This window comes from Chenopodium quinoa, unplaced genomic scaffold (genome assembly GCF_001683475.1).
Source record: "Chenopodium quinoa cultivar QQ74 unplaced genomic scaffold, ASM168347v1, whole genome shotgun sequence".
NCBI classification, from domain to species: Eukaryota; Viridiplantae; Streptophyta; class Magnoliopsida; order Caryophyllales; family Amaranthaceae; genus Chenopodium; species Chenopodium quinoa.
The window spans coordinates 1,296,236-1,553,208 of record NW_018742903.1 but is presented as its reverse complement, the minus strand read 5'-3'; the positions used below and the strand labels follow the sequence as shown (position 1 = coordinate 1,553,208).

Below are 256,973 nucleotides of genomic sequence, written 5' to 3'. Positions count from 1 at the left end.
TAGTATATTTTACTTATCAAAGCAATTTAATGATGATGAAGTAGAAATCAACCCCACCTAAAATTTTCATCCCCATCCCCACCCCTATCCCCGCGACAACTCCAAATTCTTCCCCATTCCCGCCCCGATGGACATAATTCCAAAACCATCCCCGCCTCACCCTCACTTGGATATCCACTCCTACCTAATTCTCAGCCAAGGTCCGCCTAATCCCCGCCTCCCAAATAAACAATCCTACATAATTAAAAAGGATTATTAAAAAAAATAATAATAATAATAAAAATCATTGTTAATATTACACACTTTTTGTTTATAATATAAGTGTATTACAAAGTATTATATTAACTATTTTATTGTACATAATTTTTTACGAGTATAAAATAGTACAACAATCTATAATTTTGTTTTTAAAAATATATAGATGTAGGTACGAAGTGGGGTGGGGTGGGTACAACCTAAAATTCACCCCCAACCCATCACCCATGGGCGGGTATGGTTTTTATCCCCGTCTATCCCCCGACCCATCCTCGCCAAACCTGCCCCACTGACATAGTGACATCCCTAACTACGAAGTACTCCATGAGTATTGAGCAGAACAAAAAAAAATGATGGTAGTATTATACATTTAATATATTTAATTTGTGTGTGTGTGTGAGTAATGTGCATGTATTTTTAGGTAATTGATATTGCCTCCATTCCATAATATTGACACATTTAAGCTAATATTTGACCCTAAATATAAATAGTTAAACATTAATATAAATAAATATAAAAATGTTAATATTATAAAATTTATATGCATGACTTTCATAATAATACTCACAGATAGTAATAATTCTAGAATTTTGAATATTATAATCATAGTTAATGTTAAAATATATAAGGAGAATACATTAGTCCAATTATATGTGTATCATTTATTCTAAATATGTGGTTAGAGGTCGGTTAGTATGTATAAGTTGTTTAGGGTAAAAATTACCCATGACAAATGGACCAATCCGGACCTGCCACGTGTCCACCACGTGGGCCAATCAACGTCCGCCATTTGTCACCCTAAGAGGTCCAACATGGACTAATCAGGCCACGCCACGTGGCCTCCCATATGCCAAATAGGCAAAATGGCCACCAAGGCCCAAAGTCCGAGAGAAGCCCAATTTGCCCTGGTTAACCTAAACCTAAAATTGGCACGCTTCTCAAGACTATAAATACTTAATTAATCCTCATTAAAGGGGATTCAGCAATTGATGACTCTCACCTAGAGAAGTCTAAACACATTGATCACTCCTCCCCTAGAGGAACCAGATCTCCCACCTTTACTTTCCGCATTTATTACTCCTCAAACAAGTACTAACTTGACCGTTGGAGGCGGAGCTCCCACCACAAGGAGTCTCCGTTGTTTTGCAGGTACAGGCGCAAGGATACCAGTCCCGGAATTGTAACTCTCCCGCAGGACATCAGAAAACCCCGAAACATTTTGGCGCCGTCTGTGGGGAGAGTACTTTTGGGATGGAACCACAGTCTGTACCGACTCAAAGTGAGAAGCGTCCCATGGACAACCCTCGGGTCTACACTGACCAAGATACTAACAATGAGGTCGAGGTCGAGACTCACACGGCCTCTGACGGGACCCTAAGGGCCCGACGCACCCGTTCTACCGAAAGGAGGGAACGAGAGGTTGGTCCCGGTCGGCCAGCCGACCCACCGCCTGAGACTCAGCAGGCGGCCGAAGGATCTGCTCCTATTACTAGGACAGAACTCATGACTCTCATGAGTACTTTCAAGGGAAAGATCCAAGAGCTTGTCAATAAAAAGGCGACTGCTCCACCAAAGGAACAGTCGGCCAGATCAAACCACTCCCAGTTGAAGTTACATGCGCCTCGCATGAAACTACTGGGTAAAACCGGCAATATACCAGCCTCCGAGCATCCGGCCAGACGGCCAACTACTGCAGGCGTCATACGGCCGAATGCAAAGAGTCAGACGGTCAAGCTTGTAAGCTATTTATTATTATCATATCATTATTATGATGGTGTAAAAAAAAAAAAAAAAAGGTTGTTAATCACCATCTTTATAATTATTATATGATGCATGCTTTTGTTAGCCGTATAACCACAAAGCATTATTAATATTTCCTTTGCATGCAAGCTACACTAATCTCTTAAGGAGATTAGGCCACGCATGTCTACTCCTATTTTTCCGAGTCTTAGCCAGCTAACTCACTAAAGCTAATTCACTAAAGCATGCAGCTTTACTCAAGTATACATTATACAATATATTTAGTAAATATAATATATTGTTTTGGGAAGAACCGCCATCCCTCATTTGAAATCACAAGTGAGCTCAATCTGAGAGTATGAAGCTCCATGAAAACAAGCGGCATCATGACTCAATGAGCAGCCAGCACTATACAAGCCCCAAGCAGTCGGCCTTGTGTACTAAGCGCAGGAAAAAGGGGGCTAGTGATGTGTGGGAGTCGTATGTGTTTAATCATCATATGCTAATAAACAAATCTCACCTTAAAACAGGCGGCTTATCATTATGTTACCCAATGCCGATCAAGTAAAGTTTGTTCTTGTTTGAAAAATAGCATGAGTCTATTGCAATATCAAGGCACAAATGGCATTATCATGCGAGACAAAGGCAGTGTAAGCAAAACGTGTGTGTGTTGATATGCATGGCTGAACGCAAGGTGTAATAGGCGGCCACAAGTGCTCTTCAAGACGGCAGCCGGCCCCATCCCAGTCACAAAAACAGCCAGCCATGTGCGGCACTTAACGCAGCAAGCCACCATCAAAACAGCAGGCACTCGGTTGAAAGAACATAAGCTAATGTGGGTCTTCATGCTTTTGTAATGGGGGCCGAGTATTCTGATCATTTTGGTCTAAATAATGCCCAGCACGATCAAAAAAACATTAATACAAGCGGCAATTATGTGCCAAGCTAACTCTAAAATACACGGCCAAATGCCGAGTTCGAGGCGAAAAGGTTTCAACTCCATGAAAACTGAGCAATCTTCGAATTTTGTTAGACAATGCATAATAAGCAAGTCAACTGGTACTATGTTGATAGCTCAGACGGCCATCTCTATGCATTTGGAGATACATTCGGCTACAAGCCATCACCATGCATTTGACTAAAAGGCTAAAATCGACTGGTATTGTTGATGGCTGCCCCTTGTATGTATTCGAAGCAACACACTTCTCGCTGTTTGCGTTTCGCATTTGGATGGCCGAATGCTTTGATGAAGGAGCAAGCGGCATCCAGATGCAGAGAGCTCAATTTGAGAGTATGAAGCTCCCAGTATACAAGCGGCCATCTATATAGGCGCTAAGCATTCGGCTCTTCGCTGTTAACCCTTGCAAACAAGAGCTTAATGGCTCCTACTTCAGAACGCATACAAGCATCCAAAATCAACACTCGGTTGGTTCAATACAATCGGCTCTATAATCATTCAACGACAGCCGAGAGAATTATTGCTTATCTCATACTATCAGCTAGCCTACAAGAAGGATACTGGCCATTAAAACCATTCGCAAAGAACGAAGCGGCATTCGCAACCATTGATTATTAAAAGCATAGCTAAGCTCAAGTTCTTGTAACCATGAAAGCAGCCGGCATGCTCCTCATGTAAGTTCAGGCTATGAGATTCTTGAATTTCGAAGGGTCCTGGTCGAGTAAATTCAGGCTATGTAAGTTCAGGCTACGAGTTTTGTGCTTGGACTGAGCAGGGGCTTGAGTAGGCGGCCCCAGCCCAGTCCCAGCTTGACGCACCAGCTTGCTTAAAACAGCCGGCTACCTGATCATTCGGCCATTTAACGTCGAACTTGGAATTGCTTGTTAAGTCCAAAAGGGATACATCCAACATCCTCATGTATTACAAGCCGATTATGGGAGTGTGTATCAACAAGATGCCCAGCTAGCAACATCACAGCCAGCATGCTCCACATGTAAGCTAAAGATAAGTGCTTCTTGAAATTTCGAAGTATCATGGGCAAACAACAGTGAATCAAGCGACACCATGCTGGCTCCAAGCATCTAGGCTTGATTGTTTGTAAAAGAAACAGCCGCATGGTTACAGCCAACGGTGTCAACTCGCTTAAAACAGCCGGCCACCTAGCAAATCAGCCTGACCATATTGTGTGAAGCTTTGCGCTTTAACCATATGCTGCTGCCCATAATCCAGTTAAACGCATGTGTCACGCTTACCAAACCTCTTAAAACAGTCGGCCAACATAACAGGCGGACTTAAGTGGTCGGATGCTCCACATGTTAAGCATTGTTAAAGTCGAGTAATATATGGCTTTGCAAATTGTATATATGTCGACAAAATTCAGGATAAATTGCAAGCCATGGAGGGTCGGATCATAGCTACTCGGCTTGGTTATTGTTGAACTCCTTATAAGGGCAATATGAACTCACCTCCCTCCTAGCATGTAACAATGTATGACCGTACAAAATAAATGGACGGTTGACTAAAGCTAGTTGTCCGAGTTTCCCTCACTTGAAGCTCCATGTTTCAAATTAAATACGGACAAGATAAGCTGGCCGAATAAAAATGAAAAGCAAACGTCCTCCATGTGCAAAGCTCAAACACCAACAGCAAGCAACTCTAAATGCCGAGTTCGTGTGTATAAAACAGGCGGCATGCCGAATGTCTGGTTCTATGGTTTGCGTGGTTTCATAGCCTTGTTAAAGCTACCTCAATCATTATTATGATTATCCCAGAAGGGTGATCACTTGTCATTCTCATTTAAATAATATTGCCTAAGTCTATCAAGCAAGAGAGGCGGCATGAATAGTAGTCGGCTCCCTATACGACGAAGTCTCGTAGCTATGAAAGCAGTCGACCCTCATTAATTTCACTAAGGGGCTAAAGACCGGCGGCAAATGTGTGGGCCGAACAGCAAGGTCGCAAACCACATTAAAACAAGTTTAGCACCACCACCTGTCCCCATTTGAAGAAAGTAGAGTCATCAATCCTCCATGGAAGGGAGCTAAGTGATCTATCTACTCTAACACTTGAAATTATTTCAATACTTGATACTAATTCAGAGGGGCATGCCGCCTGTACCTTTACAGTCGGCTACTCTCCATTGAGTATTTCACTCTATGATCAGAGGGGCATGCCGCAATACCTCTATAGTCGGCTACTCTCTGCTTTGATTATTTTACTCCACCAGAGGGGCATGCCGTCTAGACATACAGTCGGCCACTCTCCATAGAAGAGGGACGGTTGTTTCCAAAACAGACAACCACCCCCTTATACTTAGCTAAAAAAGATTAGGGCCAGGCCGACCATGTGCCTAAACAAGCGGCTGCCCTCTTCTTACTTAGCACCTACGTTCGCCAAGAACTAACCAAGGCCACAGGCCCGATGATCAGCCCAGGCGCCAGGCCGACTGATCCTCCCTTAAAATTAAACTAATACGACCTGTCCCAACATAATAGCAGGCGTCCGGCGGCATCCCTCCGGATGAAATTCGTCGCAGAGAGCAGCTCCCTTTTGGGTGGAACATTGCTCTATAAACTAAGTACACGGCACCTAGACGACTGTCCCCAAGGACAACCACGTAGCCGTTTTTGAGACAAGGATAACTCTATCACTAACCAAACCAGTGGTAGCAGTTGACATCTGAGTCGGATGACCCCCTGTATTACTTGGGATAAATTCAGGGGGTACCTCTTGAGTTAATAGCCAACAAACATTGGCGAATCAAAAGGTTCAGCCGGCCTCCGCCGCCTGGTACCTTTACTACTCAAGCAGGAGTGACGGAGACTGAGTAACTCCCACGTTAACTCATAGTCACTCTCTCAAACTTAGTATGGAGCCTAAAAGGTATGAGTCGCCCGCCTGTTTTTAGCAAACAGGGGCTCTCAACCACTACTCCTGCTAGGTTAACAACCTTTGAGTTAATAGCCAAGCAAAACTTGGAAAATTAAGGGGACCATGTATCCGGCTTCCGCCGCCTGGTTTCCCTACTACTCAAACAAAATAGGCAGTGATTGACTAACCGCAAGGTTAACCAGTCGCCCTCCTTAGTACGGAACCTAAAAGGTATGAGGAGTCCGCCTGTTTTTTGGTAAACAGAGGTACTCGACCACTATTCTTACTAGGTTGGATATACTTAAAGCTGTCGTCTGTAACCCAACAGGCGTAGCTACTTTGGTTGGACATCCTGTCTGACGCCTGCTTCTATGCAGCCACCAAAGCAGACGACCAGCCATCCCCCAACGAAATAAACTAAGTACTAAACTTAGTATATTGAATCAAAAGAGGCCAATGGCCGAATAATGCTAAACGCTTACCCCTTATGCAATAGTTGACAGTCCACCTGATCAGGGGCTATCTGCATAGTGGGGCAAAGAATCGGCATCTGTCTAGTTCGGCGGCAATCATTATTATGATTGATTAACTTTGAAAATGTCATACCGCCCAAGGTATCAAAATTTTCTAAGTTAATCAAGTCCATCTCCCATTAGAACTAGACAAGATGCCGACCTAGCAAAGCTTCGAGGGCCTAACTTTCGAAAGGAGCAATCCCTCCTGGAAAGAGAAATTACTCCTTCCGAGGGGCAAATGTTTAGGGTAAAAATTACCCATGACAAATGGACCAATCCGGACCTGCCACGTGTCCACCACGTGGGCCAATCAACGTCCGCCATTTGTCACCCTAAGAGGTCCAACATGGACTAATCAGGCCACGCCACGTGGCCTCCCATATGCCAAATAGGCAAAATGGCCACCAAGGCCCAAAGTCCGAGAGAAGCCCAATTTGCCCTGGTTAACCTAAACCTAAAATTGGCACGCTTCTCAAGACTATAAATACTTAATTAATCCTCATTAAAGGGGATTCAGCAATTGATGACTCTCACCTAGAGAAGTCTAAACACATTGATCACTCCTCCCCTAGAGGAACCAGATCTCCCACCTTTACTTTCCGCATTTATTACTCCTCAAACAAGTACTAACTTGACCGTTGGAGGCGGAGCTCCCACCACAAGGAGTCTCCGTTGTTTTGCAGGTACAGGCGCAAGGATACCAGTCCCGGAATTGTAACTCTCCCGCAGGACATCAGAAAACCCCGAAACATAAGTGTATGAATAATTATGAATATTTGATTAAATTCTACAAAATATTACATCAAAGCTTTATTTGGCTACATTCCATTATATCTAAATGAGGTATTATATTATAAAAAAATATAAGTTTGAGAATTGTACAACTTGCTTAAACTACAATATTTCCCTTTTTAGTTTCTAATACATAACCCTTAGGGCTATGTTTATCATTTTTCTTTTTTAAATGCATTACTATGACTTTTGTATTATTCATATACCATGTTTGACTTAAATTTTTAACTATTTTTAAAATAAATAAATGTTACTCGTGCAATGAAATTATAGAAACCAGTTATTTAATTCTCTCGCCTCTCCTGTTCTCTCCTCCTCTCTTCTAGGATTTCTCCAAAATCTTGGTCGTTTAGGCCGAAAATAGTCTAATTTCTTCATAAACCAAACTATTTCTGACCCTTTTCCCTTAATTTTCTTTAGTTTTACAATTTAGGTTTCAATAAATCTACACGAGTAGTGTAGATATTTGTCCGTCTCCCTATGGTGGAGTCGTTAGTTTTTGTTAGTTTAGTTGTTTGTTTATGTTTAGGGTTTGTTTGTGTGTTAGGGTTAATAAAAAAGGTAATCATTTTGCCCTATTGTCAGTTCGTTGGTAAAGATTTGTTCGGTACCGCAACGGTTGTCAAGTTTTCAAATGCGTTCAAGCGAATCAGATGAAAATCTTACTTACGGCTACAACAAATCGTTAGACCGTCTCTCAGGAAAGGCTGTATATTCCAGCTATGTGTGCGAGAGATGTACCACAATGCAAGATCTTTTCAACGATCGTAGCTTTGATCAAGGAAACCCTAATTTGATTCATTGTTATGTATTTGTTAATTTAGATTTCATTTGTACATGCTGGATGGCTTTTTATTAATAAATTAATTTGTTTCAAAAATAAAAAAAAATGTTACTTGTATTATATAATAAATATAATATATCATTAGATTAATCACAATGTCTATTTTTATAATTTAATTTTGTTATAGTTTTTACTAATAATAATTAAAGATATGAATGGTCAAACTTATATCTCGACAAATATGCCTGTTAAATTGGTGCATTAAAAAAAAAGTATTAATGAGAAAATTCAAATTATTTGTGAGATAAACTTTTAAACATATATTTTCTCATAATATAATGCTCTTAGTTTTTTTCAATTTTATACTCCTACTAGTAAGGCACTAAGCCCTACTTCTTCCTTTATAAAATCTTAAACACGGTTTGTCTTAAGTATGTTTGAAAGTTGGTGTTCACTTTCCCTTCTTTATTTCAACTCTCTTAGCTTGTTCTCTCTTATTCTCTCTTATTCTCTCTCATCCGTATTAAACTTTTTTCTAATCTAATCAAATCAATTCCAACAAAGTGCTACGATTGTTGCAAAGGTATCCATTTATATTTGACAAAAATTGTCACATGTACATACATGATACATATAGTCACCGTGAATTATTGGCAAATTTCTTTGTTTTTCATTTGTTTTTTTTTTTCTTGTTTTTGTGTATATTTCAAGAAATGAAGTCGGTGTTCTATCACCATGCAAGATATTTTTCCTCCACTTCTTCTCCTAGAAGGTATGCCATCATATTTAGCTTTTCGCGTTTATGTTTTCGTTAATGTGTAGACAGACACACAAAGGGCAATCACATAAACGGAATTTGATCTACTGTTTATTATGTACATGCCCCACGCATTCAAACCCTGCAAATAAAGGTCTTTTTCTTGAAAATGACTACAGTATTATCTTCAAGCAAATCAAGTTGAAGGTACTCCGTACGTAATAAAATAGAAAATGATGCGAGTAAGGTTAACTTTGATACCTGATGATTAATAAAGTGTTTGTTCCTTAAACTTTAGAATAGTAGGAGCAATTGAAATTGATGTTAGAGTTCAAACTTTAATTGAGGATGAATAGTCTTATTAGGCTTTTTGGAAATGGTGTGAGTCTTACTTTATTTAATTTGTTGTTGGCTTTTATTTATTTTATTTTACAAAAATGATTAGTTGTTAGTTGGTAACTAATTTTCTTGTCATTATTGTAATTTGAGAGTTTTTAATCAGTCGTTAGCCTGGCCATTCAGAAATATGTATTAATGATACTCGTAAGTAGTACTGTCAAAACGGTTTGAGAGTTCGGTTTTAGTTCGGTTTGAAATCGGGTCGGTTTGAAATCGGTTTAAATGTCTAACGGGTCGGTTTCAGTTCTGTTTAAATAATTATTGATTCGATTCGGTTTCGGTTTATTTTTGAACGGTTTAAATTCGGTTCGGGTTGTAAACAGTACAGGTAGTAAACGGTGCGGTGCAGACGGGTTGCGGTTTGTGAACGGTTCGGTGTAAACGGTTTTTATCCCGGTTTAAATTCGGTTCGGGTTGTAAACGGTCCGGGTTGTAAATGGGTCGGGGTAGTAAACGGTTCGGTGCAGACGGGTTGCGGTTTGTTAACGGTTCGGTGTAAATAGTTTTTATCCCGGTTCAAACAGTTTCGGGTTAGAAACGGTTTGGTTCTTTTTTGGTTCAGTTTTATTTTAATTCGGTTTATAACTAGTTCGGTTCGTTAACGGGTTCGGTTCTTCTGCGATTTAACATTATTTGGATCGGTTTTATTTCAGGTTTACTAAATTACGGTTCGGGTCTATTTTTGATTTTAAAAAATCGGTTTTTTTATCGAGTCATTTTGATTCGGGCAATTAAACAGTTTTGGTTTGAAATTTTATACTACTTTCTAACTTTTTGCTGGTTAACAAGTTTTATATCAAGCCGAGACTTCATCACTTCATATTGAGGCATCATATTATATGCAAATTCTCATTAATTTTATAAATACATATCATGTTATGTTTCAAATTTAGCCATACTAATCTTACTAGTTTATTACGAAGTAGATTATAAAAGTTTAGTGCATTAATATATTATTGTTTTACTATCAGATTATTATCTACTTTTTATTTGATCATTTGGTTACTACTATCATAATCATGATTTGGTGAGTTGTTGTAAATTGTTTGTAAACGGTTCGATTTATAAGCGATTCGGTTCATAAACAGTTCGGTTTATAAGCGGTTCGGTTTATAAACGGTTCGGTTTATAAATGGTTCGATGCAAACTGTTTGCAGTTTGTTAACGGTTCGGTGTAAACGGTTTTTATGCCAGTTCAAACGGTTTCGGGTTAGAAACGGTTCGGTTTATTTTCGGTTCGGTTTCCTTTCAGTTCAGTTTAGATTTGGTTCGGTTCTTAAACGGTTTAACATTACTCGGATCGGTTCGGTTTCGAGTTTACTAAAATGCGGTTCGGGTCGGTTTTCGGTTTAAAAAAATCGGTTTTTAATCGGTTTGGTTCTCATTCGGATCGGTTTGAATCGATTCGGTTCGGTTTTTTACAGTACTACTCGTAGGGTTGGATGATAATGGTAAGGGAAAAAACGTTGAAAAGTCTTTGTCAATAATTGATCTTGCCCATCGGTGTTTAAGCCTCCTAAGCTACTTCTACAATATTGTACCAATATGGCCATAAAGATATCAATGACGACTTGTTATTGTTCTAAAGAATATTTAGAAGCTCTCAATGAAACGTGGAAAGGACTCTAAAAGAGGGTGACCTTGCATCATTTCCTTTTCAAATACTTCGTATTTATCTATAACTTCTATTTCCTCAATTTCTTTTTAATTGACATATTTTGAGTTCAGCATTAATCACAAAATCCCCTTTGATCGTATTTTGTGATCTATACATATTGAAATTACAATCGTCTGGGGTATTCCTGGTTTACCACTTAACCACAACACTTCTATTTGCTGTTAATCATAATACTAATTTCTATATAAGGTATTCCCGTTTTTAAGCTCCAAGCAATTTTGGGCCCTGTGCGGTTTAAGAGTCGAGCTTATACATATGTCAACATTCTTTCAATTTGCACTTATGGGGGTGTGTATTTGGCTACCCTGGACCATATTCATCAATAATCCTGTTGAGTAAAAAGAATGTCATTTTTCTATATATTTTTTTTCTTGCCCTGTTTCAAAAAGTAGGCTTGAGGGTAAGATTGCTCTAATTACTGGTGGTGCAAGTGGAATTGGCAAGGCAACTGCTCAAGAGTTCATCAAACAAGGAGCACATGTCTTCATTGCTGATATAAATGATAAACTAGGCCCGAAAGCTGCCGTTGATTTAGGCTCAAAAGCACAATTTGTCCAATGCGATGTTAGTGTTGAGGCCCAAGTAGCCCAAGCAGTAGACACCGTGATCACCCACCACAGAAAACTCGACATCATGTACAACAATGCAGGCATAATAGGCCAATACTATCCACCTAGCATTACCAACCTCGACTTAGATCAATTTGACCAAGTCATGCGGGTCAATGTCCGAGCAGTGGCGGACCCAGGAATTTCCGACTGGTGAGTCACAATTGATAACCAAATATGTAAAAAGAAAAAATTTACCAAAATTCCCAAGAAAAATTATTTACAAAGATCATCCAAATAGAAAATTGACAAGATTACAGTACTAACTAATAATTAACAAGCTTAAAATTGACAAGACTAAAATTAACAAACTAATAATTAACAAGCTAATAATTGACAACATGACAAGCTTAGCTCTCTAATAATTAACAAACTAATAATTGACAAGATTAAAATTTGTACAAGCATTAGGTTCACATTTCATCAAAAACCCAACAACATTAACAAAAGGTTCAAAGTTAGTATTTTTTTTTTAAAAAAAAAACTTAGAAAATAATTTATTTATTTTTTTTTTTTAAAACATAAAAAATATTTTGGGCCCTGGTGAGTCATTTGACCCACCAGGCATAAGGCCAAGTCCGCCAATGTGTCCGAGGCACGCTAGCAGGGGTCAAGCATGCAGCTAGGGTCATGAAGCCAGTGGGTTCAGGTTCAATCCTTTGCACCGCGAGCATAACTGGGATTTTAGGCGGATTTGGACCACACCCGTATTCCATATCAAAGTTTACAATACCCGGGTTAGTAAGGTCATTGGCTAGTGAACTATGCAAATATGGGGTTAGGATTAATTGCATATCCCCAAGTACAGTTGCAACTCCATTGGTAATGGAAAATTTTAAGAAAATATATCCAAAGGCAACAAATGAACAAATAAAAGAAATAATTGGTGGATTAGAGGAATTTAGTGGGACTCAATGTGAAGAAATTGATATTGCAAAAGCAGCTTTGTATTTGGGCTCTGATGATGCTAAGTATGTGACTGGCCATAATCTTGCTGTGGATGGTGGCACCACTTGTTTTAAGTCTCTTACTTTACCATCTCCTGATCAATTTGTGTAATAACTTAATAAAAGCATCATTGTTATTTTAGTAATTGAATCTCTATTTTTGTATAATGTTTCTATTTTGACATACTTTTGTGTATCACAATAATTAAATAGGCAAGTGTTAATAAGAAGTTTATATCAACAAGAGGTTTAAATATAATCTATTCTTGACTTCTCTACTATTCACCTAAACAGATTAGAAATACTTTAAATATAATGATTTTGACCTTTTCTATTATTCACATTCTGTGCATTATCTATTTTTAGTAATTTTACTTGTGAAAAAAAGGTAATCATGTAGAGTTTGTTGTATACATATGTGGCAATGCATATTTTAGATATTGCGAGTAAATTTTTAGTTATAATTTAAATTACTAATGATGAAATATATTAATTGTGGGATTTATTCGTTGGCAATCGTAAAACTCAAAAGACTTCATCTAAAAATATACTAAGAAGTTTAAACTAGAGTTGATCACGATCAACCAGGCCAACCTAGAAAATGCTCGGGGTAGGGTATAATTTTTGGGCACCGCTATTACTGGTCCAAAATAGCAGTTTTATAACAGATTTGTGCACAAGTTTTTTTGTCTGAACTTGGGCTCGACTTAAGATGTGGGCTATTATGGACCAACTTTTTTCGTTAAAGTCTGGGCTGGACTAACCTGAAGTCAAGTCTAGTTTAACATCTCTTTTAGTCTTTTATATGCATTTTGGGGCTAAATAGTTAAGAAATTGTATCATCATGCACAATGTATAAACATTCAAAAGGACTATTAGGATTACAACTATCCAACCGATGATGAACGGTTCGAACGATCCTGTTTCACTAGGCGAAAATACGAATTCCCCACCGGTTCAAACCCCCCTTTTCGCACCGGTTTTGAACTGGGCCGGATTTGGGGGTGCTAAAATCCCATAGATTTCGCACCAGTTCAAAACCGGTGGGAAAAATGACTTTTCGCACCGGTTCTGGGTGAGAACCGGTGCAAAAAACCACACTTTTAGCACCGGTTCTTACTATGATCTGGTGCGAAAAGTGGCAAAAAAAAAATTTAAATAACTTTTAGCACCGGTTCTATTCCAAAACCGGTGCCAAAAATGCCCAAAAAACTAATTTTTTTTTTTTTTTTTTGCATTTTTTTCACTTAAATTGATATATAAACACTAACATATATATAAAGTTACATATTTTCATTAAAATAGGCTGTAATATTACAATTTTCGTCCAAAAAAATAAAATATAAATCAAAAGAAAATACAAGGTTATAGCTTCCTAAACACATACGGCAACTCAGCAACACAGCAGCATTGCAGCAGGTGGCAGCAGCCCCCAACAAAATAGGCCAACAGGTGGCAACAGCCCAACCTGCAGAAAACATTACGCACCAGCAGCAGCTACACCAAAAGAAAAACAGCAACACCCCAGCAATAGGCAACTCAACAACAGCAGCAGCAGCAGCTTCAAAAGCCCAAGAAGAACAGCACTAAACCCCACACAGGCCACAAGCACAGCAGCACCCTGAAGCCAAAAACAGGCAGCAGCCAACCCAACACCAAACAACAACAACAAAACAGGGGAACCAGCAACAAAAAGCAGCTGATCAGCCATTACCAGTTCAACACTGAAACCAAAACCAGTAGCAGCAGGGAACCAGCAGCAGCCATGAGCCGGCCATTATACTATCAATTTTTTCAATAGCCCCACTAAAAAATATAAAGTATCAATCCTATAAATCTTAAAAATGCAAAACAAATGAAGAGATTCAGACATTAGCACCATTCATAAAAATGGAGACAGCCTCAACATCCCATTAAAGAATATAGAACACTTGAGGGAGATTAGGGGAAAATATTACAATTTTTGCATATCTAGACGATCTTTTGATGAGATCAAGTAGTACAAGTGTACAACATACACAACACGAACCAACTATTTAGCTCAAATATACATCTTAGGAAACATGTATTCCCAATTCAAGGATAAACTTTAAGGACTTGCATCAAAATCAACATATGTAAAATAGTACCTGTCCTCGACTAAGCATTTCGGATTTCTTCAATTTTTTCATGGCATATATATTTCCAGATTTCTTTTCCATGACATATAATCCCATATATTAGAAAGTATGGGAAAAACAAGCCAAATGCAAAAGAATTTTTACACAAAAATGATACCTTCATCATCAATTTTCAAGCCTTTTTTGACATGGTCAAATTCAGCTAGAGCTTTTTTGGTATCAAGTTCATTAGGATTCTGCATAAGGATACCAGAAATGTCAGTGTAGGGTTTAATGGTGACTATGGACGATATGAGTAACTTAAAAACAAGCAAGTAGAACATAATCAATACTCTAGTTAATTACCTGGATCGTTATGAGATCATCTCTGGTAAATGGTTCATCTGTTAGCAGCTCCTTCCAATTCTTTGTTTTAATATTCAACTCTTTGATTGTCTATACAAGAAAATGCACAAAAATTAAGGTCAGTAGGTAGCTACTGTGAACATGGGTATCATTAGAAGCAACAATATCTCTGTGCTACAGTGATTTCTCTATGGACTATACCCATCTAAACCCTGAAAATTTTGGTAAAATAGACGTCTTATGCCTTGTCTAAGAATATGTAACAATTATTTCTAATGATTGTGTTTATATGCAGGGAGAGAAAAGAACCAACCTCATAACAGAACACACTTCCTCTCCTCACTCCTTTCCATCCCATACAAACTACACAAGTAGTAAACAATTCGTATAAATAAGAAACCCTTCAAAATCATAAGTCAGTCAACATTCTCTATTCCTAAACCAACAATAAACCCTACTTACCATGATGGAAATAGCTGATCAATGCTTCAAGGAAAACAAACTTTAAGTGCCGATGGCTTTCCCCCAACACCCGGCAATGAGCAGTGATCAGAATATGAAATGCATGATAATCCCAGTTTGAAATTACCATGGAACGGTAATGGAATACACACTAATCTAATCTATGCCTAGATAATTTAGTCTCATTCATGTTGAAACAATAAAAACAAGCAAAAAAAAAAAAAAAAAAAAAAAAAAAAAAAAAAAGGAAAAGGCATAGTAATTTAAAAAAAAAAAATTTTATACCTTCGGAATTCTTGTGGAACGCAAGAGGAATAAGATCCGCAAGCTTAAGTGGAGCTCCAGTAACTAGGTTTTTCCCATACTTTCTAATATATGGGATTATATGCCTATCACCCAATAAACTCAAACCAATTAAACCATTTATAAGTCATGGATAATCTGGAAAAGAAATTTGGAAATATAATCTGCAGTCGAGAAGGCAAACCATTTATAAGTCAATAACTGGATCTAACACCCAAAAATGCTCCAGACCAGGGGAGAGAGAGAGATGGACACAGAACACTGCAAAAGCACCACATCAAAATGGCAACGGAAAATCTACTTAATCACATGCAGAACTACTGTCTTATGGTAAAGACTGTTGGTTCATTAGAATCTACTTATTCTCGTGAAGGGGCTGGTCTCAGTTAATGTACCAAAAATTTCAGAAAATGTAAATAATCACAATACTAATCCAAAACAGAAAGTACAGAAGCATTCATGAAGTAAAACAACTCATAAACAACTCCTCATTCTTCAATCAAGTGAGACGCATAACTGTCAATATTATTGCCTAATTATATATTTGTCCTTAACCAATGACAAGGAACTTACATTGAGCGAAGTCGAGTCAAGTTTCCAATACTAGAAGATAGGGTCCCTGTCTCTGTCCGGATAAGTTTCCCTGTAATTGTCAGTAACAAAATTCATAAATAATACTACCATGCAGAGAGAGAGGGCTCATCTCCTCAAAGACGGTAAGATACTGATTGAAATTCACACAAACATAATATTAAGAAATTGAACAAAGAAACCTCTCAGTATGAATCCACTGAGCTGCTGAGGTATCAAGAGGTTCATATGTACAAATATTTACCCTTAACTAACCAGTGCCCATTGAATATTTAAGTCAAGCACTATCAAGCTTATGCCTTACTGGCCTAAAACTCTAAAAGAGTATTTCAAGCACAAATGTCCAAGAAAAAACTTGACCACAAGGCATAAGCCACTACAAATTCTTCTGTTTCCCTAAAGCAATACTAAACATGTTCTCATGGTCTCTAATCAGCACTCAACACATTCCGGCAATAATCAACAGGGCTGTTTATGTTGAAGCATGTCAAAAAGAATCATTTAAAAAACATTGAGCTAAAAAAGGAAAAAAAAAAAAAAGAAATTAAAAACAGTAAAGCAAATTTGCGCTTCAACTTTTAAAAGTACTTCTGGCTTTCATCTAGCAATATATATGGCTAAAAAGTAAAATTTTGAGAACCTCATTTCTCCATTGACACTGTTGAATATGTTCAAACACCCCAGATATGTAATAATATGAAGATTTACAATAAATGAGAAGCCACTAAGAGATACACGCACACACACACACAAAACACAAAAAAAAAAAAAAAAAAAAAAAAAAAAAAAAAAGAATCGAGTTGTGAGTTCTAGAAAATGGAAGGGAAATAAACTAGCAGCACAAACAACAACAGCAGGTAACGACAACAACATTAACTAGCAGCACAAACAACAGCAGCACGCGCAGAAGTAGCAGGAACTAAATAGTTATATATCATGTCCATAAAACAACGACTCCTTAAGAAACACATTTCAAGTCAAGAACACCTGATTTGGCTATATTCCACCCTACTATCGTTCTCCCTTTTCAAGGGGTAAGGCAGGGGAAAAAAGCAAGATATCAAATGCAGGCAAAGTAAGAGAATCACAGCCAAGACCACATTATTAGATACTTTTGAGATTATTTGGCAGAGCAAGCAACACCATTCTGAAGTTAATATCCAAAGTAAAGATTAGGAAGATACATCACACTTGCCTAAACAACATGCTTATTCACCAAGTCGACTTCATATGGCAAAATCATATGGAAGATACCTTAATTTGCCAAAGATGGTTAACAGCAACCTAACAATGAAGAAAGGAAAAAAAAGTCATTCAAATCAAAAACTAGTAAACGCTCAAGAAATCCTAAGCATAAATCAAGACTACCTCACTTTGCCTTCACGAACCTGCAATATGAGAGCCAGGGCTTAAAGGAGATAAATTAATTACAACAATTGCATAGTTCAAGCACATTACATTTTTTATTTTATTTGCTTGATTTGACCCCCGACGCTCAATCTCTCGTACAAGTCTCTCGTACATTTTTTAATTGTATATTTTACTTGGTTAACCCTTATTAACCCTTACCTAAACAGATCCTATCTTAGCTTATCAATACTATTTAATCCTTATATGAACTTAACACAACTATTGTGGATTTAAAGTTAGCAGAACAAGGCCTAGGTCTATAAACGGTAGGGCAAAAATAAACATAGCATAGGTCCACCAAAATGAAGGAAAACCAAATTACTCTAAATTCAATCATTTGAAAAGCTTTTGATAACCAAACTACCTACAACCTATCACAAAGTAAACCCTTTAACTATTTTACAAGATCTATTTCAAAATTCATATCCTACATGATATCAACTATTTGATAAATTTTGGTCGATCCATGGCTAAAAATTTATGGGTAAAACAATCTGTGGAAGAAATTTATCTTTATTAAAAGCAAACATTTACTAAAAAGCATACAAGCAGATATGAAACTACATCTGCCAGGAAGGATGATAGAGCATGCAAGTTTACAGCAGTTCAACAAAGATCATGCACACACACACACACACATACAAGGGGGGGGGGGGGAGGTAAAAAGAGAGATTTCTGATCAAATATATCAGAAACCTGATCAAAATGCAATATCAGAAACCTGAAAAACAACACCATTTTTACCTAATTAAGAACTATCACAAAGTCATATAGTAACAATTCTATGCTCAATCGTGACACACAAAGCTAACAGAAAATTAGCTAAAATTTCTCGAATTATCCCAAATTTTCCTCACAATTAAAAACCCTTAATCTCGAATCACAGAAAAAATAACTTAATTAGTAGAAATCAAACTGAATTGAAGAAAAAATCATACTTAAATAAGCAAGCAGCAATTAAAGATTAATAAATTCAACCAATTAAGGAGAGAGAAATTCGAGTATGAGAATGAAGTAGAGCTAAATTTGCAGTGTTATATTGAAAAATCCAGAAAAAAGAATCAGTATGACAAAAACAATAGAGATTTACCAATTGGATGAGTGAGAAAATAATCACCACCAGCACCCACCTTGTAACCACCCTCTCACCGCCATGAATATCTGAAACCCCACCACAACCACCCAAAAGCCACCCAACCAACTCGCACCACCACCAATTAAAGCCCCACGTCACAAGCGACCACCAACAAACCCACCCAACCAACTCGCACGTCCACCAGCGACCAGCCGACCACCTAACCACCTCCAACAAACTGAAACCCCAACTAACTCGCATGACCACCACCGACCAGACGACCACCAAGGAACCCACCCAACCAACTCGCACGACCACCAGCGAACCGAAACAACCACCTTGTTACCACCTCCAACAAATCGAAACCCCAACAAACCACCGCTAATTTAGATCTGAAACCCCAACTTACACACCACCAAGGAAACAAATCGAAATCCCACCTCACAACCACAAAAATCTGAGGACGGGGGGAGGAGAGAAAAGGAGATTATAGAGGGGATTGAGATGAAAGAGAAAAGCGGAGTAGGGTTTGAGATTATACAGGGGTTTGAGATGAAAGAGGGAGTGAGGGACTACGGAAAAAGGAAAAGTAAGATATTGGAGACTGTTTTTTTTTTTTTTTTTTTAACAATTGCTTTCGAACCGGTGCGAAAAGTCTTTTCCCCAATTCCGCCCCTTTCTTTTACCACCGATTTTCAAAAACCGGTGCAAAAAGTGCGGTGCTTTATTCATTTTTTCTACTAGTGTTTGACCAATCCAGTTATCCAGACATACATTTTGGATCGCGATTTTGATAACCTTGCCTATACCCCAATTCAAGCTATTTGGCCAATCTAGACATACAATTTGGATCTGAATTTGATACCCTTGTCTATACCACATCATTGACGAGGAAGTATAAACGAAGTGTTGATATGCATAAGGAAATGCATAACAACCAAACGAGCGTCGTTGAGATAGAATAGAAAACGGAGGGGGTCCTACACTACAATAAAAAAGAAGCACTTTAGCAAAATAAAAGGTAAATGCTTGTATTGGAGGGAAGTATAATACAATTGTATTATGCGAGTATCTTTTCCCCTTTTTAACTTTTTTTCCCCTTTTTACTTTTGTTTTTTCCCCTTTTATCTTTCTGTTACTGTCTTTTCCTCCTTTTACCTTTCTCTTACTTTTTCGTTTTGTTCTTTCTTAGTTGCTCTTGAATCTCCATCACCAACATCTTTACTTACCCAGAAATTGTTATTTGAAGACGAATTAATCTGTGAAAATGGCGAGGAAGATGTTGGTGATGGAAGATTCGTTGTTAACAACCGATGACGAAGATGGTGGTGATCGTTGTAACGGTTTTTTGGGCGGACTGCAACACAACTGCCATTGAAGACCCCGAAGACCCAGCTTCCATTGAAGACCTCAAAGACCCACTGATTGAAACTCGCGAGCAAGAAGATGACGACGAGCAGTGTTCTTTAGCCCTTGAAGCCTTGTTGAAGGAGGTAGTATGTGAACTAATTGTAATTTCGCGCGTTTAATTTTTAGGTTTTGATTTAATTGTTCTGAAAATTCAATAACTTGATTTAGTTTGAATATGTAGAGAGAAGGAGAGTAGGGGGGGAGAGAGAGAGAGAGAGAGAGAGAGAGAGAGAGAGAGAGAGAGTTGGGAATGGAGCATTGCCCTTGCTTATGTAGTAGTAAGGTTGGGGACAATTGTATGGAATAATGGTCCTGGTGGGGCTTGTGTTTGGGTGTGATGCTTTTCAGTATATTAAAATGAATATTACATCTGATTTTGTTGTTGTATGACATTGGGGGACAATTGTATAGTTTCACGGTGGTGGGTCTTATGTATTCTTGCTTTTCAGTGCTATGATTTATGCTTTTGTTGTTTTTGCCTATTGTTTTGTTGGTGTTGTTGGACAGTGATAATAGTGGACCTGATTTGCTTAATGCCAACACTGTTTAATTTGGTAGGTTTTGTAGTGTGTATTAGTGGTTTAGTATGTTAATTTATTTTTGAATTAGTTAGGTGGTGGAATATATTTGTGATATGCATTGATTTTATGAGGAAAAAGGTGAATGTTGGAGAAGAGTCCTACAAAACTCCTATTAAAGGAAAGAGTAGTGTGGCTATAAGTATTGAGATTGAAGAGTGTGCAAACGTTGAGGTATCTCTTCCTTCCCCCGTTGTTGGAATGGTATTTGAGAGTTGGCAAAAAAATTAGACACGTACTTTAGGAATTACGGAAAACAAGAAGGGTTTGGGGTTGTCCGTTCTAGTGGGGCGACACAAGGAAAAGGTGCAAATGCAAAGGAAAAGCGTAATATAACTTGGACTGTGAATGTTTTGGCTTGCCCGGTAGGAAGAGTAAGAAGTCCGGTTCCACTTTTATTTCAGATTCACAAATAAGTGACGAAGTTTGTGTGAAACGCAGGAGCAAAAAAGTTAGCTGCCCCGTGAAGTTTTATGCGAAGGTGAACGAGGTAGGTGAATGGGTAATTGATAAGGCAGTGGTAGAACATCAAGGTCACAAGCCCACACCGAGGAAGTCCAAAAACATCACCAAGTTCAGGCAGAAGTTCCTAATGGACAATCCTCACATTGTTCAACAACTTTTAAATGATCGGAAGGCGGGTGTACCTGTGGCTACCATATACAATTGTATGGCCCGACAAATAAATGGGAGGGAAGAGAGGCAATTTACCTAAAACGATTTGCATGCAATAGTTGCTAAGCAAAGAAAAGCTGTATTTGAGGGAGGTGATACGAAGGCAATGTTTGCTTACTTCAAGAGGATGACGGATGATAACTCAACTATTTATCATACTCGTCGTGTAAATGAGTTGGGTAGGCTCCAAGATGTATTATGGGTTGATGCGAGGAGTCGGGTCGCATATGAGGAGTTTGGAGACGTCGTTTGTTTTGATTCGACGTACTTGACCAATGAATATAAACTCCCCTTTTGTAATTTTGTGGGTGTAAATCATCACGGTCAAACGATATTGTTTGGATGTGCATTAGTTTCCCGCGAGATCGTGGAAACATTTGAGTGGGTCTTTTCTAATTGGTTGAGGTGTATGGGTGAAAAGCAACCAATTTGTATCCTAACGGATCAAGATCCGACGATGAGGAAAGCTTTAAAGGCAACTATGAAAGGAACCACTCATCAATGGTGTGTTTGGCACATCACACAAAAATTTTCCAAGAAGCTTGGCAAGCTTCCTAATTATGCCCAAATTCACGATGACCTTGAGAATGTCATTTATGACAGACATGATTGCGAAGAGTTTGAGTCAAATTGGCTCGAGGTTATCAAGAAGCATGAACTTGAAGACGATGAATGGCTGCAAGGTCTGCCTCCTAATCTCTCTATATAGCTTTAATTGGTTCATTAAATCATATATATATAGCATTAATTGTTGCATAGGATAGTTATACTGTCTGCTTCTGTTGCTGTTGCTTAGGAAAGCTTCTGGTTTTGTGCATACTTGTACAAGCTACTGATTGAAATTGGTGATTAGTCTTGTTAGTAGCTGCTGAAATATGTTAATTAGACAGCTGGAAAACATCTGCTACCTGACTAAACTCTTGAATTAACTTGGGTGCACTTGTTAAGCTTAACTGTATGCCCTAGAGTTATGAATTTATGTGTCTAATTGAGTGAATGCCTTAGATTTGAGCCTGAAATGAAGATCTATTTTCAGGTATGCTTGAAATGATTCAGTATATTTTTCTTGGTCTTTAGATGTAACTTGTTGAGATGTCCTTATGGTTATGCATGGACTGTGGTCAGCAACACCTGATTATTGCATGAACCAGCAAGATAATAGAAAACGGATGGTATAATTGTTCTTGGGATTTACAGTTGATTTGACTGGCAGTGTAATGAAATTTGACTGTTCAGTGGTCTGAATATTCTTGTTTTTTTAGCTTAGTTGTATTGAATGAGCCTTCAACAAATTTGATCTTTTGGTTTCATCTTTTGGTTTGTGTTGTGAATTTATGTGTGTTTCCTTCCTTCAATGTGATAGGTTTGTATGACGAACGTCATATGTGAATATTCTTGTTTTTTTTAGCTTAGTTGTATTGAATGAGCCTTCAACAAATTTGATCTTTTGGTTTCATCTTTTGGTTTGTGTTGTGAATTTATGTGTGTTTCCTTCCTTCAATGTGATAGGTTTGTATGATGAACGTCATATGTGGGTTCCCGCCTTTATGAAACATCTATTTTGGGCTGGAATGAAGACAACTCAGCGTGTGGAGAGTATTCATAGGTTTTTTGATGGGTATTTGAGCAAGCACACTTTGTTATTTGAGTTTGTGGAGAGGTATTATGATGCCTTGGAGGTTAGATTTACAAGTGAGAAAAAAGATGATGACAATAATGAGCGGTATGTGCATCAAGCTTACACGGACTTTCCAACTAAGTTGGTATTTCAGAAGATATATACGGATGCCAAATTTAAAGAGGTGCAAAGAGAGTGCAACCGTATAATATACGTTAGTGGGATTCATAGAAAACAGATTTCAGATTCATTAACCGAACATGTGTTGGAGGACCGAGTTTGGTACAAGCCAAAAGACTTTAACAAAGAAATTCCTTAAAAAAGAAAGAGGGAGTACAAGCTTGTAATTGATACTTCTACTTATGGAGTTAAGTGTAGTTGTTGGTACTTTGAATGTCATGGCATTATTTGTCACCACATCATAAAGGTGTTTGAGATGAGCAACTACTACGAGATACCTGACAAGTACATTCTTCAGAGGTGGAGAAAAGATGTGATTCAGAAGCACACAAGGGTGAAAGTTATTTACCGTGACCCAAGCAAAACCGAGGAGGTTTGTTGGTATGACAAGATGATGGTGAGATTTAGTAGTTTGTGTTCAAAAGCTTCGGGTCACATTGAGACTACTATAGTGGTGATGCAAGCACTGCAGTTAGTTGAGTTGCAAGTGGAGGAGAAGTTAGCAATGCTTGCAAAAAAAAAGTGGTCAAGGTGTAATTGGAACACCTTCATCTGTTTGTCTTGAGAAGGAAAAGGACTCAACTCCCTCAACTCAGAGACAGGGTAGCTGTGATGGTGTGCAAGAAGATGTTCCTGTGAAAGACCCACCCTTACCAAAGAGGCTTGCTCATCGCACCATGGATTCCAGGTACAAGTCATGTGTTAAGAAACCGAAGAAAAAGGCAAAGACGATGAAGAACACGTAAGGGAAGAATATGAGTAGTTCTAAAACCCAAACAACACCACCTGTAACAATTGGGTTAATCTTTAAAATTGCATTCATATTCCAAATTTTTTTGGTTATTAATACTTATTACTCTGTATCTGAGGCATACAACTCTAGTTTTGGTTATTGTTTTTGTAAAATATGATGCTTAGAGTTAGGTGCAATATTTAGAGCAGATTTAGATGTGTGCATCAGATTTAGTTGCTTCAGACTTGTTGTGGTTACATCAGATTTAGTTGCTTCAGTTGTAGGTGTGTGGTTGCAGGTGCATCAGATTAAGGTGCATCAGTTTGCTGCTGTGATTTTGTGCATGAGATTGCTATTTGACTTGTAGAATATTGGTGTGTCTAACTTGCTAAATATTGAGGTGATAGCAGGTGCACCAAATCTAGGCTAGTTTTTTATATTTTTGGGAATTAAGTTGCTGAATATTGAGATGATAGCAGATGTTAGATGATAGCTGTAACACCCCCAAATCTCTCCCTCTACGTAGATTGTAGAAAAATACGTATAAATACCGTAGAGATAGACTTGGGCGTATTACCGCCACGTATTACGCAAGGCTTATACTTTAAAAATACTTTTGCAGCGGAAAATTCTTTATTCTTATTAATAAAACTTTAAATAAAACTTGTTCATAATTTGTGACACAAAAACGACTCCAACTTTTCCTAAGCTAGATGAAATTCCTGTGGACTCCCGTATGCATCAATCAACTTCCACCTGAAACATTCACCTGCTTACCATAAATGGTAAATAGGGCAAGGCCAAAACAAAAGCACGTATTAGCAAATTATGCTAAGTAGATTATGTGTAAGATAAGTAAAACATAATTTAAATCATTTAAGTTTAATTCAAAGAATTCCAATGCCATACTCATGTAAGAGCTTTTCCAATTCAATGCTTTCAAGACAAGTTTAAAACTCAATCGATTACGTTCCAAAACCATTTCCTCACTAAGTGTGCACACCCCCCAAGTGGTTTACTTTATGAACAAAGGTCAATCTTGAGGAAAGGCGAGGTCATGCAAAGTCATAGCCTTCTCTAATTCATTCCCTAAGTGGGATTCATAACCATATCAATTGATTGCTTAAAAGCACCTTTTAAAAAAAATCCGTTATACTTGGACATCAATAAACTTGTAAATCATTTTTAATCCAATCCTTTTAATAATTTTAATCGCAATTCAAAGCCCCTTTGATTAACCAAAATCATTAATTTCAAGCCATCATAAAACACACTTTCATATAGTAAAACATAATTTCATACGGCACATAATTTCATAAGAACTATATTAAAACATAATTTCATAGTCAACTTTCGAAGGTATCAAACCACATAACGTACCTTAATTCTGAATATCAATCAACACTTCGCACTTTCAAAGTTCAATCACGAATACACCTTGCAATTAACATAACCATACGGTTATCACAACATCTTTAGACATAAACCCAAATCTAATGTGCATGGACTATAAAACTCTTTTAAAAATAATACTTTAATATAACATTATAACTGTGAAATAGGTAATTATATTTTAGAAAACTAACCATGAAGAAAATAAAGGAATAAGATTAAAGGAAATTGAATTTGCGTTGGAAAGGATAGGCAGAACTTGAAGAGGTCATAACTCCTTTGATATAACTCCAAATTGGGTGATTCTTGAGCCTCACCTCAAGGATTTGTCGAGAGAAATAATTTTTTGTGAAATAGAAAAATCCAAAAACTGACCAGAAGTTCTCGGAAATTGGCTCCAAAGATATACAGGCAAATTTTCTTTTAGAAAAGAGGAAAAGAAAAATAGGAAAAGTTTGAGGGGAAAGAAGAGTAAAAGAAAAGAAGGGAATCGAGTTTTTAGTGTGAAGAATATGAGAGGTATGAGGGGGGTATTTATAGGTGTTTAGGTGATGGGTTTATGACAATTTAGGGTTTATGATTTATGGAAGTTTTGAAGAATAGAAACTAGGGTTTTAAATGTATGGAAGGATATTTGTTTTATTTGATCATGAAATTTAATTTGGTAGGTTTTGAGCTTGGAGTGCAAGTATAGAATAGGATCAAATAATTTTTAGATTGAAGAATAGAAATAAGGAAATTTAAAGGATTTTATTTTTAATAAAATAAATTAAAAATCCTTTAGAAAATTCATGAGTGGCCGAAAATATTGAGCTAAATATTGTTCAATATTTTCAGTCCTCTTATGTTAGTTTAGAGATTTTGTAAAATAAGTTATTTGTCTAAAATTAATGATTCAATAAAGTTTATAATATTTGGAAGAATAAAAATCAATTTTCTTACTAAATTATTGGGGTGGTCGAAAATATGGCCTATAATTATTAATTAAATCATATTTTTATTATGTAAAATCAAAATACCATTTGATTAGTTTGGAAAATTATTTTATTTCATAAAAATAATTAGTTTAGCAAGATATTAAATAAAAATCAGATTTTTATTATGAAAAATCCGAAAATAACATTTAATTAGTTTAGAAAATTAATTTATTTCATGAAAATAATTTACTTAGAAGGATATCAAATAAAATCAGATTTTTATTTTGTAAAAATCCGAAAATAACATTTATTTAGTTTATTTTATGAAAATAAATAAAATTAGATTTTCATTATGAAAAATCCGAAAATATCATTAGTTTAGGAAATTAATGTTATTAATTAATTTATAGGTATATTTCCTAAAAATAATTAATTTGGAAAGGTATTAAAACAATTAAGAATTTTTTTTATATGAAATCCGAAAATACAATTTAATTAGTTTAAGGAAATTAATTTAATTAATTTATTTTAACCGAATTAATATAATTTCGGTTTATCTATTTAATTTTTGAGAAATCAAAAATACTATTTATAACATAGGTATAAAATAGTTTCATTTATTGGATTATCCATTTTAATTAGTTTTGTAAAATAATAAGACAAATGATTTAGGCGCCAAAATTTAAATATCATTTTGGCTCCAAAACTAAAATACTCTTTAGAAAAATAATTAATTTAGAAAAATACGTCAAAATACGAGACTAAAATACTCTTTAATTTAGAAAATACCTTTGAAAAAATACAGGGTATTACAATAGCAATATTGTGCATCTAGCTTTTCTCACCTAGGAATGATATAAACCCTTCATTTTTGAACTTCTTCACTTTTTCCTTGAAATGCTTTATCAGTGAAAAATAAGCTATTATCACTTAGGATTAACAATACATGACAGGTCCGCAGTAGGTAGGCTCAGTGACTTTGGATTTTTTGACTGCATAGAACAATTATATGGAGCTAATGTTGTTGGGTGTTTAGACCAGGTAGAGAACATTTATCTGGAACAATACACCATTATCACTTGTTAGGTGTTTAGTAAACTGTAATAGACATCTAGGAAGGAGAACATTGCTTCCTTTTACAATTGTTGTTTCGATTTGTTTTGTAGAATCTATATTTTTTGGTAAAATTGTTGGACACATGTAGGTACCTCATACTCAGAGTATTCAGAACATAGTACCTTACAGACCGCAGTGTGTGGGTGGCATTCAAATGCTGGATAAGGAAGGCTCAATTGGGTATTTCACTTCCGTCGGTGGTGGAGCTCAATAGTTCTACGGATCCTAAATTTCTCCTCAACATGGTTTCTATGCTCCGTATCCTCAATTTCCTAGGGGTCAGGTTCCTATTGGGATGTATGGATGGAAAATACCTTTTTTTTGAACTATTACATGGGTAGGTGATTTATAAAGCCCTTTTTGAACTATTACATGGGAAGGTGATTTTTAAATCCCTTTTTGTTGGTTTGTATGTCAAAGGTTCCAATATTGGTTGGTGTCTCTGTAAAAAAAAACAACTATTTAAAACAACTTCCATGAAGTTGAGTATGTAAACAGTACAACTAGCATAATATTTGTTCCATTGATTTAATCTAAGCTATTTACAATAACTTACATGACATTGAATATGTAAAGGGTACCACTAGCACAATATTTATTCCATTGATTTAATCTAAGCTATTTACAACAACTTACATGGCATTGAATAAGTAAAGGGTACCACTAGAACGAAATTTGTTCCACTGATTTAATCTAAGCTATTTACAACAACTTGCATGGCATTGAGTATGTAAACGGTACCACTAGAACAAAATTTGCTCCATTGATTTAATCTAAGTTATTTACAACAACTTACATGGCATTGAATATGTAAAGGGTACCACTAGAACAAAATTTGTTCAATAGATTTAATCTAAGCTATTTACAACAACTTACATGACATTGAGTATGTAAAGGGTACCACTGACAAATGACCTCCACTTGTAGAGGGTATCTCTATAGTTTACTAGGGTACCATTAACAATAAGTTGGTTTCCACTTAACCCTTGTAATGTACCACTGAGATGTTGTTATCCGAACATAATTGTTACTCACATTAAGACATTAATACTCACATAATTAACATAATATATGAGTAAATTTAGAAACCCACAACTTTTAATATATATGTAGCGGAATATTGTTGATAAACTGTTCTTCGTGTGCCTTTTTTTTTTTTTTAGATATATTTTGTAAATGTAGCTAAAGAATTGAAGTTTGTATTATGCATAAAAGTGAAAATTAAGTTTGGAATACTAACCACATGTCTCGGTTTGATCATTAAAGAAAAGAAAATTAGTACTTATTGTTGTTTAACTGTTGTGTAACTTTTTGTAACTCCTTAGAAGTGAAAATTAGTACAAGGTACAAGTCACATTAATCTATAATTGTACGCTTTAGGGTTTGGGGTTCAAGTATAGTATCACTTACATATAGTAGGGTACCACTGAAACAATGAAGGGTACCATTATTTATAATATACAACAGTGTTCCACTTGATCGCTTTAGGGTATCATTGAAACTATGTAGGGTACCACTATTAACAAGAATTCATTAGGGTACCACTCAAGTATTATAGGGTTCGATCCAATCAAGTTAGGGTACCATCTATACCTTCTAGGGTACCACTGTTAAGTTTTAAATTACCACTTGCATCTTTTAGGGTAGCAGTACTATAAAGTGGTACCACCAGGAAATTGTTTGCTACCACTCTTCTTTCAAAACGGTTTTGTGATTTAGTATTTATGATTACGTTTAACGTTATAATTTAGTAGGCGTAACATATGTATAATTAAGTATTTAGGGGTTAAGTTTTATTAATGTTACAATTCCTTACAATATACAACATTATTGGATAGTATGTCATAACCTCCTTATGTAGCCATTTCAAACAACATACGACACTCTTCCATGTGTATAGTGTAGCTAGGAAATTAAAGGTTGTACAAAGGAATTGTTAATGTTTGTCCAATTAATATATTGTGTTTGTGGATTTTGCATGCTAAAAGTCTTCCTTATGTCTTTATAAGTACAAGTATCATTAGATAGTCCTTATTTTGCATAGCTTCTGGTGTTCGTTTGACATTCCAAAAGGTACCGCTGAAAGGATTATTCTGTAACTAGATGTGGAGATTTGATGTCGGATCAAGTCAATTGTGAAAATTTCACTTTCAAATTGGTACCACTGCAGGATAGATTTACATAACTGAGTTTACCCAAGACAATTAAAGTTACGGTGGTAGGCCTATCTTATTCCATGGGCCATGGGCTTCGTCAGTACTCCACTATTTGCGGGAAAGTGAATTTTTTGACCAATTTTTTGCCACCTAAAATTCATTATAAATATATGTGTGGGTTGATCTCTTGCTCCACACACCATAATAGTAGGAGATTTGTAATTTTAACAAAATGTCTACTAATTCAAACGCAAGGTCGTTCAATGCAAAGGGTAGCCATTTCACTAACTCCGACAGCGGAATAATATGGGTGGCTGGTAAGAGGTGCAATTGTGGCGGCAACACCGTAGGCGGAGTTTCTGATTTCTCTGTCGGAAGCAAAACCGAGAAGGCCATACTACCGGTGCAGATCTTGCAACTTCTGGTAGTGGGCTAGAGATGAAGACCTTATCCGAACACCCAACGGGGCTGATGTTAGTTTTATTTGGCAAAGGTTGGTGGAGATAGAGACACTAGTTGCAAGATCTTTCAAAATTATTTTTACTATTAGTGTTATTATGTGTTTCTTGTATTTTAAGGGTTGAAAATGTTTGGAATAATTTTCAATCCTCTAGTTGTTGTTACTCTCTAGGAAAAACTCGTAATGCTTTGATCAACAGTATCAATTTATGAAATATGGTAGTATGATGCTATTAAACATTAATCCCTCTATTACTTATTCTTGTTTGCAAAACCAACCAGGAGAATAAATTTCTTTATGGTTAGCATAAAAACACAAATGTTTAGGGAATAAAGGAGAGCAACAAACAACCACCATAGTCCAGACAATAATAAATAATACGTCGTGCGGAATAAAACTCTAGTTAGAAAAAGGAGTTGACCATTTCCACGCTAGGAGTTAGGCCCCGTCGCAGTTGTCCTCATCATTCCCCCAGTTACGGTATTTAGCTCCAACCTGCGGGATCAAACAAAATTTATAGTGTGGATATTCAGGCTAATTTAGCACCAAAACAAAAGTTATAATTTATAGTGTGGAAATTTAGGGTAATCTAGGCTAAGATATAGTCTAGAAATTTAGGCTACTTTAGGCTTATTTATCAACAAAAATTTATAGTATGGCTAATTAAGGTGTAATTTGTATTTTATAATAAAGGATAGTTGTTACACAAATTATTTGTCCCCCTATTAGCTCTTTTAGCTACACAGTCACTAAGAAGTAAAGAAATTCATCATGTAGCACATATAATGATACAAAGTAGTATAATAATTAAATTAGCTAAACATTCGAATAATAGCTTGAAGATTACCAATTACCATTATTAATTATAACCTTTTGTATATTTGCACATGTAATTTGCTCAATTTATAGCTTTCTTAAGGCAGGGTTCGTGCATTACAGTAAAATAAGAAGCAAAGAGCTTTAATTGAGCTACAATCACCAAGACAATAGAAGAGAATAAGTAATTATACCTCAATAGCAACACCCAGTTGGTGACCGTAACCACGCATTCCCCTTTGATTAACCCACGGGTAGAAGTCAGTTTTGGCCCAAATAAGAAGAACACCGCTGTAGTCGTTGTAGGTTCCAAAAGCATCGACATGGTAAACTCTGTGGAGGCTTTGAATGAATCTACTCAACATCGTATTGTCAGCCCGAGTCTTGGTAATTATGACAACATCAGGGGAGAAAGCATTGAATAACTTATGAAATGTCTCTGAAAAAGATGGTCGATGAACACTCCGGGCATTCCAAACTATGAAAGTGCTTCAAATGGGGAAAGTTGCAGTTTGGGGGACGACATTGTCTTCATCCGCAGAGATGGACACACGATGGTAACGTATACTCTTTTGAGTAATACAAGCAAATACGTTGATGTCCACCATCTTGAAAGTATCATGGACCTCCATAACATGAATATCTGCACTTTTGTGAGAAAAGAAGAGGTGACTTTCTTGCAGGGGGAGGGTAAACACCTGCATAAATTCAATTTTGACAAATGGCTTCTGGTCGAACATTGGTACAAGATCTCATGGGATAAAGGTTTCATCATCTCCCCTATCATTTTCACATAGCCACTTAGCAAAGATACCCGTCCCTTTGCTTTAGTACCCTTCCAAATCAAAGAGCAGCGGGTAGTAAGCCGGGCTACTTTCATTGTCACCCACACCTCCATGACACTATTGCGCATGAAAGTGGTGGTGCGGTAATCAAGGGACTCAATTAGCTGGTCACGAAGCTCTTTCATCGGTATAGGGTCACACATGTGGCAATAGTCCACAGGATTGGCATAGTAAGGGGTGTTATTGAAATCAATCTCAGGATCTAAAGTGGCGATGAAAGGGAGGAAGTAAAACACTAGTTCGCTTGGGTGGGGTTGCATGCATAATCCCTCGACACTAACAAGGGGCCTGGGAGGTGGTGGTGATGGAGTTAATTCACAGTAGGCTGACATTTATTCACTAGTAGAAAAAATGTTATTTGTAACGCCTTGTTTGTAACCAACAATTTTTTATTAGTTACAAGTATTATATTTGTAACCAATATTAGCTAATGTTGGTTACAAATACATCCTATTTGTAATGGCCAACATAATGTTGGTTACAAATATATCCTATTTGTAACGGACAACATAATGTTAATTACAAATACATCCTATTTGTAACGGACAACATATAATTGGTTACAAATAGGAAGACTATTTTTCTATAACCGTCCAAAGCCCATTATTTTTCTTTCCCGAACCCTAAATACGACTACAGCCGCCCCCTTTCTTTATTTCTCATCTCTATTCTCTCTCCTCCTCCCTTCTTATCTTTCTCTTTCCTCTCAATTCTCTTTATCCTCCTCCCCTCTTTCACTCTTCCTTCGTTCCTCTTTCCTCTCGAATTTCTCTGTCCTCCTTCTTTCTCCATCATCTTTCCCTCAATTTCTTAGAAATTCATTCCTCCACGATAATCCTCAAGTCCACACCGCGTGCCACCCATGTACTGTTATCGTCAACAATCGAGCTTCATCATCAACCCACGAACATATATCCACCGTCAACAACCGTGCACACACCGCTTAACAACCGTGCATCCATTGTCAACCCAAGGTTTTTGATTTTTAGATCTTATTTTCATTTAGATTAGACATTAGATCTAGTTTTGTTTATTTCAAAATTCTAATTGTAATTATTTTTTTATGTAATTGCGATTTTAATTTATAATTTTTAGATAATTGTATAATTATTTAGTCCTTTCGAATTTTTAGAATATTTTGTATATAATTTATGTTAATTTTTAAATTTTTTTTGTTATTTACACAAATTTATCGTCTATAAATTTCATAATATTTGTGTATAATTTTAAGGTTTTGTTATTTGTATGATGATTAGTTGTTTATGAGTGTTTTGTGGTGGCATTTGGTGTGTATTGGTGGTTTTGTGGCGGTCGTGGGTTAGGGAGAAGGGGTACGAGTTAGGGTGGTGGGATTCCTATTGGGGACATTGGTAAAACATGACTTTCTTGTAGTGGGTGGTGGTGTGGGTCACGGGGTTGGGGCCTGGTGGGTCATGGTGGTAGTGAGGATGGTTTGGGATGTGGGATTGTGTCGTGGTTGGGGTAATGGGGGTGGCCTGGGTTTGGGTCATGGGCAGGGTATTGTCAGGTTCGAGTTCAGGTTCAACGGGACATAATGCTAGGTATATTTTTTAATATCGAAAATAAGCATTTGTAACTAACAATTAATATGTCCGTTACAAATAGGTGCCTATTTGTAACGGACATATCAATTTGTCAGTTACAAATAGACACCTATTTGTAGCGGACAATTGAAATGTTCGTTACAAATAGGTACCTGTTTGTAACCAACAATGTCCATTACAAATGACTGGACTATATGTAACCCCAACAATTGTAACCCCCAATGTTAGTTACAAATAGTCCATTTTTATTAGTTACAAATAGCATTTTTTCTACTAGTGTTTTAGTTTAAGGAGTTTTTCTTTTAAGAAGATAAAGATATGAAGAGGAAGAGGAAGAGGTAGAAAGTAAGGGAAGATGAACTTATATTAAGGCCTGAACCTTCCAACTCCCTTTTCCTCCTAGAGTTAATAAAAGTACATTGAAATTGAACAAAAGTACAACAAGATCTGAAAAATATCTTTTGCCTTGTAGAATCTACAGACCTAATGTTTAGTTCAACTGAACAAGTAAAACCTATTACTGACACACAACTTCTAGGATGTGACAAGACAAAAAAAGTTATAAAGAAATAAAAAGTATTAAACTGACAAAATAAGGAGAATTTGGACTCATTTCCTAAGAACTAGTTTACAGAGAGAGCTATAATAATTCCTCAGCTTATTTTTATAAAAATTTGAATTAATAATAGGGAAAAATGACATTCAAAAATCAAATCCCTTAAAAGCTAGATTGCCAATTCGTAGCAAGAGACTAGAATAACAAATGAGACAGCTGGAAATATTTAACATCTAACTGATTTCCAGTTTCATCAAAGGACAACTTAACTAGGAAAAAGGTGAACTCACACAAGAGCGTTTGGTTCAATGCAATCAGACCTAGTTACACTAGCTTTTAGGGGAAGGAAACATTAAAATGGTTACTCCATGCACCAGCCTTAACCTTTTTGACAAACTTGTTTTAAATACAAAGTACATGGGTTGGTTAGAGTGCATTTATAAAATAAGTATCTGAGGTAGCTTGCTTATTTATACGGTAAGTGGTTGTAAAACAAACCTCAGTAGCAGTACTTGTAGTTGCAGCTGGAGTAGCAATGGGGAACAAAGGTGAGAAGGTCTTCTTAAAAGGTTAATGTTGTTAATGTTCTAATGCTTGTACTGAAGTGGTTTTTGATTTCCCTATTTTTGTGTAGCCAACAGCCGAGAAAAGAAGAAGAGAAAGAGGCTTTTGCATTTCGTAGGGAGGATGAATCGGAATGGTCTCCACGATCTCAATGATGTCATTTGAAATCACCACATGCCAATACGTAGCAAACGTAACATGATGAGCCATCAACTAGCCACTATTGCAAGAGGTGGTTTAGTAAATCCCGTCAAAGATATTGACTTTCACCCGGACTACCCTTTCTTGACAATTTTTAGTATCAGTAAGCCAACACACTTTCGCAAAGAGGCTTATTGTTTCATGTGGTATCTATTGTATGTTGCTAAAATTTGTGTTAGTTTCAACTTGAGGAGTTTGAGGAAAACAATCAATGAATGTTACAACTTCCCATATTATTGTGAGTATTTGAAAAGTTTCTTTGAATTGTTTCACCACCTTGAGGAGTGGTAGTGAGATGGCGGAAAATGCATTGAAATACCACTGCCCAAATGGTGAGAAATGGGGGCTCGTTATGCTAGGTCGAAAGTGCATTTTTACAGAAAAAAGAAGTACAAGATAACTTTCGAATGGCTTAATTTTAGTCATGAAGACCCAATTGAGATGATAGCCAGCGATCCCGAGCAAAGGATGTATTTTAGAAGCAAAATGCTTGCTGAAAATGTGTGGGACGACATGGCTAATCTGAATCTAGTCATTGCTGAGCCATTCGAGTATAGTGACTACCCACCCGACTATGTCCAAAAAATTAGAGTATGCAAAGCAATTGTATGAGAACAAACAAGGTGACACGTCGGCGGACAGGTGGACCACTATTAGCAGTGATGATGATGATGATAGTGATGACGAATGGTAGGTTCGTCGAAAGGCAATCAACAATTCATAACCATGGTCCCTTGAATGTTTAAGCGTTAGGTTTTCTTTAAACATAATTAGTAATTAAATTTGTATTATTGTTATCGTTATTTTTAAGCTAGTAATGTGAACTTCAACTATGATTGTAATTTTGTTAAGCTTATTTTTATTTCTATGTGAAAATTTGTATTTTTATGCAAACTAGTTGAATTGTAGCTTATTTCGCACAAAGACACTGGCATCATTGTATTGGAATTTGCCCATGAAGGATCATGATCGTCTACTTCTATGTCATCAAGTTTTGCTAATCTACTAAGTTGAATGCATTTCAAACGACGCAAGTTTCCCGGGCAAGGCAAGTACTCTAATTCCTCACAACCATAAAGATTAAGATTTACTATATTTTGAAGAAGGGTTAACCAACTAGGCATTTTTACACCATTGTAATTCTCTATAGTTAAACGCTTCAGATTAGAATGTGGCTACAAACCTTCCAACAAGCTTACCTCTTCTTCCTTTCCTCCATCATTGCCCTCCTCGTGTGTGAAATATACCCTTAACTCAATGAGATGTTCTTTATTCCTCAAATTTAATCCTTCTCTCATATCATCATCTTCCTTAACTATATTCCTAACCATTTTCGGCCACCAGATGTGAATGTTAAGACTACCTTCAAGTTTATTAAGAGCCCTTGGGTCTTCTAGGCTATCAAACCAATGTTTCCAACTTAAAGTACTCCCTCCTCCACCCACCATAAAATCACTTAGCTAATAAAGGCAAGACAACTTACCTATGCCCTTAGGCATATACTTCATATTCTTACATTCCTCTACATTCAAGAACCTAAGCTTAACTAGTCTACCCAGTTCTTTTGGCAACTCTCTCAAATTGGAGCAATACTTTAAAATCAAGGTTTGTAAATTACATAGTTTTGTAATTGACTTAGGAAGCACTTGTAGATGTACATTCCATGAGAAATCTAAATACCTTAAATGCAACAATTCACCTACGCAGTGCGCCAAACTTGAAATTTCTAAACTCAAAGACACTACTACACTCATACCCATTTCTCCAAACCACTTCAAAGACCATATAAAAAACTTAAAAGGAAACATTGAGAATTTAAGACATCCAAACAAGGCCCAACAAGGACCAAAATTTTCATCAAGTGGACTGCATATGTAATCCAACAAGATCCAAAATAACACTAGAAAGTTCAAGTTCATGCAAGCCAAAAATAAGCACCCAACAGACATATACAGTCCAAAGTTCACCTACAGATTTACCCAAAAAAACTAGTGCCAATGCTACTTCAGATTACAGGATTACCATTACATACTGAGTTGCGAGTTCGTCCTTTAACTGCCCCTCCGCTCTTTCGGCATGATGTCCTCCGGTTTGTCCTTTAAATCATTGAAATCATTGTACGCATCTTGCAAGAACAGGTTTACCCTGAGGTTCTTATCCTAGCATTCCAAAATCCACAATAGCGTTAGTATTTACTCAAAAACCACTTCAAATGCAACCACTGATTAAATAAATAATTGTCCTACCAAGGAGAATGCAAAGCCAAAGCTACGCACACAGTGTTTGATGCATCCCAACATTAGAACTCCACACGAGAAATTATGTAAATGCAACCAATGGTTTAAAAAAATGATGAATCAGATATCACATTTGCCCCACTAAAAAAAAGGATTAACCACTAGCATACAAAATTCAATTGATACTTACGTATCAGTTTGTTGAACCTCGAACACTCTCCTATTCCAGTTGCACAACTCGCTCAACTCCCATTTTTAAAAACATAACTTAAAGAGGACATCCAGTCCTTTAATCTGTATAACCAACTTTCATTCTATTACTATAGTCCCAACATAAATGAAAGAGAGAATCATCATTACCAATTGACCAACTATGAAAAAAAAAACACATCTTTACCAATTCAACTATGACTTCAGAGTGTTTATCGAAGAGTTCTTTGTTCAGCGAATCAATCATCCATAAATTCTTAGCCTTGAGATCTACTGCAAGACACCACCAATGCTCATCCTTTTCAGTCACTTCCAACACAGGCATGAATACCTTCGAAAACCATGCACATAAAGTAAATGTTAGAAATGTAGATTGAAAGCCTGATTTATTACCGAAGAAAAAAAGGGTTCTTTACACTAACCGTGCGAACACAGTCGAAATTGAATAAAAGCACCGCCTTTCCAAACTTCTTGGCTAGTGCTAAGTAGTCCTTGTTTTTTTAGCATCAGTCGCTTCTGCAGTAATATACATTACCAACATGTTAAATTTAAGTAAATATAAAGATCATCACATAAAATCAAAAAATACAACTAGTGCAATTGATAACCCTTGACCGCATATGTTGGGTCCAAAAGAATCCGTTTGCTACGGTTCGCAAATTCTACTTCACACCAAGTTTTGGTGTACAAACCAAAAGCTATGCGAACATATTGATCCCCGAGCTTGGATCTCCCTCCAACCAGCCTGTAACAGTCCCTTTGTGTTGCATCCATGCCATCACACTGAATTAGAGACAGTTTGGGGCTACATACAAATAAACAAGTAAAACACTCAATTCATCACCTGAACTAATATTAGAAACTACTGTTAACTTTTCTCACTTACTTATTTTCATCCTTTTGATCCTTCCATCCACAGACGTAATTGACTAAACGCTTATCAAAGGGTGTTAACCGTCCAAAATGGTTAGGTTGTTCTTTCCCCAACCCATCACCACCAGATACATTTTCATCATTCAAGCCATCACCACCAGATACATTGTGGACTTCAGGTTCTCCTAAACTCACATTTTGATGCGAATTCTCTTCACATACTTTATCCGCTCTGGTCTCTGGTGTGTCCTGATCCACCTCCTTCGAACCTTCCATAACCTTCGCACCTTTACCAATGCTGTGACCGTCGTTCCGCGGTGTTCTTCATCCCACCTCAGTCATCTGTGACCCAGTACCCAGGGCTTTCCCCACTATTCTCTCAACAAGGGATTCCAACTTGGGGGTCAAGTTAGTTAAAACCTATAATACCAAATGAAAAATATATTATCAATTTTATATTTTGAAAAACCGAGCATATAAAATCATATGCAGAGTATATTATCAAATATTTATTTTCAACAACCCAACATTACAAGATCTAACACCCCAATACACACCAACATAAGATCAATAAAAATAAGATCTTTGGACAAATAAGATCAATCACACCCAATACCCACCAACAAGGGGTCATTCACAAATTCAAACAACTTCTTTTACAAAACTCAAAACACAACAATCAAATTCATTGCTACATTTTAACTTATTTCCTACAAGTCAGTACAAGTCAACAATCCAAACTCATTGCTGGAATCAGACATATTCCAATAAACCTCAAAGGAACATACCTTCTTCACAACAGCATCAACTGTTGTGTTAACTTCACCTCTCACCCTTTCAACAAGAGGATGAGGCTCACAATATGCAACATCAACGGGCTACATAAAACAAAAACAAATCCTTTAATTTATGAAAGTAGAATAATATAACCATTACGTTTTCTCAATAATTTTTTACTTCTTACCAAAAGTCGGTCGTATTCTTTTTTTTTTTTGAAAAGGTAAGAAAATTATTAATACCAAAAGACGAGGGACAAGCCCTCAAGTACAACCCCAGACCTAGGAGAGACCACCTTCTAGGAAGGGTGCCTCAAAGCTAGGATGGGCTAGGCACAAAGTTGGAAGGCACAACAGCCCATAAGTTCTAGCACAAAGCAAACAAACCAAGACAAACTAAAAAAAACAAAGCTAAAAGGCCCAAAACAAAAGGGCCTATCGAGGAATACAACTTCTAAGCATAAACAGCCATTTACAATGCTGTTTTTTCCACTTACTACCAATATTTTGCTGAATTCTGTCAACAATCTCTGTGCACATTTTAGTGCATAATCTTCTCGGATGAGGAACAGCAGCATTCCAGAAGGTGTGATTCCGTGCATACCAGAGGTAGTACACCAAACCAGTAAGGACAGCAAAGCCCACCTTTCTCTTAATAGGGTCTTTAAACATTTTTTTCCAATATTTCCAGGTGCTGTTGATATCAACATGATTATCTGAAATCTGCAACCAATGACAGATAATATTCATACATCTTCTGCTGTAAGGACAGTTGAAAAATAGGTGACTATGATCTTCCCTCTGATCTCCACAAAGATAGAAAGTAGCAGAGTCACTAACACCTATTCTCAGTAATTTATCTCTTGTTCTCAGTCTGCCCAAATTAGCCATCCAAGTCGGCCGTATTCATTAACATCTTTGGACAGCCTATCGTCCGTAATAGCAGCCTTCACCTCCTCTGTATCCCACACCTAGAGCCTAGGAACCACACCCCACTTCACAGGTATACATTCCAAATGATTTAGGTAAATCTGCAAACATCATAAATTAAAGTATTAAATTAGGTATATGAGTGAATAAACTGACAAACTAAGAACATAGTGATAGATAAGGTAGAAAAATTACTAGAACAAACACAATATTGCCACCACATCCTAATCTAAACCCAAATCAGTCAAATCGCCTTTTAAATTGTGTTGCGGTATCCTTCAGCCAGGCCATTGTAAACGTACATCAATCATACTCAGCTGCTTCACACACAACAATCAAGGCAGGCACCAAAGACACGGCCAGGTGAGATGAATTAGTGGTGGTATAAATCACTTTCTCAAGTGCCACTAACAAAAATGGGGTCATAAATTCCTCTCGTCCTCCTCCGACTCAAGCTTTATTGGTTCCTCATTACTATCAAGTGGAAAAAGGACCTTTGCAGCTTCAGCCAAAGAAATTTTGTCCTTGTTCGACCCAACACCATACCTTTCTAGAACCCAACGACAATACTCCACCATCCCCAAACACTATTGTGCCATCTCCTTGCACTTAACAGAACTGGCGAGTAATGTTCTTCATATTCAGACTAAACAAACTACCACACCTCATCCTTTTGACCAACTTCTTTTTGTCCTCATCAAAATTTTGAACATCATCACAAAATGATTCGACTCTACAAACAATGTTCGGGGGCTAAAAAAATCAACAAACACATGTCAATACTAAGCAACTCCTAAACAAACCTGTCATTACTAGCTCAAAAACTGTGTCAAACCTCTAGAAAAAAATATTAACAGGTCCATACCACAAGGAAGAGATGGTCTGACAAGTAAAGCTAAATCTTGTAAGTTGCAAACAAAGATATATTAGATATATTTCAAATGAAAACAACATTCATGAAATCACAGCAAGACATTCCAGGTTTCTGATGACAATTTCTTTGTTAAGGAACTAATAATACTGGACATAACAAGAATTTAGCCAATCTCTCAGCCTATATCACGGTATTTATCATTATATTAGGGCATTTATCATTATATCAGGGCAAAACTTCTCAAATTTCAAACATAGGATAACTATATAGCCATAAAAGTAATTAGATAAGAATCATTCTCAACAAGTCCATGAAAGGAATGGTGTCCTTCCAACAAGAGTATTATTCCGATAGAGGGTTCGGAATTATTAGAAAGCTAATTCTTCAGTGAGGTCAAGTGATCGGAATGCCTAGGTGAAGTCCGCTTTCGATCGGTAATATTAATGCATAATTAATATTACGGCTTAATCTTGATTGAACCCATCGGGTCGCACCCCTATCGAATAACCAATCCGAGATGACAAATCAATCCGAAGGATTAGATGAGTCATTAGAGTATTATGAACAAAGACGTCGGATGTCGAGCTTAGAGCGTCGAAACCGAGCGTCGCAAGTAGAGTCGAGTTTACAATTCGACGAAAGAAGAAATCAAACAAGCGACAAGTTCGAGTTAGGTTGTAGCCTCGCATTGGCCTAGCAATGCGAGTGCTAGGCTAGCTTGAGCTACCATGCGCATCGCAAGCCATACCGCAAGCCTAGCATGCATTGCGTGCACGAGACCGCAAGCATGCTAGTGTGCTGGGCCACACACCCAGCCGCAAGCATGCAACGCATAGCACTCGCACAGCAGCTCGCTATGCGTGCTTGTGTTATGGGTTGTACATGCTAGGCATCGCATAGCAGCAGCGCTATCGCTAGCACGAGCATCGCAGCAGCTAGCTAGGCATTATGGGCTGTGCGTGCGTGCGTGTGCGCTCGCATAGTTGCACGCACCAAGCAGCAGCAGCAACATCGCATGCGTGTGCGCTGGCTAGCTGCGTGCTTGATGGCTGCGCGTATGCTGCGTGTTGGCTAGCTGGGCTGCCCAGCCTTAGTGCTAGGCACCAGATGGCAGTCAAGGCAGGCTGCCAGCCAGCCAAGTGGCGAGGTGGTGTACGGTTTTGTGTGGGGACCGATTTCAAGGGCTTGCTTGGTGAGCAAGGGGATTTGGTCCCCCCCCCCCCCTTGAATGGTTCTCACCTACTCTCTCCCTCCATGTGACACTTGGAGCTTGTTGATTGCTTGCATTTTTTTTGTTTTTGATTAAAATAAAATAGAGTAAAATGCAAATCTCCCACATTGATAGGAGAAGGGAGATCAAGTCTCCATTCCCTATAAATACCTAAGTTTTGGGTTTGGGAAAAATCACTTGAGTTGAATCAATAAGGCATCTCATCTTTAGTGAGAAAACCCTTAAGTTCGTAATACTCTAGTTTTAGGGTCAAGTCCCAACTAACCTTCGAGATTAAGACCGTTCGGGTCGAGTCGAGGGTGCAAGTCGTTAGAGGCCTACGCACTTGCGTGGCTCGAGCTTTGAAGTAAGAGCTCGTGAATCGAGCGAAGCAAGCGTCAAAGGTAAGAATGTCTTTTCTCTTTGTTTCTCTTATGTTGTTAATTATGTGATTACATGTTTAGTTGCTTTAATTAATTGGCGGGTCTTGGGCGGGTTTCTCTTCCGCGTAGCGTTGGACGCTATGAAACCCAACAGTCCATACCACACAAAGGAATTTTGCACCAACAAGTCCATATATAAGTATATTTGTACTAACATTAAAGAGTATAATCTCATCACAAGTATTATTCAAAAATTTTACTATGAATTTAATCAATCTAATAGCCACATATATGAATTTGAACATGTCCACACCATGTACACACAAATTCTGATCAGGGTAGAACATGTACTCTGATCTACAAGAAAACCTATTGTAAAAAAACTATTACCATAATTACCATTGACATAATCTGATTAAGTAAATAGACATAAATTAAAAGTCCACGCCATATAGGAGTAAAGTCGGAATACCTTCCTAACATTGTCATAATGATGCTTCAACACTTCCCCTCTAGCAAGGACCTTCTGCCCTTCAATTTTAGGGATCTTCTTTCTCGATTAGCCTTTAAGGGCTACAACCAGCTTCCTTTTCTTACTATTTTGCTTCAAGTAATCCTTTATCAGAGTGTCAATGGACTCTGAGCTAGATGACTGAACATCATCTTCCTCGTACTCCGATTGCGTCGAACCAGAACTAGAAGTTTCATTAACAGACTCCAATGTAGTTTGTTTCTGTTTACCTCTTTTGAGATTGGACTTCGCCTTAACAGCCTCTTAACAACAACTCCTTTTGAATAACTAGCGTCCTCTTTTGAAACTTCAGACTTTGAACATGATTACCAAGTACCATAACATAACAAATAACCACTGTCAGCTTACATACTAAAGAAAATATCCACAATTTTAATAGTTGAACTCCATAGGAACACTCACCCCTATCCGTTTCCAAGAAAAATTTCGAACTACAAACTTATTCCTCATCATCTTCTTCGCTTTATAGCAAACCCTATTTCAAAGACAAAGTAAAGACATTTTCAATTGAAGATAAATTAACACAACTTCAACCCATGCATCATTCTATATAATAACATTATAGGTACATAATAACATTATCTTAATCATCTCCACCCAGCAACTTGGTATGTGCAAAAGCATTTATCAGCACCAGCATTTCAATATAAATAAAAGGCATGTGGAAAAGCATTTCAATCCTTTCTACAATTAAAATTAACTACTATTCAACTGGACAATAAAGAGAATTAAACGACCATTTCCAAATAGCTCAATGTTAAGGCATGTGCAAAAGCATTATAAATCTAATCAACTAGTATGCAATGAAAGTTCTGTCAGACTCATACTTCCAACCCCTGTGAACATTACAGACTTTATAGCTTACAATCCCCAAATGATCCCCACCTGTGTTTTGCTCTCTATCTCTCCTCTTCACCTCTTTTTTATTTACTAGTATTTATTCATTTATTTGTTGTTTGTGTCCAAGACGGACTGAAGATGCTATTGCTTAGCACTAACCTGGATTTGAAATGTCAGCTGACTCTTAAGGATTAACAACTAGCATACAAAATAAATGAATCATAGAAATAGGAGCATAGAAATAAATGAATCAAGCATCTGCATATTTAAACAAATAAGATGAACTTCTAGATATGCAAATGTGAAAAAACGTCTTAGCTAACACATCAAAATTAATTAAGTTCCCTCATTTCTTATGTTCACTTATGAATAGCACAACATTTTTTAAAGTTGAACAACTTTTAAATCCAACAAATTCACTCGGTCAAATCCAAGTTTGTTGCCTAACATTTTTTAAAGTTGAACACTTTTTAAATTTTCACTCTCATCCCCCTTCTTCCAACTAGATTAAAACCACAACAATTAAAATAGCCACATACATAATCACATTCTAAAACCACAAATTCAATCTAGAATGACAAATTTTACAAGCTACCCAAAAACGCAATTTTAGAACCCCTAACTCATCGACATTATAAAATTATAAAACCCTAACAAACTCAGTATTCAAAAGTCGAAATCAAAAAATCAAAAATCCAATAAACAAACTTGCATTTTCAAATAAATCAAAAGTCGAAATCAAGGGGAACCAACAAAATTAACCCTCAATTCAATCCTTCTTAATTACCCTAACCCTAAAATTTCAAGTTTAAGTCGAAATCAATTGTCAAGGGGAACAATCAAATCAATTCCATACAAGCACTACCCTAAAGTTTCGACTTACCCACAAAAATGATTTACCGCCCTTTTACTTCAAATTTTCACGACAGGACGACCAAACCTTGAACGAACGACTCCACCAGCTTCGCACAACCGAGAATGGTAATTAGATAATTGCCAACCAGGGCCATTTCAGAAATTTCGGTGGCCCGGGGCGAAGACATAAAATGGGGGCCTAATTCACATAAATATTTTGAAATAAAATAAAAATTGAGTAGGCAAAAAACTACATATTTTATTACGCATAATAATCTTTAAAAACAACAAATTTCATATAGATAAAACATTGAAATCAAAGCCAGCGTTCATATGAAAATATTTCTACGAGCCTTTCTAGATGCAAAGTCACTAATAATAGTTTCTACATTAATATGTTCTAACATATTTTTCTCAATACATAAAGTAGCTAGACCATTCAACCTTTCTTGTGACATTGAAGATCTCAAGTAGGTCTTTAGTAATTTTAACTTCGAAAAACTTCTTTCAGCAGATGCAACTGTCACCGACATAGTTAATAGGATTCGATAGGCAATATAAACATTTAGATAACAATCTGCAGCTTTGACAAACTCAAGGATTTCAAATGCTGACATCAAATAATTTGGCAAAGTCATTTGTAACACTTTCAATTCAGAAAAAGATCATCTGCATCAACATCCGAAAAATTATTATGAGTAAAGGTAGTCATAAAACTTGTGCAAGATTTTCTTAAATCGTCATTATCCAATGATTTCAACCTTTTTGCATCGAATAAAAAACCAAAAATGTTATCAAATACCTCCAATTGCTCAAATCTATCTTTCAAAGAAGCTATTGCAATATCAACAACCACCAAAAAATAATTTACGCTAAAAGATTCCTCGGGTGATTGTATTCCCTCATCATTATCGTCATTCTCATTCTCATCAAATTGTCTTTTTCTAGTGATGCGACGCTTTATTGGAAATGTTGGCTCTATATCCATATCAAGTGCAAGGATTTTGGCAGTATTTAAACTAGATTCAAACCCTTCAATTCTATATTTCTCAAAATATGTGATCATACCTTGCACTTTGTTCATGACAACTCCAATACTCATGGATTTAGATTGCAACTTTTTACTCACAATGTTAATAGCAAATAAAATGTCATACCAAATTACCATGCCAAGTAAAAATTCAAAACTTGCAAGAGAATTAGCCAAACTTTCGGCTTCACTTTTTGTTTTAGCAATATCGGCGTCATCACCACTAGAATTATAAAATTCCAACAAAGCTAATCTAATTTGAGGAGATTGAAACCTTATAGCTTTAACACTCTTAATTCGACTCTCCCATCTAGTATTGCACAAAGATTTAACAGTTAAACTCGGGACATTGTCAACTAAAATCTTCCACCTTTTAGTGGAATGTGCAAATAATGTGTATATACGTTGTACAATTCCAAAAAAAGAAATAGCTTTAACACAAGAATGTGCCATATCAGAAAGAGTGAGATTAAGACTATGACAAGCACATGGCATATATAAAGCCCTTGGATTAATTTCAAGCAATCTCTTTTGAACCCCTTGATGTTTCCCTTTCATATTAGAGCCATTGTCATAACCTTGCCCCCTTACATCATCAATATCCAAATCAAGGGACTTACATACATCTAACAATACATTAAAAAGTCCCAAACCAGAAGTATCATCTACTTTTAAGAATTCTAAAAAAAACTCTTCTATCTTGATTTTATCACTTGATACATTCACACATCTTACTATCAAAGTCATTTGTTCTTGATGGCTCACATTAGGGGTACAATCAAGGATTACAGAAAAATATTTTGACTCTTTTATTATATATTTTTATCATTGAAGTCCGAACACCATGAGATAAAAGATAAATAAGCTCATTTTGAATTTGAGGACCAAGGTAATGTTTGTGAATTTCTTGGCTTTGAATACGTCTAACATGATCTTGTATTACCAAATCAAATTCAGCTATCATTTCAATTAAGCCCAAAAAATTACCATTACAATCATCATAAAGTTTTCCACTAGATCCACGAAAAGCTAAATTATTTTTAGCTAGACATTTCACAACAGAAACAATTTGAATTAAGACTTGCCTCCAACGCTATTTTTCCTTTGAAATTGACTCTTGCAAGTCTTTATCGATGCCTTTATTCAATTCTAGTCTCACTCTTGTTTCATACCAAGTGTTCATATTAGTCATATGCTCAACACTATTCTCATATAATTTGAGTTTCTCACCAAGATGTTTCCAATCATTCACACCATCACTTGCTAAAAAAGTTTTGTTATTTTGAGATGTGAACAATTTACAGCAAAAACAATATACTTTATCAGCTAATTTTGAGTAAACCAACCATTTTCTATCAAAAGTCTCACCATTACTCAACTTCTTAGTGTAATAGGCATATGAAAAATGTCTTAATTTGTTATCAATTGGAAACACAAGGTTCAAATCTCTAATAGGTCCTTTTTGTATCAAAATATCCCTTCCTTTGATGTCAAGATTATCCCAATTTTTAGGATCATAAATATCTAAAGGAGGGACTACTTGATCAATGCCAACATCACTAACATCGGATGTATTTGGTACATTCGTTGGTTCATTCATATTAGTCGCATCCTCATTAGGCTCATTATCACAATTTTCATTATTTATATTCTCATTAAATTGTTCTTGATTTTCATTTTCACCCAATTCATTAGAAGACTCTTCTACTTGTACTACTTTAGTAAAAAAATTGTCAATGACACCCTTTTGAGATTCTATTAACTCTTATGCCCGTTTTCTTTTTTTCCTCTTATCATTACCGGATAAATATTTTCTAGGCAACATTCTATCAAACAAAGCCAATAATAAATTAATAAGTATAGAAAAGAACAAAAACACCTGATTATTTGACTTAGTACGCTCAATTTGCACTCCAAATCAATGTCATCTCAAGTAATCAAATCTGAAAAATAGGAAACAATTGAAACAAAAATATTTACCTCTCGTCGACGGTCAAAGGACTAAAACAATTAATATTAATAATATATATGACACTATCCTATAAACAAACTCATATACTACAGTACTACTAAAAACGAAAATGTCCTCAAAGAATATTACGACTCTATCCACAAATCCACAATCAAGATCATTCAAGTACTCTGTACTCATCACCTCAAAAACAACATCCTCATCATTTAACAGTTTAGCACTCTAGATTAAAAAAAAATTATAAATTTATGATTATTTAAGAATGAAAAAGTATAAAATTAAAAGGTTAAATAAGAAATTAAGAATTAACCTTAGCAATCTAGCATTTTGATGAAATGATGATCCCGTATGTCGTAGCTCTTGTCGACGGTCGAAAGACTCCAAGCAAATCAAGCAATCAGGGCCATAGAAAACTAGCAAATCAAGCAAATAAACAATTACTCCAATTAGAACAATCAAAGTTAATCAAAATTTTATCAAACGAACAACCGAAATATTATCAAACGAACCAATTCAACCGAAATTTATCAATTAGAACAACCGAAATTTTATCAAACGAACCAATCCTACTTTCAACCAATTAAAGAATTAGATAATTTTTCCCCCAATTTTATAATTGAAAGAAATTGTAAAGATTATGAAAAGTTAATAGAAATGATAAATAAAGTAGAATATACAATATACATAGAGAATTATATATAATTAGATAAGTTTCCGTTGATAATTGATAAATTGAAGGATAAAATTACCGTTCAGCATAATCACGACGGAGAGGGAAATTAATTTGAGATACGTTTTGAAGAACAAAATCGCCGACAAAAGGGGATGAAATTGAATTAATGACATTTTTTTTGGGTTAATCAAACTTCACTTAGGAAAGTGAATATTTTGGGAGAAAAATAAGGGAAGAAGGAGGATGAACAGCGAAGGCTTTTGGAATTCTTCTAATGTTATGAAAGTCTGAACTATGAAACTCACGTTTCTTTTTTTTTTTCTTTTAATTTTGGTTTTTTTTAAAAAGATAATTTTGGGGCCTTTATTAGATTTGAAGATGGGCTTTTGGTTTGGGGGCCCAGGGCGGTTGCCCCACCTGCCCTGGCCTTGCTACGGCCCTGTTACCAACTTTCCAACTACGAACTTCACAAACGAAGATGAAGAGAATAGATAAACGCAGAGATTAGAAATGAAGGAGAGAGGACAGATAAAGGAGCGAGAGGAGAGAGACAAAGGAGAAAGGAAAGAGAGTGAGAAGTATTTGGGGTTAAAGAGTAGAAATTACTATACAAATACAAAAATACCAAAAAAAAAAGTACGAACGGACTTGCAAAAAGAATAACGGGATATGATGTTTCAGCGAAATTCCTAAAATGGCCCTTGTTATGCAATTACTATTACATAACGATATTCCCAATAAACTCCCTCCATCATTGACTCCACTGTTTTCTAATGCATAGATATCGCGTGATTACAATATTACATACTAGTCCAAGGTAAAAATTACAATAACAAGTCATAAAGTAAAAGGATTATCATCTAAAACTTTCATTTTCGCAAAACATAGATTCGTTGAGAGATGCGTAAGATGCTCCAAAAATCCAACACCTACACCACGAATAATTATAAAACCATTCTACTAGATTCGTAAAAATTCTCAGAAATTAAAAGTTTTTCGAACAGAGTTTCTTCAAACTCAAAATAAAATTCCCCCAAATTCTCTCTCCATAATTTCATGTCCATCTTGCCCTCACACACCCATCAAGGTTCAGCATCATCGTCTTCGTCTTCGTCTTCCTCTGCTCAAAACCCTAATTTGAATCATGGCTTTTCAATCTCCATTGATGAACCTCAATCTCAACACCAACAAAGTTCTCTCTCTTCCCCGCAAACTCCACCTCTTGATTCGATTCGGATCTCCGAACCTCAATCTGAAGCTTCCTTGCCCAATTCAATTTCAGGTGATTTTAGGGTTCTTGCTGTCGAGTTTGGATCAATTGAGCTAACTAGGTTGTTTGTATCACTTTTGAATTTGCTTCTTATTGCAATTGTTTTTGGTTGTTGTGATTTTAGGTTCAATGGCTGAAACTGCAGGAACTTCTAGTGGATCTTCAAAAAAGGTACATTTTAAAGATGCTTTTTTTTTCCCCCTAGTTTTGTGTCATTTGAATTGTTTTCTGAGGTCTATTTTGAATTCTTCGTGTTTTACTGTATTATGATTGAGGTGAGGAAGTGGTAGTGTTGTTTTATGAATGACTAAATTTACACATCCTGAATTAAATCACTTTGAAGTCGGAAAGTCGTTGGACCGTGTTGGGGATACGGATAAATATGAAGGCTCAGTTGCAATTTGGCGATGGCTTAACACTTCTCCGGTCCACCTCTGGTTTCGAATACTCTCTGATGCTTAATGTAGTTAGAAAATAAGATATACCACGAGCCTCCATGAATACTAACTATTTCCATTGATTAATTAATGAAAGCCGGAAGTTCATTGAATAAATATTGCTCGCAGTGGCAGTGTGTTACCATAGTGGATTATAGAAAGCGTTTGTTCAATTTCATTCATCAACTATGTAGAACAAGCAAATAGGTTATGCTAGAATTGATGAGGAATAATCATTATGGAGTGAAGGGAGAATTCATAGATTAAGGATGTTAAGAACTGGTTTCTTGTCATGTAATGTTCTATCTGTGTCTTTTCTTCAAATCATTTTTGCACGTCGTGGTGGGGGTGGAGGGTGGTGTTTATTGTAAGTAACTATACTAATTCTTACTCTAAATGTTTTTGTAAATTGTATGATCTAAAAGAGTAAGCATGTTCTTTTAAGTAGGTTGGATGTGGTAGAAATGTAGAACAAAATACTCTCTCAAATGTAGAGCAAGTTCTTTGCCAGTATGAGTTCATGTGCTTGTATAAATATGGATGTCATTTTATATCTTTCACACATTTTGATGGTATATCCTTTATTTTTTTAGGTGATTGGACATGGGAGTTCAAATGGTAAGAAGACATCTAATCACAGCATCAGCAGTAGAGTTCAATCTCACTCTGTTGCTCAGGGAGGAGTTGGGTCTCCTCCATCTATTGGGGAAGTATCTGGTTCTCCGCCAAATGGTAGAGCAAGTGGTTCTGCACGGAGAAGGTATCAAATAGTAAGTGGTAATCACTTACTAAATTTTCAATATAATCCAATCTCTCGTTCTCAACCTAGGGGTCCTCCACTGAAAAAGCCTCAGAAGATTAAGCCTTACAATAAGGACCTTTTCCTCCAGGCTAACTACAAATTTGTTGTCTTGGATTCTGGAAGCTATACTATTGAATCTATGGATCCTGACAAAACATTACAGTGGGAGGATATAATATGTTTGATATACTCAACTCCGCACCCTATTCAATGTCCAATTTGTTTGGATACTCCTCTCTGCCCACAGATCACGTCTTGTGGACATATATTCTGTTTTCCATGTATCTTGCAATACTTACTTATGGGTGAGGAAAATCATAAAGCAGAATGCTGGAGAAAATGCCCACTCTGTTTTATGATGATATCCTCAAGGGATTTGTATACTATCTTTGCGGAAAATGTTACTGGCCACAATGTTGGTGATGTGCTAGAATTTATGCTTTTAACTCGGAAAAAAGACTCATTTTCTCTACATGAGAAGGTCAAGGAAGGAACGAGTAGCAAGTCTTGTGACTCCTTTTCAAAGTTCATACTTACTTTGGATGTGGATCTCTCTGTTAGAGAAGCAATATCATCATTGGATAATTGGCTAGCACGAGCTGAATCAGGGCTTGTTGATGACCTGGAGAAGCTTCCATATGTTTGTGCTGCTATGGAACACTTGAAACAAAGAAAAAAATATTGGACTGCTCGTCGAAATTTTGGAGACAGCAAATCCTGTGAAACTATTGATTGTGAACCTGTTAGCAGTATTTATCCTAACTGCAAAGATGATGAGCTTGGACATGGAACTTTGTCTCCATCTATTCTTGATGCAAACAAGGGGCCAAACAATGTAATGGAAGATGTTCATGGAAGTGCTTGTTTAGTTCAGTCCTCTGACAATGATGAATCACTTGAAGGACTTGATGTGTCCGTGTCCTCCTCATATGAAGAAAACAAGACCTTGCTAACTCCAGTAGGTTCCCCTGGAGACACCAAGGAGAAGGAATCATACAATTTCTACCAGGTATGTGAGGGTAGTCCCTCAGATCATTGTCTTATGTTCTTGCTAGTGTCGATATATGATATTCATACTACTATTAGCCCATGGCTGTGTCAAGCGTCAATTGTAATTGACTTTGCTTGGTCAAAGGCATTGTTCATGTTAATGAATGTTAATGTAAATCAATTAATTTTTAGAGCTGAATTATCATGGTGAATTGTAATATAAAATTATAAATTAAATACTTCTGTATGAGGGTTGCAATTGGTGTCACATTTGGACAGTTGCTTCAATAGATCTGAAGCTTAAAACTGATTCTAATTCTTCCCAGATACCTATTCAATCTTAATGAGGTAAATGTACTTTTTATATGTTTCAGGCCGTTGATGGTCAGCCTATTATCCTTCATCCACTAAACATGAAGTGTCTTTTGCACCATTATGGTAGCTATGACCTGCTTCCTGCAAGGTATGACATTTCAATGAAGTGAATTCATTCTATTTTTTTGTTGGCTACAAAAAGAAAGACTTACTGTTCCCTCCAATCCTTTTTGTTCTTCCCAATATGGCCACTATTTATAATTAAAGAGAACTTTTAAAATTATTCAAATATAAATGAAAAATCATAGTCATATGGGGTCTTGTTTGATTTGTCTCAATGAGTCAGTGTTTATATATTTGTTTCTATCTTGTAATTGAAGATATTAACGATAAAAAAATGTGCTTTGTGAACATGCCAAAAAAGGGGGAAAGAACATTTAGGATTGAAAGGATTATTTTTAGGGCTTCCTGGTCAAGGACAGTTTGATAGAGGTTTGTGATCCCTATGAGATTGCTTTAAATTGTGTGAATTAGTTATATTTTAGCAATCCTCTTCATATGACGGCAATTTATGCACTATAACTAGTGCCTTCTGGTGGCCCAGAAGGCATGAGATGATTTGGTCAACATGTTTGCCTCTATGGACCGACATTGCCAAAATAAATGACCCTTCAGGTTTGGTTCTAAAATGTAAGTGGTTTGGTTATGAAGCACAATACTAGCAGAGATATATAATGAGTTTAGTAAAGCTGGTATATGAAAGCCATTTTTATTTTTATTTATTTATTTATTGAGTAAATTATGGTACAATCTAGAATAGAAATAGAACTTTGATGATCTGATAATTGACAAGGTTCTCATAGGGGGGAAATGGGAGGATCACTCTAGTTTAGTACTTCCTCCGTTTCATATTAGTCGACACACTTTCTTTAGGTGCAATTGCCAATGCATAACTTCAAATGATTATATCTTCTATTATGTACAACAAAAAATTATAAAAATTTAATATTTGGAAAATAAACTTTGAGACAAATCAAACAAGACCCCACTCAACTCTCTGTTATTTATTACAAATAAATCATAAAATGAAGTCAAAGTAAATTATGTGAATGCTGGCGGAAGTTAAAACTTATCAATTAAAATGAAACGGAAGAAGTATGTGTTTGTGTTTTGTCAGCTTTAGATATATGATCTGAAGAGAATTGAAGTGTACATCGGCTTCTTGGGATGAAATGTGTTGCCCTACAGTTCTCTCTATAGTGGGCTAAAGTTTAAGCCCTTATACCCTGATGTTTTGAGGTTGTTAACGTGGTGTACCATGGATGCTCATCTAAATTAAATAGAGAAAGGGAGGAGAAAGAGAGGACGACCAATGACTGCATTCATATATTCATGTCAACATTTGGGATGACAAACATTAACCAAATATACTTGTCTAGCTGTCTTACCTCTTCGTCTATGTCACACTGTTGGTTAATGGTTCCACATTGGATTCGATGTGGCTGGGATTGATAAAATATAAGTGATTTGCTGGTTTAGTTAGATAGTTCTCATATTTTTTTTTTCAATTTGTCATTGCTTTAGTACCCTCTTGGAAATTGTTTAACGTTTTCTGTTGGATGTTGGGTGGCCTTGGGGGATGCTTTCACATTGTGCTTAAATGTCTAGAGACTTGAAACTAATGACCTATGTTTAAGCTCTCTTTAAGTTCTCTTGATACTAATATCTATAGACTTGATACTAATGTAACAATGTTTACCTTTCTATTAGGTTTACTCCTACAAATGACATGGACCCTCTAATAACTATACACTATAACAACCACCAACAATGACTTGTGTCACCTTCCCTATTGCCTACTATTCTCCCTTCATCTTCTTCCTTATATTTGTAACTTAATTAAATCCTTTTTTTTATATATATTTTTTTTATCTTTCATATCCTTTCTATTATAGTTTCTTATTTGATTCTCCGACTATGACTATAATATCTGGTGTTTTCTCGCCATCTAACATTTTTTTCAATTTATTTTTTCCCTGTCTTGCAATAGATATAAAAAGTACCCTAGGATCAACAATCTCGCAATTTTTTAGAAGTCGATTAAATTGCCTAAAATTAAATGCTGGTCAAAGTGTTGACCACAGTGTTTGTAATGCCTCCTTCTAGACCACATACTGTGCTGACTGCTAATGTATACAAGACTTGAAGGCATGGTTTAGAAAGAATCGTGATTTGCAGGAAGTTTTTAGAGGTGACAGGTGAGTGGAATAATAGGGGTGAAGAGGGAAGAGGGGACTCGTGTGTGAGTGTGTGGCGTATCTGTTCTCTTTACCTTGGGAGAGACAGAGGTTTTTTAAGCTACCATCTCAAAAAAAAAAAAAATTTACTTTCTTCTACTCCTATTTTATCCTGCAACTTTTCCTTTTCCTTTGAATTCTCTGTTTTCAGCATTTAAATCTCAGCTCATACAGTGTTGCAACTAAAATGGGATGAAGGGAGTATTTAATATTGACATCATTGTCAGATACCAATTTTTTAGTGACAAAATTCTTGGAATGGAACTTTGGAAGGATTATAATTTGTTTTATTTATATGTAAAAATAAAATTAGCAGCTGAGTTGATCAGCATTTAAGTTCTCTTTCATATTGATTCATGGCAAGCATTTTCACTATAAATTGGTCTTTTTGTCTATGCAATCATTGTTGTACTTTTTACCAGTTTTGCATTACCCCATATTCTGATTAAGCTGCATGAATTCTAGAGTGAGTGGAAAAATCTTACAATTGGAGTCTGTGACTCAGTCTGAGGCCATGAGGAGGCGCTACCGCTACCTGAGCCATTTTCCTTTGACGACCACATTTCAGGTAATACTATAATACTGTACTTGGGTTTATTTTTTAATGGGTTTGGATCTTGTCCTAATTCTAAAAATGTAAACAGCTATGTGAAATTGACTTAAAAGACATCTTGCCTGCTGAAGCCTTGGCTCCTTTCAGGGATGAATTAAAGAAACGAGAAAGGCAGAGAAAGCAGCTTGCCAGAAAGGTATTGATAGCTGTATCATTTATCTTAATTTTTCTTGCTTTCTGCTGTCTTAGAATGATATATCAACTGGTGAGTAAAGTTGTGCCTGAACTTATGATGAAGTGTGGTGCTTGGAATATGTATTTTGATATGGAGTACTTTCCATTCTTATCTACTGACATTAGTTAGTTCTGGCTATACCTGCTGGAGGAAAAAGAGATTTCAAACCTTCCTTCTCCTGTAAATTTAACAATCATAAAATTTAAAAAAAAATAAATTCGACAAGAATAAATTTCGTTATTCTCATATTTGATCTTTCTAATGATGATTGGCTTTTTTAACACAATGGCAGCTGCTAATTATCTAGCTCTTTGATGTGGTTATCTTCCTTTCCTCATTCTCTATAGCTGTAAGCTATGTATGGTGTGTGACATGAATGATATCTTGTGTGCTATGGTTTATTAAATCCTCTGTGAATTCTACGTGTTTTCTGTGATCAGACTGAATAGTGATGGATTGGACATTTTTAATTTTCTCCTGTCGGCAATTTTGAACATGCAGGAACACGAGGATAAAATCAAAGCTGAAGCTGATGCTTCATATTCCCTACCTGTTCATTACAATAATATGCAAGCTTATGATAGCTCATCTACTTTCTCCATGGATGACTTTGAAGGTAATATTCTGAATTCTGTCATCCTCACACAAAATCTACTTAGAATTTCCTTTATTGTGTACTTTGAAATCTATAGGTATTTTTTGCTCTACACTGTAATTTCCAAAAAGTTGGAAAAAGAAGCTTGTAAGGTTAGCTGGTTGTGAAATTTTAGCCTAGTGAGTAATGACAACTTTGAAATAATGTCTAAACTTTACATATTTACCTGTCGGTCCTGTCCAATTTGTTACCCTATTCTATTACTTGTTTAGCATTTCACTTGTTCGTAACAAAACAGCTACAAGTTATTAGCTAATTCTATGAAATACTTTTGTACAAATAGCTAATACAAACATCTAGTCAAAACATCTTATGCAACCAACTAGTCAAATTAGCTAATGCAACCAGCTCTTAACAACCAAACAGAACTTATTGGGCAGCAACTTCATTTTTTGGATTTGCTTCCTTTTTTGTAGTTCTCCAATATTCTGCTCTATGCAACAGTTTGGTGTTCTGAATATTTTGGTGGCTTGTTATAAGATCCCGTTGTATAGTTTCTATCTTGGTTAAAATCATCACATCAAATTAATAATTTCGAAGTTATTATGTATTGATGATCGCGTTCACTGATAGATTTGTAATATAATTCAGCTCTTGGAAGTCCTGCCTCAACATTGGCAGCATCAAGCCCTTCAGTCCAAGGACGACAATTATTCTCAAATGTTGCGAGGCTGGGTTTTGCAGCAGGGTGTGATTCTCCTTCCTTGCATATTCAAGAAACTGCACCTGAAGCTGATGTCGGAAGAACAAGTTCTTCCACCGGGATTAATGGTATTCTATTCTTAGTAACTTGAGCCATTTAAATGTGCAATGTTGGGAACCATTATGTTTGATCTGGATTCTGATTTAACTGCCACCATGCCCCATTACCTTAGTCTTGCAACTTAATATTGGAGAAAGCAGTATTAGCCGCTTTCTTTCGTATAGATCATTGGATAAATAAGCTTGTTATCTGGTAGATGATGGGGTGAAGTCATTTTTAGCTTCAACCTCGGTGTATTGAGCTGTCTTTCTACCACTGCAATAATTGATATAAATATAAAAGTGCTTTGTGATCTGATTTTAGGATTTGGTGCTTGTGTAGGGTCAACAAATCAAGGTGTCCGGACTGTACACTCGTTTGCCAATGTAATATCCCGGGAGAGACCAGAGACACGCAAGACCAATGAAACAGGGAAGAAGGGTAAGAAATCAAGTCGTGTACTCCTGTCTACTGCTGGTGGTCGCCGCTACTAAAAATCTGCCTTAAACCGTTCTTTACCCCCTCTTCTGCCGTCATATTCTGTATTATATGGATGACTAAGTTCTAGTTTGTGGTGAGTTTAAGTTCAAGCAATAAAAAATATGGTTAGGATTTGTATACATATTTGTCCGAGTTCTTAATTCAACAAAAGCTTGTCAATGGCTTATGAGATGTTGTTACTAAGCCTAAGTGACTATTAATGCTTGCTGATTTTCCTACCGTATTTGTTAGCATCCTGCCTTCCTGAGACGTGGAAATCTGTTTGTCGTTCATAGAGATGATTATTTAAAGGACGATTGAGTACTAAAGTTTCCAGACGTGAGGAATTGAAGAATTATTTATTGATTTTTTAATTTTTGATGAGTGGACTTATTATAACTTTATAAGTATGAAATCAAGGCTTTATCTGGATTTTAAGAGCAACTCTAATGGTTGTAGTTAGGGACTAACTTGCAATATTACATAATCCCTAACTACTAGATTAACCATTGGAGCTAAAAATGCAATTAGCTTGGCCAACCAAATTAGTTTTGTCAAGTTAATTTGCTTGGAAAAAAACTTGCTAAAAATAATATAAATTAGAATAAATAAAATGAAATTTATCAATGTAAATTAAGGTGTGCTCCATTTAAATAGTAAGTTATTAGCTAGTCATTAGAGCTAAAATGACAATTAGCTTAAAAGCTTATGTGGCATGACAATTAGCTTGCCATTGGAGTTGCTCTAATGAGCTACCATGGCGCCAAGCCACTAGAAATTGTCGTTCAAGTGAGCTTAGTTAGGGTTTTACTAGAAATTTTCGTTCAACTTGGGATAATCTTTAAATATGACCAAAAACTGTGGGATCTATATATGACAAAAAATTGTTGATTTATTATGTTTTCTTTTTATAAATTTAATCAACATTTTACCATCACAATTAATTCTTATTGTATTGGGTTTTACTAGTTGAAAATTATTTTCACTTGTCACTTGGATTTTTTGAATTTTCATATTACTCACAATAAAGAGGAGTTTTGCAGACGCCTAGACAAAAGATCTTAAGCATAGTTATTAAAAAAATAAGGGCATATACTTAAGTATTAATTCAACCCAAAGAAAAATGAAAAAACAAATTCAACTAAAACTAAACTTCCCAAGAAAAAAATAAAAAATAAAAAAAATTAAAATTAAAATTAAACTAAATAAACCAGCATTATCCACGCACAAGCACCGAAACCACCCAACACCACAAAACACCGAACCACCCAGCCGCAGCACCGAACTGAACCCAAAAACCTAGCGAGCCCACTAACCTACGAACCCAGCGAACCCACCAACCTACGAACCCACGGACACACCCTGCCGCAACACCGATCCGAACCCACCGATCTGAACCCATGGATCTGAACTCACCAACCAAGAACCCACCGATCTGAACCTATCACCCACGAACCCCCCGATCTGAACCCACGAACCCACCGATCTGAACCCACCAACCACGAACCCGCTGATCTGAACCTACCACGCACGAACACACCGATCTGAACCCACCAACCTACCACCCACGAAACCACTGATCTGAACCTACCACCCACGAACCCCCCGATCTGAACCCACGAACCCCCCAACCTACCACCCACGAACCCTGCGAAGCCACCAACCTACGAACCCACAATCAAACCAATGAACCCCAAAACCAAACCCACGAACCCAGATCTGAACCCACAAACTCATAACCCAAAACCCTCGAACCCAAAACCCAAACCCACGAAAACCATCAGATCTGGAAAACCATGAGAATGGGGTTGGAGGAGGAGAGAGAAAAATAATGGGGATGAGGAAAAAGATGAAGAAATTTGATGATGTAGGAAGGGAGAGAAAGATTATGAATGAAGATGTTGAATTTAGATGAAGGGGAATGAATTTGGTGGGGAGGGTGAAATTAATTAATCTTGGGGTTTAATGTAATGAGATCAGATTTGTAGTTTAATTAGGATGTTTTAAAAAAAGTAAGGGTAATTTTATCATTTCGCAGTAAAAAACTTACTAAAAAATGAAAGAAAACAATTTGTTGCGAGTAATGTGAAGCATCCATTTTAGGTACATGTTGCGAGTAATATGAAACGGAGGTAGTACTTTCTTTGTCTTTTTTATTGCTTTATATGTTTTTTAAGTGTCACAATTTACTTATGCTACTCCGTTTTCTTGCAAATAATTTTTCTTCTCTTCACCCTGACCCTTCCATATTTCCTCTCTGCTTTCACTTGTATAACACCCATGTGCGTATGGCTCTAAGGCAAGTAAATAGGGTTATATTAAGAGCTTCTACAATGGTTGTGCATAAGAACTTGTAATTTCTAAATACTTGGAGCTATAAGCTAGCCATTGTGGAGCTACAAAGCTGGTACTACATATCTCTACAAAGTTATGTAGTTTTACTCCACCTAAGGCAAATAATGTATTAGTTAAATAAAATGTGACCATGTAGGATAATGGGACATACTGAAGTTACAAAAGGAAGTAGCTTGTCATTATGGAGGTTATAGCTTAAATGATGTAGTTTTGGGAAACTATGATGTGACAACTCAAAGCTACAAAGACATGTAGCTAGCCATTGTGAATGCACTTAGTTCCTTGCTTATATTAGTTACTCCGTACTTGTTTTCTTTTAAGAAATTCCCAATTTCATTGCTTATATTAGTTATTATACTTCTATTAGTTACCCAAGGTTTTGAATTTTCCCAAGTTCATTGCTTATATTAGTTACTCGAGATTTTCCCAAGTTTATAGATCAACCGTGGGTGCTGAGCCTCCACCCATGGCTCGCCCCCTTTTGTGAGCCTTTCTTGTATTAGTTCTTCTTATGAAGATACGTCCTCACACCCTTGTAACTTTCCATCTATGAAGGCAACTTTGGTTCATTTATCGCCAAAGAATATGATTCGAATCAAACTACTTTTCTTGTAATAATAAGCTGAACTCAACTAAACTAACCTTAACAAGTATGAATGATTCTTATCTATTAATAATCAAAGCATTGCATATTTTACTTTGGGGGAAAGAGAAGATAAATAAAATTAAATTGGGACTTTGGGAGCACTACAATGATAATTCCAGTATCTACTGCCAATCAATCCGAGAAATTTCAGTTGGAGGGATATCTAAATTGCAAAGTTAAAAGCAATATACATTACAACTTACAAGGTCAGGCAGCTCCAAATGAGCAAAGCAAAACACAGAGCTGAAATAACGATAGAACCAGGGTTTGCTCTGTGCAGCACACTGTTACGCAGATAGCTGCAACAAGCTACATGGATATCCATTTATTCACAAAACTAAAAAAGTAGTAGTAGTAGCAAAGATGGCCCTGTGCTCTGTATTCTAGTAGTAGTTTAGTTTTAGGAAAACAAAGCTATTGTAGCTGCAACACTGGTTAAATTCTGCTAATCATGCAGCTAACTGCGAAAATAATTTGACATTGTACTTGTACTCTACCACAGATTCATATGGGCTATGGCAGAAACTGGACAACAAAAAACCAAGATAACACATCCCCAGTTAGAAAACCTACCGGTAATTCAAAACCATGACTTCCATCCAAGTGGCATCAGGATTAAACCAATGACTGACTTATAATTCATTCTATTTTCAAGTATAGTGTAATCATTACTCAAAAGTTCTGACAGGAAAGGAGTTAATGAACTGACTTATACTTGATTCTAATTTCAAGTATACTTTGACCATTCTATGACATTAATTGGCGTCATAGACACTTAATTTCAAAATCCAATTAACAATAACTAATGAGGAGTTTAACATGCAAATTTCTGGAACCATAGTAAAGCAATTAGCTCCTTTTGAGTAAAGGGCAGCCACCCGATGTACAGTTAACATTTAAACTATTTACAGCACGTTAGAAAGTCACGAGTATAACTCACCATAATCATTAGCAAATTTGAAGAGCTACTGCAAGTCATACCTACATTTTAGGCATTAGAAATAATTGGAGGCAAAGAATCAGGTTCTAGGTGCCAAGAACATTCAGGTATACCATGGGCTTCAATTCCTGGGACAACAAATGCCTCAATTCGGTGTGAAAAGCTAAGCATCTCTGATCTTGGAACTATCCGGCTTAATGCAAACCCATCACAAAGTTGCTTCTGGAAAAAAGTTTTGTATCCTGGAACTTCTTCTAAGCTAGCAGTGCTCAGGCCAGAAGGCTCTGTGAAATCTGAAGTTATTTCAACTATTCGACAATGATAGTCACCGAAGTCCTGTTGCTTCCATTTTCTATTCCAGTTTTTGTACATAGCCCATATCTCACCTTTCTTGGGATAAATTCTGTAAAACATATTCTTGGTAGTTCGGTCACAATCTACCAAATGAGAGAAACTACTCAAGGGCATAACAGCAATCCTGGAACCTAGTTTAAATATTCCACAACCAACAGGTAAGTTCTCTTCGATCCAAGAAATCTCTTCATTATCCATAGGGTTGGGATGAGGCTCCAAAAAAGTCACTTCAATTGCTCCAGCCGGAAAAACTTTATTCACTAGTGCATACTGCCTAGGCATTTGGTCAGAGCCATCATAGACAGCCCATACTTGACTTGGAGTAAAATCTTTGGTTGTCCACTCCACTTTTAGTGAATTACCTACCAAATCCACTGATGAAGGGCATGATATAGGCCTCTGACTGGTTGAGGAGTTGATGGACGAAGGATCTTGCTTTGGCATATCACCAAATACTCCAATCAATTTCCCACCTTCTAAATCACATGCTGGAAGTTGATGAGAAAAACGATACAAGAACTCTGCAGGGATTTTGAAAGTACGCTCTTGGGCAACTTCAGTCTCTCTTTTATAAATATTGTTTGACCCATCAACCTTGACTAAGGGCACAGCAAGCATGCCCTCCTCGGAGTAACCTTCAATTATCCTTATTACCTGTAAACTACATGCTTTCTTAGATTCAGGGTTTTCCAACCAATCAAATGGTCGCCAGTCTTTATAAACTGCCCAAACTTCATCTTCTTGTGGGAAAATTTCAAATTCATCATACGTTGGGCTGACTGTACAAGAAACCACATGGGAGAAAATAGCAGGATCAACAATAGATTCTTCATTTTCATGTAAATTATATAATCCACATACCACAGGCAGCCTGACCTCACACCATTTTCTTTCATCTTCATTTCGTGGTATAGGTCGCAACCAAGTAACATCGAGCCTGAAAGGTGATTCTGAAGCGATATTGATGCGAGCATACCTACGAGGAAAATTTTCACTATCATAAGCAGCCCAAATTTGACCGACTTTAAAAGCTTCTGCCTTCTTTGCTTCATCAAAGTTAATAAAATTTTCATGATTCATATGATCTGTAGTGGCTCTTAAATTCCGAAGTGACTTCTCATTCGAAAGATCAAAATCCATAGCTGTAGCAACATTGGTATCAGTAGTCTGAGTAAACTCTGACTTCAAAGTGGAAGATTGAAAATTCAATTCTGTAGAGTTAATTCCCTTGTTCTGTTGATTATCATCGGCATCGTCTGAATCATCAACTTCAATAGGTATTAAGCTTCTTTCACCAATACCTACAAGACCTTTTGCAGCATCTGCAATCTTAGAAACATCAGAACTTTCACAGACAAGTGAGGAATCATGTTCTTGACTCAAACTCCCACCATTGTGATGCCCCATATCACCATGAGAGCTCACAGATGGAACAAATGATTCACTAACATCCATGCTTGTCAGCCTTCTAGAGTTAAAGATCCAAGATTTAGACGCGTTTGAAAGAACAGCATAAGCTTCATGAACTAACTTCAAAGCAGTGACAGACCCAGGAAAGTCATCCTTTATTCCTTCTAATAGGCTCACGAGTTTACTGTACTTTGACTTTATTTGAGAATTATTAGCTGCTGGACTAAGTTCAAGAACCCAATACCAATCAGTTTCACCATTCAAAGTCAATTCCGATGCACATAAGATGTCACAAGCAGTTATCATCTGAGTAGCTATTTTGAAATCTGGAAACTGATTATGGGCTTCAAGCAGCTTAGATCTTGCACCTGCATAGTCCCTGTTAGCAGCCATCCTTTTCGCAACTTCAATTTTTTCCAAAACACTAGACTTTTCTCCATCCATTTGTAAGAGTCTAATGCCTACAAAGTCGAATAAAAATCTTAGCAAACAAATAGATAGTTCAAGGCCTATGCTAGAATCTTAAAAGTAAAAACCCTCGCCGCAAATTCTCACACAATAATCACAAAACTACAACTGAACGTACTACAAATGCATAAAAGCTTTGTTACTAAGTTGCAGATGATTAAGACATATAGAAAAATGAGAATGAAACTCATTTTTCAGAGAACCTTATTCCATGTTCTTATAAAAACATGTAAAATCCAAAAACTGCATCTTCCGAGCACATGTACCAAGTTGATGAACCCTCCTTTGCTACAACTAGTATAAACAAAAGGAGATTATAAACGAAGCAAGCGTCTTTAATATGATCATCGAAACAAAGCTGATTAACTTAATAGCAACATTCAGCAATACTCTGAAGAAACTACAGAATATACATTTCAATTCCATCCTTAAACAGCGACAACTTGCATTTTAGGAGATAGTTAAATATATTAAACAGATCAATAGAACTCCTCCGATCGCATTAAATTAGCATTTGTAATCGCGCTGAATTAACATCTTATTAGGAGAACAATTACAGTATAGTACTTGCGTAGTTGCAAATTAGGAGATAAATTGTTATTAAATCGCGCTGTATCAACATAGTATTTACTTTAGTAAAAAAAAAAACATTTGTGTTCATAGTGCCGTTCAGGACATTTCAAGGCCGAGGAAGAAATCGAACCATATGGTCCTCTATGCATAAAGGAATGATTTCCTCAAACAATGATATTGGTATGTTTTATTGCATTGCACGAAGCATATTAGTATGTAAACTGTAAACATAAATCAACAAAAAAATTGAACTTACATTGCTGCAACAACCAATGAAGAATATAACTCTAGAAATTGAGGAAAAATATACAAAAAAGAGAATTTAATTCCAAATTACCAAGAAAATGGTATTAAATAAGAAAATAAGCATATTAATTTCAAGAAAAAAATTGCAGCAATGTAAGTTTCACTTTTTCGAATACAAATGGCATCAATATATAATGCTCCAAATAATTTCCAATCTTATTTCATTTTTCTTACAAAAAGGAGGAGAAATTAATCTTATTGCAGCAATATAAGTTAAGGGCCACTAATAAAAAATAATAATAATAATAATTAAAAAAAATAATAAAAAAAAGGCTAAAAATAGGAACATGAAGCAATTCACTAGACATTAATAACACCAATCAAAGCGTGATTTTAAGAACTACACATTGAATTGGAAAGAGAAATAAGAAAAGATACTTACTGAGTTATTCAATAAAATTGAAGCAGAGAGTGAGGACTGGTAGCTGGTTTGGATGGAAAAGAATGATGCCTTTTTACTCTCTCTACTTCTCTAGAACTAAATCAACTAATCCATTTTCATTATGTGTGAACGGTAACCAAAAAAATCAGGTTGAAAACCCCACAATCAAAAAGACTTGGGCTTTGAGAATTGTGAGTCCTTAAATATCAGAAAAAAGGAGGTCTGCAATGTTGGGTATCCATGCTATGGCTGGTCGACACTTGGCGTCCTGAGACTCCCAATTGTTTATTGTCTGACTGTGCGACTGTCCAGTCTCTGGTCTCTAATCTCTATAGACTCAGGCGAAAGTACAGTGTATGTTTGTGTGTTTACTGATTAGACTTGCTCGTTCCAGTCTCAAAAGGCATGATAGACCTTGGGCACGGGCCGCCCCTACGCCCCTACCATGGGTTCATCCTCGTCTTGATTTTCAATAGACACTTTAAAGGTAAAAAAATCTTTTATCTTGTGATGTGTGAGGTTCTGATCCGATAAGACAATTCATCTTATCTATAAGAAAAAATAATAATTCCGTCTCATCTCAATCATGGACCAACTTTCATAAGTGAACTTGATAACCCTATGTTAATTAAGGGGGTATTTGGTTCAACAAGAGTAGGGATGGTAACGGGTCGGACTCGGAGCAGATTATGCTAAATCCGGCTTCGACCCTACAAGAAGTCGGAGGCTAAATCTGACTCCGACATCCGACTTCGATTCCGATTCGACTTCAATATCCGGCCTTCAACTCCGACTCCGACTCCAAGTTTTTTTCGGTTATTCAATATAATTTAAGAAATTGGGCTATTTGGGCCTTTGCAACTCACACCCACTGCCACCGCTACCCACACCCAAATCCACGATCCATCGGAGTCATATTCAGATAATCTGTTGGAGTTGGACATTTGTCGGAGTCGGCTTTTTTCTCGGATTTTTTGTAGGATCCGACTCCGACCCTCCTCCGATTCGAAGTAGGACTCAGATTACTTTGTTCTCGGACTCGGAGCGAATTATTTTCCTCGGATCGGGGCGGAGTAGAGTCGGATCCATACTAGAAATGTGAAAGTAAAGTAATCGACGAGTGTGAAAACATGATTCCTCATTCTTTAAGTGTAATAGTTAGATCTTTTGCACTACTTAAACACAAGTATTAGGCTTTGTTTAGTTCAACTTATTTCAGAAAAAATAAATTCAGATCATATCATATTAGAAAAAATAAATTCAGATCAAATCATCGATTTATGTGCGGTTTTATTGCTAAAAATCTTTAAATACGTAAAGAAAAAAATTCTAAAAATTACATATTAATAAAATACACAATAATACGAATCTAACAAGACCCCAATTGATATATTTCTTCTTTGTAGATTATCGTACACATAAGGTCAAAATTTGGTCAAATCAGGCAATCATATTAGATCAGATCAGATCAGATCAGACCAAATCAGATAAGCAAAAATAAGGTGAATTAAACAAGCCCTTAGTATCGACTTAATTTTTCAGCCAATATATATAAAATTTTGTTACTCATATAAAAGGGTCATGTTACTATGTTAGGTTATCAATGTTTAAATTATTTATAATTCAATCATTTGTTTACCTCTTAAATCTCCTTCTCAAAACGCGTGTTAAGAGTCAATGTTGCAATTAAAAAAGGAAAAATTGGTCAGAATAATCCTAACTTTGCCTCATTCGTCGAAAATAATCCCAACTTTTTATTATTTTTTAATAATCCCAACTTTAACGTGAATTTTCTTGTAGTGGTCCCAAGTGACCGATAATCTAATAAAAAAGGCAAAAAAATATTTTTGGTTTAGTGTACACGTGTCACCACATGACTGGTCAAAAATAAAAATCATTATAAAAAAAAAATTAAACCCAGCCCCCTTTCGGCGACCACTGTAACACCCCCAAATCTCCCTCTACGATAATACTAGTATGATACGTATAATTATACCGTAGAGATAGACTTAGGTATATTACCGCCGCGTGATTACGCAAGGCTACTCAAAACTCCTAAACAAAACCAAAACTTTGCAGCAAAAACTCAAACTTTTTCTTTAATTTATTAATACTTATAAAAATAGTAGCCATTGTTATGAGTACTCAAAATAGAAATAAAACCAACATTCCTAAACTAAGTGAAGCAAATTCCGGGACTCCTAAATGCTCATTTATTGACTACACCTGAAAATAGTCAACACTGCTTACCATTAAGGTAAATAGGGCGAACCAAAACAAATAGGAAAATACGAATTAACAAAATATGCTAAGTACGATAAGTGCAAGATAAGTAAACTCAATTTATTAGCAAATATGCTTTTAAAACCAATTCAAATAATTCTAAACTTATAATTCAAAAGCAATACTCAAGATTTTCAAAACAATTCCAATAACTCAATAATTTAATATTAACGATTTATAAAATCAATTCCTCTTTTTAAAAACCAATTCCTCTCCAAAGTGTGCACACCCCCCAAGTTAGTATCTTTATGTACAAAGCCTATCCTTGATGAAAGACTAGGTCATACAAAATACATAGTCTTATCAATCAAATCTGCATAGTGGGATTAATATAATCATGCTTGTAAAGCTTTAATAAATAATTTTCATGAGATTCCGCTTTGAATAAAATCAAACTTTATAATAGAATAATTCAAAACTCCTTTTTGTTTAATTCAACATGCTTTCAAAATCAAACCTTTTTAAATATTAAATTCTAGCTCAAAACTCTCTAAATTAATCCAACATACTTTAAAATCAAATTCCCTTAAACATAATAAATAATTTCAAACCATTCAAAACAAGATATTAAAATGCATTCTCAAACATATTTAATTTAAAACATTAATTCTCAAGATTATTTCATAAATCATAATTCAAAGCAATTTAATTCAATCATCATTAAAATCACACAAACATGCTTATTCATTCAATCAATTTCAAAGGTATCTAGCCACCTAAACATACCTTGATCCTCGCTTAGCAAACACACAAAGAACCTTAAGCACTCTTGTCAAAAACACCCTACAATTAAATATAACCTTAATTAATATAAGGTCATCAAATCATCACAACAGTTAAAAAAAAAAACCCCAACTATATGTACATGAACCTTCTAAAAATCATTTTCATAAACTTGAATAATAAACTGATTTTATTTAATTTTATAATAATTATTATAAAACCCTCATAATAATAATAATAGAATTAATTAAGAGAAGAGAAGAAGAGGTAGAAAACCGAGAAAAAGAAGGAAGAAGAGGACTCAATAGTGGCAGCAGCTCGTCGGAATGTGGCTGCTGCTGGCAAGGGGGGCGGCAGAAATTGGTAGCTGGCCGGGGAAGGGTGGCAACCGGCGGTTTTGGGCGGTGGTTGTTGTGAGAAAATCCAGAGAAAAGGAAGGGGGAAACCGTGAGGTTAAGAGAGAAAGAAGAAAGAAAAATGTGAGTTTTAACTTTGATTCAAGAGGTATTTATAGACTAGATCATGCAAGAATTAAGGTAAGAAAATGTAGGAAGATGTAATACCCCTAATTTTTGGATATACTTTCTTAATAACTTAATAATTTCTTCAATTTGGAGCCAAAATAAATTTTAAATTTTGGCGCCAAAAATCTTTTAACAAATTAAATATTTTCATATTTCTAAATTAAATGATAATCTTGGTCGGTCCACATTTTTTACTAATTAATAATGTACGTCGTTTTGAACTAAATTATATTATTTTCCGATTTTTATCTTAATAATAATTAATAATCTTAAGCCTAATTATCTTATGATTTACAACTAATTTAGATTTTTAATTTTATCTAAAATATTTTAAGGATAAACTTGATTTAATTATCATTTTCCTAATTAATAATTAATTTCCGTTGGTTTAAAAAAAATAAATAAATAATGTTTGCCGTATGTTTTGGGATGGAATTCCCAACTTTCAAGATTTCTTTGATTTCATCCTTACTCCTCCAACCAAACCAATGATAATCTTATTTTCTTCTCATCTTTTTCACTTGATCCTTTTCACATAAATTAACTTAGGCCAAATTACATCCAAATTCATCTAAAGAACCCAAATTTATCTTGTTTGCATACCAATCCTACACTCTCTTGAACTTTATCTTTTTCACCCTTATTCACCTATAAATAGACCCTTAATCCCCTTCATTCATTCACACCAAAATCAGAAAAAAAAAGATACTCTTCTCAACCTTCAATCCCACGCCATCCTCTTCCTCTATTTTCTTCTTGTTTGCTCAAACAAACACCGTACCGCAACTACACTACCGATTGTTGGCACCCAAACAACCACCACTACTACCATCTACTTGCCAACATACATCACCTGCTGTCACTGCCGGCCACCTGCTGCCACCATCCCTGCAGCCAGCCGCCCCCGTAAGCTGCTGCCAGAAGGTCCTTCCTTCCTTCACCTTGCCGTACTTAGTTGAACAACAAAACAAAGAAAAACTCCACTTAGTAGTACTACTATTTTAACCTTAAACTTTTCTTTTACTCCTTCACTCTTATCAATGATGCTATAATTAATTATACTAATTTTAGTACTAACACCACTATTATGATACTAAAAATTTATTTTTGATACTTAAATATACAATTTGCTACAAACAAAACTTGGTTTTATAAAGGTTAATGTATTAGTAGAGTATTAATTATAGTTTGGGTTTATTTTATTAACCTTATATTAATTAAGGTTATTTTAATTGTGTAGGAGGATTCCATTGATCGTGGTCAAGTGTAGTAGCCGTACCACAATTTGTTCTCGTGATCAAGGTACGTATAGGTGGCTAGGTCCTTGATACAAGTTTTGAATGCGTGTTTTGGTGAATGTTTATAGTTGTTTAAATACTGCGTATGAAAGATTTGTTTAATGATTTTCGTAATGTGTTAAAAATAAAATTTTATGACTTAAAAGTTTGATCTTTAAGAGTGTTGTTTAATCTAATAAAAGTTGTTTATCAACCACTTGATTACATGTCATTGAACTAAGAGAATTTATTTAAATTTGCAGCTCATTATGGGCTTGAGTATTTAGTATTTTATTGTCCCTCTACCCGGGACTGGTTAAGTAAGACCATGAGCTTTGTATGATCTGGTCTTTCCTTGAGTACAGTTTAACTTGCTTGGGGGGTGTGTGCACACTTAGGTGAGGAAAATTGATTTTGGAACTTTGTCTGAAATTGGAATTCTATTGATTTGGGAAAGTTTCTATTAATGGACGTTACTACTTTTGGAAGACTTAAATTTGGAAAGTCTAATTTTGGAAAAGTAACTTTTGGCAAGTTTGAGTTGGAATAATTATTTCGAAAGCATGTTTGTCTAATAAAAGCATTTACATGCCTTACACTTATACGTACTTAGCGTTTTTGCTAACCCGTTTTCCTTTTTGTTTTGGTTCGCCCTGTTTACCATTATTGGTAAGCAGTTTTGATTTCAGGTGTGAAGTTGATCGTGCGCATACTTGAGCCAGGATTGGGATCACTTAGTTAGGAGTTTATTCATTCATGAGTTAGACATGTATTATTTGGAGTATTAATTATTTTTTTTAAACTATATTATGAAGTTATTATATTATTAATAAAATCAGTTATTTTTCCGCTGTCATTATTAGTAATTAAAAAGCCTTACGTTTTCACGTGGCGGTAATACGCCCAAGTCTACCTCTACGGTATTTTATACGTACAAATATTGTATTTACGTAGAGGGAGATTTGGGGGTGTTACAGAAGACATATGGCAATTTTAGTTTAAGGAATTACTTGAAAAAGCGAGTTAAAGAATTAAGGAAAGTTTTGTTTTACGGTGATTAAGTAATTAAGAAATAAGGTAAGTGTGTAGTCATGAAATGTTAAATGGTAAGTGGCTTTTCTTGGGGAATAATCAAGAAAGGTTTAAGGAAAATAAGTAAGATGATCAAATCTTTGTAAGATGGAAATAGGAATTAAGGAAATAATGGAATTTAAGGTAGATAATTAAAATACAAAAATTACCAAAATAATTTGCTCAAAAATACTATATGGTAAGGCTCAATATTTTCGGACTCCCTTATTAATATTTAGGCATTATTTTGCTAGATTTTAAGTAGTAAAAATGATTGTGTAAATAATATATTTTGCACAAAATAATTAATTAGAAAAATACCAATTAACCACTAATTAATTTAACTAAGAAAATCATATTTTCTACACTTAGAAAATTCGAAAGTCCTAGCTAATTAATTGGGGAAATTCGGCCCTTTATAAAATAAATAGGAAAATATAATTTTTGCCTTACTAAAATATCCAATATATATATATATATATATATATATATATATATATATATATATATATATATATAATCTGGTTTTTAAAATAAATAAATGGATAATAAATCTTATATAAAATCCAAAAATAATAATTAAGTTTTAAAATGTTTTTGGTGCCAAATTCAAATATCATTTTGGCTCCAAAATTTAAATAGTAAAATAAATTACTAAAATACCCTTTTTAGAAAATACTAATTAATTAATTAATTTGAAAATATGTTTCAAAAATATGGGGTATTACAGCCACCCCCCTCCCCCTTCCACTTCACCGAAAATGACCCTCGAGGGGGGCAGAAATCGTTGAGGGGGAAGGGAGGTGGCCGAAATCGGGATTGGGGAAGTGGAGGGAGGTGCCGGAGGTGGAAGGGGCTACCGCGTACAGTCTGGGTTTGGTTTTAATCCCTTCGTTTTTTTTAAAAGCTACACTTGCTATCTTCGTTCTTTTTTTTTTAAAAGTTACACTTCCTCTTTTGGAAACTTTTACAATTTAATAATATATCTTTACCCACTAATGGTCCCCACTCACTCTTATTTTATCATTTCACTCCTCCAATAGTCCTCACACACTCTCTCTCTCTCACCACTTTACTTTTCAATAAAATAAGGAAAAATTGCCCGCAATAATCCAAGCTTTGCCTTATCCACCCAAAATAATCCCACTTTTCGATTATTTTTTAATAATCCGACCATTAATGTCAATCCGCTGAAAATGATCCCTAGTGACCGGTAACCTGTTAAATAGTTTTTTTTCTTTTGGTTTAAAGTATACGTGTCACCACATGATTTGTTTAAATTTTTAAATTAAAAAAAAAAATTGAATTAAAAAAAAAAATCGGCAGCCCCCAGCCACCCTCCTCCCCTAGCCCTTGTTGATTTGAAGCCCCAGCCACCGCCGTCGAATTGTAGCCCCATCCACCGCCAATTCGAAGCCCCACACACTGCTGATTTGAAGCCCCAGCAAGCGCCGACGAAAGCCCCAGCCATCGCAATGTTGTCGCTATTGTGGGTGGTTGCTCTGAAAAAGGAGGCCGAAATCGGGTCACGGGAAGGTGAGGGATGCCGACTCGAGGTGGGGGAAGGGGAGAGGGGCTGGAATCGAGTCGGAGAAGGGGTTTTCGAGGGTAGGAGGATGGTTTTAGTGTTTTACGTGGGGAAGGGGGTTGTCAGTTAGGGGGAGGGGGTCGGTCGCGACACTGGCGCTGGGGGAGTGGGGTCTTGGTGGCCGGAGTTGCGGGTGGTAGGGAGGGTGGTTTGGGCTGGTGGATTTTAAATAATTTTTTTTTTTATTTTTTCTTAAATAAATTTAACTTTTTTTTAAAAAAAAATTATTTTTATTTTATTTTTATTTTTTTGATCAATCACAGGCCAATATGTATCACATAACTTGTTATAACAAGTGACATGATCGATTGGGACCATTTTCAGCGGATTGACATCAAAGGTCAGATTATTAAAAAATAATCAAAAGGTGTGATTATTTTTGCGATAAGGCAAAGGTGGGATTATTTCGGGCAATTTTTCCATAAAATAATAGAACGCTATCTTTTCTTACAATTTTTTTATTACTTTATTTACCCCACTAAGATCTTAGCCTTCTTTGGCAAATGACTGTTGGCGGTTGGCGATTGGCTAGTTCACTTGGCTTGTTTGACCAGTTGGAATGTTTGGCTGTTTATAATGGCTTTTGAAATTGGTTGTTTATAAAAGTGTTTAGTAAATTTAGTTGTTGGTTATAGGTTGTTTATTAGATAATTTGTGGGTCAACAAGCCAAAAGCCAACAAAAAAAGCTACTCATAGCAGCTTTTTTCATTTTGGCTTCAAAGCTAGTTTTTTCGTTGAATTAAAAGCCAATTACCAAAACTTTTTTTGGCTGTTTGACCACATAAAAAAGCCAAGCCAAAAGTTAACCAAAAAGCCACCAAAAAGTCATTTACCAAACACGACCCTTATTTTATTAAACATTCTAAAACTCCGCGCAATCTCAACTCTAACTTTTTTAAAAAAAAGAACGAAGGAAATATTATTTTTTTAATTTAATTTTTTTACTAATCACGTGCTGACGTGTCCGCTAACTTGTTTTAACAAGTTGGATAACCAATTAGGACTACTAGAAGCAATTTCATGTTTAAGTTCGAATTATTAAAACATTATCAAAAGTTGGGATTTTTTTCGGTGAATGAGGCAAAGTTGAGATTATTCAAGACTAGTTTTCCATTAAAAAATTAACCAAAGAAAGTATTACTCAAACCTATGAAAATTGTGGTAAAAGCTAGTATCTTAGAGTCAAAATGGTACAAGTATTTTGATCCTGAAAAAAAATAAAATAAAATAAAATATTGTATATGTTTTGATTAAATTGACATGCAATTATGTACATAAACTCAATAACCAATATTTATAATGAAGAGCAGTGACCATAGAACAATAAGTAGAAGCGAGAGACAATGAGCTTTTAGTTATTCTACTAGTATAGTGCCCGTGTGATGCACAGTTTATAAATCAAACTATTAATTCCGTAGGAAAAAAACAAAGATAATTCAATTAGTAATAAGTTGTGAAAAAATATACTTGTACAAATATTTTTGAAATTAAATAAACAATAACAACACATTCATTAAATATATAAACTATGAAAAATATTTATCATATTGAAAATATAATTAATTATGTGGAATCAATCAAAGTCAATGAAATATATTTTAAAATCAATGTAATTTATATAATATATTGATTACACATGGAATAATATAGATATAAATAATAATTTATACAATAAAATATATGAAAAATATGTGAATCACAAATAAATATTATTTTAGGAAAGTGAATCACAAATATATGATTTAATGAATATATATATAAAGAATAGTTTAAAATAAGTAGTTGAAAGAAAAAAAAAAATGATTTTGGAGGGAAAAAATAACACCATGACGTGACACGTGTCATTCCTGGTGTATGTTTTAGTATTATGTTATTGATACATTCAGATATATATTATTTTTTTAACAAGAAAAAAAGAATTTCATTAATAAAGCGTTGTCAAACGGCACTTAGAAACCATTCTTAAGAAATCTTGACTTAGCATTAATTTTTTTACACCATAAAATATATAGACTATATATAGAATTTACATATTTAAAGTTTTAAACACGATTTTAATAATTAAGGTCCTCATTGGGACGATCTAAACCCATGCATCCTGCAGAAGATATGGATAATATATCGAGTTTAGTGAACAAAATATGTACACTTATACAGTATGCATCTAATCATGAAAGAGTTGGCAATTTCAAACAATTTGATTAAGTATGCACGTTCTCAGCAAGTTGACATGAAGAATAGTAGAATACAATATGCTGTAAGAATAGGTAAATGTTTAACCGGATATTCGAAATAGTTTCAAGACAAAATCTGTCAAAACAGATTGGTTTGATCCATAATTTTGTCATAAAAGATCCTATTCACACCACGGATCCCAAGTACTTACGCCACATGGTCAAATGCAAATTCCAAAAATTCTAGCTTACATGAATGACACATTTGGTAAGCGGTCATAAATTACAGGAATAGTAATTAATTTGTTTGTATTTTCGCTAAAAACTTAGGTTCATTACCATGGAAATGTACCTCTAAACATTTATTTGTTTATTAATTTTCCATTACCTAATGGTGTTAAAAAATTTGCGAAAAAAGGTATTTGAGAGTGACTAGCATTACTATGGGCATTAGCATGAAACTTTTTCACAAATTTATTTTTAAAATCAATACCATTACCACTATTTATTACTAGCTACCAAACAAGCCGTCAAACCTTTCACTAGGACCATAGATCTGATGCTTGAGGTAACTTGTGAATTCGATGCAGCACACTCCAAGTTGTAGGTCTAAAGACACAGTTACCTTTTTAAACCTAGGTCCAACTACACCTTTCACAGAGATGTTACTGCTTTGTTACACTTGACAACTTCAATGAACACCCAGTTCATAAACAAAGAACTACCTCTCTCTCAAATGAATTGCATAGGAAACCACTCATCAGGATCACAAAAGACAGAAAATTTCCTCCGCATCCTTATCATCATCTTCAACTTTACTCAGATGAAAACACAAAAGAAGAATGAGATATATCACAACTGATTAGTAACTGTTCCCATTAGCAGAACATGAAGATAACACACTAGGGACTAACGACAAATACTAACAGAAAAACACATTTATATTTAGAAAAGTATACTAAGTGCACAAGGCATAAAATCAGAATCGAAATTGAACAAGAAAGCTGAAATTATTGCTTGAAGATATCAGCAAGATAGAGTACCAACGACCGCTTCCTGATGATGAGTTGCAGCAGGCTATGATTCCACCACCCTCCAATAGAAGTAGAATTACCTGAAATTGAGAGACAAAAGACCAACTTCAGGTCAGCGAGGGAAAAATACTCGCTGGTGACAGGAAGAGCCAATTCAGTCATCAAGGAGCTAGCATTGCTAACAACTGCGTGCCTCAATGAGATAGGGAGAGGTGGCAAAGGTTAAATGATTTTTGGAGTATATATAATTTTTGTCTGCTGCCTTTAATATGACAATTAAATCCTTCATTCCTTTATTTCTTTCAACTTTCAAAGGTTGTTAGTTGCAATCAGGAGGTGATTTGACAAAATTAGTATGGACATCATCAGAAAAGTGAAAATCCATAGGCCAAAACAGAAATGTTGGCTTCCTAACATTACATGGATTAATCATATTATTTCTATATGACATTATTGATTTTTGATGTATTATTGACTCCTAAATATATCATTCATTCTTTATGGTGCAACCCCAATCATAAAATTACAGATCCTTCTCTAAATCTATTTAAAACCAACGGATGAAGCGATGAACTCCTCCGCCTTTTGGGTTCAAATCCATTTCCTCAGAATAGCTAATGAGCCTCTAAACACTCAATTAGGAATATCTATTCTATCAAACAATGTGTTTCAAATGAATCTTACATAGTTACATGACATTCTATAAAAGTATAAATATAAATCATACACATATGACATATACATATATAGCCATTATGAGACCAGGTGAAGGGTAACTTGATATAATCTCAATGAATTGTTTTCTTTTTACTTTGTATGACACTATGAACTAATGTCAGCTCACAATTGGCATCAAGGTCCTGAAGCATCCAGATATAACGCCCCATATCAAGAATTAGTCTGACTAGTCACATATACCATTTTACTTACCTTATCTCTCTACCAGCTGGGGCTTGAGTCTCCTGCTCTAGAACTGCTGAAAGATTCATGATCTTCATCGGCATCTCATGGTTATGCCTTCCCTCATATGTTGTGATGAACGCTCTAGAATCGTCCAATGCTCTTTCTACATACTTCCGTACATTGCATTTGACACTGGTGCAGCGGTAGTAGCTTCTGTATAAAAAGAAAATATATAATAAAATTTAAGCTACTTTAAGATAGAACTATTTAAACCATTCTCCATTAATGGATGTTTCTCTACAAAATATGGTCACTTGTTCTTCTAATCATGATGCAGTTATTAATACCTCCATCTGAATTAGTTGTTAAATTATTGATTCAATAACTTTTTATTACTTTTTTATAGTGATAATAATTTTGAAGAAAGTAAGTCATCCCTCTATCTGAAAATATTAGTCACGTATACCTAGAAATATATAGTTTTCACATTTCATCAAAAGTAAGGGTTTGTAATTGGTCTTAAGCATAATACCATAACTAAGATTGAGTGATGAGGAGAGTATGGAATAATTTACTATAAAGGGTTTTGTAAGACTCTGTCATGTGCAAATTAATACTTAATAACAAGGGTTGGACTGAGGATAATGCAACTAGTCTTTTTGGATGGAGGAAGTGTCTTGCTAACTCTTGTTTGCAGTCATTGGCTCATTACGACAATACAGCCCAGTAGCAATCTAATGTACTTTGCAGGAGACAATTTTAAAACCTAACTACTAGAGTAAACGATTTAATTAAATGCAAATCTGAACAGTAAACCCCCCCCCCCTCTTCCCCTTCCCGCTTATAACCATTGAGTCCAAGCACAACATTTCTAAGTACATCATAACTACTAACCTGGGGTATGGACTCCCTTTCACTACCTTCTGCCCATATTTTCTCCAGCGAAAGCCATCGCCCATGATTTCAGGCTCGTTGATGTTATGCACCCAGATACAAGGCTCTTGTACACCTTCACCTGATTTTCCAGCTTCACTGTTTTGAACATCCTGTTTCCTAATACCAAAAAATAAGACATGTTCATGCTAACACTTAAAGAGAATTATGGAAACAAAGGAAACATGCATGAATCACCTATTACTGCCATTTAAATCACACCTTACCTTCTCTTGTTTTTTATTCTACCACCATTGGCCTTTAATCCCTTGGTCGATTCTTCACAACCCCCACCAAGTCCAGCTGAATCCACAACAGTCTTGTCACTAGGAATGTTCTTTTCTGCATCAACAGGATGGCATACTGGGGCAACAATTCCAGGAAACGTAGACTGCTTGGACAATTGCATTCCATTTTCATTACTCATCTGTCTCTCAAAACCTTCATTTTTCTCACAAACATTATCATGCAACTTGGGGTCACTAATATTGGGATCTTGATTAGTCCCAGCAAACAATTCCTGTCCATGTACTCCAGATGAGCTGCGCTTGGCATGATCTGGCTTCGGATGGTTATGCTCTCCTTTATAGACAATTTCTGTTATCTGCCCATCTAATGACCTCTCAATCTTTTTTTTCACTGGGCATTTCAGATGTGTACATTTATAATAACTTCTTGGATACTCACTACCCTTGACTTGTTTTTGGCCATATTTTCTCCAATTATACCCATCACAAGAGGGTCGATCAGCACCAGCTATCGAAGATGTCATCATTTGGGGCTCTCCCTCTACCATTTGTTGTGCCATTGAAGGAGACTTAGCTGATTCAGATAATCCAACTCGTGGCAGATTACTTGAATGCTGACTTGAGAATAAATGTAGCTTTTTCTGCCGTGCAGACACATCTACCTGAAATAATGTTTGTCGATGAGTAACACTGGAATTTTCCTGCTCCATAAGTAAGCCGAGAAACAAGAATAACAACTAACATTACAACTTAAGGAGTCTACAATATGTGAAACCTAAAACAATTAACATTTAACATTGATATCGATTGGATGAACTAACGTCAATACTAAGTATATCATGCCAAATTAACTGTTACTCTATCAGAGAAGTACCTCTGGTTTCAAAAAAAAAAAAAAAAAAAAAAAAAAAAAAAAAAAAAAAAAAAAAAAAAACAGAGAGAGAGAGAGAAGTACCTATTCCCCTAGTATGAATCTCACTAGTTACAATTACCTCTAAGGCTCTAATCCATAGAAGACTACTCGGGAGGCTGTGCTGATAGATCCATCAAATAAATATATTAAAAATGGTAGCAAGTACGAGATGTTATTACATATAATGTTTGCCAAAATACTCATAAATTGGGATGAGATCAGAATCCAACAAGATGAGAAAGCTTGATTTAGAGCCAACAAGGGGAACTGAGAGACAACATAATCAGCAGAATATCCCAAGGAAATGACTTCATGACCATTAGGACAATTAAATTGATCAATTTGAAATCCCCTTACAACTGTTTTCTCTATCCCTCCAGGATAAGAAATATATCCCCCACCCACCTGCCCTTCCTCCCCCCTCCCAGCTTCATCCTATCTTATCCTCCCCCTTTCTTCTTTCTTCCATAAATCCCATTAAACAACGTTGAAGGCTCGTGATTACTCATTAGTATGCATTAAGGCCAGAAAAGGTATAAATGAAGGTTAAAAGGTATGAAGGATTTATACTAACCATACTGAGCAAAATGGAAACAGTTGCCTTGGAGACAACCTTTGCTAGTGGTTTGAAGACGGTGGACCGATCAGGGACTCTGGATATGTTATCAGATGAAGAATAAGGAGCTCCTCTGGAAGTGTCCACCTGTGATAGAATGTGCACAAAGGTCAGAGTTTGCTGAAAAAGAAATTTTGTCCATGGGGTTGAGAATGAGACTTGCCTGAATTTCTTTGGCATGTGGAGACTGATTGATTGTGGACTTTACCCTCACTGTTTTGGGTTTAATAGCAGCAACTGCCATTTCAGAGATAGCATTCGTACGTGGTGGTGATGCATTGACAACACCAGAATGAAGTTTAGAGAAAGATCTAAAGCCAGTACAAGATGGCCTTGAAGCTACTGGCTTTGTTATGACTACTCGGTCTATCTCTTTTACCTCCATTCCCAACTATATACAGTAAAGTGACTACAGAAGTACAGACAGGCTACAAATTTGGACCTCCAGCTGAAGAATAGTTTGTGTATGCATCAGCAGCTTCATTTCAGTCAAGAGCTCAAGACAAGTCCATCAATGGTAAAGTTCATTCAAAATTTGCTGGTTCTGAATTCAGGGCTCCAAATAAACTCAGCATGTCTGTAGAATAGCATAGATGAGATATAGAGAAAATAGACACAATAATACTATCATCATTACATCAACATCATAAGTAGAAGAATAGTAAATCTATTATATGATAGGAATTGGAGTATTAGACAGGTATTGCAAAGACATGTTCCAGTAAAATTCTATATCATAAAAATCACAGCTGTTCATACATGTTGAATCTGATTTCTAAATCATAAAGAACCATGAGCTTGCCTACTCTTGTCATCTCAATATCTCATGACTCAATGAATATTGTGAGCTGAAACCCAAGTTAGCTGCAAGCTGAGATGGAGGTTTCGAACAAATAGAGGTTATTACTTATTAAGCTACTAATGAAGTAATAAGCACCTCATACCGGACGTACCAGTACATCAATTAACAATTTATTCTCTGCCTCAGGACTGGCTGAACTGAAATAACCTGAACTAAACTGGACATTTCATGTACTATTTTACTGAGCATGACTCAAACTGTGAATGAATCTAAACCAAATTAACCCGATTAGAACAATTTTCTTACCAGGTCTACAAATGGTAAAATTACACTCCATTCGCCTCTGAACCTACTGACAGTAAATCTAACTAATGGTCATTCAGAAGAAACTGGTTGTGGGGCATATTAGGACAATCGAAATCACCTCAATTTTAACAATTCCTTCTGCCAAAACTCAGCTGAGGTTGACTAAAACTAGCACAACACAACATTCTAACATAACCCTGATCAAAACTGGTACTCTCTCCGTTCCTTATTATTTGTTATAGATTCCGTAATTTCAAAATATTGAATTTTTATGATTTTTAATAATGCATACGGCGGATCTAGGTGGGTGCCTGGGTGGCACAGGCCCCACCAAAAATATTTAAGTTTTCCTTTTTTGGTTTAAAATTCAATTATGTTATGATATAAAAGACGTCTGTATAATTATTCACTAAGTGCCCTCCAGGCTTAGTATCCTAGATCCGCATATTGATGTTCAAATGTTAAACTGTGCAAATAGGCAAATGAAAGTATGAAACAAACAAAGAGAAACCGTAGTAGTATTACACTAGAAGAAATTCAAAAGATAATTAATTATAAACCAATAAATTCAAATCCCAAATGTCCTCCTACATTGATTACATTGTTGCACAAAACCCAATTTGTAAGTTCTGCTAATTCATCAAATAAGTCTAAATATGATAGAGGGGTAAACAAAATAACGATACCTTTTTGTTGGGAGTATGAATCAAAAGATTGTATTGCCCGTTTTCAGGGGCTGAATTGTATTCTGGGGATGTTTGAGCTTGAAAGCTTGAAGAGTTATAAGTAGAAGTACGAAATTGGAAAGAAGGCGCAGAAAAATGAAGATAAAAGAGGGAGAAGGTGAAGAAGATGGGGAGTTGATGATGATCTTCATGCTGGGTTTGGTGGTGCACTGTACTCCTCCAACTAACAGTCAACCTTCTACACGAGTTTTGACCTTTATAAAGTAAACCACAACTGTACCAAAATTAGTACTTCTTAGGGTGGAATTTCCTTACCTTTTTCCCGCTCTTCCAAATTGTCTAGTCCGTTAACATGGGCAAGATTGACCTGTGAGGGGTTTCGATCAGGTAGGACCCTTCATCTTACCTACCAACCAGGGCCGTCTTAATCATTTTGGGGGCCCTATTCTAAACTTTGAAATTGGGCCCTAATAAAAAAAATGCCGAAATTATCTCTATGACTCTATATATTATAATATTATAACAACATTTTTAAACGAAACACATACTCAAACTTTATTTAAATGATAAATAATATGCTTAATATCCTAATACAATCTCAATTATCAAAAATTTAAACTATTTAAATAGAGCTAATCTTCTAGCATTTTTTTGAAGCAAATTCATCAACCATGTCTTTATATTCCACCTTCTCCAAAAGATCATTTTCAATTGCGATTAATGCCAATCCATTAAGTCGTTCTTGTAACATGGTAGACCGCAAATAAGATTTCAACAACTTCAACTTTGAGAAACTTCTTTCTGCAGAAGCAACTGTTACAGGAATAGTCAATAAGATCCTGTATGCAATCATTGTATTAGGAAAACAATCTACGCCTTTCAAAAATTTTAATATATCAATAGCTCCCATTTTTTTTGCAGGCAAGATATCTCTTAATAACTTTAACTCCACATATAGTTCATGTCCATCAACATCAGATTGCTCATTATGTGTTAATGCTTGCTCAAAATGACTACAACTTGACTTCAAAGATATATCATCTAATGATTCTAACTTTTCAGAAGTAAACATGAAACCAAATATACTTTCATATTCTTAATATTGCTCAAATCTTTTATTAAGAGAAACAATAGCTTGGTCAACAAGGATAAGAAAAAAATTTACTCTAAAAGATTCTTCCCCTAATAACTCAACTGAAGGGGTATTTAAATTCTCATCGAATTGTTTTTTTCTTCGAATAACACGCCTTTGAGGAAATACTGGATCAATATTCATTTCATTAGCAATTTCTTTAGCATTATTCAAGGCAATATAAAATCCAGTATCTCTATATCCTTCAAAGTATGAAATCAACTCCTTTATTTTTTCCATAGCAACATCAATAACCATATTATTTGATTGCAAAAGCTTGCTAACCATATTAATCGCAGACAATACCTCAAACCATATAATTATTGACACTAAAAACTCAAAATCACCTAGCTCATTTGTTGCCAAGGATTTAGCTTCATTACATATTTTAGAGTCAGAATCCTTGTCTGACACTTCAAGCAAAGCTTCTCTAAAATCTGACATTTGACATTTTATAGCTTTGACACTATCTATATGACTCTCCCAACGAGTGGATGACAAAGATTTCAGAGTTAACAATTTTACATTATCTTTCAGAATTTGCCATCTCTTAGTAGATTTAGCAAAAATTGTATAAATACGTTGTACAACTCCAAAAAAATCTTTAGCTTTATTGCAAGAGTAAGCCATATCACACAATGTCAAATTAAGACTATGACAACCACAAGGAGTATAAAAGGCTCTCGAATTTATATCTAAAAGTTTCTTTTGTACACCTTGATGCCTTCCTTTCATATTTGACCCATTATCATAACCTTGTCCTCGTACATCAAATATGTCAAGATCAAGATTTTTCAATTCATTTTGTAAAACATCAAAAAGTCCTTGACCAGTTGTATCATTCACATTCAAGAATCCTAGAAAAGATTCTTCAATACTAACAGAATTTGTAGAGACATCCACATATCTTATTATTAAAGACATTTGTTCTTGGTGACTAATATCAGGAGTACAATCAAGTATCACAGAGAAATACTTTGCTTGTTTAATATTTTTTAAAATTTCAGATTTAATTGCAAAAGCAAGCAAAAGTATTAGCTCATTTTGGATGCTATGCCCAAGATAATGAAAGTGAATCTCATCATTTGTGATACGTTTAACATGCTCTTGCATAATTGGATCAAACTCGGCCAACATTTCAATCAAACCTAAAAAATTACCATTGCTATTTTGATACAATTTCTCATTAGAACCACGAAAAGCAAGGCTATGTTTAGCAAGGAATTTCACTATTGAAATAAGTCTGTTTAAAACATTTTTCCAGTGATCCTTTTCTTTCTCAATTAGTCTTTGAGCCGTTTTATCAATGGTTTCATTCTTTTGGAGCCTTAAACGCAACTCATACCAAGTAGACATATTCTTAACATGTTCAATACCCGTTTCATGCTCTTTAAGTCTCTCACCAATATGTGCCTAATCACTAAAACCATCATTAGCTAACTGTCCTCTACCAATTCCTTTTTTAAAAATTTTACAACAAAAACAAAATACTCTATCAAGTTCTTTTGAATAAACAAGCCAATCTCTATCACATTTCTCTCCATTAGATAAAACTCTAGTATATAAATTAGCCGTAAAGCGTCTAGAGAATTTATCTTTAGGACCCTTTACAATGGAATAATCTCTTTTAGGGCCTTTTGTCACTACTAAATCAATCATTTTCGATTCAAGAGCATCCTAATTTCTTGGATCAAATATATCAAAAGAATATTCATATTGGTCTGGTTGCTGTTCATTATAATTATCATTTTCCTCTCTATGAAACAAATTATCCAAATCCTCACCATCATCATCATTAACATCAACATATTGATCATCCACATTTTTATTTTCAGAGGCAGGCACATTAACATCAACACTTTGATTATCCGAATTAATATTTTCATTAACAACCATTTTTTCAAAAATTTCAGCATTAACATCAACAACATTTGGATTTTCATCTACAATTTGCGGTTTTTTTAATAAAAAATTGTCAAGAGCCCCGCTTTGAGATTGAGTTAACTCTTCCAATTTTTTCTTTTTCATACGTTTATCATAACCGGACAGATACTTTCTTTTAGGAGGCATAATTAAAATCTAAAAATAAAATAAAAATTGCAATAATATGTAGTAATTAAACAAATAGTCAAAAAATTAACAAAATTACAAAAAACAACAAATTATGCAATTTAATCTAATAAATAAAAATGCAAAAAATAGAAAAGGATTGAAACAACCTGGCTTGCGACAACTCTGTTAAATGGGCCGTCTTTGAATGACCTCTATAATTGATTAATTGCGCCTTGCCGGAACTCCATGAGGGACCATGACAATTGACAATTTGCCTCTTTCCTTTGCTCTTCTTGAGTTCTTGTTAACTACTTAACCACTTAACCCTTATACCCAATTTATTATTATCACTATAAAATTTAATTTTTTTTTTAATTCTCAAATCTGAAAAAGATAGGAGATTGAAACAAAATTTATAGAGGGCAACAAAATTAGCTGTTTGATAAACTAAAATTAAGGGGTTTAATTGTGGAAAAAACGAACTTAATTTCCCCATTGAAATCAATTTCTTCATACTTGTTGTAGTTGATAGAAGGTATAACATTTAATTTGGAAAATTTAAAATTTGGGGGAAAAACAAAAAATTGAATGAGAAAGTAGGAAAATTTTAGAGGAAGATTGAAGATTAGAAAGTAATAAAGTATTTAAGGAATTTAAGGAAAATTTTAGAGGAAGATTGAAGATTAGAAACTATTGCACTTCTTGGAATTGCAAGATTAATGGGATGAGGGAAAGTAATTAATTAGGAGGTATCTTGGAAGGTGAGAGTTTTAAGGAAATACTGGAAAAACAAGAAAGTAATACGGTGTGACAGGTAAATGAAATATGAAATTTTTTACAAATTTGTATTATTAGAGATGCAGAATTAATGGAGTAATTAGAGGAATTACAAACTTGGGAACATAAATGAAGGGAGCATGAATCTAGACTGTTTTGTTGTGAAAACCAGAGCATTAATGGAGTTGTTTGACGGCAAAGAGATAGGCGGAGAAAGAGATAGAGTTTTTTTTTTTTTTTTTTTTTTAATATGGGCTCCGATATTTTGGGCCTTTAAAATTTCAGAGGCCCTGTGCTAAGGGTCCGTTTACACAGGCCCTTAGCCGGCCCTGCTACCAACAAAAAAAAACAAAAAAAATGGACAATTCATTTTTTTTTTTAAAACAAAAAATGGACACGTTCGTTGTGCATATATAACTTTGATTTTGGTTTTTTTATTAACGATAAAAAAAAAAAAGATATTTTGGATTTTAATATCAGACAAAAGGCTGAAAATAGTTTTTAACACCCAAAAAAAAAAAATTTAACACGACATAAAAAATTAAAAATTTGAAGTTATCACCAAAATCTTGTTACTAGGACCCACTCCAACGGATAATTTGTTTAAATCACTCTATATATGCACGATTCTCCCCAATTATCCTCTTTTGTAACCAAATCTTTGTTTGAATTTAGTAGAATCAGATCGAATTGCATCCAAAAAACCAAAATTGCTGAAGCATTGTTTGATTTTTGAGAAGAGGAAGAGATTGAAGCTGCTGAAACAGGTATGTGTGTTCATACGATGACAACGAATTATGTATAATCAAATTGGGGAAATATAGTTCGTGTGTTTGGTAATTATGGTTTAAATTCATTACGTTTATTATTTTCAATTGTTTTGTACTCGAATTGATGGTTGGATTATGTTATGTATGCATGTAACTGGCTAGTTACAAAATTAGGATTCATCACAAATTGATATTGGGGATTTTCGTACTAGGTAATTAAAAATGAAAATTGTTGCTGACAATGTTAATTCGTTAGTGTACAAATCTATAAATGTGATTGTTGTTCTAAAATTGATGCAGATTATGTCGTTTATTAGCTCTTCCCCTTCTGAGGAAAAAAAAATGCAGTGTGGTGTGCCAATGGCCAAGCTCACTAGCTGGACAAGGGAGAATCCACGCAGGAAGTTCATATCTTCTAAGTTTTATGACCCAATCACAGAAACTAGGGGCTGCAAAGCTTTCGAATGGGTTGATCAACCTAATGGAACAAATTGGCAAACAGGGGTTATCAACAACCTGTTGTTGGATAAGAAGCTGCTAAAGGGTGAAGTTAATGAATTGAAAAGGGAAGTTGATGAAATCAGTGGCCAAAGGAGGTGCCTACTTAATGAAGTTGATAATTTGAAGAAGAGATGCAAGGGCTTGAACGCTGACAGGAAGAGAATGAACAGGGAGTGCAATGAAGGGAAGATGTCTTCAATCAACTGTTTTGGTTAGGTGGACATGGCCATTTGTATTGGTTTGTCAATGGGTGTAGTTATCCTAATGGTTAGGGGTGTTTAATAGTAAGTTTTATTAAGTAGTTATAATTTCTTTTAATGACTTGAAGTGTTATGAGTTTGGTTTTAGTGATATATATATGTATTTCAATCAACCTATTTATGACTTGTCTAAGTTGTTAAATTGAGAATGTTTAAACATTGGAAAGGATTTAAACATGTGAAACACTAAAATATGGGAAATATGTGAAACACTTGCATGTATTAAAGTTATAGGAATACATTGAAAATGGAACTAAGCACTCAACTATAGGTTGAACAAAGAAGCTTACTTGAAACTGTTTTAATGGCAATCAAAGCCATGCAAAAGCTACAATAATGTATCCAAATGTTCAAATGGCAATCAAAGCCATAGAAAAACTACCAAAATAGATTAAACAGACACAATGTTTTCTAAGCAGTCATGAGTACATCACTGAGTGAGGTTTAACTTGCTGAAGGTTTGCAGCTTGGCCCTTGTTACAACACCTGTTTGGAGTGGTTGTTGAACTGTGGGTGTTGCAGGCTGACTTGAGAAGCCTTTGTCTTTGTTTTTGATTGACTTGAGCTAGGCTGACTTGAGCTTGGGTGCCTTGACTGTAACTGTGCTTGCTTGCTTAATGGCAGACAACCTTCTTGTTCTTGAGGAAACTTTTTGTTTGCTATTCTGTTTTTTTCCTACCCTAATTACACTCTATGACAGAAATAAAAAGTTAGTGGAATAACATACATAAAGGTAAAACAAAGGGGGAGTTGGTAAAATGCTTGTGTTACCTTTTTTGCAGCTCTAATCTCTTTCTTCTTCCTCTCCTCCACCATCCAAGGAGTGTTCAGGGGGGGTCTGCCTGCTGACCTTGTCACATCTGTATCTGGTGCAGCAGGTTGCTTGCAAGTCTTGGCATAATGCCCAAATCCCCCACAGTGACTACATTGCTTCTTCCTCTATGTTGTGCTTGGTTGACCACCTGCAGTAGAACATTCTCTTGGCTCAAGCTTCCTTTTTTTGCTCTTTGGTCTCCCAGGTTGCACCTTAAAAAAGGAGGTTGTGGTTCCCTCATTTTGACTCTCTCCCAGTGCTTGGGACCAAGCATTGGTTGGACAACTGGTTCATAAGCAGCCCTGTATGTGTCCATGGTATAGTATGGGTCAACATATGCCTCAATGTCACCCCTCGTATTCAATATGCATGCATAAGCATGAACACAAGGAATGCTAGTGAGTTCCCAATGGTAACATGTGCAGGTTTCCTTCTCCAAATCAACTAACACTTGGTCATCCTTCAGCTGCACCTCAAATGTATTCCCTCTTGATGGTTGCACCACACAGGACCTAGCCACAAAGTCTATCCTTCCCAGAACATTTCCTCACATATGGCACTAAGTTGCTTGCAATTGTTTTTTAATCCTCCCACTTTTCATTATTCCTATTCATTATATACCTCCCCATCCATTCCATTTAGGTGAGGATAAGTTTATCTCTGGCAGGCCTAATTACTTCATTGAAAGTCTCACAAATGTTGTTCAACAACATGTTGGACTTACAGTTTGGTGTAAATGCATGTCTACACCAATGAATGGTTGGAATGTTGACTAAGTACTCATATTCCTCTTCACCAAGGAATTTGATAGACTCCATGGCCATTTCATACTTAAATTGATAATATGCAATGACATACCAGTTCAGGACAACATGTATAAAAGCTAGACATATATAACAGATCAAGATAATTAAGCATATAAAAGTATACCAATATTCAGGACAATTAAGCATATAAAAGCATAAATTAGCTCCTTGAAGCAAACCAATTAACTTACATAAGTGGTAGCCTTGGCTGCTCTTCAAAATAGCTCCTTGAAGGTTGATTCAACAAATTTGAGCTTGGAGTTAGCCCAAATATGTCTAACACAAAACCTTTGTTCTGCTTTGGGAACAACAACAGCCATTTATGTAATTAAACACTACCAAATGCAGACAAAAGTAAACTCATAAGCCAATCACATACATACACATGAAAACTTAAAAATTGAACCTAAATACTTAAGAGGGAAACAAAAGCATACCTTCTGCCTGTCAGACATGATGGTTAGCCCAGCTCCTTGATCATGTTTAAACATTGCCATAAGTGATTCCAGGAACCAACCCCAAGTTTCTTGGTTTCCTATCTCCACTGTAGCCCAAGCTAGAGAAAATAAGTTGTTATTCCCATCCTTAGCCACTGCCACCAGAATTTGCCCAGGATAGGCACCTTTGAGGTGACAACCATCCAACCTATTAGTGGCCTACAACCTTTTGAAAAACCATCTTTGAATGGCCTTAAACAAATGAACATTCTCATGAACAAGGGTGGCTCTGGCCTGTCAATACCATCAACAACAACATTGCATCTAGAACCAAGGTTATACTTCATCACAGCTTTCCCATAATCCCACACCCTTGCATACTGCTCCCTAGTTGAAACAAATATGATCAGTTTTTCCCTACACCTAGCTACCCATGCCTTAAAATAAGTCACTTCAATTCCTAAATCATTCAAAATCCTAGCCCTAATCTGCTTAATTCTCCAACCAGGGTTACTCCTAAACTCTTCTAGATACCTCTCTTCTATATATTCAACAGTAATCATCTTGTTCTTCTTCACTTTGAAGCAGGTATGTTTTAATTTCAAGCTTTTAATTTGCCAAGTTTGCTGCTTAACAAGTTTTGATGCAAACACCTTGAAATGACACTTTACTCCCCCCACACATGTACAAGCAGGCATTCTACAGGTGTACTATTGAACTCATAGTCACATCTATGCCTACATTGAATTGTAATCCTTGTACTGTCATTATGCAAGTAGTAGAACTCATACCTTTTTTGAATGGCATGAAGTCTTAAGGCCCTCCTTAAGACTGAAGCATTACTGAATTTCTGACTTAACTTCAACTGGATTGGGTTGTCAAAGTCCACAGCAGCATTAAACCATGGAGCAAAGTCCTCTTCCTCATCAGATCCACACAAACTCCTTGAATCATCTGAATCACCATCAGTCTCTAGCTCCACCTTCAATTTTCCAATATCCAAGTCATCCTTCAACTCTGACCTCTTATCTTTAACAACCCCCTCATCTATTTCACTCCCCAAACATTTCTTAAGGCTTTTGTTCACCTTGTCCAAGGTCTCCTTTGACCCTTTAATATACCATTCCTCATCCCCTTCATCATATTCTTCTTCACCAGGTTCCCAACCTGGTCCTCATCACTCAAATCTGAACTTGAATATCCAGATCCTTCACCTCCATCATCCTCCTCATCATCAAACCTCAATACTTTAGCCTTTGCTGAGGCTTTCCCTTTCAACTTAGCCTTTTCATTTGCAAAACTAGAAGCTCCTACTTTTGCAACCTTCTCTTTCTCTTTCTTTGTGACAAATATTTCCCTAGGTGGATTGTCCTCCCTTTGTTTAGTTTATGTCTTCTTAAACCTAGGGCTCTTCCTAACACTCACAATAGTTGAACTTTCTACCTTCTTGCCCTTTTTATTTGTCTTTGGTGGATTGGGTTGGGCCTCCTTTATGGGCTTACTAGGAGCTTGTGCTGTTACAAAAACTTCAACATACCCCTCTGCATCTACTTTCTCTAAAAGGCCCTTAACTTCTTCACTGCTAACTAGTTCCCTTTTCCCAGTGTTAAAGGTTTCCCCCTTTTGCCTATACCAACAGTTGTAATGCATAGGCACAGCCATATCATCATTAACAAATCCATGAATTGCAACTGTTCTAATTAAATGCACATCCAACTTAGAAACCTGAACTTTCCTGTACCAATAACACCAACCACCACACCAACACAGTGTAGGGTTTCGTAGTGACCCTCACTACGCGGAATGAAACCCGCCAAGACCCGCCCCCATAATACATGCAATTAACAAGAAAAACATAATTTAAAGCATAAGAAATGATAAAAGATTATACCTTTGACGCGTGCTTCGCTCAACTATGAGCTCTTACTTGAACCCCGATAGTGCGAGGTCTCTGACGGGATCGTACCCTCGAACCCGACCCGATCGTCCTAAGCCTCGAAGGTTAGTCAAGGCCCGGACAAAATAAACTAGAGTTTTATGAATTTCAAGGTATGCTCAACAATGGAGTTTTCTTTACTTTTCAACTCAAGTGTGTTCTTTCCCAAATACCCATGCCTTGGTATTTATAGGGAAATGAACCCTTGATTTTCATTCCCCAACCAATGTGGGAGAATGAGTTATTTTGATAATTAATTTAATACCAAATTAAATTAATAATCAAATCAATCACAATGCAACAAGTGTCAAGGGGAGAGAGAGAGAGTTAAGTGAGGACCAAGAGAAGGTGGGGGGACCATTGCCTTGCTCCCTAAGGCGTTGCCCAAGCCTTGGTCCCCACCCCTCACAAAACCGGCACAAGGCATTTGGGTGAGCTGGCTGCTTGCTTTGCTGGCCAGCTAGCACAGCCACCCTAGCATGCCCAGCTGGCACGCACAACACCATCACCCATCCCTCCCAGCACGCAAGCCACGCCTTGTGCTGGGCACTGCTTCCTGGCCATCGCACACACACACGCATACGCACAGGCATGCTAGCTTGTGCGTGGTGCTGCTGCCTACCCCTTCTCGCACATACTCGCATAGCCAGCATGCGTGCTGCTAGCGAGCCACGCATGTTGGCCCTTGCCTTGCCAGCCACACGCATAAGCATGCGAAGCTTGGTGTTGTAATGATGTGATGGCTTGCACGCATGCGCATACACGTATGGCCTAGCCATGGGGCAGTGCCATGCTTGTGGTGCGGTTGGTGCGGCAGCCCTAGGCACATGCACACGCACCAGTGCCTGGCACTGCGATGGTGCTGTGCTTGTGCGGTGGGATGTGCGAAGGTGCTGCCATGCCTTGCGAAGGCTGCGATGGGATGCCTCGTGCGCCTAACACTCATGCCTCGCCTAGCACACCATGGTGCGCCTAGCACACACATAGTGTGCCTAGGCTTGCGATGAGCTAGCCTAGCCTAGCACTTCACATGGCTAGGCCAATGTGATGCTACAGCTATGTTCGTACTTGTTGCTTATGATTTTGCGACGCTTGGCCTCGCCGCCCTAGGCTCGATATCCGACGTCTGTGTTCGTAAAACTCCGACGACTCATTAAATCGTTCGGATTAATTCGTCGTCTCGGATCGGTTGTTCGATTGGGTTTGACCCGAAGGGTTCAGTTAAGATTAAGCTGTAATATTAATCATACCTTTATATTACTGATCGGAAGCGGCCTCCACCTAGGCATTCTGATCACTTGACCTTACTGAAGAATTAGCTCTGTAATAATTCTGAACCCTCTATCAAAATAATACACTTGTTGGAAGGACACCATTCCTTTTAATCTCCCACTTGTCCTTCCGGACAAGTGTGCATACAGTGTATAGCCCATTTCCTATGTCGCTTAATGTCTCTTCGTGAACTATAAGGTAAGATTCATCGTCATCCTTATTACGTTCAGAAGTGTTTCTTGATCACCGAGTTCGACTGTCAATAAGCAGATGATTTCTAAAATCCATCTGAGCACGACCATGCATTTTCACAGTCTCGCTCTTCAAGCGGCCTTGTAAACAACAAAGACATATTCCCTATTGTTAATAGGGGGACATTCCCAGTCTTGCATTGTAAGTTTCTCTTACTAAGAGGACCTAATCTCCTGAGTGTTCCCGTTATGATCCCCAGTTACGGCAGAAGTTAGGCAACATCAAAGAGACTAGTACTCAAACAAGAAAACTTCACAATACTCATGGTCGAGGAAATAAGTTCCGATAGCTATAATGAGAAATGTACTTATGAAAATTTTGAATCTCTTAAAGTACTCTCATAGGTCGATCTAGTGCAGTTCCGAACTGGAACCCGTGTAAATGATTTATGACCATCATGTCCTTGCAGCACAAGAAATGGTGCTGTAAATCATACCACACACTAATCTCTGGTGGTCATCATTCGTCCATCATTTAGATGACCTCGAATAGGGATAATTTTCGATTTAAATATTCAATGTTCACTTTACAGGTGTTTCTTTATCCAAGACATGGTCTTGATACCCTGTTTTGAATATTTCCATAAATCGAATGGACTCATTATTTAATTCTAAACCACAATTAAATAGCAATGGAGTGAAAAATAATTTTGCATTAAAATTTTAATTACTCCATTAATGAATGGTTTCAATACAGTGTCTTACATTAAAATAACCAGTTTAATTAAAACACATGTACTAGGAATTTTAAAGCCAGTCTCCAACGTGCTTGATTCCCATTGCCTCAATGTGCTTATTGTGTTTCACTTGAGGCAGAGGTTTAGTCAAAGGATCAGCCACATTATCATCCGTGCCGATCTTGCAAATTCTGATTTCACCTTCGGATTTCCATTCCCTTATCATGTGAAATCGCCTTTGGACATGTTTGACCTTCTAGTGTTCTCTTGGCTCCCTGGCCTGAGCGATAGCTCCATTGTTGTCACAGTAGAGATCTATCGGACCCTTGATGGAGGGTACAACACCAAGTTCACTGATGAACTTGCGAATCCAAACAGCCTCCTTAGCGGCTTCTGAAGTAGCCAAGTATTCGGCTTCAGTTGTAGAATCTGCAGTGGTGCTCTGCTTGGCACTCTTCCAGCTAAATGCTCCTCCATTCAGACAAAATATGTACCCTGACTGTGACTTGAAGTCGTCTCTGTCAGTTTGAAAGCTAGTGTCGGTGTAACCTTCAACAACCAGGTCTTTATGACCACCATAAACCAGGAATTTATCCTTGTTCCTTTTCAGGTACTTCAGGATATTCTTGGCCGCAGTCCAATGCGCCTCTCTTGGGTTTGATTGGTATCGGCTCGTAGCGCTCAAGGCATACGATAGATCTGGCCTGGTACATATCATGGCATGCATGATCGACCCAATTAGCGAAGCATATGGAATCTGATCCATTCTCTCTCGCTCAACAGGTGTCTGTGGACATTGTTTCTTGCTAAGAGTTACGCCATGGGACATGGGTAGATGCCCTCTCTTGGCATTCTCCATGTGGAATCGTGCCAGTATCTTATCAATGTAAGTACTCTGGCTCAATCCAATCATCCTCTTAGATCTATCCCTGTAGATCTTGATGCCCAATATGTACTGTGCCTCTCCTAAGTCCTTCATTGAAAAGCACTTTCCCAACCAACCCTTTACGGACTCCAGTAATTTTGTGCTGTTTCCAATTAGCAGTATGTCATCGACATATAGGATTAGGAATGCGATGTCACTCCCACTGACCTTCTTGTATACACAAGATTCATCTAGATTCTTGATGAAACCAAACTTGCTTATAGCTTCATCAAATCGCAGATTCCAACTCCTGTTGGCTTGCTTTAGTCCATAAATGGACTTCTTAAGCTTGCAAACCTTTCTAGTGTTGCTCGGATCAACAAAACCTTCTGGCTGTGTCATGTACACAGTTTCTTCCAAAATTCCATTTAGGAAGGCGGATTTGACATCCATATGCCATATTTCATAATCGTAATATGTAGCAATCGCTAGAATAATCCGGACAGACTTTAGCATTGCAACCGGTGAAAAGGTTTCATCATAGTCAATCCCGTGGATTTGTCTATAACCTTTTGCCACCAGCCTAGCCTTGTATATCGATACATTTCCATCCTTGTCTGTCTTCAATTTGAAGATCCATTTGCAACCAATGGGTGTGTAACCCTCGGGCAAATTCACCGAGTCCCAAACTTGATTTTCAGACATGGAGTCCATCTCGGATTTCATGGCCTTTTGCCATTTAGCAGAGTCGGGGCTCATCATAGCTTGTTTGTAAGTCGGTGGCTCATCGCCATCCATAACTAGGATGTCCTGATCATCAGTTAAGACAGTACCGAGGTATCTATCTGGTTGAGATCTTTGCCGTTGTGACCTACGAAGGGTAATGGGTTGAGCATTTACATTGTCTGTTTGATTCTGACCAATCTTCTCAGCTGCTTCCAAAGCACGTAGATTGTCAGTTTTATCAGGTTGACATTGTTGCTCGTCCTCTCGAACTTTGTCGAGTTCAATTTTCCTCCCACTTTTCATTTTGGAAAGGTGTTCCTTCTCCAAAAAGACACCATCACGAGCAATAAACACTTTGTTCTCGGATTTATTGTAGAAGTAATACCTTTTGATTTCTTTTGGATACCCCACAAAGAAACGCTTGTCTGATTTGGGGTGAAGTTTGTCCGAAATTAGTCGTTTGACATATGCTTCGCATCCCCAAATCTTAAGAAAAGACAACCTAGGAGGTTTCTTAGTCCATAATTCATATGGAGTCTTTTCAACAGCTTTTGACGGAGCTCGGTTCAGTGTTAGTGCCGCAGTTTGTAGCGCATGTCCCCAGAAATAGATAGGAAGTTCACTAAGACCCATCATTGATCGAACCATGTCTAACAAGGTTCGATAACTCCGTTCGGATACTTCGTTCCATTGAGGAGTTCCAGGGGGTGTCAACTATAAAAGAATACCATTTTCTTTCAAGTGATCGTCGAATTCATGGCTCAAATATTCGTCACCTCGATCCGATCGAAGTGCTTTAATTTTCTTGCCAAGTTGATTTTCAACTTCTTTCTGAATTCTTTGAATTTCTTAAAAGATTCAGATTTATTCGACATTAAGTAGATATAGCCATATCTACTAATGTTTGTTAACGAAGTTGAATTCTTAGTGGTCTTAGTTAGCGGTATCAACTCTTGTCTAATCATATGTAAAACATGCAATTTCCATTGAACATATATTTGCAAGACAATTTTGAAACAACTATTGTCAAAGTCTTACATTCAAAATAACTAGGTGTCCAACACCATAGATCATAGTATGTTCAAAAGCATGATTAAACTAACATTAGTTTGATTACATGTCATGGACAAAACAATGCATGCAAGCACGACCGAAAAACCATCTTCGTCGTCTACTTGTCCTTGCACCAACACTTGATAAGATTCTCACTTGGTCCCTGAAAAGGCAACATAAAGTGAGTCATACTTGGTATCCAATACCTATGATAAGCTTAATTCACAAGTGTTTAGGAAGATACCTGAGGAAGTCAGAATATTCCCCTCTTCCTGGAAGAGCTTGCATTCTCTCTTGTAGTGGCCTTGCATGCCACAATAGAAGAAACGCATCTTTGCCTTGACCTTGAAATCCCTCCTCCTTGATAGTATTTTGGTTGCCCCAAATGAATTGGCTCGGTGAAGTAGCTCCACCACACTCTTCAAAGAATACGTCTCCTTTCTTTCAGAAATATATGCTCTTAGTGCATCATATCATGAGTGGAGTGAAGAGAGCATAATATGACCAGCCATTCCATCCTCTAATGGGATTCCGAGGAGTTCCATGTGCTTGAAGAGCCTAGTCATTCTTGCCACATGGGGTCGGAGGGGCATACCCGGTCTCAACTTGGTGTTGCATACCATAGACCAAAGATGGTACCTCTCTTTAGCAAGACAACCTTGATCTAATGGCTTCACATTCATGTCTGTAAGTGACCTAGTCACCTCAAACAAGAGTCCATCATTGTTGTCGTTGAAACTCTTAGAGAATCTCACACCGACAACATCCCTTAGTCCTCCAAGGAATAAGTCCGGAAAAGAGAATGGAAGTTTTTCTTTCCATTCTTCCGGGATGGAGTTAGCCATGAGTTGTGACACTAATTTGCAATCATTGGACCATGCACAATAAGTTTCGTCACTCAAGTCTTTCTTGGTACAGAGGGTTGGGAGGGAAGTATCCAGAACATACTCCTAGGAACAGCTCCGGAGAGTTTTCCTGAGTTCTTCTTCCCATTCTTCAAGGTTTGTCAAGTTAAGCTTGATAGCCAACTTATCGGGGAGATCCGGGCACATTTGGTTGTTTTTTGAGTTACTTGCAGACATTGTTCTACAATTGAAAGAATTTGAAATGAAAAACCATCCATAAACCAATAAGTTAAAAGCGTTCATGCATGTTTTCAATCTTATTGAGCATTTTATCCACGCATTGATAAATTTGTCCCTTTTGGGTGAGAATAAAATGATTCCGAGATCCCAAAGATCAAGAAATGGTTAAGCATGCTTTGGCTTGTCTTAATCATTAAATATCTTAAGGTAAGCAATCCAATAGCTAATAGCTCTAAGCTATTCTCGGTTTGATAAAATGTCGCATCTAATGCATTCTTGACGTTTTATTTCTTTTGCCACGACATCTAAGGACTCCTTACTGATATCGTTGAGCTTAACCAAGACAACTTGTATACCTAGTATACCTTACGTTCCTAGGGAAGTAGTGATGCCTCGCTTTGGCGTAGCCCATCACATACGCGCATTAGTTCGGTAAGTGTTGTTCTTGGAACGGCAAATTTTAGCTCAATATTATTAAGGGACCTAGGGTTTCTATGTTGGTTGATTTAAGTGAACTTAACTAATCGTCGCAACATATGAAATCCTAGACATGCATCTAACATTCATATATAACAATAATATATATAAAGCATAAATTGATGCATTTGGCAACTAGCATGACCCCTTGAAATCTTCAAATCTTCAAGGGTCTTTATTTTTGGCTCGTCTTCATCGAAACGCCGTCTTGAGACATCTTTGCCAAAATAAAATAACTAGCTACTACGACTAAGATTAATCTAAAGTACAAATATACTTAACGGTTCGCAGACCGTATTTAGATTTACAAAAATACATAACGGAACGCAGTCCGTATTTTCTATCCTAGTCGGGTCCTACTAGTCGCCTTTTTCAATAACCTGTTTTGAAAACAATCTTTCATTCACCCATTCACTATTTATGAATGGCCCATGCATATTACGAAATACATAATTAAACACGCAAAACTAGTAACTAACTTAGGTGGTTAATCCGATTAACGCGCCTAATTAAAACTAGTCAAAGTTGTTTAATCCATTATTTCTAAAATGCAAAAAGCTCACGTAATTAACTAAACTCCCACTAAATTCCGCATCCATACTTAATCAATCTGATTAATTAAGTTGGCATAACCCATAAATTGTCAAAATTTTGCAAAAACCGATAAATCGAGGTTTCAACCTCGTTAAAGTAATTACATAAATATTTTAAAACGGCAAAAATTGCAAAATACATAGCCCAAAAATTAAGCAACGTAGCCACAACCAAGCATGGTGCATTGTGCACCATGGCTGCTAGACAGTAGTGGGCTGGCTAGCTGGGGCTTGCTGCCTCGCTGCCCAGCAGCAGCACAAGCACGCCAGCAGCCTACGCTATACACGCACCAGCAGCATCAAGGCCTGTGCTGGCGCTTGGTGCTAGCATGCTGCGCCCAGCACAACACACTACGCTGGCCAGTACCAGCTGCTTGCTGCGCATGCTAGCTCGCATGCTAGCGCCTGCCAGCAAGTGGGGGGTTGGCTGGTGCTTGCTACCACGCTGCCTAGCAGCATCCCAAGCAACCAGCAGCCAATGCCACTACCCAAGCCCAGCGCCTTAGCACCCCTCACCACACAGCCACGCACCATTGATGCTCAGCCCATGCGCGCACCATAGGCAGCCTACATGTGGGCTGCTAGGCAGCCCGACTAGCCTTGGTGACGCTTGCGGTTTTGCATCGATTTGCGTGCATTTTACTCGATTTTGATCCCGAGTTATGTGTGGCATAAATTAATTCTAAATTTTATTTTAGAATCAATTTGAGGAAAAATTAAAATAAAATAAGTGTAAATTAAATTCAATTTTAGTGGTGCATAAGAGCACTCCCAGCAGTGAGTGAAAAAGCCCTCACGAGTAAAAGTTAAGGTGTAAAAAAAAACCGAACACCACATCAATGAGAGGAATTGCTCTCATGGTTGAGGGGATTGAAAAAACGCTCAAGAGATGAGGAGAAATAAGGATGAACTTGTGGGACCCCCGTAAAACTGACGCCAACATTAGTGGATTGTTGAGATTGCAGCCAAAACGCGTTATTTTGTGCTTGCTGAGGCCAAAATGACGACATTTTGGTTGGAATCTCAGAAAAAAAAAAAATTAATTTGCTGGCAACTGACGCGCGTCAGGTCAGCCTATGGGGAAGCGACACGCGTCGCAGAAAATTCCCCTTTTTGCAACGGTAATAATATTTAGAACTGTAATATTGCCATTATAAAAATTTTAAAAAAAAAATTCACCAACGGCTATAAAATTTTTTCCTCTATAAATAGAGATGCATTTTGATATATTTTGATATAATTTCAAAAACCTAAAAAATCTCTTATATTCACTAATTTCCCAATCCTCAATTCTTCTTCTTCTTCTTATTATTAATTACGGTTTTCTTTTAAAAAAAATTACTGTTATAATAATAATAATAATAATAATAATAATAATAATAATAATAATAATAATAATAATTACTGTTATTATTATTATTATTATTGTTGTTATTATTACTTTTATTATTATTATTATTGTTGTTGTTGTTGTTTTCATTTTTTGAAAATATAATATTTTATTGTTTTTTTAGTAATTGTTGAATTTCTTACAAATTATTGTTTAAAGCTTTATTACTTTACTACTTTATCATCTTATGGATCCTAACAACCCTGATTTTTCTAATCATTTCTCTTATTTGGGTGATGATTTTGTCACTAATCCTCGATTTCAGCTGTTCCTACAAAGGCTTGGAAACACTTCTTTGCAAAATTCACCACAACAAACACCTCATCAAACTCCTTTAGAAAACACTGCCTATGCACCACATTCACCTCTTGTTTATCAAGGGAGCAATTCTGAATTTGATGATGAAATTGAAGAAACTGTTCCAGACACTCCTCAATACTCTCCACCTCCTCCAAGAGTGTCTGTGAATCAAAACCAACCACTTACAAAAGGAAGTCGAATGTGGTCTGTTGCGGAGGATGAAGCTCTAATTGGTTTGTATCTTTAATTCAGTGAAGATGCAATTGTTGGTACAAACCAAAAAGCAGCTGCGCTATGGCGAAAAATATCTACAGCATATGATCAAGCGCAGGCTGAGAAACCCCACATCCTACCGCCAAGACCTTTGAGGAGTTTGGAAAGCCGTTGGAGAAGGATGGAAACTGATTTAATACAATGGAGTAGTTGCTATGACGAAGCTGGAAGGGCAACTGGAAGTGGTTACAACGAAGTAGACTGAATTAATAATGCGAGTAAGTTATTCTATATTTCCTCCAAGCCTACTCCACATAATTTTAATTGTCACCATGGTTGGGAAATGGTTAAAAATGACCCGAAGTGGAGGACAAAACTGAGGTGGGCGTTGTCAAGAGAGGAAAGATTAGCTTGCGGTGATGCTGTCGAAGATGACAGTAGTGGAAGTGAAAAGCGGTGTAGAACCGAAGATGAAGATGTTGTTCCCGTTACCGGTTTCAGTTCTGAGTTAAAAAGGCAAAGTCCAGGCGTAATAAGGGAAAAGGAGTGGCTTTTGAAGTCTCAAACATTAGTGAGCAAATGCAGTAGAATAATGCAAGTAGGGAAATTGAGGCACAAATGCGGTTGAAGAAGTTGGATTTCGACATGGAAAGGGAAAAAAGGAAGCAAAAACAAGTAGAGCTTCACCAAAAACAAGTCGAAATTCAAGAGAGAAGGCTCAACTATGAAATGCTGCAAGATCTAATGGCAAAGGGACCGGACCTAACTCCTGATGAAGAGGCTTACAAGGAAGAATTACGTGCACTACTCTATGGTAGAAGGAACATGTAATAATGATCAGCTTAATGTGTTTGCTACTGTTTTATTTAATTAATGTTCAATGTAGTCCTTTTTATTTTAATTAATGTTAAGATGTACTCCTTTTTATTTACATTAATGTGAAATGAATTATGTTTTTTATAACATTAATTATGTAGTAAATTATTTACTTTATGAATTTTTTTTTAAATAATAATCACATGTACTGGTTAATGACAAATATACAACTGAACACAAGTAATGATAATGATATAGATTATTGAAGAGTCAAATTTACTGTTCAAGTGTCATAGATCACATGCATCAATAATTCAATTGCAATTCAGCGTGCAATGACACATCAATTTCATTGCAAAGATTGCATTGAAGTGTCATATGGACTATATATACATGCATGACACATCAATTATATTGCAGAGATTGCAATGATACATAAATTTCAATTCAGAGTTACTCACATGCAAAATCAGAGTAACTCACATGCAATGATAGTCACTTGGACTATATATACATGCATGTGTTATTCAGAATGGAAAGAATCCTAAACAAACCAACTATCAAACCATAACGAAAACATGTCTTTCATTTCCTCCACCTCAAGCTCTAGTTCTTCTGATTTCTCAAATACCGTTGAATTTGATCGGTTAGTTGATGATTATGCTGCTAACCACCTACCTCATATTTTAATTCCCCAACACTCATCACAAGAATCCCAGCTTAATAATGATATAGAAAATGCCCCGAAGCCTAAAAGGGATAGGGAAAGAGAAAAAGGGCATGTGCAACTATATAACGATTATTTTGCGAGTAATGCAGTGTATAACGACAACCAATTCCGCCGTAGATTTTGTATGCGAAGATCTTTGTTCTGTCGCATTATGAAGAAGGTGGTTGAAGGGGATCAATTCTTCCAACAACGTCGGAATGCAGCTGGAAAGCTTGGTTTATCACCGTTGCAAAAATGCACCGCAACAATAAGAATGTTAGCGTATGGCGTATCCCCCGATGTCGTGGATGAATATCTACGTATCGGCCAAACAACCTCAAGAAATGCATTGCAACATTTTTGTCAGGGGGTTATTTCACAATTTGAAAGTGAATATCTACGTAAACCTACAGATGAAGATCTAAGGAGAATCCTTCACCAAAATGAATTGCGTGGGTTTCCAGGCATGATTGGTAGTATAGACTGCATGCATTGGGAGTGGAAGAATTGTCCTACGGCTTGGAAAGCACAATATGCTGGTCGTAGCAAAACTGCAACCCTCATTCTTGAAGCCGTTGCTGATCAGGATTTATGGATTTGGCATGCGTTCTTTGGAATGCCTGGCTCATGTAATGATCTTAATGTCCTTTACCGTTCAACGGTGTTTGATGATGTTTTACAAGGTCGTGCACCACCAATAAATTTTTGGGTAAACGAACATCAATATGAGTTGGCCTACTACTTGGCAGATGGGATTTACCCGAGATGGCCAACTTTTATACAAGGTATAACACATCCTCAAGTTCAAAAGACAAGTTGTTTGCTGATCAACAAGCAGTAGTTCGGAAAGACGTTGAACGGGCTTTCGGAGTTTTACTAGCCAGGTTTGCTATACTACAACAACCAGCACTTGCATACGACGAAGATATTCTTTGTGACATTATGAAAGCCTGTATAATAATGCACAACATGATCGTCGAGGATGAACGACACAACTACACACGTGCAGATGTTTTGAGACGATACTACGAAGAAGATCGACCACAACGTACAGCAGCGCGGCCAGGACCGAGCACAAGTGCCACAGTGAATAACAACGAGCCATTTGAATTCAACGTCGGGCGGCAACCAAACATTGATTTCAACGCGTACTTTCAAAGGAGGATTGCCCTTCGTGATAGAGAAATTCATTCGTCTCTCAAACAAGATTTAGTAGAACACATATGGCAGAACTTTCGTCATAACACAGCCGAATAAGCAAATTTGTAGTTTGTAATCGTATCGTTTTTAGGTTTTAATACTCGTGTTCGTGTATTAGTTTAGGTCAAACCGCTTTTTTTAAGTTCGTAACCGTACTGTTTATTATTATCCGATGTATTTGTATTGTCGTTTATGTGTTCATTTCAAAAATGCGCTTCTAATTAATCGTTTAAGCTAAAAAAAACATCTTTTGTAGAATCTATAATTGCTATTATGTGCTTTAGTTATTATATTCTATTTAAAACGTTAAATAAAAAATTACATTGTAAATGGTATATTCAGAAATTTTAACCGTAAATAATTGAATAAATAAAAAATTAAAAAAAAATTTACAAAAAAAAATAAATAATTATTAATAATTATTACAGTATAATTAAAACGTAATTATAAAAATAAAATATTACATATTTTTAAATGTATTGGAAAGTTACATATGTAGTATAAACATTATTAAAAAAAAAAAAAAAAGACCAAAAAAGGTGATGTGTATTATGGTGGGGTATAGTAAATAGGGGAGGATATAGTGATGAGGAGTTTTTTTTTTTAGCATTGGTGTAGTAAAAAAAACCTCTCATGAGAGGAATTGGATGGGAAGAGTGGGAAAGTGGGTAGAGAGAGATTGAGGGGTTTGTTTTCTCCTCACTGCTGATAGTGGTCTAAACCTTAATCATTCAAAAAATTATTTTGAAACAATTTTTAGGTCTTTCTTTATGCTTAAAATTGAATGAGCTATGTCCATAATTAATTTAGCCAATATGCAAATTAATAATGGATTTGACAAATGGGAGTTAAAAAAAAAAAAAAAAAAAAAAAAAAAAAAAAAAAAAAAAAACTAACCATCTAATGATAAAAAATTTTCCAACTTTCATACTTGTGTAAAATACCAAGATTACATCTTTCAATATGAAGATTAATCAAAATTTTACTCACAAGTATTTGAACTTCATGGATTTCAATCAACCAAAATGAAAAAATCCAAACTTTGTTCAATATGGAATTTAGGGTTAGAGTTCCAATCATTTAAACTTTTAAAGATTATATCTTTCACATACTTAGGATCTTAAAATTACACATACACATCAAACATTCACACATTAATGCAATTTATTTGCATAATTGTGAAAAATCAAGTTTGTGTGACAAATAACATATTAACTCAAGCACTAATTCAAACTCCATAATTATGCTTAAGGATATTAAAATAGCAGTAGATTAGGGATGCAATAATGCATTTAATCTAACCTTGTAATGCTTGCATTAATCAAGGCTTAAAAGATTTAGAATTTTCGTTGAAAAACGAAAAAACCCCAAAAACTTGGGTTTCTGGTTCGAATTTGGCTTCTGGACAGCTTTCGAAGAGGGTTAAATCTGTTTCAGAATGTCGATTCCACCCAAAAACACTATTTTTGAGCAAAAATTTGGGTTCGACAGCCAAATCGAGAAAAAAATACGAGTTTTAAAATTAATTAAAACGAGCTTCTAATCTAATTAGAAAAGCAAAACCAGAATTTAAATCTTACTTTAAAACACCTTAATTAATAAATAATTGCAAAAATTAAAAGGAGCATGGCTCTGATACCACTGTAGGGTTTCGTACTGACCCTCACTACGCGGAATGAAACCCGCCAAGACCCGCCCCCATAATAAATGCAATTAACAAGCAAAACATAATTTAAATCATAAGAAAGGATAAAAGATTTTACCTTTGACGCGTGCTTCGCTCAACTATGAGCTCTTACTTGAACCCCGATAGTGCGAGGTCTCCGACGGGATCGTACCCTCGAACCCGACCCGATCGTCCTAAGCCTCGAAGGTTAGTCAAGGCCCGGACAAAATAAACTAGAGCTTTACGAATTTCAAGGTATGCTCAACAATGGAGTTTTCTTTACTTTTCAACTCAAGTGTGTTATTTCCCAAATACCCAAGCCTTGGTATTTATAGGAAATGAACCCTTGATTTTCATTCCCCAACCAATGTGGGAGAATGAGTTATTTTGATAATTAATTTAATTCCAAATTAAATTAATAATCAAATCAATCACAATGCAACAAGTGTCAAGGGGAGAGAGAGAGTTAAGTGAGGACCAAGAGAAGGTGGGGGGACCATTGCCTTGCTCCCCAAGGCTTTGCCTAAGCCTTGGTCCCCACCCCTCACAAAACCGGCACAAGGCATTTAGGTGAGCTGGCTGCTTGCTTTGCTGGCCAGCTAGCACAGCCACCCTAGCATGCCCAGCTGGCATGCACAGCACCATCACCCAGCCCTCCTAGCACTTGCGTGTTGCTAGCGAGCCACACCTTGTGCTGGGCGCTGCTGCCTGGCCATTGCACACACACACGCACACGCACATGCATGCTAGCTAGTGCGTGGTGCTGCTGCCTACCCCTTCTCGCACATACTCGCATAGCCAGCATGCGTGCTGCTAGCGAGCCACACATGCTGGCCCTTGCCTTGCAAGCCACACGCACAAGCATGCGAAGCTTGGTGCTGTGATGCTGCGACATCTTACACGCATGCGCATACACGCATGGCCTAGCCATGCGACAGTGCCATGCTTGTGTTGCGGTTGGTGCGACAGCCCAAGGCACATGCACACGCACGCACACGCACCAGTGCCTAGCACTGCGATGGTGTTGTGCTTGTGCGGTGGGTTGTGCGAAGGTGTTGCCATGCCTTGCGAAGGCTGCGATGGGCTGCCTCGTGCGCCTAGCACTCATGCCTCGCCTAGCATACCATGATGCGCCTAGCACACACATAGTGCGCCTAGGCTTGCGATGAGCTAGCCTAGCCTAGCACTTCACATGGCTAGGCCAATGTGATGCTACGGCTATGTTCGTACTTGTTGCTTGTGATTTTGCGACGCTCGACCTCGACGCCCTAGGCTCGATATCCGACGTCTGTGTTCGTAAAACTCTGACGACTCATTAAATCGTTCGGATTAATTCGTCGTCTCGGATCGGTTGTTCGATTGGGTTCGACCCGAAGGGTTCAGTTAAAATTAAGCTGTAATATTAATTATACCTTAATATTACTGATCGGAAGCGGCCTCCACATAGGCATTCCGATCACTTGACCTTACTGAAGAATTAGCTCTGTAATAATTCTGAACCCTCTATTAGAATAATACACTTGTTGGAAGGACACCATTCCTTTCACACAGCAGTTGCCTGTCTTTGCTAACTCTTTTAGGGACAAAAGCACCTCCCACTCTAAGGCAAATGTCAACCATACCATCATTGTCACCCATTATCTACCCACTAGTGAAAGAGATATCCTACATATTAAAAGCCATTTAATATTTCAACAATGTATCAATACATGCACATTATGAATAAACAAATCCATCCCAATTTTCAAACTTACACTACAAAGCACCAATTCCAACATTTATGCATGAACAATTGAAACCTAATTCAGGTACTCAGTAACATAAATTAATAAACAAATCACACATGTACAGTTAATAGTAGCTTAATTAACAAAAAACCACTTTAATTAATCTCTAATTTCAATTAAGGACTCCAATTAACCTAAGTCGCATAGTCAATTGCAGAAAATTGATTATTTTAGGGTTTCCTATTGCCAAAATTGACTCTAATTTAGCCAAAAAGTGCTATTTTAACACCAGTAATAGACGAAATTGCTATCAAAAGATAAAAAAAAATACCTTCTTTGGTGTCAGATTTCCAGCAACTTTCGCCCTTTTCTAGTTGATGAAGATGGGTGGAAATGTGAAAATTTAATGTGAAAATCTTCAAGATTCAGAAAGAATTCAATGAAGATGGTTGGTGAGAATTCAATGAAGGAAGAAGGTACGTGTTTTGCTGGCTGAAAATTGGAGGTAAAACCAAATCCTAGGACCCATGTCAATTTTCCGTCACAAAAAACATTAACTGGTGGTAAATTCAAATTTTTAATTTTTTATGCGGTGTTAAAATAATTTTTTTTTTTGGGGGTGTTAAAAGCTATTACAGCCTTTTGTCTGGTGTTAAAATCCAAAATATCCTTAAAAAAAACCTTATCAATTATCATGTTAATTTGACAAGTGTGTCTAATTTGATTGTGTCAATTATTATATAATAGTTTTTCATCCGTTTTTTAATATTTGTAACACTTCCTTTAAATGAAATAGCCACAATACTTGCAACACATTATAATTGGAAAGGTTTTTTATTGTTGAAGTTGTACATTACCCTTATTTTAAGATTATGACCCACATAATTATTCTCCTAAAAATCTCTCGCCCCTATTTTAAGTGAATTAAAAATATATGAGACCCACTTTTCTTAAATACCGTAAAAAATGTGTGTTGCAAGTCTTAAAAACGTAGGGAGTATAAAGTGAAAGGTGCACTCAAGGTTATTATTTTGCTCATTTCATATTATCAAAATGAGAGAAAATACCATTTGTATATAGGAAAAATACACTTTAATAATCCCAACTATGGGCGATTTACTTTTAATAATCCCAACTAAGGTTTTTATCTAATAATCTCAACTATGCTATGTGTTTGCCTCCAATGGTCCCAATGACAGGTAACCTGCTGAAAAAGTGTGTTTTTTTGGGGTTTTAATAGACACGTGTCAACACGTGATTACTCCAAAATTTAAAAAAAAACTAAATAAATAAAAACATAATTTTACAAAAAAAAAACCCAAAAGATCTCAGCCACCTTCCCCCACCGCGAAACCCTAGCCTCACCCCTAAACTAGCCAGAACCGGTCGGCCACCACCCTAACCACCGAAACTGGCCGACCGGCCCTCTACAATCCCAACTAAGCTAAACCCCGACCCCAGAAACCACCTACCCAGCCACCCCGATCCCAAAAACCACCAAGTCCAACGAAACCACCTCCACCGCAAAACCCTAAAACTCAGTGAAAATTGCTGCAATTGGAGATCGAAATTGATGAGATTAATAACGAATTGATATTTGCAGGTGGATAATTAGCGGAGCAAGGGTTGCGGTTGGTTGTAGATTTTAAGAGTGCAAGATGGTGTCTCGGTGCCTGATTAGTGCGCGAGGTGCAGGGGGCAACAGGGATGTTGTGTGTGCGGTATTTGTAGGGGTTGTGGAGGTGGTTGTTATTGCGGTTGGGCTGGTGGTGACGGTTGTAATAATATCCCGTATTTTTATAAATTATTTATTTATAAAATATATATTTTGGGTCAAATCATTTTAAGTATAAATTTAAATAAAAAGAGTTTTAATTTTAGGGTCAAATGATTCATAATAGTTTGACTCTAAAAGGCTCGTATGTAAAATAATTTACATACGCTTTTTAAAATAGTCCATGTCTATTTAATTAATCCAATAATTTTACTCATATATTTGGTCCTTTTACCTTATTATTCAAGTCCATTATTCTTATAAGCCCAAAATTTACCCTAACCTACTTTATACTATAAATACTCTTCCAATCTCCAAAATTTTCCCCACACAAGTCTAATGGTAAAGGTAATTTATTTATGGGTTTTTCTAAGATATGCCCCTAAACTTCTTCGGTTTCTAAGTTGTGTCCATCCCTCAACCTCACTTTTTTTAATTAGCAATAACCTTTGACGTTAACATTAATTAACGTACGGTTTGTTAATTTTCGTTGCTAATTACTTATTAAAAACATTTAAAAAAAAAACAAAATTCCCCCCACCGCCAAACCCTAACCCCTCCCCTAAACTTGCCGGAAAACCGGCCGGCACTCCACCTTAACAACCTAAACTGGGTGGCCAGTACTGTACCTCCCCATCTCATCCACCCCCGAGCCCCTCCCTTTCCCCTAACTCCCTCTACAACCACCTTCTTTCTCGAAACCCCAACCAACTGATCACCCTTATTCCGCCGTTAAACCACCACGAAATAACCCTCAACTCCCTTTCCCACACCCCAAAACGACGAGGGAGAGTCGTTTCGAGGTGGGGGAAGGGATTGTTGGTTGTTTCGCGATGGTTGGTGGTCGATTTTTCTAGACTGGTCGGTTTTCTAGGCTAGGTTTTCTAGGCTGGGTTGCGTCACGTGGTTGTGTTTGTGGAGTCTTAAGGAAGGAAAGAAAGAGGGCGAGGGGGAAAGGGCGGGGCTCGCCGGCGGGAGGAATTTTCTGGCGAGGGTGGACTGCCGGATGCTTGTGGCGACGACGTGGACTGATGGGCTGGGTTGTGGTGGTGGGAGGGTGGTTGGTTTTTTTTCAAATCAATTCTTAATTAAGTTTTAATTATATTATTTTCTGTTTTTTTAATTTTTTTTAAAGTGTTAGACCAATTAGAATAGGACACGTGTTAAATTATTAATGTCTCTTAACTTTCGTTAACGGATATGGCAGTCAAAGGATATTGTTGATAAAATACCGTGAGGTGGAGGGCACAATTTATAACTTTGAAAAAGCATGGGTACAACTTAGAAATTCAATAACTTAGGGGGCATAGCTTAGAAAAACCCTTTATTTTTTTTCCCTATACTCTTTTCACCCGTGAAAGTACAACAGCCCTTTTCCCCCTTACGTGAGGACTACCGCTGCCACCACACCTACACACCACCGGCGCCGCTACCTAGCCAAAACCCCAGCCGGTCTTCACAAACTTTCCTCCTCCTCCTTGTGCATGGTAAAGGCTTGAACAAGTAGCCCAAGTCACCATTATTGTTGCCGCCACTGCTGCTGTCCGCCAGCCTTATTTCGTCGGCCAGCCACCTGCTGCCGGCGGCCACGCCGCCTAGCTTCCTCCTTATACGGTCCATTCTCCTTTCTCCTTTCTTATTTTCATTAATATATAGCCACATGCATATGGTATCGATGATTTTGATTTTCATGGTTTAAAATGATTAATTTAGTATCAAATCATGTTTTAATTGATTTAAAGTTATAATTTCTTATTTAATACTTGGTTTCAATTTTCAGATTTAATAAATTATAAAGTTAGGGTTTTAAGTTATTTAAAAAAATAATTTTTATGGTTCTCATAAAATTTGATTTGGGGTTTTTGTATACCTAATGGTTTTATTGATTAATTGGGCATAATAGTGTGTTTTGATAATGTTTTAAGGGATTTCTAATCAAGGAATATTGCTGGAATTTTAATTAAAGTAGAAGTGTTGTGATTTTAATAAAAGGGTTTAATTACCCATTAAAAGAGAGGTTATTAGAGGTTTTAAAATAATTTTCTGGTTATTTAGAGTGATTTAAAGTGAGTTTAAGTTGCTGAAAATTGTGTATACAAGGGTAATTAATATAGTGTTATTGTCCCTTTATGTAGGAGACTTTGATTTGAATTAGTTGGGCAAAGTTGCTGATTTTGGTAGCGTTTCGAGGTACGTACGCGTACTCGAAAATTTATTAAGGATGTAGAAACATGCTAGGATTTATTTAATTGATTCCAAGTTAGTATCATGCTAGGAATTGGTTGGAATTGTTGAATCGAAATGAGATTGGTGATTTGAATTGGATTGATTGAATTGGAATGGTTTTGGTGATATATTTGTGAAGCATGATTGGTTGAAATAAATTATTTATTGGAATTGGTGATATTGGGATATTGTTATTGAACCATACTTTTATTATTGGCATGTTTAAAGGTTTGTTTAATTAAACTAAATGTTTAATTTGGTTTGGAATATTAAAAGGGAATTTTACTGTGGTAGTATGGTTCATATAATTTTTATTGATGCTTTTAAGCATGGGAATTGAGCTAGTAAGTGTCTAAGTACACAAGAATAAATTATTTTGCGGTGCCTACGTGCACTTAATTTTTACGCCGAGGTAGTTTTAAAAAGGGTTCAACATTAAATTTAATGTGATCACTAATTATTTAAGAGTTGAATTGGAATGTTTGATTACTTGAATGATTCATGTTGATTGATTGTGTTGTGGATTGAGAGTCATCACCAAGTTTAAAATATGTAAACAACGTAAAGTGAAAGAGATTATGCACCAAAACTCTTGGAACATATATACCTCGAGTATGGACATATGGGGGTAGTTATGGGGTTTTACATTTAACAATAACTTTTATTGGGAGTACATGACACTGTATTTCCTTTTTATTATTATTATGCACAGGACGTCCGTCACTTCATGTGACATCTATGCCTACCCGGTTAGCTCCCGGAGTAGTTCACCCCAATTCTTTGGGGCAGGGATTTGGTGGGAAACCCGTTCGATGCGTAATCAAAATAAGAAATATAATGAGTCCATGTTGTATCTATTGTTTGTAGGTTGAGCTTTGAGGAAAGGTAAACTTTTGTTGTTATTGCTAGGATGCTATCGTGTAAGTGTGTTTCCCTTTACGCTTATGTACTCAGCATTGCTGATTGTTGTGTTTTGTGTGTGTTGGGTCTTGTCTTTATCTTGGCCCTACGACGACCCATTTCTTATTGTGAGTAGTAGGGACAGTTAAAGAGAAGCTTTTCAGGTGATGCGGCATATTCATGTTGGGGTTTTAGTGAAGAGAAAATCTTAAATTCTAATTTTATCTTGAATGTGTTTATTATTGATTATTGGTTTATTATTGTTGTTTAATGAGACTAACACATTAGCTTTAAACATTCATTTGGTTTTGAAAGGGCCTACAATGGTTCCAAGTTGTAGGTCTGACTTCGTATGACTTTGGTTTGACTTTACTTTTGTTTGGTGAACTGTTGGACTTTGACTTTGTTTTGAAAGGTTTTGAAAATGTCTTCCACTGTGTATCTTTGATAAATGCCTTAGCCGTTATCAAGGTGGAGGTAACGCCTAAGTTATTTCCTATTTTGTATTTTAAAAGGGTAAAACAGGTATTTAAAAAGGGGGAAATTTTCCGGGTGTTATAACGGTGGTTGCATTTGTTGTTGTTCGTTGTTGTTGTTGTTGTTGTAGGTTGTTGTTGGTGAATTGGGGAAGCAGGGGATTACGGGTGTTGCTTAATTGGTGGCGAGTGGTGGTGCGTGGCTATTGAGGTTATGTGGGACAGCTGTTGTGCATTGTTGTTGGGTTGTTGTAGTGTGGTGTAGGCTACCCAACCACCCCAATCCCGTACCTAGCCATCCTAATCCTAAAAACCACCAACAAGTCCAATGAAACCAAGGATCGGGGTGGCTGGGTAGGTGGTTTTGGGGGTTCGGGGCTAGATCAATTAGGGTCGTAGAAGGTCGGCCGGTTTCCGGCGAGGTTAGGGGAACGATTAGGGTTTCGCGGTGGGAGAAGGTGACTCGGAATTTTTTGGGTTTTTTTTTTAAATTTTGGACCAATCTCGTGTTGACACGTGTCATGGTAACCTGTTATAACAAGTCGTTGACTTGGTGTTAACCGGTTAGGACTATTGGAGGCAAACACATAGCATAGTTGGGATTACTAGATAATAAACCTAAGTTGGAATTATTAGAAGTAAATCTCTCATAGTTGAGATTATTAAAGTGTATTTTTCCTTGTGTACATAGCAATCTCTGTCAAATTTTTGTTAGTGATTAGAGATTTGGTGTACCTTTGTTTTTTCACTTTTATGACTTTTATTTATGAGTGTGTGCAAGTAGAGTAAATCAATAAATGGTAACAACATATTACTATACGAGAAAATACAATTTATTTCTGTGATGAACTTACAAATATATGAATATATGACGATGTATTTTTGTCATTTCTCAAGTTAAAACAACGGTATTTTTGCCACTTTCAAGAAGAGAAGTTCTAGAACGGCTTCAATGGAGATTGGAGAATTCATGCAGACAAAGAAGCTCACGGCATCGTGCAGTGACCATCGTCAATGGTGAAATCAATAAAGGAGGAAAATCACACCAGCAAACGACAAATACCTTACTTCTAAGTTTAACCATTCCCTTAATTTCTATATTATAGTATTTCGTCAAATTTGCGGCGAAGCCTGCAAAAATGGCGCTGTTGCAATTTGGTGCTGTCCATTGAATTAGCTTGAAGAAGGAAATGAAGAAGATGAAGGTGGGTGGGGATCGAAGGAAGGAGGAAGAAGAAGATGAAACCATGGAGCGTGGTGGGTCACGATCGGGAGTAGGAAGATGAATTAAAAGTTTTTTATTTTTCAGAATGTAAAGATGGTTTAAACTTATTTGTTTATCTTGGACTGAAACTGTAGGGAATTTTTCATCTCCGCCCTACATGTGGACCATGTTTTTAGGCATGCCGAAGCTTCAAGGAAAAGAAGTTAGAGAAAGAGAGTCCCCAACAAGTTATAAGAACTTGTAAACCGTTCACGATTGTGAATGATACACCCCATTCACAATCATTGAGATTGCTAACTCCATAGTGGCCTGGAACCATGACTGGACGTTCGGGGATGATGGTATGAACTTAACCTTAAAGAGGTTAAACCCGCCCTAAAATAGGCCTCTACTTGATTCTTATTGATATTCATGTGCGCTTTTCGATCAATATACATACATAAAATTAATCCTAAACATGTTTAATCTACATTGGTTGATTATTAATGCACAATTAAATGTAATATAGGTGATCACTTGAATTAAAATCATACTAAACCTAAACCCAATTATTAATTATCTTATTAGGCGTGATTTCAATTACAAATTCCCTTTAAACCGGCAAAAAGGGGCGTGATCAAGCAATAAAAATAATTGATAATCAAGCAATATATAATTAACTTCATAATCAACATCATAAAAACATCGCAATCATCATCATAAAAACATCGTTAGTTGTAAGATCCTAAGCATGATACTAAACAGATTAATAATAATCCTAGCATGTTACTAATAATAAAATTAAAGCGTTATCCTAAACATAATTTCTATTCAAGAAAGTAATTAAATTACTTACTTTGACGCTTCAACCTTCTTGCTATAAAACAATACACGCGTTAGTAAACTTCAAGAAAGTAAAATCAATAAACTAAATTAATTAAGAATATAAATATAGATTTTGGTCCAAACCCTAACAAATTCAACCTTTCACGTCGAGGTCGAAGACAAAGTCGAGTATGGTTTGGAGTATTTGAATCATGCAAAGGAAGTATGGTGAATGATTGAGATGTGTCTAGGATGTGTTTAGGCTAAGAACATGGGAATTTAGGAATTTTGAGTTGTGATAATGATTGTTATGATGGTTGTTGATGATCTTGATTCGGGGAAAACGACCTCTATTTATAAGGAAAAAAGAGAGTCGAACGATTGGAAAAAGATCAGAAGTTTGAAATGCGATTGAAATGTTTGACGCGTCGCGACAGGCTTGTAGCGTCGCGTTGGACCTTGTCGCGTCGCGATAGGATTGATGCAGGGCGATGATCTTGTCGCTACGCGATGGTTTTAAAGATAGAAAAGCTCGAAAGGAATTTGGTTTATGTTGGTTTATCTATGCAAAATATATTTGCACGTCTTCTAAAAAGCTAAGGATTATCATAAAAATTCTATTTAATCTCAAACTCTTGATCTTTATCTTTTAGGAAAGGATAGATTAGAACCTTATAGAAGATTCTAGCTAGCTTGTGTTAGGAATGATCATATGAGGCCTAAATTTTTGGGCTCCATATAATCGTTGGGTCGTACTAAAGGTGGGTCTAGGCTCGGTTTGGGCTCGATTTAGTTTTTTTGACATATCTCACCCCTTTTAAGTCGGATTTGGGCTTATAATATATTGTTGGAAAGCACTTTTCAAGCCCCATCCATCTAAACAATTATAGGAATGGGAAAATGGACCAAAATAATCAGGTTGGACATGTTTTATAATTTGGGCACAAAATGAATGTTTTAAGGGACACGAAATGAATGTTTTTGGATTAAAAACACTTTGGTAAGGTTTAAGGAAACTTTACATGACTCTTTGACTCCTTGCCAAACTTGTCAATCAAAACGTGAAAGACACTCATCACCGGGTTTGGATTTTAGGGAGACACGATCAGGTGTCTACAAAAACACAAACTCCTTGATAAAGTATACTAGATTAGTGCCCGTGCGATGCACGGTAGTAATAATCTTTTTTTTTTCCCATAATCAATTTGTAATATAATATAAAAATAAGTCAACTCATGTGGAATAAACAAATGCAATGCATATAAGAAATAAAGATGAAATAATAAGGCAAAAATTATTAAAACTACAATTGAAAAAAAAATTATTGTTGATTAGTTGTGTTGAAAATATTTAAAAATAATACTCCCTCCGTCCCTATTGCCCCATTTGATTTTTCACGGTCTCCAAGACGCATCTTAAAACGATTTTATTTTCATTTCCATACGTGTAAAAATTAGAAAAACTAGTTATTAATAAAATATACAATGAGACGAATCCAACAAAATCCCACTTGAATATATTATCTTTTATACATTAAGAGTTTTTAATGGTCAAAGATTTTAAAGTTTGACACATATTTTTGCAATGGGGCAAAAATTTAGGGACAGAGGGAGTATACGTTATATTACAATAATGATGCATGTTATTCCTAGTAAAATTACACAATGTAGATGTCATATTTACTTTTTATTAATGAATTAATTTAGGGCGTGTTCGGCAGTAGCTTTTGAGTAGCTTTTAGTGGTTTGACTTATTCAAACCATTACTTAATAAAAAAATAAAATGAGTGTTTGGCAATGTAGTGATGAGAATAGAGTTTAGTGGTTAGAGTAGCTTTTGTGAAAAGCTAGGTAGCTGTTGGAATTTTTCTTCTGTATTTTTAGAATTTTATGGCTAATAGCTAGTCAACAGCTACTTTACCAAACACTCATACTTAATTATTTATTTTCACAGCTAACAACTAGTTGACAGCTAACAGCTACCTCTACTGCTACATTTTGTCGAACACTCCCTTAGTTCAAAAAAAAAAAAAAAACCATACAATGTGCTTCCAAAAAATAAGCTAAGTAGAATAATTAAAAAAAAAAAAAAAAAAAAAAAAAAACCTTAAAGCTGACATCATATAATGTATTGGCGGAAATTTTTTTAATGATAGCTTGACATATTGTAACACCCCCAACTTTTCCTCTACGGAAATACTAGTATTATATGTATAATTATATCGTAGAGATAGACTTAGGCGTATTACCGCCGCGTGATTACGCAAGGCTACTCAAACTTCTAATTAAAACTACAATTTCGCAGCAAAAATTCAAACTCTTTCTTTATTAATATTTAATAAAAATAGTAATCAATGTTATGAGTACTCAAAATAGAAATAAGGCCAACATTCCTAGATCTAGATGAAGCATATCGCGAGACTCCCAAAATGCTCATTTATTGACTCACCTAAATATAGTCAACACTGCTTACCATTAAGGTAAACAGGGCGAACCAAAACAAATAGGAAATACGAATTAGCAAAATATGCTAAGTACGATAAGTGCAAGATAAGTAAATTCAATTTATTAGCAAACATGCTTTTAAAACTAATTCCAATAATTAATTCAATTATTCCAAACTCATGATTTAAAAATCAATTCTCAATATACTCAAATATAATTCCAATACTCAATAATTCAATAATAGTGATTATTAAAAATCAATTCTTTTCAAAAACTCTATTCCTCTCTAAGTGTGCATGCCCCCCAAGCTAGTATCTTTATGTTGAAAGGCTATCCTTGAGGAAAGACTAGGTCATACAAAGTCCATAGTCTTCAATAAATCCGCAGAGTGGGATTAATATAATATTCATGCTTGTAAAGCTTTTATAAATAACTCAATAACTCAATAATTTCAATCTTTATATTAAAACAATTCAAAACCTCCTTTTTATTTAATTCAACATGCTTTCAAACTCAAACCTTGTAAAACATGATAAATAATTTAATCATTCAAAACTTGATTTAAAAATCATTCCTTCAAACTTATTTATTAAAACTAATTATTTAAACATACTTTATTTCATAAATCATAATTCAATTCAATTTAATTCAATCATCATAAAAATTATATAAAACATGCTTATTCAATCCAATCAATTTCGAAGGTATCTAGCCACCTAAACGTACCTTGATCCTTGGTTAGAAAACACATAAAAAGGGACCTCAAGAACTCTTGTCAAACACACTCTACAAATAAATATACCCTTAATCAATATAAGGTTAACAAATAATCACAACAATTAAAAATAAAACTCCCAACTATATGTACATGAACCTAATAAATAATTTTTCATAAACTTGAATAAAAAAATTGATTTTATTTAATTAAAACACTCATAATAAGTTTTAAAAAACCCCCATAATAATAATAATTAATTAATTAAGAGAAGAGAAGAAGAAGAGGTTGAAAATTAAACCAAGGAAAAGAGGAAGAAAGGTGGCGGCAGCCGTCCGACAGGTCGCTGCTGAGGTGGCGGCGGTGGCTAGCATCGGCGGCAAGTGGCAGCCGGCGGTGGAGGTGGTATTTGGTGGTGGTGCCGTGTAAAAGCAAGAGAAAGAGAGGAGAGAATTAGAGAGATTAAGAGAGAAATTAGAGAATTTGGTGTGAGTGTTTAGCTATGATTCAAGGGGTATTTATGGGCTAGATTATGCAAGAATTATGGTAGGAGAATGTAGGAAAAATTATAAGGAAATTATTTGGAGAAGATAGCTAAAGAATTATGGAAAGTTTAATATTAAGGTGACTAAGGAATAATTAATTTATGGAAAGTGTGTTGTCATGAAAAATAATATGGCAAATGGCTTTGCTTGGAGAATAATCAAGGATGATATAAGGTAGGAAAATAAGATGATCAAATATTTAGGAGATGGAAATTAAGAATTAAGGAAAAGCAATAGAATTAAGGAAGATAATTAAAAATACAAACTACCAAAATAAATCACCCCAATATCAATCAAGATGGCAGAAAATTTTGAGCTTCCATGGATCAAAATTTCGGACCTCTTTAGTGGAATCTAGGAAGTTATTTTGCTAGATTTTAAGGATAAAAAATGATTGTGTAAATAATATACTACCTCCGTTTCTGAAAGTTCGACTCACTTACTATTCATGTGGTCAAAATAAAATAACTTTGACTACATTTTATGAGCTATGCAATATAAATAAATTAGCATGTGAGATCATATTAGATTCCCCTTATTATAAATAATACAAATATTAACTATTTACAAATTTCACTTATACACAACCAGAGTTATTCATGGTCAAAAATGTTCACTGGAGACCGCGCAATTGCAAAGTGAGTCGAACTTTTAGGAACTGAGGGATTATATTGTATAAAATAACTAATTAAGAGAATACCAATTATTTACTAAATAAATTAACTAAGAAAATCAGATTTTCCTCACTAGGAAAATATGAAATTAATAGCTAATTATTAGGAATTTTTGCACCTCCTAATTAAATAATAAAATATAATATTTTTTTACTTATTAAAATATCCGAAATATATATAAATAATGGATAATAAATCTTATCCAAAATAAAAAAATAATAATTAAGTTTTAATATACTTTTGGCGCCAAAATTCAAATATCATTTTGGCTCTAAAATTCAAATTGTAAATTAAATTACTAAAATACCCTTTTAAAAAAAATTAATTAATTAACAAATACATTTCAAAAATACAGGGTATTACTTATATGTCCAAAATTATTGATGTAAGAATGACCTATTTTAATAATAGTTAATAAATTTTTTGAAGAAAAAAAATTATAAATCGGTAAAATCACAAAAATATTTAACAGAAAATTAAATAAATTATTTTTGTTTAATAAGATTTCAAATCAACACCATGAATAGAATTTTTTTTTTATTATTTTTTTATTTGATTGAACCCCAGTATTGTACCACTGTAATGATAATTTAAGTGTTAGTATTGTATATTTGGCTCCGTTATTTTATACTCTCCACCATATACCAATATTCTAAATTATACGCTTATTTCCCCCTTAATTAAAAGGTCTCAATATATATCTTGTGTAACGAATTTAAGTAAATAGAACACGAAATAAAAAGGAATACAATTATTATAAAGATAATATATAAGATTAGGAATAACATTTTTTTTATTGAAAAAAGGAATAACATTATTATAATTGTATTATACAATTATTCCAAATATAAAAGATTTTTGCTAAAAAGGGAGGGAAGTTTTTGAGGGAAAAAACAGCACCAAGATGTGACACATGTCACTACTGGTATCTGTTTTAGTATGAAGTTAGCTTAGATCCCGTGCCATGCACGGTTTTTTTTTAAAAATTATGTAATGAAAAATGTTAAATAAATTATAATCAATTCTAACTTGCAAAAAACAAAATAAATAAATAAATAAATAAAAGAAAAAAAAACATTAATTTGTACTCATACCAAAGACGTTAATTTATTAATGCATTAGACTTTATAACAAAAAAATAAGAAAAGAAATTTAGGGGTAATGAGGTTAATACCTGTATGATATACTCACATACCTTTTGTCCCTTTTTTATTAACATACTTTGATTGATAAAACGTTTTATGCAAATTAATTACTTTTTTATTTTACGATGTGATAATTATAATCAATTTTTTTTAATAATAGTTACTGAATACTATATATAAAATTTGTTGATATAATAACAATTTTATTTTGAATAGGTTATTGCAAAAATTTATATTATATTAAAGTAGGGAAAGAAAATCAAGTATAAAAAAGTAGGAAAGAATTATCGACAGATTAATTATTTTATTAATTGGTTAAAATTATGTATTGTATTATTATTATTTTTAGTTAGAAACTTACATGATATTATCAATAAGAATTTTAAGAGTGGAAAAATAATATACTTCGTATATACATTTACATATACTACTAAAATTATTTTCTTTTTAATGAAATAAACTCTATAGCCAAAATAATAAAGCTTCTAAAAAGAATGATAATATTATACTCATCCTAAGCTAGACAAATATTATTATAATATAGTGTGTTATAAATACTCCGTATTTTTTTTATTTTTTTGTAACAAATTACCTATTGTAAGTAATACCCCATATTTTTATACGTATATTAATTTAAAGTATTATTTTATGACATATTGAAATAATTTGAAATGAATTATTTATATTTTAATATTTAAAAAGGTGTATTTTTAATTGAAAATCCAATAATTATTTATTTATATGGTTTTGGAAATATTTTATTTTTATTATTTAGAAACTTTTGGGCATATTTAAGTTATAAAAGAATTTTATAGTCAAAAGAACTTAAAATAAAGTCAAATGACTACTTTGAATAGAAGTGAGAATCATTAAGGGTAAAAAAGGGAAGTTAAGTTAGAAGGGTTTTGAGAGAGAGTATAAATACTCATTTATGAGCAAATTTAGACTTTGCCTAAGGTGGAGAATACTCAAAGATAAACTCTCTATCTCTCTCTCTCTCCTCTCTTTTTCTCTCTCCCTTAATTTTTCCCTTCTCCCCTTGCTCACATGCACTTCACGACACACACACACACCACCACCACCACCTCACGGTGGCCGGCTGCCACCACCACCACTAGCCGTCCGCCACCAGAACTCATCGGCAGCAGCAGCCGTAGGGAGGCAACGACAGTCGTCTTCCCTTCCCCCTTTTGTGCGTGTGGTTCGGAAAAAAAAATATTCTTGTTTCAAAATTTAATTAGCTTTGATTAATTATTGTTTTGGGTGTGTGTGATGATTTTATGATGTTTCAATAATGATTAATATATATATAATTTTCATATCTGGTTTTGTATGAAAAAGCCCCAAATTGATTAAACCCTAGGTTTCTAAATTGATATTTATTGAAGGATTTTAATTGTGGTTGATTAAAACTATTGAAATTTATGTTTTTAAATTAAATTACAACAAGTTTAAGGGTTTTATATTGCTGGAATTTTTATTTAGAGGCTAGAATAAAGTGTTCTTGAAAGGAGTTTAATTACCCATTAATTGAGAATAAAAGTAGGTGATTTTAATTAATTTTCAGCATGTTTTGGAAGGTTTAAAAGTGTTTTAAAGAGTGAATATATTGCAGGAAATTTAATATGAATAGGTATTAATGTCTCTTGGTATTTGTGGGTTGTAGGTTCCAAGTGAGTGAGGTACGTTTGTTGGTATTTGTAGGTATTAATGTCTCTTGGTATTGTTGGTATTTCGTGTAGTGGCAATCTTGAGATCTTGAGGTACGTTTGCGTACTCGGTAATTATTTGTGTACAAGCATGCTAGGAATTGTTTAATTAATTCCAAGTTAGTATCATGATAGGTATTGATTGGAATTGTTATTTGGATTGATTTTGATGATTGGTTTGTGAAGCATGAATTATTTGAGATGAATTATTGATGGAAAATTATGATGTTGGATTATGGTGTATGGACCACACTTTTATTGTTGGTTTGATTGAAGACAAGTTTAATTAAACTGAATGTTTAAATTGGTTTGGAATATAAAAAGAGAATTTTATTATGGTTCATATAATTTTTTTTGATGCTATAAGCATGGGAATTGAGCTAGTAAGTGTCTTGGTACACATGAATAAAATGAAATGCGGTGCTTATGTGCACTTAAGGTGTTCTAAACACCAAGGGATAGGATTTGCGATGCATCATGCGCTTAAGATGTTTATTTAACGTCGAGATAATTTAAAAAGGGTTTAACATAAAATTATTGGTGATCACTAACTATTCAAGAGTTAAATTGGAATATTTGATTACTTGAATGAATTGTATGGATTGATTGTGCCGTGGATAGAGAGTCATCACCAAGTCCAAAATGTAAACAACATAAAGTGAAAGAGATTGCGCATCAAAACTCTTGGAACGTATATACCTCGAGTATGAATCTATGGGGGGAGTTGTGTGACTTTATTTGATCATAACTTCTACTCGGAGTACAAGACACTGTATTTTCCTTTTTTATTTTATGCGCAAGACGTCTGTCACTCGTAAGTGACATTTATGCCTACCCAGTTAGCGCTCCCGGAGTAGTTTACCTCAATTTATTTGGGGCAGAGATTTGGTGGGAAACTCGTTCGATGCGTAATCAAATTAAATAAGCAATTCAACTATCTATTGAATGAGTTTTATGCTTGTAAACAGGTGCAACAAGGTAAGTTGTGTGATGTTAGGATGTAAGCATGTTAGCGTGTTTCGTTACACTTATGTACTCAGCATTGCTGATTGTGTGTTTGTATGTTTGTTTGGAATTATCTTTATCTTGGCCATACGACGACCCATTTCTAATGGCGAGTAGTGGGGACAAAGTAAAGAGAAGCTTTTTTAGGTGATGAAGTATATTCATGATGGATATGAGTGAAGAGCGAATAGCGAATCATGTTTAATGTCTATAAGAATATGATATGTTTTTATTGCTTTGATTATTATATTGCTTGTGGGACTAATGCAATGTTTTTAAATATTGGTTTTGGGTTTTGAAAGGGCCTACAATGGTTCCAAGTTGTAGGTTGACTTTGTTTGACTTTGGTTTGATTCTTACTTTCGTTTGGTTGACTTTTAAAGTTAGTTTGTTTTGAATGGTTTTGAAATAAATCTTCCGCTGTGTATCTTTGATATTTTCCTTAGCCGTTATCACGGTGGTGGCCTGGTAATGTCTTAGAATTTCCTATTTCGTGTTTTAAAAAGGATAAAACATGTATTTTAAAAGGAAGGAATTCCTAGGGTGTTACATTATAGTATATAAAAAAAAGTAAAATATTCTAATAGGGTCTATATGGATTAGATATAATTGTCAAAATAGAAAAAAAAAACATTATAGAATATAATTGCATGAAAATTTGACAAAAAAAGAAAGAAATAAAGAAAAAAAAAAGTCATAACACGTGTCATTTCTGATTTGCTTTTAATATAGATATTAAAGATTCGAAAGATTAAAAGATGATGCATTTTCATATTTAAAGATATGACATAATATATTATATACGAAATATGAAGTAATAGGTATGAAAAATATTTAATATAAGAATATGGAAATTTAAGATATTTGCTATCATATAAATAGCATGAATCTTTTTTGTTGTATGAAAAAATATGGTGGTCAAATATGAAGTTTATATTATAATATTATGCTAAATATAACTCTAAGAAGATTTGACGAAAACAAATAAAGAAAAAATTAGAAAAGAAGAGTTTTGGAGGGAAAAAAAATAGCACCAGGACGTGACACGTGTCATTCCGAGTGTTTGTTTTAGTATTATGTTATTGATTGATAAATCGATTCTGGACTTCGACTATCAAGTTAATCTTTTGGTTAAGATAGCCCATTAGCACTTTTTTTTTTAATTTTATTTAATTTTATTTTATTTCCATTATGTGTAAAATACTAAAATAGCTGTTGGTGTTAGCGGTTTTACCCATTTATGCCCTAAATTAGGCCAATTTTACTTCTAATCTAGCTAAACAACATTTGTTTATCAATTAATCAGGCATCCTCAAAACCAAGCTCCTTGATCCCTATGTTATTCCAAAAGTTAGGGTCATGTTAATTCATATTCAAAAAATCAAGGATATTCATCAATTAATCATCAAAACCTTAATCCCAAAATAAATGTCTATTTTGAATTTATTCCATTTTACAATCTAATATATATAAAGGGGAGTTTTTTTCCAAGATTTTAGAAAGCCACCTAGGATTTCTATTTTAAAAAAATTATTAGAGTGCCATGTAGGATTAGTATTTTTAGAGCATTGCTTATGGGATTATGCCACATAGGATTGTTATTTTAAAGCGCCACATAAGATTAAAATTAAAAATTTAAACTTATTATAAAAATAAAATACTATCTTTTTAAATTGGAAATTTTATCTAAGAGAAAAGAAACAATTTAGTTTATTTCATATATAAAAAAAAATTATTAAACTTAAAAAATGAAATTCACATTCAATTGATATTTAAAAAAAATATATTAGATAAAAAAAAAATAATGAAAATATGATAAGTAATTATAATAAAATATTTTAAAAAAATATACTAATAAAAAAATGAAATCAGTATATAAAGGGAAGTTTTTTCCCAAGATTTTAGAGAGCCACCTATAATTTTGATTTTTGAAAAATTATTAGAGCGCCATGTAGGATTAGTATTTTTAGAGCGTTATGTATAGGATTATGCCACGTAGGATTGTTATTATAAAGCACCACATAATATTAAAATTAAAAATTTAAATTTTATTATAAATAAAATACTATCTTTTTAATTGGAAATATATAAAAAAATACTATTAAACTTTTAAAAAAAATAAAATTCACGTTCAATTGACATTTAAAAAAATAATGAAAATATGACAAGTGATTATAATAAAATATTTTATAAAAATATACTAATTAAAAAAAGGAAAAATTCATGTCAATAATCCGACCTTTAGCACATTCTTTTTAAATAATCCGACCTTTCGATTATTATTTAATAATCCGACCTTTGGGGGTCTTTAATTTTTATTGGTCCCAACCGGTCATGTAACCTGTTATAACAGGTTACATGACACGTGTCGGCCTATGATTGGTCAAAAAAATTAAAAAAAATTAAAAAAAAATTAAATAGCAAGCCACCAGGGAGCCAGCCCAGCCACCAGCCAGGCCAGCCCCCTGTCGCCGGTACTTGCTCCGGCAGACGCGCCTGTCTACCTCCCCTTCCCTCTCCCCCTCCCTCCCCTTCGCTCTCCCCTTGCTCTTGCCCTACCAGCATCGAACAACCCCGCCCCCGCATCTCCCTCACGCACAGCCTGCTCCCTCAATGCCACCACAGCAGCCCATTTGGTGGTGTTAGGTGGGGGAATAGGGTTTATGAGGGCCGGAAAACATGGTAAGGGTGGTTTCGGGGCTGCGGTGGTCAGGAAGGGGTTGCGGTGAGGGAAGGTGGAGGTTGGTTGCGGTTTTCGCGGGTTAGGGTTCGTTTGGATGGGTGGGGCGACGGTTAAGGGGAGGTCGGAGTAATTGGGGGTGGCTCGGTCGGCGGTGGGTGAGATGGATGCCAGCCGATTTCTGGGCTGAGGGGGGGGGTGTGCTGCGTGAAGGGGAGGAGGAGAGGGCTGGGGGGGTGCTGCGTGAATGGTGGCAGGGGTGGTGGGGAAGGTGGTGGCAGGGCTGTGGGGTGCTGCGTGAAAGGGAGGAGGAGAGGGCTGGGGGGGTGTTGTGTGAATGGTGGCAGGAGTGGTGGGGAAGGTGGTGGTAGGGCTGTGGGTTTTTTTTTTTTTAAAAAAAATTTTAGACAAATCAAATTCACGTGTCAATTAAACTTAAAAAAAAATTACCTTTTCTACCGGTTTCTAGTCAAATGGGACCAATAAAAATTAAAGACCCCCAAAGGTTGGATTATTAAATAATAATCGAAAGGTCGGATTATTAAAAAAGAATGAGCTAAAGGTCGGATTATTGCCATGAATTTTTCCTTAAAAAAAATGAAATCACGTTTGATTAAAAAAAATATCAGTTTTCTCTATTAAAAAAAACAGTTTTAAATTAAATACAAAAAATAAGAAAAAAATCATTGAAATTAATACTCCCTCCGCCCGTAGTTATGTGCAAGAAAGGACAATAATGCGGACTCCTAGGTAAAGCTTTTAGGGAGTTTTAATTGTAGTTGGGTGGGTTTAATTAAGGAGGAAAATGGAGGGAAAGAAGGGGTCCCACGTAATTTTTAATTTGGGTGGGTTTTATATAGTGGGATAAAGGTGACTTAAGGGACCACTAAGATCCCCCCCACCTTCTGAATTTCGCTGGATAAAGAAGGGAATTCAAGTTCCCTCCTTTTTATTTCCCAAGATTTTTGATTCCCACATTGTTTACAACTTTGCCTGCCAATATTTAAATTTTGGGGAGGAAACAAATTTCATCCCTAAAATTTAGTTTTCCCACCAAAATCCAACATTTGACTCATTTTAAAAATTTGGCCAAAAAATAAATAACACCACTTTTCAAATTTAAATTGCCTACTATAAAAAGGCATTCAAATTGTTCAACCAATCCAACAGAAACAACATCTAGGTTCCAACAACAACAACAACAAGTTCCAAAAGCTTCCACCATTAGTTCACAAAAGACCCTATAAATTACATTTAAGTCAGGTTAATATCTAAACTGCCTAAATTACAATTAGCCTTAGACGTTGGGCAGCAACGGGGTTCCGTTTCAACAGGACTTCAAAAAACATTATCAGCCAAAAATTCATCACCAACCTTCAAATCTGTGCAAGGAAACAGAAAGGGACACACAACACATGGAAGAGTCCTTTGATCAGGAATTTTTTGATATAGACCAACTACTACATGAGGGACCATCTCAGTACAATACTGATGAAAGCAACATGGATGAAGAAACTGAGGGGGACAGCAATGCAGAAGAGGAAACAGTAGAGGGACAAGCAACAAGCAGGAAGCAGTTAACAGTGCAAAAGAAACGCCAAATTATTGATGAGTTCCTTTTGCAAATGCATGAGGGACAACTACCCAAGGGGTTTTTGTCAACAGTGGCAAAACAGTATGGGGTACACAAAAGCACAACAACAAGGGTGTGGCAGTTTGTACTAGACAGCATAGCACAAGGGAATGTCATTGATGTCAGAAGCAAAAAGTTGGGGAAAACAGGACCCCAGCCAAAATTTATTAGTGATGAGTACTTGCAGTCAGTGCCTCTATACAAAAGGACAACAGAGAGAAGCTATGCAGCAGCTTTGAAGGTATCACATGGATTCCTTCACAGCTTGAAGAAAAAGGGCAGACTCTGAACACATACAACAGCCAACCATCCAGCACTCACATCAAATCACAAAGTGGCAAGACTCAAGTGGGCATTAGCCCATATTCACCCAATCCCACCAGTTGGAAATCTAACTTTCATTGATATGCAACAAGTGATTCACATAGATGAGAAATGGTTCTACATGAACCCAGAGACAAGGCAGTTCTACCTCTTGCCAAAGGAAGAAAACCCATACATGTGTCAGCAGTCTAAAAGGTACAAAATTAAGGCAATGTTCATGGTAATGATTGGGAAGCCCCTTTATGACTTAATTGGGAACATGCTACATGATGGTAATTATGGAATTTTTCCATTCACCTACCAGCAGATAGCCAAGAAGAAAAGCAAGAACAGAGATGCAGGGACTCTGGAAACAAAGGCTGTGCAAAGTGTAACCAGAGAAGAAATCAGAAAAATGTTGTTAACTAACATCCCAGCAATACACATGCAATGGCACCCTAGTTTGTCTAAGGACATATTCATTCAATGGGACAATGCCAGACCACATCAAATTTCAAGGGATGAAGAGTTCAAGGCAGCATATACAACACATGGGTTTAACATACAATTGATTTTCCAACCTGCACAGTCTCCAGATCTCAATGTACTGGATCTTGGATTGTTCAAGGTCATTCAATCCTTGCAATACCAGTCATTTCCAACTAATATTGAGGAGTTAATAGAGAAGGTGTATGAGGCCTATGAATGGTTTGATCCAATACTGAACAAGTATACATGGATCACTTTGCAAAGTGTTATGAAAATGATTCTAGAAAAAGAAGGGGGAAACAATTTCAATCCACCTCACATGGGGAAGAGAAAGTTGGACAGTCTAGGCCAACTGCCAGAATTTCTAGAAGTTGAGAGGGAACTCATTCAACAAGCAGTTGAACACCTCAACACACTTTTTATTCCAATTCATCAACAACATGAAGAGTACTTAGATACAGAGGTTGATGCAGACTAGGCACAACACAAGCTTTCAAAGACAACATGACTTCCACACCTAACCAAATATGAACTCAAAACTATTTTTTGTGTAAAGTAAGCATCTGTTTTTGTTTTACTGCTTATTATGATTTGGTTATGTGTATTTTGGTAGATATAAATGCATTACTTTAGGCAATCATGTAAGGAAAGATTGTGTGTATTAGTTGTGAAAGTGAAAGTTTTTTTATGCAACTCAATGAATTTCAGAATGAATAGAAAACTATGAATTCCATCAGGGTGTTTTTTTTTCAGTAGCTTTGTGTAGGTTGTTACCTCAACAACAAGTGTTTAAAGGAACTTGTTGGAGCAAAACAAACCTACAAAGCCTACTCAAAGTGAGTCCCTTCATCATTTGGAATTAAGTGACAGAGAAGATACATTGTGTGGACTCATTCATTTCACTAAGAGGCACTGACTTGCAAGAACAATAAGGCAACATGGAAAAGGGATTCCACACATCCAACATAAGTCATCATCTATCAAACATGCATTCTCTTGGCCATTACCAATGCACAAACACAGTCCAAATCTAACTAGGGACTCCACCAGAACCCATCAAAAACTAACAAACCATGTGACCAGAATCCATCAACAACATGAATGCACAATCAATAATCCACCAACAACCCACAAACCATCTGACCAGATTACATGTACAACATGCTAACAATGTGACCAGAATCCATCAACAACATGAATGCACAATCAATAATCCACCAACAACCCACAAACCATCTGACCAGATTACATGTACAACATGCTAACAATGTGACCAGAATCCATCAACAACATCAATGCACAATCAATAATCCACCAACAACCCACAAACCATATGACCAGATTACATGTACAACATGCTAAAAATGTCACCAGAATCCATCAACAACATCAATGCACCATCAAAAATCCACCAACAACCCACATACCATCTGACCAAAATACATGCACAAGATACAAACCATCCACCAGAATCCATCAACAACATCAGTGCATAATCAATAATCCACCAAAGTACAGACACAACCATCTAACAAAATTAAAAATTAAACAAGATCTGTTAACAACAAAGCCGTTTTTGACACTACAATAAATTTTCCAAACTTCCAACATAAAGCACGCAGGCATCATAATCAACCAACAACCACAACAAGGGACTCACAAACACAGATCTATTCAGTCAAGGCAAACAAAAACCCCAAAAAAAAACAGATATCAAAATTAGGGTTTAGTAACAGTTACGCTGCAGATTCAGTTTGAGGGGGGGAAGTCATGAGGGTACTTGTCCCTTAGGTAGCACATGTAGTCAGGGTCCCACATACTGAAATCGTCGCTGAAGACAGATCTGGCTCTCTTCCTCCCACTGCTGGAGCCAGGGGTGGCCCTAGCAGTAGGAGTCTCAGGAAAAACCCTTGTGACCTCCTCCGGTGAAGAAGGAACGTCAATAACCACCACCGGTTCCTTCTGGGCCGCTTTTTGGGGCCGATTTGTACTGGAACCCTGAGGAGACTCAGGATGGACCAACACATCCCTCTTCTCTACGAACATCTTCTTACCCTCATCCTTCTCCTCATCACTAGAGATGTACTTAACTAGTTTGGCCCCTATTTTGCCACGTTTGAATCGAGAAAAAGACGAAGAACACCGACGAACGAGTTTTAATTTCCTAGACCCTCTCTGTAAGTTGTACCTAGTGAAAGATGGCTCAATTTCACTTTCTGGAGTGTTTGGTTTAGGGGACTCCATTAGATCGTTGAAGTTACTCATGATTTTCCTCAAATCTGAAGAAATGGAATTTTAGGGTTTCACCGAGAGAAGAATAAGAAAAAGTTACGCAGAACAGGAGAGAGAGTGTGTGAGACAAATGAGAGTAAAGAGGGATGCGAAGAGGTTTAAACAAAAAATCTGGAGAAATCCAGACCCTAGCAATTAATCTGGGCAGAAACATTTGGGCAAAATCAATGAAGTTCATTCAATGGGGTGGTTGGGAGATTGATAGGGGAGATGAGGGGGTTTTTATTTGGAGGGAATCATTAGGGGGGGGGGGGTTAGATTATTAGTAGATAACTATAAGTAATTAGTTAATTGTAAAGTATGTTTTGTTTTTTAAGTAAGGGTAAAACAGTAAATTATGGGGTAAAACTTTACCAAAAAAGGAAATAAAAAAATTTGTTGCAGATAATAAAAGCATTCGTTTTTTGGCAAATGTTGCAGATAACCTCGGGCGGAGGGAGTATATCCTTTTTCTTTTTCAAGAAAAAAAAATTGTTCATAATTTATCATTTAAATTGGCAAATGAAATTTTAAAGTTTAAATTAATAAATATAAAATATTATCCTTTGATATTAGGAATTTCATCTAAATATATAAAGAATGAGAGAAAATTCACAATTTATTTTAAAATAAATAAATAAAAAATATTAGCTAATATGATATATAATGTACAACGAATAAATAAAGTAACAAATTTTATCACAACACAGGAATAAAAAAATATAAGTTGTAAAAAAATACAAACAAATCGTGTATCGCACAGGTTTCATCAATTAAATGCTTATTTTGACTCAGTGTACTCCATATTATGACCTGATCAACATAGGGCTGGCCCGATTTTGGGCGGGCCATGGGCATGAAATTTGGGCCCATTAATTTTTTTGGGCCTTGGGGATGCATTTTTACACATTTTTAGTTGTTTTTTTTTTCCCGGCTCAATCCGTTAGGCCCGATCGAAAATTCCAGATTTTGGGCAAGCATTTTCGGCCCGAACTTTGGCCAGGCCCGAATCCGCCCCGCCCCGCCCCGCCTAATGATTAGCTCTATATTCACGTGATTCACTTTGACGATTTGTAACTTTATCATAGAGATAATCTTGTATTTTCTTGAAATGTAGCCAATTTATTTACAAATTTGTTTAGTAAACCATTAATGTCTACTTATTGCCATATTATAATCTGGAGAAAAGTTTAACAATTCATCTACGCTATTTTTTTATTTTGCTTGGATCATCAGAATACCGCGTAAATCACTGAGTCAGTAGCATTGTTTCCGCAAACATCACTCTCCTCCCCCGAACAACACTCCCTCGAAATTGTTGAGCAACTGCTGTTTAATCTTGAGTTCAAATTCCAGAAATTTCACATTAGCAATCATTCTTCTTCGCATCTCATGATCTGAATATTTATTGGGTTAATCTTAGAATTAAGTAAAAAAGATGAGAGCTCAATCACAAAGCAAGCACCGACATTCTATTATGCATCTAGTTGGTTTACTTGTTTGTTTCTGTCTCTTCGTCTTCTTCATCCAATCTTCTATCTTCAGCGGTAATTTGGCCTTAATTTAGTTTTTGTTAGCTACCCTTTTATCTTAATCAATAGAATTTTCGATATAATTTGTGAATTTTTCTGGGTTTTTTTGGCTTTTGTTTTTGGTGCAGGTGGTGGAAAGATAGAACTTTTGAATAAATTGGAAGTTGAGATTCTGTCTCAGTTTCAAAGCAATGTCCAGCAATGTGTGGTGAGTTGTTTTTTTTTTTTTTGGGTTTATTTTCTTCATTATATCATGGATTTGTTGCCAAAATAATAATGATTTGGTTATTATAAATTTTGAGACATTGTAATTTGTGATTGTAAACTTTGAGCCCTCTTCACAAGTTTTTGTCTAGTTTGAATTTCCAACACTGATTTGGAATAGTATTATACTTTGCATGTTGTAGCCTATCTCTAGCTGGCAATTACCATTTGAGAATTACCTTGAGACATTTTGGTTATGTTTTTTTAGACGATTCCGCCGATCTTGAGCAATTGGGTTGCTGTATATTGTATAATGTTCATGTGGATGTATTGAATGTGCTGCATTAGCTCTAATCCTCTGGATGATTATAAATGATATGGTCCACAATGTGACAAATATCTGTAATTTTTACGATTGGCAAGTAATGTATTTCAGATAGTGGTGGATTGTTGATGGCAATAACCTTCTAGGCTTCTAAGTTCCTTTATCGTAGTTTAATCGGACATTACCGTGATACTCCATCCTGTTTCCCTCCTCATTTCATTGAGGTGTTTTAGAAATTAATCTGAGTTAGGTTTTGATTCACACTAATACCACTCTTGTTTGAAGGTTTTTCCAGTCATTCGGAAGTGATACTAAATGTATTTTGGGAGTAGCTTTCAAACTGATTTTTCCTTTTTTGCTTTGACAAAACCTAAGGATTTTCCTTAGGTCTACTATGTGAAACTTTTTTCCATTATTATTGTCCATTATGAATCTTTTTTTTTGACTTACAAATATGCCGAAACCCACGTAGGCAAAGAGAGGGCTTGGACTTACAGTAGATATTATTGATCACTGCAAATTGAAACTCAAGTATCCTGAGGGCACAAACAGCACATGGGTAAATCTGTTAGATCTGTACCCCTTTTATTTATTTATTTTTATTTTTTATTTTTAATTTTAAATAGTGAATACGCTAAATTCTGAACTACTCTCTGAAGTGTTTCTTTTCTGCAGTATAATGTGCAATTCAAGAAGAAGGAACCGCTAGAGTATGACTATGATATTTGTGAAGCACTTTTACTCTGGGAACAGGTCAAGCCACTTCTTTCTTAACAGTGGATGCATCATGGTTTTTGGAAATAATGTCTAATAGAGTGTCAATAATTGCAGTATCGCAATGTTACGACAGTGTTGACAAGAGAATATCTGGATGTTCGCCCAGATGGTTGGTTTGATTATGCAGCAAAAAGGATAGCCCAATTGTATGATTCTGACTTTATGAAAAATGCATTTATATATATAATTACTTAAGTTATCTTGACAATAACTGCAGATTATATGGTTAACTGACATGAAACTGGTCTCTGTTTTACATTGTGTCAGGGGAGATAAAAAATGCCACAACAAATCTCTTTGTGATGAACTTCTCAGTCCTATCTTACCAGCCACACCTCCATTTCATCCCCGTCAATTTGAAAGATGTGCAGTTGTTGGAAATTCTGGAGATCTTTTATTGACAGAGTTTGGTGAAGAGATTGACAGTCATGATGCAGTGATTAGAGATAATGAGGCTCCTGTTAATGAGGTGAATGTCTAGAATTTATAATAAATTTGTAATTGTTTATTTTGAATTGGTTATATTGCCTATGGATTTCTGACACAAATTATGGCCTTCTTACCTCTGGTGTAATCATCTTCATTACTTTTTTCCTCTACACCCCACATGTTGTTGTTGGGGGAAAGGGGGGATTAATTTTTACTTTTGCTTTTAGTAGTGAAATACAAAGTACATGCCATGAGAATCAGCAAATGAAATTTTTTATTGAATAAGATTTTGGTTGTTATCAAAGCAGATGATGTTTTCATAGTAATATGCTGCAGCAACCATGGTACCTAGTAATTTTCTAATCTGCCTCGGTAAATCACTTTTTATGATAGAATCTTCTATGCTAGTTGGAAAGTCAGAGAATGGGTCATGCTGATACTGGTGCCTTCATGAACTTGAATCAAATTTGAGTTAATGCTGTAGATACCACATTTCCCTTGTATTAATTCATATAATGCCAATATGTGGTCAATCTTGTAATAGTTGTGTTATCTTCTGCAGCCTTTTTGCATTCCACTCTTTTTTTCTTCCCGTTGAGTGGTTATTTAAAAAACTATCTCATATTATTCGCATGGGTATAACGCAGAAATATGCCAAGCACGTTGGTAGGAAGCGCACCTTGCGCCTAGGAGTTAGAGGCACTGCTCGCAACATGATCAACATTCTGAAAGGGGCCCGTAAGTTGTTAACCCAATTCTTGCTTATTAACCTCTCAATGTACTTTTATTCTCAGGAATCATTGAAGTTTATTTCTTTTCCAAGTATGGGAAAAAGAGGCGTGATGGAGTTTGCAGGGAAATGAATTCCTGTTAAAGGTGAAAGGCCCTTTGCCAGAAAATTGGGAGGCCACTTCTCATTTCTAATAGGATTAGTGGGGCAAGCAATCCTTTAAAATTACAAGTTCACCCTTGATACTTACTGTAAATTACTTTTTCTTTTGGGCTCCTGTGAGACGTGGGCATCAGAACAGATGCAAACCTCATTGCAAAGGACTGTAATTTAGTTGAAACGAGAAAGGAAATCCTTCATCCTTTCCCTAGACGGGTGGATGGAAATTGACTGGTAGCTATTAGGGAGTGGAACATCAATTGTGGCTCTTACCTCTCTCTCTCTCTCTCTCTCTCTCTCTATATATATATATATATATATATATATTTTTTTTTTTTTTACTTGCAGCTGAGGAAGTATTTATCATCAAAAGTGTGACCCATAGAGACTTCAATGAGATGATAAAGGTGATGTCACATTTTAATGCGTTCATATGATTTTGTATTTTTGTTACATCCTTGGATTGCTGCTGGATGTTCTTTTACTTATTATGGGTTTTTATGAATATCATGTTGCTTTTGAGTACTTAGTGTTTGACACTCATCAATTAGAAAATTGGAATCAGAAATGAGCATCTTTTTATCTTCTTTTAGGCAATTTATGCATGGTCCTATCTCGTTCTCTTTTTCCTCCCTTTTTGTTCAGTTGTCCTAGGGTGGTGAGAGGTCTGTAAACACTCTAGTTTTTTTTATCAATAACTGAATTTCCTGTTCCTTCTTCTCTTAGATTGTGTTTTTGAATTATGATAAGGGACATGGGGACGTCTTCTGTGGTGTTATCTGGTCAATTTAGGTGTTTCAACAGATATGAAAATACTTTTTACCTTTGTCATATTGAGATGTTCTTTATTTACTGGTTCACAAAATCTATTTGAATTTTCATGTTAATTCTTTGGGTGGCAGAGTATTGCAAATCCAGTTTACTTGTTCCAAGGAATTGTGCTGCGGAGAGGAGCCAAAGGGACAGGGATGAAATCTGTAGAGCTTGCGCTTTCAATGTGTGATATCGTTGACATATATGGTTTTACTGTTGACCCTGGGTATAAGGAATGGTGAGTTTTTCAACTAATTATGTTGTTTTAAACGTTGATCAGTCTATGATATTGCACTTATGTAGCAGTAAATACTTACATCCTTTCGCCAAAATGAAGAGGGTAGCAAGTGAGATGGAGAGGGAACTTATCAAAGTTAAATGGTTGTATTTTTTTAGTATGAGGGTATGGTGTTTGGAATGGGGACTTTAAAGGCATTAAAGGTCGTTCTAATTTTCTATCACAAAGGAATTAGTAGCAAGAACATCCTTTTTTAAGGAGATAGTTTGTGGAGAAGCCGGTTTGCTAGGGGCTCAAACATGTAGTGCTTGCAATTATTATGATTTACCGTTCAAATTTGCTAAAAAATGAGGTATTGATCATTGAACCGATTCGTCTGGCTTTGAAAGCGATGTGAGTTTCTTAGTAACAGGTGAGAACCATTCTCACAAACATAAAATATGCCTGGAGTATGCATCTCCGTGAGTTCTTTTGCTCTCCCCTCTCTCCTCCACATAACTTTATTTATGGTAAGAACTTTTTGCACCAAACTTCATCCCACTCATGAACGTAATACAAAGTTACTCATCCCTCTCATAATTCTTTCACCATTCCCAATCATATTTTCTTTCTCCTACATTTTCTTTCCTACTTAATATTATGACGGTTGGTTAATTTTTGTTTTTAAATATTAATTTTGTAGATATCAGCTTTCAGAAATATAATGCTATTGCAAATATGGGTCCCACTTTGCGTGAACTGAGACATAAACTAGCTCACCTCATGAACATCTCCGGTATTTCTATGAAGTGAAATAGATTAGTACATGAGTGAGTTCATGAATATTCTTTTTACCCAAATATCTACTGGTAAGCAGCATTTTAATTTATGGTTGTGAACGCTTTTATAGAAATAAACTTACCAAGGAGTATTCAAGTAGAATTTTGGAATATGGAGATCGGGTGTATGTAGAAGAACATTCACAATTTTGTGGGGCTTGTTGAATAAAATATGTTGCACAACCTCTATATTTGTAGGGCTTTGATGTCGATGGATTTAAGTTGGCAAGCATACACTTAGCTTTGTGTAGAATCATCTACGCATCAAATGTTTCCAAATTTTTTGCAAGAACTTGAACTGTCTAGGAGCTTGTCTAGCTAGTTCGTCAAATTTAGGGAATTCCCTATGCCTTTAACACTGCATGAATACACATAATTTAAAGCAGCAAATCATGTGAGTCTACCAAGCTCACTACAAAAATGTAGAAGTTTAAAATGGACCACGAACTTTGGGCCACACCCAACAATCTCCACCAAATTTCATGTCTCTCTTTGTATAAACCTCTAAGGGTAATATTTAGATATGTGATATGTCACTTGTTAAATTTGATTGGAACTCGAGGCTAAAGGAAAAAAAGTGATGTACTAGAACCCGAGGGCGTTGATGCCAAACTAAGGTTGAGTATGATGTTTCCAGAATTGAAGAGCCTTGCATGAGATAGTGATTGTTAAGTCTAATGGCCTTTGTAAGTTGATGAGAACCCTTGGAGAGTTGGAGGCAATAAGTGCTCCCTTGATTTTAGATATTTCACCCTTTAGAATCAAGAGCACCCAAAGATCTAAGGTTTAGAAAGACGCCAAAGCTGAACGGCTGAACCTTAGTAGAGGTCCTAATTTAACCATATGTCTTGATCCAAATTGAGCCAATTCCATGAACTTTGCAATGGGAACCATTGCTCGGTATCCATAGAAAGGGATCTATTCTTCGGTGAATGTTAATTGACAAAGTGGTCCTTTTGAGAACAAATAGGTACACAACCAAAATCAAGCACCCACTTAGTAGTGCTATTTCTTCTGGGTTTGGTTCTCAAAAGAACATATATCAATCAATCAATCAAAGCCTTAATCCCATAAGAGGGGTCGGCTACATGAACCAAAAGTGATTATTCTGTATAGTCATCCACAAAAAACTTCCTCCTTTATCCCTTACGATCAAATGCATCATTCTTATGCAAATCCATATACTTCATATCCTTCCTTAACTCCTTCCAACTAAGTCATTTTCAGTTTACCTCTCTCTCGTTTATCCTTTCCATGGTCCCACTTTTCCACTTTTCGCATCAGTGCACCTCGGGTCTTTGTCTTACATGCCTGAACCAGCGACGATTTTCCCTTAATTTGTCTCCAATGCCGGCCACCCCCACTTTCTTGCGAATAACCTCATTTCTTATTCTATCTCTTAGAGTGTTCCTGCACATCCATCTTAACATGCGCATTTCAGTAACCTCCATCTTTTTAATGTGTTCCTTCTTAGAAGCCCAACATTTTGTACCATAGAGCAATGGTCTTATGACAGTCCTGTAGAATTTCTCCTTCAACTGTAAGGGAGTGCTTCGGTCACATAATACTCTCGTGGCGGCTCTCCACTTAAGCCACTCCAACTTAATCATGTGGGCCACGTCTTGATCAATGTCACTATTTTTCTGGATGATCGATCCAAAATATTTAAAACATTCACTCATGGTCAAGTCCTTTCCATCCAAGCTCACTACATCATCGCTTGTCCCCCTCTGTGTACCAAAGCGGCATACCAAATATTCAGTCTTACTCCGACTTAGCTTAAACCTTCTAGATTCCAACCTTTGCTTCCATTGCTCCAAAATTGGCTTATGTTGTTTTCTTTGTTTTTCTTTTCATTTTCTTCTCAACCGAACTTTTAGCAAAAGAACATAATAAGATTTTATATTTTTACCCCACCAAAATTGTCTTCTGCTGTTGTCTTTGTTTTTCTTTTCTTTTTCTTCTCAACCGAACTTTTTCAAACTTTAAGCAATCAAAAACATTGTGCCCATTTATCTTGTATAATTTGCAGAAACTGTTGGATTTATGTTCCTTTGATAATTGATATGGACCGATTATTGGTACTTGTCTTACAACAACCAATCTCTAATATACAAACCTTGACCTTCACTAGGTTTGTCCCATTTTCAAAAATTGTCCTTTTACAGGAGATTAGGCTTAACATCTTCATGCAACAAAGTTACGCTTTTGCCATATAGCATGATTTCCGAATTGCTAACAAAATTCACTTAGTGAGACAATAAATAAATATTATTTTTATCTACATCATCAATTTTGGAATCTAAATTTTCCAAATCAATAAGAAAAATATTAAAACTCGTTAAAATGAGTTTGGATTGGAGTACCTTCTGCCATAAACTTTGAGCTATAGTTTCTTGAAGCGCCTGGACCTTCATCTGAACTCTCTAAATGCTGAAACTGATCTTTCCGTCGAAGTCATCTTCTTTGAACTGCTTGTAAGGAATGGGGGATTAAGGAGGAAAGATAATTCAGGGTACTTGTTAGTGGGTTTGTCTGTCTTTCTTACCTTCCCATTCCTAACAATGTGATTGTATTATTTGAGGAGGTAATTAAAATGTTATGTTGATTTTGTTTATAGGGGCTTTGGACTTGAGATGGTGAAATTCAGTTTAAGCGGTATTAAAAATTACATTAAATGGAAAATTTGAATGGTATAGCATTTGAATGATGGAAATAATTTTGAGGTGGGGGATGATTCTGGGAAGAGATAAACTTTAATATGAACATTACTGAACATGTGAAGTAAAGTGAGATGGCAGATTAAAGTCGCATTTATGTGGCACTAGATGATTATCTTATGACTGCAAAGGTTCCAAGTCTACTTGTGTGGAGGAAAACTATTTTATAAGCTTAGAACTCTGGAGAAGGAAATGAAGGACATAGATGGTGCTTAATCCCAGTAAGAAAACTTTTAGATGCAACAACTTAATGTAGAGGTCCCACACATCAAATATTTGTTTGTGACTTGTTAAAGTTCTGAAAGAAGGCAATGAAGGGAACTAGAGAGGAGGAGATGATTAATCAGAGTTCATAACTTTTAAGATGCAACAACTTAAAATTAGAGTTCCCACACAACCAACTGCTTAACTGCGACTTTTGAAGGATGGATGTTTCTTATTACATTACTTTCTTTTATTTAAAAATTTTCCTGTCTCTGTTGCTGGTATGATATGTCTCTGCTTTTGACTATGCCTTCTGTGGCAGTTCAACTCTAGAAACAAACTTAAGAAAGCAGTTTTTTCAAACTTTTAGCATTTTGGGATATATATATATATATAGATGTAGTGATAGAATAAACTACCTCTTTTTTTTTTTTTTTTTTTTTTTTTTTTTTTTTTTTTTTTTTTGGGTGGCTGTTTGGACCTGATCAGAGTTACTGGATTCATATATTTGTAATTTGGCTAAGAATATTGATACTTTAGACTAGTTAGCAACAATTTTATTCCCTTTTGTTTCATTTAGTCCGCAATATGGAGTTAGCCTATTATGGTGGTGTCTTTGATCTCATTTAGCTATGTACAAGTATCACTTAGTTTATTACTTTATTGCGACGCCTTTTCACATTCTGGTGGAAGCTGGTGAGAACTTTTCTTCGTCATTTTTGTGGTTCCTTGATGTAGGCTTTGAGTGGAACTATCTGAAGGTAGAATTTAAATGAGCTTGAGATAGTTTGGCTGTAAGATATTTGATATGTATCTCAGTTAGTTCAATTAACTTTTGAAAGTATCAACTACAATCTTGCCAACATTGGGGGTGTTTATGTTTTGGGAATGCTTATTATGCTTTTCATGTACTGTTCATCTTGATGATTTAATCTTGAGATTTGGGAATTGTTTATTTGGATACGCATTGTGCGCCGTTGTAGGGAGTTATATTGTTTGCTTGAGTGTATTAATCTATTCAATCTTAATTCATTAATAAGTGATACTCCCTCCGTTTTTATTTAAAAGCCCCATTATGACTTTTTGCACTATTCACATATTTCACTTTGATCAATGTTAGTAATTCATACATAAGATAAAATATAGTCATGTGTCTGCTTGTTGGAATCGTCTCAACCAATAGTTCTTTATATCAACTTTCTACTAATTATATTAATTGATTATTAAAGATATTTCTGCATTGGCATGTGTCCAATCAAACTGGGGCACTTAAATAAAACAGAGAGTATCTGTATAGAAATATTCAAATCTTAGTCTACATGGAGTTTAAGACTTATCATCCCAATATGATTTTAGGGATAATATCTTCCAAATTGTAACAAATTGCAATTTCTATAAACTACTGATATTATCCTGTGATTCCTGTAGGACTAGATATTTCTCGGAACCAAGAAAAGGTCACAACCCACTTCAAGGAAGGGCGTACTATCAGCTACTCGAGTGCCTGGGGGTATGAATTGTTTTTTTCTTTTCTACCATCCTTGCTTTTCTGGGCTATCAATAGTGTCTCTCTTGTCTAAGTAGGGCTTAGATAACAGACAGCATTTTGTATGATACAGGTGATAAGAATACATTCACCAATGAGAGCTCAGAGGGAGGAGGACTGGTCAAGTATACCAAGTCGAGATGCAATAAAGAGAGCTCACACTGCAGCTATACGTTTAAAGCAGAGTGAGACAGGTCAGGTTGGTGACGAGGGGCAGTTCAGAAATTGCAAGTTCTGGGGTGAGAAAGGGGCTGATTACAACGGCCCAGTCTCTGGTTCTCCAGACATGAGTGAAGTCAGAAAGAACTCTAACTACAGTAAGTGGGAATTGATGCCTTTTGAGAGCCTTAGAAAGGAAGCACAAGAATACTACCAGCAAATGGAAGGAGTTTCCTTGTATAAGGTGGATGGTAACAAGTTGGATGATCTTGTTTGTATAAGACACACTTCAAAATCTGCTGAATAATTGATATAGTATTAAGCCTAGGAACTCTCTTTCTGAGCCACTTACTTACATGCCAGTGGTTCTGCAGATCTAGTAGTGATTCTTTTTGGTTGTTGCAGTGTTTAGTGTGCCGAAATGCAGTCCTTAAATGATCTTAACAGGTTTCTTGTGGCACTTCTCTTAGGGGATGTTTGGTTCGCTCCAAGTTATGGGTTCGCAAATATGGTAGCTGTTCGCCCCGTGTGGAAATGTTTCCTTTGCTGATGTCTGGGTAAATTATAGACTCTGGGAACAAATTTTTACTCATCTGATTGCTGATCTGTTCCTTGTAACGCGGAAATATTTCCGCTGCTGATGTATTATTTTTTTCTCCACCCCCCTCCAATTTGTTTTTTATTTTTTTATTTTTTACATGTTAGTAAAAAGAGATTAGTATCTGTCAGGTTATAGTACTTGGTTTCTGGTATATTTATGTAAAAATACAGAAAAAAAAAAATTCTGGGAGATGTATGGTTCAGCATTGTTAACCTTGCTGTTCTTAACTTCATATGATGATGATGTCTCCTCTACTCTGATCTCAGAAGTTACTCCTGACTCAGGTGACAAGAAAAAATCAATTAGGAAGGCGGACCATGTATGTTTACAAGACACTTCATTCCAAATTAGTTTTGACACTGGTTATGACACATAGTTCTTGATGATAATTTTTTGTTTTCTTTTTATTTTTTATTTATTTTTATGACTAGTTCGAGATGATAAATTGTTGTATTATCAATTGTTTTTTGACTGTAGATGTAAAATGAGACGAGTTTGTTTGAAAAAGTAGATGCCATGCAAAGTAGAAGATCGTGGAATGAACTTAAATTGAATTTGAGAGATAGTAGAACCCTAACTCATGAGATAAAAATGCGGTTTTGGTCACGATTGCGGATGTGCGGTAACGGTCACAATGTCATGATAACAGAATCAATGCCTTGGTCACGGCAGAATTTGGTTTTAAAGTACTTTAGTCTACCCTTTTTTTTTTTTTTTTACACGGTAATATACGGGGGGTGCCCCTCCTATCACAGGAGGGGTGGGGTGAGGATCGAACCCAGGTCACTCCTGTAGGAGATGGAGGGACAAATCGTCCCTCAATTCCATGATCTTCCTTATGGTCTTATGGATGGTTGTTAACTTTGTTCTAAAAAATATTACTCGTACAATTTAATAAGAATGTTACTTTTGAAAATACTACTCGTATAAAATAATCCTTATGGTAATACTACTATTACCTCAAGATTAATATTATTATAGGCAAAGAAAAATTAATATAACACGTTTGATGCTAAATAAGCAAAATTTGAATAGATAAAAAAATTATTTTAGAGTTTTATTTTTACTTTCAATATTCAGTGCGTTTTCTATGTGGCTGGCCACACTGTGTGACCGAGGTCACTTATTCAAGGGGTTTCTCAATCGGTCAGGAATTACTTATTCCGGGGTTACTCTGTCGGTTAGCGCGTTTTCTGTGTGGCCGGCTGACACACACCAAAACACTTAACGGGTAATCCTGGACTGAGTAACCCCTGACCGACCGAGTAACCCCTGATCGATGAACCCTTGGCCGACTGAATAACCCCTGAATAAGTAACCCCTAAATAAGTAACCCCGGCCATACGGTATGGCCAACCACATATAAAAATTTGCATTCGATATCTCATATGTATAAAATAAATAATAGTTTTCAAATTTTTATTTTTGGTTTTTACATAGGAAAGTTTGCCATGATTAATCCCAACTTTGCCACATCTGTCAATATTAATCCCAACTTTAGATTATTTTTTATTAATCTGAACTTTATACTCCTTCCGCTCATAACACTCCTAGGTGACTGATTACCTGTTGAGGAGGTAAATTTTTTTTAAAAGTTAATTATACACATGTGTCAGCATGTGATTGGTAAAAACAAATAAAAATTAAATATTAAAAAAAAAAACAAAAAAACAAAAAAACCCAAAACCACCAAGGCCAACCCCTTGCCACGGTGACCCACGACCAGCCCGCTACCAGTCCCGCCCAACCCCTTCCCCCAAGAGCGTCGGTCGCCACCCAGACCCCCTTCCCCTCCCCGGTGCCGGCGTGCCCCAACCACCCTCCCCTTTCCCCTTAAAACCTCCCATAACCCCTCCCCCTCCCCTCTAAAAGCCCTTAAATTACCTCCCCGACCGCCGGAAACATCTAGTCACACCTCCTCTTACCACTGCCCTAGCCATCCTTTTCCTTTTATCTCTCTCTCTCTCTCCGCTCTAGCCTTCCGTTGTCGGAGATTGAAGGTTAGGGTTAGGGTTTGGGATTGGGGGATTTTGCTGGATTTCATGGTGATCGAAGGGGAAAGGGGAGGTGGTTGGGGCAGCGCCGGCACCGCGGGAGGGGAAGGAGTCTGGGCGGTGGCCGACGCTCCGTGGGGAAGGGGTTGGGCGGGGTTGGCAGCTGTGGGAGGGGGCTAGCCTTGGTGGTTATGGGTTTTTTGTGTTTTTTTTTAATTAATTTAAGCCAATCATACGCTGACATGTGTCTTATAGCCTATAATATTAGGTTGGATGATCGGCTGGGAGTGTTATTGGCGGACGGGGAATAAAGTTTGGATTAATAAAAAATAATCCAAAATTGGGATTCATATTGGCGGATGAGGCAAAGTTGCGATTAATCATGACAATTTTTCCCTTTATATATCATAAAAATTGTTTTAAAAAGTAATTTAGACCATGTTGTCTTTACCTTAAAATAATAATGATATTTTGTAAAAATAATTTATGTTATTTATTTCGGTAAGTAAAAAATAAGTTCAATTCAGCTAAAATATTTCAATTATGAAAAATAATTTTAAATCAGTTAAAATCAACAACTAATCAAATATAATAGAGAATTGGTAAAATAAGTTTTCATCAACAAAATAATTCAGTTCTGGAAAAACCATGCATCGGGTTTCGTCTAGTTTATACATCAAGTCAAACCAATGCAAATATATTCATAACATTCCAAACCATAATAAATCATATTAGAGCATCATATTTTTTTTTTTTGACAAAGGTTGAAAAGGCGAAACAACACTAATACTCAGCACTACACATTACATTAAAGCAAATTAAATGGACTGCAAAACCTCCTGCAATTTTGTGAGCCCGATGAACACGCTGCCTATCCGCCTTATATATACTATGATGTTGAAAAGTCGACCCTAGTAGTTTAATCTGCTGCACTAGCCATAGATAAATGATGTCCCCGCGACCGTCACCCTTTAGGAGATGCTGAGGCAAATATTATTCTTTGCCAACAAGTCAAATACCATATCTTGTATTAGAGTATTAAGAGGCTGCCCCTCTTGTTACTGGTTTCAAAAGATTGATAACCTCGCTAACGTAACAAAACAAACAATAAAGAAGTTTTTCCCAAAGAAATCAAACAAGTTAGATTGCTAAAGAAACGAGTAGATAAACAAATGACAAAAGATGCAGATTCCCTCCATTAATTGAATGATAAAGTCAGGTCTACAATTGCGTTATCTCCATGTTCATACAATTGGAAAGGACGATTGATCTTCAATTCATGCTAAGAAACTAAACTATAGCTTGGCTACTAAGCTAAGGGAAAGCTAAGGAAGATAAAAAGAAAGCTTAAAGAAAATGAAATGATTGTTGTTGATTGATTTGCTGATGTCATTCTCTAGTTTCTTCACTTTTGTTTATAGGCAAACTTAGAGCAGTTTTCCACTGACTCCCATAACTGTTGAGCGGTTATCTTTCTTAGCGTCAACTCTCCTTTTCAAATCAAAATGCCTTGTTTGCCCCAATGCTGGTTTATTCATCTTCCTGGGCCTTTGACTGGGTTTAGCCCATTTAACTTTACTTCCATCGTTAGACTAAGGTCTTTAGCAGAATTCTAAAGTCAATTTCCCTTGGTCAACAGGTCAAATTCAAGAAAAGTAAATTTTTTTTTATTTTGGGTGTAACAAATGCCCCCCTAATTTGGATGGTTGATGGCGTTTGAAACCAAACAAATTATGACTTGTCTTGTTAAATAAAGAAGTATTGCGTATATTCAAATGCCAATAAAGATAATATAAAGCATTAAATATTAAATTCATTTTCATTATATATAAAATCAGAATATTACAAAAGTAGAGCGTTTCAAAACATAGTAGTTTCGAATTATGTATGCTCTTAAAGGTTAAGGCTAAATATGTACTTTAGGCGTCATTCGAAGCGCGCCTACCTAAGCATGTTGTGAATATGCTTGGCAATCATGGGAAGTAGGAATTGACATTATACAGTTAGGGACAAGGAAAGTAGAGAGCCGCCAACAAGTTTTTAAGGAACTTGTAAACCATTCACAGATCATTAAAAGGCAACCACAAAAAGGGACAATGATAGGCAACAACGATTGACCCGTGAAGGTTACACCCCATTCATAATCCATGAGATTACTAACTCCATATGGTTTGGAACCACGAAAGGAGGATCGGGGATGATGGTACGAAGTGAGTCATGGAGTCACATTCGCCCGTATTGGCCTCTACTCGATTCTTATAGTGAAAAGTAATTCCGGCAAAGGCATACAAACAAAGATTCAATTTGTTCCAAAATAACTTAGGCTAAATTGGTTGAATATTAATGCAACATATAATTCTAAATATCGTGATCACTTGATTAAACAACAAGATTAAAAAGGAACCTAAACCGGTCGTCCAAATTATCTTATTAATCGTTATATTCATCAACTACATATTCCCTTTAACATGCAATAGGGTGATCAGTACAATAATAAAATCATCATTAACATTGGAAGCAATTTTGTAACACCTAGATATTCCTTTTCTTTAAAATACCTGTTTTGCTCTTTTTTTTAAAATACGATATAGGAAATTCTAAGACATTACCGCCACCGTGAAAATGGCTAAGGCAATTATCAAAGACACACAGCGGAAAACTCACTTTAAAACCATTCAAAACAAGTTAACTTAAAAAGTCAAACCAAACGAAAGTAAAGTCAAACCAAAGTCAAACGAAGTCAACCTACAACTTGGAACCATTGTAGGCCCTTATCAAAACCCAAAACGAATGTTAAAACCTTTGTGTTAGTCTCACAAGAAAATATATAATAATCAAAGCGAATAAACACATCATATTCTTATGGAAACTAAACAGGAATCGCTCTTCACTCATGCCCATCATGAATATGCTTCATCACCTGAAAAGCTTCCCTTTACTTTATCCCCACTACTCGCCATTAGAAATGGGTCGTCGTAGGGCCAAGATAAAGACAAGGCCAAACAAACATAAAAACACACAATTAGCAAAAGTTGAGTACATAAATATAAACAGTACACACTAACATGCTTTTACCCTATCAACATACAACTTACCTTGTTGCACCTGTTTACAAGCATACAACACAACCAACCAATGAATAAATGAATAAATTGCTTATTTAACTTGATTACGCATCGAACGGGTTTCCCACCAAATCCCTGACTCAAATAAATTTAGGTAAATTCCACCGGGAGCTAACCGGGTAGGAAAATGCCACATGAAAGTGATTGGACGTCCTGCGCATAAAATAAATAAAGGAAAATACAACGTCCTGTACTCCCAATAGAAGCTATGGTTAAATATAAAACCCCATAACTAACCCCATATGTTCATACTCAAGGTATATACGTTCCAAGATTTTTGGTGCGTAATCTCTTCACTTTACGTTGTTTACATATTTTTAAACTTGGTGATGACTCTCAATCCATAACACAATCAATCATCATAAATCATTCAAGCAATCAAACATACCGATTTAATTCTTGAATAATTAGTGACCACATAAATTTAATGTTGAACTCTTTTTAAACTACCTCGGCGTTAGATAACACCTTAAGCGCATAAAGCACCGCAAATCCTATCCCTCGATGTTTAGAACACCTTAAATGCACATAGGCTCCGCAATATATCTTATTCCTGTGTATTAAGACACTTAATACCTTAATTACCATGCTTAAAGCATCAATAAAATTATATGAACCATCATAAAATTCCCTTTTTATATTCCAAACCAAATTAAACATTTAGTTTAATTAAACATGCTCTCAATCATGCCAATAATAAAAGTATGCTTCATATTCAACATGCCAACATAATTAGTTCCAATCATCAATTCACCACAAATAATCCATACTTCACAATCAATCACCAACATCAATTCCATCAACAATTCCAACCAATACTTATCATGTTACTACCTTGGAATTAATTAAACAAAGCCTAGCATGCTTCTACACACTTAAATAATTACCGAGTACGCGAACGTACCTTGAATATGATCTCAAAATCACCACGCAACTACACGAAATAACTCACTTGAAAATCTCCTACAACCCAAAATTACAAAGAGACATTAATACTTATTCAGACCACTCTCAATGGTGAGCAAAAAAAATGCCCACCCACTATCTCTCTACCCACTTTCTCTCTCAACAAATCAGTTTTGCCCATGAACAAATTTTTTTCACAATTTCTCTCCCAATGGTGAGCAAAAAAAATGCCCACCCACCACTCTCTCTCTCTTACTTTTTCAATACCCCACCATTACTTTCTCTCTCCTACACAACACTTCTTTATTTATTAATTTCATTTATATTTTAACAATATTACTCCAAATAAATAAAAACTAGTTTAAATTTGTGTAACTTATATTTTTTATTTTTGTCTTTTTTATCTTAAAAATTTGTCGTTAAATTAAGTACGTTATATGAAATAATTGTAAAAAAAAGCTCAAAATTTCTTAAATGTATTTATTTATTTTAAAAGCGGTACACTACTAGAAACCAATTACATTTGCAACGTCATGCGTAATAAAACTTAGGAAATAAAATAAACACAACAATTAAAAAATAACTCGACTGCGTACGGAAAAGTAGGTAGGCTATAGTACTTGGCCTAAAGTCGTGCTAATTTTTCCCCAATTACGTGGCCTGTATTGTAACCAAATATGTTCGACTAAATCACGTTTCAGAGATAGATGAATTTCTCTATCACGGAGGGACGCTTTTCGCTGTAGAAATGCGTTAAAGTCAAAGTCCGTAGGTCGGCCTACATAGAATTCAAACGGTGGCGTTGTAGACGTTGATGCTGGTGTTAATTCTTGTTGATCTTCTTCGCAGAAGGCTCTTAGAACTTCGGCTCGAGTGTAGTTGTGGCGCTCATCTTCAACAATCATGTTGTGCATAATGATACATGCTTTCATTATGTCCCGCAGTATGTCCTCATCATACGCCAGCGACGGTTTTCGTATTATTGCAAATCGAGCTTGCAAACATCGAAAGATCTTTCAACGTCCTTTCGAGCAGCAGCCTGGTGGTCAGCGAACATTTTATCTTTGGCCAGTTGAGGGAATGTGATACCCTGAACAAAAGTTGCCCACTTCGGATAAATGTCGTTGGCTAAGTAATAAGCCATGTTGTATTCATGGCCGTTAACTGTAAAATTTACCGGAGGAGATCGACCATGCAGAACCTCATCGAACACTGGTGAACAGTACAATACATTAAGATCATTACAAGATCCGGGAATACCAAAGAAGGAATTCCATATCCATAAATCCTAATCCGCAACGGCTTCCTGTATTAGCGTTGCTTTCTTGTTCCTACCGGCGTACTGCGCTTTACAAGCCGTTGGACAGTTCTTCCATTCCCAATGCATGCAATCAATGCTGCCTATCATGCCTGGAAAACCATGCAGTTCATTTTGATGCAGTATCCGGGCCAATTCATCAGTTGTAGGGTTTCTCATGTACTCGGTTCCGAACTGATCAATGACCCCGGCACAAAAACGTTGAAGGGCAACTCGAGCAGTTGACTGACTGATTCGAACGTATTCGTCCACAGCGTCTGTAGCCATGCCGTAGGCTAACATTCTTATCGCGGCTGTACATTTTTTGCAGAGGTGATAAGCCTAACCTTCCAGTTGCATCCCTACGCTGCTAGAAGTAAACATCACCTTCAACGACCTTGTTCATTATACGTAAAAACAAAGGTCGTTGCATATGAAATCTTCTTCTAAATTGGGTGGTGTTGTATACAGGATTATCGGAAAAATAATCATTAAACAGCCTGGCATGTCCCATTTCCCTATCTCTTCTATTCGTACCCCCTCTACGTGTTTTTGAAGTAGGTTGGGATTGTGTTTGGGCATGAGGAAAGATGGGGGTTGGTATGTGAAGAGTTCATCAACGAATTGATCATATTCTTCAGTATTTGAAGAAGATGAACTTGAACTTGAACTTGATGATGGTCTGGAATACATCATGCATTAATATTGTAAGTTTCTGAATTGGTGTGGTTGTGGATATGTGCCATGCCTACTATATATAGCAAATATATCAAATGAATATGTGGTTACAAATCTGAATGACCACACCAAGTAAAGGAATCAAATTTTCAGCCACGGAATAGGTATACTATGCTAGTTGACAATGACAAATCTTGACAAAGTTAATTCAGAAAAATGTGACTACACAATGACAAAGACTTATTGCAATTACGTCGGTACCAGTGACCCAAAGTTAAAGCATACTGACAAAGTTAATTCAAAAAAATGTGACTACACAATGACAAAGACTTATTGCAATTATGTTGGTATGAATGACCCAAAGTTAAAGTGAAATCAGAAAAAAAGTGACTACCCAATGACAACAATTGAATGCAATTATGTTGGTAACAATGACAACTGAAATCAACTTGTTAAACAACTTGTCATTCAATATTGGAAAATCAGAATACAAGTTTACATTTGACATTGAAATTAAACACACCACTAATACAAGTTAAACATAAAAGACTACATTGCGCATAATTAAAACTTAACTAATACAAGCGTACACCTACTACAACCAAACATGCTTAAAAGCCCTGTAATTTACCCAGTAAAAAATTCTTGTACGACTCTTCTTCAAGAGTGAGTGGCGTAGGCGAATTCTTCAGAGTTTGCAGCATATCAAACATGGTTCTCATCTTATGAATGTCAAGTTCCTCCCGTTTCCTCTGTTCCTTATCCTTTTCAATTTTGATCCTTTCTTCCTTCAGAATGGCCTCCCTTTCGCGAATTTTAGCAAATTCCTTCATTCGTTCGCTAAGCTCAGACGAACCACTATCTGAAGCTACTTCTTTCCCTTTACGCTTGGCCTTTGCTTTCTTCACACCTTAGGGTCGTTGTATTCCTCCAGATGAAAAACCATCCGTAGGGGTTTCATCCCCTCCATCATCTCTGGACCTCTTCCCACTTCCAGTACTACCTTGCTCCTCAACATCACAAGCAGCTTTTCTTTCCTCCTTTGACAAGGACCATCTCAGCTTTGGCCTCCACTTTGGATCTTTATTAAGCATTTCAACCGCGTGAGGCAAAGCGAAATTGCGACCTTGGGCGAGATAAAAAAGCTTTGACGCACTTTTTATACGGTCAGCTTCATTTTAACCACTCCTCCCTCCGGAAGTCTACCCGCTTCATCATAGCAAGATATCCACTGTAGTGTGTCTGCTGCCAACCTTCTTCAGTGCGACGTCAGACTCTTCATAGGTCTTGGCGGAAGTATATGCGGCTTCTCTGCATGAGCCATTTGATATGCTGCATGTACATCGCGCCAAAGGGAAGTTGTTTTCTGGCTCGTACCTTTAATAGCATTCTCGCTGATCTCCAAGTACAACCCAATCAGAATTTCATCTTCCGCTCAGACCAAATTCGAGTCGCTCGTGCAGCAACCTGGTTGGATTTCAGTCTGGAAACTGGTGGAGGATACTGCGGCGTCTCTGGTACGCTTTCCTCTTCGCTCTCATCGAATTGTGTGTTGCTATCATGATCAGTTTCAGGTGTACATTCTTCATTAACATGGTTTCGTAGGGGAAACTGAGTGGGTGTCTGATACTGTGGAGGTCGTTGCAAAGACGTATTGCCCATTCTTTGCAAGAACAATTGAAACTCGGGATTAGTTAGGAAATCATCACTAAAACCAGAAAATTGTTGACGGAAATTTGGGTTGTTTGGATCCATTAAAAGATTCTGCATCACAAAAAAAAATTGTAAAAAAATTAATTTAAACAACAAATTAAAATGACAACAAATAGTAAAAAATAATCTAATACCACTTAATTTATTACATATACAACTTTCACATTCAACAACATATAAACAAAACACATAATACATAATATAATGTAACGAAATTAACTATACAACTTTATTAAATATACAACTTTCACATTCAACAACAACTTTCTAAATTAAATTATATATATACAAAACAATAACTTAAATTAATTTCAAATTTATGAACGGATGGACAAAATAACAACAACTTTCTAAATTCAATTATATATATAATTGCTAGTACATTACATGAACTACATTTTTTTATTTGCCAAAAAATCACATATACAACTTTCACATTTATTAAATATACAACTTTCACATTAAACAACATATAAACAAAATATATAATACATAATTTAATGTAACGAAATTAAGTACCTACACAAAAATAACATATACAATATATTTTGTCATAACAAATTACTTCACATATACAAAACAACAACCCAAATTTCAAAAAAATTACCAAATAATTTCAAATTAATTAACTACAAATCTAGTAATGTATGGACAAAATATCAACAACTTTCTTCAATTATATATATAATTGCAATTACATAACATGACCTACATTTTTTTATTTGCAAAAAAATCACGTATATACTAATTTTAATAAATAACTGAATTTATATATATATAAAAAACATATTTACCCGAATATGGGTGAAATACAACAAAATCTTCTTTTAAAATTGCAAAATATTTAGAAAAATAAAGAATATCGAGGATTTTTGGATTTTTTGAAATTATACCAAAATATATCAAAATGCATATTTATAGAGGAAAAAAAATTATGACCGTTGGTAAATTTTTTTTTTTATTCAATATTTTTTTCAGAAATTGAATTGCAAAAAAACTAACCGTTGCAACAGCTAGTTTTTTCCTATTGGTCAAGAGCCTGAACACGCCACGTGTCGAGGCGCCATTCGCTGCTTCCCTGTACGCGTCAGTCCACTTGTTTTATTTTTTTTTAAATTTTCGCACAGCAAAACGCAGCGTTTTGGTGCATTGTTGTTCTTGCTGCTTTCCAAAACTCAGCGTTTTGGCATAATGTGTCCGAAATTTTTTTGGCCTGGTCAGCTTCTTCATGGGCCCCACATACTTACTATTCATCCTCTTTTTTGCTCATCTCATGGGAAAAATAACAAATGCCCATGGACATTTTCACTTTTGCTCACCATTGCAAGACCACTTCTACCAAAATGCCCACAAAAATGCCCATGAGCATTTTATTTTGCCCACCATTGTAAGTGCTCTCATAACGAATTTCCAGCAATATATACACTCTTTAAATCATTTTTAAACCCTCTAAAACATGCTGAAAATTAATTTAAACCACCTACTTTTATTCCCAATTAATGGGTAATTAAAAATCCTTACAAGAAACATAATTCTAACCTTTATATAAAAATTCCAGCTTTATAAAAACTTATAAAATTGCTGTAATTATGTTTAAAAACACCTATTTCAATAATTTCAATCAATTTCCATCAATATTCATTAATTTAGAAACTTAGGGTTTTCAATTTGGGTCTTATTAATTCAAAAACTAAATCTGAAATTAAATTACATAATAATCATAATTAGAATATCATGAAATCATCACACACATAAAAATTAATAATTAAATAAGGTTGGATTGATTTAAAACAAAAAAGAGATAAAGTTTTTTTTTTTTTTTTTGCACGGATGGGAGGGGGCTGCTGCCGCCCTCCACACCGAAGGCTGCTGCTGGCGGCGGTGGCCGGTCGGTGGGAAGTGGTGATGGCGTCTAACCACCATGTGTGTGTGCGTGTGAGGTGAAAAACAAAAGAGGAGTGGGAAAAATTAAGGGGAGAGAAAATAAGAGGAGAGAGAGAGAGTTTACCTTTGGGTATTCTCCACCTTGGGAAAGGTCTAAGTTGCTCATGTGATGGGTATTTATACTCTCTCTCAAAACCCTCCTAGCTTAAATTTCCCTTCTACCCTTAATGATTCCTTCTCCTATTCAAACTAGTCTTTGACTTTCTTTAAATTTCATTGACCTTAAAACTTATGCCCCAAAGTTTCTAAATAACAGAATAAAATATTTCCAAAACAATTAAATATTAAAAATGCACCTTTAATTAAACCTTTTTAAATTAATAAAATAATATAAATAATTCATTTCGAATTATTTAAATACTTCATAAAATAATGATTTAATTTAAAATATGTATAAAAATACGGGGTATTACAAAGTTAGCATAATAACGTTATTCAAATCAAATCATAATAATAACCCTAATCATGATACTAGAAATATAAGAGTAATTAAGTGAATTTATTACTTCCGTTCCACGCTTCTTTAAATTCCTACATCATGAATAAAAACGTTAGTAACTTCAAAGAATAATAAATAAAATCGAAATAAGATTAATGGAAAATAGATTTGATTTGTAACTAACCCTCAATCGGTTTTACCTTTCACGCCTTGGTTTAAGTATGGAACTTTAAGTGTTGTATGGACTCCGGGGAGTGCTTAAGGGAGGAATGATGTAATTAGGAAAATAGGTTTATGAAAGGAATGGTGTCCTTCCAACAAGTGTAATATTCCGATAGAGGGTTTGGAATTATCAGAAAGTTAATTCTTCAGTGAGGTCAAGTGATCGGAATGCCTAGGTGGAGGCCGCTTCCGATCAATAATATTAATGCATAATTAATATTACGACTTAATCTTGACTGAACCTTTCGGGTCGCACCCCAATCGAATAACCAATCCGAATCGACGAATCAATCCAAAGGATTAGATGAGTCATTAGAGTATTACGAACAAAGACGTCGGATATCGAGCTTAGAGCGTCGCAAGTTGAGTCGAATTTAGAATTTGACGAGACATGGAATCAAGCAAGCGACAAGTTCGAGCCAAGCTGTAGCCTCGCATTGGCCTAGCCATTGCGAGTGCTAGGCTAGGCGACGTCACCAATCCATGCGTATCATGGGTGCCTAGGATCCCCTATCACACGCACATCGCATGGTACAAACATCGCAAGATGCGTGCATGTGTGTGTGGTGTGGTTGTGCACGGCTGGGCATTCTAGCATAGCAGCGCCAGCCATCACATTATGCTAGGCATGGGCAAGCACTGATCACAAGCATGGTGCCTTGCGTGCTTGATAGCATGCTAGGCCAAGCACCTAACTCCTTCGCTAGCACGCAACATCGCAAGGCTGGGCCTCGCTAGCACGAAGCATCGCACATGCTAGCAGCGTGCTGCGTATGCAAGTGCTAGGCTATGCGTGCTTGCGATGTGAGCAGCGCCGAGCATACGCTAGGAAACAGCAGCAACCCGCATGGCATGCCTGGCTTGCTGGCTGTGCACATGCGTGTGCTGGCTGGCTTGCTAGCACAGCCAAGGCACTAGGAGCCAGCTGGGCTGCCTTGGATGCCAAGGCTGGCTGGCTGCCAGCTGTCCCTAGGCCAGGTCACGGTCAAGGAGGGGACCATAGGTGGTTGGTGCTTGGCTTGGGGAACAAGGTGAGTTGGTCCCCCCTTTGGTGGTCCTCACCTACTCTCTCTCCCTCCTTGTGCCACTTGTATCTTGTTGATTGAATTGCATTTTTTTTTTATTAAAATAAAATAAAGGAAAATGCAAATATCCCACATTGATGGGAGAATGGAGATTAAGTCTCCATTCCTCTAAATACCCAAGTTTCGGGTTTTGGGAAGAACACTTGAGTGGAACTAAAAAGGCATCCCCTTAGTAAAGTGAGAAAACCTTAAGTTCGTAATACTCTAGTTTTTATTGATCAAGTCTCGAATAACCTTCGGGACTAAGACCGTTCGGGTCGGGTCGAGGGTGCGAGCCGTAGGAGGTCGTCGCACTTGTGAAGCTCGAGCAATGAAGTAAGAGCTCGTGAATCGAGCGAAGTATGCGTCAAGGGTAAGAATGTATTTTCTCTTTCTCTCTTATGTTGTTAATTGTGTGATTAAATATTTAGTTGCTTTAATTAGTGAGCAGGTCTTGGGCGGGTTTCTCTTCCGCGTAGCGTTAGACGCTACGAAACCCAACAACGGTATCGGAGCCGCGCTTATTTTAATTATTGTAACTAATAATTAATTGAGGTGATTTAAAATGGATTTAAATTCTGGTTTTGCTTTCTAATTAGATTAGAAGCTCGTTTTAATTAGTTTTAATCTCGTATTACTAATTTTGGCCAACAAACCCAAATTTCGACTCAAAAATAGTGATTTTTGGGTGAAATCGATGTTTTAAATCGTTTTTTATTTTCTTCGAGGGATGTCCAGAAGCCAAAATCCACCCAGAAACATGTTTTTCGAGGGATTTTTCGTTTTTGACGAAAAACTTTAAATCTTTAAACCTTGATTAATTATGGCATGTCAAAGGTAGATTAAATGTATGGTTGCATCACTTATCTACAACAATTATAAACCTTATTAAGCATGTTTATGAAGTCATAATTGGTGCTAAATTTGGTGAGTTCATTTTTCACATAAACTTGAAATTTTCACATTTTGCAAATAAATTGCTTCAAGTGTGAATGTTTATGGTGAATTTGTAATTTTTGAAGTCCCCGATATGTTAAAGATCCAATCTTTAATTTTATATTTGATTGGAACTTTGATTGCTAAATTCCATGTTGAACTAATTTTTGGATTTAATCATTTTTGAGTTGATTAAAGTCCTAAAAGTTCAAAACTTGTTGTTGAAATTTAATTAATCTTCATATTGGAAGATGTAAATTTTCAATTATACACAAGTTATTGTTGGAAATTTTTCATTGGGTGAAAGGGTTTATGTTTCCAACCTCCTTAATTTTGTCAAATCTCATTATTAATTTATATTTGATTAAATTAATTATGAGTATAGCCCTTCAATTTTGTAGCATCAAGATAGACCTAAATTGATTTAAAGAATGGTTCTTGAATAATTTAGGCTTGTGCACTATTAAAATTGAATTTAAATAAGTTGGACTTGTTTTTTATTTTTCATTTTGCTCTAAATTGGTTCTAAAATAAATTTAGAATTAATTTTATGTCACACATATATCGGGATTAAAATCCCGAGATAAAAGCATGAAAATCGAGGTAAAATCACCCAAACGCCACCAAGGCTGCCTAGGTGCGCATGGTGGTGCTCCTACCTCAACATGATGCTGTTGTGTGGCATGCTGGGAGTGCACACTAGGTGTGTGCTGCTGTGTGGTGCGTGGATGCTGGACGATGCTCGCAAGAGCTGCTTGGCGGCAAGGAAGCGAGCTCCAGCAGGCCCAACAACACTCTGCTAGCGCCAGCATGCATGCTAGCATTCGTAACATGCTGTGATGCTACTGGTGTTAGCAGGCGTAGCGTGCCTTGCTAGGCAGGGATGCCTTCGCCCAAGCACGCATAAGCTGCAGCCTTGGTGCCTAGCCCCATGATGCTAGGCACTCAGTTTTAGTGGGCCGATTTTTATGTTACGTGGGCTATGTATTTTGTGAATTTTTGCCATTTTAATTATTTTATTAAATTATTTTAACGAGGCTAGGCCTCGGTTCTTCCGGCTCTTGCAAAAATATTTTTGACAAAATTTGGGTTAACTGACTTAATTAATTGGATTAATTAAGTTGGATGCGAAATTAAGTGGGAGCTTCGTTAATTGCTTGAACTAATTGAATCTTAATCACATAAAATATTTAACAACTTTGACTAGTTTTAATTAGACGCGTTAATTGGATTAACCACCTAAGTTAGTTATTAGTTTGCGCGTGTTATGCATTGTTACTTGTTCATCGTTGTAAAATGCATGGGCCATTCACATATAGTGAATGGATGAATGAAATGTATATTGTTTCACAGGTTTTGTGAAAATGGCAACTAGTGGGGCCCGACTAGGATAGTAAATACGGACTGCGATCCGTTATGTATTTTTGTAAATCTACATACGGTCTGCGTATCGTTGCGTATTTTTGTACCTTAATATTTAGATTATTCCTAGTCATAGTAGCTAGTAGATGCATAGTTGGCGGAGATGTCTCGAAGACGGCGTTTTTAAGAAGACAAGCCAAAGAAGTTGCATCGGAGACCTTTGAAGATTCGAAGACTCAAGGGGTCATGCTAGTTGCCAAATGCATCTTATACTTATGATTTATATATATTGTGTTTATATATGATTGAATTGTATGATAGATGCATGTTTAGGATTTCAAATGTTGCGATGGTTAATTAAGTTCACTTAAATCAACCAACATAGAAACCCTAGGTCCCTATACTATTGAGCCAAATTTGCCGTTCCAAGAACGACACTTACCAAACTAATGCACGTGGTGATGGGCTACGCCAAAGTGAGGCATCACCGCTTCCCTAGGAACGTAAGGTATACTAGGTATACAAGTCGTCTTGGTTAAGCTCAACGATATCAGTAAGGAGTCCTTAGATGTCGTGGTAATGGAGATAAAATGTCAAGGAAGCATTAGATGCGACGTTTTATCGAACCAAGAGTAGCTTGGAGCTATTAGCAATTGGATTGCTTACCCTAAAATATTAAGTGTTAAGACAAGCCAAAGCATGCTTAATCACTTTTTGATTTTTGGGATCTTGGAATCATTTTATTCTCGCCTAAAAGGACTAATGTTAATGCGTGGATAAAATGTTCAATAAGATTGAAAATTTGCATGAATGCTATAAATTTCAAACTTATTTGTTTATGAATGGTTTTTCATTTCAAATTCTTTCAATTGTAAAAACATGTCTACAAATAACTCAAACAACCAGTTTTCATTACGCTAAATTCTCGACGAAGAGAAGTTGAGTGGGCTAAATTTTCTTGATTGGAAAAGGAACTTGCATATTGATCTCATGCAAGAGCAAAAGGAATACGTCCTTGATGAGGAAATTCTCGACACTCCCAATGAGGAGGTCACTCAGGTTGCCCTTAACCGATGGCAAAGTGCCAATTAGGATGTCAAGTGCATCATGCTGGCCACTATGACTCTAGACCTTCAAAATACTTTCTTTGAAAAGGAGACGGCTTTTGAAATCATTTATGAACTTCAAAATATGTTTCAAGAGTAGGCTTGAATTGAGAGGTTTGAAACCCATAGGCAGATCCTTGAGAGCAAGCTCAAGAAAGGAAAGCCAGTCAGCCCGCATGTTCTTAAAATGATTGGATTAGATGAGAACATGGAAAGGCTTGATGCTGGGTATTTAACTGAGATTGCAATTGACATCATTCTCCACTCGCTGCACAAAGGCTATGATCAGTTCAAGATGAACTATAATATGCACAACATGGAGAAAACTCTCACCGAGCTTCATGGTATGTTGAAGCATGCCGAGCAAACTCTCAAGGATGAGGGAAAGCATGACATGCTTATGGTGAGAAAGGGCAAGCCATTTAAGCGCTCGGGCAAGAAGAGAAGCTTTAAAGAAAAAAAAAAGAATTTTCCGCCTAAGTCAAGTGCTGCTAAGAGCGGCAAGGACAAGAAGGTAGCCTCTTCTAAATCCGATACTGAATGTTTCTACTGCAAGAAGAAAGGACATTGGAAGCGGGATTGCCTCAAATTCAAGGAAGATAAGAAGAACAGCACCGTTGCTTCTGTATCAGGTATTTTTGATATAGACTTAAACTTCGCTAGCAAAACATCATGGGTATTAGATACCGGATGTGGCTCACACCTTTGTTCCAATGATCAGGGACTAAGGATAAGCTAGAGAAGGGAGAGGTCGAGCTTCGGGTCGGCAATGGAGCCAGGATATTTGCCGTATCCATTGGAACTCTCAGTTTATCTTTGCCCTCAGGGCTTGTTTTAGAGCTTGACAATTGTTATCATGTTGCAAGAGTTACCAAAAACATTATTTCAATTTTGGCGTTGGACGCCAAGGGATTTGAATTTCAAATTAAGAACAATAGTTCGTTTTATTTCGATAATGTTTTATATGGTATGGCATATTCAGAAAATGGTCTTTATGTGCTTTCTCTAGAAAAACAAGTTTATAATATTAATGATACCGCCAAAAGAGCTAAAACCATTGAGTCGAATCAAACCTACTTATGGCATTGTCGTCTTGGCCACATAAACATCAAACGCATCAAGAAACTTCTTCATGAGGGTATTCTTGACTCATTCGAATTGGTGTCATTTGAAAATTACGAAGGATGTCTGTTAGGCAAGATGATAAAGTAGCCATTCTCCAAGTTGGGAGAAAGGGATGGTGACTTATTAGGTCTAATACATACGGATGTATGTGGACAATTAAGTTCAGCTACAAGGAATGGTTATCGATATTTCATTACCTTCACGGACGACTATAGTAGATATGGCTATGTCTACCTTATGACGAACAAATCTAAATCTTTTGAGAAATTCAAAGAGTTTCAGAGTGAAGTTGAAAATAAACTTGGCAAGAAAATCAAAGCACTTCGATCGGATCGAGGTGGCGAGTATTTGAGCCACGAATTCGACGATCACCTGAAAGAAAATGGTATTCTTTCAGAGTTGACACCTCCTGGAACTCCACAATGGAACGGAATATCTGAAAGGAGAAATCGAACCTTGTTAGACATGGTCCGATCTATGATGGGTCTTAGTGAACTTCCTATCTCTTTCTAGGGACACGCACTTCTAACCGCGGCACTAACACTGAACCGAGCTCCTTCAAAAGCTGTCGAAGAGACTCCATATGAATTATGGACGAAGAAACCTCCACAGTTGTCTTTTCTTAAGATTTCGGGTTACGAAGCATATGTCAAGAGATTAATTTCTGACAAACTTCACCCAAAATCAGTCACGTGTTTCTTTGTGGGATACCCAAAACAAACCAAGGGGTATTAATTCTACAACAAATCCAAGAATAAAGTGTTTGTTGCTCGTGATGGTGCCTTTTTGGAGAAGGAACACCTTCCCAAAATGACAAGTGGGAGGAAAATCGAACTCAACGAAGTTCGAGAGATTGAGCAACAAAGTCAATCTGACAAAACCGACAACCAAAGTTCTTTAGAAGCAGCTAATGACATTGGTCAGAGTCAAACCAACAATGCAAATGCTCAACCTATTACCCTGCGTAGGTCGCAACGGCCAAGATCTCAACTGGACAGATACCTTGGTATTGTCTTAACCGAAGATCAAGATATCCTAGTTATGGATGGTGATGAGCCAGCGTCTTACAAACAAGCTATGACGAGCCCCGACTCTACAAAATGGCAAGATACCATGAAATCCGAGATGGACTCCATGTCTGAAAATCAAGTCTGTGACTTGGTTAATTTTCCCGAAGGTTACAAACCTATTGGATGCAAATGGATTTTCAAGTTGAAAACAGACAAAGATGGAAATGTATCTATATACAAAGCTAGACTAGTAGCAAAAGGTTATAGGAAAATTCAAGGAGTTGATTATGATGAAACCTTTTCGCCAGTCGCAATGCTTAAGTCCGTCCGGATTATCCTAGCAGTTGTTGCATATTACGATTATGAAATATGGCAAATGGATGTCAAAACCGCCTTTCTTAATGGGATTTTGGAAGAAACTGTGTATATGACACAACCGGCAGGTTTTGTTGATCCAAGGAATGCTAGGAAGGTATGCAAGCTTAAGAAGTCCATTTATGGACTAAAGCAGGCAAGCAGAAGTTGGAATCTGTGATTCGATGAAGCCATTAGTGAGTTTGGTTTTATCAAGATTCCAGATGAGTCTTGTGTTTACAAGAAGGTCAGTGGGAGTGACATCGCATTCCTAGTCTTATATGTCGATGACATATTGCTCATTGGAAACAACACTAAACTGTTAGAGTCCGTAAAGGGCTGGCTTGGTAAGTACTTTTCAATGAAGGACTTGGGAGAGGCAACAATACATATTGGGCATCAAGATCTATAGGGATAGATCTAAGAGGATGATTGGATTGAGCCAAAGTACTTATATTGATAAGGTACTGGCACGATTCAACATGGAAGAAGCCAAGAGAGGGATCTTACCCATGTCCCATGGCATAACTCTCAGCAAGAAGCAGTGTCCACAGACACCTGATGAGCGAGAGAGGATGAGTCAGATTCCATATGCTTCGCTTATTGGATCGATCATGTATGCCATGATATGTAGTAAGCCGGATGTATCGTGTGCCTTGAGCGCTACAAGCCGATACCAATCAAGCCTAGGATAGGCGCATTGGACTGCGGCCAAGAATATCCTAAAGTACCTGAAAAGGAACAAGGATAAGTGTCTGGTCTATAGTGGTTGTAATGATTTGGTTGTTGAAGGTTATACTGACGCAAGCTTCCAAACTAACAGAGGCGACTCCAAGTCGAAGTCAGGGTACATATTTTGCCTAAATGGAGGAGCGTTTAGTTGGAAGAGTTCTAAGCAAAGCACCACTGCAGATTCTACAACTAAAGTCGAATACTTAGCAGCTTCGGAAGCAGCTAAGGAGGCAGTTTGGATTCATAAGTTCATTAGTGAACTTGATGTTGTACCCTCCATCAAGGGTCCAATAAACCTCTATTGTGATAATAATGGAGCTATTTCTCATACCAGGGAGCCAAGGGAACACCAAAAGGTCAAACATGTCAAGCGGCGATTTCACATGATAAGGGAATGGAAGTCCGAGGGTGAAATCAGAATTTGTAAGATTGGAACGGACGACAATGTAGCCGATCCATTGACCAAACCTTTGCCTCAAGTGAAGCACAACAAGCACGTTGAGGCAATGGGAATCAAGCATGTTGGAGATTGGCTTTGATTTCCCTATATATGTGTTTTAATTAAACTTGATGTCTTAATTATGTAAAACACTATGTTGAACCATTCGGTTTTGGAGCAATTAAATTTTCCGCAAGTTTATTATTACTCCAATCCTATTTAATTGTGGTTTAGAATTAAATAATGAGTCCATTCGATTACTGAGAATATTCAAAACAGGGTATCAAGATCATGTCTTGGATAAAGAAACACCTGTTAAGTGAACATTGAATATTTTAATAAAAAATTATCCCTAATCAAGGTCATTTAAACGATGGACGATTAATGACCACTTGAGTTTAGTGTGTAGTATGATTTATAGCACCGTTTCTTGTGCTACGAGGACATGATTGTCATAAATCATTTGCACAGGTACTAGTTTGGAATTGTACCGGATCGACCTATGAGAATACTTTAAGAGATATAAAATCGTCATAAGTATATTTCTCATTATAGATATCGGAACCTTTTTCCTCGACCATGAGTATTACAAGTTCTCTTGTTTGAGTACTAGTCGTTTTGATGTTGTCAAACATCTACCATAAATGGAGATTATAACGGCAACACTCGGGCAACTAGGTCCTCTTAGTAAGGGAAGCTTAAAGTACAAGATTGGGAATGTCCCCCTATTAACAATAGGGAACATGTCTTTGTTATTTACAAGGCCTCTCGAATGAAGAGCGAGACTGTGAAAATGCATGGCCGTGCTCATATGGATTTTAGAAATCATCTGCTTATTGACAGTCAAACTCAGGAATCGAGAAACACTTCTGGACGTAATAAGGATGACGAAGAATCTTACCTTATAGTTCATGAAGAGACAATAAGAGACATAAGAAAAGGGCTATACACTAATTGCACACTTGTCCGGAAGGACAAGTGGGAGATTGAAAGGAATGGTGTCCTTCCAACAAGTGTATTATTCTGATAGAGGGTTCGAAATTATCAGAAAGCTATTTCTTCAGTGAGGTTAAGTGATCGAAATGCCTAGGTGGAGGCCACTTCCGATCAGTAATATTAATGCATAATTAATATTACGGCTTAATCTTGACTGAACCCTTCGGGTCGCACCCCAATCGAATAATCGATCCAAATCGACGAATCAATCCGAAGGATTAGATGAGTCATTAGAGTATTACGAACAAAGATGTCGGATATCGAGCTTAGAGCGTCGCAAGTCGAGTCGGATTTAGAATTCGAGGTGAGCAGCGCCTAGCACTAGCAGCGGTTGCTAGGCAACAGCAGCAGCCCGCATGGCATGCCTGGCTTGCTAGCTGTGCACATGCATGTGCTGGCTGGCCTGCTAGCACAGCCAAGGCTCCAGGCGCCAGCTGGGCTGCCTTGGATGTAGAGGGTGGTTGGCTGCCAGCTGTCCCTAAGCCAGGTCACGGTCAAGAAGGGGACCATAGGTGGTTAGTTCTTGGCTTGGGGAGCAAGGTGAGTTGGTCCCCCCTTTGGTGGTCCTTACCTACTCTCTCTCCCTCCTTGTGCCACTTGTAGCTTGTTGATTGAATTGCATTTTTATTTTATTTTTGATTAAAATAAAATAGAGAAAAATGCAGATATCCCACATTGATCAAGTCTCCATTCCCTGTAAATACCCAAGTTTCGGGTTTTGGGAAGAACACTTGAGTGGAACTAAAAAGGCATCTCCTTAGTAAAGTGAGAAAACCTTAAGTTCGTAATACTCTAGTTTTTATTGGTCAAGTCCCGACTAACCTTCAGGACTAAGACCGTTCGGGTCGGATCGAGGGTGCGATTCGTAGGAGTTCGTCGCACTGCGAGGCTCGAGCAATGAAGTAAGAGCTCGTGAATCGAGCGAAGCACGCGTCAAGGGTAAGAATGTCTTTTCTCTTTCTCTCTCTTATGTTGTTAATTGTGTGATTAAATATTGAGTTGCTTTAATTAGTGAGCGGGTCTTGGGCAAGTTTCTCTTCCGCGTAGCGTTAGACGCTACGAAACTTAACAGTTTAAAGCTTAGAATATGAGAGAGAGATTAGAATGTGTGTAGGTGCCCCGAAACTGTGAAATCAGCTTCGTATTTATAGAGGAAATAGGAGGGGTGAGGTCCGGAAACCCTAGAAATGAGTCACCGCAGAAGTAATAAACCCTAGAAATTGCCGTATCATGGCGCAAATTGCTGGAAACGGTACAATTTGCCGTGGCACGGCAAAACCTACCGTGGCGTGGCATTTCTGCCGTGGCACGGCACATCCTTTTCTGGACTTCTGTCTAAATTAATCTTTATCTTTTTATTTTACATTAAGTACGGGATAATTAGGTGTTGTTTCAGTGTTCTGGGCTTATTTTAGATTAGGGTTTTAATATTTATTAATCGGGCTTAACTAATAAATAAAATGAAATGGATTAAAATGGTTTAGGGTAGAATGAGGATTGGACAGAGTTTGAATAAATACTTGGACTGAAGATGTAGACTAATTTGTATGCTGTGTTTTATTGAAAATGGATTTTAAGCACGCCCAAGATTAAATACTTGACCCGACCAATAATGGCAGTGAAAAGTTGTTCATCATTGGGTTTGGTTTTGGGGAGACATTTTTAGGTGTCTACAGAATCCCCCACTTTGACTGAGTTTGTAGAAACGTAAGTTTCGAAAATGATAGTCGAAGTAGACGATTGGGTCGGAGAATGATTTAAGACATTCTGCGATCCTAAATCGCTCTTTGTAGGCCAATACTTGCAAAAAAGCTTTAGTTACACAGATAAAAGAGTAAAGGGATCGACTGTGTATCTGACAACAATGCATTAACAGAAAATATGTTTGGCAGCTTTCTACACGTACGCCTTAAGAAATCCACCTAATGATAGTCTTCCGCGCCTCGGGAATTCTATCGAGAACCACTGCGCCTCGAGCGATCCATTAGGTAAAAGGTTACAAGCTTCTGCGCCTCGGGAAACATGTCGTAGACTCCCGCGCCTCGAGCGGCCTACTGAATGATGATCTTCCGTGCCTCGGGAAGATTGATGTATGATAGTATCCGCACCTCGGGAATCCTATCGTAAGTTCCTACGCCTCGAGTAACTCACAAGTGAAATTCCATACTCCGGGAATAACATTAAGTGTCCGTGCCTCGGGACACAATTGCAGACCTCTACGCCTCGAGAAGTATGCAACAGCTGACCATTTGTCATGCCTAGGGAAAACGTGTCTGATGATATAAAATCACAAGTCTCTACCCCTCGAGAAACTTGCAACGTGAATCGTCCGCGCCTCGGGATGATCACTGAGTGTTTGATAAATGATAATGGTTCAATTGTCCCCGAACGTGGGCTGTAGACGTCTGATGGTTTGATTGTTCGATTATCCCCGAACAGAGGCTGATAATATGATTGTTTGATTGTCCCCGAAAAGAGGTTGTAGATATGTTTGCTCGATTGTCCTCGAACAGAGGCTGATGAAATAGTTTGTTCGATTATCCCCGGACATAGGTTGTACCTAAGATTTGCAAAATGTAATTTGCCAAAGGACTCGTATAGACGGTGATTGACTCAAGATAGAACAACTGACTCGACTAAGCTTGACTTAACATGACATGACATGTGTATGGCTTGTGACCGTGTGTGTATATGTTTAGTTTGAGTGTGTGCGCAGACACAAGCAAATGAAAATGCAAAAAATTCCGTCCTTTTTTGTCATGAATGGAGGGTACCGACTTTCACTCGAAAAAGAAAGACGTGAAAAATGAAATAAATGTTTTTGAAGTTCCCTCAATACTTTCGAAAAAGTTTTTGAACCTCCCAAAAAGAAAAAAGTTTAGAAGAGTTTTTGAACTTCCCCAAAAGAAAAATGATGAAAAATGGGAAGAAGTCTTGAGCGACCTCGTCGAGTTTGATAGAGCGAAGCGAGGTGAATCGCATGGATTTTCTTCTTGTCAGATTGAATCGCTCAGTATAAGAATAATGTATGCATGATGAATTTTCTTAAGCCAGGAGGCGAAGGATAATTACATCATGTGATGCGATCAATGAATGCACTTAGGTCAGGAAGCTAAGCCCAGTATAATCGTAGTTTATTGTCGATGTATGTTGCTTAGGTCAGGAAGCTAAGCATCATATATAGTGTACAATCCTGGACATTTCTTAGGTCTGGAAGCTAAGAACTTATACAGTGGTGATTGTTGAGTATTGCTTAGGTCAGGGAGCTAAGCACAATATGTAATGTATGAATGTTATCGTGAAGCATGAGCGGTATGGGAACAAGATTTCATGATAAAGGGTTCCTAAGGGGGAGAATGGCAATGTATATGTGAATGAAGTGTGAGAATGTGTGTGAGGAGGGTAGCCCGTCGTTGTGGATTCTTCTTCCTCTATGCCCATGGCCCTTTAAAAGCCTAGGAGTTTACACTTTTAAGGGTGTGTTAGGATTTGAATTCATGAGTGTTTGGGGGACCTTGAATTAGAATTGGTTCTATCATTACGCTTGTTTTTGTAAGAAACTAATAAGGAGTCACCAATGAGTTTTAGGAAAACTCATATACCTCGTTTATGCCTTTCTCCCAAGTAGAGTTCAAGGGATATTTAGCATGAATCATAAGTTTACCCATGCCCAAATTGGTCTACTTGTACCAGAAATGAGTTTGGGAGCGAGGGTACTAAAATAACATTCCCTTTTGGGGGGAATCGCTATCCTAGCCCAAGTACAGCCTCTACTAGCTCTTCCTTTTTCACAATTTCATCACCAAATAATATATACAACGTGATACCTAAAACTAAGTTAGTTGATTTTACTTACATGATATTTTAATTTTCGCAATTAAATAAAATATTATTGAACTACTCACTAGCTTATCGAGCCGGGTTCCGGATTAGACCAAGCATTGACCGAGTCAAACTTAAATTACCAACTCAATTAAAACCCACATATATATATATATATACTACCTCCATTAACAGTTATTTGCAACGATTTGACATAAAGTTAACTGTTAACGGAGGTAGTATATATATATATATATATATATATATATATATATATATATATATATATATATAGTGATTAGGTAATATCCAACCACATTCTTGGTAATTACAAACAAAACTGTTTTTTTTTTTTTTTTTTAAGAAAGTTGTTATTATTATTAGTGTTTTAATTTTTATTGTTATTGTTATTATTTTTTTTTCTAACATTGTCATTACCATCCAAAATTGATTATCAAAACTTTTGGGATAACTAATCAAATTAAATTTAAATTATTTATCAAAATTTTATACATTTTTTTTGTTTAGATAATGGTTATGTAATAAGAATGTAAATATATGTTAATACTTTACTCTAGAATTGTAATTAATGACTAACATTAATGATACTTTAAAATTTTTGTAAAACAACTAATATTATCACTAGAGATGTTTCGAGTTGAGCAACTCAAGGTCGACTTGGACAATGCTTGGTTAAAACTCGACTTGAGTTGTCTCGACTCAAAATGTTAACCTTAACGAGCATGAGATGAGCAATACTAATACCAATATTTTATACTCCATCACCGGCCAGCCAACCCCTCCCCACACCTTAGCCGCCCAGAATTCTCCCTAGATCGCCGGCGACACACCCCCTCTCTTCCCTTGGCTGATTTCGTGGGGTTTTGGGTTAAAGGAAGGGTTTGGCCGGCAGGTTAGACATTGGGTCTCGTGGGCGAAGTCGGCGGTTTCGCGGTAAGGGGAAAGGGAGAGGGATGAGTCGCCGACAGTGGTGGGGCTGGGTCGCCGGCGATGGTGGGGCTGATTTCGTGGGGTTTCGAGTTAGAGATGGGGTTTGGATTGAGGCGTCGCCAGCGATTTCGCGGTAAGGGGCAAGGGAGTCTTGGGTTGCCGAAAGTTTAGAATGCTTGGTTGGTGGTCGCCGGCAGGTTAGAACGCTACATGTGTGGTCGCCGGCAGTCAGGGGCGGTGGTCGAAAGTCTCCGGCAGCTAGAGGCGGTAGTCGGTGGTTGTGGTTCCAATTTCCTTAAATATTCAATATTGATTCATAGAACATTTTTAGCAATTTAGAAAATCAATTAAATGAATTTTGGCAAAAAAAAAAATATAGAGGGACCACATTATTTTTTGTGGCCTAGAGAATGCCATGTGCTTAGGCTTACGGTGATCAAAAACTATTTGATCACCGTAAAACTCCCCTACAAATTGATGGTTTTTGAGATAGACAAACTATAAAGACAGGATTTGCATGGGGTTTTAAGGATCAACGAAACCCACAGTAGCGCAGAGGATATCCTATAAAAAGACTAGCACTCCATGAGATGCGCCTGCTCGCAAGCCTAACACCGGGTAAGTGAGCAGCATCTATCCAAGGTTGTGAATTAACAAGGTAATAAAGCAGTAGAATTTGAGATTTTCAAGACAACTGGGAAAATCATGCAGATTGCAAAATCCTTTAAACTGGATTGAATTCAAGTCCATGATTCGTATACTATACACAAATGATTTTAGGCTAGGTTTCTTTACTGAGCGCTAATCTTGACTCTTCTTCCCAAAAAAAAAAAAAAAGCTAAGTTTCAATAAAGAAATTTCATAACTTCTATCCTGAGAACGAAGAGATACAATCAATCTATAAAGTCAATGTTTAACCAAAGTTGCTAAGTGGACATAAATACTGGTATATGGGAGCAGGATTAACTTTGGTGGCTCAACAAGGTCATCCATCTTTATTTGCTACTATCATAAAACATCTTTTGACACCGTCAAGCATTGCAAGATGACGCGAGTGCATCACACTGACTGAATCACAACTTTACGACTAGTCTCTTACAATAAAGGGCAAGTAGGCTTTGAATCTTTATTCAATAGTCAGTCATATCTTTATTCGGTACAGGAGTGTTAACAACTCTACATACATGCATTAGTGGCTTTCATCCCAGCATAGTTTGTCAAAGTGCAAAATAGAATAAGTAACTACATTGCCAGAAACAAGCCTAGTAGTCATTATACCTGATTTTCAAGCATCAAATACTCCGTCAGACTTGTGGCTGAATTCAATCAGCAAAGTACGAATTTCCATTGGACCGAGTTCTACAATCAGCTCTGCAGAATCGATTGGTCCTCCCCTAGTCACTTTGGATGCCTGAGCAGAAGAACCTTGAGACTTCCACACCAGTCTCTTCTTCTCCATTTCTTCACGCTCTTGATTTGCCGAAAGGTTTGTCTCCATTACTTTGCCAATCTGAAACAATTAACAGAAGAAGACAAAATTTCTGATTGCCTATATAGATGGGGAAAAGCCAGACAGCCAACTGTAAGGACATTGCATCTACCTTCTTCAATGGGAAAAGTCTTTTCAATTCGACATTTGCTTTGCTTGAAAGATCCTTGTCTTCTCCAACCTTAATTTCAGTCAGGCAAGGAAATTAGGATGGCAAAAGTACAATGATTCCTATAGACCAAGGAAGCACTGAGCAATACCCAGAGTTTATTTGCAAACACATATCATGAAATAGCACTTTTGTACATAATAATGCCCTTACCTCAACATATGTGCAACATACCAACAAGTAGATAGTACTATTAGATGGTTTAATAATATTATTACCATTCAATGCTCTAAAGATACATATATTTCTCTTGGTACTAGTTTAAAAAAAAAAAAAAAAAAACTATAGATATTATCAACTAAAATATATGAGAAATCTTTTTAAAATCAGATAATTATTATTCGCGGAAAAAATCTATTACACTTAATTATAATTGAATAGTGAGTTAAAAATCTATTCACGGAAAAAATCAGAAACCTAAAATGTCAATTTTATCCTTAGTCAGAGTTTTAAGTTTATATACTTATTTAAATAACTAAATATATTACTAATATAAGTAATTTTAAAACAATTTTTAAGGACTGGTAAAAGTGCAAGGGAAGGTGTCACCCTAAAATGTCAATCATATCCTTAGTCTATGTTACTTCTACCCTTGTTGTACATGGGGTCTCGCTTGTCGGATCATCCGACACTTTGACGCGGCATGACACCCAAATAGATAATGGATAGTTAGATACCTAAGTAACGATAGTGACATGCCTACTGAATAGTTGGCTAAGCTCTTCCTTTCAATACAATACAATTGTCCAATTAACATTCATTTGCAGTCAGCCTACTCAATAGTTGGCTAAACTCTAAAAGCCTTTATTGGAGAAAGTTAGAAAATCATAACCCCTCTGTTCCAAAATAAATGCATCAGTTGATTTTTTACCATTTTAACATGTATCACTTTCACCATAATTTTTTACTCATTTATAAAACCAAATGTTGTATGATTTTTTTAAATTCATCTTTATGTATATTTTCAACATATCAATTTTTCATAATTTTCACTATTAAATACTTAGAGATATCGAAGGTTAAACTTGTGCATTGACAAATGTGGCAGTCAAATTGATGTATTTATTTTGGAATGGATGGAGTATTTTAGAATAAACATCAAGAAAAAAAAAAGCTAATAACATACCTCATATAGATGTGCTAATCGCAGCAGGATTTTTCCATCATCAAGCTCCTGTTCATTTCAAAAGGAATAAAAGAATTGAAATTGCCAAAATAACTAGTAAGCTAGTTCAAGCCTCTGAGGTTATTAATAAGTGTGAAATGTGTGATAGAGAATGGCCAACATTGCAAGACTTATCATGATATGATATGTCTATTACCTGAAGAGTTATCATAGCAACATTTTCAGGTAAACTATAATAAGAATCCATTCCCGAAAATGTGGGTATGTGAGAACTTAACCAGTTATCATCATCCTGCACAGAAGACAATTATAATGATAAGAATTACATATTGTTATTACTCATAGTAGTTACTAAAAGCTCCAATTTCTCTGACCTGCTCACTGAAGGCCAAGAGAAGTGGAGAGTACAGCTTCTGTCCAAACGAACGTCTCCATTTAGCACCCTCTCCTAAACGGTCAATTTTGAAATAAAATTTTCCTTGGGCCTGAAAAATGATGCAGCGCTTATAGTCAATCAATCAATCAAAGCCTTAATCCCATAAGTGAGGTCGGCTACATGAACCAAAAGTGATTATTCCATGTAGTCATCCGAAAAAATCTTCCTCCTCCATCCCTTAAGATCATATACCTCATTCTCATGCAAATCCATATGCTTCATATCCTTCCTAACTCCTTCCTACCAAGTCATTTTCAGTCTCCCTCTACCTCGTTTAATCTCTCCATGATCCCATTGTTCCACTCTTCAATGAACATGTTGAAACTTCAGAAACATGTTGAAACTTCCAACCAAGTCATGCGCTTATAGTAAACATGTTGAACTTAAATGCAAATATTATTTTTATTTTCCTAAACTATGTAAAGGGTTACATTTGAAAGTGAACAGGCAGTTGCAAGTCTATAACTTTAGTTGAAACTTCTTCTGTTAAGCATTGAGGCCAATTGCATTGCCTTACCTTAGGTTCCTCTACTAAAATTCCTGATTCACTGAAACCGAGAGTCATATAGGATATGAAAATTCAGGTATCCATTTACTCCACCTAGGCCTAAAACCCATAAGATCCATTGCTCTATCAAGTAAACCCAACTAAGCCTATTGTAGGCCTTCTTACTATCCAGCTTAAAGATACCACTTTAAAAACTAACAAAGTAACAAGTCATTGGCCACTTTGCCTAAAATATGTCTATACTTAACAAAAGCACTTTGGAGGCTAGACCACCATGATTTTTTATGGAAGAAAACCAGTAACCCCATTTTTTGAAAAACAGAAATATCACTTGGCCATAAATGTATGCAATCTAATAAGAAGAGACTCTTTGGCCTTAAGTCTTTAACCTTTATACACTATAAAAGATCGATTTCATACTCTATCGAAGACCTAATATACATGTTGAAAATAAATGATAACAAACTCTCACATGCACACACATCTTAATACACCTAAATAAAGTCATTCACCACATTCAAGCACCCTGCACTCCTATAACAAGGGTAAAGTAATTCCATCAGTACATGGGGTTACCACATTTCATACAAAAAAGCGCATAATTTGAACTTTAAAAGGCTTCTCTATTTAATAAATACAAAGGCCCTCAAAGAAAGACATGATTTCTTCAATGTTAATTTCCAGATCCCTAAGGCACCCCTGTAGTAAAAAGTTAAAAACCCATGCAAAGCTAGATTTGATTGTATTAGTAATCCAATGAGGAAAAAAAGAGAGGGGGGGAGGGGGCATTATACTTCCTTACTCTACTGGAAAACTTTCAGAATCCAGCAATAACAACTTAAAACCATGGCCCTAATTACATTGATCAGCAGTGAGCTCTCTTCATCAAATTCAGGCGTATAAGATTTTTGTCATATTTGCCTGGAAACTGTGTTGAACATAATGCTCTACGAACGAAATGTATTCTTAAAGGCTAAAACTTGGAAGCAAGAAAAAGTTACAGAAAAGGTGTAAGTTCACGACAATACCTAGGGTATACATTCAATTTTATGGGATGGATTACTCACAATTAAGCCCATGCACTTGTCTTGAGCACAAACTGTTTCATTTAGGGCCTCTGCAACACCTCTACCGTCATCTTTGAGCAAGCGCCTACAAAAGAACAAAAATGTATAATAACATGCATAGTAAAATCGAAAAACTTGGGAACTCTAATCATAAATCAGTAGTTTTATACCTGTGAAGCATAAGCTCTATTTGACCGTCCAATATGCTAGACCCTCCAACAGATCTATCCACCAACACGGAGAACTCATTGATATCATCATGCAAATATATTCCAAGATTAATCTGATAGAAGCATCAGAAGCAATAGTGTGAATTCAAAAATATATGATAGAAGCTAATCATGCAACCAGGCTACATATCATTACACATATTCCATATTGTTACCCACCTTTTTATAAAGTAAATATGATGATATTTAATTTAACCAAGCCTAACATTTTAAGTAGCAAAAGCTTTAGAAAGATACCCTATATGGGGAAACATTATATTGGGTTAAGATTGAGCTTAGAGTAAAGAGATTAAGAGGAAAATGTACAATGTAAGAAATAAGTGGGTGGGTGTGGGTCCTAAGGAAGGACAAAAAAGTAGAGAAAAAAAAGTATATAGGAGTAGAATGTCAACTTTGAGTAGGGAGTAGTTGGGACATCCTGTTTTGGCGTATATTGTTAAGCCTGAACTGGAACAGAGATAGTATTTTTATTTTTTTACAGCAAAATAAAGGATATATCTTTTATCCCCTTTCGTTTGCCCCAATGGTGCAAACAAGAGGACAAAGGGAGTAAAAGTTGCTGTAGTAACAAAAATGAACGCTACAATATGGTTGCAATTACGATAACGGTTGCAAAACCACTTTACAGGCCCTGTGCACAGTTTGTGGCTTTCATGGCCTATAAATAAAGTCATAGATAACCCAAAACCTTCACAATGTGGTCAATAATCAATACCCTGAATAGCCCTCAGGTTCCACATATGCACTACTCCCATTGGTACAACTCTTGTAAATAAAGAAAAGGAATGGGTATTTGATACATAACCAAAACAGAAGGTTGAATCATCACTCTTGTCAGCAGAATGAGAATTAATCAAACACAGATTACAGTGATGTTTAATTAAGAACGTACAGGATAATAGTTTCCAGCAACTGGTTGATTTACTTGCAGATTCCAGTCTGATCTATAATCACGAATCTGTAAAACAATGAAGTGATTACTATACCGCATAAGTATTCTAAGGAAAAATGTTTTTGTACAAAGTGGCTTGTTACTACAGACTGTACAAAAGTAAATTTGTACCCTTTCAATAAAATCACGCCCATTTGAATCAGTGTAGAATGTATTATTTGAATGCATGCCTGTAGACAATTTAGCCACAACTTCTTTTCCAAACCCATCTTCAACAGGTATAGGTCCAACCTGACTCACAGGGAATTGACAAAATAATATGAGCTATATTGATGAAGTGAAACGTAAGAAGCCTTGATCTGTTAGATTTATTCAAACAATGGGTAAGTAGATTGGAGTAGAATTTGTATAAGCTTCTACTAGCCATCCAGAAAATCCAATAATAAAGCAGCTGTTGTTTAAGCTTACCGTGTATTCAACTTCAACATACTCCTTATTCTTGTAAACTCTTGTGATCTAAAGACAAATTTCAGAGAGCAGCTAATTAGCATAGCAGAGGAGGATTTAGAAGGGACGCAGGGGGTGGGGGGTGGGGGGGGAATATCTAATAAAATGTAGCAGCGTATGACATGATTCCACAAGAGCTTCAAGTGACAATAGTTTTGCCATTCAAAGGATTGATCAAGAGAAACAAGTAAAATAGTACCCCCAAAGGAGAAATGACTAACTAACTCTGTGTACAGTTATGTTCCCCTTAACTTATAATGTTAACCAAAATCACATATATAACAAGGAAAAAAATTAAAAAATTAAAAATTAAAAAAAAAAAAAAAAAAAAAAAAAAAACAATGCACCTAAAAATGGGGGTAATGGGCCTTCTGTTATGATTATACCACAATTGCACCAGAAAACTCAGAGGATTTTCCAAAGTTGAAGGCCAGAAGATGAGATTCATTAAAGGTTAATGACATATGGTCAAAAAGTTGGGAATTGGATTTGTCTCAATTCAATCATCAACAAATAAGAACAATAGATGCATAATATGAAAAAATGTGCAAGGAATTGAGAAAGAAGTATAAGCTAGTATTGATAGATCAGTCATCAGTTGTGTAACCTAATCTATAACAAACTACCACAATTCAAGTGGAATATCCTCCAAGATACAGCCAAGCTATTACAATAATTTTCTCAATGCTCTCTCTCAACAAAAGTGACACCATACTGGTGATTTCCCTCTCCCTTCCAATAACCTCATAGCTAATTACCTTACTACCGTTTTTCCTAGGGTGATGTCATTTAGCATGCTATTATTTTTTTTCTTCCTTCTTTCATAAGTGAGTAGCACAGATTGCTGGACTTGATTATTTGCACAAAGACAGATACTTACCACTTATTACGACATGGTGAGCCACATATTCAGATTAGGGGCAGAGGGGAACATAGGGAAAACAGAGAATAGGGTAGAAGTAAGTAAACAGATAAGGAGAAACAAAGAAGAAAAGTTCAAACAAGAGCCAGGACAGAGAGTAGGGGATGGAAATTATTATATAATAATCTCAATGTACAACGCCAATATGAGTGTATAATATAGTCAAGTACAAGAGCAATCTGTATAATATGAAAACATAAACAAAATTGTGCACTTGGAAACGGAAATCAATCACTTTGGGCCTGTGTTAAAATGCAACAGCTTGTATAGTAATGTGCTTACAAAGGACCTTCTTAGCAACTTTAAGTTTGTAGCCTATTTTTGTTTAACATTAAAGCAACTTTGAGCTCAATCTTCTACTGCCAATACTCCAGATGACAATTCATGCAAGGAAAGAAATTTAGATAATCTGTAAATTATACCCCATTAAGTGTCAACAACTGGAAAATTGGTTGATAAGGCCTTCATCAACTAATTGGGATGGTGCAGGGGTATATAACTATATACCAAAGTTGAAATTAGGACTATCCAGGGATAGAGGAAGTATTAAGTTTTTCTCCTTCACTACATTTACTTCTTAATCTTATAAAGGAACTCAATGTATGGTTATAACTTACAAAAAAAAAAAACAACTGAGGGCTGTAGCAACAAGTTTATGCAAACTGAATGATTTCTGATACTGGCAAGTCACAAATGTGGCAGAACAATTTCCTATTCACTTGTGTCACATTTAATTTCTGTCACACTCAAGAGCTGCCAAGGCTCACATTGGTTTCAATAGAGACAGAATATAGAATACTACAATTCAAAGCACCTGAGATATCCATGAATTAATCTGTTGATGAACTTCGTCTATTAAAGGACCACGCATAACAGTTGATCCAATCTGCAAGTTGACAAGCAGAGATTTAGAGTTTTTTTTAATGTGAGTAAATGAAAATCATGCAAGAAGCATTCAGAACCTTTCCCTTAGATTGCATCACATATGTGCCATTTGGACGGAACACATAAGCCCCGGAAGCCTGCAATGGTAAGCATGGATGACATATTACATTTGAACAAGTATAATCCACAAGTTACTCCAATAGTCCAATTACAACTAAATGGGAGAAAGCCGCAGGGCTTACCTGAGTATCTTTGTCAGTTCCGTTGTATCCTGGATAAAAACCATAGGACACTTCCACAGACTTCTTGCCCTAGAAATGAAAGATGAAGGATTTCAGAATTTAACCAGGAAATATAACACATAAGCCAACAGAAAATGGCTAAAAATGGGAGGACATGAAATGAACTTGAATGGTAAGTGTAGATGAAATTCAAATTAGGCATAAAGAGACAAGACAACATAAAGATGTATGAACCATATATAACAAGACTAACAGCAGAGTATAATCTAACCAAAAAAAAAAAGAAAATTACAGTAAAATATTTTTAGTAAAATGAAATTTATTCAGAAGCATATGCATACACAACACATAAGGCACAGCGAAAATACTCAACTTACCAAGCTTTTCTGTTTATTATGATACGTCAATTTTCCATTCTCTTCAGAGAGAGTAAATTTCAAAGTTTCCAAACCAATATCAAATTTCATATCCCCTTGAGAAGTGTAAACATATGATTTTGTCAGCTTAACACCTGCATTCAAGAGTTCACACCATAGGGGGAAAAAAAAAACAATATATATTAGATTACCCGTGCACAATTGTGAAGTTGTGACACACTTGTTCAGAATAAGTATAAAGAAGCTATTCATGCCTTTAACACCAGTAACAGTGTAAGTGCTGAAACCAAGAGGTGGTACAGAAGCTGCAAATGCGAGCCAATACTTAGGTGCATCTCCTACAGTGATCCCCAAGTATGCTGCCACATGGAAGTTACTTATGCCCAATTGCACATCAGAAATGGGAAAAATTTGTGACTCTATCTCTCTTCCTTCAGAATCACGAACTACAACATCTTCATTCTTGACCTACACCAGGTGTTACCTTCTTAAATGAAACAAGTCAACCAAAAAATAAATCCAGACTAGAACAGACAAAACTTTATGTGTTGTAGCAAAAAATGTAACGATAAATCATTTCAATTGTTTGTAAACTCAAAATCAGTTTTAAAATCCAAGTTGCTTCAGCATCCATAAAGCAGATGAATTCCAAGATGTTAAGATTGTTAACAATAAAGGTAAGAACGTAAGATGAGTACCACAAGGTTAAAACCATACAGTCAAGAATTCAAGATTCAAGAGTTGATGCTAAAAAGTCAATTAAGGTGCAACTTACAGGAATACGAATAATATCTTCTCTCTTCCATGAGTACCACAAGGTTAAAACCATACAGTCAAGAATTCAAGATTCAAGAGTTGATGCTAAAAAGTCAATTAAGGTGCAACTTACAGGTATACGAATAATATCTTCTCTCTTCCATCCAAGAGGATTATAGACTACCACAATCTTGCAAATTGACAAAGTGTAAAGATGATATTGATCAGATCAAATGAAACAGTACATTATGATTAAATAAACAGATATTATGCATATGAAATGACGTCTTCTAGTACCAGTTTTTTTCCATGAGAGAGATTAGTTTCTGATGCAGGACAGTAACTTATATTCATCAGGGGACACTGCAAAGAAGTATAAAAGGTCAGCTATATGTACAATAATGTCGCACATAGTTAAGAGTGGGAAGGGATATATATTTAAAAAAAAAAAAAAAATGCGAAGTAATATCTTTTACTGGATTCACTTTCCCAGGCTATGCTTGGTTTTAGACATGATTTTAGAACTTGCAATGTCGGTTTTATCATGTATTTCCTATATATAAATATTCACTTATGTGTAACATATTAAAGAAAGTGGAAGGAATGAGAAAAAATAGCATCTTTTACCGAATTCAGTTTCCTTAGCTATGATATATTTTAGACATGATCTTAAAATTTGCAGTGTTAATTATGAGCATTTCCTAGCTTCTTTCAAATCTAAATTTCCACTCATGTCTCCCTATCTAAGAATGGTGAAAGGAGAAAATTTATTATCTTTTAAATGGTTAACTACCCTAAGCTAGCTATGTTAAAGACATGATCTTAGAAACTGTAGTGTTAGTTTTGAGTTGTGCCCAGCTTCTTCAAATATTACAGGTCCTGCCTTTTTATTTACAAATGATACTGATTCTGTTTATGATGAAAAAGACTCCTTCCCTCCTATGCATTGTGTGCATCTTAAACAAAAACAGAAAGTAGACCCAGAATTCTCCACAGCTTATACTTTTCTATAGACTCAGTTGAACGCTGATGCCTGAGATGTTTTCCCTAATTGACTTATCTGTGCACAGGCTAGGTCCAGACTTAGTAGGATAACTAGTTAATTACACCTTGGTGAAGTAGCCAGCTTGCCACTTCCCCATAGATCATTATGACCAAGATTCAATAGATTACAAGGAATCCACAACTTGTAAAACATTAATTCTGTTTTGAGGCTGTAATAGATATAGGCGACAAAACAATATTTAAATATAGGCAGACAGGAAAGGGTTTCATATGAGTTGCCTGCTGAAACTTAGTCGTTGGGTTCTGACAACCAGTAGCAGGGGAAGATTGAGTCAAGCATCCAATTGATGATGCAACCACTTTCTCAGCCTACAGACAAAGAGAAACACATGCATGAAGCTGGAAGTCCAACAGAACCAAGAACACAGAAAAGTGGTTGCAGGATAATACGCACCTCTTGATAACCAATTGAAAGTCTTTTTGCATAATCATTAGCTACATGCTGCTTTTCAGTACCAGTAACAGCATCATGGTGTTGAGCTATAGCTAAAGCATCTGCTAATGCATCATTATTTGGACCTGATTTACTCCTTCCTATAAAATATTCCAGTTGTCTTGCAGCCTGAAATTAGATTAACTATCGTTTTTTAAGTTAATTTAATTAGGTTAGAAGTCTAAATCTTCAAGCATCAGAAAAGTAAAAGACTGAACTATACCATATAGTAGCCACTCATCTCCCTAACATAACGCTTCAAAGTTGGTCTGCTAGTAAAGTATCCAGTCCAGTATGCATTAATTCTATCTGCATATCTGTGCAGAGAAAAGATAATAATAATTACCACGTGGGAAAACAATACTCTAGACATGATTATAAAAGAATCATGAAATTTTGAGTATTGCCATTTTTGTTGAAGGATTTGATGCGATTACGAAAAGATAGTTGAATAACTAAAATATAGAAGAAAGTAATAGGAACATCCGCCGACAAAAGGATCACCCTACGATGATCATTTCATGGCTATTGAGAAGATTTTCTGAATTCTGATGTTCTACTTACGGGAAGAAGTCAGCAGTTTTTGTTGGCCAGGATTCTTGAGCTGCATATTTTGCATCAGTATACATTGATGCGGTTGAGTAAAGTGCATTGACACGTCCATCCTGGAACCAGTTCATAAAATCAGTGAACCAAGCCATGCTGGTCACTTGCATCATTACTCAAATATGGATCTCTAAATGACAAGAGAGGGATAACAAGCTGGGTATAATAACATCCAAACAATTATTTGTACAGGAGAACAGTAAGGAGAAGAAAAGTTAGCAAGTATAGAATCAATCACTAATGAAATGCATATTATAACCAGTGGTCAGCCACACTAAGAAAGGACTGATATTAAGGATCTGCATAAGCAGTGAATAAAGATTAAAGAATCATCAACATCAATGACCTTACCAAATTAACATAATGAATCAGCTTGTCCATCTGCCGGAACCATGTATGAGCATATTGGTACTTGAAATCTGTTCCCATGGTCCACATAATATGATTTGTTCGAGTAACATTTGCCTGAAATATGGCAGATATTAACACCAACAACAAATCAAACTGGATATCAGATTTTTATGTAAAATACATTATACATCAAAGTATTGATTAGTCTTATTTCTTTATCTATTTCACTTTTCTATGGGGGAGGGGGTGTTGTGTGAACCAACAACCAACAGGACATTTAATGACAAAGGAATCTGCCACTAATAAAACCTGAGATGTCAGGATGCACACAAAAAAACAGCCCAAGAGCCTAACCCTTGCCAAGAATCGATAGGGAAGTTTGATGAAAAAGTAGAAAAACGGTTTTTAAAAACGATACTAGAAGACACACAAGTAGCGCATAACACTATTTATATTAAAATAAAAGGGAATTCTTTTAAAATAACCAAGTTTGAAAAATATGCCTATCAAAATCAGAATGATTTTACAGGGTAGAATAGACATACAATTGCATGTTGAAAATAAACAAAAACCACAATGTATATAGACAATAGAGTCAAAGTAACTTAAATCAGCAAAATTTCTCCTACATGTTTGAAAAATCATCTTGTTAGTGCTAAGTTGATCCGTGCAAATATTTCAGCTATGTTCACCAGAGTTGAAACAGCATGGAACTTGAGCTTATCTGACCTAAACCTAACATCTAAATCGGATTCAAACAAAGAAAAAGCAACTATCCAGGCAAAAAGAGCTATCTTTAAAACATGTATAGAGACAACATATTAAATGTGATCAGATTTTTAAGTGTGATTGAGGAAGCCTGGTGCATGCTAGGAATTAATTCAAAGCAATTAATCAGATAATACAATAGCCCCAATGATAGATTGTATTGATGATCAGAGTAATCTCAATACAGCTCCCTTCTTTCGAGAGGAAGGAATACTCTCCCTATGCTTTTACTTGCAACTTTTCTGGATGCCCTTCTCTCATTACAACTCATCTATTTATTACAAAATTCCCTCATAACAAACTAACAAACTCAGATAACAAGAAATAACAAACTATCTCTAAATTACTTAATTGCCATCCAATTTTTTTGCAAAAATCAACTTTGAATTCTATTTCTACTAAATATTTTGTATCATACACCTTTTCCAGCTATGCAGTAAACTATGAGACAAAACGCCAAGTATTTAGTAGTATAATTTCCAAGAAGAAAATCAGGTTTGATTCCCAATGCACAGTGTGTTTCAGTATGCATTTTTAAGCTTCAATAGCATCAATACTGAAGTAGTAGATGCATCATTCATTTAGACATAGACCAAGATTAAGTAAAGGCATCAACATTTACCTGTGATAATGCAGCAGCAACAAAGGCATTCACTCGATCTTGAACGTTGTAGTCAAACAAGGTAGGGTCATCCTTTACAAGAGGAAAAGGTTCAAATACTTCCACATGAGTTGGCCTTAAATACTTTGAGTTACATAAGAGATAAGAGGTTACCTGGACAACTGGAGAATCATCATTAACTTCAAAATGAAAACCATCTGGAGGTTCATAGTTGCCTTGCCAAAAGGCACCAGTAAAGATCTAAAAGACAGGACAAGATCAGCCGCTCAGCACACACATAAAAGCATATATTGAGTATACTAAAAGAAAAAATAAATTAAAGAAAGAATGATATTTGCCTGAGCAGTCGCCCCAAGACTCTTAGAGCCCTGCCAGACAACTTCAAGGCTCTTCTCAGCCATACGCTTCTCCCTGTCTTGGTAGTCTATTCTTGCAAAAAATAATGAATCAAATCCAACCTGCAGCATTGCAGAAGTGAATAAACATTCAATATTATGTGGTAAATAAAAATTTCTAACTCTAACCTAAAAATTTCACATAAAATTAAGCAGTGCATAATGAAAAGTAGTAAAGCTACAAGAATAACCAGACTTACCTCTGCTCCCAACAAATAAGCTTGTACAGCTGAATGTCCAAAGGGATCAATTTGCCAACCAACTCTCGGTATCACCCCAAATTCATTCTTAAGAAATTGGTGTCCAAGTGTTGTTTGATCAATCATGTCAATGTAGTGTGTCGCTGCCTCATCATGCATGACCATGCCCCCATTTCTGTAGGAAGTTAGGGAAAACCATGAAAAAAATCAACAGCATATATCTAATGGACATGTTATTAGTTCATTAATAAGGTCATCATGTCTGATTCCATTTCAAGTAACTTACAGCTACACTTACGTTTGCTTTAACATAGCTAAGTTTCCTCGACAAATAGTTCCCACAAATAAAACGTTAAAATACGGAGTATATGTCTCTGCTGAAAAGGTTGTTAGGAAATAGACGAGGGTCGATATATTTAGGTAATGTGTTTGATATGCGCTGAACATAGACAACAATATAAAAACAAGTACATTTGAGAAATAAAGTAGAAAATAGATGAGATGAACGCACAAATAAACGTGGTTCAGTCAACATGACCTACGTCCACAAGGTAAGGGATAGGGTAAACAAGAGATATAATTGGGCATATAACCTATCGTTGGAAAGCTCTTGAAACACGCTATCACCTCCAACATAAATCACCTCAAGATCACTTCTAGAATGAGAGATATGTGCATTTGAAGTCGGCCCTTCACCATTTCACTAGATTGCAAGTCACAAATAAGAGACAGTTAATCATCTACTTCAAACCACTAAATTTTATTCACTTGCTAGCTGCAGAGGGTAGGGCTACCAAAGAAGGGACGTTTTCAGATACTCATGACGATTAAAGTGATCTTATTTGTTCTTTTTTCTATTTCGAATGGAGGAACGGTCTGGCGAAGACCCATACATAAGGAATATGCCATGAACTTAATTTGAATTAGATTACGAAACTTAGGCACTAATGTGACTTTTATAAAATAAACCTAAAGTACAAGCTGAGCACTATAGATGTTATTTTCTTGAAAAATTCTTTACAATAATCCAGAATTTCTAAGAAAAACATATAATGAATCAAGTATTACGATTAGCTCAACAATTCTAAGACTCTTAATTAAATTCCTGACAAGACCAACCCCTTTTTCTACAAGTTCACAAAATCGTGTAGGATCACAAAGGTTGTCAAATTTTCATTATAAGTTCAAATGAATCAAATGAAATTTATTCTCTTGGCTACGAAAAATCGATAGACCATTTCTACAAAAAGGCTAATTATTCCAGCGATGTATGCAAGAAATGTACCACAATGCAAGATCTATTCAACAATCATGGCTTCAATTAGGAAACCTTTATTTGATTTGTTTTTCAATATATTAAATTTAGATTTCATTTGTAGATGTCATATGGCTTTTATTGATAAATTGGTTATTTAAAAATAAAAATAAAAAAATTACACTATTGCATTAGAAACTATGTAGATTTTAAATAGCGCTATAATTTATAATTAAGGAGTTTACAATTTGAAAATAAATGTCTAAAATTTTAATAAGCTTTTACCAGCATATTTTAAGAAATATATAATGTATACTTAGATAATTGAATAGAAAATACCAATTCATACATCACACCATTTACATGAGATAAAAACTAATTTCAATAAAGCAACAACAAATTTTAGCAATCAATATTTGGCCATATTATTTTTTTAAAACTTGCAAAATGCCACAATATGGATTGATGTCAAGATCACAGCCTTACAGACATGGCACAAAATTTGTTGTGTGAGATTTGGTAAGCACATAATTATTTTTCAAACAGAAAGTTCAAAGTACAAGGACAGCATAAAAAAAATCATTTAAATAAAATTTATGTTCTTTCAAAAATGAGATGATTGTGTGAGATTTGTTTAAGTTGAACACATCACAAAGCATTGATGAATGAGTTTGAAAAGGGTACAGTTTAATACAGTACTATTCTTAAAATCAGTTTAAAAAAATTAAGAATATGCTGTCTCCATAGTCTTTATCTTCATGCTAAAGGGCGAGGGTATCTCAAAATTCCAATAACAAGAATATAATCTCTCTTATTCTCTTAAGAATATACTGGATTCAGTGATTCATTTTACTCCCATAGCGTGATTTGGAAATGATTTATCCTCAACACAACAAATCCTCAAACTAATTAAAAGCTAAACTCTAAGCATAATCAAGCATTTGTGCATCTAAGTTGCAAAATTCATCAAATGCTAAAAGTATAGTATAATTACATGAATTCTAATTGACCAGATTTGACCAAACCCTTGACAATGTCTTGCATTCCCTCGCTCTGCTCTCTCCACCACCGCTCGAAAAACGCCTAAATTACAACAACACAAATCACTTCCATGATCAAAACAACACACATTTCTCATAAATCTTTTCAACAGAACAAAAATTTCGAAAACTCGCCTGCTCAACATATATGAACTTCCTATTCTTATCAGCCAATAACGCCGGAATCAACGAGTCCAGAATATTCTGGACACATGCTCCCTGCACATTGTACCAAATTTCTCACAATAATCATTCATAATAATCAATAATTAATCCACACATAATTTCTCACAAAATTCAATAATCAACATATCATCAATCAAATAAATTAAACCTGAATAGAATTATTCGAGCCAACGTAGTATTGGTCAACAGTTTTCAACCAACCAGCATCGTCATGAGTGTGAGCAACTAAATGAACATTGAGTTTTTCCGGCACTATTTTCGCCGTCGTATTATACACCATGAACTTCGATTCTGCTACGATACTTGATAAAACTAGCACGACGGCCATCAACATGGCTGCCGCCATTAATGGAGGTTTTGAGAACTCCGCCATTGTTGAAACCTCCGGTAAGAAGAAGGTGAATGATTGTTATCTGAAAAATAGGATTTTGAAAAGGATGATTATTAAGGTTGTACACTTGTACGCGACGTTTTGGGAAGTGGAAGAGTGAAGTGACGTCGTTTTCATGAGAATGGTAGGAAGAAGGACCACGTGGGGACGACATGCTAAGCGTGCAGATTTATTTTTCTACAAAGTGGACAGTGTTGAAATTGACATGTCAGGATTTTTTTAATTGTCTTTAAGGTTTTTTGGTGTTATGACTAATTTATTGAAGGATAAGGTTTAATCGAGTATCATTTCAACAAAAAAAAAATTAAAAAAAAAAAAACATTCAAATAACGTATAACTTGATAAAGATAATAATGTAATTATCCATCTATTATTGTATTTGCACAGTCATACTTGTATTAAAAAATATTGTAGGATGTCATTAATTATCTAATGTTTCATGCTCCTATAATCTTATTAAGGAGGGTCCAATCTTTAGTGTGTTCAATTAATCAATTATTGCTTAGTACGTATTTGTTGACAAAGTTACATTAAAAAATTTAGAATTATGCTTTCTTTGTTTTCATAAAATTTCAATAATTTAGACATCACAAATTATTAGGTGCGGCAATCCGCACCTAATGTTTCTTGCGGCGAGATACCATATCATCGATGATATGGCAGCTAAAGCATCAACCAACAATGACTACGATGACGATGATGACGACGTTGACAATGACGAAGATGAAGCTCAAAACCCCTCAAAAAATTTGAGAATTGAATCGAAATAGGAGCGTTGAACAATTAAAGAGTATGTGATTTGGGGTTGATTTCTGCGATATGCGGCTGCGTGAGGGCCAAATTGGTGTTGGAGTAGGTGGCTGCTGCGAGGTGGCTACAGGTGGAGAAGTTGGTGATGTGGTGAGATTGGTGGTGGTGGTTGCTGGTGAGAGTTCGGATTGAGCTCGCAGGTGGGTGGTGCGAATGGTGCAATTGATAAGGTTGTGTGGGCAGCAGCGGTTGTGACGATGGTTATGGTGGTCGAATTGGGAGATGCATATTATGTTACTTTTTGAATTTGTGTTACTTTTTTTTTATATATTCTTGTATAATATATCTGATTTTTTGTTGGATGAAATGGTTAATTATGTGGATCAACCAATAAAATACAAATATCAGTCAATAAAAGGAACATATCAGTCAATTGATGTCTGATATCAGTCAATTCAACTTTAGGAACTTATCAGACATTAATAAAAAAGTATCAGTTAATAAAAGGAAACTATCAGCCAACAAATGAAATATATCAGTCATCAAAAGGAACATTTTAGCCAACAAAAGATACATATCAGCCAATAGAAGGAACATATCAGCCAACAAATAAAGCATATCAGCCATTAAAAGGATGAAATCAGCAAACAAAATAAACATATCAGCCAACAAAATGAAACATATAAGGCAACAAAATATACATATCAGCCAACAAAATAAAAATGTCAGCCAACTAAAGAAACATACCAGTCAACTGATGTCTGATAGCAGCCAACAAAGGAACATATCAAACATTAAAAAAACATATCAGCCAACAAAATGAATATATCATCCAACACAAAAAACATATCAGCCAACAAATGAAACATATATATCAGCCAACAAATAAAACATATTAGCCAAGCCTGTCGCACGTAATTATGCGTACGACAATCCGCACCAGGGTTCAAAAATGCAGCCGCACCATCACGTATCAGGCGAGTTGTAGCGGTTTTCAATTTACCGAACCAAGATTTAGCGGTTTGATGCGGGTTATTAAAATCGCTTGAATTTGCAAAATTTTCTTTGACTCCTTTGAAAACCAGAGAGTGACAAGAAAAGAGGGGGAAGAGAGAGAAAGAGGCAAGAAGAGGAACTGAGTGCTATTTGAGTGGGGCTGACAGAAAGGTGGAGGGTAGGGAAATGGGTATAGGACAGGTGTCATTTTCAATACCACTTATTTTGCTTTTGACCTTTTGACTACTAACTTTAACCAAAATTGTCTTTACTCTTTTATGTGTTACCGTTGTTACCCAATATTTATAGTAGTAAACAATTAATTTTAGAGGAATTGTGCCAATAATTGATAATAATTAAAATAATACTAGAATAATTATAATAAAAAAAATATAATTTTTATTAGAAGAGAGTGATATTAAATTTAATTTTTAAAATTTATTATGAGTAATAATATTAATAAACATATAAAATTATAAAACTAAAATTCAGTGACCACATCCGCGATATCGCATCAATTTCGTTCCACGATATATATGTTACCATTATCGCAATCGCGACAGAAACCGTGCCCAAAACCGTGTTTTCGAACCATGTTCTACACACAATACCTTCTCTTTAGGCATTATGTTTTCTTAATCCAATCAACAAACTCAAAATAACTAACTTCCTTAATATTAGGATGTAGGTAGGGACACCTCATAGTAATCGGTACACCCTTTCTCATATGTGATTTTCCTATTCTTTATCGCAAATTGCCCACCATAATACAACCTAATGTTTATCGACTCCATCAATATAATCCAAGTGTAGTCAATATAATCTCTACCATTAAACCTGAGGAATGAAATTAAAACAAAACAAAGAGTAGCTTAATTTAGGTCAATTTACCATACTTTGAATTATTTTTTTACAGATTTAAAAATTAGGGTTTCACCGCAACTACATTAACACTACATAAAACAATTGACTATTAGCTTCAATTAATTATCCTAATCTACATTATTTAATCATCATCAAAAGCATAATCAAAATAATTATTTTATTAATACTTTACATGCACTAACCCAAAAGAACTAATTTTATTTCCCAACTGTAAGCAAAATTTCATCCAAAAGCATTTAAGAAGTACCTGGTCCCCTCTTCTTCCTTCTTCTCGATGAACCACATTTCTTCTATTTAGCCATGGAAGAATGATGCAATAAAAAAAAAGGAAAATTTGTCAAGAATAAGCCAACCTTTAGCCGGTCTTCTCAAAATAAGTCAAGCTTTCGATTAACTCAAAATAAGTCGACTTTTATGGGATATCTTCTAAAAATGAGTCATAACCTGTTGAGTTAAGAGGTAACCTGTTATTTAGGTAAATAATGCCACGTGTCATAATGTGGTTGGTCCTTTTTCAAATTTTTATTTTTAAATTATCATTATTTTAATTAATCATAAATTTTTTTTTTCAATTTAACAAAAAAAAAGGAAAAATAGTTTTGAAAAATTCCTTTATCTGTCCACCTACTTCACCAAACCATAATTAATTACCTCTCACCGTCCCATGTTGTCGCTTCACCCACCTCTGCCCACTTCTCCACTAACCCATCAATGGCCCACCAATCCTTTCCTTGCTTCGTATAAAAATATCATTTTATATCTCCTCCTTAACAAAAGCCCTGATTTCACTCTTCTCCAAAACTCTCTTCACAAACTCCAGAATTCCCACCCTATTCTCCGCACTAAACTCCATTTCGACGCTTCAACTTTCACTTTCTCTCTCCTCATCCCTTCTTCAACACAATAGCAACCAATTCAATTATCAAATAGAGAAGAAGTGGTGGTTGCTGTGATAGCTAGTAACTGTGGTGGGGGAGTGAGAAATCAGAGGGTTTCTTTTTTAAGGGTGGTGATTGAGGCTATTGTTGGTTGCTGGCGTGGGTCTGGTTGGTGCCTTGGTGGGTGGATTTTTTTTAAGGGAAGGTGGGAATGGAAAAAAGAAAACAAAAATTGTCTATTGATATTTTGGTAGCAGGTAACCAGTAAAAAAAAAAAAAAAAAAAAAAAAAAAACTCATCTAAAGTTAGAGACTAGCAAAAGTCGACTTATTTTGAGTTAATTGTAAAGCTTGACTTATTTTGAGGAAAGTGACTAAGGGGTTGGCTTATTTAACTTCAACGAAAAAGGAATTGATGCTTACTGTGCGGGTAGTTAACAATTTATGAATGCTTACTGTGCTGGTAGTTAACGATTTATGAGCAAATTGAAGTAGCTAGTATTAATGAGGGAGCACGAATTGATGAATTTGCTGAGATTAATGGTGTAGCAGGGAAGAGAGAGAAACTACGAAGTGTAAAAAAGAGGGTTGGCTTTTTATGTGGAAAAAATTGGAGGGAAAAGGGGTGTGCTTAGGAAAATAAGGAGTCACGTGCCAGGCACAAAGGGTTCAACGCAGAAAAAGGGTGAGTCAACGCGTAGAAGTAAAGTTTGGTTGTTTATAACAAAATTTCATTAAGATTTGACTTTGTCAATTTTGAAAGATGTTTCTAACAAAAGGTTTATTTTAAAAAGGTGTATTCGCCAAATTTTCCCAATAAAAAAACATGTTCATTTTTATACCACTAGATAAACCATTACTCCCTTTGTTTCACAATGTTAATCCAATTTATAATTTTTGAGTATTAAAAATGAGAGGAAATCTTCTAAATTTCTCTTTATATACAAGACAAACATAGTCATATAAGATCTAATTTTATTCGTCTTGGCGAGTAAATTATTACTCCCTCCGTCCCATAATACTTGGGGCGTTGGGGTGGACACATAGTTTAAGAAAACTACAAGTGAGTCCATTTAAAATATTTGTTTATCGTATAAAAGATTCTCTTTTGCATTTTTATATTGTAAGAAAACAACAAAGTGGGGTAAGAGTGAGGTAGGTGAGGAGAGAGAAGAGAAAATGTGGGAAAATATTTTTTTATTAGTGGTCTCATTCCATTTTTGGTAACGTGTCAAGTATTGTGGGACGGACGAAAATGCAAACTGTGTCAAGTATTATGGGACAGAGGGAGTAATATCTAATTTTATATTTTCTTGCTAGTGTAAGATTAAAGAGGGGAGGTCTACTGTGTCATTTTTCAAAAAAAGACACCATAACATGATGATGTGTTGTTTCGGGGTTTTCTGACGTCCTGCGGGAGAGTTACAATTTTGAGACTGGAACTGGACGCATGTACCTGCAAAACAAACGGAGACTCCGGGTGGTAGGAGCTCCGCCTTCGACGGTCAAATTAGTATTTGCTTAAGGAGTAATTAATGCGGAAAGGTAAAGTGTTGTTCTCTAGGCGAGAAGTAATTAATGAACGTAATCCCCTTTCATGAGGATTAATGTGCATATTTATATGCCTTGGAATGCGTGCCAATTCCTAGGTTTAGGTTAAACCTAAGGCTGACTGGGCTTTTTCCAAGGATTGGGCCTAGGTGGCCGGTTATCCCATGTGTCATGGGGAGGACACGTGTCGCGTTGTAATTGGTCCATGGTGGACCGACCACTGCTTGACACGTGGCAGGCTCCTATTGGCCCATGTGATAGACACATGGCGGAACCTCATTGGTCCATTTGTCAGATTGTGATTGGTGGGAAAAATCCCTTAATCATTTGCCCCTCACAGGTGGCATATGACTGTTCATATGTTACCTGTGACAGGTGTCGGCCTGTAACAGGCGATGGTCTGCTACAGGTGTCGTTTGGTGAATGGCCGAGGGTTTTTCCCGCTCGAATTTTGAATTTTGGAAGTGACCCTTCGACTTCTCACTTTGCCTATATAAGGGCGTGTTGACTTCAGTTTTATTTTTCACACTTGAAAACTTTTGAAAGAGAACACTCGGATCCCTGAACTTGCTCTGACACTTTGGACTTTAATAGCCTACCGCCTGATCTGTCAAGCCGCCTGATTTTTCAGATCTCTGCTATTTTCAACGTCACTTCTTCAATCATTCAGGTAACCGTCTGTTCTCTTACTCTTTCTTTTTAATTTCTTTTGAACTATGGTACCTCGAAAGCAACCGGCACAACCTAGGGTAGTGATCAGTCGGTCACCGGGGACGGCTGAATCTAGGACTAGGAGTGCCGCCTGCCCCTTTTCGGACCAAACTTTGCCCTTTATACATAGCCCGACTGTCTTTGTGTCTGTGCAGAACATGATGGCTCGAACTAAAAGAACAGCCAAGATCTCCAACTCTGATGGCTCCTCTTTTCGTGTGTCGGTCAGCGAGACCTCTGACCAGGCGCCTGATGCTGAAATCGACCAAAGCGGCTCTGTCGCTGAGAGCTCAGAAGAAGGGGCCAAGGTGTACCCTACCCATTTCACTGTTGACCTAGCCAGTCGGCAGTTAACCTCCTCAGAAGGAGAGAGGTCGGTCCCTTCTAAAAAGGACGAAGAGTCGGACTTTTCTGGCAGTGAGTCCAACTCTAGCTCTTCAAGCCATCACTCCCTGAACTCAGAGGAGATACACTCCCGACTGCATGAGTCAAGACTCTCTCATGCGGTTGAAAAGGGGGACGAATGGTCAGAACCCTCCGCCTCTAACAGGGATTTGAACACTGCCTATTTCTGCCACGTTCCCAAGGGCCGCATCAAGGCCATGAAAGAAAAATTGGACTCCTTTCTCTCGGACCATGTGATGAGTCCAGATTTTGAGTTATTTGTGCCGGATGTTGAGGATGCGGTTGTCTGGCCTGAGACAATCAGTTATGGGGACGCCTGCTTCGGTTGTTATGAGGCGGCTATTAAGGCGGGGCTTCGATTTCCCTTACATCCGGCTGTACAAAAAATCCTCGATGGGTACGAGGTGGGGCTATGGCAGCTAGCCCCTAATTCATGGTTCAACATCCTTGGCTATGTGGCCGGATGTGAAATGTATGGGGTGGAGCCAAATTTTGAGGCGTTCACCCATATGAACTACCTGAGTCGGACCCCAAAGAAAGCAGTACCGGCTGGTACCAGCTAACAAGCCACAAGGGCTTTTTGATGACAAGAGGGAAAGAAAATAAGTGGAAGGACTGGAGGAACACCTTCTACCTTATTTAAACCTCTGATCCTCTGTTGAACAAGCGGTACAATAGATGGAATAGGAATCCACCATTCCTTGCAGGCGGCGCTGCCTTGCCGCCTGTTCCTCGTAAAGCGAGGGAAAAGATCCTGGACCGAGGACTCTTCAAGATGAAAACCCAAATCAACCCTGTTAGCAGGGAACGGAGCATGTGCCTTTACACTGTATCCCCAAATTTAGGTGGCTATATGACGAATACTTCCTAGCCGCCTGCGGCCTGAGTAGTCGGGCCTCAAGAGGTAGCCGACACCTTGTTCTTTTTCAAACAGGTGAATTTGTGTCAATTATTTTTCTAACTCTTGGTTGTCTTTTTTCAGCGGAAGCTATGGACAATATAACTGCTTCTAGGAAGGCGACGGCCATGCTAAGAGCCGCAGTAATGGGCAGTCCAAAGCCCTCTGAGCCCCCCTCAAAGGAGTCGCCCTAAGTGAGTTCAGTTTTTCAGACTTCGTCTTCTTTGAAATTTGCATTTAATAACATTCGGCACCCATTCTTTTCAGGTGGGCGCTTCTAAAGCCTCCTCCTCCCACTAACCAGACTCAAAGGTTCAAAATTGACAGGTGGGAGTACGCCTGGTTCGTCCAGGAAACAGACGGCTGACAAGCAGCCAATCTCTCCCCATTCTGGGGCAAAAACTACTCAAACCCCTAGCCGGCCCCCAAGAGGTACAGTCCGGCCTCTTGCCTTGATTGAAAAACTTTTCTTCTTCTTCTTCTTTTTTTTTTTTTTGATTTTTTTTTTTTTGCTGATGCTTCACTTCTGGATACAGGCGGTCAGTAGTGATTAGGGGATTTTGCTCCCACCAATCGGAATGCGCCACGTGGGCCAATCAGGTCCTGCCAAGTGTCCCTCAGTTGGAACTGTCAGGGCTTGCCACGTGGCACCCGCTTATTTGTCCACCTTGGACCTATTATGTCATGACACGTGGCATACTCCATGCCTAATGGAGAAACCGGCCACCCAGGCCCAACTTCTGAGGGAAGCCTAATCAGCCCTAGGTTAACCTAAACCTAGGATTGGCACGTTTCCCAAGGTTATAAATACCTCCCTTAATCCTCATTAAGGGAGATTACAAAAAATTACACATTAAACACTCTCACCTAGAGAGACCCAATCACTTTAATTTCCGCATTAATTACTCCTCAAACAAGTACTAACTTGACCGTTGGAGGCGGAGCTCCCACCACCAGGAGTCTCCGTTGTTTTGCAGGTACAGGCGTCCGGTTCCAGTCTCGGAATTGTAACTCTCCCGCAGGACATCAGAAAACCCCGAAACATTTGGCGCCGTCTGTGGGGAGAGTACTTCTGAGATGGCATCCAAGTCTATACCGACTCCTGAAGAGAGGCGTCCCCTAGACGACCCTCAAGTTCAGTCGGACCACGATACTGAGAGTGAATTTGAAGTTGAAGCTCACACAGCTTCAGACGGGACCCTAAGGGCCCGACGTACCCGTCATACCGAAAGGAGGGAACGGGAACATCTTCAAACTGGAAGCGAGCCAGCAGGCGCACCGCCTGTTCGGCAACAGCCGACTGACGGGTCTGCTCCCATCACAAGGAACGAACTCATGACCTTCATGAGGGACTTCAAGGGAGAAATTCAAGAGTTAATCAACAAGAAGCCGCCTGCTCTGGACAAGGAGCAGTCGGCTAAGAAACCCTCCACTTCACAGAAGAGGAAGCCAGTTCAAGGGCGAGAGGCGACTCCTCATCCTAAATCTAGGAAGCGGGAGCCGACTGCCCTTGATTTCACAAAATACCGTTTTCCTACTCCAGGAACTAGGAAACTTGTTCGTCATATTCAGGCGGACGGGTCGAGGAAAACATACACAGACGCTCGGCTACTGCTGAAGCAGAAGAAGAGTGACCGATTGTCAGATTCGACCTCTACTTCAAACTTCCAAGACAGTCTGCAAAATACCTCGATGAGGCATACTCAGTCGTATCATGAGAGTCAGTCAGGCGGCACCTCCCGTCAGTCCGGCTATCATAGCGACCAGGCGGTACCAAACTTACCGTTTGTACCGCAACAACAATATTTTTTACAGCCACCTCCGTTTGGTGGACAAGCAGCAAAAAATGTCCAACCTATGGACTGGCAGCTATGGTTGCTTAGACTTGGTGAACAGCCGTCGGCCTTCTCCAAGGAAATTACTGAAGCCGCTCAGCCGGCCAAAGTGAAAAATGTATTAGTAGGCGCCTATGACGGCACTACTAACCTAGAAGACCATCTGATGGCATTCACCAACCTGATGTACCTTCAAGGGTTGGATGATCCCACTTGGTGCAAGTTTTTCCCAGCGACTCTTAAAGGAATCGCACAACAATGGTTCGGAAACCTACCGACTGGTTGTGTAAATAACTTCAGGACGCTTGCTTACTTATTCACCTCTAACTTCGCCATGAACATCCCTGCGAAGAAGACGACCCTTGATTTAGGAACAATTCAGCAGGGCGAGAAGGAGGGTCTTCGTTCTTACATCAGGCGGTTTAACCTGATGAGAATACAGATTCAAGGGTTACCGGATGAAGTAGCCTATACTGACTTTTTCAGAGGTCTCAAAGACGGGTCGACCTTCAAATTTGATTTGGTCCGAAAGAGGGTGGCGACTCTTCAAGAGGCCTTGATTGAAGCGGAAGCCTATATACAGGCGACTGATCTTTGTAGTACGGTAAAACAGTCGAACGGGAAAAGGTCCGACAAAAGAGAAGGACGACAGAAGCAGTCGTCCAACAAAGACGAGAAGAGAAAAGGGGTCTGGGCGGCTGATTCCTCTAAACAGCCGGCCCAGAAAAAGAAAAAAGAATTCAAACCATACTCCCCAAAGTATGCGTTTAACAAGGATAACCAGTTTATCCTAAAGGAAATCAAGGGACGGATCTCAATTGAGAAGCCGGTCCCCATGAAGGGTTCTGCAAACTATCGGAACCAAGAAAAATTCTGTGATTATCATGAAGATGTTGGTCATCACACCAATGATTGCATCAGTCTCATGCGGTATCTGGACCGCCTGGCTGAGCAAGGTGATCTTGACACTTATGTCAAGAAATCTACGGGGAACACTTCCTCGAAAAAGCAGTCGGCCAAAAAGAATCAACAGGCCGACAGCTCCGATACAGATGATGCAGTCGTCTACACCATTGCAGGCGGCTTCTCAGGAGGCGGCCCCACTATTAGGGGCAACAAAGACAATATCACGCGGTTAGATGTACATTCCGTTCACCAAGAACGGCCCTCCAAATATTCATTTCCTGAGATTGTCATCACTGAAGAAGATCTAGGAGGGGTAAGAGGGCCGCATGACGACCGTATCGTTATTGAATGTAAAGTGGCCAACTAGAGAGTTGGCCGAATCCTCATAGATACCGGAAGCTCCTCAGATCTCATCAGTAGCAAATGTCTGTCAAAACTAAAATATCAGACTGATTGCATACATCTGGCCTCCCACCCTTTAGTAGGGTTTGGAGGAGGAGTCGTCCACCCAGTGGGACGAGTGGATTTACCCATCCGCCTGGGCGAAAAAGGGGAAGGACGACACATGGTAGTCCGGTTCCTGGTAGTAAAAGAACTCTCGGCCTACAACATGATTCTGGGACGACCAACCTTGAATAATTCCAAGGCTGTTATAATCCCATCTCTTATGTTGCTCAAGTTTGAGAGGGATGATGGAACAGTCGGGTCCCTAAGGGGAGATCAGAGGATGGCCCGTGAGTGCTATCTCTCGGATGTCAAGCCCACTGTTATGGCCACTGGGTCGAGTGGTGGAAAACTAGACCTTGACAATGTCAATGAGAGTGCGCCTGTTCGAGAAGCAGGCGGCAAGAAGAGAAAGGCATCCCAGACAGGGGCCGCACGAAAAGACAGAAAATAGCAATCATTGGCAGAGGAGCGGTCGGATGAATTCCGCCCTCAGCCGGCTGGTGAGCATACGGACCTGATCCTAGACGACTCGCTTCCTGATCGAACAGTCAAAGTTGGGACGACTGCTCTGAGAGTCCTAGGTGACGACTTTCACAAACTATTGAAAGAATACAAGGACATCTTTGCATTCGAAGTCCATGAAATGCCAGGCATTAGTCCTGATCTGGCGGTACATAAACTGGCCGTGGATCCGAAAAAGAAGCCGGTACGGCAGAAGAAGCGGAACCATGGCGAAGAAAGAAGTCAGGCGGCAGCCGCCGAAGTTAAAAAATTACTTGATGCAGGGTTCATTCGGCAATGTTACTTCCCAGACTGGGTTGCAAATGTGGTGCTTGTTAAAAAGCCGAATGGCACCTGGCGAATGTGTGTAGACTACACAGACTTAAACAAGGCGTGCGCCAAAGACAGTTACCCTCTGCCTAAAATTGATAGCTTGGTCGACTCAACAGTCGGCCATGCTTTGATGAGCTTTATGGACGCCTACTCTGGTTTCCATCAAATTCCTTTATGGAAGAAAGATCAGGAGAAGACGGCCTTCGTCACTGATCAGGGGTTATACTGTTACACGGTCATGCGTTTGGTCTTAAGAATGCCCCGGCTACCTTCCAGCGAATGATAAACACTGTGTTCTTTGATCAGATTGGGAGAAACGTCGAGGCATACATTGATGATATGATTGTCAAGACTAAACTTCAGAAAGATCATCTGTCGGACCTCCGAGAAACTTTCGCCACACTCAGGCGGCACCATGTCATGCTCAATCCCAACAAATGTGTCTTTGGAGTTGAGTCTGGGAAATTTCTCGGATTCCTTATCAATCAGAGAGGAATAGAGGCGAACCCTGAGAAGGTGCAGGCGGTCATTGACATGCAGTCGCCTCGTACCATCCGAGAGGTTCAGAAGTTAACAGGTTGTCTGGCGGCCTTGGGAAGATTTCTAAGCCGATCAGGCGACAAATGCCTATACTTTTTCCAGGCAATTAAGAAGAAAGCAAGGTTTGAATGGGGGCCGGAGGCCGAGGCGGCCTTCCAGAAATTGAAAGTTCACTTGCATTCCTTGCCGAGGCTGGTCAGCCCTTTGCCCAAAGAAGTACTCTACATGTACCTGGCCGTCTCTGATCATGCGTTAAGCGTTGTTCTCCTTGCTGAAAGAGACGGCTGTCAGCTCCCGGTCTACTTTGTCAGTCACGTACTGAAAAATGCCGAGTTGAGGTATCCCTTAGTGGAGAAATTTGGTCTTGCACTCTTCATGGCTGTTAAAAAAATTGAAGCCCTACTTTTTGGCACATGCAGTCGTCGTGTATACAGACCAACCTATCAAGCGGCCACTGACCATCATGGAGTCGTCAGGCCGAATGATCAAATGGGCCATAGAAATACAGAGCCTCGAAGTTACTTTCGAGCCTAGAAAAGCAGTGAAGGGGCAAGCCTTTGCTGACTTTATTGTTGAGATGACTCGTCCTCCTGACTCTCAAGTTCCAGACCAAGTCTGGAAGGTATATGTGGACGGAAGCTCTACTTCAAATGGTTGTGGAGCAGGCGTCATATGTCAGTCGCCAGAGGGCGACAGGTACGAGTATGCTTTACGCTTCAGTTTTCAGGCCTCAAACAATGAGACAGAATATGAAGCTTTACTAGCCGGAATCCGCATGTGCAAGGCGGCAGGGGCAAGAAAAAATAGACGCCTCTTCCGATTCACAATTGATAGTGAGTCAGTACAATGGCGAATACGAAGCAACCCATCAGGCTATGATCAAGTATTTACAGGCGGTCCGACAAGCAGTCGGCTCCCTTGAGGATTTCCATCTGATCCAAGTGCCGAGATCAGAAAACAACCAGGCGGATGCACTGTCAAAATTAGCTTCATCCGCCTCCTCTGATACTCCTCGAACTATTTTTTGGGAAGTAATGGAGAAGAGAAGCATCGAGGAAGACCCTATTGGAATCCTAGACAGAAGCACAACCTGGATGGATCCAATCAGGGCATATCTGGAAAATGGTACCCTGCCGGATGATCATCAACAGGCGGCAGCACTAAAAAAACGAGCAACCAGTTTTGAAATAATAAAGGGAGAACTTCACAAAAGGGGGTACCTTCAACCCTTCTTAAAGTGTGTTACTCCAGAAAAGGGACGAGAGATACTAGACGATCTTCACTCTGGTTACTGTGCTTCCCATATAGGCGGTAGGACGCTTGCTCAACGGGCTACTTTTGGCCTACCTTAGAAGCAGATGCAATGGAGATGGTGAAAAAATGTGACAAGTGCCAAAGGTTTGGCAAGCTAATTCACCGTCCGGCTACTGACCTCACTACCATTCATAGCCCACTACCGTTTGCTAAGTGGGGTAGAGACATTCTGGGTCCATATACGCCTGCTACAGGCGGAAGGAGGTACATACTTGTTGCCGTCGACTACTTCACTAAATGGGTAGAGGCGGAGGCTGTAAAGGGAATCAAGACGAAGGATGTAATTTCATTCATTTGGAAAAATGTCATCACTCGGTTCGGGGTTCCCATGTCTATGGTTTTTGATAATGGTCCCCAATTTGAGACGCCTGTTCTCAAAAGCTGGTTGGGTGACCAAGGAATTGCATACTACTTTGCATCTGTCGGCCGTCCACAAGCAAACGGCCAGGTAGAAGCCTTTAATAAAATCATCTCATACGGTCTCAAGAAAAAGATTGAACGAGCAAGCGGCCTATGGGCAGATGAATTACCACATGTTCTCTAGGCCATTAGGACGACTGAAAAAGGGGCGACTGGAGAAACTCCATTCCTCCTAACTTATGGTGCGGAAGCTATTCTTCCAATAGAACACTACGAGCCGACTCTTCGAGTAATGCTATATGACGAAGAGGCAAACTGGGAAGCCATGCGCCTGACATTAGACTCACTTCCTGAAAGGAGGGGCAATGCTGTCTTGCGCCATGAAATTTACCGCCTGATAATGACTAGATCATACAACAAAAAAGTACACAGGCGTCCACTCAAAGTGGGGGACTTTGTACTTAGAAAAATGGAAGCAGTTGGTAGGGCTAATGAGTCTGGCAAACTAACTCCCAACTGGGAAGGACCCTACCGAATCTGTGAAGAGGTCAGGGACGGTACCTACTAGCTGGAAACACCAGACGGACAACCGTTGCCTCGAACTTGGAATGTAGATAATCTTAAGAAATATTTCTTTTGAATGATGTAAATAATCAAGGGCTACTTAATAAAAGTTTGCACTTAATATTCAATTTCGTACTAAGAGGGGCACGCCTACTAACAAATAGTCGGCTACTCTCCATGTTTAATTTTTATTCTTACTTAAGAGGGGCATGCCGTCTGTACCTTTACAGTCGACTACTCTCCATTGAGTATTTTACTCTATCTTCAGAGGGGCATGCCGTCTGTACCTTTACAGTCGGCTACTCTCCATTGAGTATTTTACTCTATCTTCAGAGGGGCATGCCATCTGTACCTTTACAGTCGGCTACTCTCCATAGAGTATTTTACTCTATCTTCAGAGGGGCATGCCGTCTGTACCTTTACAGTCGGCTACTCTCCATTGAGTTTTGTACTCTCACCATAGGGGCATGCCGTCTGGACATATAGTCGGCTACTCTCCATAAAAGAGGGCCGACTGGTTCCAAACACACGGCCACCCCCCTGAACTAAAAATGATCAGGGCCTGGCCGACCCTGTGCCTAACAGGCGGCTACCCTCCTTCTACTTAGCACCTACGTTCACCAAGAACTAACCAAGGCCACAGGCCGAATGATCAGACCAGGCGCCAAGCCAACTGATCAAATCTTCAAAACTAATACGACATGTCCCAACATCATAGAAGGCGTCCGGCGGCATCCCTCCGGATGAAATTCGTCGCAGAGAGCAGCTCCCTTTTGGGTGGAACATTGCTCTATAAACTAATTACACGACACCTATACGACTGTCCCCAAGGGCAACCACGTAGCCATTTTTGAGACAAGGATAACTCTATCACTAACCAAACCAGTGGTAGCAGTTGACATCTGAGTCAGATGACCGCCTGTATTACTTGGGATAAATGCAGGGGGTACCTCTTGAGTTAATAACCAACAAACATTGGCGAATCAAAAGGTTCAGCCGGCCTCCGTTGCCTGGTGCCTTTACTACTCAAGCAGGAGTGACGGCGACTGAGTAACTCCAAAGTTAACTCATAGTCACTCTCTCAAACTTAGTATGGAGCCTAAAAGGTATGAGTCGTCCGCCTGTTTTTAGCAAACAGGGGCTCTCAACCACTACTCCTGCTAGGTTAACAACGTGAGTTAAAAGCCAACAAACATTGGCGAATAAAGAGGAACAACCGGTACCAACCGCTTGATACCTCTACTACTCAGTTACTTGGCAACTAGGTAACAATCATGTTTACTTGGTCAAACCACTTTCCTACTGGGTAAATTTGACAAATGACAGGACCGCCTGCCTAAAGGGGATCCAGTCTTTAAAATGGTTCGAATACCAACTGGATAAATGGCCGACTGATCGTCTAGCCTGGAAACAGACAACCAGTCGTCCAGGGGCATAGGCGGCGTGACTAACTATCCGTACCTGTCTGCAACTATCGGCCATGTAAAACAGTCGGTATAGTGAACAATTGGATATCAGAATATTCAATAGTTAAACAAATTTGAAGCAAAACAAAAAATTCATTAAAAAGAAGTCGGTCATTAAAGACCGGCAAAATATTCAGAGCCCCGGCCCCCTGGCCGGGTAAATACAAAACAAACGGCACGCAGGCCGTGGAAAGAAGACATAAAACTTAAGAAGGGGGCAGATCTTCAATATTAGCAGCTGCCGCCTGGTCAGCACTCTTCTTGCTGGACTCGGCTTCAGCTGCATCCTTTTTTGATGCATTACCCCCAAGCGGCACAAGCGCCACTACCGGCTCCTCCTCCTCCAACGCCTCCTCCAACGCCTCTTCCTCAGCAGCCGCCAGGATCTCTTGATTATATATATCAGAACACTGGCGGTACGTTTTTTCCCATGACGCAAAGTCGGCATTGGGGAAGAGGCGGCCCCAAGTCATGCGCTGGATTTGAGCAGAGTCTTCCATCATCTCCCGGACCAGCTCTTTCTTTTCTTTCTCGGCCTTTTCCGAGAGCTCCTGAGTAAGACTCTTCTCCTGGGTCACCAGGCGTACCTTTACGCTCGCCAAGGATTTCTCCAAGGTTTCGTATGAGGACATCTTTTGGCGAAGAGGTCTCAGCTCGGCCTTGAGATTGTTGATGGTCGCCTCCAGATCGCCATTCCTCTTCTGGGTCGCCTCTAACTGAGCCCGAATAGCGGCGGTAGCCTGCGCCTGATAATAAAGAATATCAATGGTCAGAACTTCATTTTGGGCAATTTAAAACATTGCCTTGTCACAGTCAGAGGCGGCCATAGCTTTTGCAGCCTTTACCTCTTTGTTCTTCCGGTCAAGCGGCTTGCGAAGGCCGTTCACTCGGAGCAGGGCCTAAGTAAAAAGGGGAACAAGCGTCAGTTTCCAAACAAAAAAGAAAACAGGCGTCCTGGAATTCAAATACTCAAAAATATGCTAAGTATACCTCAGCAAGGACCCCTGCAATCCCGTCTAGGTCAAGGGTGCCGACACCCCTGACCGCTTCCCTTTTAGCTGGAGGAACGACCTTGATCATAGACTTGGCCACCTCGACCAAGTCAGGCTCCTGAGGGTCGGCTGCATCAAGCATAAACAAACGGATTAGACCTAGTAAAAAAGGGAGCAAGTCTAAAATTTACAAGGACAACTTCATACTTCTAGGCGGCCCAGCTGGAGTTTTAGAAGAAGTGGCCGGCTGTTTCTCAGCCGCCGCATGTTTCCTGGCAGAACCAGGAGAGCTCGCAACAGTCGTCCTTCGGGCCTTGGGGTCCGGCTGTTGGGAAGAAGAAGCTCTTGGAGCGCCCGTCTAAAAAAGAAGAAAAAAGTCAGTATATGCATAAACACAACTCCAAAAAGAGGGTGAAAGGTTCGAAGCCCAACAAGGGTGCCCCCTTGTTGGGGGAGTCGGTTGAAGCTTGTTGCATGATGGAGGCCCGCAACATGGCCGCCGCAGTCTTGGAGGCGGTAATTTTTCTCATCGCGTCCGCTGCAAAAACAAACAGCAAAGTTAATAAAAGTTATAACAAAAATGCACGGAACAACAGAGTATTCGACAGGCCGACTACCTCTTGAGGACCGACTGCTGAGGCCACAGGCGGCCAAAAAGTACTCGTCGTAGAGCCATTTGAAGCTCGGGACGCAGTGCAGGGGTACTTGCTCTCGTACCCCTGAAGTAGAGTCGACCCTCGACTCTACTTTAAAGAGTCCTTTATCCAGGATCTCTTTCTTAGCTTTGGGGGGAACAGGCGGCATGCTGCGGCCGGCTGCAAGAAGGGGCGGATTCCTGTTCCACCTGTTGAGGCGCTTGTTCAGCTCTGTGTCTGAACTCTCAATGATGAAGAAGGTGCACCGCCAGTTCTTCCATTTGTTTGCTTTACCTCTCGTCATGAGGTAGCCCCTGTGGCTCGTCAATTGATACCAGCCGGTACCGCCTGCCTTAGGGGTCTGGCTGAGGTAGTTCATGTGGGCGAAAGCCTCGAAGCTCGGCTCCACCCCGTGCAGTTCGCACCCGGCCACATAGCCGAGTACGTTGACCCAGGAGTTCGGGGCTAACTGCCATAACCCCAACTCATACCCATCCAAGATCCGCTGAACAGCCGGATGTAATGGGAAGCGCAGCCCAGCCTTGATGGCCGCCTCGTAGCAGCCAAAGCAGGCGCTATCATAACTGGTACCATCCGGCCAGACGACTGTGTCTTCTGGATCCGGCACAAACACTAAAAAGTCGGGGCCCATTGTGTGGTTTGCGATAAAGCTCTCCACTTTCTCTTGCATGGCCGTGATCCGGCCCCGAGGTACCGTGCAGTAGTAGGGGGTATTTTGCTCTCGGTAAAAGGCGGATGGCTCCGCCCAATCGTCCCCCTTCTCAACTGCGTGAGAAAGCCTCGCCTCTTGCAGGCGACTGTTTTTCTCTTCTGTGTCCAGAGAAGCATGGCCAGAAGAGCTAGACTCGGAATCGTCCTCTGACGAGTCCGAAGAGGACGACTCCTCCCCTCTCCCGGAGGGGCCCGCCTCCTCTCCTTTAAAAGGAGCAGGAGAGAATGTAGAATTGTCAACTATAAAATGGGAAGGGGTCACTTTGACTCCTCCCTCAGAACTGCCGGCTTTCAAGCCGCTTTGTTTCACTTCCACATCTGGCGCCTGGTCAGATGTTTCACTAATCGGCACCCTGTGGGAGGAGCCGTCTGAGTTTGAGATCCTGGCAGTCTTTTTTGTTCTGTCCATCATGCTCTGCATAGACACAGATACAGTCGGACTTTGTATAAAGGGCAAAGATGGGTCCAGAAAAGGGCAGGCGGCACTCCTAGTCCTAGATTCAGCCGTCCCCGGTGACCGGCTGATCACTAACCTAGGTCGTGTCGTGTGCTTCCGTGGTGCCATTTCAAAAAAGAATAAAAAGAAAATTAAGAGTAAGAGAACCGACAGTTACCTGAACGAGTGACGATTGATGTAGTTCTGAAAATCCTTTGCAGTCGGCTTGTCAGAGCAGGCGGTAGGCAGAAAGGGTCCAAAATGTCAGAGCAAGTTCAGGGGTCCGAATGTTCTCTCAAAAAGTTCTCAAGTGTACAAATGACTGAAGTCAACACTCCTTTATATAGGCGAAGTGAGAAGGCGAAGGGTCACTTCCAGAATTCAAAATTTGGGCGGGAGAATCTCTCGGCCTTTCGCCGAGTGACACCTGTAGCAGGTCGTCGCCTGTTACAGTGCGACACCTGTCACAGGTAACACGTGACCAGTCACGTGCCACCTGTGAGGGGCAAATGATTAGGGGATGCGCCACGTGGGCCAATCAGGTCCTGCCAAGCCCTGACAGTTCCAACTGGGGGACACTTGGCAGGACCTGATTGGCCCACGTGGTGCATCCCCTAATCATTTGCCCCTCACAGGTGGCACGTGACTGGTCACGTGTTACCTGTGACAGGTGCCGCACTGTAACAGGCGACGGCCTGCTACAGGTGTCACTCGGCGAAAGGCCGAGAGATTCTCCCGCCCAAATTTTGAATTCTGGAAGTGACCCTTCGCCTTCCCACTTCGCCTATATATAAGGGAGTGTTGACTTCGGTCATTCACACTTGAGAACTTTGTGAGAGAACATTCGGACCCCTGAACTTGCTCTGACATTTTGGACTCTTTCTGCCTACCGCCTGCTCTGACAAGCCGACTACAAAGGATTTTCAGAACTTCATCAACCGTCACTCGTTCAGGTAACCGTCGGTTCTCTTACTCTTAATTTTCTCTTTATTTTATTCTTTTTTGAAATGGCACCACGGAAGCACACGGCACGACCTAGGTTAGTGATCAGCCGGTCACCGGGGACGGCTGAATCTAGGACTAAGAGTGCCGCCTGCCCTTTTCCGGACCCATCTTTACCCTTTATACAAAGTCAGACTGTATCTGTGTCTATGCAGAGCATGATGGACAGAACAAAAAAGACTGCCAGGATCTCAAACTCAGACGGCTCCTCCCACAGGGTGCCGATTAGTGAAACATCTGACCAGGCGCCAGATGTGGAAGTGAAACAAAGCGGCTTGAAAGCCGGCAGTTCTGAGGGAGGAGTCAAAGTGACCCCTTCCCATTTTATAGTTGACAATTCTACATTCACTCCTGCTCCTTTTAAAGGAGAGGAGGCGGGCCCCTCCGGGAGAGGGGAGGAGTCGTCCTCTTCGGACTCGTCAGAGGACGATTCCGAGTCTAGCTCTTCTGGCCATGCTTCTCTGGACACAGAAGAGAAAAACAGTCGCCTGCAAGAGGCGAGGCTTTCTCACGCAGTTGAGAAGGGGGACGATTGGGCGGAGCCATCCGCCTCTTACCGAGAGCAAAATACCCCCTACTACTGCACGGTACCTCGGGGCCGGATCACGGCCATGCAAGAGAAAGTGGAGAGCTTTATCGCAAACCACACAATGGGCCCCGGCTTTTTAGTGTTTGTGCCGGATCCAGAAGACACAGTCGTCTGGCCGGATGGTACCAGTTATGATAACGCCTGCTTTGGCTGCTACGAGGCGGCCATCAATGCTGGGCTGCGCTTCCCATTACATCCGGCTGTTCAGCGGATCTTGGATGGGTATGAGTTGGGGTTATGGCAGTTAGCCCCGAACTCCTGGGTCAACGTACTCGGCTATGTGGCCGGGTGCGAACTGCACGGGATGGAGCCGAGCTTCGAGGCTTTCGCCCACATGAACTACCTCAGCCAGACCCCTAAGGCAGGCGGTACCGGCTGGTATCAATTGACGAGCCACAGGGGCTACCTCATGACGAGAGGTAAAGCAAACAAATGGAAGGACTGGCGGTGCACCTTCTTCATCATTGAGAGTTCAGACACAGAGCTGAACAAGCGCCTCAACAGGTGGAACAGGAATCCGCCCCTTCTTGCAGCCGGCCGCAGCATGCCGCCTGTTCCCCCCAAAGCTAAGAAAGATATCCTGGATAAAGGACTCTTTAAAGTAGAGTCGAGGGTCGACTCTACTTCAGGGGTACGAGAGCAAGTACCCCTGCACTGCGTCCCGAGCTTCAAATGGCTCTACGACGAGTACTTTTTGGCCGCCTGTGGCCTTAGCAGTCGGTCCTCAAGAGGTAGTCAGCCTGTCGAATACTCTGCTGTTCCGTGCATTTTTGTTATAACTTTTATTAACTTTGCTGTTTGTTTTTGCAGCGGACGCGATGAGCAAAATTACCGCCTCCAAGACTGCGGCGGCCATGTTGCGGGCCTCCATCATGCAACAAGCTTCAACCGACTCCCCCAACAAGGGGGCACCCTTGGTGGGCTTCGAACCTTTCACCCTCTTTTTGGAGTTGTGTTTATGCATATACTGACTTTTTTCTTCTTTTTTAGACGGGCGCTCCAAGAGCTTCTTCTTCCCAACAGTCGGACCCCAAGGCCCGAAGGACGACTATTGCGAGCTCTCCTGGTTCTGCCAGGAAACATGCGGCGGCTGAGAAACAGCCGGCCACTTCTTCTAAAACTCCAGCTGGGCCGCCTAGAAGTATGAAGTTGTCCTTGTAAATTTTAGACTTGCTCCCTTTTTTACTAGGTCTAATCCGTTTGTTTATGCTTGATGCAGCCGGCCCTCAGGAGCCTGACTTGGTCGAGGTGGCCAAGTCTATGATCAAGGTCGTTCCTCTAGCTGAAAGGGAAGCGGTCAGGGGTGTCGGCACCCTTGACCTAGACGGGATTGCAGGGGTCCTTGCTGAGGTATACTTAGCATATTTTTGAGTATTTGAATTCCAGGACGCCTGTTTTCTTTTTTGTTTGGAAACTGACGCCTGTTCCCCTTTTTACTTAGGCCCTGCTCCGAGTGAACGGCCTTCGCAAGCCGCTTGACCGGAAGAACAAAGAGGTAAAGGCTGCAAAAGCTATGGCCGCCTCTGACTGTGACAAGGCAATGTTTCAAATTGCCCAAAATGAAGTTCTGACCATTGATATTCTTTATTATCAGGCGCAGGCTACCGCCGCTATTCGGGCTCAGTTAGAGGCGACCCAGAAGAGGAATGGCGATCTGGAGGCGACCATCAACAATCTCAAGGCCGAGCTGAGACCTCTTCGCCAAAAGATGTCCTCATACGAAACCTTGGAGAAATCCTTGGCGAGCGTAAAGGTACGCCTGGTGACCCAGGAGAAGAGTCTTACTCAGGAGCTCTCGGAAAAGGCCGAGCAAGAAAAGAAAGAGCTGGTCCGGGAGATGATGGAAGACTCTGCTCAAATCCAGCGCATGACTTGGGGCCGCCTCTTCCCCAATGCCGACTTTGCGTCATGGGAAAAAACGTACCGCCAGTGTTCTGATATATATAATCAAGAGATCCTGGCGGCTGCTGAGGAAGAGGCGTTGGAGGAGGCGTTGGAGGAGGAGGAGCCGGTAGTGGCGCTTGTGCCGCTTGGGGGTAATGCATCAAAAAAGGATGCAGTTGAAGCCGAGTCCAGCAAGAAGAGTGCTGACCAGGCGGCAGCTGCTAATATTGAAGATCTGCCCCCTTCTTAAGTTTTATGTCTTCTTTCCACGGCCTGCGTGCCGTTTGTTTTGTATTTACCCGGCCAGGGGGCCGGGGCTCTGAATATTTTGCCGGTCTTTAATGACCGACTTCTTTTTAATGAATTTTTTGTTTTGCTTCAAATTTGTTTAACTATTGAATATTCTGATATCCAATTGTTCACTATACCGACTGTTTTACATGGCCGATAGTTGCAGACAGGTACGGATAGTTAGTCACGCCGCCTATGCCCCTGGACGACTGGTTGTCTGTTTCCAGGCTAGACGATCAGTCGGCCATTTATCCAGTTGGTATTCGAACCATTTTAAAGACTGGATCCCCTTTAGGCAGGCGGTCCTGTCATTTGTCAAATTTACCCAGTAGGAAAGTGGTTTGACCAAGTAAACATGATTGTTACCTAGTTGCCAAGTAACTGAGTAGTAGAGGTATCAAGCGGTTGGTACCGGTTGTTCCTCTTTATTCGCCAATGTTTGTTGGCTTTTAACTCACGTTGTTAACCTAGCAGGAGTAGTGGTTGAGAGCCCCTGTTTGCTAAAAACAGGCGGACGACTCATACCTTTTAGGCTCCATACTAAGTTTGAGAGAGTGACTATGAGTTAACTTTGGAGTTACTCAGTCGCCGTCACTCCTGCTTGAGTAGTAAAGGCACCAGGCGACGGAGGCCGGCTGAACCTTTTGATTCGCCAATGTTTGTTGGTTATTAACTCAAGAGGTACCCCCTGCATTTATCCCAAGTAATACAGGCGGTCATCTGACTCAGATGTCAACTGCTACCACTGGTTTGGTTAGTGATAGAGTTATCCTTGTCTCAAAAATGGCTACGTGGTTGCCCTTGGGGACAGTCGTATAGGTGTCGTGTAATTAGTTTATAGAGCAATGTTCCACCCAAAAGGGAGCTGCTCTCTGCGACGAATTTCATCCGGAGGGATGCCGCCGGACGCCTGCTATGATGTTGGGACATGTCGTATTAGTTTTGAAGATTTGATCAGTTGGCTTGGCGCCTGGTCTGATCATTCGGCCTGTGGCCTTGGTTAGTTCTTGGTGAACGTAGGTGCTAAGTAGAAGGAGGGTAGCCGCCTGTTAGGCACAGGGTCGGCCAGGCCCTGATCATTTTTAGTTCAGGGGGGTGGCCGTGTGTTTGGAACCAGTCGGCCCTCTTTTATGGAGAGTAGCCGACTATATGTCCAGACGGCATGCCCCTATGGTGAGAGTACAAAACTCAATGGAGAGTAGCCGACTGTAAAGGTACAGACGGCATGCCCCTCTGAAGATAGAGTAAAATACTCTATGGAGAGTAGCCGACTGTAAAGGTACAGATGGCATGCCCCTCTGAAGATAGAGTAAAATACTCAATGGAGAGTAGCCGACTGTAAAGGTACAGACGGCATGCCCCTCTGAAGATAGAGTAAAATACTCAATGGAGAGTAGTCGACTGTAAAGGTACAGACGGCATGCCCCTCTTAAGTAAGAATAAAAATTAAACATGGAGAGTAGCCGACTATTTGTTAGTAGGCGTGCCCCTCTTAGTACGAAATTGAATATTAAGTGCAAACTTTTATTAAGTAGCCCTTGATTATTTACATCATTCAAAAGAAATATTTCTTAAGATTATCTACATTCCAAGTTCGAGGCAACGGTTGTCCGTCTGGTGTTTCCAGCCAGTAGGTACCGTCCCTGACCTCTTCACAGATTCGGTAGGGTCCTTCCCAGTTGGGAGTTAGTTTGCCAGACTCATTAGCCCTACCAACTGCTTCCATTTTTCTAAGTACAAAGTCCCCCACTTTGAGTGGACGCCTGTGTACTTTTTTGTTGTATGATCTAGTCATTATCAGGCGGTAAATTTCATGGCGCAAGACAGCATTGCCCCTCCTTTCAGGAAGTGAGTCTAATGTCAGGCGCATGGCTTCCCAGTTTGCCTCTTCGTCATATAGCATTACTCGAAGAGTCGGCTCGTAGTGTTCTATTGGAAGAATAGCTTCCGCACCATAAGTTAGGAGGAATGGAGTTTCTCCAGTCGCCCCTTTTTCAGTCGTCCTAATGGCCTAGAGAACATGTGGTAATTCATCCGCCCATAGGCCGCTTGCTCGTTCAATCTTTTTCTTGAGACTGTATGAGATGATTTTATTAAAGGCTTCTACCTGGCCGTTTGCTTGTGGACGGCCGACAGATGCAAAGTAGTATGCAATTCCTTGGTCACCCAACCAGCTTTTGAGAACAGGCGTCTCAAATTGGGGACCATTATCAAAAACCATAGACATGGGAACCCCGAACCGAGTGATGACATTTTTCCAAATGAATGAAATTACATCCTTCGTCTTGATTCCCTTTACAGCCTCCGCCTCTACCCATTTAGTGAAGTAGTCGACGGCAACAAGTATGTACCTCCTTCCGCCTGTAGCAGGCGTATATGGACCTAGAATGTCTATACCCCACTTAGCAAACGGTAGTGGGCTATGAATGGTAGTGAGGTCAGTAGCCGGACGGTGAATTAGCTTGCCAAACCTTTGGCACTTGTCACATTTTTTCACCATCTCCATTGCATCTGCTTCTAAGGTAGGCCAAAAGTAGCCCGTTGAGCAAGCGTCCTACCGCCTATATGGGAAGCACAGTAACCAGAGTGAAGATCGTCTAGTATCTCTCGTCCCTTTTCTGGAGTAACACACTTTAAGAAGGGTTGAAGGTACCCCCTTTTGTGAAGTTCTCCCTTTATTATTTCAAAACTGGTTGCTCGTTTTTTTAGTGCTGCCGCCTGTTGATGATCATCCGGCAGGGTACCATTTTCCAGATATGCCCTGATTGGATCCATCCAGGTTGTGCTTCTGTCTAGGATTCCAATAGGGTCTTCCTCGATGCTTCTCTTCTCCATTACTTCCCAAAAAATAGTTCGAGGAGTATCAGAGGAGGCGGATGAAGCTAATTTTGACAGTGCATCCGCCTGGTTGTTTTCTGATCTCGGCACTTGGATCAGATGGAAATCCTCAAGGGAGCCGAATGCTTGTCGGACCGCCTGTAAATACTTGATCATAGCCGGATGGGTTGCTTCGTATTCGCCATTGTACTGACTCACTATCAATTGTGAATCGGAACAGGCGTCTATTTTTCTTGCCCCTGCCGCCTTGCACATGCGGATTCCGGCTAGTAAAGCTTCATATTCTGCCTCATTGTTTGAGGCCTGAAAACTGAAGCGTAAAGCATACTCGTACCTGTCGCCCTCTGGCGACTGACATATGACGCCTGCTCCACAGCCATTTGAAGTAGAGCTTCCGTCCACATATACCTTCCAGACTTGGTCTGGAACTTGAGAGTCAGGAGGACGAGTCATCTCAACAATAAAGTCAGCAAAGGCTTGCCCCTTCACTGCTTTTCTAGGCTCGAAAGTAACTTCGAGGCTCTGTATTTCTATGGCCCATTTGATCATTCGGCCTGACGACTCCATGATGGTCAGTGGCCGCTTGATAGGTTGGTCTGTATACACGACGACTGCATGTGCCAAAAAGTAGGGCTTCAATTTTTTAACAGCCATGAAGAGTGCAAGACCAAATTTCTCCACTAAGGGATACCTCAACTCGGCATTTTTCAGTACGTGACTGACAAAGTAGACCGGGAGCTGACAGCCGTCTCTTTCAGCAAGGAGAACAACGCTTAACGCATGATCAGAGACGGCCAGGTACATGTAGAGTACTTCTTTGGGCAAAGGGCTGACCAGCCTCGGCAAGGAATGCAAGTGAACTTTCAATTTCTGGAAGGCCGCCTCGGCCTCCGGCCCCCATTCAAACCTTGCTTTCTTCTTAATTGCCTGGAAAAAGTATAGGCATTTGTCGCCTGATCGGCTTAGAAATCTTCCCAAGGCCGCCAGACAACCTGTTAACTTCTGAACCTCTCGGATGGTACGAGGCGACTGCATGTCAATGACCGCCTGCACCTTCTCAGGGTTCGCCTCTATTCCTCTCTGATTGATAAGGAATCCGAGAAATTTCCCAGACTCAACTCCAAAGACACATTTCTTGGGATTGAGCATGACATGGTGCCGCCTGAGTGTGGCGAAAGTTTCTCGGAGGTCCGACAGATGATCTTTCTGAAGTTTAGTCTTGACAATCATATCATCAATGTATGCCTCGACGTTTCTCCCAATCTGATCAAAGAACACAGTGTTTATCATTCGCTGGAAGGTAGCCGGGGCATTCTTAAGACCAAACGGCATGACCGTGTAACAGTATAACCCCTGATCAGTGACGAAGGCCGTCTTCTCCTGATCTTTCTTCCATAAAGGAATTTGATGGAAACCAGAGTAGGCGTCCATAAAGCTCATCAAAGCCTGGCCGGCTTTTGAGTCGACCAGGCTATCAATTTTAGGCAGAGGGTAACTGTCTTTGGGGCACGCCTTGTTTAAGTCTGTGTAGTCTACACACATTCTCCAGGTGCCATTCGTCTTTTTAACAAGCACCACATTTGCAACCCAGTCTGGGAAGTAACATTGCCGAATGAACCCTACATCAAGTAATTTTTTAACTTCGGCGGCTGCCGCCTGACTTCTTTCTTCGCCATGGTTCCGCTTCTTCTGCCGTACTGGCTTCTTTTTCGGATCCACGGCCAGTTTATGTACCGCCAGATCAGGACTAATGCCTGGCATTTCATGGACTTCGAATGCAAAGATGTCCTTGTATTCTTTCAATAGTTTGTGAAAGTCGTCACCTAGGACTCTCAGAGCAGTCGTCCCAACTTTGACTGTTCGGTCAGGACGCGAGTCGTCTAGAATCAGGTCCGTATGCTCACCAGCCGGCTGAGGGCGGAATTCATCCGACCGCTCCTCTGCCAATGATTGCTATTTTCTGTCTTTTCGTGCGGCCCCTGTCTGGGATGCCTTTCTCTTCTTGCCGCCTGATTCTCGAACAGGCGCACTCTCCTTGACATTGTCAAGGTCTAGTTTTCCACCACTCGACCCAGTGGCCATAACAGTGGGCTTGACATCCGAGAGATAGCACTCACGGGCCATCCTCTGATCTCCCCTTAGGGACCCGACTGTTCCATTATCCCTCTCAAACTTGAGCAACACAAGAGATGGGATTATAACAGCCTTGGAATTATTCATGGTTGGTCGTCCCAGAATCATGTTGTAGGCCGAGAGTTCTTCTACTACCAGGAACCGGACTACCATGTGTCGTCCTTCCCCTTTTTCGCCCAGGCGGATGGGTAAATCCACTCGTCCCACTGGGTGGACGACTCCTCCTCCAAACCCTACTAAAGGGTGGGATGCCGGATGTATGCAATCAGTTTGATAGTTTCGACAGACATTTGCTACTGATGAGATCTGAGGAGCTTCCGGTATTTTTAAGGATTCGGCCAACTCTCTAGTTGGCCACTTTACATTCAATAACGATAGGGTCGTCATGCGGCCCTCTTACCCCTCCTAGATCTTCTTCAGTAATGACAATCTCAGGAAATGAATATTTGGAGGGCCGTTCTTGGTGAACGGAATTTACATCTAACCGTCAGATATTGTCTTTGTTGCCCCTAATAGTGGGGCCGCCTCCTGAGAAGCCGCCTGCAATGGTGTAGACGACTGTATCATCTGTATCGGAGCTGTCGGCCTGTTGATTCTTTTTGGCCGACTGCTTTTTTGAGGAAGTGTTCCCCGTAGATTTCTTGACATAAGTGTCAAGATCACCTTGCTCAGCCAGGCGGTCCAGATACCGCATGAGACTGATGCAGTCATTGGTGTGATGACCAACATCTTCATGATAAGCACAAAATTTTTCTTGGTTCCGGTTGTTTGCAGAACCCTTCATGGGGACCGGCTTCTCAATTGAGATCCGTCCCTTGATTTCTCTTAGGATAAACTGGTTATCCTTGTTAAACGCATACTTTGGGGAGTATGGTTTGAATTCTTTTTTCTTTTTCTAGGCCGGCTGTTTAGAGGAATCAGCCGCCCAGACCTCTTTTCTTTTCTCGTCTTTGTTTGACGACTGTTTCTGTCGTCCTTCTCTTTTGTCGGACCTTTTACCGTCCGACTGTTTTCCCGTACTACAAAGATCAGTCGCCTGTATATAGGCTTCCGCTTCAATCAAGGCCTCTTGAAGAGTCGCCACCCTCTTTCGGACCAAATCAAATTTGAAGGTCGACCCGTCTTTGAGACCTCTGAAAAAGTCAGTATAGGCTACTTCATCCGGTAACCCTTGAATCTGTATTCTCATCAGGTTAAACCGCCTGATGTAAGAATGAAGCCCCTCCTTCTCGCCCTGCTGAATTGTTCCTAAATCAAGGGTCGTCTTCTTCGCAAGGATGTTCATGGCGAAGTTGGAGGTGAATAAGTAAGCAAGCGTCCTGAAGCTATTTACACAACCAGTCGGCAGGTTGCCGAACCATTGTTGTGCGATTCCTTTGAGAGTCGCTGGGAAACACTTGCACCAAGTGGGATCATCCAACCCTTTAAGGTACATCAGGTTGGTGAAGGCCATAAGATGGTCTTCTGGGTTAGTAGTGCCGTCATAGGCGCCTACTAATACATTTTTCACTTTGGCCGGCTGAGCGGCTTCAGTAATTTCCTTGGAGAAGGCCGACGGCTGTTCACCAAGTCTAAGCAACCGTAGCTGCCAGTCCATAGGTTGGACGTTTTTTGCTGCATGTCCACCAAACGGAGATGGCTGTAAAAAATACTGTTGTTGCGGCACAAACGGTAAGTTTGGTACCGCCTGATCGCTATGATAGCCGGACTGACGGGAGGTGCCGCCTGACTGACTCTCATGATACGACTGAGTATGCCTCATCGAGGTATTTCGCAGACTGTCTTGGAAGTTTGAAGTAGAGGCCGACTCTGACAATCGGTCACTCTTCTTCTGCTCTAGCAGTAGCCGAGCGTCTGTGTATGATTTCCTCGACCCGTCTGCCTGAATATGACGAACAGGTTTCCTATTTCCTGGAGTAGGAAAACGGTATTTTGTGAAATCAAGGGCAGTCGGCTCCCGCTTCCTAGATTTAGGATGAGGAGTCGCCTCTCGCCCTTGAACTGGCTTCCTCTTCAGTGAAGTGGATGGTTTCTTAGCCGACTGCTCCTTGTCCAGAGCATGCGGCTTCTTGTTGATCAAATCTTGAATTTCTCCCTTGAAATCCCTCATGAAGGTCATGAGTTCGTTCCTTGTGATGGGAGCAGACCCATCAGTCGGCTGGTGCCGAACAGGCGGTGCGCCTGCTGGCTCGCTTCCAGTTTGAAGATGTTCCCGTTCCCTCCTTTCGGTATGACGGGTACGTCGGGCCCTTAGGGTCCCGTCTGAAGCTGTGTGAGCTTCAACTTCAAATTCACTCTCAGTATCGTGGTCCGACTGAACTTGAGGGTCGTCTAGGGGACGCCTCTCTTCAGGAGTCGGTACAGACTTGGATGCCATCTCAGAAGTACTCTCCCCACAGACGGCGCCAAATGTTTCGGGGTTTTCTGATGTCCTGCGGGAGAGTTACAATTCCGAGACTGGAACCGGACGCCTGTACCTGCAAAACAACGGAGACTCCTGGTGGTGGCCTCCAACGGTCAAGTTAGTACTTGATTAAGGAGTAATTAATGCGGAAATTAAAGTGATTGGGTCTCTTTAGGTGAGAGTGTTTAATGTAGGTAATCTGCTTTGTTAGCGTGATCAGCCTGTTATCTCTGTAATCCCCCTTAATGAGGATTAAGGGAGGTATTTATAACCTTGGGAAACGTGCCAATCCTAGGTTTAGGTTAACCTAGGGCTGAATGGGCTTCCCTCGGAAGTTGGGCCTGGGTGGCCGGTTTCTCCATTAGGCATGGAGTATGCCACGTGTCATGACATAATAGGTCCAAGGTGGACGAATAAGCGCGTGCCACGTGGCAAGCCCTGACAGTTCCAACTGGGGGACACTTGGCAGGACCTGATTTGCCCACGTGGCGCATTCCGATTGGTGGGAGCAAAATCCCCTAATCAGACGCCTATGTACTCTTTTGTTATATGTTCTAGTCATTCTCAGGCGGTAAGTTTCATGGCGCAAGGCTGCATTGCCCCTTCTTTCTGGGAGTGAGTCCAAAGCCAGACGCATGGACTCCCAGTTCGCCTCTTCGTCGTATAGCATTACTCGAAGAGTCAAATCGTAGTGTTCAATTGGAAGAACAGCGTCGGCACCATAGGTTAGGAGGAATGGAGTCTCTCCATTCGACCCTTTTTCAGTCGTCCTAATGGCCTAGAGAACATGTGGTAGTTCATCTACCCATAGGCCGCCTGCTTGTTCAATCTTCTTCTTGAGACCGTCTGAGATGATCTTATTAAAAGCTTCTACTTGGCCATTTGCTTGTGGACGGCCGACTGATGCAAAGTAATGTGAGATACCTTGATCTCCCAGCCAGTTTTTGAGAACAGGCGTCTCAAATTGGGGACCATTGTCAAAAACCATAGACATGGGCACCCCAAACCGAGTGATGATATTTTTCCAGATGAATGAAATCACATCCTTCGTTTTGATTCCCTTGACAGCCTCTGCCTCTACCCATTTAGTAAAGTAGTCGACTGCAACAAATATGTACTTCCTTCCGCTTGCAGCAGGCGTATAGGGACCCAGAATATCCATGCCCCACTTAGCAAACGGTAGTGGGCTATGGATAGCAGTGAGATTAGTAGCCGGACGGTGAATTAGCTTGCCAAACCTTTGACACTTGTCACATTTTTTCACCATCTCCATTGCATCTGTTTCTAAAGTAGGCCAAAAGTAACCCTGCCGCCTTGCCCGTTGGGCAAGCGACCTGCCGCCTACATGGGAAGCGCAGTAACTAGAGTGAAGATCTTCTAAAATCTCTCGTCCTTTTTCTGGAGTAACACATTTCAAGAAGGGTTGGAGGTACCCTCTCTTGTGAAGTTCTCCTTTTATCATTTCAAAACTGGACGCTCGCTTTTTCAGTGAGGCCGCCTGATGATGATCATTCGGCAAGGTGCCGTCTGTTAAGTATGCCCTGATTGGATCCATCCAGGTTGAACTTCTATCTAAAATTCCAATAGGATCTTCCTCAATGCTCCTTTTCTCCATAACCTCCCAGAAAACGGTTCTTGGAGTATCACAGGAGGCCGAGGATGCTAACTTTGAAAGAGCATCCGCTTGGTTGTTTTCAGATTTTGGTACTTGAGTCAGATGAAAGTCTTCAAGGGTTCCGACTGCTTATCGTACCGCCTGCAAATACTTGATCATTGTCGGATGGGTCGCTTCGTATTCGCCATTGTACTAACTCACTATCAATTGTGAATTAGAACAGGCGTCTATTTTTCTTGCCCCAACCGCCTTGCACATGCGGATTCCGGCTAGTAAATCTTCATATTCTGCCTCGTTGTTTGAGGTTTGAAAGTTGAAACGTAGAGCATAATCATACCTGTCGCCCTCTGGCGACTGACATATGACGCCTGCTCCGCAACCGTTTGAGGTGGAGCTCCCGTCCACGTATACCTTATAGACTTGGTCTGGAACTTGAGAATCGAAGGGCCGAGTCATTTCTACAATAAAGTCAGCAAAGGCTTGCCCCTTTACTGCTTTCCTGGGCTCGAATGTGACTTCGAGGCTCTGAATTTCTATTGCCCATTTGATCATTCGGCCTGATGACTCCATGGTTGTCAGTGGCCGCTTGATCGGTTGATCTGTATACACAACGACTGCGTGTGCCAAGAAATAGGGCTTCAATTTTTTAACGGCCATGAAGAGAGCAAGACCGAACTTTTCCACTAAAGGATACCTCAACTCGGCATTTTTTAGTACGTGGCTGACAAAGTAGACCGGGAGCTGGCAGCCGTCTCTTTCAGCAAGAAGGACAACGCTTAGAGCATGGTCAGATACTGCAAGATACATGTAAAGCACTTCCTTGGGCAAAGGACGTACCAGCCTTGGCAAGGAATGTAAGTGAACTTTCAATTTTTGGAAGGCCGCCTCAGCATCCGGCCCCCATTCAAATCTTGCCTTCTTTTTTATTGCTTGAAAAATGTAAAGGCACTTGTCGCCTGACCGGCTGAGAAATCTTCCTAGAGCCGCCAGACAACCTGTTAAATTCTGAACCTCTCGGACGGTGCGAGGCGATTGCATGTCAATGACCGCCTGCACTTTCTCAGGATTCGCCTCTATTCCTCTCTGATTGATAAGGAATCCGAGAAACTTCCCAGACTCAACCCCAAAAACACATTTCTTGGGATTGAGCATGACATGGTGCCGCCTGAGTGTGGTGAATGTTTCTCGGAGGTCCGACAGATGGTCTGTCTGAAGCTTGGACTTAACAATCATATCATCGATGTATGCCTCGACGTTCCTCCCAATTTGGTCAAAAAAGACCGTATTTATCATTCTTTGAAAAGTGGTCGGGGCATTCTTCAAACCAAACGCATGACCGTGTAGCAATATAGCCCTTGATTAGTGACAAAGGCCGTCTTCTCCTGATATTTCTTCCACAAAGGAATCTGATGGAAGCCCGAGTAGGCGTCCATGAAGCTCATCAAAGCATGGCCGGCTGTTGAGTCGACCAGACTGTCAATTTTTGGGTAGAGGATAACTGTCCTTGGGGCACGCCTTGTTTAGGTCAGTGTAGTCTACACACATTCGCCAGGTACCATTCGGCTTTTTAACAAGTACAACATTTGCAACCTAATCAGGGAAGTAACATTGCCGAATGAACCCTGCGTCAAGCAGCTTTTTAACTTCGGCGGCTGCCGCCTGACTCCTCTCCTCGCCATGGTTCCGCTTCTTTTGCCTGACCGGCTTCTTTTTCGGATCCACGGCCAGTTTATGTACCGCTAGGTCAGGACTGATGCCTGGCATCTCATGAACTTCGAATGCAAAGATGTCTTTGAATTCCTTCAAAAGTTGATGAAAATCTTCACCCAGAATTTTAAGTGCAGTCGTCTCAACCCTGACTGTTCGGTCAGGACGCGAGTCGTCCAGGATAAGGTCCGTATGCTCACCGGCCGGCTGAGGGCGAAATTCGTCTGACCGCTCCTCTGCCAGTGATTGCTATTTTCTTTTTTTTTTCTTTCGGCCCCCAATTGGGCAGCCTTTCTTTTCTTGCCGCCTATTTTTTGAGCAGGCGCATCCTCCTTGACAATTTCAAGGTCCGCTTTTTCACCACTTGTCCCAGAGGCCACCACAGTGGGTTTGATATCCGAGAGGTAGTGTAACACCCCCAAATATCCCTCTACAGAATATGTAGAAAATACGTATAACTACCGTAGAGATAGACTGGGGCGTATTACCGCCGCGTGATAACGCAAGGCTTATACTTTAAAATACTTTTGCAGCGGAAAATTCTTTATTCTTATTAATAAAACTTTAAATAAACTTGTTCATAATTTTTGACACAAAACAAAGTCAAACTTTTCCTAAGCTAGGTGAAATTCCCGTGGACTCCCGTATGCATCAATTAACTTCCACCTGAAAAGTTCACCTGCTTACCATAAATGGTAAACAGGGCAAAGCCAAAACAAAAGTATGTATTAGCAAATTATTCTAAGTAGATTATGTGTAAGATAAGTAAAATATAATTTAAATCATTTAAGTTTAATTCAAAGAATTCCAATGCCATACTCATGTAAGAGCTTTTCCAATTCAATGCTTTCAAGACAAGTTTAAAAACCCAATCGATAACGTTCCAAAACCATTTCCTCAATAAGTGTGCACACCCCCCAAGTGGTTTACTTTATAATCAAAGGCCAAACTTGAGGAAAGACTAGGTCATGCAAAGTCCATAGTCTTCTCTAAACCATTCCCTAAGTGGGATTCAACATATCGATTGATTTGTTTGAAAACTCGTCTTTAAAAATCCATCACACTTACATAACAACAAACTTGCAAATCATTTCCAATAATTTTCCAATCACAATTTAAGGTCCTTTTGATTTAAATCCAAATCATTTAATTCAATCTGTCATGATTTCATAATTTAGTATGGAACATAATATCATAAATTCATACGAAACATAAAACATGATTTCATACGGAATGTAATAAAATATGATTTGGTACGGAACATAATAATTTATAGACTCATAATAAATCATAGTTTTATACGGAACATAAATTATAGTTTCACAATAAAAATTTTATACGGAATAAATTATAATTTCATACGTTCATAAAAAAAATGTAGTTCCATAATCAACTTTCGAAGGTATCAAACCACATAACGTACCTTAATTCCGAATATCAATCAACACTTCGCACTTTCAAAGTTCAATCACGAATACACCATGAAGAAAATAAAGGAATAGGATTAAAGGAAATTGAATTTGCGTTGGAAAGGATAGACAAAACTTGCAGAGGTCATAAATCCTTTGATTTAACTCCGAATTGGGTGATTCTTGAGCCTAAACTCAAGGATTGTTTAAGAGAAATAATTTTCTATGAAATAGAAAAATCCAAAAACTGACCAAAAGTGCCCGAAAATTGGCTCCAAAGATATACGGGCAGATTTTCTTTTAGAAAAGAGGAAAAGAAAAATAGGAAAAGTTTGAGGGAAAAGAAGAGTAAAAGAAAAGAAGGGAATTGAGTTTTTGGTGTGAAGAATATGAGAGGTATGAGGGGTTATTTATAGGTGTTTAGGTAATGAGTTTATAGCAATTTAGGGTTGTATAATTTATGAAAATTTTGAAGAATAGAAATTAGGGTTTTAAATATATAGAAGGCTATAATATTTTATTTGATCATGAAATTCTATTTGGTAGGTTTTAAGCTTGGAGTGCAAGTATGACATAGAATCAAATAATTTTTTAGATTTAAGAATAGAAGTAAGGGAATTTAATGGATTTTATTTTTAATAAAAATAATTTGAAAATCTTATAGAAAAAAATCATGAGTGGCCGAAAACATTGAGCTAAATATTTCTCAATATTTTAGGACCTCTTATGTTAGTTTGGGGATTTTGTAAAATAATTTATTTGACTAAAATTAAAGATTCAATAAGTTTATAAATATTTGGAAGAATAAAATCAATTTTCTTACTAAATAATTAGGGTAGCCGAAAATTTGGTCTATAATAATTAATAAAATCATATTTTTATTATATAAAATCTAAAGTACTATTTGATTAATTTAGGAAATCATTTTTTTCATAAAAATAATTAACTTAGCAAATAATTAAGAAAAATCGGATTTTTAATGTATAAAATCCGAAAATAATACTTCATTAGTGTAGGAATAAATTTTATTTTATGAAGATACTTTACTTAGAGTAAAAATCAGATTTTTAATTTTAAAATTCAAAAATGATATTTATTTAGTTTTAGGAAATTAATTTTATTTCATGAAAATAATTAGTTTAGCAAGATATTAAGTAAAATTGGATTTTATTGGAAAAAATCCAAAAATGCTATTTACAAAAATCAGATTTTTAAATCCGAAAATACCTCTAATTTTATTAATTAATATAGTTTTGGTTTATTATTTATTTAATCAAAATACTATTTATAAAATGTTTAGTTTATCCATTTAATTAAAATAAATGATTTAGGCGCCAAAATTCAAATATCATTTTGGCTCCAAAACTGAAATACTCTTAAGTTAGAAAATACGTCGAAAATACGAGACTAAATACTCTTTAATTTAGAAAATACCTTTCAAAAAAAATACGGGGTATTACAGGTAGCAGACTATCCCATCATCTTTCTCAAATTTGAGCAGCATAAGAGATGGGATAATGACAGCTTTTGAATTGTTTAGAGTAGGTCGTCCCAGGATCATGTTGTAGGCCGAGAGTTCTTCAACTACTAAGAACCGGACCACCATGTGACGACCCTCCCCTTTCTCACCCAGGTGGATGGGTAAATCCACTCGCCCTACTGGGTGTACGACTCCTCCTCAAAACCCTACTAGAGGGTGGGATACCGGATGTATGCAATCAGTCTTGTATTTGAGCTTTGACAGGCACTTGCTGCTGATAAGATCAGAGGAACTTCCAGTGTCTATGAGGATTCGGCCAACTCTTTGGTTGGCCACTTTGCATTCAATAACAATGGGATCATCATGCGGCCCTTTTACTCCTCCCAGATCTTCTTCTGTGATGACAATCTCTGGGAATGAACTTTTGGAGGGTCGTTCTTGATGAACGGAATTAACATCTAGCCGCTTGATATTGTCTTTAGTGTCCCTTATAGTGGGGCCGCCTCCTGAGAAGCCGCCTGCAATTGTGTAGACGATTGCATCATCTGTATCAGAGCTGTCGGCCTGTTGGCTCTTTTTGGCCGACTGCTTGTTCTTTGAGGAAGTGTTCCCCTTAGACTTCTTGACATAAGAGTCAAGATCGCCTTGTTCAGTCAGGCGATCTAGGTACCGCATGAGACTGATGCATTCGTTGGTTTCATGACCAATGTCTTCGTGAAAATGGCAAAATTTGTCTCGGTTCCGATTGCTCGCAGAACCCTTCATGGGGGCCGGCTTCTCAATTGAGATCCGGCCCTTGATTTCATTGAGGATAGCTTGACTATCCTTGCTGAACGCATACTTCGGAGAATATGGTTTGAACTCTTTTTTCTTTTTCTAGGCCGACTGTTTAGAGGAATCGGCCGCCCAGACCTCTTTTCTCTTTTTATCATCTTTATTGGCCGACTGCTTTGGTCGGCCTTCTTTTTTGTCGGACCTCCGCCCATCCGACTGCTTTCCAATACTACAGAGATCAGTCGCCTGTATATAGGCTTCTGCTTCAATCAAAGCTTCTTGAAGAGTCGCAACCCTCTTACGAACTAGATCAAACTTGAAGGTCGACCCATCCTTGAGACCTCTGAAAAAGTCAGTGTAGGCTACCTCATCTGGCAGTCCTTGAATCTGTATCCTCATCAGGTTGAACCGCCTGATGTATGAACAGAGCCCCTCCTTTTCACCCTGCTGAATCGTCCCTAAATCAAGGGTCGTCTTCTTTGCAGGTATATTCATGGAAAAGTTGGAGGTGAATAATTAAGCAAGCGTCCTGAAATTGTTCACACAACCAATCGGCAGGTTGCCGAACCATTGTTGTGCGATTCCTTTGAGAGTCGCTGGGAAACACTTGCACCAAGTGGGATCATCCAACCCTTGGAGGTACAGTAGGTTGGTGAACGCCATCAAATGGTCTTCAGGGTTAGTAGTGCCGTCATAGGCGCCTACTAGCACATTTTTAACTTTGGTCGGCTGAGCGGCCTCAGTAATTTCCTTGGAGAAGGCGGATGGTTGTTCTGCAAGTCTTAGCAACCGTAGTTGCGAGTCTAAAGGCTGGACATTTTTTGCCGCCTGTCCTCCAAATAGAGGTGGCTGCAAAAAATATTGTTGTTGTTGCGGTACATATGGTAAGTTTGTTACCGCCTGGTTTTTATGGAGTCCAGACCGACAGGAGGTACCGCCTGTCTGACTTTCATGATTTGATTGAGTATACCTCATAGAGGTATTGTGCAGACTATCTTGGAAGTCTGAAGTGGAGGCCGACTCTGACAGTCGGTCATTCTTCTTCTGCTCTAGCAGTAGCCGAGCGTCTGAGTATGTTTTCTTTGACCCGTCCGCCTGTATATGACGAATGGGCTTTTTCTTCCCTGGTGATGGAAAACGGTACTTTGTCAAGTCAAGAATAGGCGGCTCCCATTTCCTAGAGTTAGGATAAGGGGTTGCCTCTCGACCTTGAACAGGTTTCCTTCTTCCTGAATGAGAAGGTTTTTTAGCCGACTGCTCCTTAGATAGAGCAGACGTCTTCTTATTGATCAACTCTTGGATCTCCCCCTTGAACCCCCTCATGAAGGTCATGAGTTCGTTTCTTGTAATGGGGGCGGACCCTTCTACCGCATGTTGCTGGTCAGGTGGTGTACCGGCTGGATTACTGGGTCCAGCTTGGTGATCTACCCGTTCCTTCCTTTCGGTGTGACGGGTGCGTCGGGCCCTTAGGGTCCCGTCTGAGGCTTTGTGTGTTTCAACCTCAACCTCATCCTCAGTGTCATGATCTGAGTAGACTTGAGGGTCGTCCAGTGGACGCCTCTCTTCTGGAGTCGGTACAGACGTTGATGCCATCTCAAAAGTACTCTCCCCACAGACGGCGCCAAGATGTTTCGGGGTTTTCTGATGTCCTGCGGGAGAGTTACAATTCTGAGACTGGAACTGGACGCCTGTACCTGCAAAACAAACGGAGACTCCGGGTGGTAGGAGTTCCGCCTCCAACGGTCAAATTAGTACTTGCTTAAGGAGTAATTAATGCGGAAAGGTAAAGTGTTGTTCTCTAGGCGAGAAGTAATTAATGAACGTAATCCCCTTTCATGAGGATTAATGTGCATATTTATATGCCTTGGAATGCGTGCCAATTCCTAGGTTTAAGTTAAACCTAAGGCTGACTGGGCTTTTTCCAGGGATTGGGCCTAGGTGGCCGGTTATCCCATGTGTCATGGGGAGGACACGTGTCGCGTCGTAATTGGTCCATGGTGGACCGACCACTACTTGACACGTGGCAGGCTCCTATTGGCCCATGTGATAGACACATGGCGGAACCTCAATGGTCCATTTGTCAGATGGTGATTGGTGGGAAAAATCCCTTAATCATGTGTCACGTTATGATTGGTCATTTTTTGATTTATTTTTAAAATCCTAAATGTACTATACATGTATGTATAATTGTAAATATGTATTTTTTTAGAGAATACGTTATTATAGTTTTTTAAAATTTGTTTTTATCTTTTTTAAATCACTTTTGAAAATTAAAATATAATTAAAATTTAGAAAATAAAAAATTCATTATTGTTCTTCATTGTTCTTCATTCATGATCTTAAATTAACCACCCCAAAAATCTTGGATAATCTATTCGGAATTCAGACCAAAATTTCGTCCAAAGATTGGATTGATTGCATTGGTTTTCGAATCTACTTCCATGATTCGTATACAAATTTCGTTTTAAGGTTCGATTGATAATATTGATTTATGTAAAATCAAGTTGTTTGATGGTTTAGAGGATGAAAATAGCCTTAAGAGCGTGTATTATGATGATCTAAACACACAGATTTTCAATTTTTTTTAACGGGTCAATGGATTACGAGGGTGTGCACTGCGATTTAGAGTTCAAAATATTTTTTTTTTTGCAAACCTGTTTGATCCATAATTGAGGTTTGCGATTATTGTAATCTGTTTGTGTTTAGGTAATTACCTGTATTTAGTTAGGTCATTACCTAAAAATTTTAGTTTTAATTTGTAGTTGGAATCTACTTGTGTATAAGACATTCTTCAGTATTAGTTTTGTTCTTTTAAAAATTAAGTTTTATGTTTTAATTGGAATATGCTTAAGGCACATAAGAATTATCTAACAATTGCGTTTTTATTTTTAGTGGAAATCACAATTTTACGTTAATCATATAACAAAAAAAAAAAAAAAGGATTTATGGAATTCTTATCATATCATTTTGGTAAAAAAGATTTATGGGATTATTATCTTATTATATTTTGAAAAAAATATTTTTGAAATCTTTGGCATTTTATAATTTTTGTATATTTCTTATTACTCCCTTCATTTTTAAATACTTGCTCCATTTCTCCATGCGCGGAGTTTTAGGAGAAATTAGAGAAAGTAATAAAATATAGAGGTAGTGGATTTAGTGGAAGGTAAATTGGAGGAGAAATAATCTAAAAGCAATAAAATATAATTTGTTTGGGTCCCACTAGTTGAGAGAAATGAATTAAATATTGTAAAAACTTTCCAAATAAGGAAATGGAGCAAGTATTTAAAAACGGCCAGAAAAAAAAAAAGTGGAGCAAGTATTTAAAAACGGAGGGAGTAGCTGTTTATATGATTTGTATACAAATATAGCTTTGTTATATATATATATGATATCAAAATATCTAAGTACATTGTTACGATTAGTGAAGGTTTGACCGAAAAAATTAGTTTTGAAAGATTATTATTGATCTTAGTTATAGTTTAATGGTTTCAATTTTTTTTTTTTTTTAAAAAAAAAAAACAGTAGCATTCACCAAATTTTTTGTTAACTAACATATCCATAATAACATTTGCCCCTTTTTTTTTAGCAATTTTATAGAGAAATATTCTCTCTCAAAAAAATTCCTTAATGATATTTAAGAGAATATAATAAAAAAAATAACTTCATGTTAAGAGATTATCAAATAAAAAAAAAATTATATATATATATAAATAACTTTCTTAAATTACATGTCGTATGCATCTACATCCATCATTTTAGACCCATCTTTTTATTATCGTTAAAGAACCGTTTTTTGCCATTTTTATATATATCATATATTTATATTTTGGTTTACATAATTATGCCTACACATATATATGTTTTTAATTGTTTTTTTGTACCATATATATACACAAATTCAATGAGGGCTTCAATTTAAAAAAAAAAATCCAAAATTGCTTAAAAAATTTCAATTTAAATCGCTTTAAATTTCAAATTTATAAAAGGGATTTCTTAAAAACAAAATGAAAATGAAGGGATTTGTTTTTAAAACAAATTTTAATGAGGGGGTTATTAAAAAAATAATAAAAAATTCAAAAACCGCATTAAAGTTTTCAATTTCATGTAATACTATTTACGTAGTACTTAGGTTATGATCTATAATGGTAAAAGTTATTACCTTGATATGTAAAACTAAATTATGATTTGTTGAATTCAAATTAAAATAATACTTTATTGTCTTTATAACTAATGAATTGAAGTTCATTTTACTTCAAAAAATTTTAGGTAATGGTACAAAATGATGAATTGACAATTTGTTGGCAATTGGTGTAGCTATACGGTTGTTTAACCATAGGTTTTTACCATTACTATTTATAGTTTAATACTTTGAAATATTAAAATACCTTATTTTTAAAATATGTATCTATGAAACTAATTTCAATCATCATCATTCAAAAAAAAAAATATCAAAAAAATATCAAACTAGTATGTAACTAGTTAAAAAAAACGTATGTTACATACAAATCTAATTCGAAAATTAGTTTGTCGTTGGAGTTGGATTGGAGTAAGGCTAATGTTGATTAATATATGTGATCTATAATATAATTTATTGAACAAGTACGGGTGTAAATGAATAGAGCCGATCAATAACCTACTCAGGTTCAAGCTCGGTTGAAGCTTTTTTCATGTTCTCATATGAAATCTCGGATCGTGTATGGACTTGCCTAAGTTAAATGAATATGAACATAATACTTGTCTTAGTTCATATACACCTCTATGAATTAAACAAGCATTAAATCGTTTCATAATACTCGCAAAACTTCCCGTTTTCATTCGTTTAATAAAAATTGCAATATTTCCTTATTACTTTCTATTTCTATCAACCCCATTTACACTACTTATTATAACTACATTTCTTTCATCTAGTAACAATTAAATATATCTCTAGTAACCATACTTTATATCAAACAATTATCCTTTTGGTCACAACCCTATAATTTTCCAAAAACTTTTAGCCAACCCCACTGTTGTGATTATTATGAAACATATGGAGTATTTATTTTCTAACAATTTATAAGTATATTATAGTATAATGTTAGAAAGTAAATCATAATTTAATATTTTGTCACGTCCATAATATAATAAGGTTAATACTAGAACATATAAACACTGTACTGTTTTTCTATATAATGACCAAACATAGTTTAAGTCATTACCTAACCCACAAATAAGTTTGAGAAAACTTAATTACATTGATTGGATCAAACAGGGGTTGTGGTAGGTAAAAAAATGCGACCACGTCATCTTCAACATACAAACTTGATATTCCTTGTTCTTTGACAAAATTACACAATTTGTGTCCACAAAAATCATATTTTTGAACCATCAAGCGGAATTCATCCTTTGTAAATACCTATAAATGAGATTGTTGTTGAGATTTTTTTATGAACGAAAACCTAAAATCAAAAACTACAAAAAAACCCAATTTGTTTACGAATTTTTATCCCGATTTTAGCCCGGATTTGCGAATTCATCAACAACTAACATTGATTTTGGGAATAGGGAGCTAATCTATGACATGATTGATGAACATTGATGAACAATATGAACAATGATGAACAATTGTTGAACAATATGAACAATGTGAACGATTTTAGTTTTGTGATTTTTAATTATAATTTTTTTTAAACAAATTTTTAATTATAATTATAAATTCAAAAATTCATTAATATTACAAAAAATATATTTTCATAATTTATAATTATGTATTTTGAAAAAAATACATGTATTAATAAGAATACAAAAAAAAAACAATTTTAATACATTGTGGATATTAAAAATAATTCAAAATGAAAATGAAAATACTAAATATAGGCCAATCAGATTTTGCCACATCAGCAAATTGTCATTTTTAAAGAATGACATTGCAGAATTTTTAGATTAAAGATATATGCAATTAAAAATTTACATCAAAATACGTAAATGAGACTAACAATATGAAATGAAGGGAGTAAGGAGTATTGTTTACCGTGAAGATGAACTAATGGACTATGGACAAAGCTATATTAAGACCTGTTCTGTTCAGCTTAATTTCAGTTCAGTTCCTAATTTCCTTCCCTCATAAACAGTTCAGTTCAACCCTAATCAGTTCAGTTCAATTCGATTGAGCTGTTTTCACTAAATCAAAACAGGCCCTTAATCCCTTCATGGGTCATTTTTCCACTCAAGTACTGTATAAGCAGAAAACGCCACATAGCTTGCCGATGAAGTGACCAGAAACCGTGACACAAAAAAGACAGTTTGAATTTTAAAACACTCGCACCATCATTGTTCTTTGTTCAAACAAAATCATGTCAACTCCACTATAATTTCCTCGCTTAATTCTCTTCTTCTCCTCTTAAATTCACCCAATTCTGGGTTTCTTTCTACCCAAAACCCATCACAATTTTTCTACTTTTTTGAGTTTTAGCAATGGCGATTTCCACAAGTTTGAGCATCATTTTAATGGGTATTTTTCTGCTGTTATTGTTGGGTGTAAAATCAGAATATATAGCATATAATAACTCAGGAAAAATAGTTGCGGGTAAAATTAATGTTCATTTAGTTCCTCATACTCATGATGATGTTGGGTGGTTGAAGACTGTTGATCAATACTATGTTGGTGCCAACAATTCTATCAGGGTTCTTTCTCTTTCTCTTTCTTTTTAAAGATTATCATTATTTCCATTGATATTTATTTATGTGGATGATTATCTTGTCCTTAATTTTGGTATAAATGAATTATATATTGAATTTTGTTACTTAGACCTATCAATTTGGGTTCTTTTGTCACTTGATGTTGGTGTAGAATATGGTTTAAATCAACTAGTCCTCTGATTTTTAGATGAAAGTAGAAGCACTTCAGAATCAACACTACTAACACACTATACAATCTCTGTTTTTGACGAAAATTTGTAAAAAGAAAATAGTATCATGTTAGATTCATCTCTGTTTTTTACTTTCTGAACATCAAAATTTATTTTTTTTACATTTCGATAATCAAAAATACTAAAAATATGCATTGTAGCATTGGCAAACTAAAAAAACAAAAGCTTTTCAAATATATACATTGAACTTATATTGAAATTTATATGTTAGGTTTGTTGGGAATTAAAAATTATATATAAATAAAATAATATTTTATTTAAAAGTAAGGGATGTGAGAGCAAACTAATTAAAAAGTATGAGTTGGGATCATGAGAGTAAAGAGCTATAAAACACAATGGCATTATTGCACTTTTAAATGTTTCACAAACTCTACTTTCCTCTTTAACTATATCTATGATGATTTATTCCAAGAAAATACATAGTATGTTGGATTTGTCTTAATGTGCATGCTCAAAATATAAGATTTTGATAATTTTTAGTCATTGAGAATTGGAGATATGGTTGAATTTGTGTATTAATAAGTAATACATCATGAAATAGATGATGTATGTGAATACTATGTGTCAAATAACTTAGTGCAGTCATGTGGAGTGGTACACTAGTCCATGACACACGTTTGAGTTATAAAAATAAAAGTAATACTCGAAAAGTGATTACTCCCTGTGTTTTCTTTTGCTCCAATTTTAAACTTGACGCTATTCACAATCATATAAAATATAATATAGTCAAGAGGGGTCTTGTTTGATTCGTCTCAATGAATGCTATAAGAATATGAAAGTTTTATAATTAGAGATATTGATAATCAAATATGTGCATTGGAAAAACAGGGAAAAAACTTTTAAAAATGAGAGAGTACAATGAATACGTAGAATGTAGATATCAGATAAATTTACGTGCTGGACATATATTTTAGTATGATGAGGTGAATTGTACGGTGGATTTGATTGGAGTAGGGAGCCTGTGTGCAAAACGTGCTGGATTCAGTGGTTTCATCCTTATTGGAAGATAAGAATCGCAAGTTCATCTATGTTGAAATGGTAATAAGAATCCAAGAACGTTTATTTCTTTCCTATAATTTAATCAAACACCACTTTAATTTGATGATGTGAGATCATAATTTTCAAGTTTTTGTTTTGTGTTTGGGGGCCGGGGCATTGTTTAGGCATTCTTTCAGCGATGGTGGAGACAACAGAGTCCAAAGCTTAAGGTGAAGGTCAAGGAGTTGGTCAATTCAGGTCAACTAGAGTTTATGTACTATTCTTCAACTGAATGTTTCAATTTTTATGAAGTCCTATAAATTTCGTAGTTTCATTTTGGAGTAGTTTTCTACTCAGACTACTCTTCTTGATTTTTTGCCAATTTTGAGTTGCTTTCTCATAATAGTTTTTGGGTTGATATAGAAATGGGGGAATGTGCATGCATGATGAGGCAACTACTCATTACATTGACCTCATTGATCAGACAACTTTGGGCCATCAGTTTATTAAAAATGAATTTGGTCAGATGCCACGAGCTGGCTGGCAGATTGATCCGTTTGGACATTCAGCTGTTCAGGCTTACTTACTTGGTGCTGAGGTATTCATATATTTTCTGTCTATTTTGCTTGTTTATAACTTGCTTGTATTCTCCTGTTGCATTCTGTGCTCTGTTGTAAACTGAATATTCCACAAGAAAACATTACTAGTGTCAACAATTAGAGCAACATTCATCCTGCATAGTCATGCCTTTGTTTAGGCCTAACAAGGTTAAAATTTGCTCATCCTGAATTCTCACTTGTCAAAATTAACAAAGAATGTTTGTCAAAGACTATCCAAATGGCATTGTATCGTGAAGGAAGAGTTAGAGAGAAAAAGCCAAAAAGTGAAAGTCCGTAACCTTTTATAGCCATAATGGGCAGAAACAATGGAGTCTAGGAAGTAGTAATGAGCTATAGAAACTTCTAAAAAGACGACGCTTAAGGTCAAGTAAAGTGAAGGGAAAGAGCTGGTGTGTGGAGAGAAACTATATTTCCTAAATACCCAGGCTCGCTAGATCATCATAGACCACCATTGTTTTATCACAGGCAATAGTCTTGGTGTGCTTGACATATGAGTCTTACCTGATCATTACTTTTTATATAATCATAAGTCTATCTCGCTATCAATTCAACTGATCTTCTCATGTATCCCCAGATGCCTCCCCTATACATACCTTACAAACTTAAATTATTCTTGTATGTTGAATTCTATACAAGCTACACACAATCTATTTCTTATTGCAATATTGCTTCATAATTTTTATTTTTTTTATTTTTTAGTCTAATTGACCTTAACATCTTTACCCAGCTCAAGAATGCATATGGTTTATTTTTCAAGGGCTGTCTTTCAGTGAATTTTAGTAGTTTAATTGCCTCTGGTGCGCCTAATTAAAAACGCCTCACCCAGGCTAAAAAAAGCGCTTACCCCCTATTGCCTTGCGCCTATGGAATGACTAAGACATTGGAGGTGGATCTAGGATTTCAATTTCGGAGGGGCATTAAACTAACCGAAAGACAAACATAACAAATATACAATAAGCCAAAAACATATACTTGTATCAACCAATCAATTCATTTAATAATATGAATATTTAAATTTGACACCCACAAATCTAAATTTTTTATTAGCAGACACATATTATAAATCTACTTTAATCATATTATAATTTATCAATTGTTAAAAGTGTATAGTATGAGATTACAATTGGGTGTAGATAATAAAAAGAAAAAAAAATAGGAGCTTGCTGCTCTCTAAAAGAAAGAAGTGAGCAAAAGAGGATGTTGGATATGAGCTCCTGACAAAAAATGATGCTGAGGCACTTGGATTTCCAACCTCAAACACTGCAGAAAAAATCTGTTACGGTTGTGCATATGGCTGACGGATTTAATGTTTATAATAAAACTATGTTTGAAGCTGGATTTTTAATAGTATTTTCTTTTCCTGCGGGGTATGTGGCACCAAGGACCCTTGATGGATCCGCCTCTCTGGTGTCATTTCAAGTATCTTCTTTTGCATCTGTGCACTCATTAAGTTTAGCTGTTCTTTTTTTTTTTTTGGTAAAAGAATTTGTTTTTATGATTTCTATATTTGCAGGTAGGATTTGATTCACTCTACTTTGCTCGTATTGATTACCAAGATAGAGCAAAAAGAAAAGATAAGAAGGCTCTTGAGGTAGTATGGCGTGGTTCTAGGACACTTGGTTCTACCTCACAGGTATATGAGCAACTGAGGGCTTGTTTATTATCCTTGTAATATTTCATTTTCAATCTATTGAAAAACTATGATCAAGCTTTGGGAAACCAAATTTCTTTGTATTAACTCTCTTTAGCTGTCAACTTTAATATATAAAGGTTCGTGTATAAGACCTTTTTCTTTTCACGTTGAATAAAGTTTAAACAAACTTTAATATATAAAGGTTCGTGTATAAGACCTTTTTCTTTTTACGTTGAATAAAGTTTAAACAAAATCAAGTACAGATAAAGCTAATAACCTAAGCTTAGTTCATATATGGGTCAATATATTCAGATAGGGATTACCAAGTTTACTTTACTACTAAAAATTAGCTCAAAACTTCAAATTGAGGCCAGTAACATTATGTAGAAACTTTGATTCTTGGAAAAAAAAAAAAAGGTATACTGATGTTTCTTGACTTTCATCTTTAGTTGCAAACTATGACTTGTGAATGTAGATTTTTCCTTCCACAATATTTTTGTTATCTCCTTTTGCTTGGTTCTTTTCCTTTCTTGAATGGAGACCTGGCCAACTCACTTGCAGATCTTCACTGGTATATTTCCTAGACATTATAACCCCCCTGATGGATTTCAATTTGAAGTAAATGATGTGTCCACTCCTATTCAGGTATGTAAACATTCAGTAACTTCATTGTTTTTTTTGAAATTTTCTTCCTAACCAACTTTCTAGACTGTAGTTCAAAGGTTTCTTAGACACTCAAAGTCTTCTTCATACATTTTTTTTTTTTTTTGGTTGAAGGATGATCCACTACTATTTGACTATAATGTTCAAGAGCGAGTCAATGACTTTGTTGCTGCAGCCTTATCACAGGTAAGTCTATGAAAAGGTGTTAAAGTGCTCTCATGAATATTTCATTCTATTGCAAAGCTTTATTTTTACTGAGTTCGTCCAGTTCGTCATTGTATCTTCTCATTATAAGTAACTTTGATGATGAATTGAAGGCAGGTCTTGTCAATAAAGTTGTATATAGTCTTCTAAAGCATGAGGGACCAATTGTTTCTGCCTGATATTTAGCTTTAGCAATATGATTCTTTTGTTCCACACCATCCTCAATCTTCAATAATATTAAATGACTAACTTTAAAATGGTGATGTGACAGCAATAAGGGTAGATAGGACTCAAGGTGATTTGTAGATTTGAAGGGGAAATTCTGAGTTGGGGGGCGCTTTCCTCTGTGTGAAGGATCAACATGTCTTTGATTTTCAAGAGATCTCAAGTCTTTAATTTTTAAGAGATCTCAACCAAAAATGTTAACAAGCCTTTGATTCTTTGTGTTCATGGGTAATGTACTGGCTTGGTGCTCTGTATTTCTTCAAAATTGAAAGAGTCCTTATTAAAATTGAAGCGTCTTTTAGTGCTGCAAAGGAAAGTGTTTTAGAAAACTGTAGCTTCTAATTGTTTGATGGGATTAAGCTATGTTCTTGGCTTCGCTTAAGTTTCATATGGTTGAGGGTGTTTGGACAATTTTGTATCACAATTGTTTTTATTAGCTGTTTTTAGTTTCGATAAAGAGCTGCTGGTCCTTAAGCCATATCCGCTGCTTAACATTTAATAAAACTATTTCTTCATTTGAAAGAAAAGAATCTGATGCTTAGCATACCTCAACAAAGGAGGAGAAAAAATTGCTCGTCTAATTGAAGGTGCATAATTTATTTGGCAAATGTACTTTGTCATGAGGTCTTCATCAATTGTGGCACTTACACCCTTTATTTTTTCTTTATTGTTCTTCATCCGAAGTTATTTGACTAGTTAAAAAGAGTTTTGGTTTTCTTTTATCTCCTTCCATTGTAAATTTGATTGTCTTTCCTTCATCATCAAAGCACTACTTAAAAAAAATGTTAGTGACATCCTTTTCTTGTTTGGGCTGGGATGGGGGTTTATTGGAGGTTTATAGACCTTCTATTGTTTGGCAAATGTAGTGACCTCTACAACAATTGTTTTAACTTTTAACTTAAGTGATAGAAGTCCTTAATCCTTTGGCATTTCTTATTTATAGTGAAGACTTAAGAAGGTAATTTGAATTGTAGTCTCTTATAAATTCTAACAGATTTTTAAGTACAAGCCAGCCATCTTGTTAATTCTCATATTCTAATAGCAATTATTCTCTTACCTCCATTATTGGGGCCTGATCAAATACTGACACGCAAAGCTGTATTTTTCTACAGTATAGTATTGTATCGTGCATTTGTATAATGTTAAGCAGTCAAGGAGATAACTTACTATTATTTTCCTATTTCCTACAGGCTAATGTGACTAGGACAGAACATATCATGTGGACCATGGGTGAAGATTTTCGATATCAGTATGCCAATTCCTGGTTTAGACAGATGGACAAATTTATCCATTATGTTAATTTGGTATATACTTTGTATTTGTATTCTACCTATAAAGACAAGATCTGGTTAGCTCGGTGGATTTGCATCGAGCATTTTTATTCGTCTTTTTGCTTATATCTGCTCCAAATGTTGCATTTACTTTGTTATAAATTTTAAAATTGGATGTAGGATGGGCGTGTCAATGCATTATACTCAACGCCATCAATTTACACAAATGCAAAATATGAAATGAATGAGTCATGGCCTGTCAAAACTGATGATTTTTTCCCGTGAGTTTTTGAGTTTCTGGGTGGTAGTTGGCTGAATCAATCTCATCCATGTAGTGTACTAAAACAACATGATGTGATTGTTCAGCTATGCAGATCGTGTTAATGCATACTGGACAGGCTACTTCACAAGTAGGCCAGCATTTAAAGGTTATGTCAGAGCGATGAGTGGTTACTATTTGGTAAGACACAGAGCCTTTTTCATCTTTTGAGGGGCTGAGGGCCTTACTTGTATGAGGTTTGATGTATTGCCCCAAATTTTTTGTTTGCTATCAGGCAGCGAGACAATTGGAATTTCTTAATGGAAGGAATGGTTCACTCTCCAAAACAGAAATATTGGCTAATGCTTTGGCAATTGCTCAACATCATGATGCAGTTACTGGTACACAAAGACAGCATGTAGCTGCCGATTATACGAAGCGGTTGCATATGGGCTATGTAGAGGTGCGGTTGTTTTTCATGTTTTCTCATTTTTCCTTAAATTAATCTTCTAATTATTCAAATTATTATCATCTGCAGGCTGAGAAACTGGTTTTGTCTTCACTCAATTTTATGATCAATAAGAATGGAAAAACTGAAACGAGCTTTCAACAGGTAACAGCGTAACCCGCTGTCCATATGCTTTTATGCCTCAAACCAGTCAGTGTCTTTGTTGCTTTTATTATTCAGAATTTCATGTTGTAATAAAGGCCTCTAAGTATGCATTGAGCCATTGAACAAAAGAAACTTCATAAAACCATCAACCTTCCTATGATAACTTTTACTTTGATTCTTTTCCCTCTGTACATAAGATACATATATTTTTTTTTCCCTAATTTGGTTTTCATACACAACCTCTATTATGGTGTTTGAATAGTTTGATGGAACTTTTACCAGGGCATTGCTGTTATGTATGATAAATTCTTTTCACAAACTGTATTGGATTCATTCAGAGCAATTCCATTTTTCATGTAGTTAGTCACTTTTGAATCTTGGATTTGTTTGCTTAAACTTGGTTTATAGTGTCAATTTTCACATTGGAGACGTAAGAAATAATTGTAAGAAGTTGATGCTGTATAAGTGGAGTAGGCTGTTTAAATGGGGGGAGGGGTGATGTTTATGTAGGATATTTTAGAATGCTGGAGGAATAAGAGTGATTATGATATTTTGATACAACAAGCAATAAGCAGAAAAGAGGTTCAAGAATACAATGATCTTGAGAGGTCTGTCTCACACTCTCACCAGCCTCTACCTGAGGTTCTGTATATTTATACCTTGAACTACAACAGGCTTACAGTGTATTAAGACTGTTGACTTCTAAAAGTTACTGTTATAGGGCTTTTATGGCATAAATTAATTTTGATGTTTTGGCATACTGCTATTAAACATGATAGAGTACTGGAATATTTATCCAAAAAAAAAAAAAAAAAAAAACAGGAAAAAAGCTGTACTGCTATGAAATACTTACCAAAAGCTGCATGCATTACTGAAGCTAACTGTATCCCATGTATGCTGATCCTGCCTGATAGCAACAAGTATATTTGTTCTAATTATGTTTTTGTGGTATGTCTACAGTGTCCTCTTCTTAACATAAGCTATTGCCCACCATCCGAAACTCTCTTGTCCAATGAGAAAAGTTTGGTAAATACTGATATCTTTCTGTTTGTTGAACACATTTTTATCGTTGAAAATTATTTTGGGTTTAAATAATATGTTTTCTATTCTCTGTCCAGGTAGTTGTTGTGTACAACTCTCTTGGATGGAATAGAGAGGAAGTGATACGAATTCCAGTTAGTATTTCGTTTCTTCACTGATTTGCCTCTTCTTCTACCCTGAATGCATGCATACAAATTGAACTGTCATGTCTGTCTTTGATTCTTATTTCTTTGAAACTATTTGATAATTGTAGTGCACGTATTTTGTCACCAAAACATTTAAATCCCTATATGATTAGCTGTATTCTCTCTATACCTCCCCTCCTGATATATAGGCCGCATGTCTTATTAGTTCATCTCAAAATAAATAGGTCACTTCCTAAATTTAATAACTTTGACCTTGTACTTTTCCATAACTCCATATTACTCATAAACTAAAAATTCCAAAGAGAGATTACATTGGTGGGGTACTGTGGTAGAGATGTAAAAGCTTGAAAAGTGTAGGCTAATTTTGGAATATTAATACTATTTCTTGAAAGTAACTGTGAATTAAATGTGGGCTATTATCTAAAATTGAAGGGATTTATATTTTTTTCCATGGATTGGATTTTCTTTGCACTTAAATTGGCTACGAATATGCTCTTCTGTAGGTAACTATTGACAAGGTCATAGTTCGGGATATTGAAGGAAAGGAAGTAGAATCTCAGCTAATACCTTTGACTAATTCCTCACTCAGTCTTAGAAATGATAATGTGAAAGCATATCTTGGTAAACCCTCAGAAAATGCCATCAACCACTGGCTTGCTTTTGCAGTATCTGTGCCTCCCCTTGGTTTCAGCACCTATATTGTGTCCGGTGCACATGAAGGTTAGCCAGTTTCTTTAATAGCATGTCTTCATGTCAGTTAATTAATGTGTTGCTGAGGCAAATACTTTCTTTTTGCTCTGAAATCATAACAATAGGTGCAAGGTCAATAATGTCATCAGTATTCTCCAGTCATGGAAATATAAATAACACTATAGAAGTTGGACAAGGAAATTTGAGGTTGCTTTATGCTGGAGGGAAGCTTTCTCAGTATATTAATGGCAGAAACTCAGTAAGTTGTGTTTTGTTCCAATGATTTCCCTATCTGGTCTTTATTTGGTTTGCCTGTTCAGTGTCTTTGTCAGTGTACCCACAGGCAAAGAGTTCTGCTGTTAGTCACTATCATCTTGCTTGGTTTTTTTTAATAATTGTATTGAAGTCAGTCCCTCAGATATGTACTCGTATTGTGACATTTTTCACATATAGAAATTATTAGCGAATGTACAGAACGCCTATAATGATGTGAGTTTTACTGTAGTATCATGATTGATAAGTTTCAAATCATGTCTGCACATAGTTGGTTTAACATGGTCGAAAAGGATCGAATTGAAAAATTTCTGCTATCATATTGCTTTTCACTAAACAGGCTTAGCTAGTTATCTAAAGAAAAGCATAAAGTACACATGCACCAACTTTTATTAATCTTTTACTCTGCCCTTGTTGATGAAGGTTAGTGCAGTTGTCGAACAGTCCTATAGTTATTACACTGGGTTCAGTGCGACTGATGAAGATACTCAGGTAACCATTAGTATGAGTTTCATTTCTCCGTCTCATATTTTTTTATCATGTTTTTAATATTTTTTTAAAGCTTTGTTCACTTTGGTTATAATTGAGCAGAGTGCGTGAAGAGCTTTCATAGTTTTGGTCACTTACTCTTTTTCTTTTCTGTTATTGTTGTTTTAGGCGTCTGGTGCTTATGTTTTTCGCCCAAATGGCACTTTCTCCATTAAAAGTGAAGGAGCGGTATTAATCTTTTTTTCTAACATTTGCTTATCTACTGCTGCTGCAAAGTGCAATTTCAATAATTTTAAAGCTCCTATTCAGCTAAAGATCACTAAGTACTTTCCACTTGTTCCAGGATTCATTGACTGTAATGAAAGGCCCACTAATTGATGAGGTTCATCAACAACCTACTTCATGGATACATCAGGTACTATCTATGAAAAATGATTAAAGAACATAGAAATCTATTGTACTTATATCCAGTAGTTAAAGATGAATTGTCTCCGCAGTTTTTACACCAGTGCTTTTATTATAGAGCAGAGAAAAAAGAAATTGGAAATGTATGCCATGAGAAATTGCGGCTTCCTTGTGCAGGTAACTAGAGTATACAAGGATAAAGAACATGCTGAAATAGAGTTCACGGTTAGTTCCTGGTATTATATCTTCATATAAGACAAATTACAATTGGTCCTAAAGCTCATACTTGGTATTTTATTTGTTTAGATTGGACCCATACCCATTGATGATGGAGCAGGGAAAGAAATTATTACCCAGATCAAAACGACCATGAAAACGAAAAGAACTTTTTACACTGATTCTAATGGACGTGATTTCATAAAAAGGGTGAGTTAATACATAGCAAAATAAATTCTTATTTATGTATTTATATTATGTCCAAACCAAGTAGTGTTGTAAAAGATGAAGATTCGTCTGTTACCTTTCATTTCTCTTTCCACCTCACAGTTAAGTATATTCTGAGAATGTCTTCATTTCGTTCAATTTTTGTTCAAACTTGTTAAGCTGCCTGATTTGAAAATCTGATTATTATTTCAGATTCGTGATCATAGGACAGATTGGGACCTTGAAGTCAGCCAGCCAATTGCAGGAAACTATTACCCAGTATGTTATGCTCCTAGAATTTGTTCACTCAAAGGTTTTTTTGCAACAAGTTCTTTATTTTTCTAAATGTTTCTTCATTAAATATTTTTGTATAGTGATATTAACTCTTGGGTTGGTTACATTATTTTTTTATATGCTTAACTTTACTTAATGTTGGAGTAGAGTCTGATTGGCTTGTGCTAGTGGCCGGCTTTTTGCTCCGAGTCAAGTTGGATGTTTTTGAAGTGTTTATGCTCCTACTCTCCTAGTGTTGAAGTGGATCATTTAATTGATTTGTTATAATTCCTTTTTCGAAATTTATGTCATGAAATTTGAATAAAATAACTCATGTGCTTGTAAGTCTCATGAAAACATTTTGTAAAAAACCCTTACTATGATTTTATAGATGACAAGAAACTTTGGTATGCACTCTTTGTCTTAAATCATTTAATGTGGCCAGTTGTTGCTGGTAAAGTGGTAGGTTTTTTTTGGCTGGTATATATTGTTAAACAAAAGCATATGCTATATCCCTGACAACCTGAATGCATTTCAGTTGGTTCACTCTCTACATTAGGACATCATACAGAAAGTGAATGTGATTGCTTATCTCTTTGACAATATTTTGATCATTCTTCTTTTGCAGATAAATCTTGGAATATACTTAGAAGATGAAAACAAAGAACTTTCTGTGCTTGTTGACCGTGCAGTTGGAGGGTCCAGCATAGTGGATGGTCAGATAGAATTAATGCTACATCGGTATGTCAAATATCTCAAATACTGACTTTGGTCTCCTATGACTTAAAAGTATTGCAAATGGTTGATTCATCTTGTAACAAGTTCCTGTTTGATAGGAGACTGCTTCATGATGATGCTAGAGGTGTTGGGGAGGTTCTTAATGAAACAGTTTGTGCTCTCGATGATTGTAAAGGCTTAACGGTATGCTTCTTAGGAATTAAATGTCCTTGTTCATAATAACACTTTTGTGCGCTGCACCCCATGCACTGGTGTGCAATATATGTCTTGATTTATTTTAGTGAACCATAAATCACCATGGCCTTTTTTATAGCAACATGGTGAAACGAACCCATACCTGATCTATCATCTAATCCAAATACCGGCCCCAATTTCAACCCAAAAATGACAACGTAAGTTGAAGTAACATGACCCTATCAGAAAGGTTCCAGGAAACCAACCTGAACAGGGCAACAGTGATTCAAATATTAATATACTTAATGCAGTGTTGACGTGTGTACGGTTTAGTGAAAGCTGAAAAGATCAAGGATTAAACTTGCCTATGTTTTATTATTGATGTGATATCATTTTTCAACTGCTGCTAACTATATGATGTTTAAGAGTCATTTAACTAGAAAGAAAAGCTTTAGCTACATTTTCAATGGAACCCCCATGAGAAGGCATTAAAAATTAACCTCCCACGCAATTAAAAGCATTTATTGAATAACTTTATTTGGTTAGGAAATATAATTTATTCATATTGTTTCTGCAATAGAATTTCGAAATTTGAGTGTGGGGGAGTCCTGCAAAACAGAGATAATCAACTGCCTTAGGGGTGTTCCCGAGAAAGTCCCATCGACGGTCAAGTCAGTCAATTGTTTAAAGAGAATGTTTATAGACAGAGAGTGGAGAAAATTAATTACCCAACTGATCTGTGTTGACAAGTATTTATAGAGGAGAACTAACTGACTGATTAGAGCTTAGATTAGGGTTTTAGGCTGTGTTGGGCCATATTAGGCAATGTTGGGCTGCATTAGGGTTTCCCGAGATGCATGCCATACACTATGGATTATTCTTGTTTAGGGTATATTCAAGACATTTTGTTAATTTCGGTATTTTATAGAGTTGGGCCCACAGTGGGGTCCGAACATTAGCTCCACAACAAATTCGTGAGACGTCCTCCACGACTCGAGAGTTTGGCGAAAAAATGATTTTTTGACCAATTCATGAATAAGCATGTACGTTACGAGGTCGTGCCTAAGTAGCGAGGTAGCGCTCCCAAGCCCCATGCTTGGGTGCTTGGCGATGAGGCAAGTTGTGCGCTGGGGCACCGGCGAGCGTTGTGCTACGCGAGTGAGGCTTGCGTGAGTGCTAGGCGAGTGAGGCAAGTGCACCATACGTGGGTGCTAGGTGAGGGAGGTTGCTAGGAACCGGCCTGAATCCGATTTCCGTTTCACTTATGCTAGAAGGCCCAAGAAGAGTTAGTTAGAGGCTTTGCTGGGGATGGTTGTTATTACCAATTTTGGGGTGGAGGGTATAATAGTAATATGTAGAAAGTTTGTTATGAGTTTGTTATTGTTGCTGGCATGCTTTAGCTGTGTTTAAGCTTATTTTATGAGTTAATTGTGGGTATTAATAGGGGTCTGGGTGAAGGGGAATGTATCAGAAAATTAATTAATCAAGTGGCTTGTATTGGAGAGCTCCTTCCTCTCGAAAGAAGGCTGTATTGTTGAACACTCTGTTTGATAATACAAACATTCCCTGGCTGCCATTGTTGTTTGTTCGTGCTAGCTTAGCACTGCTAAACTGATTCCCAGCAAATTTGGTATCAGAGCAGTGACGATCTAAGCCGGGACAGAAGATGGCTCGCCTGAACCATGGCCAACGTCTGGACCTGTTGGAGCAAGAAATCTCTGGGTTGCCTGCGCGCGTGGCCCAAGAAATCTCCACCGCAATGGCGGCTCTCAAAACTGAAATCGCCACCCAGATCACGGCTGGGCAGGAGAGGCTTCGTACGGAACTTCGTTCTTCTCAGGAAAATGGGACTCCCAATCACTGGGATAATCCATTTTCTTTTTCCTCGTAACTTGCACACTTATTCATGATTTGGTGGTAAAAAAAATCATTTTTTCGCCAAACTCCCACGTCGTGGAGAACATCTCACGAATTTGTCGCGGGGCTAATGTTCGGGCCCCTTTGTGGGCCCAACTCTGTAAAATACCAAACTTACCAAAATGTCCTTGGAATAAACCTTAAATTGAAGTATTTCAGAATCATGTACAACACGCATTCGGAGAAACCCTTATGTGGCCCAATATGGCTAGAATACTTGTAAACACAGATTAGCCGGGTAATTAATTTACTTTACTCTCTCTAAACAATTGATTGACTTGACCACTGGAGGGACTTGGTTTGACCAAACGAGAAAGCTCCTAGATTTCGGAATTCTAATGCAGAAACACATTTATATGGATCGGTGAAGGCGGTGATCCATGTGCAAAAGGTTAAAGCATTATATAAAAAGGAAAATTATATACATTTAAAATTAATCAAATGCTGACCTAAACGAGATAGCAATGACCTATATTACGCCCCAACCCGACCTGTATGTAAAGCTGGCCCAATTTGACCCTATTCAAATAATCCGACCAACGTGAACCCACTTTGATCCACCGATTACCACCTAAGATGGGATGCCACAACTGATGTTATTACCGTTTTTGATAAGTGACCTATATAGCTACCTTCATTACCTACCAAGTGTTTACCTAATGGTAAGGATTCCAAGGAAAAGACTTTTCAACCTTGAGGTTGGAGGTTCAATCCCCACAAGGGGCACTTTCATGGTCATTTGCTCTTTCTGTGTAAAACGCTAACCTGGGCCAATTGACCTATGAGAGGTGGGCAGTTCTTCTTAACTACCCAAAAAAAAAAAAAAAAAGTTCATCTGAGAACCATTATATAAGAATACCGATCTATGCACAATATTTAGCTTTTACTCATCACTCTCGGTCAGCCTGCATTCTCAATTTGCTAAGCCCCATTTTGCAGATTAAGGGAAAATATTTTTTTAAAATTGATCCCATTGGAGAGGGGGCAAAATGGCGTCGAAGTTTTAGCCAGGAGATATACTCTCCACTCATCTTGGCTTTTGCAGAACAGGTAAAAAATACAAAACCGTAGAAAGTACTTGAATCTCTTAACTCGTTTCTTAGAGGATGTGAATGTGTTCTTTTCCTCTTTTTATAGGATGGGGATGATTGGATGAGCTCCCATGTACCGACCTTTACTGGACTAGCTTCTTCATACAGCCTTCCTGATAATGTTGCTATAATCACTCTTCAGGTAAGTGGTAGGATTATATATATTGAAAAGTTGTATTATGAAGTTGAGTGATGAACTGGCCTAATCTCCTTTATCATTCAGGAGTTTGACAATGGCAAAGTACTTCTTCGGTTAGCACATCTTTACGAGGTTTCAACTTCTCTTGATTTTCTCATGGAGATTAAAATGTCAATTTGCTATATTTATATATACTTTATATTATTTATGAAGAGTATTATTTATGGAATTTATGTTGATAACTTGATATAGTGGATTACAATCTGTTGATCTTAATGGTAGAGTTGTGCCCCTTTTAGTGGGGTGGTATGTGAAGCATCTTTTGTGACCAGGGTTTGTGGATACTGAGACATAGAGATGGTTTTCATCATAATTGGTCCTGAGCCTTATTAATTCTCTCTGATTTATATTGGATCCTAATATAATGGACCCTGCCCAAGTCCTGTTGTGGGGACACCCTCAGGCATGTTCAAACCCGTTGTAAACTACCCTTCCCTCCCTAACCCTTTCCCCCTTTTTACCCTTGAGAACAGAGTCCCTGCCCTTATGGAAAAGATAGGACTCACAGGAGATACCTACTAGGGGATCTCCATATCAGTTATATTTTGAAAATTCTACCTCTGAATTGCTATAATTTCTCCCTCTTTATATCAGGAAGTGCCAATATGAGTGCTTGTAACATCACTTCTGATACTTGTGAACCTCAAATCCAATATAATATTAATATAAGCAAATTATCAATTGACAATCGACTAAAAGAGGAAAAAAATGTTATTAAGACGAATTATGTTAGTTCTTTTGTATGATTTCTTAACAAGTTGATATTACTGGTATCTGTGGTGCCCCTATAAGTTGGAAAAGCTGATTATCTGGATGGATTAATGTAGTGTCACTAATTGTAGAAGTATTTTGGCCCTTTAAGTTTAGTTTCAGTACCTTCCTAATCAACCTCCACCTCCATAGTTTTTCTTTTTCTTTATTTATTTATTTATTTATTTATTTTTATTTTTTTGACAACTACCTCATAGTTGTGGCTTCCTTTTCTGTTGCTTTTCCTGCTATTTTTGCATATGCTGCTTTATGCACTCAGTTCTGCATCTGTATCTTGGCTTAATCTGCTCATTTTGAATACCTTCGCATTCAAAGATCGGAGAAGACAAAGACTTGTCTGTGATGGCACATGTAGAACTCAAGAAACTCTTTCCAAACAAGAATGTAAGAAATCTGAGTTTAGAGTATCAAATACTTTAAATATTTTGGTTCATACAATTAATTTATGGATTTTTTTGTTGCTTCTCTTGACAGATCATTAAGGTGACAGAGACAAGTCTATCTGCTAATCAAGAAAGAGCTGAAATGGAGAAGAAGAGGTTAGCATGGAAAGTAGAGAATTCGTCAGGAAAAGAGACAAAGGTGTCGAGGGGAGGTCCTGTTGATCCCGTGGAGCTGGTGGTGGAACTTGCACCTATGGAAATTAGGACCTTCTTAGTAGATTTAGAATACATCAAAATGTTTGGTACTTAACTGTACTTTGTGCTGATTCATCCAGGAACTAGTTTATGTCTCTTTATTCCGAAATGCTGGCTGAGTTTGACATGTTGTGTACTTGTTTGTGTATATATGGGCTCTGAATTAACTATGGAAATTATCTTTACACCTTTTCGTTAGTGACATAATATCCTTTATGTCAGCGATTACAATCATTTTTTAACATTGTAGGGCAGGAGTAAGGCGTGATTGTCTGAAGCTAGATAACATCTTTTCACACTTCATTAACTTCATAGTTCTACTTGGGCACTATAATTTACCAAAGACATTATAGGCACAAATTTTTTTTATTAAGTATCGCATATTGTTCATGTCAAAATTTCAAATTGTTGATTATTTTGATTAAATTTCCATTTGTTTCAACGGGAAACAACTTTTTTGGAAATAAGTATCTATGGAAAATTATTTCCAATGGAAAACATAATTGTAAAAATAGTTTTCGTATGTTTGTTTCCTAATAAGAAAATTTATATAGGAAGGGGATGGAACAAGACGGATGAAAGGATAAATAAGGGATGTAAGGAGTAGGGGATAAAAATGTGGCGTACCTTCCTCTTAGAAGGAAAACGTTTTCTACTATTGAGAGAATTCTTTTTCACCTTTGGAAAAATTATTTTCTATCCTTTTACTAACCAAACAATGAAAAATGAGAAATTTTTTTCTAGAAAATTTTGTCAAAATAAACGGAGTCTAAATAATTAATATGGATTATTTTGGCCCATTTCATATAGTTTAGTTGGACTCATTAAATTAAATGGTAAACCAAACAAGAAAGGTTGTTATTTAAATGGGTTGTCCATAAAATGAGGGGTAAAGAATTTTTTGGGCTAATGAAGTAAGGATTATTATGATGCCCATCTAGATGATCAACTCAAAACCCTAATCTAGGAGCATTCTATAAATAGAGCCCTCCTCTCTAAATAGTCAAAACTGAATATAAATGAGGACTACATATTGCTCAGTTGATTGAATCATACTTTTCCTTCCAAATTTGTTTATCTAAGTTTCTGATTCTATGACCTTAACTTTCAACCTTCTGCAAGCATTCTCTTTTCCAGGTATCACACTTCCATTTTGCAATATTCCTTGCCTTCCACAGATGGTATACAAGGGTAGATAAAATACAAAGTAACACCTTCTTCTAAGCCATGTTTTGCCTCTTTCTTTTCCATTTCTTCCCCATTTCTTCCAACATGAATGGATAACATTATTAATTAAGATTTCCCTTACCTCCCACCAGAGGCGAAGCAGCGTCCCCCACTTAAAAAAAATCAGTTTAAATATATTATTTTGTACATAATGATCTATACCAGATGCACTGGTGCAACGGTCAAAGTAGCAATTGAGGAGCCTGTGATCACGAGATCAACCCCTCGGCTATCATTTAAAACTCTTATTTTTGAATAATTACAAAGTAACTATATACGGAGTATAAGTTTAAACACACAACATTTATTAAACAATTACTCGTTGTCTTCTTGGTTAGTGAGATGAGTTTCTTTTTTTTCAAGAGGACTGGGGTGGGGATTGATCCTTGCTGCTTCCATTTTATTTTATTTTTTCTATTTTTTTTCCTTAACAATCGCTCTATATATACACACTTTTTTTTTTAAGGATTGCTCCATATATTTATTTAAAGCCATTTTACTTTTTTTTTATTATTTTCTGTTTTTTTCTTAACCATTACTCCATATATTAATTAAAAATAATTGTTTTATGAAGGAAGAATTGGTATATAACGTTGGTTTTTTATTAGGTAATCTGTATTATGGATTTTTTGAGTTATAAAACATTATCTATTTTAGTATCTATATGTTCTAACATTTTTATCAAAAACTAAGTAGTGTCCATTTTTTCCCCCGACTTGAAATTTCTGGCTCCGCCACTGACTCCCACCCAAACACATATAATCTTATAGCAAAACTGAGAGTAAGGACATTGGAAGAATAAATGAGAAGTTGATTCTCCATGCAGATCAGGTAGTAACTAGTAAACAATGAGCTTCATGACATATGCCAAACTTGACAAGCCTGTCTCTAGGCCAAGCTATAAAAGAGTACTTTGGAATATTGTATCCATTCCACACCCAATCACACTAGGGCACTGAAATAAAATGCATGTGCATCCAATTATAGCCCTTGGAAACCTTATACTCATGCCCAACATACATTCAGTTGCAAGTAACCTTCCTATAGCTCCTTTTTCACTTTGCTACATTTTTCAACTCCAACTAGCAGTTCTAAGTGGAGAATTACCTCATTAGTCACTCCCCTTCACCCAAAGGACATCTACTTTCATAGCCACTTTCCTCATCAATCTTCCCAAGACAGCCTTATTCTAAGAGATTTCATCTTTCAAATAAACCAATGCCACGAAACTTCCTACAAACCTAATCTCAAGCAATGGGAACATTTTTTTATTTTTTTATTTTTTTTTTTATAATAGAAGTTTTTTCTTCCCACAGAAAAGCCTTGAAATACTAAGCCCAATAAGTGTGGAGAGTCCTCAAAACAACATCAAACAGCACACTTCTAGCTACAAAGGAAAGGTGCCTAGTTGACCAACAATTAATTTTATGTAACGCTATGCACCTTTACGGTCAAGTTCTTTGAATTTTGAAATTTAAACTAAGTTTGGTTTTGAGGCGTGATGGTTCCAACTTGTATTTGATTTGTTTTGATTGAAGAGATTTTATTTGCTCTGGACTTTAAATTTTGGTTTGTATTACAAGGTTCTGAGTTAGGCTTTCGTTGTGTTATTTTCTTTAATAAAAGTCTTAGCCATTATCACGGCGGTGGTTATACTTTAATTATTTCCTTTAATAATATATAATTAGGGGTAAAAATGGGGATTTTAAAGTAAGGAAATTTGTGATTATCATAGTCTTAGTGATTGTTTGTAATCTTGGCCTAGTGATTGCTCTTTTATCTTAGATATACTTTGTGTTCTCTTAGATTTAAGATCCTTGTTACAATTAACTTTGTGCTTGATCTGATAAGTTCTACTTTGCTCTTTTATTTAATCATTGTCATTGAATGCTCACCTTCCATACAATTATGGTTTTGTTATTGGATGAATCATTGAAAAATAGCCAAATCCTTAGTTAGTTCATATCAATTTGCCTTAATTTACATAAGAAAAATCTTAATTTAACTTTTTTTTTTAACACTAACCCAAAGTGTTAAGTTGTTTAAGTCAAAGTACTTAACTTCTGAACCTATCAATGAGTACCCCAAGAGTGGAAAAAAAAGTCATTACCTAAATGGTGACGTATTTTAAAACTTAGGGCCTGAATGTGTACTGTGCTGAATTTAGGGCGAGCCATAGTTTTTCTTCTTGAGAAGCATTGAGCGTATCTCTAGTGGCATTATTGTTATTATATGTATTGGGAAAAGTGCAAAAGTATATATTATTCTGTAAAGTTGCAAGTTGCTAATTGTACCAGTTTTTTTTTGCTCGTTCTTCATCTTCGTCGTCTTTCATCATCTTCTTCTTCCTTCATCTTCTTCATCCTCCTTCGTCCTCTGCTTGTGAACACCATTTCCACCATCATATTTTTGAATCCTAAGAAAAATGGAGGAATAAAGGGCATGGTTAACTAAAGGGTAGGGTTGTCGTCCTCCTTCATTAAAGCTATGCGTGAGCTTTGATTACTCCGTTGAACTTGCTTCCTCCTCCATTGAAGTTGTTGATTTCTTCAAGAGGGAGCCCAGGTTTATAACAATGATAAACATTTCTTATTTATCAAATGGTACTTTAGAAAATATTTTTCCTTGAATATCGTGCTGCAGCTTATAAAACAGTATTTCCCTTTTCGATAGGTGTCAATGACGACTTGCTTTTAACGTCCGTTAATCAGAAGAGAGAAAAAGAGAAGACCTGTCTCCCATTTTACAAAGGAGGGGCGAGGCCAAAAAGAGAAGAACCAACTTCTCTTCTCTTTGTCTCTCTCCTAAGAGTACAATCATCCATTGCCCAAGGGTGGCGGTTATCATTTATTTAACTAATTTCTCTTTCTTCCACCTCATTTATGTCAATCCCCATACCCACTTATGCTCATATGCTCCATTAATTGCCCTCCAATTTCTTACTTTTACTCTACCCTACCAATTACAATTACTAATTAATTTTGTAAGTACTTAATATTAATTTATTATAACATTTAATTAAATATAAATATTAATTATAAATGTAAATTTTTAATTAATTAATTATATAATGATACAATGATATGATAACATAAACTATGATAATATGATAGCAAATCTTAAGAATTCAGTGACACGTAAATTAGAATTACATTTTAAAAAAATAAGGGTAATTCTACATGGTGGCCTCCTGGTTGTGAGTTTTCTACGTGGAAGACGAACTTTTTTCCAGCTCTCTTCAGTGACACCAAGGTTTAGAAAAATTGACATAGTGACCTTTTTTAGGTTTATGGCTAACCTTTTTAATTAAAATGGTTAACCTTTGATTTTTTTATTAAAAAATTATTTAAATTATATTTTAAAATAATAAAATTAAAAAAAAAAAAAAACAAAAAAAAATTCCCAGCCACCTATCCTTGCCGGAATCCGGCCACCCCTGACCACCGAAACCACCTTCCAGCCCAACCCCCGACCACCGAAACCACCAAAACTGGCCGGCCGGCCTTCCACAACCCAACATGTCATCATCAGGATCATCATCTTCATCCTCCTCTCTTTCGTCCTCCTGCCAACACCGAACAACCACCACTGAACATTCAACATCTTCATCATCAACACACTGCCCTATAGCCAACACCGAACAACCACCACTTCAGCCACCACAATTAACCACCTGCCACACCTTGTTGCACATCACTAACAACCTCACCACTTCAGCCACGCCACAAAACAACCTTCGAACCGCCACCCCCACACAAAACACCACAGAAACCCGCCACACCTGACAACAACAACCCACAATAACAACAACAACAACAAACAACCACTACTCAGCCATCGCAATAGCAGCCACCGAAACACACAACAGCCACCAACCACAACTACCACCTTCACCCAATTCACCACCGCTTCGCCCACCAACAACATCGTTAATTACATCGATTCGCCACCAAACCACCTTTGAACCACCACCAATTCTCACACACCAGATCCAGCCGTTCGGTTTCGATGGGTAAGAGGGGTGGTTGACCGGTTTCTGGTGAGGCTAGGGGTGGGGTTAGGGTTTGACAGTGGAGATAGGTGGCTGGGAATTTTTTTGTTTTTGTTTTTTAATTTTATTATTTTAAAATATAATTTAAATAAAATTTTAATAAAAAAAAATCAAAGGTTAACCATTTTAACTAAAAAGGTTAGCCATAAACCTAAAAAAGGTCACTATAGTCAATTATTCTAAACCTTGGTGCCACTAAAGAGAGCTAAAAAAAACTTCATCTTCCACATAGAAAACTCAAAACCATGAGGCCGCCATGTAGAATTTCCCAAAAAATAATTATCTGAATAAAGATAATTATAAAATTACAAAAATACATTGTTGTCGAGTATTATGCCTATTATCACCCCCAAATTTGAGCCCAAGTTTTTCACTAAATTCGACTTCAGGGCTCTATGCATATCTTCATATCATAACAAACAAGAGCTCTATTACAAATATAATTGTTTAAACTTGCGATTCGATTTTCACTATTGCGGAATTGGAAGGGTTGGATTATTATGGAATAATCCAAAGGTTCGATTATAAAATTTAAATCAGTCAAATGTTGGATTATTTAAATCAAAATTTCCAATCTCCTATCCTCAAAATCTAAAAACTCTCTCTCTCATTCTCTCTCGATCTCTTTTTATTTTATTTTATTTTATTTTATTTTATTTTATTTTTGGATTTTTGAATAACCTCTGCCTCTTAAAAATAAAAACTACTTCTTTCATAACTTCACTACTCACTCAGTTTTTTTTTCCAAGTGTGGCACTTATCATATGCAGTCATTTTTTTTAAGGATTACACTTCTTTTTTGGCAAAAAGTTACATTTTAATTATTTTAATAATATATATATATGTATATATATATGTGTGTGTATATATATATATGTGTGTGTATATATATGTGTATATATATATATATATATATATATATATATATATATATATATATATATATATATATAGAACCAGGTTATAATGAGAACTAATCCTATAATAGGGACTAGGAACTAATCTAGACCGTCAGATCTAAGAGAAGAGGCACGCGATCTAACGGCCCAAATTAATTCAGACAAATTGAATGAGGCACGAAAATTTCAGGCGCCATTTTCTCTCTCTCTCTCCTCCGCCATTTTCAACTGCTCAAAATCTTCGAAAAACCACCATAATCGCAATTTTCAACTACTTAATTACTCTATATAAGCACAATTCAAGTTCTATAATCTACATTTCTTCAGTTTCGAAACAAAAATCGCATAAAATTAGCGAAAATTGGCGAAAATTAGGTATTCTTTCGAAACTTTGAAGTTCATACTCTTTTGTCTAATTTTGTTGCAATTTCTTACTTATTTGTGTGTTTTTTGCTTGAATTTGTTGAATTTGAAGAAGCAGAAGTTGAATCGGAGTAGTTCAAAGTTCAATTTTGGTGTTTCGAAGTTCGATATCAGGTATTTTCGGAATTTTGTTTGTTTTTGTTCCAATTTCGTTTGATTTACTTTTGATTTGTATTTTTGATTACTTTTTTGTTTTTGAAAGTGTTTTGTAGATTATTTTACTAATTTTTGGATGAATTTGTTGTAATTTCATTTGATTTACTTTAAGTTAGGTTAGAAATTTGATCGAAATCTTGTTTAAGTAAGTATTTTCGTATTTGAGTGTCTTTGTGTAAGGTTTTAATCTGTATGTAATTATAATCAAGTATTTGTTTGTGTATTTAGCAGTTATTTTAGTGATTTCTGGATGAATTTGCTGTAATTTCATTTGTTTTACTTTAAATTAGGTTAGAAATTTAATCGAAATATTGTTTAAGTATGTATTTATGTGTTTGAGTGTCTTTGTGTAAGTTTTTGATCTGCATGCAATTATAATTATGTATTTGTTTGTGTATTTAGGTATAAATTTGGTGTAAAACAAATAGATCTTCTGGAAAATTGATCTTCATAATGTTGTATTTAAAGTAAATGTTTCAGTTTTAAAAGTAAATACATGATACTTTAATGTTAATGAAATATTTTTATAATAATTTGATATGACTAATGTTTCATTTTGTTTTGAATTGCATGCAGATTAAAATGAAGAAAACTTTAAAGAAAACTGTTGTAGCTACAAAGAAATCTCCAAAGAAACTTGTTGCAGCTATGAATAAATTTCCAAAGAAACCTGTTGCAGCTAACAAATCTCCAAAGAAACATGTTGGAGGTACATTATGTTGAGTATTTGTAAAGTAAATACAACATGGATAGTTGTGTTGGATAAGATTTATTAATAAGATTTATTAATCTTATTTTTTCACTTTGACAATAGGTGATAAGGATGAAAAGCTGACATAAAAGCAAATATTGATAATGAAGAGGCTAAAACAACGTGAACCTTTAGAAGGTTAAATAAAATTAATTATTGTCTTATATCATTTAGGTTAAAAATAATTGATGCACTTTAATTGCTTTGTTTTTTAATTTTAAATGTAATTGATTTACTTTTAAAAATGAATTACTTAATGATGTGTATGGATGTTTGTGATGCTCTATTCTTAAGCAACTTACACCTTAAAAAGGTTAGAAAAAGTTAAATATTTCTTATATTGAAAATTGGTGTATAGGGTTGTTTATTATGATGATGTTGTTTTAGATTCATATATGATATGATGTGTCTTGTACTATAATTTGATTATGCTATTTGATTTGATGGTTATAGAAGTTAATAGAATAGGACATAAAGTAAATAAAATACCTAATATAATAGAATAGGACTCAAGTTTCTCAATATATGAGATACATGTTTGTATCTCAAAGGGGTATATTTATCTTTTTAGATAGTAAGTTGGGGTTAAAATTATAATTTTTTTAAATAATCAGTAAATTAAAGGAAAATCAGAAGATCTTCAAAGCCTTCAATAGAGAAACAAATCGCCTTCAATGGAGAAATCGAACTCTGCAATCGGCTTCAGTAGAGGAGGAGAACACTCATTCCCTTTGGGGTTAACCATGCCATTCTTTCCTCTATTTTTTTAGGGTTTTCGTTAATTCGCCACCGGAAAGACAACAGTGAAAATGGTGGTGCACGAGAGAGGAAAGCTCAAGCCGCTTCTATGGTATACTGAGAGTTAAATTGAAGAGGAGGAAGAAAGAGGACAAACATGGAGGTGCTCATGATCTCTATCCAAACTCACTGCTACATTCTTTTTTTTTTTAATATATATTTCCTCTCACATTCATTTTTTTTGAATAAACTATCAATACAACAAACCATCTAGCATAGTTGTCGACTACAAATGACTACGGACGACTATGTTCGACTATAATAAGAGATTAAATCTGAACCGTTGATATTGTTTATTTCTTAATCTTAGCCTTCGAATATTATATTTATATAAATAATATTGAACCAGTCAGCAAAGTGTTGTTTGGTATCTTAATTTAGAGGGTAATTATTTTTTTCCAAGTTATAATATTATAATTTATGAACAACCATCCACGTTATAAAATTGAAGTAAGTCGTCCAAAATAAATTTAAAAAAAAAAAAAAACATTTGTACATCTTCGTCCCCATTTTAAAAACTTCATCCCCATTTTGATAGCTTCATCCATTTTTAATGGCGCACTTCGTTAAAGATCTATTTTAATGGGGCACTTCATCTTCAACCTCCCATCTTCATTATTTATCCAAAAATTACCAAATTACATATGGATCGTAATCAATGAGATTAATGTTTAATCATCACATTTATGCTTTAATTTTTTTTTTAATTTTATTTCAGAGTAATTTAACTATCTGTATAAAAAAATTCGATTGAAAAATTACGGATTATATCTTTCGGGATTAATTGTTAGAATTAGAATGATTTTTAGTTTAATTTAGATCAGCCATATGAATTCATGAGTAATCATCCGCCATTGTTGATCTTTTTTTTGGAAGAAGCCATTGTTGGATGTTAAAGCTTGAGCATGATTTTATGTTGAAAATTAATTAAAATAAAAATAAAGATAAAACAAAATCCAACTGATAATTTGGGTACACCTAAGTTATATTTGGGTGTACCTAAAACAAAGCGGTTCAATATTAACCTTCACTTCTCTTTATAAATTGAATGACATGACTAAGAAGAGTAGAGGAAATATTAAAATAGTAAATAAATAAATATCTTTTTTTTAAAAAAAAAAAATTTATTTTAGGAAAGTATCTTTTTTAACTCAAGAAGTTATAACTTTACAAGTAAAAGATACTACACTATTTTTCTAAAAAAAACAAAAACGGAATAAGATCTTTTCAACTTAAGAAATCTTAACTTTTCAACTATGCGAAAAAAGTACTTTTCAAATTGAAATGCATTTTTTTTTTTTGGAAAAATATTTTAAATGCTCTTTGAAATTTCCTTCGCCTTTAAATTACTTTGGTTTTTTTTTTCCTCTAATAACTCTGATAAATTTCCAAAAATAAAAATATTAACTTTGATAAATAATACGGAGTTATGAAGTTTGGAATGTTCAGTTCAGGAAAAAATAATGTTCAGTATATCACTAATCATTAAGTCAGGGTTATTTCATACAACCTTCGTATTTTTAAGTACCCCATACCCTTAGGCACATAGTTTAAGGTAAAGGAATAAAATAGTATATAAGTGGGTATGATTAGGAATAAAAAATTTAGAAAAGGAAGAAACAAAAATATGAATGGAGACCAGTAGGAATAATGTGTGAGAGAGAAAATATTATAAAATGATAATGGGGTTAAAAGGAATGGAGAGAAATAATATATAGTGTGAGTGGGGTTTCCACTTTTGGTTATGGGACACTTTAAAAAAAAACAGTCGTTTATAGAAAGTGGGACACTTTTAAAAAAATTGGAGGGACTATAAAATATAGTATTTTCACTTGATGTAAAGCTTGTGAAAAACATAAAATATATTACAAACAAGTAGTAAGTAATTTTTCATCAAATAAATTTGACATAACTACACCTACCACTAGAGGTGGAAATCGTGCCGTGATGGGCCGCCGTGGTTCGTGCCTTGATGTGCCAAGAGGTGGGTCGTGCCGTGTCGTGTCGTGTCGGGCTTGGGTGCTGGCAGGTCGTGTCGTGTCGGGCCACCAAATGACACACCCAAGCCCACGTCACGGCATGACACACGTGCCTGGCGTGCTGGGGCTCGATAACCCTTAATTTTTTTTTTCTGAGATATATTATTTAAATAATTTTATTAATTTATATTTATGTTCTTTTTATTATTAAATTATTATAGTTCTTTTTATTATTATTATTATATTTTTTTTAATTATTATTTATGTTATTTTTATTGTTCTAATTATTTTTATTTTTTATTTTTATAATTTTATTAATCGTACTGGCGGGCCGTGTCGCGCACCAAAGATTTGTGTCGCCCATTAGGCTTGTGTCGTGCTCGGTCTAAAATTTTCGATTTGTGTTCGCGGCACAGCACGCGGCCCACTCTTCGGCCTTTGTGCCGTGTCGGCCACTTTTTTGTCGTGCTCGTGCCGCCTGCGGGTTGGCCCGACCCTTGCCTTGCTCTACCTACCACCATGAAGGATGTCCTAATGTCATATATTGTCATGTTGATGATATCATCAAGATGTACTACAAATAAATTATAGAGAATCTTGAATTTAAGAAAGTATTTATCATCAAATAATTTTTTTATTCCCACCAAGGGTCTTTACGAAAGAATTGACTACCAACATGTATTGTCATGCTGATGATATCATCAAAATATAGAGGGTCTCGAAACAAATTATAGAGAATTTTGACTTTAAGAAAGAATTTATTATCAATAAAATTTTTTAAGTCACAAAGTTGTAGAGTTGGTCTTTCAAATAACAATTTTATTTTATTTGATTTATTAGACAAATGTGTCAATTAATTGGATTTGGAAAGTAGATTTCGAGATGAATCTAACTAGATCCCACATGACTATGTTTTTGATCCCACATGACTATGTTTTTCTTTACGAATAAATCACAAAAGATGGTCAAAGAAGATTATGTGAATAGTGTAAAAGTCAAAGTGATGCGATAAAAAAAGAACGGAGGAAGTATGTTATTTCTAATATTAAAAAAAATATGGATTTATCATATATACTAGGGGAAATATGTTTTTTAAAAAATAATTAAAACTATTCTTTCACCATCTATTTAGGTAACGATAGATATCTTCTCAGAATAGTACGAAATACCAAAAAAAAAAAAAAGGACGAAATTGCTAAAAACAAGTTAACTTAAGGATAATCGGTTAGTTTAGAGTTTGTGAGCTACGTTTTTAATCTTGGGTTTTATTCATATAATATTTGTACGCATAAAATGTTCGAATTATGCGATTAATAGAAAAAAATAATTATACATACTCCTTAAAACTGAACCATATAATCATTAATTTTTTATAATTTTTACAGAGGTATAATTAATGATATTAATAGCTAAAGTAATGCATTGGCAAGCGTGAAATCTCCTATGATGCAATAAAAAAAAACGGAGGAAGTATTTAATTTGAGACTATTAATTTAAATCTAAAAAGATTATAGTCAGCTATTCAAGCTTAACTATTGTATCACTCGGTTATTTAAAAATATTATAGTCATCAAAACATTTTTTTCCCTCCTAAAATCTCTTATTAAAATCCTGCCTATATCCTACTTTTATTTTTTATTTTTTATACCTTCATCCTAAATTTAAGGAAAGAGATATTAATGACATTAACAATTTTGCGATGATATTTATCCAGCAAATAAATTTGTATTTTTAATGGAGGAAAATTTGTCAAATAACACCTTTTATAATCCTTTTGTTGTGAAAAACCACCTTATAATTTTTTTTTTCTTCTTAAAACACATCTAAAATCAGAATTTTTTTGCAAGAACACACCTAAGGCCGGTTTTTGGGGGATTGACTCGGTTTCTCGGAGTTGACCCTCACGTGAAGGTCACGTGCCAAAACCCTTCCTTTCCTTTTCCCCCTTTTTCCTCCAATTACTTTCTCTCTCCTCAAAACCGCCAAACAACAACCTAGCCAACCCAGCTACGATCACCGACACCACTGCCTAGCCAACCTAATCGCGCCACCACCTACCAACCTAGCCGCCATCACCAGCCACCCAAATCATTGTAAACCCACCACGTACACCATCCATCACCCTCCAAAACCACTAGACCCACCATGAAAACTACCCAAAAAAAAACCCTAAGCATCTCCATAAACACCCCTAACCACCTCATAAACAACCCCAAACATCTTGACAAAAACCTTTTAACACCCTAAAACAAACCAATAGAGAGAGAAGAAAGTTGGTAGCGTTTTTTTCCCCCTTTCATACCTCCAATTGAAAACCCTAAATTAAGGTAAATAAAAAACTGACGAAATTAACAACCAATTTCATTAATTTTAACAACTTACTTGCCTCAAAATTAGGTTAATTGAGGTTCTTTGCAGCAATTCGAGCAAAACAATGGAGTTTTCCCCTTGTATTGATAGCATTCGAGGGTTAGTTGCAATGAAAAACAGAGGAGAGAGAAAGTCTAATTAGGGGAAAAAGGGGAAAAAAAAAGAAAGGGAGGGGTTTTTCAGGTGGGCGGTGGACGAGTATAGGTTTTTTCAGGTGACTGTAATGGTGGTCTTTGTGGTTTTGAGGAGAGAGAAAGAAAAAAGAAAGGGTGAGTTTTAATTGTGAGCGAACATGTGACCATCACGTGAGGGTCAACGTCGGGAAACTGGGTCAATCCCATGAAACTAGCCTAAGGTGTTATCTCACAAAAAAATCTGGTTTAGGTGTGCTTTTCCAAAAAAAAAAAAATTATAAGGTGGTTTTTTACAACAAAAGTGTTTTAAAAGGTGTTTTTTGACAAATTTTCCTTTAATGGATGGTTTTTTTTTTTTTTTTTTTTTTTTTACTTTATAAAATTTTGTAGTATATATGTATACTTTTTTTTTGGGTGATGATGTATACAAATAAGATTATTCTTATTATTTAAATCATAAAGGTAGATTGTGAAAAACTGTAAATTAATTTCTAAGTTTGTATATACATGCATGAGTATTGGAGTTATCACTTTGCATGCATGGAGTATTAGAGTTGTTATAAGTAATAAGTTGAGGCATGTATGGAGTATTGGAGTTAGGCTCGTTCCTAGCTTTTTGGTGGCCTATGGGCAGAATGAAAAATTGGGGCTCTTATCTATTAACTAATACTAAAACAGAGTATGTTGACATCACCACTGCCTATGTGTCGCTCTCTTAATAAAAAAATTCCCGCCTAAATGCAATGATGATGACATCTTTTTTTTTTTAGTGGAGCTATCATATCTAATATTTTTGAAATTTAATATATTAGAAGCTTCTACATTACAACTAAAACCTATCAATTTATCATAGGAAATTGTAACAATTTTAAATAGCTAACTTATAAATGACATCTTATATTAAACTATGTATTAGGCGACGTTAAATAGGTATGATACTATATCATAATTTTGATGAAAATATTTTTTTTTTAAAATTACTAATATTTTTTGTATGTAATACTTATTTATATTCATGTAGAATAGCCATTTTTTTTAACATGTACAAATTACAAATAGGTTTTATATAAATCGTGCATTGCACGGGTTCTAACTTAGTTATTGAGTAAATAAAAAAAATGAAAAATAAAATCTAATTTTATTTATTTATTTATTTATTTTGGCGTTGAAATGATCGAATTAAAAAAAAAAAGAAAAAAGAGACCAACTTACAGTAAAGAAAAAAAAAACAATAAACTTAAAATTAAGTATCCAAATCATCAAAAAGTTAGTCTCCAACATTCTGATTTTTGTCAACCGCAATACCCATTACAAATTTTTATATCAAAGAAAAGAGTGAGAAAATAAATCAGAAAATTGAATTGAGATGTAGAAGAATTGGATGGAGGATTATTTATAGGTGAATAATGTGAACCGAATCCCATTGAAAATCAAAGAATTTGAAGAAGAATATCGTTTGAATAATTGAATTAGAGTTGTTTTAGGAGATTAATGAGGTTGAAAATTACAAAACTAAATTAATGGAAAGAAGCTATCATTTAATACTGATTGAGAAGAGATTATTTTGGAAGGGAAGTTGAATAACCATAAACCATGGAAATTAAGATATTTTTGGGGAATTAATTAGGAAAAAAATAAAGGAATTGGAAGTTGAAATTTGGGAATATGACCATGATATGGAAAAAGGGTAGCGTACAACGTATAGTATCGTTAATTAGGATTTAATTTTTGTTTTTTTTTTAAAAAATCTGAAGTACTTTATTAAAAGCTTGGGCCTCGAGCAACGACACCTAATACCCTGCCTTAGGGTCAGGCCTGCTTGGAGTTGTCATAAGTTGAGGCATGCATGGAGTATTGGAGTTGTCATAAGTTGTTTCTGCAAATAATACCAAGATACTCAAGATAATCTAAATATGAAGACTTCTATAGTTTGATTTTAATACGGAGTATTTTTTTTTGAGGGAATATTGTAATATAACTTTTATACTTCCTCTGTTTTTTATGGATGCAACACACCCTTTAGCATGGTAATTAAGAAAGTAAGCTGACATCATATGCACATGGTCCCCAAGTAATGTTAATGAGTTTAATTAAAAGTGAGCGCTTCCCACGTCAGGTTTTTATACCTGATTAAAAAGCCCAAAAATTGGGAGGAAGATCTGGAATTTTAAATATCCCGCCAACCCCACCAATTTGTAAAAAGTTTACAAACTTGATCAAAAGTACAACATATTTATTAAACTTAAACACTATTTCAATGTTTCATTTTTTCTCACTTCTGAATTTACCTTCTCTCACATAAAGGAACCTATCTATTTTCTCTTTAATTTCACTATCTTGCACACACATCACTTTCTGTTACTTAATTTTCTTGCCACTTGCACACACAACACCGCATGATTCCATGGCTATCATTTGGAAGATACTTGGTTTGTCAAGTCTTGGACGATTTCCCGGATATTACGATGGAAGAGCTTCTTCATCTTGAATATACAACCAACAATTATTTTGGCTATGATTCCAACATCCCTGAGAACAACAATAACATCAGTTTTGAGGAATTTCTTGAAATTGAAAATGCCATAAATGCATAAATTGATGATGATGATGTGCCAGATGATGAAGTATGGTTTTGTCTGATTTTGATGATGGGAATGATCAGCATGAAGCTTATAATGATGCATGCATTGAGTTAAATGTTCCATCTTTTGCAAGCACTGACAACCAGAACACATACTCACATTCTGAAAACATTTTAGGGACGAAAAAACCAACTCTAAACAATGCTTTAAGGCAACAAATAGTTATGGAATTATTTGCACAAACAACAAACTTGAAAGTGCCAAGGGGATTAATGAAGCACTTCGGTAATAAATACGGTGTTGATAGGACAACAATCCATTGAATTTGGTCAAAAGCTAAAAAACAAAAAACAGAAGGCTAAGACATTTGTGTTAATCATGCAAAGAATAATTGTGGCAGAAAGCCTTTGATTACTGTAGACACCTGATTGTGTCTCCCCAAAAACCAAACCCAGTGATAATTACATTTCACGTCTTTGATTATCGAGTTAGGTAAAGAGTTGAAAATTTTCATAAATATTCCTTAAGCCTTGACCATTTCTAACCTTTCTTAAAATGTTTTTAATCAAAATCATTTATTTCGTGTCTTTAAACCCAAAATCATTCATTTCGTGTCTTTGAAAATCATTCATTTTGTGTCCTCTTCATAAAAACGTCCAAAACAGATTATTTTGGTCCCTAATCCTAGTCCAATTATTGTTTAGTTGG

At 37.0% G+C, this 256,973-nt stretch overlaps 13 protein-coding genes and 2 pseudogenes across 20 annotated transcripts; 7 read left to right on the top strand and 8 right to left on the bottom strand.

Moving 5' to 3' along the window:
- The first annotated feature begins 11,606 nt into the window (after positions 1–11,606).
- Positions 11,607–12,543, top strand: LOC110727165 (short-chain dehydrogenase reductase 2a-like). The gene has a single exon (XM_021906722.1). It carries the CDS (start codon positions 11,988–11,990, stop codon positions 12,414–12,416), a length of 429 nt encoding a protein of 142 aa, XP_021762414.1. The 5' UTR covers positions 11,607–11,987; the 3' UTR covers positions 12,417–12,543.
- A 1,050-nt stretch (positions 12,544–13,593) lies between these two features.
- Positions 13,594–19,220, bottom strand: LOC110727215 (peptidyl-prolyl cis-trans isomerase CYP65-like). Of its 3 annotated transcripts, XR_002512505.1 has the most exons (6): positions 18,626–19,220; positions 16,108–16,177; positions 15,719–15,795; positions 15,517–15,620; positions 14,770–14,859; positions 14,582–14,660 (listed from the first exon to the last, which is right to left on the bottom strand). XR_002512505.1 is itself a non-coding variant. In XM_021906781.1 (4 exons), exons 1-4 carry the CDS (start codon positions 15,359–15,361, stop codon positions 14,565–14,567), a joined length of 366 nt encoding a protein of 121 aa, XP_021762473.1. In that variant the 5' UTR covers positions 15,362–15,477; the 3' UTR covers positions 13,594–14,564. The 3 variants fall into 3 exon arrangements, 1 of the variants encoding a protein (XP_021762473.1); XR_002512504.1 differs by having other exon boundaries at positions 15,517–15,795; XM_021906781.1 differs by lacking the exons at positions 15,517–15,620; positions 15,719–15,795; positions 16,108–16,177; positions 18,626–19,220 and adding exons at positions 15,083–15,132; positions 15,232–15,477 and having other exon boundaries at positions 13,594–14,660.
- A 2,180-nt stretch (positions 19,221–21,400) lies between these two features.
- On the top strand, positions 21,401–27,443 carry LOC110727268 (protein FAR1-RELATED SEQUENCE 5-like). Its single transcript, XM_021906835.1, has 6 exons — positions 21,401–21,956; positions 22,783–23,173; positions 23,270–23,444; positions 23,641–23,759; positions 27,067–27,154; positions 27,318–27,443. Exons 1-6 carry the CDS (start codon positions 21,401–21,403, stop codon positions 27,441–27,443), a joined length of 1,455 nt encoding a protein of 484 aa, XP_021762527.1.
- A 17,001-nt stretch (positions 27,444–44,444) lies between these two features.
- LOC110727213 (zinc finger MYM-type protein 1-like) lies at positions 44,445–46,200 on the bottom strand. Its single transcript, XM_021906780.1, has one exon. It carries the CDS (start codon positions 45,887–45,889, stop codon positions 44,762–44,764), a length of 1,128 nt encoding a protein of 375 aa, XP_021762472.1. The 5' UTR covers positions 45,890–46,200; the 3' UTR covers positions 44,445–44,761.
- On the bottom strand, positions 44,445–47,320 carry LOC110727214 (annotated as a pseudogene).
- A 1,313-nt stretch (positions 47,321–48,633) lies between these two features.
- Positions 48,634–56,807, top strand: LOC110727212 (RING finger protein 10-like). The gene is made up of 9 exons (XM_021906779.1): positions 48,634–49,069; positions 49,182–49,228; positions 50,088–51,305; positions 51,661–51,749; positions 54,364–54,466; positions 54,543–54,647; positions 55,188–55,302; positions 55,933–56,112; positions 56,426–56,807. Exons 1-9 carry the CDS (start codon positions 48,844–48,846, stop codon positions 56,575–56,577), a joined length of 2,235 nt encoding a protein of 744 aa, XP_021762471.1. The 5' UTR covers positions 48,634–48,843; the 3' UTR covers positions 56,578–56,807.
- Positions 56,808–60,260: 3,453 nt separating this feature from the next.
- LOC110727211 lies at positions 60,261–64,412 on the bottom strand. The gene is made up of 2 exons (XM_021906778.1): positions 63,998–64,412; positions 60,261–62,729 (listed from the first exon to the last, which is right to left on the bottom strand). Exon 2 carries the CDS (start codon positions 62,710–62,712, stop codon positions 60,553–60,555), a length of 2,160 nt encoding a protein of 719 aa, XP_021762470.1. The 5' UTR covers positions 62,713–62,729; positions 63,998–64,412; the 3' UTR covers positions 60,261–60,552.
- Positions 64,413–74,421: 10,009 nt separating this feature from the next.
- On the bottom strand, positions 74,422–84,677 carry LOC110727210 (WRKY transcription factor 44-like). 2 transcript variants are annotated; one of them, XM_021906776.1, is made up of 7 exons: positions 80,080–84,677; positions 78,449–78,862; positions 78,244–78,372; positions 76,736–77,418; positions 76,470–76,628; positions 75,603–75,788; positions 74,422–74,752 (listed from the first exon to the last, which is right to left on the bottom strand). In XM_021906776.1, exons 2-7 carry the CDS (start codon positions 78,668–78,670, stop codon positions 74,749–74,751), a joined length of 1,383 nt encoding a protein of 460 aa, XP_021762468.1. In that variant the 5' UTR covers positions 78,671–78,862; positions 80,080–84,677; the 3' UTR covers positions 74,422–74,748. The 2 variants fall into 2 exon arrangements, with proteins under 2 accessions (XP_021762468.1, XP_021762469.1); XM_021906777.1 differs by having other exon boundaries at positions 80,395–84,677.
- Positions 80,706–82,870, bottom strand: LOC110727267 (annotated as a pseudogene).
- On the bottom strand, positions 82,889–83,281 carry LOC110727266. The gene has a single exon (XM_021906834.1). It carries the CDS (start codon positions 83,279–83,281, stop codon positions 82,889–82,891), a length of 393 nt encoding a protein of 130 aa, XP_021762526.1.
- A 15,183-nt stretch (positions 84,678–99,860) lies between the features above and the next one.
- On the top strand, positions 99,861–101,248 carry LOC110727265 (putative nuclease HARBI1). Its single transcript, XM_021906833.1, has 2 exons — positions 99,861–100,654; positions 100,741–101,248. Exons 1-2 carry the CDS (start codon positions 99,861–99,863, stop codon positions 101,246–101,248), a joined length of 1,302 nt encoding a protein of 433 aa, XP_021762525.1.
- A 23,697-nt stretch (positions 101,249–124,945) lies between these two features.
- Positions 124,946–125,809, top strand: LOC110727264. The gene has a single exon (XM_021906832.1). It carries the CDS (start codon positions 124,946–124,948, stop codon positions 125,807–125,809), a length of 864 nt encoding a protein of 287 aa, XP_021762524.1.
- Positions 125,810–128,767: 2,958 nt separating this feature from the next.
- LOC110727209 (sialyltransferase-like protein 1) lies at positions 128,768–139,232 on the top strand. Of its 2 annotated transcripts, XM_021906773.1 has the most exons (11): positions 128,768–129,149; positions 129,263–129,342; positions 130,136–130,222; positions 130,339–130,416; positions 130,495–130,586; positions 130,708–130,909; positions 131,517–131,607; positions 132,107–132,165; positions 132,661–132,809; positions 137,980–138,061; positions 138,171–139,232. In XM_021906773.1, exons 1-11 carry the CDS (start codon positions 129,041–129,043, stop codon positions 138,561–138,563), a joined length of 1,422 nt encoding a protein of 473 aa, XP_021762465.1. In that variant the 5' UTR covers positions 128,768–129,040; the 3' UTR covers positions 138,564–139,232. The 2 variants fall into 2 exon arrangements, with proteins under 2 accessions (XP_021762465.1, XP_021762466.1); XM_021906774.1 differs by lacking the exons at positions 128,768–129,149; positions 129,263–129,342 and having other exon boundaries at positions 130,137–130,230.
- Positions 139,233–166,108: 26,876 nt separating this feature from the next.
- On the bottom strand, positions 166,109–182,047 carry LOC110727208 (probable alpha-mannosidase At5g13980). Its single transcript, XM_021906772.1, has 29 exons — positions 181,748–182,047; positions 181,549–181,632; positions 181,368–181,456; positions 179,119–179,293; positions 178,862–178,981; positions 178,677–178,763; positions 178,524–178,595; positions 177,134–177,247; positions 176,741–176,841; positions 176,400–176,493; positions 176,138–176,305; positions 175,963–176,052; positions 174,976–175,041; positions 174,812–174,868; positions 174,177–174,390; positions 173,923–174,056; positions 173,546–173,614; positions 173,381–173,440; positions 173,233–173,304; positions 171,458–171,505; positions 171,161–171,280; positions 170,990–171,055; positions 170,038–170,150; positions 169,868–169,952; positions 168,231–168,341; positions 168,053–168,148; positions 167,857–167,904; positions 166,674–166,742; positions 166,109–166,582 (listed from the first exon to the last, which is right to left on the bottom strand). The coding sequence occupies exons 1-29, from the start codon at positions 181,970–181,972 to the stop codon at positions 166,358–166,360; spliced, it is 3,072 nt and encodes a 1,023-aa protein (XP_021762464.1). The 5' UTR covers positions 181,973–182,047; the 3' UTR covers positions 166,109–166,357.
- A 42,444-nt stretch (positions 182,048–224,491) lies between these two features.
- On the top strand, positions 224,492–241,126 carry LOC110727206 (alpha-mannosidase At3g26720-like). 4 transcript variants are annotated; one of them, XR_002512503.1, is made up of 29 exons: positions 224,492–224,916; positions 226,116–226,199; positions 226,325–226,413; positions 226,563–226,737; positions 228,273–228,392; positions 228,954–229,037; positions 229,170–229,241; positions 230,675–230,788; positions 230,936–231,036; positions 231,122–231,215; positions 231,310–231,477; positions 231,553–231,627; positions 232,588–232,653; positions 232,746–232,802; positions 233,318–233,534; positions 233,630–233,763; positions 234,201–234,269; positions 234,435–234,494; positions 234,610–234,681; positions 234,849–234,896; positions 234,978–235,097; positions 235,308–235,373; positions 235,996–236,108; positions 236,204–236,288; positions 239,136–239,246; positions 239,334–239,429; positions 239,511–239,558; positions 240,517–240,641; positions 240,732–240,811. XR_002512503.1 is itself a non-coding variant. In XM_021906769.1 (29 exons), exons 1-29 carry the CDS (start codon positions 224,707–224,709, stop codon positions 240,948–240,950), a joined length of 3,036 nt encoding a protein of 1,011 aa, XP_021762461.1. In that variant the 5' UTR covers positions 224,492–224,706; the 3' UTR covers positions 240,951–241,126. The 4 variants fall into 4 exon arrangements, 3 of the variants coding, with proteins under 3 accessions (XP_021762461.1, XP_021762462.1, XP_021762463.1); XM_021906769.1 differs by having other exon boundaries at positions 240,573–240,641; positions 240,732–241,126; XM_021906770.1 differs by lacking the exon at positions 240,517–240,641 and having other exon boundaries at positions 240,732–241,126.
- The last annotated feature ends 15,847 nt before the right edge of the window (positions 241,127–256,973 follow it).

Coding starts and splice junctions, on each gene's coding strand:
- LOC110727165 (XM_021906722.1), top strand. CDS start 11,988: ATGAAGCCAGTGGGTTCAGGTTCAATCCTTTGCACCGCGAGCATAACT.
- LOC110727215 (XM_021906781.1), bottom strand. CDS start 15,361: ATGGTAATTTCAAACTGGGATTATCATGCATTTCATATTCTGATCACT. Junction 15,133..15,231: donor GATCAGCTATTTCCATCATG/GTAAGTAGGGTT, acceptor CTACTTGTGTAG/TTTGTATGGGATGGAAAGGA. Junction 14,860..15,082: donor GAAGTGTGTTCTGTTATGAG/GTTGGTTCTTTT, acceptor TTTCTTGTATAG/ACAATCAAAGAGTTGAATAT.
- LOC110727268 (XM_021906835.1), top strand. CDS start 21,401: ATGACGGATGATAACTCAACTATTTATCATACTCGTCGTGTAAATGAG. Junction 23,174..23,269: donor GTGTTGGAGGACCGAGTTTG/GTACAAGCCAAA, acceptor AGTTAAGTGTAG/TTGTTGGTACTTTGAATGTC. Junction 27,155..27,317: donor TTGTTGGGTGTTTAGACCAG/GTAGAGAACATT, acceptor GGACACATGTAG/GTACCTCATACTCAGAGTAT.
- LOC110727213 (XM_021906780.1), bottom strand. CDS start 45,889: ATGACTTTGATAGTAAGATGTGTGAATGTATCAAGTGATAAAATCAAG.
- LOC110727212 (XM_021906779.1), top strand. CDS start 48,844: ATGTCCATCTTGCCCTCACACACCCATCAAGGTTCAGCATCATCGTCT. Junction 51,750..54,363: donor TATGACCTGCTTCCTGCAAG/GTATGACATTTC, acceptor CATGAATTCTAG/AGTGAGTGGAAAAATCTTAC. Junction 56,113..56,425: donor TTCTTCCACCGGGATTAATG/GTATTCTATTCT, acceptor GTGCTTGTGTAG/GGTCAACAAATCAAGGTGTC.
- LOC110727211 (XM_021906778.1), bottom strand. CDS start 62,712: ATGGATGGAGAAAAGTCTAGTGTTTTGGAAAAAATTGAAGTTGCGAAA.
- LOC110727210 (XM_021906776.1), bottom strand. CDS start 78,670: ATGGAGGTAAAAGAGATAGACCGAGTAGTCATAACAAAGCCAGTAGCT. Junction 77,419..78,243: donor TTTCCATTTTGCTCAGTATG/GTTAGTATAAAT, acceptor ACATTATTTCAG/GTAGATGTGTCTGCACGGCA. Junction 76,629..76,735: donor AGAATAAAAAACAAGAGAAG/GTAAGGTGTGAT, acceptor TTTTGGTATTAG/GAAACAGGATGTTCAAAACA.
- LOC110727266 (XM_021906834.1), bottom strand. CDS start 83,281: ATGCCTCCTAAAAGAAAGTATCTGTCCGGTTATGATAAACGTATGAAA.
- LOC110727265 (XM_021906833.1), top strand. CDS start 99,861: ATGTCTTTCATTTCCTCCACCTCAAGCTCTAGTTCTTCTGATTTCTCA. Junction 100,655..100,740: donor GTCCTTTACCGTTCAACGGT/GTTTGATGATGT, acceptor ACTACTTGGCAG/ATGGGATTTACCCGAGATGG.
- LOC110727264 (XM_021906832.1), top strand. CDS start 124,946: ATGCAACAAGTGATTCACATAGATGAGAAATGGTTCTACATGAACCCA.
- LOC110727209 (XM_021906773.1), top strand. CDS start 129,041: ATGAGAGCTCAATCACAAAGCAAGCACCGACATTCTATTATGCATCTA. Junction 129,150..129,262: donor CCAATCTTCTATCTTCAGCG/GTAATTTGGCCT, acceptor TTTTTGGTGCAG/GTGGTGGAAAGATAGAACTT. Junction 131,608..132,106: donor CAACATTCTGAAAGGGGCCC/GTAAGTTGTTAA, acceptor TTTTACTTGCAG/CTGAGGAAGTATTTATCATC.
- LOC110727208 (XM_021906772.1), bottom strand. CDS start 181,972: ATGGCGGAGTTCTCAAAACCTCCATTAATGGCGGCAGCCATGTTGATG. Junction 167,905..168,052: donor TTGCTATGATAACTCTTCAG/GTAATAGACATA, acceptor TGAAATGAACAG/GAGCTTGATGATGGAAAAAT. Junction 166,743..167,856: donor GATTAGCACATCTATATGAG/GTATGTTATTAG, acceptor ACTGAAATTAAG/GTTGGAGAAGACAAGGATCT.
- LOC110727206 (XM_021906769.1), top strand. CDS start 224,707: ATGGCGATTTCCACAAGTTTGAGCATCATTTTAATGGGTATTTTTCTG. Junction 230,789..230,935: donor TTATCCATTATGTTAATTTG/GTATATACTTTG, acceptor AATTGGATGTAG/GATGGGCGTGTCAATGCATT. Junction 231,478..231,552: donor TGCATATGGGCTATGTAGAG/GTGCGGTTGTTT, acceptor TATCATCTGCAG/GCTGAGAAACTGGTTTTGTC.